This window comes from Amblyraja radiata, chromosome 13 (genome assembly GCF_010909765.2).
Source record: "Amblyraja radiata isolate CabotCenter1 chromosome 13, sAmbRad1.1.pri, whole genome shotgun sequence".
NCBI classification, from domain to species: Eukaryota; Metazoa; Chordata; class Chondrichthyes; order Rajiformes; family Rajidae; genus Amblyraja; species Amblyraja radiata.
In genome coordinates, this window is record NC_045968.1 from 44,146,281 (window position 1) to 44,362,417 (window position 216,137).

The following is a 216,137-nucleotide window of genomic DNA, read 5'->3' on the forward strand; positions in this document are numbered from 1 at the left end:
AAACATATAAATTCAAAGCTAAAACATTGCTCCAAGAAGATTTTAAAGGAGACTAGACCAAGTGGGACCCGTTGGGACCCGTTTATATTCCATCACTCACCCGTTCCCCCAACACAACCCATTTCCACCACTCACCCATTCTCCCAACGCAACCCGTTCCCCCAAGGCAATATTCCACCACTCCCCCATAGCCCCCAACTGCGCAGGCATGGCTCATTTCCCCTCATCCCCCACCGTTCCCTCCCCCTCCTCTTCACCCTCTTTCTTTCCCCTCTCCTCCTCTCCACCACTCACCTCCCTCCCTCTCCTTTCCCCTACCCTCAGTCACTCACTTTCTCCTTCCATAACCCCTCTCCCCTCCCTACCCCCCTCCTCTCTCTCTGTTTAAATAACATTAAACAACAGTCCCCTGCTCGTCCCCTCCCCCACTCCCTCCCTTTCCTTACAAACAATGTAACAAATCTCTCATTGCACTGGCAGTTTGTTAACATTGTAACAGAGGAGCACTGCTGACAGGCAGTTTATGTAAATGAGATCTCATTGTGAAGTCATAGCTATAACTGGCACTGCAACTTCGTCATTTTTTCTCAAACTGGATTTTGTAAAGTTGAAAATGTGAATGACTTGTAAGATACAACATCAATCTGAACAAAACTTGATACACCACACCACAGGGCAATGGCGAGTAAGGTGGTCCAAAAATTGTAGCGCTATTGTGTACCGTTTGGTGTAATTTCAGGATCTCACTCACGCACACGCACGCAGAATGACAAACAAGTAAGATGAGAATTTTAGTAATATACTAGACTAAGTGGGACCCGTTGGGTCCCAGTCACACGGGAGGCCTGGTCCCCCAACGCAACCCATTCCCCAATGCAATATTCCAACACTCACCTGTTTCCCCAATGCAATGGTGGGAGCGTTCTGTAGCTGGGGGACGGGGACGGCTTCAGGCGGGGAGCGTCCTGCAGCTAGGGGACGGGGACGACTTCAGACAGGGCGTGTTTGGGGGGGGGGGTGTGGGAGAGGGGGTGTGTGGGGGGAAGGGGGTTGTGTAGTGGAAGAGGGGCATAGTGGAGGGGGGTGTGTGGTGGAGGGGGGGTGTAGTAGAGGGGGGGGGGTAGGGGAGGGGGGGGGTGTGGCCTCGCCGGTTCTCAGCCCCGGTTCCGACTGCACTCACCGGCTCCGGCGAACGCAGCCAGCCCGCGAACACAGCCAGCCCACGCCCGCGGAAACACAGCCAGCCCGCGAACACTGCCAGCCCCCACCCGCGGAACACAGCCAGCCTCTGCCCGCGTGATTGACAACTGGTGCCGGAAGAGTCGTTTCCGTCCCGGCGAATAACAGACCAATAGCTTTTGTAATATTTCGCTGATCGGAACAAAACTTGGTGCGCTTGAAGCAGAGGAGAACAGTGAGTAAGGTGACGGAAAAATCCTAGCGATTAGGGTACCGTTTTTGCGCAAATTTAAAAACAAATTAAACCGGAAGAGGACAAGAGGAGAGTTTTAGTAATAGTAAAGATAGATAGACTAGACCAAGTGGGACCCATTGGGTCCCTGTCACACGCGAGGCCTGGTCCACAATGCAACCCGTTCCCCCAACACAATATTTGACCACTCACCCATATATCCCCCATGGGAGGCCTGGTCCCCCAACGCAACCTGTTCCCCAGCATAAGATTCCGCCACTCACCTGTTCCCCCAATGCAATATTCCACCACTCAACCATAGCCCCCAACTGTGCAGGTCAGCTCATTTTTTCACCCTCCCTCATTTTAAAATTTTAAAAAATGCAATAGCGCTAACATTTTTTTATTCTTTAATGTGATGTAGGTGCCACCGACAAGGCCACCTTTTGTTATCCGAATCCAATCATTAAACTTTCAATTTAGAGAGCAATTAAAAGGCTTTGTAATCACATATGTGCTGGGTTAGGCTGGCAGATTCTTCCTCTGAAGGACATTTGCTGCCGACTCCGTGTCCTGGGATAGCAACATTGTAGCTGGTAGGGCCACAATCCCATTGTTACATCAAAGCTGCTAGCTGCCAATGCAGATTTGAAGAATTTTTTTCTCAAAGTGGGATCTTGTAAAGCTAAAAATGTTAATAACGTGTAAAATATAACATCAATCTGTACGAAACTTTAGACAAACCACCACAGGACAGTTGTAAGTTGGTGCAAAAATTTTAGCACTACTGTGTACCGTTTTGGCGTAGTTGCGGGATCACTCAAACAGACATGCACGCATGCTCACACACACGTACGCATGCATAGAAACAAACAAAATGAGATTTAAGTAATATACAGGTACCTGTACTAGACTAAATGGGACCCATTGGGTCCCATGTTCACACGGGAGGGCTGGTCCCCCAACGCAATATTCCACCTCTCCACCAATTCCAATATTGGTGGCCAGTGGGGGGGCTTTCTGGAGCGCTGGTATGGGTTCTTTGGGTGGCAGCTCAGTCCCTCAAGCCTGATGTGCTGGCAGCTCACTCACAGCTGGTGGGCTAGCAGTTGACTCATGGCTATTCCTTGAAATTCCATTTCAAGCAGGGTGCAAAGCCACCAAATTCAAATCCATTTTCCTACAATTCAAAGCAGGGTGCAAGGCCACCAAATTCAAGTGCAGTTTCATAACATTTCAAGCAGGGTGCAAGGCCACCAAATTCAAATGCAGCTTCATACCATTTCATGCAGGGTGCAACGAAACCACATTCAAATGCAGTTTCAAACCATTTGATGCACGGTGCAAGGCCACCACATTCAAATGCAGTTTCATACCATTTCAAGCAGGGTGCAAGGCCACCAAATTCAAGTGCAGTTTCTTACCACTTCGAGGAGGGTGCAAGGCCACCAAATTCAATTGCAGCTTCATACCACTTCAAGCTGGATCCAAGGCCACCAAATTCAAGTGCAGTTTCATACCACTTTCAGCAGGGTGCAAGGCCACCAAATTCAAGTGCAGTTTCATAACATTTCAAGAAGGGTGCAAGGCCACCAAATTCAAATGCAGCTTCATACCATTTCATGCAGGGTGCAACGCAACCACATTCAAATGCAGTTTCAAACCATTTGATGCACGGTGCAAGGCCACCACATTCAAATGCAGTTTCATACCATTTCAAGCAGGGTGAAACCGCCATAAAACCACACAAAACACCAAACTCACAGTTCAGTAGACATTCAGTGTGTTCAGTTGATTCACAGCTCAGACAGAGTCATGACCTCTCCCTCCCCCATCATGCAGAGACTGAGCTACACCCACACTTCCGGGTTTTATAACCCCTCCCCCCCACTGGAAAAGGTATGGCGTGATTGACAGGAGAGAGATTCTCAACATTTTTTAAACACTAATAACACTTTTATTTTCCTTTGATGGGAAGAATCCTCTGCACCTGCTGAGTGGAGGGGGACTGAGTAAGATGGCCAAAAATCACAGCCGTAAGTGGTAGTGTTTTATCTAAAATCAATATACAGTGCAAAAGCAAGTTACCCAAAGCACCCAAACCACCATTTGCAGGAGTGCCTTTTAACTTCAAGCCAAAGCACCCAAACCACCATTTGCAGGAGTGCCTTTTTACTTCAGCCCAAACCCCCTAAACAACCATTTGCAGGCCTTTTTACTTCAAACCAACCATATTTTCATTTTCAAACCACATTAAGGGGACTCACAGTTGAGTTCAGTGTTATTTAGAGCTCAGAGAGGCGTGACCCTCTGGCTTCCTCCATCTTGCAGAGACTGATTGCGCGCACCACTTCCTGGTTTTATAGTCCCTCCCCCTTCCTCCAGCAGGGGCAGCAGAGAGAATGGTGATTTAAAAAAAAACATTGATATCTCTCTGATTTTTCATCGATGGGAAAAATCCTCTGGTCCAGGAGGGCGGATGTGGGCTCTGAGCGAGGTGGCTAAAAATGACGGCCGTAGGTGGCGGCTTTCTCTTGGAAATCGCACCACAGTGGGCCAAAAGCAGTCAAGATCAGGCTTTTAGTAATATACTAGACTAAGTGGGACCCGTTGGGTCCCATGTTCACACGGGAGGGCTGGTCCCCCGACGCAATATTCCACCTCTCCACCAATTCCAATATTGGTGGCCAGTAGGGGGGCTTTCTGGAGTGCTGGTATGGGTTCTTGGGGTGGCAGCTCAGTCCTTCAAGCCTGATCTGCTGGCAGCTCACTCATGGCTGGTGGGCTGGCAGTTGACTCATGACTATTCCTTGAAATTCCTTTTCAAGCAGAGTGCAAGGCCACCAAATTCAAATCCATGTTCCTACCATTTCAAGCAGGGTGCAAGGCCACCAAATTCAAGTGCAATTTCTTACCACTTTGAGTAGGGTGCAAGGCCACCAAATTCAAGTGCAGTTTCCTACCACTTCAAGCAGGGTGCAAGGCCACCGAATTCAAGTGCAGTTTCCTACCACTTCAAGCAGGGTGCAAGGCCATCAAATTCAAGTGCAGTTTCATACCACTTCAAGCAGGATGCAATGCTACAAAATTCAAGTGCAGTTTCATTCCACTTCAAGCAGGGTGCAAGGCCACAAAATTCAAGTGCAGTTTTATTCCATTTCAAGCAGGGTGCAAGGCCACCAAATTCAAATGCAGCTTCATACCATTTCATGCAGGGTGAAACCACCATAAAACCACACAAAACACCAAACTCACACTTCAGTAGACATTCAGTGTGTTCAGTTGATTCACAGCTCAGACAGAGTCGTGACCTCTCCCTCCCCCATCATACAGAGACTGAGCCACACCCACACTTCCGGGTTTTATAACCCTTCCCCCCCCCACCCCACCAGAAAAGGTGTTGCTTTCATGGCGTGATTGACAGGAGAGAGATTCTCAACATTAAAAAAAAAACTAATAACACTTTTATTTTTCATTGATGGGAAGAATTCTCTGCACCTGCTCAGCGGAGGGGGACTGAGTAGGATGGCCAAAAATCACAGCCGTAAATGGTAGCGTTTTATCTAAAATCAATATGCAGTGCAAACAGGAAGTAAGTGCATTTGCAGTAGTGCCTTTTAACTTCAAGCCAAAGCACCCAAGCCACCATTTGCAGTAAGTAGTGCCTTTCAACTTCATGCCACCATTTGCATAAGTGGTGCCTTTCAACTTCAAGCCAATGCACCCACGCCACCATTTGCAGTAAGTAATGCCTTTTAACTTCAAGCCATTGCATCCAAGCCACCATTTGCAGTAAGAGGTGCCTTTTAACTCCAAGCCAAAGCAACCAAGCCACCATTTGCAGTAATAGTGCCTTTCAACTTCATGCTACCATTAGCAGTAAGTAGTACCTGTCAACCTCATGCCACCATTTGCAGTAAGTAGTGCCTTTTCTACTTCAAGCCAAAGCACCCAAGCCACCATTTGCAGTAAGTAGTGCCTTTCAACTTCAAGCCAAAGCTCCCAAGCCACCATTTACAGTAAGTAGTGCCTTTCAACTTCAAACCAAAGCTCCCAAGCCACCATTTGCAGTAAGTAGTGCCTTTCAACTTCAAGCCACAATTTGCAGTAAGTAGTGCCTTTCAACTTCAATCCAATGCACCCACGCCCCCATTTGCAGTAAGTAATGCCTTTTAACTTCAAGCCATTGCACCCAAGCCACCATTTGCAGTAAGTAGTGCCTTTCAACTTCATGCCACCATTTGCAGTAAGAAGTGCCTTTCAATTTCAAGCCACACCGAAGCCACCATTTGCAGTAAGAAGTGCCTTTCAACTTAAAGCCACACCCAAGCCATCATTTGCAGGAAGTAGTGCCTTTCAACTTCAAGTCAAAGCTCCCAAGCCACCATTTGCAGTAAGTAGTGCCTTTCAACTTCAAGCCAAAGCAACCAAGCAACCATTTGCAGTAAGTAGTGCCTTTCAACTTCATGCCACCATTTGCAGTAAGTGGTGTCTTTCAACTTCAAGCCATACCCAAGCCACACCCAAGCCACCATTTGCAGTAAGTAGTGCCTTTCAACTTCAAGCCAAAGCAACCAAGCCACCATTTGCAGTAATAGTGCCTTTCAACTTCAAGTCAAAGCTCCCAAGTCACCATTTGCAGTAAGTAGTGCCTTTCAACTTCATGCCACCATTTGCAGTAAGTAGTGCCTGTCAATTTCAAGCCACACCCAAGCCACCATTTGCAGTAAGAAGTGCCTTTCAACTTCAAGCCAAAGCTCCCAAGCCACCATTTGCAGTAAGTAGTGCATTTCAATTTCAATTTCAAGCCAAAGCACCCAAGCCACCATTTGCAGTAATGCCTTTTAACTTCAAGCCAAAGCACCCAAACAACCATTTGCAGGCAGTGCCTTTTTACTTCAAACCATATTTTCATTTTCAAACCGCATTAAGGGGACTCACAGTTATGTAGACATTTGTTCAGTGTTATTCATAGCTCAGAGAGACGTGACCCTTGGCTTCATCCATATTGAAGAGACTGAGTGAGGCACACCACTTCCTGGTTTTATAGTCCCTCCCCTTCCCTCCAGCAGGGGCAGCAGAGAGAATGGTGAATTTTTAAAAAACATTAATATCTCTCTGATTTGTCATAGTTGGGAAAAATCCTCTGCTCCTTTAAGGCGGAGGGGGGCTCTGAGCGAGGTGGCCAAAAATGACGGCTGTAGGTGGCAGCGTTCTGTCGGAAATCGCAGCACAGTGGGCCAAAAGTGGTCAAGATCAGAGTTTTAGTAATATAATAATAGATATAGATAGATACAGACCAAGTGGAACCCGTTGTGTCCCTGTCACACGGGAGGCCTGGTCCCCCAAAGCGTAGTTTCAGATAGAGATAGAGAGAAAGAGAGAGAGAGAGGGAGAGAGAGAGAGAGAGAGAGAGAGAGCGTGCCGTCAGGGTAGGCAAAGTGGACAGTAATAATAATAATAATGGATGGGATTTATATAGCGCCTTTCTAATACTCAAGGCGCTTTACATCGCATTATTCATTCACTCCTCAGTCACACTCGGTGGTGGTAAGCTACTTCTGTAGCCACAGCTGCCCTGGGGCAGACTGACGGAAGCGTGGCTACCAATCTGCGCCTACGGCCCCTCCGACCACCACCAATCACTCACACACATTCACACACAGGCAAAGGTGGGTGAAGTGTCTTGCCCAAGGACACAACGACAGTATGCACTCCAAGCGGGATTCGAACCGGCTACCTTCCGGTTGCCAGCCGAACACTTAGCCCATTGAGCCATCTGTCGTCCCACAGTAGACAATGCCTACCCTAGCTAAAATTATAAAAAGGCAATTATTAAATATAAATAGTGAACATTTTCAATTCATTTACTAAATTCAGTATTTATTATTAAATGGTTATTATTTTAATATTCGATCTTCTTCTTCTTAAGCCCTTTGCTCCTCGAGGGAGCATAGGCCATTGTCAGATATTCTCCACCTCACTCAGTTGGTAGCATTTCTTTCGAGATCTCTCCAGTTGAGTGCACTCTCAGACATTTCTGTCTGGACACGTCCTCTCCAGCTGTTCCTGGGGCGACCTCTTTACCTTTTTCTTTGGGGGTTCCATTTCAGGGCCTGCCAGGTGATGTTTGGCAATTGTGGCAGCCTTGCCAGCCTGGAACATGGTTCGGATGTTCCATGTCCCCACAAGGATGGATTTCTTTGGCGTCAGAAGGTGTGTCAGCTTCCCAACGCCCATGCGGGTTTGGCTGAGAAGCGTCATGTTCCCCATCGCTGGGGCACCGTCTTCAACCAAGTGTGTAATTTAGTTTTCATTCGTCAATATTTCTGTAACTCACACTTTTTTCCATGGTGGTGTAGTTAACCCCACGCCCAACCCCCAACCTGGAGGACCAGGGACTGTTTCATCTGCCTCCTCACCCGAGACCTGTCCGGTTTGGTTGAACCTGCCAGGGATATGAAACCCCATCCGACATAGCTCTCAGGATCACTGGAGTACCCAAGCCTCTCCTCCACGTCAAGGTTACAGTCCAGGAGAGGAATAATCGATCTTAGGTAGGCATAATTCTCCAGTGCCTTTCAACCGCTGTACATGTAATACGCGTAACTATGTTCAACTCACGCAGGCGCGGCTCATACACTCCCTCCCCCTCCTCTTCACTCTCCCTCTTCTCTCCCCTTTCCTCCTCCCCTCCCTCCCCTCTCCCTCCATCTCCTTTCCCCTATCCTCAGTCACTCCCTGCCAACCTCCATAACCCCTCTCCCCACCCTGCCCCCTGACCGGTTGTGCCTCGTTCCCCCAACACAATATTCCACCACTCACCCGTTTCCTCAATGCAACCCGTTTCCATCACTCACCCGTTCCCCCAATGCAATATTCCACCACTCACCCATAGTCCACAACTGCTCAGGCGCGGCTCATACACTCCCTCCCCCTCCTCTTCACATTCCCTCTTCTCTCCCCTCTCCTCCTCCACTCCCTTTCGCACTCTCCATCACTCTCCTTTTCCCTACCCTCAGTCAGTCACTCCCTCCCTCCCTCCCTCACCTCTCCCCTATTGCACTCCCCCACTAAACACAATGTTTAAACATTTTCTCCTCCCCTCCCCTCCCTCCCTCCCTCCCTCTCTCTCCTTACAACAATGCAACAAATCTTTCAATGCACTGAGTGGAACACTATTAATTGGCAGCTTATGTAAATGAGATCCCATTGTGCCGTCATAGCTGCAAACTGCCAGAATCTGCTAGCAATTGCCACAGCATATTGTTCTCAAAGTGGGATGTTGTAAAGTTTTAAATGTCAATAATGTGAAATATAACATCAGTCTGAACAAAATGACACAAACCACAACAGGGCAATTGTGAGTAAGGTGCTGCAAAAATGTTAGCGCTATCGTGTACCGTTTTGGCGTAGTTCCGGGATCACTTGAACAGACACGCACGCACGTTCACACACACGCACGCACGCACGCAAAGAAACAAACAAGATGAGAGCTTTAGCAATATATAGAGAGATGAGTTATTGAAAGAACAGAAATAGAAACAGCAAATGATGGTAAAATTGTAGTATACCCAGGGTTTGTTGCCATCCACAGTGAATTGTTCCACCCTACTGCCTGTTGCAGAATTACCACTAGATGGCACATCTAAACCTTGCAATCACTTCCTCATTCTCCTATCAACCATTGGCCAAAACAGCTATGTAAAAATGCTGATGCACCATTAAGACAGTGAAGGAATAGAAATAGCTGTACATACTTGAAATGCAATCCATGTAGGTAAGACTTTGTGATGTTTGATTGTCGATCATATTAAATCTATGGCATTTATGTGAGACCAGATAACATCACCAGATAAAAAAAGGCTATCCGTTGTTCAAGATGTGGACTCTTATACATCGGCGAGACCAAACGCAGACTGGGCGATCGTTTCGCGGAACAACTTCGCTCAGCCCGCCTGAAACTATCTGATCTCCCGGTCTGGCGCATAGCATTCAATGCTTAAGCAATTAAAGTGCTTCTTAACAACACTGCTTGCACCACTTCCTCAGGCAGTGTACGCCAAGTACTTGTCAATCTCTGGATTAAAAAAGATCCTGTCAAATTCCCTCGTGATCTCTTACCCCTTGGTCTAAATCTGTCCTCTGATTTTATCTTCCTCTGAAATGGGGAAAATTCTTGCAGCATACCCTATCCAGACACCATCATTTTATGAACCTCAATCTTGCCCCCTCTTAACATTCTTACAGGAGAGGGTACTGTGCAGAATCGCTCCTCCTTATAGTGTGATGACCAGTGCTCCACGCAGTACTCTATGAGTTCTGCATCCATTGCGGCCTAACCATGGATGCAGAACTCATAGACTTCAACTCCACCACCAATTTTCATCCTGCACTCAAATTTTCTTCGACCATCTCCGACAGCTCCTTCCCCTTTCTTGATCTCACAGTCTCCATCACAGGAAATAGACTATTGACTGATGTCTATTACAAACTCACTAACTCCCACAACTATCTCGACTACCTGTCTTCCCACCGTGCTTCATGCAAAGACTATCCCCTAGTCCCAATTCCTCCATCTACGCCGAATCTACGCCCAAGATGGGGTGTTCCACACTAGAACATCTGAGGTGTCCTCTTTCGTTAGGGAAGGAGGGTTCCCCACTCCCATCATAAATGAGGCCCTCACCTGTGTCTCCTCGGTACCCCGCAGCTCTGCCCTTCCTCACCCTCCCCCTAGTTGCAACGGAGACAGTCCCCCTAGTCCTTACCTTCCACCCCATCAGCCGTCGCATACAACACATAATCCTCCAAAGTTTCCGCCACCTTCAATGGGATCCCACCACTAGCCACATTTTCCCATCACCACCCCTTTCCACCTTCCGAAGAGACCGTACCCTCCACAACTCCCTGGTCTTCTTCTTGCGTATGGCGTGCACAGCCTAAAGTTGTAGGACAACTTGTTCTATTTGATCTTGTTTGATTGTGCACACCAGGTTGATTGCATTCGTCGAAACAGGGCGGACCACGTGAAGGTTGCAATCTCCCACCCCAACTCCCTGGTTAACTCATCCCTTCCCACCCAAACAACCCCTTCCCCAGGTACCTTCTCCTGCAACCGCAGAAGATGCAACACCTGCAACTGCAGAATATGCAATGCCTCCTCCCTCGACTGTCCAGGGACCCCGATAGTCCTTTCATGTTAGGCAGAGGTTCACTTGCACCTCCTCCACCCATCTACCGTATCCGTTGTTCAAGATGTTGACTCCTATACATCGGCGAGACCAAACGCAGACTGGACGATCGTTTCGCGGAACACCTTCGCTCAGCCCTCCAGAACCAACCTGATTTCCCGGTTGCTGGACACTTTAATTCTCCTTCCCAATCCTACACAGATCTTTCTGTCCTCGGTCTCCTCCTTTGTGAGAGTGAGGCTAAACGCAAATTGGAGGAACAGCATCTCATATTTCGCTTGGGCAGTTTGCAGCCCAGTGGTATGAATATTGATTTCTCTCACTTCAGGTAAGCATTCCCTCTCTCTATCCCTCCCCCACCCAAGTCGCATTAGCTTCTTGTTTTCACCCAACAAATAGCTAACAATGGCCTGTTTCTTTTAACATCATTACTTTTTTGCATATCTCTTATTAATTATTCTATATCTCTCGATTCCCTTAGCCCTTCTTCTTTCGTGTGGCGTGCACAGCCTAAAGTTGTAGGACAACTTGTTCTATTTGATCTTCTGTTTGTGCACGTCAAGTTGATTGCATTAGTCGAAATAGGGTGGACCATGTGAAGGTTGCAATCTTCCACCCCTCCCCCCCTTATCCCTAACCAGTCTGAAGAAGGGTATTGACCCGAAAGGTCACCCATTCTTTCTCTCCAGTGATGCTGCCTATCCCGCTGAGTTACTCCAGTTTTTTTCTATCTTCGGTTTAAACCAGCATCTGCAGATTCTTCTTACACAAAAAAACTGTAGAACTGGAATCCAAAACAAAAACAGAATGCTGGACGAACTCAGTGAAGTAAAAAAATGGAAGTTGATGTTTTGTGTCAAGACTGCACCAGCATTGAGAGGGAACGTGAAAAATTGCCATATATAACTGTATAGAGCAGTACATAGAAGGGTGGTGGGATGGAGTTAGGTTGGTTAAGTAAAGTCAAGAGTGTTTAATTGTCATGTGCACCAGGAATGGAACAAGGAAATTGTTACTTGCTGCAGCTTTTACATGCACATTAATATCACAACATGACGAATAAACATACAATAAACAATTATATAATAAATTATCAGTTATACTAGGTAACCAGACCATACATACAAGCTAAGTTACACAATGAGTCAGTAGTGTTTAATTATTCATAAAAACATCAATTAACATCAGTTAACAATATTCGCTTTAGGAGCTGTGTAAGAGCACACTAACTTTCTATTATTGTGAAATATGGTTTTTTTTCAGCTAGTAGAATTGTGTAAGATTTTAGTTATGAACAGGGTGGAAAAATATTACATGTATTTTGGATAAAACCTCTCAGTTTTACTTCTTAAATCTGTCTGCCAAAACATTGAGATGGGAGGAATCAGTACATTACTGACTGGACTAACAGGGGCCTCTTGAAGAAGACACAGATGGCCAAGACACTCCTGTCCTCAGATGAACAAACCAGATAACATGCCAGCTGTTCTCCTTCAGCACACACTTCCACTGATAGAAAATAGAACTAGGTAAAACTGCATAAAATAAGCAAACAATTCACACAGTAATTATCTCTGCATGTCTCAAAAAGCACCCTGACATATATTGGATGCCTATTCAAGCAAACATATATCCAGTATCATAATTGCATTCCACAAAAATAGAACATTACAACACCCTTACAAACAGCCTTATATTTGATTTGGGGGGGGGGGGGGGGGTGGAATATCAGCAGTATTGAATATTTTTGCAGCTGTGTGAAAAATAACAAAACACTGAAGAATGTAAAATTCCTATTTTAAAAAAAAAGCTGCTGCATTCCTAAGATTTGCCAGTTGACACTGAGATGTGGACATTTGACAAAAAAAAAAATCAAATGCGGTGATAAAAGATTTGAGGTTTTGGTTTGGTTGGAAAACTAACCATCCTGAACACATGGATGTAAAATAATAAAACTGATGTAGAAATGCAGAGTAACTTAAGCAGAATTGACCAATCAATCAGTTGAAAAATAATTCATCTGATTTAAAAAGAAAGAAAAATCTATAAATAGACAGATTTTTCTTCTTAGGTCATCTCTTAGGATTGAGGATGGCTTCCTTCATCTCCAGTTTTGTGGGTACTGAGGTGGCTGCTAATGCCAACTTGGGACCTGCTGACTCTACAATAGGTGGGGCAGCGAGTTATTGATGAGGCAGTTTGTTGGGCAGTTTGAGAAGTGTTGTTCTTCCATTGTTTACAATACGCTCTTTGAAATGGATTGGAGTCTATCACCATCCAAGGTGCTCCTTAACCACTTTGAGCAATCATGGGCCAGGAATTCCCAAGAATCAGTGGGGATGTTTTTCTTTTACAAATAGGCTTTGAGAGCACCCTTCGCACTTTTCCCATGTTTTATTGTTGTGACAGATCTCAACAATTAGTTGACAGCAGATATGAAGAAAGGGCTTGATATTGTCATGCGAGGTATCACAAGGAGTAAGAGTAAGACTGTTTAACAGCACAGTTACACATTTGTTTGTTTCTCTGTTTAACATGAGTGATTTACTCATACACTGTTGTGAGTGACCATACACAAAATTATATCATGATTGATATTTTCATTGGTAGCAGTGTATTTTTTTGTAGCTATCACCGTCCTCTTTGCAGTCTCTTTCCAAGGTGCTGCAAGGCTATTCCACACGTCTGATTTGCCCTCTGACATTTACTACTGAATACCATATTATTGCCTACACTTTAGAAAAATGTTTTTCTCACTTGTGTTTCCACAACAAATTCCTCTTTTTTTAAAAAAAAATCCAGACATTTTGTGGAAATAGTCATGTTTGGTTTCAAATGAATCTATTAATTTCTTCAAATAAAAAATAATTTCCAAATAACAATGATAATGGAATGGCAGCAATATATCAGTGTACTATATTAGCATATGATGAGCGCTTGACAGCACTGGGCCTCTACTTGCTGGAGTTTAGAAGGTTGAGGGGGGAACTCATTTAAACTTACAGAATAATGAAAGGCGCAGATAGAGTGGGTGTTTCCACTGGTGGGAGAGGTTAGGACCAGAAGTCATAACCTCAGAATTAAAGGGCGCTCTTTTGCAAAGGTGGTGAGAAGGAACTTCTTTAGTCAGAGGGTAGTTAATCTGTGGAACTCATTGCCACAGAGGGCTGTTGAGGCCAAGTCAGTGGATATTTTTAAGTCAGAGATAGACAAATTCTTGATTAGAACAGGTATCAAGGTTATGGGGAGAAGGCAGGAAAATGGGATTAGGAGGCAGATATCAACCATGATTGAATGGCAGAGTAGGCCTAATGGGCTGAATGGCCTAATTCCACTCCTATAACTTGTCAACTTGTACTAAGTTGCAGATCCTGTTTTCGGTGTAGTTTTGCAGACAACAAGTTTCCAGTTTCAATGTGTAGGAAGGAACTGCAGATGCTGGTTTGAAGCGAAGATAGACACAAAAAGCTGGATTAACTCAACGGGACAGGCAGCATCTCATCTCTGTTTTTTCAATTTCAATTATAGTCTGGAACATCCTCTACTTCATTCGTACTTTTAGTCACAGTCATAGAATCATACAGCATTGAAACAGGCTTTTTTGGCACAACACATCTATTCCAACCATCTAGTGCCCATCACCCTCGTCACTATCAACTGTACCACTAATCTTTGTGTCATTGCAAAATTGCTAATCAAACCTCTCAATTCACATCCAATAAAATGTAAGGATCCCACACCACTGGTCACAGGCTTTCATTTAAAAAAACAGCCCTCCCCCATCAATTATACTGTGCTCATCCACATACTTGTTATCTCTGAAACATTCAATCCAACCAGTCATACAGAATCTCCCCAAACAAACCATGATTATCTTTGATTATTCCTTGCCTTACCAAGTATCAATCCTGTTCCTCAGAATTATTTCCAATAACTTCCTCACCACTATCAATTGACTCATTGGCCTATACTGTAAATACCTGGGTTATCTTTACCATACATCTTTTGTAAAGCTACCACATTTACTGTCCTCTAATCATCTCACCTTTGGCAAGGAAGGATTAAAAACTCTATCAGGACCTCCACAATTCCTTCTCTTGCCACCCACACCAAGCTGCAATGGATCTCATCAGGACCTGGGGACAATCCTTAACCAGCTAATACATCTAATACCTCCTCTTTTTAAAGGTAGCTTGTTCTCGAATTTCACCACCCCTTCCCCAAATTTTCTATCTACTATGTCCTTTTTCTTAGCTGAGATATTCATTCATGATTTCACCGATACGCAGAAAAGGTGGGAAATAGGTGAGCAATTAGGTCAAGAAGGATACGATAAACGGAAACAGAAATTGAATAGTTTTTGATAATCAGAGCTTAAAATGACAGCTACTCTTTTTACAGTGTGCAGTAAAGTTACCAGTTAAATCCTCCAAGATTATTTTTAACCAGTGAAGAGAGCAATGCAAAATATATTAATATGAATAGGCTACGTTGAAGTCAGTAATTTGAGCATGCATTTGTGTCAACTGAATGCCATCTTGACCCTGAAATGCTCCACGGCCTATCTCTTCCCCAGAAATGTATTGAAGAATACACCCTATTGAGCAAAGTGTAGGAAGGAACTGCAGATGTTGGTTTAAACCTAAGATAGACACAAAAGCTGGAGTAACTTAGTGGGACAGGGAGCATCTCTGGAGAGAAGGAATGGGTGATGTTTCGGGTCAATGACTTTGTATGAATTGATTTTAATTAGCCATTGTAGCACAATAATTAACAATGAAGATTTGCAGGTTAAGAATTTTAAACATAAACTGAAGTTTATAATCAAACATGATTTTATTATTAAGGTTCCAATTTCCTAGTTAGCACACCAATGGTTCTTTCTGTCAAAATTATGGCTCCTCTATAACAATGTTTTTCACCCTGATTTTTTAAATATATGAAATTGCATATTGGCTCATTCAAGATGTATTTTAATCATTTCTGGTGTTTAATTTTCAATTATGTTAATTTCTTCACCGTAGTCATGGATGATGCCCCTTTTAGCAATTGTTCACTCCTCAAAAATTAAAGTTATCCTGAAAGCAGGTATTTACTCTGTGGATGCTTGGGATGGCGGCTACAGACTTTGCCATTCTTTGTGTTCATGTTAGATGATACAGCTTGGATTTAGTTCCCTGATTTCATTGAGTATACTCATACTTTGCTTTCCTGTTATGCCAAGCAGTTATTTCTAATCCTTGTGTGAGAGTCAGTCCTCATTGCATAACCCACACTGCTGAGTACTCCAGCAATGATCTGGGCCAATGATCACAACATTCATAAGCTCTGAGTAATACTCAAATGGTCTTTGACTCTCCGAAGACTGCTTCAGTGTACAATTTATTGATGGTGTGATAAATTGTGTCAATGTGCAAACTACACTGGCCAACTTTCCACCATAGTGTTCATACTCCAAGCCAGTAAGAATACCTTGGACATTTCAATGATCAGTCTAGTGGTTTGGAGAGAACAGCTCATATGCCAAAGAGCAATCTACCATTTCATCTCAAGCTGAGCTTTCTAAGTTTACCTCCTAGAAATATACATTCTATTGAGTATTCTAGAAAGGCGCTATATAAATCCCATCCATTATTATTATTATTATTAAAAACCATTTATTCCCAGAAATTATCCATTAATTTTTTTCAATGCATCATTTGACAATAAACCAACAACTTTTATATTTAGAAATTAAGTAAAAAGTGGTTGCATCAGTCTTCATAGTGAAAGACACCTGCAATGTGCCCTAGTCAGGCGGTGGTAGTTAGTGGGGGGGCTAATACTAAGAAGGTGCTTGAGAAGCTGGATTTTGTTGATCTGAATTTTCAGAAGGCCTTTGATATGGTACAACACATGAGGCTGCTGAAGAAGACAAGAGCACATGGTATTAAAGGGAAAATATTAGCTTGGATAGCAGGTTGGCTGAATGGCAGAAGGCAAAGAGTAGTAATAAAGGAGGCTTTTTCTCGTTGGCTGCCAGTGGCTAGCGGTGTTCCACTGGAGTCAGTGTTGGGGCCACTACTGTTCACATTGTATATTAATGATTTGGATGAGGGAATTGAATGCTTTGTGGTGAAAGATTCCCAAAAATGTAATTTGCAAGTCGAATCGGTAGTAAGGAAAGCAAATGCAATGCTAGCATTTATTTTGAGAAGTCTAAAGTATAGAAACAGGGGTGTAATGCTGAGGCTTCATAAGGTCCTGGTCAGACCGCATTTGGTGTATTGTGAGCAGTTTTGGGCCCCATATCTGAGGGGCCTAGGGAATGATTGGGTTAACATATGTTGAGCGTTTGACGACACTGGGCCTGTAGTCGCGGGAGTTATGAAAGATGAGTGGGGACCTCACTGAAACTTAGTGAAAGGCCTGGATAGAGTTGATGTGGAGAGGATGTTTCCACTAGTGGGAGAATCCAGGACGAGAGGCCATAGCCTCAGAATAAAACAGCGTACCTTTAGAAAGGAGATGAAGAGGGATTTCTTTAGTCAGAGAGTGGTGAATCTGTGGAAATCATTGCCACAGATGGTTTTGGAGGCCAAGTCAATGGATATTTCTAAGGTGGAGATTGGAGAAAGCACTTTGGCCAACGAGAGTTGTTTTTTTAAATGTGCTATATAAATAAATGTGACGACTTGACTTGACAGATTATTGATTAGTAAGAGTGTTGAGGGTTATGGGGAGAAGGCAGGGGAATATGTGGAAAAGACAGGTCAGCAATGATTGAATGATGGACTAGACTTGATGGACCGGATGGACTAATTCTGCTCCTATAACTTATGAACTATGAACTTAACAGACAATTACAAATTAGGCCCAGGCCAAGTTGCAAACCAGGACTGTGGGTAAATCCTAGTATTCTGCTGGCGTTGAAGCTGCAAATCTTTCCTATTATTTTTGCTTTAGCTTCCCAATTCTTCCCCAATACAAATACATGGAATATATTTTAACTTGGATTTTTTTTTCTTTTGACATTGATCAGGGACTTCATTGTCACATGAGATACATCAACGATATCTTGAATGGTGTCATTTACTCCCTAATAAGTATTAATTTCATGTCAGGCTTGGTAATTTCAACATCAAATTTCCGAGCATTGAATTTTGATGTAAAATATGTTAGAAAAAATATATATAATGAAGGATGGTTATCATTCCCTAGTATTTTTTCTGTTCTTGGGAGAAGTCCTGGATTTACTAGCAGCTGCCAATAAAACACAGTACATAGAAAACAACTGCACAGGAACAGGCCCCTCAGGCCCACAATGCCTGTGTCAACCATGATGCCAAGACAAATCAATAGCATCTGTCTGCACATGATCCCTATCCCTCCATTCCCACTTTATAGAGTAAAATATACTTTCATGAAGTTCTTCATCAATATTATCTTTTCATTGTCCCCATTTAACAGCTATTTACACAGTAAGATTTACAACCTTGGGGAATCATATTATGTAACACCTAAAATGATCTATGTATTAGATTGCTGTAATGTGGGTATAATAAAATGAAAAACCAAAAAGGAAGGCCAGAAGGTCTGTTATGATTGTCCTTGATTGTGCTATCATAGAAACATAGAAAATAGGTGCAGGAGTAGACCCTTCGGCCCTTCGAGCCTGCACCGCCATTCAATATGAACATGGCTGATCAACCAACTCAGTATCCTGTACCTGCCTTCTCTCCATACCTCCTGATCCCTTTAGCCACAAGGGCCACATCTAACTCCCTCTTAAATATAGCCAATGAACTGGCCTCAACTACCTTCTGCGGCAGAGAATTCCAGAGATTCACCACTCTCTGTGTGAAAAATGTTTTTCTCATCTCAGTCCTAAAAGATTTCCCCCTTATCCTTAAACTGTGACCCCTTGTTCTGGACTTTCCCAACATCGGGAACAATCTTCCTGAATCTAGCCTATCCAACCCCTTAAGAATTTTGTAAGTTTCTATAAGATCCCCCCTCAATCGTCTAAATTCTAGCGAGTACAAGCCGAGTCTATCCAGTCTTTCTTCATATGAAAGTCCTGACATCCCAGGAATCAGTCTGGTGAACCTTCTCTGTACTCCCTCTATGGCAAGAATGTCTTTCCTCAGATTAGGAGACCAAAACTGTACGCAATACTCCAGGTGTGGTCTCACCAAGACCCTGTACAACTGCAGTAGAACCTCCCTGCTCCTATACTCAAATCCTTTTGTTATGAATGCTAACATACCATTCGCTTTCTTCACTGCCTGCTGCACCTGCATGCCTACTTTCAATGGTACACAAAATTGCTTACTTTCAATGACTGGTGTACCATGACACCCAGGTCTCGTAGCATCTCCCCTTTTCCTAATAGGCCACCATTCAGATAACAGTCTACTTTCCTGTTCTTGCCACCAAAGTGGATAACCTCCCATTTATCCACATTATACTGCATCTGCCATGTATTTGCCCACTCACCCAGCCTATCCAAGTCACCTTGCAGCCTCCTAGCATCCTCCTCACAGCTAACATTGCCCCCCAGCTTCGTGTCATCCGCAAACTTGGATTAGATTAGATTAGATATAATTTATTGCCACACAGCCAGGCTGGTGGAAATTTGGGTTGTCTGCAGCGATACAATAATAAAGAACACACAACCACAATAAAACTGTAACACAAACATCCAAATGAGATGTTGCATTCAATTCCCTCATCCAAATCATTAATATATATTGTAAATAGCTGGGGTCCCAGCACTGAGCCTTGCGGTACCCCACTAGTCACTGCCTGCTATTGTGAAAAGGACCCGTTTACTCCTACTCTTTGCTTCCTATCTGCCAGCCAGTTCCCTATCCACATCAATACTGAACCCCCAATACCGTGTGCTTTAAGTTTGTATACTAATCTCTTATGTGGGACCTTGTCGAAAGCCTTCTGAAAGTCCAGATATAACACATCCACTGGTTCTACCTTATCCACTCTACTAGTTACATCCTCGAAAAATTCTATAAGGTTCGTCAGACATGATTTACCTTTCATAAATCCATGCTGACTTTGTCAAATGATTTCACCACTTTCCAAATGTGCTTCTATCCCATCTTTAATAACTGACTCTAGCAGTTTCCCCACTACCGATGTTAGACTAACTGGTCTGTAATTCCCCGTTTTCTCTCTCCCTCCCTTTTTAAAAAGTGGGGTTGCATTAGCTCCCCTCCAATCCTCAGGAACTACTCCAGAATCTAAAGAGTTTTGAAAAATTATCACTAATGCATCCACTATTTCTGGGGCTACTTCCTTAAGTACGCTGGGATGCAGCCTATCTGGCCCTGGGGATTTATCGGCCTTTAATCCATTCAATTTACCTAACACCACTTCCCGGCTAACCTGGATTCACTCAGTTCCTCCATCTCATTTGACCACCAGTCCCCTGCTATTTCCGGCAGATTATTTATGTCTTCCTTAGTGAAGACAGAACCAAAGTAGTTATTCAATTGGTCTGCCATGTCCTTGTTCCCCATGATCAATTCACCTGTTTCTGACTGCAAGAGACCTACATTTGTTTTAACTAATCTTTTTCTCTTCACATATCTATAAAATCTTTTGCAGTCAGTTTTTATGTTCACTGCCAGTTTTCTTTCATAATCTATTTTACCTTTCCTAATTAAGCCCTTTGTCCTCCTCTGCTGGACTGCTGAATTTCTCCCAGTCCTCTGGTAGGCTGCTTTTTCTGGCTAATTTGTATGCTTCATCTTTTGTTTTGATACTATCCCTGATTTCCCTTGTTATCCACGGATGCATTACCTTTCCTGATTTATTCTTTTGCCAAACTGGGATGAACAATTGTTGTAGTTCATCCATGCAGTCTTTAAATGCCTTCCATTGCATATCCACCGTCAACCCTTTAAGAATCAATTGCCAGTCTATCTTGGACAATTCACGTCTCATGCCCTCAAAGTTACCTTTCTTTAAGTTCAGAACCCTTGTTTCTGAATTAATTATGTCACTCTCCATCCTAATGAAGAACTCAACCATATTATGGTCACTCTTGTCCAAGGGGCCATGCACAACAAGATTGCTAACTAACCCTTCCTCATTACTCAATATCCAGTCTAGAATTGCCTGCTCTCTCGTAGGTTCCTCTACATGTTGGTTTAGAAAACTATCCCGCATACATTCCAAGAAATCCTCTTCCTCAGCACCCCTGCCAATTTGATTCACCCAATCTATATGTAGATTGAAGTCACCCATTATAACTGTTTTACCTTTGTTGCACGCATTTCTAATTTCCTGTTTGACACCATCCCCAACTCCACTACTACTGTTAGGTGGCCTGTACACAACTCCCACTAGCGTTTTCTGCCCCTTAGTGTTTCGCAGCTCTGCCCATATCGATTCCACATCCTCCAAGCTAATGTCCTTCCTTTCTATTGCGTTAATCTCCTCTCTAACCAGCATCGCTACCCCACCTCCTTTTCCTTTCTGTCTATCCCTCCTGAATATTGAATATCCCTGGATGTTCAGCTCCCAGCCTTGGTCACCCTGGAGCCATGTATCCAATTAATCCCACTCGCTTTCCCTTTCTCTTTCCCATGGTGTTATATAATTCCTCTATACCATTATTTGTTTTCTATTGTTAATACTGGGTCTGCTACCGCCACCCTTTTAGGCATTGCAATCCAGGTATGATCAAATAATACCATGAAGTGCCACATTCTTTAATTTAATTTACCGTAATTTAATTTAATAATGTCAGGGTGCACTATTGGTATAATGCAAAACCTCTATTGACGAATTCTTGAATTGGTTTTGGATTATTACTATTGTCATGTGTACCGAGATAGAGTAAAAAAATGTTTGCATGCTATCCAGTCAAATCATAATACACGTGAGTACAATCAAGCCATTAAACAAATACGGCAGGTAGTGCAAAGAGAAAATATTGCCAAAATGCAAAATATGTTACAGCATTACAGCTATAGAGAAGGTGCAGATGAATAAAAATGTTCAAGACCCACAATGAGGTAGATTGGGAGATCAGGACTTCACGTTTAGCTTAGGGAAAGACCGTTCCTTGGTTTGATAACAATAGGGAAGAAACTATTCCTGAATCTGGTGGGAACTGTTTTCAAATGTTTTATCTGCTGCTCAAAAGGAGAGAGGAGAAAAAGGAATATCAGGTGTAACTGGTCTTTGATTATGTTGCCTGCTTTCTGAAGTACAGTACTGTGAAGTGTAGATGGAGTCGATGGGATGGTTTGTGTGATGGACAACTCTATGCAATTTCTTGTAGTCTAGGATAGAACAGTTGCCGAACCAAGCTATATTGCATCCTGATAGATCTTTCTATAGTGCATCTGTAGAAATTGGTAATCATTGGAGACATGTCAAATTTATCATCTGAGGAATTAGAGGCATTGATGAGCCTGGCTGTAAATCTGACCATTTTAGCAATCCCTCTCTTCTAATCTGAGTCTGGAATTTGTCATATTGAGTGCTACTGGTACCATTAGACTCAGTGGTGTTCTAAAACAAAAGTTGCTGTACCCATCCTTAGTATTTACATAAAATGGAAAAGTAGAGCATTTTTTAAGTAGTGTGAAAGGTGTTGGTGTTTAGCTGAAAGCTGGCATATAGAAACAGTATACAGTTAGGAAGTCCTTTGTTATAGGAGGATTTGAGTACGAGCAGTCTTACTGCAATAAAATATGGGATCCCAGCTGGACCACAGCTGGAATTTTATGTAGAGCTCTGTTCTCCTTACCAAGGATGGATATATTGATAAGCATGATAGTGCTTGCAAATTAATAAGAATATTTTAAATTCTGGTTAAAGAATTAATCCGGTTTAATTTTTTAACCAGATTAAAGAACAGCTTCTTCCCTGCTCTTATCATATTCTTGAAAGGACACTCATATGCTAGGGATGGATTTCCCAATCCTCCAACATACCTTGGGACAACCCTTGTACTTTTTTCATCAGCACATTCTCTTTAGCTGGAATACTATATTTTACACTCAGTTTACTTTCTCTTTTGCACTGCCCGATGTATTAATATATGGATAGCATGCAAAGCAAAGTGTTTCAGTGTATCTCAGTACAGTGACAATAATAACCAGTGCCAATACCAGCATGAAAGATTCGAAGATAGACATAAAATGCTGGAGTAGCTCCGCAGGACAGGCAGCATCTCTGGATAGAAGGAATGGGTGACGTTTCCGGTAGAGATCCTTCTACAGACCCGATTCACCAGATTGATTCCTGGGATGTTGGCTTTGACCTATAAAGAGCGATTAAGCAGACTGGATTTATACTCTCATGAATTTGAAAGAATAAGAAGTGATTTCATTGAAACATTCAAGTTCTTGGGAGTCATGACAGGATAAATGCAGGAGTTATGTTTCCCCTGGTCGAGGATCTAGAAAAAGGAGTCACAATCTCAAAATATGTAATTGGCCATTTAGGACGCAAGAGGAGTACATTCAAAGATAAACTTAATATATTTTAGTATGTTGAGGGAATCATGGGACATTGGGTGAATGCAAGAGAATGGAGCTTTGCTGATAGGTCAGGATTGAATGCTGGAGCAGCCAGGAGGGGTTGAATGATATGCTCCTTCTGATTTGCATAAAATCTTTTCATCTCACTCTCACCAATGAATAACTTGAAATATTTGCATCGTCTTTCCTTTAATATTGCTTTTTCAAAAGAAGTGAAACTTCCTTAATCTCCCAAAGGATGGAAGAACGAGAAAACGAGGTGCATTGGGTTTTTTTTAATTTTTGTTTAAAAACATAAAGCTTAATAACCAGAGGTAAATTAGAAACAATCACAATAATTCAGATTCTTCTCATAACATTTAGAGTATGCAAAATTATCCACCCAACATTTTGCCAAAGTTGAAATATCTGTGCGCTATGCTCCTTTGGATATGTTTATTATATAAACCATGTATTATTATATAAACCATGTTGTTTGCTTACAATCCATGAGATTCTGAACATGGTGGAAGTGTTAAGCACCACGGAGAACGAGGAAACCTATTTTCGCATTGGAGCGGTGGTTATTTTCTGTGGTGCACCACACTTTAAATAAAAACTCCGGAAACAAGTTTGCTGAGTGCATATTATACCCAACCAAATTGTTCAGAGACATCCTGCAAACAAAAAAGATGTTGAAAATCTGAAATCAAACAGAGCATGCTTGAGATATTCAGGAGCATCCACGGTACATGATCCAGAACATCACAATCTGGTTTGGGAACAGCTCTGCCCAGGACAAGAAGGCTCTGCAGAGAGTAGTGCGTTCAGCCGAACGCACTATGGGAACTACACTCAATCTGGCCACAAAAAAAAAGTTCCTGTCTTTAATTTGTGTATTGGTGATGTCTTTATTATTTATTTTATTCCGATTATATGTTTTTTTACTCTTGTTAATTTCTGTAAGGTGTCCTTGAGACTTTTGAAAGGCGCCCACAAATAAAATGTATTATTATTATTACCAATACCCTGTGTGTTGGCTGAAGAAGTGTCCCGACCCGAAACATCACCTATCCGTGTTCTCCAGAGATCAGCCTGACCCGCCGAGTTACTCCAGCACTTTGGGTCCTTTTAAATTGTGTGGAGTGATTTAAACGGAGTATCAGTGTAATGGGACGTAGTCAATAAAAAAAAGTATCAAGGCCAAAGGAAACCTGTGTGTTTTTTTGCATGATCTTACTACTTACTTTCTGCTCTGCAGTTCAGTCCCAATGCAGGATGTACTGCTGGCGTCAATAGAGTTAAGGTTCTCAACGAATTTCTTCTCACAAGAAGGGTCGGAATTGAAGCCAACAGGTGTCTCTGTTCCCGACCCTCCTGAGTTTGGGGTTGAGCCAAAGTTGGTTCCCCGAAGTCTGCAAACGGATGTCTCCAAATGTTGACGGAAAAACACTGCAATTCGCATCCCTAATGTCAGCCTCCTGTATAAAAGTCACTGACTCGGTCATCCTCTGCCGCTGAACGAGCTGTTCATCGTTGCACTGTGAATCAGAGGGATTGGCACATCTTGTTTTACTCGGACGTTTAATCTGGACACGCTTTTCTTTCTTTAAAAATACACATAAATAAAGTTTAATCCCGCTCTTTATTTTTTAAACCTTAATCAAAAGCAGTTTTTTGAGAAGGCGGCTGGCTTGCGAAGACGGTTGCCTCCTCCCCCGAAGTCAAAACGCGATATTCATGTGCAGACATCAGCTGCCTTCCTACAGGGAATCGCAGAGGGCGGCACCGGAGACGACCCAGACCAAGTCTGACTGCGTCCCGAACTCTCCCTCCTGACCTGCTCCACGTCGAGAACCATGCAACTCGCGGCTTACCTGCTCTGCCTTTCGTTCGCGAGTCTGGTCTCATGCCAGCTGCCCCTTGGAAAAAGGTAAATCAAAACTGTGTAAAAGTTGCTCAACTTTCATCCGCTCTCGAACATTGCTTCTGCCCGTGGTGTCTGCATGCAGCGTTGGAAAGACGCCGGCGATTGTTCTTATCAACTAGGGTTACGTTCCCGAAAAAGGTGTATCCTGTCATCCAGCGGTGTCGGAGTTAATAGATGGCCCTTGCACTCAATAAACCTGGCGACTGTTAAACATACTGGGAAGCGATGTGCTGCAGGTAACCAACGCCACTACTCCCACACGGACAGAGCTGCGTTTACAGTCCGTCTTCCTTAAAAAGAGGTTGACATCGTGTCTCCGCGGCCTGTTCTTGGTAGAGGTCGACGATCATAAAAAGAACAAAGGTTTAGAAAAGAAGATAGACACAATAAGGTGGAGTAACTCAGCGGGTCAGGCGGCATCTCTGGAGAAAAAGAATAGGTGACGTTTCGGATAGAGGTTTAGAAAACCCCTGTGAGAGCTAAAGAAACGTTTTAATATGTGTAAATCATGGTCAGATTTTCAATATTTGAGCGCGGATTACGTCAAAGGAGAATGAATGTTTAAAATATGTCATTTAGTAACAACTTTGAAACGATGCATAAAGCGACAGTGGATATGTAGACTTGATGTGCCCAGTGTGTTTTTCATGCTTTTGTATCATGGGTCAACAGTATTTTATCAGGCAAGGATTCGCTGCTAATCGGTAGCAGATAACTTTGGAGAATAACGTTGTAATTATGCCACAAAATTGGCTGCGGTCAATCTTGATAGTGCACGAAGGAAGCGGATCAAACCGGGAGTTGCTATTCATGCTGCTGGCAAATACAGAGACCCAGTAATATCTTTCTCATGCATATTTGGATCAATAATCACCGTCCTTACACAAATGGATTCCAGAGAGTTTGGGGATTAATTTAAATTTAGGTTTCAAATATTGAGAACCAACTGGTTAATGAAATTAAACTCTCAGTTAGATCAGTAACTGTAATGCAGAAAATCTATTTTAAGGATTAATACAGTGATTGCTTAACTATCTATTTTATATCCCTTTGTCCACCATTTTAACGGGAGCATGAACCGGTTTACTAAGTTGACATTTTTTGTTGAAAGTAACCGTGTTCGGAATTTGAAAGGAATGCGTTACGTTCAGATGGCAATAGATGGGGCTATTTGCGTGCTTCCGTGTGGCGCTGGTGAAGCGTGCGATTTGTAAATCTGCTGCCTGTCTTGTTGCCATTTCCAGGAACTTTAAATGTGGAGGAATTCAAAGCGGAGTGTCAGGTTTCATTGGAAGTGACGGATTCCCTGGACTCTACCCGCCCAACAGCAAATGCTCATGGAAAATCACGGTATGTAGCAATGTTACAACATTTTGAGATTTAAAAAATCAAGTCTGCAATTTATCCCATCAGATAAAGCATAAAAATAAGTTTAATTTGACACCTAATTCACTTTCATATCTCAAGTATTTAAAAAGTTATGGCCATTTTCATACTCGGAAATTAGCATCTTGTTCCTTATTGATTTTCTATGGACATAACAAAAAAGCTGTGATCGTGGACAGTCAAAAGCCCATAACCTTCTTAAAAATTAAGAGAACTGAATGAAATTTTCAGTTATCATAGATTGAAGCATTCTGAAACAAATATAAAATAATCTTACTTGGATGACCTGAAATTAAAGCATATAATTAGTTAGTTACCCAATTGTAGCTAATTTCAAACTTCAATTACTAGATCTAAACATCTATCCATTTCTTAATAAATGATTAACATTTTTAAATAGCCTAAGTGTCCAAATAATATTCACAAATAATTCACAATAAAACATGATTTTTAAATCTCATTTACATTAATTTATAGGCCAAATGGAAGGAATTTAGTGTTCAATTGCTGTAAATTAAAGTCCATTTAAATCAGCTTTCTAGTGGGATTCTGTGAACGCGCTGGTTTAGAACGTTCACATTGCGGTAGATTTGTGCCCTCAAATGCCCAGAAAAATACTGCGGGATATAATGGGGCCCAAATTAGCTACTCGCAACATTAAACTTTGTATAAAGGGATCTTAAGAAGCCCTTTTTAATGTAAAAATAAGCAGCCTGCCTTCTGTTTTCCCCTGTATGAGATCCGGCCGGTTGCCGGCGGTCGCGGGTTTAGGGGTTAATTTTTAAACTACTATAACAATTAGATAAAGCCCTTAAAAGTAATAATAGCTAAAGCGACGGAATCTTCCAGCGATTTTTCGTTAATAATTAACTAGGATGAACATCCTCGATTTGAACAGCCTAGGGAAAATCGCGTTTTAAACCCACCCCTCTCCAAACGGCGCCAAAATCGCGCACACGGGCTGGGACAGATTTTCAGCGACGCTTCAGGTTGGCTTTGTAACATACCTACGGTATGAATTCGATTTTATTAAAACGAGCATAACTTTATTTTTTTTAAGTCGCAATGTATTTAACCATTTAAAAAGAACACGTTTGGCAAAAGTCACGCGATGAATGTGAGAAGATTAGTTAAAACATTAAATATTTTATAGTAAATAATATAAATAATAATTCGTGACAGTCGTTCCACCCGTTGACGAGCTGTGAAGCTGTTATTTAGTTAAAGCGTTTCCCACGTTTAAGGTATGGAATGGAAACAGAATCATATAAATAATAGCGAAATAGGAAGCCATTTATCCTCTGGGTGTTCCAGACTAAAGTGGAACTGACTATACCATGACTCCTATTTTGTGCATCCTTCAATAAATACATTTTCAGATGGTGTTAATAATCTCTAGCACAATCTCCATTTGTGCGAAAGGATACAATTGTCCTGTAGGTGAAAATATTCTAAGTTTCCCTTGTCCTTGTTCAGATATTGCAACCCTGTGGCTGACTCACCAAACAGGAGAAAATATCATTCACCATTTATTCTCTCAATCATTCTTGACTATCAAAATCCTTTTGGCATCCCTTTTAAACACTTCTGTTTGACTGCAATAGGTTATTCTGAGAATGGGTGGAACCCTTAAAGGCCTGTCCCACGAGCATGCGACTGCATGCGGCAAGCGCGACCAGACCGGAAGCGGGGGCCGTGCGCGGAGGTCGAGTGATCCCGTACGAGTTGACGTGAAGTTCGAGCAAAGTCCGCGGGAAGTTCGTGCGTGACGTACGGCGTCAAGACGCTGCGTACGCCGTCGAGACGCTGCGTACGGCGTCGAGACGCTGCGTACGCCCGTCGAGGCGGTGCGTATGGCCTCAATGCGACTGCGGACCAGCAGGCCATTGCCACGCGGAATTTTTGGACAGTGTCAGTTTTTCTGAGCCCCGCGCGATGTCGGGACCAGCTCCGCACAACTCCATACGGCTCCGGCGATCGAAGTGGGACCGGCCCCGCGAGGCCGTACGGCTCAAGTGACCACATTAGGTCGCGCTCGCCGCATGCAGTCGCATGCTCGTGGGACAGGCCCTTTACCGTGAATATAATCCAATTTCACTCAATTTGCCTACAAATATATGATGATTTTAGACTGATGAGGAAGAATATGTGACAATTCCCAGCTGTTTTCTAACTAGCTATAGGTAAACTTATTGGGCTGACCAGACCTGAAGTCACACAGCCTTTAACTATAGGTGAGTAACAGTAGAATCTGATTGCCAAGTCCACTGTCTGTTGGTCACCACTGACTTGTTGGTCAGACGAAAAAAAAAGCAGCTCTTGAAAACGGTTCAACACACCCAACTGTTTCAAGATGTTGTAATTGGAAGACTGTTAACTCAATAGAAAAAAGGCACCTTGAGTCATCCTCCTCCTTGTTCTGTCAACAGCAGCTAAGTGGCATAGCCTGAAAACTGAGCACTGCATGTACGTTCATTAGCTTTTATTTTCCATCCACTCTATTTTTAAACCATTTAATTTTCTCCCCCTCTATAGGTTCTTCCACACCATGTACCATTCCAAGGCAAAAGAGTGAGCAGGAGGCCTGGTTCCTCTTCCCTGCCAAAGCCGCTTTTGATCAGCTAGGAGGTATGCAAAAGTGGCCTGGGGTAACTTGCCCACTAACTTTCTCTTCATCAGCAAATGACAAGCAGGCTTCTCTTCACTGCCACCCTGACAGTCGAATGAGTACTAAAATAATGACCCCTCAGTATTCCCCTTATTGCAAGGCATTTTTTGCCTTGGAAAGATTGGGATCTGTGCATTCACTCTTGAAGGAAATGTCTGATAAGAAGCAGCTGGTGGAAGGTACAAATTCCAGTCCCAGGGAACAAACCTTAACCCTGAATCATTGACTGACTGACTTCTGTTTCTCCATAGATGGTGTTTGTTCTCCTGGGGTTTTCAAGGTTTTTATAAGCCTTTGCTGCTTTCAAATTCTATACCATTTCTTACAAATTCTAAGAGCAAAGATTAGAGGCACCAAAAAATATAAATTCTGTCAGGACATGTGGTAGAAAAGCACAGTAGAAAGGAACCAGTACTCCGAGGTTAGTTCAGTGACTCACTGTCAGAACTTCAGCAGCATCATGTACATGCCGGGATGTACATTTGATACTCACATTTTTTTTCACTGTATAAATTGAGGGGTACTTTAAATTCAACATGCACTTCATTGCCTCTGTATGGTACAAATCAGAAACTGCTGGAAATACACTATAGATTGAATACAGCAACAGTATAAGCATTGTGTTTGGGTGTGAAAGCTACATTAATACATTGCTACGTTAATACATTGATTGTAAATAATTAAGCATTGTCCGTATTTGCAACTTTCGTCCAACCTGGTAATCTTTTCAGCCAGGATACCAATCTACAGAATGACCACCAATAATGCATATTTACAGAGAGAAGGACTTCAATGTTTTTTTCACAACCAGAAGTTGTCCTGAAGTATTTCACAGCAAGGTAGTGCCTTTTTTGAAGTGCTGTTCTGTTGTAACTTTTTTTCTTGTATTCATGGAATGTGGACATTGTCCCACCCTTATCTGTCCCTGAAAGGAATTACAAACAGCTCGGGTAGACACAAAATGTTGGAGTAACGCAGCGGGACAGGCAGCTTCTCTGGAGAGAAGGAATGGGTGACCTTTCAGGTTGAGACCCTTCTTCAGACTGACGTCAGGGGAGTGGGCAGGACATAGATAGAATGTAGTCGGAGACATTAAGACTGGTGGACAAACTGGGATGGGGGAGGGGATGGAGAGGGAAATCCTCTCCCTCTCTCCATCCCCTCCCCCTTCCCAGTTCTCCGACTACATTTTATCTCTGTTCCGCCCACTCCCCTGACATCGGTCTGAAGAAGGGTCTCGACCCGAAACGTCACCCATTCCTCTCTCCAGAGATGCTGCCTGTCCAGCTGAGTTACTCCAGCATTTTGTGTCTACCTTCGATCTAAACCAGCATCTGCAGTTCTTTCCTACACATACAGCTCAGACTGGGTGAAAAGACAGATTTAATTCCCTGAAGAAATTCATGAACCAGATGGGTTTTTATGATATATCAAGTTTTATGATCAGTATTATGCCTTGTACTCCAAATTTATTTAAACTATTTTAAATTTCTCATCTGTTGTGCTGGGATTTAAATTCTCACATTTCCATATCAATTGTCAAAAGCTTTGGATACTAAATTGATATTTTACTCTCTCTGCAACAGGAAATGTACAGCTAATTTGTATTCAGCTTTTTGAAAACTCTCCATCTCTTTTTCAAAATAGTGCTTTGGGATCTTTTAAGTCTAATTGAGAGAGCAGGCAGGACTTTAACTGAAATCTCACAGAATGAGAATGTATAATTCCCTCAGTATTGTACTGGTATGTAAGCATAAGTTTTTTTTTGTGCTGAAATGTCCAAAATGGGATTTGATTCAGTAATACTACAAATTAAGACATAGCAGATCTCCACGGGCAAGGGAAACAGTTTAAAGCAACGGAAAGCTGTGACCCGGTATTTTATTGATATGTTTTTCCTTTTCTTTCCACCATTACATTTTGAATAAGCATTCATTTCCATCTGAAAAGTTAGAAAACAATCTTGTTCGTCTCCAGTTCTTTTTCTTTACCAATGACTCATGTTAAAGATTTGTTTCCAAGGACATTCACAGCCCTTTGGTTCCTTGCCCATACAATGTTTCTTAAGTAACTCAGTAATGATCTTCACAGAAGCGTAATAATAACAAGGGCAAAACAAAATCATGCTCAAAACCAAAATCTACCCGATCTCATGGTTAATTATATTTTTGTAGAAATAAAAACAATTAGTTATGAAATGTACAGAATAACAATGTTGACTTTTTTTCTGATTTATTTCAAACCATTTGTAGAAACTGGAATAGTTATTGAGAAATAGCAATAGATTACACTTTTTAGATCATTTATTTAATGTGAGAGTTCATGAATCATGTACATTGATTAGCTGAGCTATATATGTACAGAAGATCTGTGCGTTGATCCATCGCCTGAGCAGAGTTATCTCATGTCTAGCATTTAGTGTTTACCAGAGGAAAACAATGATCACTTTTAAGCAGTTGCATACAGTGAGTTAAGTATGAAAGCTTGTAAATGCATAAGTGTAAGTGCTTACACATGACAATGCAAATAGATTTTTAACAATTACTTATATAACATATTTCAAGTCTGAAAACAATGTTTTGATAACAAAGTAACTTCCTAAATTTAATGGTTAGCATGACAAATGAAGTAGAAATGTGAACCACTGCCAAGAGAATCATTGATGTAGATCTCTGGCCCACTTCTGGTGGTGGGGATGTTGCAGAATGATGTGCAGGAAGGTTTACTGTTTGTCATTTCAGCCATGCTTTGCGTAGGACAGCATTGTAGGCAGAGTGAAAGGAGGCATGGGTAAAAGACAAGCCATAATAGAGTATTTCTGCAGTATATCGGCATGGCTCTAGATTGTATTATTTATTAACCCAAAGCCTATGTACATAACTGGAGATGCTTAGAGGTACATATGGCAGGTCTATTGTTGAATATGGGGATAGGGCAGAGGGACAGGGACTGGCAGGTGAGAACATACTTTAGGTATCTACCAGGCTGTGTGATATCCGTACAATATATCTCTGCAAAACAAAACAAAAGAGACTGCTTGTTAGAAAATGCCAATGCTTGAACATAACATTCCAACTAAATTAATGAACCAGAAACGCAACAAAAAACAGTGCACTGAAATACTGCTTCAAATTCTGCGTTGGGTACTTTTGAGTATTTTTCTTTTTAGGACACATCTGAAATGATGTTTGGATGTGATGCCCAGTATGCTCACGATGATGTTGCAAACAGTATTTTGTATTTCTAAATTCACTTAAAATTAACAACTCTCAGAGATTCACACAAGTGCTATCAAAATGGGTTTCATGATGAGCCATAAAAGGAGATGTTTTTGCAGATGTCAGGAATACAGTACTTTTTTTGTGATGGAACACCCTGATATGGCATACAAGCACCTTTAAAATGTTTGACTTCATTATTTCATCTTTTGGCCACATGACCCGCATGTTTATTAAATGTGTGTGACTGGTGCCTTTTTGTCTACAAGCAAAGCACTGCAAAAATGTAATCAAAGAAGTAGGTCTAATGCCACATCTTAAAGGAGTAGAACGGTATGGGAAGTTAGCTGAGGGAAGGGATTGACAGCAACTTATGGCATTGAGAGCTTTTTATTGTTTTTCATTGTTCTAACTTGTAATCAAGTAATCTTTACTTGGATAAATTAAGAGACCTTTATGGTTGGAGTCATGAGACATCCTGAAATGCATTACAGCCAATGAAGTGAATTTTGAAATGTTGTCACTGTTGTCCAGAATATAGAATAGCAGTAATATTTAATATACTTGTCTTTCTGACTTTGGTTTCTATAGATTGGATAATTGGCTAACTGTAAATATTGGGAGGATTGTGCTGGTTTATTTCCACACTTGCGCTTACCTGATCCTATTTATTTGGCCCTCTACCGCCATCCTCGGGTTCTTGACAATAGACTACAAGCAGTAGTGAAACCCGACAAACATCCTCCATGATAATCCCCAGCACCAAGGATGCATTATCAGCCCCTTACCATAAGCCATATACCCTCATGATTCTGTGCCCAAATTCTGTTCTAACTCCATGTGCAAGTTTCCAGATGACACCACTGTAGTGGGCTGGATCTTGAACAATGACAAAATGAAGTATAGGAAGGCGATAAAGAGCTTAGTAACATGGTGTCAAGACAACAACCTCTCCCTCACTGTCAGCAAGATGAAGGGCTAGTTATTGGGAAACAAGGTTATGTACACACCCCAGTAAGCATCAATGGTGCCAAAGTAGACTTGGTCAAAAGCTTCAAATTCCTAGGCGTAAAAATTGCCAACAATTTGCCCTCCAACAACCGCAGGTATATGGGACTAGGGGAGATTATGTGTTCGGCACGGACTAGAAGGGTCGAGATGGCCTGTTTCCGTGCTGTAATTGTTATATGGTTATATGGTTAACAACCATATTGAAGCTTTGGCAAAGAAAGCTACATCAACGCCTCTACTTTCTCAGAAGATGACAGAAGTTTGCCATGTCTCCAACAACTGTTACCAACTTCTAAAGATGCACTGTAGAAAGGAGATGCATCACCACTTGGTTTGGCAACAGCAAAGTAATGCAAAGTAATTGTGATGTGTTCTTAGGAAAGAAGCTACCATTATCAAGGACCATTTACATCCCAGTTATTCTGTCTTCTCCCCTCTCCCACCAGGCAGAAGAGACTGAAGCCTGAAAGAATGTACTACCAGATTCAGAACAGCATCTTCCCCGCTGTTGTCAGATTACTGAATCCCCCCCCCCCCCCCCCCCCCCCCCCCCCTCCTCATAGGAGGGTTTTACAAGATTTCAAGAGAGAGTTAGATTTAGGTCTTAAGGCTAAAGGAATCAAGGGATGCGTGGAAAAAGCAGGAATGGGTTACTGATTTTAGATGATCAGCTATGATCATATTGAATTCTGGTGCTGGCTCGAAAGGCCGAATGGCCTACCCCTGCATCTATTTTTCTATGTGTTTCTATGTTTCTATAAACTCAGGGTATAGTCCTAATCTCCCAACCTACCTCATTGTGGCTCTCGCACTTTTTTTAAATCTGCGCTTTTTCTGTAGCTGCAACGCTATAACATTGTAACACTAATGTTCTTCACTATGGTATTTTTCTCTTTGCTCTACATCTTGTACCTCCAATGGCTTGATTGTACTCATGGATAACCACAAGCAAAGCTTTTCACAGTACACCTGACAATAAACCAATGACCAGATGTCAGTGAGTAGGCCTCATCCTTAGAATGTCCCTGACAGCCTTTGACAGCGTGCAAGCTTGGAGTCAGGTCTCAGCCAGTTATAAGAGGTGCCATTGACTTTTAAAGCAATAAAACACGTAATTTAACAAAAACTAAAAGTTAATTTTTAGAAATGTATATAAATTAAAATATTAAACAAAAGCAAGGTAACTGTCCCACAATATCTTTTGAAATACAGACATTAACATATAAATCATGAGCAGTAGGCTACTGACCCCTCGAGCTTACTCTGCTATTTAGTAGGTTTGTGACTGATTTGATGGCGATCGCTGGTTGACGTGGTCTGGGTGGGTCACGTGTATGTTTCCACACTGTATCTCTAAACTAAACTAAAGAAAAAATACCCCCCCCCCTTCCTCCTGCCAAGACTTTCAGGATCTAATGTGTTTCAAACAAGTCCTTTCGCAAGCTTCTAAATACCAATGGATACAAGCCTAGCCTGTCCAACCCATTCTTGTAATACAACCCATCAATTTGAGGTATCTGTAAACCTCCTCTGAACTGCAAACACATGATTTTGCATCTTTCTTCAAATAAGCAGACCAAAATTGTACAGTATTCCAGTTTCACCAATATAACTGAAGGGTAACCTTATTATTTTTGTATTCAATTCCCCTTGTAATAATGATAACATTCTGTCAGCTTTCCTAATTGCTCACCTGCATGCTCATCTTTTGTCATTCATTAAATGAAAACACTTTGCAAGTCATCTCATTTCATCACCATTGCTCGGATCCTAACTAGGGTTTCGACCCCGAAACATCCCCCATTCTTTTTCTTCAGAGTTGCTGCCTGGCCCGCTGAGCTACACCAGCATTTTGTGTTTATCTTCGAAATAAACCAGCATCTGCAGTTCTTTCCTACACATTTTGTTAGCTCGTTTATAACGAATAGACCAAATACCCACACTTTGTCCAACATTTCTTTGATTCTATGTTTCTGTGATATGATTTCAAACACAACACTCATTTGATATGGACAAAATAAATCATTATTCAAAATTGGAATATTGCCACGTTTGCATCCGTTATGCCTATGATTAATTATAGGTCAGAGAAATTCCAATGCGAGGACTCAGATGAATTCCCCATGGTTAATGCATGGTTTGAGGCCAAACTCCACAATAGACTGTTTTTAATCCATCGTAAATTTTATCTAAATGCCTTGTGAAAATAATTTAAGACATGGATTTATAAGTAAAATGAGAAGATCACATATCTGCTCCCTTTGTCTTTTATGTATTGATGAAAAACATAAGAGCCACATGCGGGAATTGGCCAGTTAGCTTCTCAAAACTATTCAGTAAGATCATGCATAATCCTACACTGACCTCAATCACCACATTTCCACACACTCCCTGTACCTAACACATCTTAAAGTCTCTAGTCAGTCCTGTGTCAAGTCTGGGCTGTGTTGTTGGAGTCCAGCAGTGAAGCAAACTGCCTCATGTCTGTCGGAAAGCCCTAGACTGCCGCCTTCCACTGTGTACACACACGGCTCCTTGACTTAGTGCCATTTCAGTGGCTGAATCCCAGCAATTCTATCTCGAAATACTGTCAGGAATCAATGGCACCCAACTCTTTGCCTTAATGGGTTACACTGTTGTGGAAGATTCATTGGTCATCCTTGACTTTCTATATGGGTGCTGGCCTTCAGCAAACCTCTGAATTATTACATGACGTTGATGGTCATTTATCAATTTATTATTCTCTGCTTCCAGATTATATAAACATTCACAAATTAAGCAAACGTCTCAAATCTAAAAAACAATTAAAGTTAATTATATCTCTAAGTAACTGCTCAATATTTATAATGGATCCACAAATTATTCTTTAAAAAGGTGATTTTCAAGTTTATACACTTGCAAAAGTACCTGAGATTGCTTCATTTGAGTAGAGAAACGGCGCATTAGAGTTGTTTAAAATTTGGGGGTTTTAAGAAAACAAATAGAGAGTTTGCCACAAATTACCGAGTCAGTATTATTGTGACAAAATTGTAAAGTAATGAGGAATATTTTGTTCATAGAGGTTCACTGGGATATGAAAGGATGTGTAAACAATTATGGAAGTAGAATCCATAAATGCTTTTAAAAAAAACATGCATGAATATTGAATTCAAATCTTCAGAAGAATGGGTCTAGAGTTGGTTCAAGTGTGTGGTAGAGGTACAATGGTACAAGTAACTCTATTTTGTTTGCTTGCCTCTTCATTAGTAATTAAGAAACTCCTACAACTTCTAAATACAAATTACGTAAGTGAGTATGGCTCACAGCGTAGCTCTGTGCATTTATATCTTTAGTGTGCTTTGGTGAAACAGACCAGTTGTCCCTTTTAACCTTATTACAGGAATGGTGTCAAGCACTGAATTTTGCCTTTTAATGTTATCATGCACAGGTACCAAAAGGTCGGGTGGTTGCTCTCAATTTCCGGTTCCTCGATCTGGAACGTGACACACTCTGTCGGTACGATTACGTTGATGTTTACGATGGTCATGTCAATGGCCAGCGGTTGGGCAGATTTTGTGGTACATCAAAGCCTGGCGCCATCATCTCAACTGGCAACAAAATGTTGGTCCAGATGGTATCCGATGCCAACACTGCAGGAAATGGTTTTGTCGCTATGTATTCTGCAACTCGGCCAAACCAGAGAAGTAAGTTCATTTCATTCCTACTGCCAGAAGTGCCTTATTAACTGAACATGAAACCATAAGTATCTATAAATCAAATGTAAATCCACCTAATGGTGGCATTCTCACCTTTGTGGTAAAAGGTTGTGAGATTCAGCGCAGCTTCAGTCGCCCACAACACACATTTGGTGAGCATTTTGGCGGAGTCTTTTTAGCTAAAGCTCAGAAATTAAAAATCCAAAATGCTATTTGATGAAGTAATTTCAATCAGTGTATTAGTTAAAATCAATTATTCAAATACTTCACTGAATTCTTATTGTGGATACAAGGAACTGCAGATGCTGGTTTATAAAGAAGGCACAATATGTTGGTGTAATTTAGCAGGTCAGGCAGCATCTCTGTGTAGAGCATGAATAGGTAATGTTTTGTGTCGGTACACTTCAGACTGATTGTGGAGAGGGTGGAGGAAAGAGAATGGCAGGACAAAGCTTGGCAGGAAATACCATAGATCGATACAGGTGAGGGGGGTTTGAGGGGGGGATGGACAAAGGGCAAAGATGAAAATACAGAAGGTATGAGGCAAAAGGATTGAAGTGGCGAATAGTAAAGCTAGAGGAAGGAATGTAAGTGGAAGGTGAGAAATAGGTGCAAGTGAAGGTGGGACACAGGAGGGGGAGGGTTTTGTAATAACCTAGAATTGGAGAATTTGGTGTTCACCGTTTGGTTGTAAGCTACAAAAGCCAAATAAGAGGTGCCATTCTTCCTCATAAATGAATTAAAATTCCACTTCAGAGGTGGTAAGCTCTCCTGTTAGGACACGGATCAGTTCTTCGGATGGTTGTTCTGATGATAATCGCAAACAGGCCCTTCGAGTCCATGCCAACCAGAGTTCCCCATACATTAGCCAAAACTATCCTACACACTAGGGACAATTAGCAATTTTTACCAAAACCAATTAACCTACAATCCTGCACGTCTTTGGAGTGTGCAACGAAACCGGAGCACCCTGAGAAAACCCACGCGGTTACGGGGTGAACGTACAAACACCCTAAAGACAGCACCTGTAGTCAGGATCGAACCTGGGTCTCTGGCGCCAAGGCAGCAACTCTACCCCAGCGCCATCCTGCTGCCCATGCCTATCGACTTCTTAATGTCCCATTGAAATAACTGCATGCAAGGTAAGCTGGTATTGAAACTGGAACATTCCTGATCTGCACTGGTCTTGTATTCTCCCAGTTTATAATACCACAGTTTGTAGATGCAACACAAAAGCTTTACAGTTCTTGCACATTAATTGAAAACACGAAACTAACACTTACTGCTCCTGTGAAATTCCTTTAACCCAATTAAACTTCCAAAAACACTCGCAGCGTTCATTCAGGTGAGACATTGGAGGAGGCTCCACGCAAGTGGAGATGTAATCGAATCAAGTAGTTTATGAGCAGTTTTATGTGAAGGTTAGATTCACAAGTTAGTAATGCCAAGACTTAAATTTCAAGTTGGCACAATACGTAATTAAGAACTGTTTCTTAAAATTAAATAGATCTGCTACAATAACTATGCATAGATTTTTTTGGTGTTAAGTCTCAGATGTTAGGATTTTAGAAATCAAAAATAAAACACGGTACTTATAAGGTGTAGGCAGCACATAGAAGAGAGTACTGTTAAGAAGTGTACTGCGTAGATTTTAGTTGCTGAAGTTAAGGCATTGACATGTAATACTTTTATTGGGATTGCTGGCAGAGCAGGTTCTCAGATATCAGCTGTCAGCACCCTGATAAGATTGCCAGATGAATTCACTGAAAAGTGAATTGACTTTATAAGATGGACTTAAAAGGAAAGAAATACGTACGGACTTCAGCTCACTTTTAAACAGTTGCTGCTTTTCTGGTGACCGGGAGAAGTCTTGTACAGATGAAACCATCTCATTCAGTGGCCACTGCCATCATGCAAATATGAAAGGACAGTAGATAGACACAACATGCTGGAGTAACTCAGCGGGTAAGGCAGCATCTCTGGTGAAAAAGAATAGGTGATGTTTCCGATCGGAACCCTTCTTCAGCAAGAAGGGTTCCATCCCAAAACATCACCTATTCCTTTTCACCAGAGATGCTGCCTTACCCGCTGAGTTACTCCAGCATTTTGTGTCTATCTACTGTCCTTTTGTGTCTATCTTCAGTATAATCCAGCATCTGCAGTTCCTTCCTACACATCGTGAAAGGACAGTGTCTGAAGAAAGGTTCTGACCCAAAACATCACCAATCCTTTTTTTCCAGAGATGCTGCCTGACCTGCTGAGTTACTCCAGCACTTTGTGTCTGTCTTTGGTATAAACCAGCATCTGCAGTTATTTGGTTCTACTTCTCTCTTAAAGGACTACAGACATACAAAATTGCAAAAATATGAATCAAAGTTACAACATGTTATTTGCAACTTAAAATTAATACAACAATAGACAATAGGGGCAGGAGTCAGCCGTTCGGCCTTTCGAACCAGCACTGCCATTCAATGTGATCATGGCTGATCATCCACAATCAGTATTCCGTTCCTGCCTTCTCCCCATATCCCCTGACTCCGCTATCTTTATGAGCCCTATCTAGCTCTCTCTTGAAAGTATCCAGAGAACCGGCCTCCACTGCCCACTGAGGCAGAAAATTCCACAGGCTCACAACTCTCTGTGTGAAAAAGTGTTTCCTCATCTCTGTTCTAAATGGCTTACCCCTTATTCTTAAACTGTGGCCCCTGATTCTGGACTCTCCCAAGATCGGGAACATGTTTCCTGCCTCGAGCGTGTCCAAAGCCTTAATAATCTTATATGTCTTATAATCAATAAGATCTCCTCTCATCCTAAATTCCTGAGTATACAAGCCCAACCGCTCCATTCTCTCAGCATATCCGCCATCCCGGGAATTAACCTTGTAAACCTACGCTGCACTCCCTCAATAGCAAGAATGTTCTTCCTCAAATTTGGAGACCAAAACTGCACACAATACACCAGGTGTGGTCTCACTAGGGCCCTGTACAACTGCAGAAGGACCTTTTTTCTCCTATGATCAACTCCTCTTGTTATGAAGGCCAACATGCCATTCGCTTTCTTCACTGTCTGCTGTACTTCCATGCTTACTTTCATTGACTGATGAATAAGGACCCCCAGATCCCGTTGTACTTCCCCTTTTCCAAACTTGACACCACTTAGATAATAATCTGCCTTCCTGTTTTTGCTACCAAAGTGGATAACCTCACATTTATCCACATGAAACTGCATCTGCTATGCATCTGCCCACTCACCAAACCTGTCCAAGTCACTCTACATTCTCATAGCATCCTCTTCACAGTTCCACTGCCACCCAGCTTTGTGTCATCTGCAAATTTGCTAATGTGTCTTGTAATCCCTTCATCTAAATCATTTATGTATATATTGTAAATAGCTGCGGTCCCAGCACCGAGCCTTGCGGTGCCCCACTAGTCACTGCCTGCCATTCTAAAAGGGACCTGTTAATCCCTACTCTTTGTTTCCTGTCTGCCAACTAATTTTCTATCCATGTCAGCACTCTACCCCCAATACTATGTGCCCTAATTTTGCCCACTAATCTCCTATGTGGGACCTTATCAAAGGCTTTCTGAAAGTCCAGGTACACTACATCCACTGGCTCTCCCTTGTCCATTTTCCTAGTTACATCCTCAAAAAATTCCAGAAGATTAGTCAAGCATGATTTCCCCTTCGTAAATCCATGCTGACTCGGACCGATCCTGCTACTGCTATCCAAATGTGTCTCTATTTCATCTTTTATAATTGACTCCAGCATCTTCCCCACCTCGGATGACAGGCTAACTGGTCTATAATTCCCTGTTTTCTCTCTTCCGCCTTTCTTAAAAAGTGGGATAACATTAGCTACCCGCCAATCCACAGGAACTGATCCTGAATCGATAGGACATTGGAAAATGATCACCAATGCGTCCATGATTTCTAAGAATGCTACCACTTTGGTAGCAAACATTGCACCCAATCTTATTACAACACATGAATGCTACAAATATAATAGAAAATGATGGAAATACTCAACAGGTCTGTCAGAATCTAAGGAGAGAGAAACTGAACTCACAGTTCAAGTCAATAAATTTTCATAATGGAAGTTCATGTTTCTCTCACCCCCACAGGTGCTGTTTGACCAGCTGAGTACTCATAACATTGTCTGTTTTATTTCAGATTTCCACTATCTGCTGTATCTTAGTTTTATATATGTATATTTCACTTTAAATGCTTGCTGCCAAACTGATAATTAGAGTTGTATTCATCTCCACAGATGATCAGTTTTGTGGTGGTCGTCTGGAAAAATCACCTGGCTCCTTCCAAACACCCAACTGGCCAGATTATGACTACCCAGCGGGAGTCTCCTGCTCGTGGCACATTGTGGCGCCCAAACATCAGGTATCGCTAACCAGTATTCAGCTTCACTGCCACCTTGGGCATCCCTCATTGTGAACTTGCTTCCACTCTGGTTTTGTGAGTTTTGAGGTGGCTAATGAGGCCAATGTGGGAATTCCATAATGGAGAGGGTGGATTGTTTATCAGGTCCTTCCATCACTTACCCGTGGCTTCTGTGTGCTTCTAATGAATCAGTATTCAAGGCTCACAATACCATTCCAAATGCTTCTTTTCAATATTGAACCATCATGGAATAGCAGTCAAAGAGGATATTGCATGTTTCAAAGAGGCTCTGACACATCCTTGAATCATCTTCTCTGCCCACGTCTGCTTCCTGGGACACGACTTAAAATAGAGTGTATGTTTCAGGAGTATCAGGCATATGAGTGAAATGGCAAGCCCAGTGCAGAAACTGAGAATGTTGGCCTGAGTGTGGATACTGACATAGAAACATAGAAAATAGGTGCAGGAGTAGGCCATTCGGCCCTTCGATCCTGCACCGCCATTCAATATGATCATGGCTGATCATCCAACTCATTGACATTGATTTATTTATTCTTCTGGTGAATTAGGAGGATTTTGCCAGGATAGCTTTGATGGTATCTTGAAATATCTGCTTAGATGTCCAGGTCTTCGAAGCCAAGATGCCATTGCACCCAATCTTATTACAATAGTCAAGAGTGTTTAATTATCATATGTGCCCACAACAGAAAAATGAAATACTTATTCGCAGCAGCATAACAAGCCTGTAAACACAATGCATATAGATAATATATAATAAACAAAAATTAAATTATTTATGAACACATTACTAGTGCAAAAAAAGCCCTCTCCTCGGGTCGGGGAGAGTTCCCCCTGCCACGGGTACCATGTAATCCCGTGCTACCTGCTCCATGGTCGGATAGTCGGCGACTAAACCGTCTCCCCACCTGGTTTGCCAGGTGAGGAGGGGGCTGTGGACCCCCAGCAGGACCAAAATCCTGACAAAGGGCGGATGCGCTTCTAGCGAGCCAACGGCCATCCACACTGTTTTGTGGTTTGACACTGACTTCCTTCTAATACCATGGTTTATATCCAGAATGATGGATGTGCCTCTCATCTGTATTTTGCTGTAATGCTTCAGTCCAATTCTGCACTACATGTTCTTGATGCACAAAACTCTCACAAATATAATGTTACTAGTATGTAGAAAGGCTGCAGGACGGCAATTGTTAGTAATAGAAGACATTTTACACAGAGACGATGGAGCTCTCCAGAAATTGCATGTGGTGCATATTATTTGGGAGAGAAGAGGGTGATATATTTTGCATCTCATTGTGCTAAATATCATAGAGTCATACAAGTTCAAGTTCAAGTTCAAATGAGTTTATTGTCATGTGTCCCTGTATAGGACAATGAAATTCTTGCTTTGCTTAAACTGGATGTTTATCACAGAAAGGAGGTGAAAGTAAGGACTACCTGAAATTAGAGAAGTTGATGTTCATACCGCTGGGGTGCAAACTGCCCAAGCGAAATATGAGGTGCTGCTCCTTCAAGGTGATGTGTGAACATCAACAGTTTGTTGCAGCCTTAAGCCAACGACTTGTTCCTTGATTTGACACCTTTGCAGGCTGAGCTGGAATGAGTCCTTAGTCACAATGGATATTCATGGTTGTAAACGTCAAGCATAGTTCTTCCTTACAAGAAAGTTTCCCACCTCAGATGGAAGTGAAAGTGAATTTAAGGAATGTAACAACAACTCTGAAGCCTTTGTTTGATTTAGAAATATAGAAACATAAAAAAAAGATGTGCAGGAATAGGCCCTTCAAGCCAGCACTGCCATTCAATATGATCATGGTTGATCATCTAAAATCAATACCACGTTCCTTCTTTTTCCCCTTATCCCTTGATTCCTTCAGCCCCAAGATCTAAATCTAACTCTCTCTTGAAAACATCCAGTGAATTGACCTCCATTTGATTATTTCATCTTGTGCTTGTTGACCTGCATTGGGCCTGCTATTTTTGCCCCCCACCCATTCTACACAGGAGATATTTTCTGGGGGAATATCTCTCTACCCTTGTAACTCGTATGAGAATGAAGATGAGGAAGCAAGGGTGTGGAGGAGACATAAGGCATTGTGCTAATCAAGCCCAAGCAATCCTACTTAATGATGTGTAGGAAGGAACTGCAGATGCTGGTTTACACTGAAGATAGACCAAAATGCTGGAGTAACTCAGAGGGTCAGGCAGCATCCCTGGAGAAAAGTAGTAGGTGACGTTTCGAGACCCTTCTTCAGACTTAATGATGTTGTACCACGACTTGCAGAGCATGCCCTTCTATTGGAAAACCACTGATAATGTCACTTCAGCTGAACCTTCCTCTGCTGTAAATAAGTTAACTGGCTGAGGCTGGCAAAATATGGACAAGCTTTAGCACTGTGATTCACAATCAACTGGATGCACTCCCTAAAGTGCAGATGAAAGTATATCCAAGAATAACTCTTAAAAATAAATTGCATATATTCTTGGAAAAGGAATAAAAAATAGGAACAAAGTAGGGGAAAAGGACTAATTAGATAGCTTTGTCAAAAGGTTGGCAGAGGCTGGTTGAATTAAACGACTTCCTTCTGTGTTGCATGGTTCTATGATTGACCAGTCTGCTGTGCACACATTCACCAGCCAAGCTATTCCTGGAGCTAGCCAGTACATCAACTTCCCCATGGACCCTCATCACCAGCATGGCAGGGCACTGAAGTTCTACAAAGGGGGAGCATTCACTAAATTATAAAGAGTCATTGATTACCTTCCTGTTACCATACATGCTCCTGTCAACAATCCCATCTATTTCTGCAAGAAAGAATTCAGTCACTGCTTGTGCAGCTTGTTTGTGACCAAGCAATATACACATTGATTCCTGTATTCCTGGCAGCCGCCACATTGCCAAGGCTCCACTTAACTTCAAAAAAAAATTTGTGGCTAGCCTGTGTACAAGGCAGGCAAAATTGTTTTTTTGCGGAAAAGTAATATTGATGTTTCTTTAGTAGTGGTAATTTGCAGGTCAGTGGGCTTTCACTTCCGCGGGGACAAAACACCTTGAGCTGCATAAACACTTTTTTATATTTCCAGTATAGGTGCCTTGAACCTTGAAGTCTTCTGGCTTCCCGCCTCCTCTGTCATTAGTTATCATTCTTAAGGGAGGACTTGGGTGAGAATATTTGGTACTGGGTACAAATAGCCCAAGGATTGATGATACCTCATCATATTATACCTGGGTTAGGTGAATGTGGGCTTCAACAACCCGATCCTGCCTCGGAAACTAGAATCACAGACCTGACTGCCCTCTACTGTTTGGTTTGATCCCCTCAAACCATACTTGTCATTTCCCCCAATGCCTCGCAGTAGCTGCCCTCCAATCTGGGCACACATATACTGATCCCATTACATGCTCTTCCCTCAACCTCACCCCTGCCTCTACCCTCTGCATACTCCTTCCTCACACCCACCACTGTCTCCCCCCTTTATATCTCCTCCCTCATCACTGACACCGTCTCTACCCTCTGCATCTGTTCCCTCGCCCCCACCACTGTGTCTAACCTCTGTCTCTCCTCCCTCGTCCGACACTATCACTATCTTCTGCATCTCCTCCTTCATCCCAGACACTGTCTCTTCCCTCTGCATGCTTCTCCCTTAGCCCTAATGCCGCCTGTACCCTCTGAGTGCTCCTCCCTCATCCACGACAGGGATGCTATCCCTGTGCCATGTTTTCACTATGCTATGTTTCCACTTTACCTGTCTGGCAACTGGAGCAGAGAAGAAATACAAAAAGTGTATTATTGGCTGAGCAGAACTCACCAATGATGGTCCAAGCCAAATGGCAGCAGAGGCTACAGTTTGCGGAATCTGCAAATTCTGTGAAATTGTGCTAGTTAGGACTATACACATTGACTAATTTATGAATATCTGATCCAGACCGATACTGATATAAATGACTCTATTTGATGGCACTTAAAGAGATCAATGCAGAATGCCAAAGAACAGATATACGTTTCAAGTTTTACTCTTTTAAAATACTTTCATGCACAGCCTGGAGGATTACATGATCTAGTTCACTGTTCATTATGCATTCATTAAAAAAATAATTTTATTGATTATATGCTACAGTAGAGTTGATTATGCTCTGCATTTTTGTATATTAATGACTTTCCTGTATTTTGATTAACACTAACTACTTGTATTTATAAAATGCCATTGGCTTGGACCAATTATATCATCAAACAAAATCTGATTAGAATTTGAAAACATCAGGGTAAATCATTATTTTTTTTGTCCAAAGATAAGGAGGGTCATAGAGAAGGAAAGAGGGAAAGTGGAAGAAAGAAGGAATAAAACCTTTTTGAAAACTTTTATTCTAAAGTGAAAGGCATGGTCACAATAATGGAATGATTATAATCAAGTGTTCTAATAGAGCTACAATTGGAGGAATGTAGATCGTCCAAACTTAAACTGAGTTTACAGCACTGGGGAGAAGCAGGGGCATGGAGGGATTTGTACTGGGTACGGCCTGATGAGACATTCCATGGGGCAAGCATGTTATTCACATGGGAAGTTCAAAAGCTGTAATCTTTGGAGAACAATAACTAGCTATTGACTTTATCTGAAGCAATGTCTCTATCCAACAACTAGTGCATCTTAGTTTCCCTCTTCAACAGATTATTGAGTTAAAATTCGAGAAGTTTGATGTCGAAAGAGACAACTACTGTCGATACGATTATGTTTCTATATATAACGGTGGTGAGAACAATGATGCCAAACGAATTGGCAAGTTCTGTGGAGACAGCCCTCCAGCGTAAGTGATCTTGATAATATTTTTTAAATTGTTATTTTTATTCTTCCTTCAATTCATTTCTAGGAGTTACTATTCTTTGTCTGGGCTGTACAGAAAGAATAGGATCTATTAGGGCCGGCAAACTGGGGATCGAGCCAAGATATAGGAATGGTCCCTAACTAATGCTTTTTAGTAGTACCTGTACTTAGTTAAGTTAGTTAGTTTAGTTGATTGTCATTTGTACCGAGGTACAGTGAAAAGCTTTTGTACCAACTAGTCAGCGGAAAGACAATACATGAATACAATCGAGCTAGCACTTTCGAGCATCCTATAGGAAGGATGTGCTGGTACTAGAGAGGGCGTGGAGGAGATTCACCAGGAAGTTTTCTGGGATGGAGCATTTCAGTTTATGAGTGGAGACTGGGGAACCCAGGTCTGTTCTTTTGCAGTGGAGATTTAGATGGGACATGTTTGAGGTATATGAGGTGTACAGACAAGGGGAGGTTACCCTATAAGAGATAGACAAAACAAGAGTATGTACAAAAGTAGGTACCGAAGGGAAATACAAAAAGCTGGAGTAACTCAGCGGGTCAGGTAGCATCTCTGGAGAAAGGAATAGGTGACGTTTCGGTTTGGAACCCTTCTTCAGACTCTGGTTTTCTTTGCCGTTCTCCTTGTGGTGAATCATCTCTTGATTTCTCTCCTCCACGACATACCCCGCCCCACCATTTTAATGATCAAAACATACTTTGTCAGTGAGGGAACTCTTCTTATTCAGAATTACACTGACAAGCCCTCTGATGATCCAGCTGTTGAGTAGAAAATCATCACTGCTGTTTGTTTTCCTGCTGTCTAAACTCTGACTGTACAGCCCAAGCTATCAGTCATCACTCTGGTGTGTAATAAAAAACTTGTATCTTGCTGCTAAAGTTATAATTATATTTGTTTTTTAAATAAAAGCACCAGAATAGGGTGTCTAAAGTGACAGGGAGAAGGCAGGAGAATGGGGTCAAGAGGGAAAAATAGATCAGGCATGATTGAATGGGGGAGCAGACTTAATGGGCCAAATTGCCTAATTCTGCTCCGATGCCTTATGATCTTATGGTCTAATAATTACTCTGGATAGGTGAAGAAAATCAAACATGGCTGTGGTTTATTTGTATCTATTATGGATATCCATTATGTGATCAGATGACAATGACATAATTGCATGTTTTGATGTAGACATTGCCTGTTGGGAGTTCCATGCTGTTTTATGTAGAATAAACACACTTATTCCAAATTCCTAGATTCTGTAGCAATCACTATAAATGGAACTTATAGGAACTTCAACGGTATAGGAAAACATTAACAATATGGTGATCGTAAAGTTTAAAGTAAAATGGGAAAATAATCAGGAAAGTAACTTTGATTCCAAACTTTTAAAGCTGAGCTTTTGGCTTGTGGACTTCCCATGCAGGCAGTAAATGGGGCATGAATGTTCAATCATCCAACTGCAACCTGAGTAAAGTGCGTTTTATGTGGGTTTTGCTAGTCATAGCAAAGGGTGAAGGGGAGAGCTCCAATTGCTCCAACTCGTTTCTGAAGCTGTTAAAAGTAAGAACGGTTGTGTTAGTGAAACAATGTGCAAGTAGAAGTGGGAACTGAACAGGAGGTTTGAGTACTGAGACACTGGAATCAAGTGACAGAATATGGCAGGTCATACATAATCAGGCTTCACTGACAGTGGGATTGGATAGCAAGGTCAGTGTATGAGAAGCTGGAAATGTCCATCAACATCAATAATAATCTTGTGCTGCAAGTGTTAAGAACAGACAAGCATTGAATGCTACTGTGAGAGAATGCAAAGAACAATATTACTTATGGAAATTGGCTCCAACGGGTATTGTCGATGCACTGTAACTTTACATAAAGCAGTGGAAATCTCATTTGGAGAGGTAGTTCAGATGTTGGAAAATTACTTCAACTTTGCTGTATGAAATATTAGAGAGCTGTCAATTTAGCAAGTGCAGTAAAAAACAGAGAAAGAGTGAATGGTTGTAATATTAACAAGTATCTGCAGATATTGGACCACAAAAAAAATAAAGTGCTGGAGTAACCCCCCCCACCCCCCCCCCCCCCCATCTCTCACTGCCACAATCAGTCTGAAGAAGGGTGCTGACCCGAAACGGCACCTATCCATGCTGTCCTGAAATGCTGCTGACACGTCGAGTTACTCCAGCACTTTGTGTCTTTTTTTGAATGATTATATTTGGATCATGCATTCATACAGATTAGTGTATAGTTGAAAAACCAAAAGTATCCAGTTGAAGATTTTAGATGCAACAATTCTTACTTGATTTGCTGTGTAGGGACTGCAATTTAATCATAGATGGAAACTAGCTGAATCCATGCCAACCAATGAGTATCCATTTAATCTAATCCTACAATTAATTAATAATTTTATTAAATCGCTAAATGTAATCTCCCTAGATTCTACACTCACCTGTACATTATGGGCGACTTACAGTGGTTAATTAACCTGATAACTCACACAACCTTGGAGTGTAGGAGTAAACTAGAACACCTAGAGGAAACCTGTCTCGTCACAAGGAGAGCATGCAAACTTCTTATGAGAAATTTGTTCTCCCTGATGTTGTCCTTTGTCCTGAATTTTGCAAACAGCTACTACGTATTATTTTCCATTTGCTTAGTATTTACTTAAAGAACAATGATAGCACCAAGTACAAGTGTGTGGGGAATGTCAGTGCCCCTTCAACAGTGGCTCATTGCCACTTATGGATACATCATGCTATCACTGTTTTAGTACCAAAGCACTGAAAGAGACAGCGCAGGATTGAACCTGTGTCATGGAGCTGTGCGCTAACAGCTGTACCAGCTGTGCTACCCACAGGTTTCCTTGAGGTTCATGCCAGGAATATCAGGGAAGCCAAGCACAAATGTAACGGTAGTCAAAATTAAAAGTCAACTCCTCGTTCTTTGGGAAAAAAACATAATAGTATTATACATCACGAGTCATTGTGGTAGATGTATCGACAATCATAAAACAAGAAATGCCAGAAACCCCTGAGCCAATTATGTATTTATTGCCTTGACTTGGGAATGAAACATCAGAGTTTAGAGATAGAAATGAAGTCCCTTCACTCAGTGGGTGGTGAAGAGTATGTTTTTTACTGTTTTAGAATTCCCTGGTTCATGTTAACCATCCACCTCATTACCGTGCTATTTATATGCATTGCCTTTATATCATTAGTTCCACTTAACTGGCAACAAACCAGTCTGGTGTCCCTTTATTTGGAAAATGATTGTGAAAGATGAGATGCTGAATATAAGTTCTTAAAATACAGGAACATTACAGCTTCTGACAAAAGCAATTTACAAAACAAATTGCATGTTGAAATGAGGACCATTATGTTCCATAGATAATTATAGCTGTTACGATTTTTCATTTTGCACCACCTGTCCCCCACGGCTAGTCTCCCTGGGCTTGCATTTGGTGCCACTGTGAGGGTGAGTGCTGAGGCTAGAAGGCAAGTAGGAACAGCCCAGTATCCCCTGTCTCTCAGGTGACTCTCCACATCAGCATGTTTGTGATAGGGAAAATAAATACAGCTGTACTTCTAACCTGCATCCCACTATTTCATAATACTGTTTTGCCAAATTTCTGCCATTTTTATCTAATTATGCAGCATCATAGTTGTCATCTCCTTCTAAAATGTATTCATTATTATGGTACGCGAATGGCTCTGTTCATGCCCACTTCAATTTGCTGTGATCTTGTTTGTGTTGTGTTTGTGTTGGTGTTTGCAGGCCAGTTCTGTCACAAGAGAATGAAATAGTTGTGCAATTCCTCTCGGACCTGAGTGTCACGGCGGATGGGTTTCTGGCTCACTACAAATTCAGATCAAAGAAGTTTGTCAGCACAGCAGCACCAGTCACAGTACCTCCCGTAACAAGTAAGTTTAGGGAATGGTAATATTGAAGAACAAAAAGTGTTTAAATATATCTAACTGCTTTTCACTGAGCTCTGGAACACTGTTCTGCTCTTTCACCCTTAAATCCTTTGGTAAATTCATCCACCTCTATATAATACCCAGTTAAATGTTACTTGTGGGTTGCACGTACAGCACCTTAAAAAACATAGTACAGTACAGGGACTGGACCTTCAGCCCACCATTCTGTACAAAACATGATACCAAGTTAAACTAAATTCCTCTTCCAGCACATGATCCGTATCTCTCGATTCTCTTCATTCATTTTCCATCCCCTTGTGATCCATATCCCTCTATTGATTAGTAAGGGTGTCAGGGGGTTATGGGGAGAAGGCAGGAGAATGGGGTTGAGAGGGAAAAATTGATTAGCCATGATTGAATGGCGGAGTAAACTTGATTTTGCTGCTAGAACTTAGAACTTATGAACTTATTCTGAGAACTTATGAATACTTAATCATGTGTCTATCTAAAAGCCTTCTAAATAGTATCTAAATAAATCATAATCCCTTCTGGAGTTAACATTAATGGATCTTCCCTCTCTAATAAAGACAGTCATCTCGAAAACAGGTTGCTCACAACAGCTGATTCTCAATATACATTGCTTGTCATTTCCTTAAAGATTTTCTAAATGTTTCCCTCATTAATAAGAAATCCGTACAAACATAACATTTGCAATTCAACCCTCTCACTTTTACTAAATATAAATCTGGGTTTTACTTCGTCTAGAAACATAGAAAATCTAGCCTGTCCAACCCTTTAAGAATTTTATATGTTTCTATAAGATACCCTCTCATCCTTCTAAATTCCAGTGAATACAAGCCCAGTGGACCCATTCTTTCATCATATGTCAGTCCCACCATCCTGGGAATTAGCGTGGTGAACCTATGCTGCACTCCCTCAATAGCAATAATGTCCTTCCTCAAATTAGGAGACCAAGATTGCACACAATACTCCAGGTGCGGTCTCACCAGGGCCCTGTACAACTGCAGTAGGTCCTTCTTGCTGCTAAACTCAAATCCTCTCGCAATGAAGGCCAACATGCCATTAGGTTTCTTCACTGCCTGCTGTACCTGCATGCTTACTTTCAGTGACTGATGTACATGCACACCCAGGTCTCGTTGCACCTATCCTAATCTGACACCATTCAGATAATCTGCCTCCTTGTTCTTGCCACCAAAGTGGACGACGTCACATTTATCCACATTATACTGCATCTGCCCACTCGCCCAACCTCTCCAAGTCACCCTTCCAGAAGATTAGTCAAGCATGATTTCCCCTTCATAAATCCATGCTGACTTTGACTGATCCTGTCACTGCTTTCCAAATGCGCTGCTACAACATATTTAATAATCGACTCGAGCATCTTCCCCACTACCGATGTAAGGCTAACTGTTCTATAATTCCCCGTTTTCTCTCTCCCTCCTTTCTTAAAAAGTGGAGTTACATTGGCTACCCTCTTAAAAAGTGGAGTTACATTGGCTACTTCATCTACTTCATGTAGGGATCAAATAAAAGAGAGAAATGTTGGCTTAAAAATTGATAAATACTCATGAAAACTTTTAGTGGTATACTGGCAGCTTTTTCTGATATAAAGATCAACAATTTTTTTAAATGAGAACAGTACAGCATAGGAGCAGGCTCTTCAGCCCACAGTGCCCATGACGAACATGATGCCATCTTAAATTAAACTTCTCTGCCTGCTCTTGATCCATATCCGTCCATTCCCTGCATATCCAGCTGCCTATCCAAAAGCCTCTTAAATGTCACTATCATATCTGCCATTCAACAAAAAGACCACTATATGAATACAATCAGTCATCCACAGAACAAAGATAAAGGATAGAGGTACAACATTTAGTGCAAAGATAAATTGTCTCACAGCCCGATATTTTGGATTGCTGTAAGGAACCTGTCTGTCAGTATCTTGATGTTTAGAAAGTGGTGTTGCTTAAAATAAAATGTCTCTCCTTGGCATGTTTTTCCTTTCACCACCTCTAACTGGACAAGCCTTTCCACTATGTAGGCAGTTTCTGCCTCTCCCTGCACATTGAGACAAGGAGTGCAAGGACTATTGCAGCATGAATCCTGCCTTGATATTTTAGATAAGCACAGACTGTGGTCAGGCAGTCTGGGTCTATAGTTGTCCGACACAGTGATTCTTCAGATAGAGTGAATTATTAGACTAGCCATGAAAACTTGGGTTTATGATGTTTACTAATATTCCTTTTCCTAACAGCTACTTATAATCTATGAACATTCTGAGCTGAGGTAATATGTAAAATATGACATTTTTGTACTTGCTGTGAAATATTATGAGTAATGCTAACTGGAGCTTCTAATAGTTCTGCATATTGGGTTGTTTGCATAATTTGATCATGGACATCCATACAAATTGATTTAAGTTACCATTATACACCTTGAAATCGAAAATATTTGAGTTTTTGAGTGCTAAATCATTATAGTTACTGTACAGGAAGTAAATGTTACTTCTGAAAATAGTTACGACGTTAGGCAAACCACAATACATGTTTCTTCTGAAAAGTAATGAAATGTGTGTTTTTTGTTGTGTTGTTAGAATGAATGATTTTTGATTGTTACTTGAATTCTGTTTTAAAGCCTTGAAACCTACTGTACCTCCTTGCCAACTGAAATGCAAAAGAAGCAGTACAATGGGAAGCAATTTCTGTACCAGTGACTTTGGTGAGGACCTCAGGCTTTTCCCTTTTTAAGTAATTCTTTTAATATATCTATGAATGGAAATGTCAATATCTTTCATCATTTTTAAGATCCACCTCAATGTACATAAAATATACCAGCTTCACAGAAAGCCTTGCTAGTGAAACAGTGAATTTGTGTATCAAAAACAAGTCCGGCTCCATAGGGTAAACACAAGGCATGAAACATAGGCTGAATTGTCAGTATTTGAAAAGTGTTTATTGAGTTTCAGTTTTTGGCATGTTGTCCCCCTGCCTACAAGATATAATGGTGCGCTTGTCATATTGTGATCACTTAGTTGCTAAAAACATCATGCTGTAAGCTATACGAATACAGGTCTGTTCAGTTTATTCCAAATTAGCTGCTCTTATGCATTTAGCAATTCATTTTATATGTGTTGTTGGAATGTGGGTCATGTTGATAATGCTCATTAATTGCTTCTTCACATTCTTCCCATTTATGGAAATGTATGGCACACTGAGGAGATTATTTGGGTCCTTACTGACCAAAAAATAGATAACCTGTATAAACCCAATTCTAGTTGTTCGTCTGTAGTTATGGGTTCGGACACTTAAAAGCTATTGTAATATAATGTTCTTACACCTTCTCCCTTTCAAGCAGAGAATTCAAGAACATTCAGTGAAAAGAAAAAAATAATTCTTCCCAAACCCTTCCACCTGAGTTTAAATTAATGGTTTCTAGTTAATGAACTCTCTGCTGAGGAAAATGGTTCTCATTTCACCTGGTCTATTCAGCTCAAAACAAAAAGAGCCTAACTAATCCCTTTGTGTTACAATTCTCCAGTTTAGCAACATCTTTTTCAATACACTTTATGCCTCTCTTATGCTATTTCACATCCTGTGATATGGTGCTTAGAACTATTCAGGCGGCCTTATTAGGCATGAAAACATGGAACTAAGATCTTTCTATCTTTTTTATTATCAGGTGATTTGAAAATAGATTTTTTAAATATTGAATTGTTCTTGTTTCTTACAGTGTTGACTGGGACGGTTATAAATGCTGTAAACCGTAATGGCAGTATCCATACAACTATCTCTATTATAAATATTTATAAAGAAGGGACATTGGCAATTCAACAGGCAGGGAAGAACATGAGTGTCAAAATAATTGCAATCTGCAAAAAATGTCCAATTATTAAACGAGGTAAGTTTGCCATTTGGAAGACCTTTTGCAAAGAGCAATGCCCTGCATTTGTTCCTGAATAGCCCCAATCAGAGCTTAAATGCTTGAGGGAACGAAGAGGAATATTCATCGGGGCAGTAGTTTTGGCTCTTAAAATCACCATGACTGCAGGAAACAGGAAAGATTGAAGGTGTTAAGAAAAATGATGCAGGCAAATAGGATTAGTGTAGATAGGTAAGGCGATATGGACACAGCCGGCAGAAGGGCCTGTTTCTATTCTGACCAAAAAAGGAAAAATGATGAAAAGTATCTCCAAACCTCTCCTTACTGTTTTAATCATCAGTTTAAACTTATGCCCCTGTCCCAATTAGGAAACCTGAATGGAAACCTCTGTAGACCTTGCGCCCCACCCAAGGTTTCTGTGAGGTTCCCGGAGGTTCCGGTCACTCTCCCTACTGGTGGAAAGTGGTTTCCGCGTAGTCGAGGCTTCTTCTATGTTCCTGCGATTATTAAATAAAAAACAAAACCGGCCTCGACTTACAGGCAGTCAAAGGCAATCTCCTTCGCTGACCGGCCATTTTGATCGGCTCATTGGAGTTTTCAGCAAAGATCCCGTAGGATCTTTGGTTTTCAGGACCTAGAAGATCCGCCGGAAGGTAAAATGCCCGCTAACTTTATTAAACTTCTTAAAACTGTCCCCCCCCCCCTTCCTTCTGCGCTCTCTAAAGGACTTACCATGCTCCGTGGCAGCCGTTTACCTTCCACTTCATCGCGCAGATAGCGCTCCCCCGCTGTCCCTGGCCCCCACCTTTGCGATGTGTGTGTGTGTGTGTGCGTGTGCGTGTGCGTGTGGTCGGTAGCAACGATCCTGTAGGATCTTTGGTCGGTAGATGCAGCTCACGCTTCGGTCGAGGCTCTCCAGGCGAGTGACCAAAACCTCTGGTGACTCATGGAAACCTTGGGTGGGGCGCAAGGTCACCAGAGGTTTCCGTTCAGGTTTCCTAAGTGGAACAGGGGCATTACTGAGCTTTTTCACTTTCGCGCTTCAGTTTAAACACATTTTAATTAGAATTATAATCCTACATGCTCTAGTTTTAACGGATATTGAAAACTGCACAGAGTAAATGTGTCTTGTATACATTTATCGTGGCTCCATGACTCTTCCAAAGTAGGTGCTTATTTATAAACTCAAACTTCAATCAGCATTGCTTTAAGGTCAGATCCATTGATATCTTCCTTTTCATTCAAATGGAGCATCCAAACATTTGATTTATTTCATATATTCCATTATTTATCCCATATTCCATTATACATTAAATTGCATTAACCACTATTAGCCTATTTAACGTGTTCCTGAAGTAATCACACTTCTTGCTCATTATCAGTTTCTACCCATGTATGAACAGTAAGAGTCAAGATTGTAGTTCCAACATCTTAAGACAAAACTTCTATTTAATGCAGAGATAGTCCCCAACCCTACCACTGTTCTCTTTCCAAGTTTAAATGCTTAAATGATTTTACCGTAACACTTTCACCACATGTTTTATATTCCCAATGATTGTCTTAAGCATGGTGGTCCTGTTTGATAACTTTAGTTAAAATGTCTCGGGCAACTTAATTAAGTTTCATTAAACTTTGCCTCCATCCCCCAACATCCAGAATTACCTCCCTTGAAAATTCTTGACCATTTTGCCTTCACACTAATGATACACCTGTTGGTTATTTTCTAATTATTCAGTTACTTTTCCTGAAAAAAATCAAACATTTCTGTTGCAACAAGAGAGATAACACAACCCCAGAACTGAGTACTGTACTTCCCCTCACACCCCCATTCCTCCAATTGGATAGTATTATTCTGTGTAGTCAAAATACAGCCCAAGTCAACACTTGTGTTGCTGTTGTTGTCATTGAGATTCACAAGGTTAATTCCCAGGATGGCGGGACTGTCATATGTTGATTGATTGGAGGGGCTGGGCTTGTTTACTCTGGAATTTAGAAGGATGAGAGGGTATTTTATTGAAATATATAAGATTATTAAGGGTTTGGACACGCTAGAGGCAGGAATCATAGTTCCCAATGTTGGGGGAGTCCAGAACCAGGGGCCATAGTTTAAGAATATGGGGTAAGACATTTAGAATGGAGACAAGGAAACACTTTTTCTCACAGAGAGTTGGGAGTCTGTGGAATTCTCTGCCTCAGAGGGCGGTGGAAGCAGGTTCTCTGGATGCTTTCAAGAGAGAGCAAGATAGGGCTCCTAAAGATAGCGGAGTCAGGGGATATGGGGAGAAGGTAGGAACGGGGAACTGATTGGGGATAATCTGCCATGATCGCATTGAATGGCGGTGCTGGCTCGAAGGGCTGAATGGCCTACTCCTGCACCTATTGTCTATTAATTCTTAATACCTCAAACTACTCAAAGATAAGGTTCTGCTTTTTAACTAATCTTTGTGTTGTTCTCAGGACTGAACTACATTTTCATGGGACAGGTGGATGAAGCAGGTCGAGGCACAGTGCTTCCTAATAGCTTTGTCGTGCCCTATAGATCAAAGAATCAAAGGTTCCTCAACATCTTGAAAAACAGACGATGCTAAACACACTATGTGAACAGTGACTTTATTTTCTATTTATGATGCAAGAAACCTTTCTGATTTTTCCATTAATTTGTTACAAAGTGCTCTTCCTAATCTATAAGGGACATACTGTTGGCAAATAGAAATATTCAAGTCTGGAATATGTCTAATTAAAGTGCTCCCTGGAGTTTGGATGTTTGCTCTAGCTATTTTAATCCTTGAACGAGTAGAGAAAAAGTCTGGACAGAAAGAATATCCCCAAATTCAGCTTGGCTTTGGAACAGTCTATTTATAACAATGATGACAGAGATTGATCCAATGTTTATCTTATATATCTATATCATAATAGATGGTTGAAAGTGCAATAACAATGTACAGCAGCAAATATGTGAGGTATTGAGATTATTTGATTCTGTTTCTTCAACTGTCACTGTTTGCATAATATCGGCTGCTTAATAAAAAAAAGTTGTATTTGGAACTGTTGAATCCCCAAATGTCAACATTTCAAAACCGCCAAGGATAAATGTTTCATGTGTTCGTGACTTGAAAGGACTAAAGTTCTTGTGCTCCATTTCTCCTCTCCACTCCAACATGAAGAAAACAAAGGAACATTTGCCAGCAAGTCAGTACAGATGCCAGAGTATTATCTTGTTACACAGGCCTTCTCTCATTTCAGTTAGTAATTCACCAAGACTTCGGCAAATATAGTCCTGTCAAATGGCCACATATGCATCTAATAACATTTAATGCAGAGAAATGTAAAGTGATACATTTTGGTAGGGAAAATAGAGAAGTAATATAACCTGAGTTCTAAAGAGAATTCATTCCGCCATGTCTAAGAGGCTTCGTGTCACGGTGTGAAGACTGCATAGAGGACAAAAGCAAAGTTTTTACTAAACTTTGCTAAAACATTGGTGCATCCTCAGCTGTGTCCCGTTTTACACATTGCGCTGGAATGAGAGAAATCCAGATTAATACCACTGGGCTGTAAACTTCCGAAGCGAAATATGAGATGCTGTTCCTCCAATTTGTGTTTATGTAAGCTGCCCAAGCGAACCCTCTCCATCCCTCTCCCACCCAAGTCGCACTAGCTTCTCGTTTTCACCCACCAAACAGCTAACAATGGCCTGTTTCCTTCATCATCATTACTTTATTGCATATCTTTCATTCATTGTTCTTTATCTCTCTATCTCTCGTTCCCCTTAACCAGTCTGAATAAGGGTCTGGTCCTGAAACGTCACCCATTCCTTCTCTCCAGAGATGCTGCCTTCAGATTTGACCAAGTGTCTTCAAACAAGTCTGTTGGCATTCCATCCTGCACAAATCAGAGAACAATTCTTTCGCTTTTCAATAAGAAATCATCAGAAACACCCGAGTTTGTCATTGCACGTTTGACAGCTTGAGACAGAATTTATTTTGCAACTTTGGCCAAAAGCGTCGGCATAAAAAAAATCAAGAACCGGAAGCTAATGGAATCATATTCAAACCCGCAAGACATTTTGAATATACTGAAGCGAGAAAAATGGCTGCCCCGGAAAGCACGTCGAAATGCCCAAGCACACTTGAAAAAGTGTACAGAGCACTCGTGACAATTCCTCATAGCTCAGTTGAATCTGAAAGATGCTTGAGAGCTGCTGGCCTCCTTGTCACGAAATTGCGCACATCATAGCGTGATGAAACTGTTGATACTTTGGGTTTTTTTTTTGAGATCTCACCTAACAACAGTATCAAGTATTTCTCCGCTTGTGAAGTAAAGGTAAATTTGTCAAGAAAGAATGGGGTTTAATTTGACAAACCAGGAAAATGTGGTTTTTGAGAATTAATCATTTTAATCAGGGCAAAGTGATTAATTAATGATTAATCAATTTATCAAAATGAATCAATTAACCAGAAAGTAGCCATACTCTAAACCTTTCCTATCCATGTACCTGTCCAAATGTATTTTAAATGTTGTTATAATACTTGCCTCAACTATCTTCTTCGGCAGCTTGTTCCAGTTAACCACCATCCATTTTGTGCAAAGGATGACCCTCAAGATCCTATTACATTTTTCCCCTCTCATCTCAAACCAATGTCCTTGTGTTTCTTAATTCCTCTATACAAGACACTGCATTCATCCTATCTATTCCCCACATGATTGCACACACCTCTATAAGCTCATCCCTCAGCTTTCTGCACTCCAAAGAAAATAATCCTCGCCTGCCCAATAGCTAAGACTGAAATCCTTGCAACATCCGTATGTTAATTTTGTGGCATTATTATACATTCTGACGCAACGTAATATTTCTAAGTATAACAGTAAAAGTAGAGTCTACTGCATCATAACTCTTAATTACCCTCTGAAATAACCAATGGGTATGGGCAATAAAATGTTCAATTTAAGAGTGTGAGACCATAACCTATACATTTTTGTGAAACAATTTGTTATAATGGCCCTTCAAGACGTTGTGCATCAAAATGTAATTGTCAGATTTTAAATGGGCAAAGAAAGACAAAATGTTGTAGTATCCCTGCATCTCTGGAGAACATGGATAAGGTGATGTTTTGAGCCAAGACCCTTCTTTAGACATTTTAAATGTGATTTAAATTTTAAATGGGTGAATCTTGACTTTGGACATGGGAGTAACTGAGTAAAGTAACTGAACAGATGGAACATGTAATCAGCAGCAGATGTGACGCAATAAAAAGGAAGGACATTAGCTTGGAGGATGTAGAATCGATATGGGCAGAGCTGCGAAACACTAAGGGGCAGAAAACGCTAGTGGGAGTTGTGTACAGGCCACCTAACAGTTGGGGATGGTATCAAACAGGAAATTAGAAATGTGTGCAACAAAGGTAAAGCAGTTATAATGGGTGACTTCAATCTACATATAGATTGGGTGAATCAAATTGGCAGGGGTGCTGAGGAAGAGGATTTTTTGGAATGTATGCGGGATAGTTTTCTAAACCACCATGTGGAGGAACCAACGAGAGAGCACGCTATTCTAGACTGGGTATTGAGTAATGAGGAGGGGTTAGTTAGCAGCCTTGTGTGTGGCCCCTTGGGCAAGAGTGACCATAATATGGTTGAGTTCTTCATTAGGATGGAGAGTGACATAGTTAATTCAGAAACAAGGGTTCTGAACTTAAAGAAAGGTAACTGAGGGTATGAGACGTGAATTGGCCAAGATAGACTGGCAATTGATTCTTAAAGGGTTGACGGTGGATATGTAATGGAAGGCATTTAAAGACCGCATGGATGAACTACAACAATTGTTCATCGCAGTTTGGCAAAATAATAAATCAGGGAAGGTTGTGCATCCGTGGATAACAAGGGAAATCAGGGATAGTATCAAAACAAAAGATGAGGCATACAAATTAGCCAGAAAAAGCAGCCTACCAGAGGACGGAGAAATTCAGAGTCCAGCAAAGGAGGACAAAGGGCTTAATTAGGAAAGGGAAAATGGATTATGAAAGAAAACTGGCAGGGGACATAAAAACTGACTGCAAAAGCTTTTATAGATATGTGAACTGGGTGGCAAACAGAAAGCAAAGAGTAGGAGTAAACGGGTCATTTTCAGAATGGCAGGGAGTGACTAGTGGGGTACCGCAAGGCTCAGTGCTGGGAGTGGGCAAATGCATGGCAGATGCAGTATAATGTGGATAAATGTGAGGTTATCCACTTTGGTGGCAAAAACAGGAAAGTAGACTATAATCTAAATTGTTGCCAATTAGGAAAAGGGGAGATGCAACGAGACCTGGGTGTCATGGTACACCAGTCATTGAAAGTAGGCATGCAGGTGCAGCAGGCAGTGAAGAAAGCGAATGGTATGTTAGCATTCATAGCAAAAGGATTTGAGTATAGGAGCAGGGAAGTTCTACTGCAGTTGTACAGGGCCTTGGTGATACCACACCTGGAGTATTGCGTACAGTTTTGGTCTCCTAATCTGAGGAAAGGCATTCTTGCCATAGAGGGAGTACAGAGAAGGTTCACCAGACTGATTCCTGGGATGGCAGGACTTTCGTATGAAGAAAGACTGGATAGACTCGGCTTGTACTCGCTAGAATTTAGAAGATTGAGGGGGGGATCTTATAGAAACTTACAAAATTCTTAAGGGGTTGGACAGGCTAGATGCAGGAAGATTGTTCCCGATGTTGGGGAAGTCCAGAACATGGGGTCACAGATTAAGGATAAGGGGGAAGTCTTTTAGGACCGAGATGAGGAAAAAAAAGTCACACAGACAGTGGTGAATCTGTGGAATTCTCTGCCACAGAAAGTAGTTGAGGCCAGTTCATTGGCTATATTTAAGAGGGAGTTAGATGTGGCCCTTGTGGCTAAAGGGATCAGGGGGTATGGAGAGAAGGCAGGTACAGGATACTGAGTTGGATGATCAGCCATGATCATATTGAATGGCGGTGCAGGCTCGAAGGGCCGAATGGCCTACTCCTGCACCTATTTTCTATGTTTCTATGTGATACTAATGCTTTGACACTGCGCTGGCTAAATTTCACACACTACTGCTACTTGAACAGACAAGTACCTGCCACGTAAAACATCATAAAAACATAAAACATCATAAAAACAAGATATCAGACCAGTTCCACGTTTTTCGTAAACGCTGCTGTATTAAAAACTTAGTATAAAGCTTCTTAGTTTAACAACCAATCATAACTGAACCTTCTTAAGTTTTCAGACCAGATGCATTATTTACATCAACATCCAAAATACAACTCCTAGAATGTTCAAGTTAAGTCAACTTGCCGTGATACCCAAACACTATACCTATTATGCTAACATATTAGAGAAGGGTCAGCTGCATAGATCAACTACGAAGATCCATTTTAAGTTTGTTTTTAAGAGATCACATTTTAAACTTCACCTGAGAAAGGTACTGCTTAATGAGGACTTCGATCTCTCACTCTCGACAGTGGGAAATTAAGTTAAAATATGCATTACATGTAAATAAAGCACGTTAAAGAAAATATCTTACTTAACAGCATTGAGCACACCTACCATATTAGTGCACACGTGTAGAACGCTGCTGTTTGGTAACTATACATAAGATAAGGTTCAAATTGCATCATCAAAGACAATAAAGGCTTTCCAGCATTTGCAATTTTTGTCACCAATTTTAATGAAAATATTAACTTTCTGTCAAATTAACTCGTCTTTGTTAAAACTGCTAACCTATGGCATGGAAACCTGATAATATATCAGTTGCCAATATAAAGGCCAATTTCACCCCCGTAACCTTCAACTACCTGACCAAAGTGGGATTGCAATGCGTTTTTAGAATGTCCCATCTAACCAAAGTTTCTTCTAAAGGAAATAAATATCAGAAGTCATCTCCAAAATGGCAAAGTGACAGTATCTATTTATGAGAAGTGATTTACCATTGTATTGCTGCTTTTTATTTCAGCAGAAACCAGACAGATGGTAATTGTTCCAAAATGTTCACTTATAAATTGTGTTAAATAGGATATTGATTAAGCAGGAACTTGATTAAATAAAAAGCAATTGGCATGAATGATGATGACCAAAGAAGCTCTTTTACATGATACAATGCTCAGAATATTATGACAATATACATCAGTATCAAGTCCATTGAAAGCTGGAATACATCTTAGTTCCGTGAATAGAACATGGCGTATTTTGCTGTCCTGAAACCAAGAATGTCTCTCATTTCATTGCGGAATTTGGAAAGGTCTTGTCGTAGTTCATTCAGGTTCTCTTCAGTGGCCTGGTCTGTGCTGTGCATCTTCTGTCTCATAGCAGTAAGGTAACGATGAACCAAGCAACACATTACCTTTTGGTAATTTGAATCTCGCTTATGCTTGAGGGTCTTCCATTCCTGATTAGATTTTTAAATTAGTTAAAGGCAGTTATCTTTCAACAGTGATGAATAAATACATGTAGAAACCATTCAAGATGCTCAAAGCCCAAATCCTTAATAAAGCTTTTGGATATTTATTCTTAAACTTCTTTTGACCGAGTCTCAAATTCCACCCGATTTTGCTCCGGTGCAGAACGTTGGAAGGTTTTGTAATGTTAAAGATACTCCAAAACTCGCGCTGTTATTGGTGATAGTAATTACATTGTTTCTGATGGGGAATGGAGTAATCTACCCTTGTTTGCTGAGCATGATACATACAGTGCCCTCCATAATGTTTGGGACAAAGACCCATCATTTATTTATTTGCCTCTGTACTCCGCAATTTGAGAATTTTAATAGAAAAAAATCACATGTGGTTAAAGTGCACATTGTCAGATTGTATTGTATTTTCATACATTTTGTTTTCACCATGTAGGAATTACAACTGTGTTTATACATAGTTCCCCCATTTCAGGGCACCATCATGATTGGGACACATGGCTTCACAGGCATTTGTAATTGCTCAGGTGTGTTTAATTGCCTCCTTAATGCTGGTATAAGAGAGCTCTCAGCACCTCGTCTTTTCTCCAGTCTTTCCAACACATTTGGAAACTTTTATAAAATAAATGATGGGTGTTTGTCACAAACATTATGGAGGGCACTGTATGATTTGGCTAACTTAATAAATGCTTTGCTGTAAATAGACAACATAAAGCGTATCACATCCGTTGGATTCCTTGGAGTTTAGCAATCAACTCAATCTGCTTTTTCTTTTGTGAAATAGAAATAAAGTTTATAGATAAACAGCTCCTCAATACTCCTAAAAAATGTTATTCTATCCCATTAAACCCAACTTGTCAAATTTTATGTTAAAAGATAAATGATTAACTTAGGATTTAGCAGCCGTCTTAGTACTGCCAAATATAATGAATGTAAGTGTATGGTATGAACCACAAGGATATCTATACACCTGCAGGCTACATGATGACTTGGTTAGGTCAAAATACTATTTAAATATCAGCTCACTTTGTATATATCCCTAGCAGTATAGAGATATTGAGTTTTTTTTGCTAGAAATATTTAAATACAGCAAAAAATTAATCACAACTCTACAGATGTTACAATGTCTAGGGTATTCAGTTAACACAGAGGTGAGCTTCACATTATTAGGCACATATTTTCTCAATGCTATCCAAGCATCATTCTTTCCTAACATTCAGCACTCATAATTTTCAAAATGTTTACTTACTTTAAGGCTGTTTTGTCTTTTCACCTTTCCAGTGCTGGTATGAGAGCAGATCCATTTATTGAGACTCGTAAAGAGATAGCAAATGTTTTTTGGAGAAGGGATGATGTTGAATGGTGGGGGCAAAGTACATTTGTCATCAAAGTAGCTCAGCCACAACTTGGCACGGGCAAACTTCCACTCCTTGTCCTCGTGATTCTTGTTTGGGAAGGGGGGATGGGGGGGGGGGGGGGGGAGGAAGGAAATGCAATGAAAAGAAACATTAAACACTATAATTCATCAAAACATTAAGACACCAAACAGGTCCATTGGCATAGAAACACTGAAATTATCAAGAATCAGGAGTGTTTTATTGTCATATGTTTAGTAAATGTTTTGGTTATTAGGTGGTGTTATGTGTGTGGGGGGGGGGGTGAAATAGGGCTTTCTGTCTCTCCCTTCGGGGGAATGCGACTTTTTTGTCGTATCCCCCTTCTCTTCCCCCGTCTGCGCTGAGGCCTAATGGCGGAGCTGGCGGCCTCCAACCTGCGACCGACCTCGAGGGTCCGGAGGTAGAGCCAGCCAGGACTCACCAACGCGAGGCTGGTCGACTTCGAGCTGTGGCGACGTCCGGGCAGCGGCACGACTCGGCGTTCTGGTGAGTGCGGACGGCGCGGGGCTGAGACACTCCCGTGCGGGCTGCACGGCTACCGGTTGGAAGGCGCTCCCGTGTGAGCGGCCTGGGTCCCGGCTGGAAGGCGCTCCCGTGGGGGCAGCCCTGTGCGGGGCTGAGACGCTGCCGTGTGGGTGGCCTGGCGACCGGCTGGAAGGCGCTCCGGTGAGGGCGGACCGGCTCCCGGCTGGAAGGCGCTCTCGTGGGGGCAGCCCGGTGCGGGGCTGAGACGCTGCCGTGTGGGCGGCCCGGTGCGGGGCGGAGACGGTGCTACGGCGGCTGAGGCGGCGTTCTGGCGGCGGCGACCTGGATCCGGGGCTGGGCCGCAGGCCAGTGGATGACAACGTCGGGAGCTCGCAGGTCACAGGCTGGTGCCTGTTTTCCGGAGCTCCCGTTGCAACAGCTGCGTCCGCTGGACTGGAGGGCAGCAGCTTCGACCACCACCGGGCCGCGGAGCTTGAACCGCGGGACTGATACCATCGCCCGGTGGGGTATCGCCTCGGCGTAGAGGGAGAAGAGGAGGGAAGAGACAGTAACTCTAAGACTTTTGCCTCCATCACAGTGAGGAGGTGTTTGGTGAACTCACTGTGGTGGATGTTAATTTGTGTTTATTGTGTGTTGCTATTATTACATGTATGGCTGCAGACAACAGCATTTCGCTCAGACCGAAAGGTCTGAATGACAAATAAAGGAAATCTAATCTAATCTAATATGTACCGAACAAGAACAACTAAATTCTTCCTTGCAGCAGCAGCACAATAGATTGCTGTAAGAAATGACAGCATCCTTTCCCTGACCAACATCAGATGACACACCACAAGCTCCAATGGTAGGGCCATGATGACCACATATCTGATACAAAACTTCTGAAGCAAGTGCTCTGGTCCAAACTTTGTCATGACAAATGACTTTCAGGGGACTGATAAACTACTGGAAGTACATCCTCACTGACTCATCGGAATCTCTGACCCAAGACCACTCAACCATTGAAGCACAAGGGAAGGAAACAAACGCAGAGTCTCTTTGCGAACCACTCAATGGAAGGAACACTGATGGAAGGAACCCTTCCTGGCTTGTTCACCTTCAAAGGGCATTGTAATCACCTCAGTACCCACAGAAATGGACCAGATGCAAATCATTCTCAACCACAAAAATCTGTCAAAAAAAGGTAATATTAAGCAGAAACAAGGAACTGCAGATGCTGGTTTACAAAAGTTGACAGTGCTGGAGTAACTCAGCAGGTCAGGCAGCACCTCTGAACATGGATAGGTGACGTTTCAGGTCAGGACCCTTCTTCAGTCTTATGAGTAGTAAGGAAAGCATATAGTAAACTTGCCTTCATAGATCAGGGCATTATATAAGAGTCTGGATGTCATGATGCAGCTATATAGGACTTTGGTTAGGCCATTTTTGGAATATTACGTGCAGCTCTGGTCACCAAATTACAGTAAAGATGTGGAGGCTTTGGAAAGGGTGCAGAAGAGGTTTACCTGAATGTTGCCTTAATTAGGAGGCATTAGCCACAGGGAGAGGTTGGAGATGATCTGCCATGATCACAATGAATGGCGGTGCTGGCTCGAAGAGCCGAATGGCCTCCTCCTGCACCTATTTTCTAAGTTTCTATGTTTCTATGACATACTTGGATTGTTTTCTCTGGAATGCTGGAGGTTGTGGAAAGACCTGATATCACCTATCCGTGTTCTCCAGAGATGCTGCCGGACACGCTGAGTTACTAAGCACTTTGTGTAATATTAAGCAAGTAGTTTACAGAAAAAGGTAGTTGGATCATAGGATAACAGTCAAAGTCAGTCACTTATATGTTAATAACTCAAAATGTTGGAGTAACTTAGCTTAGTTTAGTGACACAGCATGGAAACAGACCCATCAGCCCACCAAGTCCATACAGACCCAACGATCCCCCATACACTGCTTTTCTCTCCTACACAGTAGGGACAATTTATAGAAGCCAATCAAACTAGAAACCTGCATGTCTTTGGAATATGGGAGCAAACCGGAGCACCGGGTGAAAACCCACGCGGTCACAGGGAGAATGTACAAATTCCATGCAGACAGCACTCATGGTCAGGATCGATACCAGGTCTCTAACGCTGTGGGCAGCAACTCTACAGCTGCTCCTCTGTGCCGTCCTTAGTCGAGCTCGCCCCGGCACTTTGTGTTTTAGGCAAGATTCCAACATCTGCTGTTCCTTGTGTCTCCATCAATTGTTTATGTAGGGACTGGGGAGACTGTAGGAATTTAAACAAATGATTAAATTCTTCAGGAACACTTCAGCTGCAGCTCTGTTGATGTGATTTGAATGTCATGTGGGGAATGCAACAGGTCACAGTTGACCACTAATCACAGATTATATTATTTAGATGAGAACCTGGAGGGGTTTGTTCAATTGCCGGAAGAAATTACACAACATTTTCCTCTCAAAATTCTCTTGGGAGGGCAATGAACTGGGAAAACAGGACCTGTAAAAATAAGCAATCATTGTCAAAACAAACAATCTCATGGGAGTCGACAGTTTGATGAATGTGATTCTCTTACTTCTCACATATTTGCTCAGAGGCAAGTACAACTCGAAAACTGAAAGTAAATTTGATTCTTCAATTCATCTACAATATTTTATGGTTAAAGGGAGGATGTACATTAAATATTTCAATATCAAGTCTATCCTCCACGCCGATGGAGAATGGAACCTTAACTATTGTGGAAATCCTAAATTAACTATTTCTGGAAATGGCTTTATTGCTAACGTACAGTCAGTGTATTGCAGTGAGAATTTCATTGTTCTGTCTGGGACATACGACAATAAAACACTCTTCACTCTCTTGGATTGGTCTTGATCACCTGAGTGTAGACGCAAGAAGAATATTCAAGAGAATTTTCTCCTTTACTAAACTTGGATCTTGTGCTTTATTGCATCTCTCAGGAAAGAGTTGGGGAATGGGACAAATGGCAGAATTGCCCCCCAGAGGAGTCAGCATGGCCTTAATGGACCAAATAGTTCCCTTTTGTCTTATAACAACTTATAAAATTCTGTATAAAAACCACTGAAGTGATTCATCATACCCATAAGCGGGAGGGGATCAGGATGCGTTATTACAGAGACCAATTCCAAACATTGAGTCGTAGAGTCAAACATGCCCTTCGGCTCAACCTGTCCATGCCGGCCAAGGTGCTCTATCCAAGCTAATCCCATTTACCTGCACCTCTCAAATATCCCTCTCAAATTTTTCCGATCCATAGGCTAATTTCACTTAACTTCATTTTGACCTCAACTTTGCAGCATTGCAAAGGCTGCCTCAGAGAGGTGATGTTGACCAATTGTCCAGCTGAATGTTTGTCTCCTTGCTGCAACGCGTGAGCTCCCCGCACTCTTTCAACCTTTGAAAGCTGAAGCTGAGTACGGCACTGCACTGACAATGGAAAGTGGGTGCGTACATCAGAGATGGGTGAAGATGAAGCAACACTTTTCATGAGAAGTAAATAACGGGAAATTTATTCTAGAATGCCAGACATAGTGAATTTTGAATACTGCTGGCAAAATATATTCCGTAATTTACTTAGGAATTCACAAATCAGTACAATTAACATAAACTTTGATGCACATTTATTCCCTCCGTGACTGTTGTTGATGCTTCACTTTATGGAATCAAACAATGAACTCTGGAACTAAGACACCCACATGCATGATTGTACACTTTAAAATGTATTAATCAAATATTTTGATCTCAAGGGTCAAATTTTGAAATTTGACCAAGGTCTGTGTTTCAGTACAGTAGTCCAATGAGGTGATCCATCCTGAACTTGAGAAACTGGCATATATTCAGCTGTGTAATGTAAAAGAGACTTCTGTTTTCTGCTATGGTCTAGTGGCAGCCATGTGTCTTTGCTTGTATAACACCATTACACTGACTAAAATAAATTTTGTAAACTCCGTTTTATAAGCGTCTGTCAATATGCTCAATGGATCACTTTCTTCCAGATACATTTACTTCAACTCAACAGAAGACAGAATATTATCTTTAAAAATTAAATGACAAGAATGTTAGTCACTATTAAATCTGACTTTGCAGTTTTTTTTTAATGAAGGTTCTGATGAAGGGTCTGTGACCTGAAACATCAACTCAGTTTCTCATTCCACAGATACTGTTTGACCTATTGAGTGTTTCTGTTTTGTTTTCTCTCTGATGCTGGATGTTTAAAAAAAAAAATCTTCAAAGGAGACAGAAATAAAACTACACAGAGTGGCGTGATGTATTTAAAAGGAGGCTAATAAATATGTGGAGGAGTGAGGAAAATAATAATTATGGTGATAATGTGAACTGTAGTAAAATTGTGAGGGGGTTTATTTGGAGCATAATTATTGTCACAGACATAATGGACTGTAATGTAAATGTTCTTCAACTTTAACATGCCCAGGAGAGAAGAAGGCTGCAAAAAGTTGTGAAAACTATGCAGTTCATCACGAGTTCTGACCTCACCACCATAGAAGGGATTTACCAGAGTCGCTGCCTCAAAAAGGCAGTCAACATCATCAGAGACCCACACCACCCTGGCCACATACTTATTATCACCACTGCTACCAGGGAGAAGGTACAGGAGCCTGAGAACTATAACAACCAGGTTCAGGAACAGCTTCTTCCCTCCAGCCATTGGGCTATTAAACACTACAACCTCAAATAAGCTCTGAACTACATAGACTATTATTGTCTGTTTGTTTTTTTGTGTATGTATGTGTGTGTGTGTATGTGTGTACACACAATGAACTTTTTTTTTCTCATTTATTATATTGTTTACAGTGTACTATGTTTACATATTCTGTTGTGCTGCTGCAATTAAGAATTTCATTGTCCTATCTGGGACATATGACAATAAAACACTCTTGACTCTTGACATGGAGTACCACCACAGATTTTTTTAAATTCTCAATGATCATACTACTTACAGCTATCATCTGGAAGCTTTTGTGCACCATGGCCACCAGGAGCTTCGTCAGGACAATGACAACCACCACATTATACGTGCCAATGATGAGTGCCCCAACAAATGACTGCAAGTCATCGGCGTACGTGAATCTCGTGACAAATAGTGACACGTGTGCCATGGAAAAGATGTACCAGAATAGGATGTAGCAAGTCCCAATAAACCTGAAGGAACAAAGAACGGACAATTAAATCCTGACCTGCCATTTCCAAAAGGATTTAAAAAAGAGAAATCGCATTGCTATAAAACACTATCCACTAAACGTAACAGAGTCTAGAAACAAAGAACTGCAGATGCTGGTTTACAAAAATGACACAAAGTATTAGAGTAACTCAGCAAGTCAGGCAGCATCTCTGGAAAACAAATGTCTAGATGACATTTTGGGTCAGGACCCTACTTCAAATTGATTGGAGGGCGGGGGGGAGAGTGAAAGCTAGAAGTGAGGAGAGCAGGAGAAAGCCTGGCAGGTAATAGGTGGCTATAGGTGACAGTAGACAATAGACAATAGGTGCAGGAGTAGGCTATTCGACCCTTCGAGCATGGCTGATCATCCCCAATCAGTACCCCATTCCTGCCTTCTCCCCATATCCCCTGACTCCGCTATTTTTTTTTTTTTATATTTTTTTTTAAATTAAAGGTAATCAATTACAATGCTTCAAACAACTTTATATCAAATTAATTCAATTTGCATTAAGTAAAACACTAATAATACTTATCTACTATTTTTTTTTAGAAATAATGATAGAAAAAGAATAGAACAGTTATAAATCATTAAGAGAGTGATTAAATAATAATTTGATTATATATAAGAAAGAAAAGAGAAACGAAAAAAAAAAAAAAATGAAAAACCACAATATGTATTGTTAATAACTCCGCTATTTTTAAGAGCCCTATCTAGCTCTCCCTTGAAAGCATCCAGAGAGCACACACAGAGAATTCCACAGACTCACCACTCTCTGTGAGAAAAAGTGTTTCCTCGTCTCCGTTCTAAATGGCTTACTCCTTATTCTTAAACTGTGGCCCCTGGTTCTGGACTCCCCCAACATTGGGAACATGTTTCCTGCCTCTAGCGTGTCCAAACCCTTAACAATCTTATATGTTTCAACATCCAAGGTGGGGGGGGCTTTGAATAGGCAGATGGTTGGACAAAGGCCAGAGATGGGAGACAAAAGGCAGATGGGAGACAAAAGGATTGAAGATTTGCGAGTTGTGAAGGAATATTGGTGGGGAGGGGGAGGGGGGAAACGAGGTGGGGCACAGGGGAGGAGGGGGGGAAGAAGGGGGAAGGTTTACCTAAAATTGGAGAATTCTATGTTCATACCATAGGATTTAGAGGTCAGAGATACACCATGGAAACAGACCCTTTGGCCCAGCAAGTCCACGCCAGCTATCGATCACCCGTTCACACTAGTTCTATGTTATCCCATCTTCTCATCTTCTGCGTACACACACACAGGGCAATTTACAAGAGGCCAATTAACCTACCGACCTATACACGTTTGGGATGTGGGAGAAAACCACGGCACCCAGAGGAAAACCCACACTGTCACAGAGAGTATGCACAAAGGCAGGAAGCACCCAAAGTCAGGATCGAACCTGCGTCTCTGGTAATGTGGCAGCAGATCTACCCACTGTGCCACTGTGCTACCAAACTACCCAAGCGGAATAAGAGGTGCTGTTCCTTCAATTTGCGTGTGGCCTCACTCTGGTAATGGCGGAGGCACAGATCCGAAAGGTCAGTATGGGAATGGGAAGAGGAGTTAAAATGGTCAGCAAGCAGGATATCCAGTAGGCCTTGGCGGATTGAGTGCAAGGGTTCAGCGAGAAGGTCGCCGAGTCTACGCTTGGTCTCGCCAATGTACAGGAGGCAACATTAGCAACTATGTTGGCAGATTAGATAGTGTAGTTGTACCTAAACAACCATGTGAAGTCTACATCGGGGACAGAGAGAGGCAGGAGATCCTAATAGTGTTGCAACTTTCATGGTCCACACTATCTGCAGTCAGCAACGTAATGTCTATCAGTGCAACTTTAAACTAGTCACTTAAAAAGCACAGTCATTACTTTTCCTAACATTTCCTCCCTTCTCTTTGGGGAAGTAATTAATCTCTGGCAGGTCTTCATAGTAACATGTAGATTAAAAGTGATTGCACATCTTTCCAAGAGAATGCATCTCAGTCATAATGTGACCTCCCATGTTTAACCTCACTAAAGTACAATACTTGGCAGTTTCCTAAATCACTCACACCTCAGGTTTTTCACACATGTTGTGCTGCATAGAGAATCTAACAAAAGCAAAATCTGATTCTTCGATTCCAGCGTTTAAAATACACAACTGATTTCCTCTCTTCTCCTTATATATAACCCTAGTTTTCTCCTGCCTGCACACACCCCTCATTAAAGATTAAGCAAGTTGACGAGACACCAGAAGTTGAAACTCTAATGTAGGAATTGTGGGAAACACAAAAGGCAAGGGGCCTGACAGGTAAGGTGGATGAGCTTAGGGCATGGATAGGTACGAGCGACTGGGACATTGTAGCCATGACTGAAACCTGGTTATGGGACGGGCAGGACTGGCAGTTCGGGTCCACGTGTTAAAATGGTCAACTGGAGTAAGGCCAACTTTGAGGGTATGAGAGAAGGTCTCGCTCAAGTTGACTGGAGCAGGTTATTTGTGGGGAAAGGAACATTGGCCAAGTGGGATGTTTTTAAAAGAGTACTGAAGAAAGCTCAGGATGTGTACGTCCCCATTAGAGTGAAGGGCAAAGCAGGCAAATGTTAAGATGCCTGGCTAACGAGGGATCTTGAGACATTAGCCAAAAACAAGAAGGATGCATGGGACAGGTATAGGCAGCTGGGATTAAGTGCATCCCTAAAGGAGTTTTGAGTACTAAGGAGTAAACTAAAAAAAGAAATCAGATGGGCAAAAAGGGGCCAGGAGATAGCTCTGGCAGGTAGCATTAAGGACAATCCCAAAAGATTTTATGAATACATAAGGGGGAAAAGGGTAACTAGAGAGAGAGTGGGATCTCTCTGGAATCAAAGCGGTCACCTCTGTGTGGAGCCACAGGAGATGGGCAAGGTACGAAATGAGTATTTCTCCTCTCTATTCAACGAGGAGAAAGACAGTAGGACGGAGGAAATTGGAGCAAATACTGGAAGTGGCTTGAGAGTGTCAGGGTTACCGTCGAAGAAGTACCGAAGGTACTGTCGTGTATGAAGACAGACAAATCTCCATGGCCTGATCAGATATATCCGAGGACATTGCAGGAAACTAGAGGGGAAATTGCAGGAGCCCTGGTTGAAATTTACAAGTTGTCGGAGAGGTGCCAGAAGACTGGAGGGTGGCAAATGTGCTGTAGGTAAAATGCTGGGAACTATAGGCCGGTTAGACAGTTACTGGAGAGTATTCTTCAGGATAGGTTATACAGGCATTTGGATGGGCTGATTAGGGATAGTCAGCATGGTTTTGTACGTGGGAGGTCGTGTCTCACAAATCTGATTGATTTTTTTGAAGACGTGACCAAAAAGGTTGATGAGGGCAGAGCTGTAGATGTTGTACATGGACTTCAGTAAGGCATTCGACAAGGTTCCTCATGGTAGGCTGCTCTGGTAAGTTAGATTGCATGGGATCCAAAGAGACAGCTGAATGGATAGCAAATTGGCTCCTTTGAAGGAAGTAGAGGGTGATAGTGGAAGGTTGCTTCTCGGACTGGAGGCCTGTGACTAGTGGTGTGCTTCAGGGTTCGGTGCTGGGCCCCTTACTGTTTGTCATCTATATCAATGATTTGGATGAGAACATACAGGGCAAGGTTAGCAAGTTTACTGATGATACAAAAGTGAGTGGTTTTGCCGATAGTGAAGATGGTTGTGAAATATTGCAGCTGGATCTGGATCGATTGGCCAGGTGGGCGGAGGAATAGTTGATGGAATTTAATGCAGAAAAGTGTGAGGTGTTGCATTTTGAGATGTCGAACAAGGGCAGGACCTACACGGTAATTGGTAGGCCTTTGGGTAGTGTTGTAGAGGGATCTAGGAGTACAGATGCATGGTTCCTTAAAGGTCGAATCACAGGTAGATAAGATGGTCAAAAAGGCTTTTGGCACTTTGGCCTTCATCAGGCAGAGGATTGAGTAATTGGGAAGTCATGTTGCAGTTGTATAAGATGTTGGTGAGGCCGCATTTAGAACATTGCTTCAGTTCTGGGCACCATGTCATAGGAAAGATATTGTCAAGCTTGAAAGGGTTCAGAAAAGATTTACAAAGATGTTGCCAGGACAAGAGGGTGTGAGCTATAGGGAGAGGTTGCGTAGGCTGGGTCTCTATTCCATGGAGTGCAGGAGGATGAGGGGAGATCTTATAGAGGTATACAAAATCATGAGAGGAATAGATCGGGTAGATGCACAGAGTCTTTTGCCCAGAGTAGGGGAATCGAGGACCAGAGGACATAGGTTCAAGCGAAGGGAAAAAGATTTAATAGGAATCCGAGGGGTAACATTTTCACACAAAGGGTGGTGGGTGTATGGAACAAGCTGCTATAGGAAGTAGCTGAGGCTGGGACTATCACATGGTTTAAGAAACAATTGGCCAGGTACATGGATAGGACAGGTTTGGAGGGATCTTTACCAAGCGCAGGCAAGTGGGACTACTGTAGCTGGGACATTGTTGGCCGGTGTGGGCGAGATGGGCCGACGGGCCTGTTTCCACACTGTATCACTCTATGACTCTTTGCTGAAATCTTATGGTAATCCACAAAAAAAATCACATACAAACCATGCACAATTGTTGTATAATTTGGGAATAGCATGCAGATGGTCGGGTACAGTTTAGTGAAAGGTAATCCCTTGGATTGTGGAAAAACAAACAGGAATTGGTACTAACTACGTTAAGTGACAAAGATGCTCAGATCCAGCAGCTCTGCTTTGCATAATGGAACTGAAACAACGTGGTAGCCTCGCCTTTTCATTGTACCTCGGTACACGTGACAACAAACTGAACTGAACAGACATTCAAGAGAGGAATCAGAATATTTGGCATATAGTTGCAAATGAACTTACGAGTTGAATGTGCTAATGCTCTGTTGCTCACAGCCGATTCCGGTACAATTCGTGCCTTCCACTGTTGTTGTAAACTCCTTATCGTATAACTGAGTCAGTCCGATGGTGAATGAGAACAGTACAAGCAGGAACATTCCCAGGAATTTCCCAAAGTCTTGCAGCATTTGTCCCATGGACATCTAATCACAAATATTGACACCAAATTATTACATGTTACAGTTTATACACAAAATTGGTCATATTTAGAGAATAATGGTTACCAGTCAGTGAATGCTGAACAGAGAAGGCTGAAAAAATATGATTTGGTTCTTGGTTTAGTTCATAATTAGTACAGGCCAAGGCATGAACTTCTCCATAATTGAATACTAATTAAAAGACCGGCCATAGGGGGGAAGAAATTACGGCAAGACAGCGCTATAGCACTTTTTGCAAATCAGAGATTTACTTTGAGTCTAGTCACAGGACATGTGCTCAGTTCTGACAATAGATGCCAAAAAGGTAGCAATGTCCCAGCAATGAGTCCAAAGAATAATCAAAATGGATAAATTGGCAACATTTCTGTACAGTTTACTATTTGCTCTTAAGGCTTTCTTAGAATTTTAAATGTTTACATCTCAGGTCTAAAAATGAGGACATATCCACTTGCAGATGAGGATCTCACACTAAAATAAAAATGTAATGTGAGATGGAGCCTAGAGCATGTACGTGTACCAAATAAAAACGGGATGGTTAGTGTGCCTCTTCTACCGAGCTACAAAATTAAACTGGTACGATCGCTGACAAAATTAGGCTGTGCATTCGAAAATTGGATGATTGTATTGTTTTTTCAGGAATCCTGGGGGATGGAAATATGAAAAGTATAAATGCAGTTTGAAAGATGGAGGAAAAGTTTTTTTTTGTTTCTCAGAATTGTTATCCCTCTGGAGAAAATTTAAAACAAAAAACAGAAATTAAATGATGACTTTTTAACTATTGGTCAGTTTGTGAGGAAAGAACAGATTTAATGTATAACTAGACCTTTGCAAAACCAGATGGTATTGTTTACTTAAGATTTTGTTTTTCAGCTCTAAACCTGGCAGCTTTGCTATTTGCATCCACTATGTGCCATTATGGCCACACTGACACAACTCTGTACTATATAACTAAATCCTGCTGTCTCAACGTATGAACCACCAGGTCAGCCTGGTGGTGCAAATACAAATCTCCGCTTTGCTCAAAAGATCTAGTAAACTTTAGCAAACCAACATGAACCTCAAGAAATAAGTAGAGGACAGTAATACTCTCACTTTGATCTGCCAGGGGCTCTGTTTCCGTTAGTTTTGCTTTATTTTCTTCATAACTGTGTTTCAAGTAATTACCAGGAAATGTAACAAAACCACCCGTGTTTTCAAGCCAGATGCCAACCACATTTTCCATACATTAGCCAGAGGCCCTGAAAGACATCATTGTTCCAATACTCCAAGATTAATTCTATACTTTTAACTATATTTGCATAATGTTTTGGTTTTATTTAAACATGTCAATAGCTCCAGAAAACCTATAAATCATTTTAGCATTTTTCAATATTAACATTAAGAAAATATAGAGGATGTCCATATCCAAGACCATATTTCGTGTTGCACGACATTTTAACTAATTTAGTTAGATATCAGGACACTCGCCCTGATAAAGAGACAGCAAATGTTTATTTTCCCAAATGAAATTATTCTTGATGAAGCGTCTTTAATTTAAACTTGGGTATCAATTATTCCTCATGCAGTGTTCTGATTCATTTGTTAAATGAGTTGCTTCCAAGGCATACACTGGTAACATGTTTTGAAATTCCAGCCAGCATCTCAGTGTGATACAGTAAATAAAAAAACAATTTTATGTGCAGTTTGTCTCTTCTGTTTAAAGTTGGACGCACAAATTCGGAAAATGCAACACTTATTGCCAAACCAACATAATATCTGTTTAATGTTGGAGAATATAATGGTGCTTGATGTGTTAGGATAAGATTCTCTGGAAAGACTGATGGACGTGGTTTCTCACTATTCTATCCACAAGGAGTATTCAATCTCACACACTGCATGCTGGTTATCAAATGGAGACCAGAACTCCCTTCTGATAGTGTACCCAGGTAACTTTTTCACGCTTTTTAATAAATGAGCAGAGCTCTGGGTTATGCAAAAGCAACCAGCCCAGGACAATGAAGGAGCAGGGTCTGGAAAATAAAGAAGCAAGTGTCACGGAGGATCTCAGTGGGTCAGTTTGCATCTGTGGAAGGAAACGAGAAGTCAATGTTTCAGGTCGAGACCCTTCAACCCAAAACTCCAACTGTCCATTTCCCCCCACATATGCTACCTGACCTATGGAGTTCCTCCAACAGCTCTCCTTTCTTTGCTCCAGATTCCAGCATCTGCAGTCTCTTGTGTCTTCTAGCTGTGTGTCATCAAGCTTTCTTCTTAACCAGTCATGTGTTATGCTACATTTCCCGATTAGGGGTAAGGAAGGGATGAACAGTCAGCCAAATCTCAGAAAGTTAACAACACAACTGAGAACAAAGAGAGCAGGCTTGAATCTTCCTTGAGATCTTCTTTTACTTCTTTGACCAAGGTTAAGAAATTACTGTGGGGAGACAGAGAAAGACTTGGATTCTTAATTCTACTGACTCTACTGGAGCAATCAAACAAGAAACATTAAACCGAGATCCCCAATTCAGCAAGCCAATGCTAAAGTTCTTATAATGTTATCTGAAGCAGTGCAGGGATTTCTCCACGTTCAGGAAAACAATCCTCTCTCAAATAATACAAGTAATGCATTGATTGCTGAAGAATGTAGAAACAAAGAACTGCAGATGCTGGTTTACAAAAAAAGACACAAAGTGCTGGAGTAACTCAGCGGGTCAGGCAGTATCTCAAGAGATCATGGTTAAGTGACAGTCTGAAGACTGGGAGGTGACGTTTTGGGTCCAAACCCAAAACGTTACCTCCCATGTTCTCCAGAGATGCTCCTGACCCGCTGAGTTACTCCACGACTTTGTGTCATATATTGATTGCTATTCATCTCACTATAAAGGTGTCATTGTTACAGACTGGCCTACATGTTGTTTATGTCAAGCAAATGTGAGGGTTTTGTTAATTTGCTGATGAGCTCTATCTGCCAATAATAATTGAATGAAATTAGCAAGAGTAAACTTACAAAGCCTCATCAACCCAAATTTGGTAAGAAGCATAAATCTAAGGGCCACTATGAATATTTTTGGGTATAAACAGTTAGATTAGATTAGATTAGATTAGATTAGATTTCTTTATTGTCATTCAGACCTTTCGGTCTGAACGAAATGCTGTTGCCTGCAGCCATACATGTAATAATAACAACACACAATAAACACAAATTAACATCCACCACAGTGAGTTCACCAAACACCTCCTCACTGTGATGGAGGCAAAAGTCTTAGCGTTACTGTCTCTTCCGAACAAGACTGTTTGTCTTCCGAACAATGTTAAATTATCAGTAAGACAGATGTCAAAACCGTGCACGACAGATTTGGACCTATATATCTTTGCTATTTTGAAAGTGAATGTCAAAACTCTTATTTACTAATTGTGATGGTCTGGTTTACCTTAACTCAATCCCAATGAGCATTTTATATTGAACCGATGATAAAACATGAATGTGTGAGCCAATCATTTTATGGTGAGCCCTTGATTATTTCTTGACAGTATTTAAAAGGGAGGATGTGGTGATTGATGGTAGAGGGCGGTGCTGGGCGGGTTCGTGAATAGTGGTTACTATGCAACTAATAACATCTTAAATGGGATATTTCGACTGTGAAAGAAGTTGCCTGAAATTTAAAAAAATGCGCAGATCTTTGAATATTTTACAAGCGCATAAGCCAACTGGAACTCAGCCATCTGGTGCCTATTTATTTTTAGAATTCTAAAATCAGAAACTAGTCTGTGGTCTGGTGCTTCATGTTCATTATGGCAGTGTTCCTAGTGATTTTAGTCATTGTGAATTATAACTGCACTATACAATTATTGGAATCTTCACAGATCTGCCAGAGAGTGCCACATCTTTCTCTTCTTTAAAGCAAACTGAAAATAAATATTGAAGAACGACAATGTCGTCAGGATTGGAAACTAAAAGGGGAAGATGAGTGGTTACGACAATTCAAATATCTATGTGTAAGAAAGAACTGCAGATGCTGGTTTAAATCGAAGGTAGATACAAAATGCTGGAGTAACTCAGCGGGTGAGGCAGCATCTCTGGTTGCACCACTAAATGTGTCAATATGCAATTTTCAATGACATTCACAATATTGCTTTGGCATGTACCCAGTCCACCTCCCCTGTGCCTGCAGTCCTCAGCAGATGTGGCGGGTTATCTATTGGAATCTTAATTCCACTGCCTACCTTCTCCATGTTGTCTAGGATAAAGTTAGCATTATTCTGTTCTTTTGCAATCACAGGATTGTTGCAAAGGGAGCATTTATTCATCATTTCGAATTACATTTGAGAAAGTGAAGGCGAACTACCATCTTGAACTATTGTGTGAAGGTTCTTTAGACTTTAAATACAACATGGAAAGAGGCTCTTCAGCCTACCAAGTCCCACCACCACCCCCGTACACTAGCGCTATCCTACACCGGAGAAAATCGATGCGGCCACAGGGAGAACGTACAAACTCCGCACAGACAGCACCCGTAGGCAGGATCAAACCTAGGGTCTCTGGTGCTGTAAGGCAGCAACTCTACCGCTGCACCACTGTGCTGCCACTTTAGGAGAAGATGTTTTTCTCTTCAGTTTTCTCTTGTTTCATTGCTTAGAGTTCCAGGATTTCAACCTGGTAACAATGAAGTGATGGAAATGCTTCCCAACCAAGATTTGTGAAAGAACTTGTTATTGATGATGGATACATGCACAAGCTGACCTCATCCTTCTACATGAAAGAAAATGCAGGTTTGGAAGATTCTACCCAAGAAGTCTAAAATCAGTGGCCTGTAAAATATCACTCTGGCTATTTGAGTTTTTTCCTTCTAATCCTATCATTTCAATTTTATTTGGGATTTTTGATGCCAGATTTGGTTACACACAGCCTTAACATAAAGAACGGTTTTTCCTCACTTCACCTCAGAAATTCAGTCTTCTTGCAACATTCATTCTTTAATGAAGACTGGAAGTGCATGGTGTGAGCAAAATCCAAGAACAGTCACGATTGTCCAATGGCAGAGATAGCTCTCTACTCAAAATTGGGCTCCTCAATTATGGAGAATAGGGTTGCCCTGTCAGTAATCTAATTGTGCACCATCATTCATGACATGATACAGGCCGACGGCAGAGTTCTAGGATGTGAGGGGTGTGGGGGGAGGGGGGTGTGGGGTGTGGGTGTGGGTGTGGGGGGGGTGTGGGGGTGGGGGGTGTGGGGGGGGGTGGGGTGTGGGTGTGGGGGTGTGGGGGGGGGTGTGGGTGTGGGGGGTGTGGGGGGGGGGGGGGGTGGTGTGGGGGGGGGGGGGGTGTGGGTGTGGGGGGGCGGGGGGTGTGGGAGTGGGGGTGTGGGGGGTGTGTGGGGGGTGTGGGGAGAGGGAGTGGGTCATTTAGTTCCGTCTCATCCTTGATAACATCTTTGCCTTGTATGCAGGGAACATTGTGTTGTGGTTTCGCATTTCTAATGTTATGATCTTACTGATATCAGGAAATGATTGAGCACATTGGCTACAGAATAGACACTGGAACCTGGCAAACATTCTGCGGGAATTGCAGGGACCAGCATTCCTCCCTCTTTATCATTACCATTAAAGTGAATGTACTGGTTCAGTGCTGATCACAGAAGAATATGCGGGGATAAAAAATTTTTTATGATGTTGATTATGGGAAAATTATAGCACAAAGTACACGGACAACTCTCTCTTCAAATGGTGCCATAGATGGATGATGTTCATAAAGCATATCAAATTAAGGGAGGCATAGATAGGATAGACGGTCAGAACCTTTTCCCCAGGGTGAAAATGTCCAACACTAGAGGGGCATAGCTTTTAAGGCAGGAGGGGGAAAGTTCAATGGAGATGCGAGGGCAAGTTTTTTCTACGCAGTGAGTGGTGGGGGCCTTGAACACACTGCCTGGGGTGGTGGTGTAGGCAGATACGATTGCGGCGTTTAAGAGGCTTTTAGACGGGCACATGGAAGTGCAAGGAATAGAGGGATATGGATCACGTACAGGCAGAAGAGATCAATTTAATTTGGCATTGTGTTCAGTGCAAACATCACCTGAGAGGCCAAACAGAAAATTGATCTAGAAATTGGCTGTTCGAACGATTTTTCTGACAGAGCCATTCCAGAACACCTGAGAATGTTCTACAACAATGACACTATTGGAGTGGCACAGCAGGCAGGAAGACTCAGCTTGAATGTCACAATCGAGATAAGGCAACCAACGTTCTTTCAAAAATCACTCAAAAACTTGTATATTGCAGTGTAGAAAGTGTCTCAGCTTGTGAAGTCCTTCCCATTATCTCTAAACTAATGCCATGCATCTATAGTCATAAGGAAGGCAATTCATAACCTTACAAGAATAAGGCCATCCACCTCTTCATCACAATATGGTGTCATATTAGACAATGAGCTACTGAGAAATAAACTGTTACATTTGTCAGCCTAATCTTTGTAGGTCAGATACCGTAACACAGCTACAGAAATTCTTTACAAAGAAAAATGATAAACTCACAAATTGACCACAAAATCCTGGAGGCTTCAGGTAGAAACTCAGCCAGTCTCAAAATATTTGCAGTGCAAATATTTTTAGGTTAACAGTGCTCACTGTATAAACTGTTGATTTTAGTCTGACTAAAGGTGATGGCAGAAGTACAACCGGACAATATTCATATTGTTTCCTTCCAAGATTTAGAATTCAAGTCAGGCTGATGCTCACAAATCAAAATGGCTTACTGCCGCCTACATAGACGCATGGCAATAGTTAATGCTCTAAACATGCAATTAAATAAATAAACATTGCACATCACATTTATGGCTTTGCCAAGGTGGGGGAAAGGGAAATTAAGGGTTAAATTTCTGGACAACAACCTGTTGAACCTCTATCAGTCAGTTTCAAGCAAGTCTGGAAGGCAATTCAGATCATACCCAGAAATGTATGGTGCAGAGGAAATAAAATGAAGAAAGTTTTCTTAATTTAATAAAAAACTTTTAATTATACAAGATAACTATGGGGGGAAAATAATAAACTGTAGCATGTGGAAAAACAGACGGCATTTGAGATGCTGGGAAAAGGAAAAGGAAGATACATACAATGTTTTGTGTATGCTACTAGGTGAAGCAAGGCAGGCCACTCCAGAGAGGCCACCCAAAGAGAAGGAAAGCGGACCCACCCCACAGACACTCAGATACGTCAGGTCCATTTGGGGTACCATTAATTGAGATCTGGTGCTAACCACCTGCCTGTAAGGGATAATTCAAGGTTTATAAAATCATTTGGAAGCAGCAGTTATTAATTCACAACAGGAACTGATTTTCAAAATATCTGTTCCAATGTACCGTGAAAGCAGTAATCAGTTTGAAATTAAAAGGACAGCTTTGTAACGAGACAGAAGGTCTACTCACATAACCATGACTTCTTGTCATATGCATCAGCCAAATGCAAGACAATAGAGTATACCAATTGGCCTATATCATGCCAGAAATCTTCAGCTTAAGTTATTTCACACCTGTGTGATAGAGATGAAGGAAGATTCTGGTCCTGACAAATTTGTCACTTGGCACATCAAGTATGGTCATGAGGATATTTGTCCGTCTATCAATAATAGGATACTTGTGAAGGAAAATTAGCCCTCACAACACTAATTATGGGTGCATGGGTTCCCTGTCCTTAGAGGCTTTTTGACCATCCGTAGGAAGTACTTTGAACCAGCAAGGGTGCTGGAATGTTTTCTGTAGGAAGGAACTGCAGATGCTGGTTTACACTGACAACAAAAGCTGGAGTAACTCAGCGGGACAAGCAGCATCTCTGGAGAGATGGAATGAGTGATATTTTGGGTCGAGTCTGAAGAAGGGTCCTGACCCGAAACGTCACCCATTCCTTCTCTCCAGAGATGCTGCTTGTCCCGCTGAGTTACTCCAGCTTTTTGTGTCAACCTTCGTTGGGATGTTTTGTCAGCTTTATATTAAATGAGCATTTCCATTGAATCTTTTGTCAGACTTAAAATATCCAAAATATCTAAATTGTTTGAAATTGAAATTGTTTTGAATCACCTGCTATTTACGTTGATCTTAAGATAGTATAAAAACTTAATGTATTTTAAGTTTGGGAGATTTCACTCAGAGGGTCTCCAAGAGAATTTCTGTTTCCCTTGATAAATGGAAGACTTTTATATCAACCAGCTTCGGCCTCCGCCTGACTCTGGCCGTACTGCCGTGCCCTGCACATTCTGTTGTGCTTAAAGAGAGACATCTACTCTTTGGTTTCAAATAAATAGACTAATAAGTATGCATTCATTACCTGCAGTGGTCCCAGGATGGAACTGGTTGTGTACATGAAGAAAAGCCGCAAATAACTGAGAATATTCCCAAAAGCAAAGAGACCCTCTGCCACTAAAGTGGGATGAAAAGCGTCCCAATCCTCCCGATCTCCAATGGCATGAAACTAGAGAGATATTAAAGAAGTTTAGTTTAGTTTATTGTCACATGTATCAAGGTACAGTGAAAAGCTTTTGTTGCATGCTAACCAGTCAGCGGAAACGACAATACATGATTACAATGGAGCCATCCACTGTGTACAGATACAGGATAATGGGAGTAAAGTTTTGTGCTTGTTGAAGAACAAAATGATTTATAGATTTATAGATCTTGTTTATTTAAGACACCCATTCTGATTCTTAAAAGATATTTCAAAGGGATTTGGTGCAAAATTAGGCTGGTGCTCACACATATTCAATCTGAAAAGTGAAAAGCAAACATAAGCTCTCTGTACTGCAGATGTGTTATTTTTGAGCAAGTAAATCTCTGCATAAATTTATGAATCACAGAAAGGAACAAACCATATATACTAAGAACACTGAAAGCGCAAACTTCCATGCAAAAAAGCTAGAAATTGTCACGCCTAAACTTTACATTCCAGATCAGGGCATGCATAAGCAAATAACAGTGAAATTCAACTAAATTGCTAAGATAGGTCCATGCTCAATACGTTATTGTGTAGCAACCAGCTTTCAATCTGTCTCTGCAGACATGTGTTGGGGGCAGAGAACAATGTTAGCCCTTTAAAACAGGGGCAGGTTCTCCAGAGATGTTGCCTGACCCACTGACTTATGCCCCTGTCCCACTTAGGAAACGTGAACGGAAACCTCTGGTGACCTTGCGCCCCACCCAAGGTTTCCATGAGTGGCCAGAGGTTTTGATGACTTGCCTGGAACGCCTCGACTGAAGAGACAGACAGACAGACAGACAGACAGACAGACAGACAGACAGACAGACAGACAGACAGACAGACAAACAGACACACACACACGGAAGGTGGGGGGCCAGGGACAGCGGAGGAGCGCTGTCTGCGCGATGAAGAGGAGGGTAAACGGCTGCCACAGAGCACGGTAAGTCCTTTAGAGAGCGCAGGAGGGAGGGAGAGAAGGACAGAGAAGGGGAGAGAGAAGGACAGAGAAGGGGAGAGAGAAGGACAGAGAAGGGGAGAGAGAAGGAGAGAGAAGGGGGGAGAAGGACAGAGAAGGACAGAGAAGGACAGAGAAGGGGAGAGAAGGGGGGAGAGAAGGACAGAGAAGGACAGAGAAGGACAGAGAAGGACAGAGAAGGACAGAGAAGGACAGAGAAGGGGAGAGAAGGGGGGAGAAGGGGGGAGAAAAGGAGTGGAGACAGTTTTAAGAAGTTTAATAAAGTTAGCTGGCATTTTACCTTCTGGCAAATCTTCTAGGTCCTGAAAACCAAAGATCTTACAGGATCTTTGCTGAAAACTCCAATGAGCCAATCAAAATGGCCGGTCAGCGAAGGGGATTGCCTTTGACTACCTGTAAGTAAATAGCAACCCCACTCCACTGGCTTCGACCAAACGGCAACCTATTTTTAGTCGAGGCCGGTTTTTGTTTTTTTTTAAATAATCGCAGGAACATAGAAGAAGCCTCGACTACGCGGAAACCACTTTCCACCACTAGGGAAAGTGACCAAAACCTCTGGGAACCTCAAGGAAACCTTGGGTGGGGCGCAAGGTCTCCAGAGGTTTCTGTTCAGGTTTCCTAAGTGGGACAGGGGCATTACTCCAGCACTTTGTAATCCTGCAACTGCAGTTTCTTGTTTCTATATTTTGAACTCCTTTACCACCACTGTAATACTGACAGTGATCAGGTGCCATTAGGCACTCCAATTCCGACATCTCAATCTTCAGCCTCCTAAAAATGTCCTGTTGGAGAGAATTCTTCGGGATAGGATTTACTCCCATTTGAAAGAGAATGGGTTATTTAGGGAGAGTCAGTGTGACTGCGCGTGGCAGGTCATATCTTACTAACTTATTGGAGCTTTTTGAGGAGGTGATGAAGATGATCAATGAAGGGAGGGCGATGGATGTTGGCAACATGGATTTTAGCAAGGCATTTGATAAAGACCCCCTTGGTGGTCTGATCCAGAAGATTAAGATGCACAAGATTAACGGTAACTTGGTCGTATGGATTCATTTGCTATATTTAAGGGGGAGTTAAATGTGGCCCTTGTGGCTAAAGGGATCAGGGGGTATGGAGAGAAGGCAGGTACAGGATACTGAGTTGGTTGATCAGCCATGATCATATTGAATGGCAGTGCAGGCTCGAACCTATTTTCTATGTTTCTATAAATGGCTTACTGATGGAAGTCTGAGTTGTGGTGGAAGGACAATATTCAGGCTGGAGGTTGGTTGGTAAATTTGCAGATGACCCCAAGATTGCTGAGGTCATGGATTGTGAGATCGACTGCCAAAGTTTACTGTTGGATATAGATCAATGACAGAAAAATGAAAAATGGTAGATGGATTTTAATCTGAGCAATTGTGATGTCTTACAGTGTGGGAGGTTGAGTGTAAGGGGAAAATATACAATTAATAGTAAATTGCATAGTAAATATACAATTAATAGCATTGATGTATAGAGGGATCTTGGGATCCAAGGCCATAACTTCCTGCAAGTGGCAAAACAAGTAGATAAAGTTGTAAAGAAGGCAAATGATATGCTTGCCTACATTCATCAGGGCTCTGAGTATAAGAGTCAGGAAGTCATGATGCATCTTTATAGGACTTTGGTTAGGCCGCATTTGGTGTTTTGTACGCAGTTCTGGTCGCTCCATTACAGGAAAGTTGTGGAGGCTTTGAAAAGGGTGCAGAGGATTTTACCCACTTTCTGGAACGAGAAGAACTTTCTCCTCTTCCATTTGCCTTCCAGTCAAGGTGCACAACACAAGGAAGGGGCAAAGCCACAAAGTCAATTTTCAAAGGTGGAGCAAAAAATCCAATTAAAATCACAAGCAGCTGCTTCATTTTTCCAGCAGTTATGGGCCTCCCACTTAGGCGGCTCTTTGGGCCACTGCCAGGGACTAGTTTTAATGGAATTCACCAACGACACCTGGCGACAATCTACGGCAACACCTACGACATCACCTACGTCAAACTATGACAACCTACGACAGCAAAAATTGTCGCCACTGTCGGCGAAAATTTCTCAACATGTTGAAAAATTTGCGGCAGTCGCCTGTAGTAGCCCAAACAAATCGCCTAATGTGAGACGGGCCCATTAGTGTTTGACAGAGAGCTCACAAACAAGCCACTAGCCCTCACTCCAGGGGAATGAATAGCCCTAAAAAATCAAGTTAAATAACAAGAGCAACCCATTTTGGTTCTTCAAAACATATTATTTTGATATCCAAACACACATCGCATATTAATTAATTGTTAATTTGTCATCTACTTATCCATAAAAAGTACTGCACAATTTTCAATTGTTTAATTTATGAATTTTCACTGTAATGCCATTGATCTTTTATGGACATGTCTTTGAATTATGAATTTATGTTTTGCTATGACACAGCACATCACTCTCTGCCCACTGGAACGCACTGTATCAAAGTATTGTGCACTTTGCACAGTATCTTTTATTTATGAAATTTTGCTTAATAGTACGGTTTCCAGAGATGCATCCCTTTTGTAAATTGAATGACTGTATTTTCAATCAAGTTCTGTGCCAGCTTCTCATTTTTGCAACATAGCAGCAATTCTCACATCCTGACAGAACTATAAACGCGCCCTTCTCGCCACATGTCTTGTTTACCTTGTGATGAGCCACAACCTTGAGAGCAAAAGTTGCTAAATACAAGGAGTTCATGACAAAACTGAGCTGATTTCGAGACGCTTCCAGAAAGTCTTCAAGTCCATCATACCACAGTCTCTTCACATCTGACCACACCATTCCTAGAGACAAATTACACATTAGCATGTTCTCGAGAAAATTGTCATAATCAAAACAATGTCTGGGTTTGTCCAGTGGAAGCAGAAACTAGGCTTGCCGGACAAATATAACGTCAGCTTTAAGATTATGGAAATTACACATTTTAATGTTCAAAATTCCATCGAAATGAAATTATCCGTATCCAGAGAATATTTACACTCAGTGAATATAAATATTATTTGGCAGATTGGGACCATCTAGGGTATTTGTTTCTGTTTATGCAGAAAGACTTGGAACTGAATCTGGTTTCTTGCATCACTCAAGGGCCCTAGCGTCTCAGTACTGGCTCAAAATGGTTGTTTTTAAGATTATTCTGACAAGCCACAAGTTTAGCTCCATCTTCTCATGTTTTTTTCCCCAGATGATTTTCTCTTCCCACTGGTTTTGGCCCTTTGGCATTTCTTTGCAAGTGGCTGCCCATTACAAATCCTTCCGTTCTTCCAAATGTTCGCAATAAAATCTTGAGCCCAAAGTATAACTTTAACTTCTCCCTGAAAGGAACCGCCTTCATGCATGATATTCTTCTATTCAATGTGTCATGTAAAATAAACTATGAAATACAACTAATATCTATTGCCCCCAACTGAGTCAACTAAACTGGTGGGTCTAGACAGAGTCACATCTAAACCAGACCCATTAAAATGGCGAGGTATTTTTTAAAACCAACAATCCAGTAGTTTCATGTCACCATTACTGAGACTATTTTTGTTCCCCTAAATTTATTTAATTACTTTAATTTAAAGTTTCGAAGTTGACATCTTCTAATTTGAGCCTGGTCTCCTGATCAAATATTCAGGGCTCTGGCTCCTAATTTAGTAACTTAACCACAATGTTATTTTAGATTCTCCATGATACCTTTCCACATATGGTGCCAGACTGCAACCCACCACGGTGATTAATTGTTCTATTACCCTTCATTTTAGATATTTGTGGTATTCAATGTCTTAAATTGCCAGGACTTGATGAGAATTATCACTGTCTATTATGGGTAGCAAGGAAGGGGACTGCTGGGGCTCGGTTATCCCTGACCACGTGAGGCTGATGGCTGGCGGACCTTTATTCTAGTTCCTACCCTCCTGCTGCAACCTCCACCCTCCGTCCCCCATCTGAATATTATTTATTTGCCTCTGTACTCCACAATTTGAGATTTGTAATAGAAAAAAAATCACATGTGGTTAAAGTGCACATTGTCAGATTTTATTAAAGGGTATTTTTATACATTTTTGTTTCACCATGTAAAAATCACAGCTGTGTTTATACATAGTCCCCCCCATTTCAGGGCACCATAATGTTTGGGATACATGGCTTCACAGGTGTTAGTAATTGCTCCGGTGTGTTTAATTTCCTCCTTAATGCAGGTAGAAGAGAGCTCGCAGCGCCTTGTCTTTCCATCTCCTTTGGAAACGTTTGTTACTGTTTATCAACATTATGACCAAAGTTGTGCCAATGAAAGTCAAAGGAGCCATTATGAGACTGAGAAACAAGAATACAAGAGACATCAGCCAAACCTTAGGCTTACCAAAATCAACTGCTTGGAACATCATTAAGAAGAAAGAGAGCACTGGTGAGCTTACTAATCGCGAAAAGGACTGGCATTCCCTCTCTCTCCGTCCCTCCTCGACCCTCCTAGTCATCCTACTAGTCCACATATGGAATATTGTGACTCTGGTCACCGCAGTATAGAAAGGATGTGATAACACTAGAAGGAGATTCACCAGGATGTCGCCTGGAATGGAAGGCTTTTGTTAGAATGAGAGATTGGATTGGTTGGGACTGTTCTCACTGAAGTGCAGGAGACTGAGCGGTAGCTTTACAGGACTAGACAATTATGAGGGGCATAAATAGGATAGATAGCAAGAAACATTTTCCCTGAGCTGAGACATCCAAAACTAGAAGGCTTGGGGTTAAGGTGCATAGAGAAAGGTCCGAAGGGATCTGAGGGATTTGTTTCCACCCAGTGGGTTATTGCCTTCCATCACAGTAGGGAATGTTGAGTCCACTGTGGCAGATGTTTATGTTACATTTATTTTATGTGTGTATTGTGTTCTTTTCACTTAGTATGGCTGTATGGTAACTCAAATGTCACTGTACCTTAGTTGGTTAAGTGACAATAAATGCTAACTTGAACTTGAATTTGAATTTGAAAATGATGAACGTAAAGTGTTAACATTTCATATCTGGATGAGCAGATGAATCCTTAAGGCATAAAACCCAAAGTGTTGGTCAATGAAATTAGTGTAGATGGGTACTTTATGGTTAAAATGGACATGATGGACCAAATGGCATGTTCCCGTGCTCTCTAACTCTACAACTTGCTAAACACTAAAATATAAATATGATAAATTGGAAAGAAAAAGGTGAATTTGTTTACAATATCGACAATTCGGGCAGCACAGTGATGCAGCGGTAGAGTTACTGCCTTACAGCGGCAGAGACACGGGTTCGATCCCGAGTATGGGTGCTCTCTGTACGGAGTTTGTACGTTCTCCCTGTGACCACGTGGGTTTTCCATGGGTGCTCTGGTTTCTTCGCACACTCCAAAGATGTACAGGTATGGCTTGGCATCAGCAAAAATTGTAAATTGTCCCTAGTGTGTAATGTGCGCCTGTGTAAAGGGGTTCACTGGTCGGCATGGACTCGGTGGGCCGAAGGGCTTGTTTCCACACTGTATCTCTAAACTAAACTAAAAAAATGCTGCACCCTATAATAAGGCAGCTTCCTGGCACTGAGAAAATAAATTATTTTTGCATTATATTCAGCAATAAAATTCAGAGAACTGGACACTCAAGAACCATTTCTCAAATGACACAGCTTTAGGGTGATAACTGCATCATTTTAAACAATTTTAACTGATTCCACAGGAGGGCTAAATTACCACATATAACCATATAACCATATAACAATTACAGCACGGAAACAGGCCATCTCGGCCCTTCTAGTCCGTGCCGAACACGTATTCTCCCCTAGTCCCATCTACCTGCACTCAGACCATAACCCTCCATTCCTTTCCCGTCCATATAACTATCCAATTTATTTTTAAATGATAAAATCGAACCTGCCTCCACCACCTTCACTGGAAGCTCATTCCACACAGCTACCACTCTCTGAGTAAAGAAGTTCCCCCATAATTAGTCCGGAAATACGAAAGAACCTTTTCATTTAGTGAAAGACTAAAAGTAAAATATAATTGAAGCATAGTGGGTAAAGTGATGCAAAATGTTATGGAATTACAACTGTGGTCTAAATTCACTCGATGCTGATTCACTCAGTATGTATTCACTGTGTGGAGAGATGTTGCATTTTCCAGGCAGCCTTTAAATGAATTGCCAGGAAACACTGCTGCTCAATTAGTCTCCAGGGCACTGGAACTGTTTTTTGGATATACCAAAGTGATCAATTCATAAGCACCTGCTCATCCAACAATACATATAATTAGTGTAAGCAGCACACAATCATCTAAGCCAATCAAACAAATTACATTTTCTGAGTAAGCAAAGACAACAAGAAATGTCACCGAAACGTCGCCCATTCCTTCCACTCGAGCATTTTGTGTCTATCTTCACAACAAAAAACCTAGTGCGCTGACAAAAATCACAAGCTTCAATCTAATGGTATAAGAGACACTATTAACACAGCTGTCAAATACAGTTCACCCACTAATATTGATCGTATTGATCAGCCGGCGTTCTGCAAGCATAAAGTGAGCAGAGTGGCTGCCTTGACATGGTCAGGGTTTGACCCAGTGTGGCATCAATAAGCCATTTTGTGTCTACCGTCTGGCATCAAGAAACACTGGCAACACTGAAGGAAACTCACTGCTGGCTTGGGTTATCCTTGCATAAAGATGGTTCTATGTAGGTAAACAGTCTCAGCTCTAGGCAACCCTGTAGATGTTATTCAAGACATTGCTTCAAATGTTTTTCTTAAGAGTAATACAGTAGTGATTATGGCAGCCTCGCCAATGGTCGGTCTGTCTTTTCATCTTTTTTGTTATTTTAAGTGTGTTTTTAAAAGTATGTGTTAATGTTCTCTGGTTTGTTTTATGTGGGGGAGGGGGTCGGGGGGAACTTTTTTCTCAATCTCTTACCTTGCCGGAGATGCGATTTTTTTCAGGATCATATCTCCGATCGCTCTGCAGCCTAACAACATGGAGCTGACGGCTCGAGACTGGCTTTGAGTCCCACCGCGGGGCCGTGGACTTACCATCGGAGCCTGCGAATCCTTGCTTGGGATCAACGCTCCAACCATGGCCTGCGGATTTCAACATCGAGGAGCTTGCAGTCTTGGGTAGAGACTGATGTCGGGAAGCTCCAAAGCCGCAGGAGGTTCGACCAGCCCAGACCCGGGGTCTGATCGCCCGGCGCGGGGGAGCTGAGAACCCCCCCGATGTGGGAGCTTGATCGCCCAGACGCGGAGGCCCTGACCACCGGCTACCGGTGCCAAGATCGTCCCGTCAACAGAAGACTCGAGGCCCCCGACTGTGGGAGAATAAAGAAGGGAAGAGATTGAACTTTTTTTCGCCTTCCATCAGTGAGGAATGTGGAGGAGTCACTGTGGTGGATGTTTATGTTCAAATATTTTATGTGTTTTGTTGCTTTTTATTGGTATGACTGTATGGCAAATCAAATTGGCATGAAAGGTCAGCAAAGAGGGAAAGCTGCACTAACTCCAGTGCATCCATTATCAACAAAATGTAACACTTTATCTCATCCAACATACTGCATATCATTGATAAAAAATATGAATCATCTAGTCATTAGTTTCCTTTGAAATCTCTATTTCTCATGTAATCACTTTTACCTAATAAAAAAAACAGTGAATAAACATCGGAACAGCCATACAGAAAAATAAGTGTCATTTAAATACTGCCAAACCGATTAGACCTCCCACTGTGGCATCACTGTTTCTGCCAGTACTCTGTCATCAGTTTTTGCCACCATCTTGCCTTCCTCCTTGTACCATACATCATCGCCACTCTTTGACAAGAAAAACATCTGCTTTACCACAGCAATGTTGTGCATTATGCAAAAAATACTACTATTCCACCAGGGTCCCCCCCAAGCTCATTAAATAATTCCATGTATAGTACATTTAGTTTAGTTTGGTTTAGACACAGCGTGGAAACAGGCCCTTCAACCCAACAAGTCCATGCCGACCAGCAACCCCCCCCGCACACTAGCACTATCCTACATACTAGGACAATTTACAATTTTTACCGAGGAAACCAGAGCACCTGAAGAAAACTCACGCTGTCTCAGAGAGAATAAACAAGCTCCATACAGACAGCACATGTAGTTAGGATCGAACCCGGGTCTCTGGCGCTGTAAGGCAGCAAATGTACTGCTGCGCCACCGTGCTGTACCTGATGCTGATGGAGTCAAGTCTGCTTTATGACATTCCTAAAACATGATTCTTTAAAGGCTCTTTACTGGGTGTTACGACATGTCAGAGTGGTGCCACTGTGCACAGTTCAAAAATGTAAACTTCTCTCTCAGAGTCAAACATTTAACCTCCCATCGCACTGGATTGTGGTGATATTTATCTGAAAACCTGAATGCAGAATCCTTGGACTATGAGAAGGGCCATTTATCCCCCAAAGTATGTTCTATTTTACAAGTAATCAACACAGATCTGCATCATCATTCGGTTATGTGCTGTTGTTACATATCAAGAACATAGAACAGTACAGCACAGGAAAAGACCCTTCGGCCCACAATTATTGTGCTGAACATGATGGCAAGCTGAATAGATCTCATCTGCCCGTACATGATCTATATCCCTCTATTACCTGCACCTCCATGTGCCTATCCAAAAGCTTCTTAAACACCATTATCGTACTTGCCTCCACCACCACCCCTGGCAATGTGTTCAAGGTCCCCACTCATCTCTATGTAAAATACTTGCCCTGCACATCTCCATTAAACTTTCCACCTCTTAGCCTATGGCTATGCCCTCCAACGTTGGATATTTCCACCTGCGACAAATGATTCTAACTGTCTACAAATACAAATATATACAAATTATTTTCATATTCTAGCCCAGAGGTTCCCAAAGTTGGCCCAACTGCCCACAGGGGGACTGTGGATTTACCTAGGGGGGCTACTAAGAGGCAGGGGGGGGGGGGGGGGGATGGTGACAGGGAGATAGCCGGGGCATTGGGGAAGAGAGATGCCCGTATGCACTTGATATGTGTAGAGAGTGGTTGTTCTGCCGTGCACTCCACCGATCTTCCCTCTAAAAGCACGCACTGTTTTGCTAATAGTAAACGGATCTAGGACTCTTGGTAAATAATAATCATACTTTGAAAAGCTGGTATTACTGGATCCAGTTAATCAATTTTGATAAATTAATTAAACTAAGAACTTGTAGTTGGATTTTGAATAGATGTGCGATTAATGATTAGTGTTCTGAATTTTATCGTGTTATCATCCTCCTTAGTGGGATGAGCATACCGCTATTCTGAATAATGCTTTTACAGGGCAGGGTAGGGGGCACAGACGGGGCAGGGATGACTTTACGGAGCCAAGGGAGCAGTGACCTGAAAAAGTTTGAGAACAATAGACAATAAACAATAGGTGCAGGAGTAGGCCATTCGGCCCTTCGAGCCAGCACCGTCATTCAATGTGATCTTTTCTCATCATCCCCAATCAGTGCCCCGTTCCTGCCTTCTCCCCATCTCCTCTGACTCCGCTATCTTTAAGAGCCCTATCTAGCTCTCTCTTGAAAGTATCCAGCGAACCGGCCTCCACCACCTTCTGAGGCAGAGAATTCCACAGACTCACAACTCTCTGTGAGAAAAAGTGTTTCCTCGTCTCCGTTCTAAATGGCTTATCCCTTATTCTTAAACTGTGGCCCCTGGTTCTGGACTCCCCCAACATCGGGAACATGTTTCCTGCCTCTTGCGTGTCGAAACCCTTAATAATCTTATATGTTTCAATAAGATCACCTCTCATCCTTCTAAACGTGATTTTCCCTTGGTAAACCCATGCTGACTCGAACCGATCCTGTTACTGCTATCCAAATGTGCCATTATTTCATCTTTTATAATTGCCTCCAGCACCTTCCCCACCACCGATGTCAGGCTAACTGGTCTAGAATTCCCTGTTTTCTCTTCCCGCCTTTCTTAAAAAGTGGGATAACATTAGCTACCCTCCAATCCACAGGAACTGATCCTGAATCTATAGAACATTGGAAAATGATCACCAATGCTTCCACGATTTCTGGAGCCACTTCCTTAAGTACCCTTCCTTAACCACTGTTCTAACCTAATAAAATTCCATAATTGGAACATCTGCAAATGGAAAGACAACAAAATGTGGAGTAACTCACCGGGTCCAAGGATGGTGTCTTACCAGCTGAGTTACTGAGTTTTGGGGATCATGACAGAAGCCTCCTCGTGGCGATCCCTGGATGCAACGAAGCAATGCACTCTGTGACACGTCGGGCGACAGTTCTGTCAACATGTTGGACGACTTCAGAAGCCAACATCGACTGACACGCGTGGGAACGATCGAGCGAGTTACTCCACATTTTGTGTCTTTCCTTGGTAAACCAGCATCCACTCTTCCTTGTTCCTACTCTAAAATTCTATCAATCACATTGTAAATATTCAGTTTATCCCTATCATTCCCAAGCCTTTGTGGGAAAAGTGTTACGTATTTTGAACACCCTTGAGATCCAATTGGGAATTCCAAAGTATTGTGAGAATGTGGAACTCTCCACCACGGGGATCAGTGTTTACAATAAGTGTGGATGCATTTAAGAAAATGCTGAAGAAGCAAGTGAGGTAGAACAGAGTAAATGGTCTGGCTGACAAAGTTAAATTCAGACTGGAGAGGGCTTGATTAAAGAAAGGACTGGTTGGCTGAATAACTTGTTTCTGTACAATCCATTGTGATCCTTTGTGAAGAAGTGTTTCCTGATCCAATTCAGGATCAACGAAATGGGAGTGAAGTCCATTCTTAGTACTTAACATCTGCAAATGTATCCTTTGCAGCAGAAATCCTTTGATAGATATTATGTTCCTTTGTGTGAGACACACCAGGAGCAACTGCAGGGGTTTTGTCATTCGCCCAGCTGATACCTGCAAAGGATTGAACCCTGCCTCCTCTGTACATAAGATTCACTTGGGCACTAAATTGGGCACTGATGTTCAGCTCGACAATGCTAAAAGGATAAACTAAATACCACACTTAGTTACTTGGAGAATTATACAGCACTACCCAGAACAGTACAGCACAGGAATAAGCCCTTAGGCCCACCATGTTTATGCTAACTAAAAAATAACTTTTCAATAGAAAATCGACCAAATGTAAAATGTCAGGACTAGACATTTAGACTTCTAGAATTGTTAAGAAACTACATCAGTGATACAGAAATTTGATTCAAAAGAATAACATAATATATATCTACTAACTTGTCAAATTGGACGGCTGGTTAACTTTGCATGGTTAGAAGCATTTCAATGCTGTCAAATTATTTTTTAAATAATGTTTCCATAATTTGCTATGTTTACTCAGGCTATTCTTCTCCTCGTGTTCCTTTCTTCCAGAAAATCTCCAAACAAAAAAAAAAATTAAGGTTTGAGTTCTGGAATCTAAATCTGTCTGAAGTAAGTAGTTTATCTTAACAGCATTTTTCAAAAGAAACGTACCTTGGCCAACATAATTGTCACGTTTCAATGTTTGTGAACATGCGGTGATCTCCACCTGCTGGGTTCTATATTCCCAATATGTCCAATGGCCAAGAAATTATAAAAATGACGCAAGCTCTTGGCCCAAACTCTCCAACGTCAATCTTGGCACGTTCATGCAAACATGTGCAGAGTAACTTTGTGGCCATGCCGTGATGGCCTCAAACGTTGTGTGCTTCAAGTTCTACTGCAGTCCAGTAAAACTAAATAAAATACATTCTCTATGCTGAATCTTGAGGAAGAGTGGAGCTGTGAAATAGTTCTCTACCGACGATTATTGAAAGTCTTTCAAAGAATGACATTTTAGCAATAAGTACACATGCATTTCCTAAGGGAGTTGGACTGTTTTATACAAAGATCAGTTGTAAACCCTTGCTCAATGAAATATGTTTGAAGACACATTCAGACAGATCTCAATTCCCTTTCTCAACTGTGCGCTGATCTGCTAATATTAATGAACAAAGTTATTTTACAGGAATACAAATCATGACAGTTTTCATTAAAATTTTACTTTAAAAGAATACTTGTGAATAGGATGTTGGGGTGGGAGATTGCAACCTACATGTGGTCCGCCCTGTTTTAACGAATGCAATCAACCTGGCGTGCACAATCAAATAAGATCAAATAGAACTATTTGTCCTACAACTTAAGGCTGTGCATGCCATATGCAAGAAGAAGCAGAATAGGATGTTGTATACAGCATTGTTTTTCTTTACACACAAAAATAATTATCCATCATCTCTTTTTTTTTTTATAGAATCCACATGGACAGAGGCCATTTGGCTCTCAGCATTTCCATCAGTACCATTCTTTATTTATGTCCTAACCTACTTTTTCCCACTTTGGGATAAGGGGGGAAATTGGAGTACTCAAGGCATCCCACATGGTTACAAGGTATTAGTGAACTACACATTTCAGAGGACCTCACATGGTCTACCAACACCGCTGCGCTGGTCAAGAAGGCACAGCAACGACTGTTCTTCCTGAGGACATTAATAAAGACTGGTCTGCCCCAACAGCTGCTGACAACCTTCTACCGCTGCACCACAGAGAGCATATTAACGTATGGCATCTCTGTGTGGTATCTCAGCTGCACGGAGGCGGAGAGGAGAGCTCTTCAGCGTGTCGTCCACAGAGCGCAGAGGATTATTGGGACACAGCTACCAGCCTTGGTGGGCATCTACCACACACGGTGCCTCAGGAAGGCCATCAGCATCCATAAAGACTCCTCACACCCTTGTAACGGTCTGTTCGAACTACTTCCCTCCGGCAGACGTTACAAGGCCTTCTACGCCCGAACCTCCAGACTCAGAAACAGCTTTATTCCCAGAGCTATAGCGGCACTGAACCGGCCCTGCTGAGTGCCCCCCACCCCCCCTGGACTGTCTCCCTCGGATGGTCACGTCGCACAGTCTATTTATTTATTTATTTATTTATTTATTTATTTATTTGTTTGTTTTTTACATTGGTTGGAAGCTGCACACTAAATCTCGTTGCACTGATGTGCAATGACAATAAAAGATATTATTATTATTATTATTATTATGGGGTTTTATGGCAATGCATCAATTTTATTGTCACCATGATTCAATCTAACTTTTTTTTTAAACCCATATCCTTTTAAGTACAGGTGCACAACCTTTTATCCGAAGATCCAAATAACGAAAACCTCCGAAAAGCGGACATTTTTTCGGTCCTTGAAGAAAGGTCCTTGAAAACGTTCACCGAGGGCGGCCCGCAGAGGTGACAGCGGAACCTCCGGTCGGTCCTCGAAGAAAGGGGAACTAAATCCCCATTAATAAAAGAGAAGGTGAGGGTATATTGCGCGGGAGGGTTAATAATTGACAATATGCTGCTGCCTGCCCACTGAGTTAAAAAGTTCCCACGGTAGACTCACGATACACAGATTGTCGCTCCCTTCAGTTTCACCCCACCTACACCCCTCTGCTTCCCGGCCATGTGTGTGACCCCTTCCCTCCCCACTCCAGCCCCCCGCTCATTGCACCGGCGCGGGGGCTTTGCACTGTCTTCACGTCGGCGATGACAGCAGGTCAGTGCCAGTCACCGGAGACGTCAGGACCAACGGGACACCGACCCCCAGGCCCACTGCAAGCACGGAGATCCCAGAGACCCACAGCCAGCAGCAGCCCAGCCCCGTTCCAACTCCAGAGGAAAACTGCAAACTGGCCGGAGACGTCAGGACCACCAGAAGCCGTTCCCCGAGCTGCGCCCCCTCATCGGGACACCGACCCCCAGGCCCACTGCAAGCACGGAGATCCCAGAGACCCACAGCCAACAGCAGCCCAGCCCAGCCCCGCTCCAACTACAGAGGAAGCTGGGTTGCGGATGACGGGGCGCAGCTCGGGGCGTCGTAGGGGCCCATCGGGGAGCGGGTTCCTGTTGGTCCTGACGTCTCCGGCCACCTGCCATCCTCCGGGAACTGTACCGCCCTTGCAGGAGAGTGGGGTTGTTTGCAGTTGCAGAGGGAGGGGGCAAGGGCGGTACAGTTCCCAGTCTCAGCTCCAGTTCAGGGGGGTGGCCGGAGACGTCAGGACCAACGGGACACCGACCCCCAGGCCCACTGCAAGCACGGAGATCCCAGAGACCCACAGCCAGCAGCAACTCCAGCCCAGCCCCGCTCCAACTCCAGAGGAACACGTAGGGGCAGAAGCTGATGGTGTGCAAGGTAGTCTTGTTCTTGGGGTGGCGGATGAGGGGGCGCAGCTCGGGCTGTGGGCAAACTGCCACTTGTCGCCGTAGCGGCCCATCGGGGAGCGGATTCCTCTGGAGTTGGAGGGGGAGGGGGGTATTGTGCTGTTTGATCGCCCCCTGCTATCCCAAGGACAGGGAGGCACAACGGCTTTTTAGACTGGTGGGCAATCACTTCCAAAGTTCTGCCCACCCAGTCAGTACACCTCTCCTACACTGCATTTCATACAAACATTTATTCTGCAAGAAAAAACTACATTGAAGACTCAAACTCGCGACCGAGGAACTGCCGGGATCAAGGCGCAAACTCGCGACCTTGCGGATATGAGCCGAGCACTCTACCACTGAGCCAGCCATTAAAATCTACGCAAAAAAATTTCCATTCTGAAGGCCGACAAATTCTGAATTACGAAAAGTGTCTGGTCCCAAGGCTTTCGGATAAAAGGTTGTGCACCTGTACTAGAATTTAATTCTCCAGTTGAATTTAAATTCTTCATCTGGCAAGAAGGGGTATGAACTTGTGTCTCCGAATCAAAGGTCCAGAACTCCTGATAACTAAAAAGTTGAATCCCTTTTTAGGAATGCAATCACATAATCTAGGCTGCACCATCAGCACTGCTGGAGGTTACACAGATTTTACAGCAGAGTAATAAGGCTTTTGCCCAATGCCCATTATAAAGGGTGAAAAATTCAACAAGAACACAATGCCTTTTTTCCCACCGCAAATTGGAGGAGCAGCACCTCATATTTTGCTTGGGTAGTTTACACCCCAGCGGTATAAACATTGACTTATCCAATTTCAGGTAGTCCTTGCTTCCCAGCTCTCCCCAGCGTACTGTCTCCGACTCTTTGTTTCTTTCCCCCACCCCCACATCAGTCTGAAGACGTTGCCTATTCCTTCGCTCCATAGATGCTGTCTCACACGCTGAGTTTCTCCAGCATTTCTGTCTACCTGCCTTTTTGATGATATGCTTCCATGTAACGGGCTGCATCTCTAACATGCCTCTCCAAAAACTGTCAGAGCTAATGCTCCAAGTTAATCTCCTTGCGTTCTCCACCATCCAACCCTCCTACCTTGCTTCATCCAAACCAAGAAGGGTCTCAACCCGAAACGTCACCCATTCTACTCCCGACTGGACTATTGCAACTCACTTCTCCTTGGCATCAGCTCCACCTACATCAACCGACTCCAACTGGTCCGGAACGCAGCCGCCCGACTCATCACCCACACCAAATCCTGGTATCACATCACTCCAGTCCTCAAACAACTTCACTGGCTTCCCATCTCCCACCGGATCACCTACAAAATCCTTATCCTCACCTACAAAGCCCTCCACCATCTGGCCCCCCCATATCTCACTGACCTCCTCTCCCCCTACCAACCCTCACGGTCCCTCAGATCCACATCAGCCGGTCTCCTCTCCATCCACAAGTCCAACCTCCGCAGTTTTGGGGACAGAGCCTTCTCCAGGGCAGCTCCCAGGCTCTGGAACTCCCTCCCCCAACTGATCCGCAATTCCGTGTCCCTCACCATCTTCCAATCCCGCCTCAAGACCCATCTCTTCACCTCTGCCTATCCTTAGCCCCACGTCCCCCTCCCTTTTCATCTGTGCATTAATTGCCTCATATTGTGTTTTGAATTGAATTCTGTCTTTACTTTGTGTACTAGTCATGTCTCTACTATTTATTTCATTCCCCTTACATGTTTTTCCTCTACCTGCTAATTTTTTGTAAGGTGTCCTTGAGACTCTTGAAAGGCGCCCATAAATAAAATTTATTATTATTATTATTACTCTCCAGAGATGCTACCTGTCCCGCTGAGTTACTTCAGCATTTTGTGTCTACCTTCAGTATATCCACCCATTTTGTCTTTTATCCAGCTTTTCCTTAAAGACTGCCATCTCACCTCCACTATATTCCGCCTCGCATTCAATTCATTCATGAGTTACAGAATTCATTCTAATTCCATAATGCATTTATGAGGGATTCTCATAACAACTTTGGGCTCCCTGTAAAAGACACTGAGATCTTGCTCATCAGCCACATTGAGTGTGGCTGATGAGCAACTCTCTGTAAGAAAAAGTGTTTCCTCATCTCCGTTCCCTTATTCATAAACTGTGGCCCCTGGTTCTGGACTCCCCCAACATTGGGAACACGTTTCCTGCCTCTAGCGTGTCCAAATCCTTAATAATCTTATATGTTTCAATAAGATGCCCTCTCATCCTTCTAAACTGGAGTATACAAGCCCAGCCGCTCCATTCTTTCAGCATATGACAGTCCCGCCTTCCCGGGAATTAACCTTGTAAACCTACGCTGCACTCCCTCAATAGCAAGAATGTCCTTCCTCAAAATAGTCTCCTTTAAACATTCCCCCTCTAAACTTAAAGCTATACCCTCTAATCTTTGGCATTTCCATCTTGGAAATCCCTATCTATTCCCCTCATAATTTTATGCACTTCTTTGAGGTCCTCCCTCAGCCTCCGATGTTCCAGCAAAAACAATTCAAATGTGTCCAATTATTTATGTATTCATTTTAATAGCATGTTTAATATTTTGATAGATTTTAAATGTATATTAATGTTAGAGACATTCAGAAATTCCAGCTTTTGATTGACCTTTCAGCTAGGCAGCCCATGGCTTAACCACCTGTCAAAGCCTTTCTATGGGATTTACAACTGGCTTCATAATAGGCAGGCGATTCACCATTTCCAGGAAATTTCATCATATGCTAGGGTAATATATCATATATCTAGGGTGGTATTTTTGAATCTGGGGGATACTCTACCGTTTCTCCTGACTGTGCTCATTGATTTAATCTTTGTCCTGGTGCCAAGTCTCCCTTCAGGTTTGGGAAATCCAGATGCCTGCAGTTAAAGTCAATAAGCTGGAATTGTGCATCTTTAAGGGCGGTTTGGTTCCTGATGATGGAGACACAGGAGACTGCAGATGCTGTAATCTTGAGCAAAAAAATGGAGGAACTCAATGAGTCAGGCAGCATCTGGGGGGAGCAGATGGTTCCTGTCCTGAAGCAGTCTGTCCATTTCTTTCCACAGATGCAGTTTGGTGTTTTGGTCTAGATTCCTGATCCAGTGAGATTATTTTTCCATTCTACTCTCTTACACTCTCCCAGCCGAACAATTCTTGGTAGATACAACCCATCACTAAATGTTAATAACAAGGGAGGTATCATCAAACTTCGCTTCTCGTATCAACACATGTTCAATAGGTTATTATAAAACTGTACAGCATAAAAAGTATTTTGGCTCTTGTACCAGAGCTAACTCTTTGAAAGGCAAACCAATTTGTCTCACTTTCTGCCTACTTGCTTTTTTATTTATTACACTTTCTATATATCTTTCCAACTTAGTTTTTGAAAGTTGATCTTTTCATCTCAGTTTTAAGACATTGTAATCTTTTCAGCTCAAGCAGATTGCTAACTATATATCTATTAAGAAATGCAAAGCAATCTTCAAGTATGAAAAGCACCCACAACTAAACTGGAAGGAAGTTGCAGTCAGTAATGCATTTCTATATTATCCAATCCTAAAATGGTCCCATTTCTCTCCCTTTCAATTATTTCATACCATTTGTAATACCAGATGCAAGTAGGTTCAACTAGACATCAACACAAATTCCCCCAAAAAATCGACAGTCTGAAAGTTACCCGAGGGCATTTCATTGATTCTGGAACTGATGCATTCATCAATTTAAGAAGTTGCAGCCAACCTGTGTGAAACATAATTTAAATTCCAGTAGGTAATATAGAACAAATAGCACGTTTTGCATCTGCCACCATTCATCAGTCTCATACAAAGAACAAGGAACAGAGAATATGAGATAAAATGATAAAAATGGAAAATAACAATTTGATTTACCAATTATCCATATGATCAGGAGGTAATCGATCATCTCTAGTGCCGGACCCATGGTGTTTTTCCTGTCTTCATTGTACACCAGTGAGTACAAGTTCAACAACAGTAGAAATGTGAAATATGATGCAGTGTGAATGATGAATTTCATGAACGGAGTGTGAATGAATCTTCCCACTCGAGACTTTGGTGCCAGCAGGTAACAAAGGGACAGTACTGGCCACAAGGCGGCAACTGATAGAACAGTCAGAATCTTCTTACAGGTGTGCTTCCGTCTGTAGCCTGCCATCTGCCCAAACCAGACCGTGTTCAAAAACTGCTGGCAATTTGACTGAGCCACAAACTGTAGGAGACACAGAAAAGTGGAAGGGTGTAGTTAACAATGGAGTTACATTTCAACATAATACTTTTTATTTTGTATTTTAAGTGTTGAATGACAATAGACAATAGGTGCAGGGGGAGGCCATTCAGCCCATCGAGCCAGCCATTCATAGAAACATAGAAAATAGGTGCAGGAGTAGGCCATTCGGCCCTTCGAGCCTGCACCGCCATTCAATATGATCATGACTGATCATCCAACTCAGCATCCTGTACCTGCCTTCTCTCCATACCCCCTGATCCCTTTATCCGCAAGGACCACATCTAACTCCCTCTTAAATATAGCCAATGAACTGGCCGCAACTACCTTCTGTGGCAGAGAGTTCCAGAGACTCGCCACTCTCTGTGTGAAAAATGATTTTCTCATCTCGGTCCTAAAGGATTTCCCCTTTATCCTTAAACTGTGACCCCTTGTCCTGGACTTCCCAAACATCGGGAACAATCTTCCTGCATCTAGCCTATTCAACCCCCTAAGAATTTTGTAAGTTTCTATAAGATCCCCCCTCAATCTTCTAAATTCTAGCGAATACAAGCCGAGTCTATCCAGTCTTTCTTCATATGAAAGTCCTGACATCCCAGGAATGGTGAACCTTCTCTGGACTCCCTCTAAGGAGTACCCCTTATTCCCATGAATACACCATATTCAATGTGATCATGGCTGATCATCCCCAATCAGTACCCCGTTCCTGCCTTCTCCCCATACCCCCTGACTCTGCTATCTTTAAGAGCCCTATCTAGCTCTCTCTTGAAAGTATCCAGAGAACTGGCCTCCACCGCCCTCTGAAGCAGAGAATTCCACAGACTCACAACTCTCTGAGAGAAAAAGTGTTTCCTCGTCTCTGTTCTAAATGTCTTACCCCTTATTCTTAAACTGTGGCCCCTGGTTCTGGACTCCCCCAACATCGGGAACATGTTTCCTGCCTCTACCCTGTCCAACCCTTAATAATCTTATATACCCTCTCATCCTTCTAAACTCCAGAGTATACAAGCCCAGCCACTCCATTCTCTCAGCATATGTCAGTCCCGCCACCCCGGGAATTAACCTTGTAAACCTACGCTGCACTCCCTCAATAGCAAGAATGTCCTTCCTCAAATTAGAGGACCAAAACTGCACTATACTCAACTCCTCTTGTTATAAAGGCCAACATGTCATTCGCTTTCTTCACTGCCTGCTGTACCTGCATGCTTACATTCATTGACTGATGAACAAGGACCCCCAGATCCCGTTGTACTTCCCCTTTTCCCAAAGACACCATTTAGATAGTAATCTGCCTTCCTCTTTTTGCTACCAAAGTGGATAACCTTACATTTATCCACATTAAACTGCATCTGCCATGCATCTGCCCACTCACCCAACCTGTCCAAGTCACCCTGCATTCTCATAGCATCCTCCTCACAGTTCACACAGCCACCCAGCTTTGTGTCTTCTGCAAATATGCTAATGTTATTTTGAATCTCTTCATCTAAATAATTGATGTACATTGTAAATAGCTGGGGTCCCAGCACCGAGCCTTGTGGCACCCCACTAGACACTGCCTGCCATTCTGAAAAGGACCCGTAATTCATACTCTTTGCTTCCTATTTGCCAACCAGTTCTCTATCCATGGCAATACCCTACCCCCAATACCATGTGACCTCATTTTGTCCACTGATCTCCTATGTGGGACCTTATCAAATGCTTTCTGAAAGTCCAGATACGCCACATCCACTGGCTCTCCCTTGTCCATTTTCCTAGTTACATCCTCAAAAAATTCCAGAAGATTAGTCAAGTATGATTTCCCCTTCGTAAGTCCATGCTGCCTCAGACTGATCCTGCTACTGCTATCCAAATATGCTGCTATTTCATCTTTTATAATTGACTCCAACAACTTCCCCACCACCGACGTCAGGCTAACTGATCTATAATTCCCTGTTTTCTCTCTCCCGCCTTTCTTCAAAAGTGGGATAACATTAACTACCCTCCAATCCACAGGAACTGATCCTGAATCTATAGAACATTGGAAAATGATCACCAATGCGTCCACTATTTCTAGAGCCACTTCCTTAAGTACCCTGGGATGCAGACCATCAGGCCCTTGGGATTTATCAGCCTTCAGTCCCATCAGTCTACCCAACACCATTTCCCACCTGATGTGGATTTCCTTTAGTTACTTCGTCACCCCAGATCCTCTGGTCACTAGGAAGATTGCTTGTGCCCTCCTTAGTGAAGACGGATCCAAAGTACTCGTTCAACTCATCTGCCATTTCCTTGTTCCCCATAATAAAGTCACCTTTTTCAGTCTTCAAGGATCCAACTTTGGTCTTAACTAATTTTTTCCTCTTCACATACCTAAAGAAGCTTTTACTAGCCTCCTTTATATTCTTGTCTAGCTTACCTTCGCACCTCATCTTTTATCCCTGTATTGCCTTTTTAGTTATCTTCTGTTGCTCTTTAAACATTACCCAATCCTCTTGTTTCCCGCACATCTTTGCTACATTGTATTTCTCTTTTATTTTTATACTGTCCCTGATATCCCATGTCAGCCACGGTCACCCCTTACTCCCCTTGGAATCTTTCTTCCTCTTTGGATCCACTGGCAACCCTGCTAAGGTATCTTTCCAGTCAACTTTGGCCAGCTCCTCCCTCATGGCTCCATAGTCCCCTTTATTCAACTCTAACACTGACACCTCCAATTTATCCTTCTCCCTCTCCAATTGTAGATTAAACATGACCACATTATAGTCACTACCTCCTAATGGCTCCTTAACCTCAAGTTCCTTTATCAAATCCGGTTCATTACATAACACTAAATCCAGAATTGCCTTCTTCCTGGTAGGCTCCAGTACAAGCTGCTTTATCCATCACGGAGGCACTCCACAAACTCCCTTTCTTGGGGTCCAGTACCAACCTGATTTTCCCAGTCTACCTACTTGTTGAAATCTCCCATAACAACCGTATCATTACCTTTACTACATGCCAATTTTAACTCCTGATTCAACGCACTCTATATCCAAACTACTGTTTGGGGGCCTGTAGATAAGTCCCATTAGGGTCTTTTTACCCTTATAATTCCTTAGTTCTATCCAAACTGACTCCACATCTCCTGTTTCAATGTCACCCCTTGCAAGAGACTGAATTTCATTCCTCACCAATAGAGCTACCCCACCCCCTCTGCCCACATGTCTGTCTTTTCGATAGGAGGTATACCCTTGAATATTCAGTTCCCAGCCCTGGCCCTTTTGCAGCCATGTCTCTGTAATTCCCACAACAACATACTTGCCAATTTCTAACTGAGCCTCAAGCTCATCCACTTTATTTCTTATACTTCGCGCATTCATATAGAATACTTTGACCTCGACCATGAAATAGATAATTTTTGAATATTAAGAAACTAGTCAAACCTTTCATCAAATTTTGGTCTCAATTACATAATAAATCTGTTAACATAAATAACATTGATAAACAAATTCAGTCTTTAATTATTTCTCAATAAAGTAATCATTTTGAAGCAATGAAGACAAAGGCGGAATCAGCTAATCTAATATCGTACCTATATAATATAATTTTAAACATAGAAATACCCACAACAGATGGAATTAGAAGAGACTGGGAACAAGAATTAGCTATAAAGTTTTCAAAAGAGAGCTGGGATAATCATTTACTACAGGTGCATAAATGTTCGATCAACGTACGACACACGCTTATCCAATTCAAAACATTACATAGACTATATTATTCAAAAACTAAATTAAATAAAATCTTCCCTAATGTTTCACCAATCTGTGATAAATGTCTGTGTCAAGAAGCTACCATAGCGCATTCTTTTGTTTTTTGTACAAAAATCCAAAAATTCTGGTATGAAATATTTGATATTTTTTCAAAATTAATCAAAATAAAACTGGTACCAAAACCAGAATGGATCATTTTTGGAATATCGGAAGGTAACCCTGAATTAAACGTGTATCAGAAGAATTTATTCAATTACGGGCTAATAATGGGAAAAAAGCTCATACTTAAATTCTGGAAAAATGCGCCTACACCAACAATAAAAATGTGGATATCAAATATGTTTGAAACATTACATCTGGAAGAGATGAGATTCCTCTTAGCAGGTAAAGCAGACCAATTCCAAAAGACGTGGTCTACGTTTCTGGACCTATTACAAGCATGAGGTGCAATAGTAATTTTAAAAATTAATAAATAAATAAATGGTATCAGGACCTGGCAATGGGAGGTAAAACAACAAAAACAGACTTGGTTGGTAGTCCCCTTTCTGCGGAGTTTAATGTTATAATAGAGCGAATGTTCCTACTTTCTTTTTCTTTCTTTTCTAGGGTCTACTTTCTTACTTTACTTCCTTCTCTAACTTCTTTTCTAAGGGGCTTTCTTTTCCCAACACTCTCTTGCACTTCACGACTCTTGCGCACTTTCTTTACTTCCCTTACTTCTATCTTTTTCTTAAAGCTCAAAAAAATGAAGCGGTACAAAAAATGTATTAAGATATATGTGTTGTGTATTATTGTAATTTACCGTACTTCTAATAAAAATAATTTAAAAAAAAAAAATAAAGTAATCATTTTCTTTCACATAATTGTGTATGCTTTTTTTTCAGATGACATTCTCTCTTTTTTGTTTTTTCTTTACTTATGCCACCTGCCAACCAACTTGTCCCACAAATAAGTGCTGTTGGTTAATGGCCTATGTGGGCATTGTGAAAGTTACCTGTGGCTTTCTTAAAACAAAATGGATGAAAATGTGACTTTTGCATGGTTGATATTTATTGCCAGCAGAGTTTTATTGGTGAAAGCAAAGATTGCCCAATTAGGACTTAACCATATAACCATATAACAATTACAGCACGGAAACAGGCCATCTCGACCCTTCTAGTCCGTGCCGAACACATATTCTCCCCTAGTCCCATACACCTGCGTTCAGACCATAACCCTCCATTCCTTTCCCGTCCATATAACTTACTGCTGCTTTTCGAAGGCTTATATTGATAACAGTAAAAAAATGAAGGCCTTAACAGGCAACATAGCACCTGATACGCTATATATTTTATAATTTGATCATACATCTCAAAGATTGATTGTTTTTCCAGCTTATACTCATCTCACATTTATCAATATTCATAGTTTCACACCAGACTGAGATAGCAACGATATAGTGACAGTTCATGTACCTCCTTCTGGTTGTATTTAATTGCTAGTTTAAGTCGACTTAGATTCATCCTCTCCTCAAGCAATCCTCTTTTATCAATTGGTTCGTCACTTGACGTGTGATTTAGAATAACCTCCAGTTCTCGGGAATTCCGGGCCTGTGCCAGGAGATCTTTGGCAAAGCTCTTGCACTGCTGTGCTAGTTCTTCATAGTCATTCCTGAAAATGTTTAAGATTTGTATCAGATAGAAGTAAAATGCATGTATTCCAGTCATATTTTTTGTATTCTCAGGACTTCACAAAGCACTTAAACCAATGGTTTATTTAAAATTAACGATATAGATAAAAACAAGCATTCCATAAATTAACAATGGAATAAATAATGACAAGAGTTGATTTCAATTGTACTGGTTGAGGGAAGAATTTAAACCAGGAAGAATCATGGGCTTAGTTATTTATTTTTCTCAATGTGATCGTTGCTGGCACGCCCATCCCTGTTTGCAAGATAATGAGTCACTTTCTTGTAAAGCTGCAGTGCTTCAGGTACAGCTATGTCTGCAAGGCAGATGGGTGAGTAATTTGAGGACTCAAGCAACATAAGGAAAAGTGATATTTTCCCAAGTCAGGGGCAGAAATTTAGACTTGCTCCTGCTGCTGTTCTCCTACAGTTGCTGCCTTTATTTTTCTTGGTAGTAGAGTGCAAGGGTTTGAGAGGTGTTGTCAAATTAGACAGCACATGGTATGCATTTTGTACTCACTGAAGGAGCTTGACATTGCATGTGGTTCAAGTGCACATTGTCACATTTTATTAAAGTCCATTTTTATACATTTTGGTTTCACCATGTAGAAATTGCAGCTGTGTTTATACATAGTCCCCCAATTTCAGGGCACCATAATGTTTGGGACACATGGCTTCACAGGCATCTGTAATTGCTCAGGTGTGTTTAATTCCCTCCTTAATGCAGGTATAAGAGAGCTCTCAGCACCTAGTCTTTCCTCCAGTCTTTCCATAACCTTTATTGCTGTTTATCAACATGAGGACAAATATTTGTGCCAAAGAAAGTCAAAGAACAACTGAGAGCCTGTTAGAGATATCAGCCAAACATTAGGCTTACCAAAATCAACTGTTTGGAACATCATTAAGAAGAAAGAGATCACTGGTGAGCTTACTAATCGCAAAGGGACTGGCAGGCCAAGGAAGACCTCCACAGCTGATGACAGAAGAATTCTCCCTATAATAAAGAAAAATCCCCAAACACCTTTCCAACAGATCAGAAGCACTCTTCAGGAGTCAGGTGTGGATTTGTCAATGACCACTGTCCACTGAAAACTTCATGAACAGAAATACTAAGGCTACACTGTAAGATGCAAACCACTGGTTAGCCACAAAAATAGGATGGCTAGGTTACAGTTTGCCAAGAGGTATTTAAAAGAGCAACCACAATTCTGGAAAAAGATCTTGTGGACAGATGAGATGAAGATTAACTTATATCAGAGTGATGGCAAGAGCAAAGTATGGAGGAGAGTAGGAACTGTCCAAGATCCAAAGCATACCACATCATCTGTGAAACATGGTGGTGGGGGTGTTATGGCCTGGGCATGTATGGCTGTTGAAGGTACTGGCTCACTTATCCTCATTGATGAGACAACTGCTGAAGGAAGTAGCATAATGAATTCTGAAGTGTACAGACACATCCTATCTACTCAAGTTCAAACAAATGCCTCAAAACTCATTGGCTGGCGGTTCATTCTACAGCAAGACAATGATCCCAAACATACTGCTAAAGCAACAAAGGAGTTTTTCAAAGCTAAAAAATGGTAAATTCTTGAGTGACCAAGTCAATCACCCAATCTAAACCTAATTGAGCATGACTTTTATATGCTGAAGAGAAATCTGAAAGGGACTAGCCCCCAAAACAAGTATAAGCTAAAGATGGCTGCAATACAGGCCTGGCAGAGCATCACAAGAGAAGACACCCAGCAACTGGTGATGTCCATGAATCGCAAACTTCAAGCAGTGATTGCATGCAAGGGATATGCAACCAAATACTAAACATGACTACTTTCATTTACATGACATTTCTGTGTCCCAAACATTATGGTGCCCTGAAATGAGGGGACTATGTATAAACACTGCTGTAATTTCCACATGGTGAAACCAAAATGTATAAAAATGGCCTTTATTAAAATCTGACAATGTGCACTTTTAGCACATGTGATTTTTTTTTCTATTACAAATCTCAAATTGTGGAGTACAGAGGCAAATAAATAAATGATGCGTCTTTGTCCCAAACATTATGGTGAGGTTTGTAACTCCAGATTCAGGGCAGTTTCTTCTCAGCTGTTATCAGGCAACTGAACCATCCTCCCACCAACTAGTGTGTGTTCCTGACCTCTCATCTACTTTATTGGAGACCAAACTATCTTTAATCGGTCTTTACTGGACTTTATCTTGCTCTAACGCCATGCCCTTCACCTTGTGCACTGTGGGCTGCTTGATTGTAGTCATGTATCGCCTTTCGCTGACTGGTTAACATGCAACAAAAAGCTTTTCACTGTACCTCGATACACGTGACAATAATAAATCAAACTAAAACTACCTGTGTAGCCACATTCAGGGAACTATGTACTTGCACTCAGTGGCCCTGACATTCACTGTGCAAGTCCTGTCCTGGTTTAACCTGGGTTTAATTTGGGTTTAACTTCCCAAATTTATCACTTCGCCCTTGCACAAGTTAAATTTCATCTGCCATTCCTTTGCCCGCTTTTCCAATTGATCTAGACCATGTTGAACCCTTAGACATCCTCCTTCACGGTTTCCACTACCAGCAAATTTGGTGTCATCTGCAAACCGACTAATCAAGCCAACTACATCGATATCATTTATATGACAAACAACAATGGATCCAGCACCAGGCTCTGCAGCACACCTTCTTCTATTATCCTCTATATCTTTCCTCCAGTAAGATTTCTCCAATATTCTATTCAATTGACTAGCTCACCCTGGATCCCATGTGTTCTAACCTTCAGCACCAGCCTACCATGCAGGATGTTGTCAAAGGCAGTCAAAAACATATTTAGCCAATATCTATTGACCAGCCATCTTCAACCACTTGGACACCTCTTCAAAAACACTCAAATATTTCAGACGATTTCCCATGTATAAAGCCATGCTGGCTATCCCTGATTAGTCCTTGCCTTTCCAAATACAAACAAATCATATCTCTCAGAATCTTTTCCAGAACACGTTTCACCGTTAGTCCAAGGCTTACCCGTCTTCAGTTCCCTGTCTTATCTCTGCTGCCCTTCTTAAATAAATGTACATGATTAGCTTTCCTCCAGTCTTCCAGTGCCTCGCATGTGGTTAATAAGGTTTAAAAAATCTCCTCCCTTGCTTCCCATAACATCCTAATATGGCCCCAGGGATTTACTCACCTTTAAGAGTTACAGGACCTCTAACACCTCCTCCTGCTTATACAGTGGCTTGCAAAAGTATTCATACCCCTTGAACTTTTCCACATTTTGTCACGTTACAACCACAAACGTAAATGTATTTTATTGGGATTTTATGTGATAGACCAACACAAAGTGGCGCATAATTGTGAAGTGGAAGGAAAATGATACATGGTTTTCAAATTTCTTTACAAATAAAAAACTGAAAAATGTGGCGTGCAAAAGTATTCAGCCCCCCTGAGTCAATACTTTGTAGAACCACCTTTCGCTGCAATTACAGCTGCAAGTCTTTTGGGGGTATGTCTCTACCAGCTTTGCACATCTAGAGACTGAAATTTTTGCCCATTCTTCTTTGCAAAATAGCTCAAGCTCAGTCAGATTGGATGGAGAGTGTCTGTGAACAGCAATTTTCAAGTCTTGCCAGAGATTCTCAATTGGATTTAGGTCTGGACTTTGACTGGGCCATTCTAACACATGAATATGCTTTGATCTAAACCATTCCATTGTAGCTCTGGCTGTATGTTTAGGGTCGTTGTCCTGCTGGAAGATGAACCTCCGCCCCAGTCTCAAGTCTTTTGCAGACTCTAACAGGTTTTCTTCCAAGATTGCCCTGTATTTGGATCCATCCATCTTCCCATCAACTCTGACCAGCTTCCCTGTCCCTGCTGAAGAATAGCATCCCCACAGCATGATGCTGCCACCACCATGTTTCACAGTGGGGATGGTGTGTTCAGGGTGATGTGCAGTGTTAGTTTTCCGCCACACATAGCGTTTTGCATTTAGGCCAAAAACTTCAATTTTGGTCTCATCTGACCAGAGCACCTTCCTCCACATGTTTGCTGTGTCCCCCACATGGCTTGTGGCAAACTGCAAACGGGACTTCTTATGGCTTTTTTTCAACAATGGCTTTCTTCTTACCACTCTTCCATAAGGCCCGATTTGTGGAGTGCACGACTAATAGTTGTCCTGTGGACAGATTCTCCCACCTGAGCTGTCGATCTCTGCAGCTCCTCCAGAGTTACCATGGGCCTCTTGTCTGCTTCTCTGATCAATGCTCTCCTTGCCAGGCCTGTCAGTTTAGGTGGACGGCCATGTCTTGGTAGGTTTGCAGTTGTGCCATACTCTTTCCATTTTCGGATGATGGATTGAACAGTGCTCCGCGAGATGTTCAAAGCTTGGGATATTTTTTTATAATCTAACCCTGCTTTAAACTTCTCCACAACTTTATCCCTGACCTGTCTGGTGTTCCTTGGGCTTCATGATGCTGTTTGTTCACTAATGTTCTCTAACAAACCTCTGAGGCCTTCACAGAAAAGCTGTATTTATACTGAGATTAGATTACACACAAGTGGACTCTATTTACTAATTAGGTGACTTCTGAAGGCAATTGCTTGCACTGGATTTTATTTAGGGGTATCAGAGTAAAGGGGGCTGAATACTTTTGCACGCCACACTTTTCAGTTTTTTATTTGTAAAAAAATTTGAAAACCATGTATCATTTTCCTTCCACTTCACAATTATGCGCCACTTTGTGTTGGTCTATCACATAAAATCCCAATAAAATACATTTACGTTTGTGGTTGTAACGTGACAAAATGTGGAAAAGTTCAAGGGGTATGAATACTTTTGCAAGCCACTGTATGTGCTCCTGAACATCACTGAACATTATCTTCCATGTCCTTCTCCACAGTAAATACAGGTGAGAAGTTTTCCTTCAGGATCTCGTCACTTCCCATGTCTCCACGTAGTAATCTAAACAATGATACTTAAGGGGACCTACTCATTCATGAACCACCCTTTTACTCCTAATATACCTGGGTATATTTTTGTTACGATTCTCAGTTATCTTATCAGCCAGTGTGCACCATCACTGTGCTACATTTTGCCATATGTGGTATAAATTAATGCATTACTAACAAAATACACTGCCACCAATCACCTTGGTTGATCTGATAACATCTCCCAAACTCGTAATCTCTACCATCAAGAAGGAGAAAGGCAACAGATGAATGGAAACAGGACCACCTGCAGGTTCTTCTCCTTTGCACTCAATATTGACTTGGATATATACCATGTTCTTTCATCCGTGACTTAATCCTGGAGCTCCCTGCTGTCTACAGTGAGAGATACCTTGCCCAGAAGATCTGGCCATTTCATAGGAGTTGTCTCAACAATATCCCTGAGGCATTATGGGATATGCAATAAATACTCACTTTGCTAGTGATTCCTCGATCTTAATAAATAAATAAAAATAATGCGGCCACTGAGTGGAGGGAATTAATGATAAGGGTAATTGGTGGGGTGTTAATCAAGTGTGCTATTTTGCCCAGTGTGGTCTCAAGTTACTTGAGAGTTGTTCAAGCTACATTTATCACAGCCAGTGGACAGGATTCCATCAAACTTCTGACGTGCTTGATGTTGATACAAATGCTTTCATGCATCAGGATGCAAGTGACTATCATACTATCAGAGGTGTAATTTACTGGGGATTTTTTTTCTTCTGATTATACATTAGAATAAACAACCATCTGATTCAAACCATCAAGAGTAGGGGTTCTTCCACTGTTGCAATCAACATTAGTTTCTCAACCAACCATAGAAAACAATTAACTGGTCAAGTACAAAATTGTGCTATAGCTTACTTTGTACGCTTGTGCACTCACTGCCTTATAACTAGGACAAGATCACAGTTATTCTAATTTTGAGTGCATACAATATAGGAAAACGAAATAAAAATTCTTACTGCCATGTTCCAGTCACGCAGAATGTCACCCAAGTTTATTTTGTTAAATATTTGAGTGTTTTTCATTCTCATTTGTTAGTGTTCTGCTCCATTAACTGGTTCATCGAGCAATAAAAGGTTAGAGAGCAAATGCGTCAGAGCTGCAGTGAAGCAACAGTTCAATTAAGGGATCCCACACTGCAGCCCTGTGTCCATTACATATTTGTTGTCAAACTGTAATTGCCCTTTGATACATTTCTTGGCTGTGTTACGTGCAAGAGAAGCATCACATGTACCTAAACTCCACTTCCACCAGACTCAATTCCTTCAGATCGGCACTGAGTTCAAAGGCCCTGAGGATAGGATCCTCCTCCGTAAGCATGATCAGTGATGGACTGGACAGGCAGCGATAGATGTCAAGGCGAAACCTGCAAAAAGAAAATTCCATCCTTCACTCAACTCAGATCCATCTTTTGCCATAAATCTTCAAAAGTAAAATTAACGGAATTTGATCCAGTGTTCACACTAGCTGATACAGTAATCAAGGAAATGTTATTTTAAGCTCAAACATGCTCTACCTATATAGCCCTGTGAGTTAAACTAATTGCGCTTCGCAATTTCAAGTTAGGGCATTACAGTGGTGGAGCTGATGGAACTGCTGGCCTCTCAGCACCAGAGACCCAGGTTTAATCTTGACCTCTGGGTGCTGTTTGTGTGGAGTTTGTATGTTCTCCGTGTGACCGCGAGGGTTTCCTCCGACTGCTCCGGTTTCCTCACATATTCCAAAGACACCTGGGTTTATTAAGTTAATTGGCCTATGTAAATTGCCCCTGCTGTGTTGGGAGTGGATGCATAAAGTGGGAATAACATAGAACTTGTGTGAACAGGTGATCAATGGTCTGTGTGGACTCCGTGGGCCGAAGGGGCTTTTTCCACACTGTACATTTCAATCAATCAATGGAAAAGTCACAGATGTATAGTAAACTTTGGAGTGAAATGGTCAAATAAAAAATTAAAAATATGACGCTTTAAAATGTTCAAATTGTTAGGGAACAGAATTGTACATTTGATTAGATAGTGAATTACTTTCCCAAATTTTAAAATCAATTGTTGTGGATCTGAATAAATCTAATTTGGTATCAAAATATTGTCTCAAAAGACTTCACTTTTTCAGTAAGCACAAAGGTAAAAAAAAAATTCTAGGCAATATAAATCATGCAATATGTGTCTTTAATTCAAATAAATTGGAACCATGGAATCTACATGATATGGGTTACAAAGAGCTAACTTCTCACAGTCAGATTTATAAATATCATTTGTTAACATATTTTCTATATTATAATGTAAACTACATACCTCGAATGCCGCAGGCTATCTTTCTTGTTCTTAGCATTGCATAGGGTGCACTCACACCCTACAGCATGAGGTCTTGGCAATGAGAGATCCTGTTTGAGAAGCATGGTAAGGATCTCATAATTATTGCGGTGAGCAGCAAGAATCACAGGAGCCACGTCCATTGTGGTGGAGTATTCGGGATTCTGAATTCTCTGCATTAATTTCTGTTTAAGCAAATAAAATGGAAGGCGTCAGGTGAATGGGAACCTTCCCCAGAGTTAAATTAATAAAGTAGATCATTTCGCAAAATATCTGTGTGCGAAAGGTTTTTTTTAATGAACGGCAAAAAATTGATGGACTTCAAATTAATAGGAGAAGGATTAAACCAATTGAATCATCATTTTTTGTATGACTTGACAGAGTTTACCTGTTTGTTGTCATTGCAGTTAATACACAGGGCTTCTTATATACGAGAGGGCATGGAGTCCCTGTTTACTCAGCAAACTGATTACATTAGCAATGATGACAGTTGTTTTGGAAAAAATCTATGTAGATTTATTAGTGCAATTAATAGTACAGAATTTCTATTTAGTCAGCGTTGCAAATGGCTAAAAGGAGTACTCGTTATGTAACCGTCCAAGAGTGTGTTTATCCAATAAAGTAAGGGTTCAAGTGCTTGAGATAGTATTTATTGTGCTAACTGCATGTGTTTGCTGATTAATCAATGGACTGTACTTGCTAATGTCACACAAAATCTACATTGATTTTTCGATAAACATCTGGAACTTGAGCCAAATTAAATAAGTAAGAAATTTCCGCGAATTCTACCTTATTTTAATTTATGTTACAGAAAAAAAGTGATGTGGAAAATTCTATTAAGTTAGTAATACAAATAGACCTTTCACTGTTTGTTAGTTCATAATTATATGTGCAACATCGGCTGCATGGGTCACCATGGCTCACTAGTTCAGAGATGAAAGTTTTCCCCTTTTAATTTAAACGTGATTTTATAGAATTGGCCAGGTGTCATTTCCTTTGCCATGGTAATTTTTCCCACAAAATTGGATTTCAATTTACCAGAAACATTTGCAAATCTATTTAAAAAGCAATCTACGAGACTTATTCCAATATGAATATTTAGCCAGCTTATTTTCTCATCTATACATGGTTTTAAATGCCATATTTTACATTGAAGCATGAGGAGGCAGTCATAACTGTTATAGATGAGCACAGGCAGCACAGTAACAGCACGCATGGTTTAATACGCTGATTCAAACGTTCTCATGCCTTGTAATTAAAACCACTCTTTAAATGATCCACCTTGTGAAAATAAGCAAAGTTAATTGATGGTCAAAGATTCACAAGAGAATCAACAGAAGAGGGACAGGAGAATAAAGGAGGTATAAATAGGACAAAGCCGATTGAGCAATGTCTGCTATCCAATAATGTCTACAGCCTCAACTTTTTCAGCCTCATCCTCTTTTCGTTATTGCATTCTCAATTAGCATTCTCAGTCTCACAAACTTGCAATGATTGAGCATCAACAGTGTTTAGGAGAATTCCATGGATTCACAAATCTCTAAACAAAGATACATTCCCTCATCTCAAGCATAAATGGTCCACCCTTAGTTAACTCTTGTAAGATACACTTCTGGTCCAAGGAATCGATATAGTAATGGGCCTGTCCCACTTAGGCAACTTTTTAGGCGATTGCAGGAGACTATGCAGTCGTCACATGTTCGCGGGTGGTAGCCGGGGAGTCACCTTCATGGTCGTGAGGTGTTCCCGCATTCTGTGAACTAGTCGCGGCCTCATTATGATCAGCGTGAATTTTTCAAAATGTTGAAAAATTAGCAGCGACTAGAAAGAAGCCACCATGGAGAGTAACGAGAATTCTCGAGCCGTAGGTGGGTCGCCAGAAGGTAGGTCCTAATGGGTTGCCAGGAGGTCGAAGGTTCTCGGAGGTTTTCGTAGGTTGTAGCCGGTGCTGACCAGTGAATTTCATCGGCTCGTTGGGAGAAAAAAGGTAAGCAGTAGTTTTCAGAACCAAGGATAACCGACCGGTAATGTTAAATGTTCGCCCGTGTATCTATGGCTTGTTAAAAGTTGTCTCCACTCCTTCTCCCCCCTTCTCCCTCCCTCTTTTAAAGGATTTACCGTACACTGTGCTTTAGCCATCTTTTTACAGCGCCAACCTTCCTATACATATGTGTCTTTCACCCTGGCTTTGCACTGTGTGAATTTTTTAGACTGCACTCCCCCAGCTTGCCCTGTCCCCAGCCTGCATAACGGGCTGATGAAGGAAGCGATGTATGTGCGTGCGTGTTCCACTCTGAGAGTCGCCGTTCCAGTTGCCGGTTTTTCAGGCGACTGCCGGCAACTTGACCCTAAGTGGGACAGGCCTTTAACCCTCTTATGCAAATATATCCTTTCTCGTTTAGGAGATTCTCAGGCAAGGAAATCAAAAAAGTACAGTGTTTCAAATCCACAATACTGCATTACGTGTTATACAGCAAAGAAGCGGGCCCCATGGCCCACCAAGTCCACGCCAATCATCACACACTCATTTACATGAAATCTACATCAATCCCCCCTATAACCAAGAATGACCAATTAATTTAGCAATCCACACGTCTTTGGGATAAGGGATGAGGATCTTTGAGATGAGGGAGGAAACTTGGGCACCCAAGAGAACACATCATCGAAGGAAGAGTGTGCAAACTCCACACTGACAGTGCTAGGGTTTATGATTGAACTAGAATCATTGGAACCATGAGGCAGCACCATCATGTCACTCTGAGGCTGGAGACTATATTGTAGATGAAGGTTCGAGTATAATAGTGATGAACTGTCACTCTCCAAACCCCTTGTACTACCAACTACCATATTATTTTCCATCAGTCAGTCAGAAGAAGAATCTCAACCCAGAAACGTCACCCATTCCTTCTCGCCCGAGACGCTGCCTGTCCTGCTGGGTTATTCCAGCTTTTTGTGTCTATCTTTGGTTGAAACCAGCATCTGCAGTTCCTTCCCACACATTTAATTACCTGCTGTACCATCACATTAACCCTGTGTTGGCAGGACTGTCATATGCTGAGAGAATGGAGCGGCTGGGCTTGTATACTCTGTTTAGAAAGATGAGAGGATATCTTATTGAAACATATAAGATTATTCAGGGTTTGGACACGCTAGAGGCAGGAAACATGTTCCCAATGTTGGGGGAATCCAGAACCAGGGGCCACAGTTTAAGAATAAGGGGTAAGCCATTTAGAATGGAGATGAGGAAACATACAGTTGTGAGTCTGTGGAATTCTCTGCCTCAGAGGGCGGCGGAGGCCGGTTCTCTGGATACTTTCAAGAGAGAGCTAGAGAGGACTATTAAAAATAGCGGAGTCAGGGGATATGGGGAGAAGGCAGGAACAGGGTACTGATTGGGGATGATCAGCCATGATCACATTGAATGGTGGTGCTGGCTCTCAGGGCCGAATGGCCTATCCCTGCACCTATTGTCTATAGTGATTTGGGTACAAACGTTCTTCTGAATATCAACATTAATGAGCCGCATTCACTTCAAAAATCTCCTGTTCCATACTTTTGCTAAGGTGGAGTTAAGGGGTCTGTCCCAATGCGGCGACCTAATCTGCAAGTTTAGATGAGTTTTCCCTCGACTCAAACTCGCAGCATGGTCGACACGTGGTCCTAGGAGGTCCTACGAGGCCACTGGAACTCTCTTTCATGCTCGAGGGAAGTTCCCGAATACTCGCAGCCTCAGCTAGGTCGCGGAAATGTTTTCAGCATGTTGAAAATCTTTCGGCGAGTAGAATTTGGTTGGCATGGTTCTTTTTAACTCGTAGTGCAGTGGAGTGGGGTCGTTATTTAGTTACAGGAAGTCGAGGGCAGCCGTAGGCAATATCATTTGCTGACTGGACATTTTTATTGGCTCATTGGAGTTTTTAGAACCCAGGAAAACCAACCGGTAGGTAAAATGCCCGCTAAACTTTATTATACTTCTTAAAAGTGTCTCCACTCCTTCTCCCCCCTTTCTCTCCCCTTCTCGCCCCCCCTCCCCTCCGCCCTCTCTAAAGGACTTACCGTACAGCCGTGCAGCCGTCTTTCCTTCCTCTTCATCGCGAATCTGAATTTCAGACAGCGCTCCCCCGCTTTCCCTGGCCCCCTGCCTTTGCGATGTGTTTGTGTGTGTGTGTGTGTGTGTGTGTGTGTATATGTGCGGTCGGTCGATCCAGCTCGCGGTTTCAACGCTGACGGTCGATCCAGCTCAAGGTTTTCTAGGCGAGTGCCCTCGAACCTGAAGGTCGAAGACACTCGTCTTAACTCGCGGATTAGGTCGCCGCAGTGGGACAACCCCTTTAGATATTTTCTATCTGCGACTTACCAGCTTTTGGATTTAAGCAGCTTGCTACTTGAATGGTTAGCAAACTTGGATCCTTTTATCTTTGCCATGGCTATAAAAAGATGGTATCCAAAGCAGTGATTCTCACATCACCTCCACCTACCTCACCGCTGGGAAATGCTGGAGGGTTCATAGTGGGAATGAAATTTATACAGAATGTAAAAGGAACCAAGGTTTACTAACTGCTATAGTTGGTTTGGATGTCCGTCTGGGGCGATGGTTGAGAAGAATATCTACAGCACCGACAACTTCAGAGCCAATAGCCACCAGCAGTGCATCCGTAGTCTAAAACAAATGGGAAGAAGACGCTTCACGACACTGCAACATTATATCTGAAGTAACCATTTTACAAAGAGTTTAGCAATAATGAACACTGGCACCTGACAACCCCGCTCCAGTAGTAGCTTTAGGATCTCGAGATTCTCATTTTCAATTGCAATGGTTACTGCATTCCTCCCCAGCACGTCCACACAGTTTATATTCAGCTCACTGAACTTCTCATCAAGGAGTTTTTTGACCAGGTAATTGTCTCCTGCAATGTTCAAAACAATAAAGGTTAATGGTAATGCAACAACAGGACATTAACTCTGAAGATAGACAGAAGGTGCTGAAGTAGCTCAGCTGGTCAGCCAGCATCTCTGGAGGAAAAGAATGATTGATGTTTCGGGTCAGGACCCTTCTTTAGACACTGCCATGCTCATGCTCATTGTTCTCCGGGAGTCTGGACCCACCGAGTCCACACCGATCAGCGATCCACAGTAGGGACAATTTACAATTTTACCAAAGCATTAACCTACAAACCTGTGCGTCTTTGGAGTGTGGGAGGAAACCGGAGCATCCGGAAACACCCACGTGGTCACAGGAAGAGCGCACAAATCCACACAGACAGCATCCGAAGTCAGAATCGAACCCGGGTCTCTTGCACTGTGAGGCAGCAACTCTACCACTGAGCCAATATGTCATTTATCTCAGAAATCAAATTTACCACCGGCCACTAAAACCTCTTCCATGGGCTACACTACTTTCCTCTTTTCCAGTGCATTCAATGGAAATCACACAAACCATTGAAAATTTATGTTACTTTATAATTAGCCCAGCTGTAAAATAACTAAATACAAATAGCTACCAGTATGTGGTTTTTAAATGACTCGTTTACCCAACAAACTGGCACAAAAAAAACTTTGATCCATTTCATACGTTCTCACATTAAATTTCACATTAAGGGTTTTTTAAGATAAATTAGTTTCATAAACAGTCTTGCTATTTCAACATCTCCATCAACACCATTGGTGCACATTTCAATCATATTTAGCATTCTGCAAAAGATCTATGTTATTAAAAAGCATGCTTTTAGCTTTCTGCCAAGTTTGCTATCAGAATTATTTTAAAAAATTCATTAGATACAAAGCCAGTTAGATGATGTCATCAGCAACAGCCTCTGGAGAAAGGAAATTACTTGCAAATAAATTGCTAAATCTTTTGTACAATAATTACTTAGAGATCAGCTTTGTGTGTCAATGATTCATGCTCTCCGAGTCCTTGATTCTCCTGTTGTTTTCATGCCCTTTTGACCCCTCTGAACAAGGTTACCAGTGAAGAAGGAATCAGTCATGTACTTGAATGTTTAAAGCACAAAGTGGCACACATATAGAAATTGTGCAAATGTTTTCTATTAATATAAAAATGATTACAGACTCACTCACCCAGACTCAGGTAACGTTTGATTTCCACAATACCACAAATTTACTAATTTCATTGTTTTCATCTATTTCTGTGGCGTCAATCATTTCTGACCTCCACAACCTCTTGATCAATCTCTAATTCCCCCTGCCCAACTGCTGAATCTGTGCCTGCAGATACTGAGACCACAGCACACTACATGATCTTCCTGTGAGGCATCTTAGAAGTTTTATTAGTTTAAAAAGATGAAAAATTCAGATTGTTGACATTTTACTTGGAATTTGATACATGAGCATTGCTTAAAAAAATATACAAGGAATTCAGAAGAGACATAGAATTTGTTTAAAAAGAGTAATGTGCTTAAATCCATTGCAATGGCTATTTCAATTGGTGGTTAGTCTGAAAGTCACAACATTTAATAAGAGGATGAATTAAATAATGTGTAAGAAGGAACTTCAGATGCTGGTTTATACCAAAGATGGACACAAAATGCTGGAGTAACTCAGCGGGACAGGCAGTATCCCTGGAGAGAAGGAATGGCTGACATTTCAGGTCAAGACCCTTCTTCTGACCAAGTCAGTCTGAAGAAGGGTCTTGACCCAAAACGTTACTCTTTCCTTCTCTCCAGAGATGCTGCCTGTCTCGTTGAGTTACTCAAGCATTTTGTGTCTATCTTGAGAATTAAATAATGATCTGTGTGCGCACATATTTTACAATACAACCTTTCATGTTTCCAATTGAAACAAAAAGTAGAATGGTTGCAGTAAAAAGCATATGTTACTAAGATATGAAATTACACAGGTAGAAATTTGAAGAACTGGAAGGACCTCTAGGACAATCTTTTGTTACTGCAATGATCCTTCAGATCATTGCAGTAATGCATAAGGTTTTTCAGCTGTAATGCATCTGAGGTCGCTTTTTTGAAGCGATATATATCCATGATTTTATTTGTGACTATTGTTTCCAGGCACATCCACTCCGCCTCCATGTCTTTCTAAGTGTTTTCCTTTTTCATTTTAAAAATAGACGTAATCAAAAGGCAAATGCAGCAACAGTGAGATGTAGGAATGTGTGATTGTAGTGGGGTGGACTTTGTACGGTCAATATGGCACGTGAATTTCTGACAGGAAAAATCTGCAGCGCACATGATACACTGCACTGCTTGTCCTTTCCCATTTAAAACCAAAACTCATTAAAAATCTATTGATTCAAACTGCAGCAGCCTCTGAAAGGATATCATTAAAGAGCAATAAAACTGCAGACATTGGAAATCTAAAATCAAAATCAAAAATGGCAGTTGGACAGCATCTGTGGACAGAGAAATGGTGTTCAGATTTCAGGTTGATGATCGTTCATTTGGTTGATGCCACATTAACCTAGTCTCACCTGCCTTCATCACTCTATCCCGTGCTGCTTCATGTGCCTCTTAAAATGCTGCTATCGTATTAGTTTCCGCCACTTCCCTGGCAAGGCATTCCAGGCACCTGCATCCCACTGTGTAAAAAAAACTTCCTTTGCAAACTTCTTTTCAACTTTCCTCCTCTCACCTTAAACCTATGCCCTCTCGCATTTTACAAATGCATCCTTGGAAAAGACTCTGACTATCTAAAGGAATCTTCCAGTAAAACACTCATCTCCTATATCTCCAAATCATGTCCACAATCTACAAAGCAAGTCAGTAGTGCGAATGAGTGGGAGTATTCTCCACTTGGTTGGAAGAGTGCAGCTTCAAGGAGCTCAACACCATCCAGGAACCTGCTTGATAGGCACCCCATCCACCGTTTACTCACTCCACCATTGAAGCAGTCGCTGCTGTCTGGACCATCCACAGGATGCACTTTAGCAGCTCACGAGCCTCCTTAGACAGCACCTTCCAAATCCACAACCTCTACCAGCTTGAAGGACAGTCAGCAAATGCATGGGAATACCAACGCCTAGACGATGCCCTCCAGGGCACACACCACCCTGACCTGGAAATATATCTCCGTTCCTTCAGTGTCGCCGTAGCAAAATCCAGGAACTCCCACCTTAACAGCATTTTGGGTATACATGTGCCTTACATACATCAGCAGTACAAGAAGTCTGCTCACTACCACATTCTCAAGGGAATTAGGGACTGGAAATTCCATGCTGGCTCAGCCTGAGAAGGCCACGTCCCTTGAATGAATAAAAAACACCTGCCGTTTCTGCCCACACAGGTTGCTGGTTTATCAATGCAAATTAAAAAATTCTCATCCCCACGTTCCAATCCAGTCATGACCTTCTCTCCTGCTTTCTTTGCAACTTCCTCAAGCTGCAACAACTCAGTGTTGTTCCCAGTCTTGCCACATGAATCCACCTCCGACTCCTCTGCTCCAGCAGTGCTATTCTTGGCTTTAACCATCCAGAGCCTAATTCCCTTCCTATACCACAAGGCTCTCAATATCTTCAAACATTTCCAGCAAAGAATAAATCTTTGCAATACCAAACTTGCTGTTTTGAACTTTTTTGGCTCCGTATTAATTCTTGTCCTATTATGACTCCATGACGCATCTGAAGTGGTTATGTAGATGGATGTTTGCATGTTATTAATGTACTATGCTTGACTCCCCAATGCAGGTCAGAGAGGCTGTAGAATGATGGTACACTTTAATAGCTGCAAGCCATAAATGTCATGTTCAGAGCACAAGACGGAGCCGAATTAGCTGTCAAATACTTTGGCCTTCAGATGATGCACAATCAATTGGCAAGACTTTCGCAAAAGAAAACATTCAACTGCTTTCCGTGCTACCATAGCATTAGACCAGAAAGAAAAACTGATCGAGGCAACAGAGCAAAGAAGGGAGGGTGAAAGATACAAAAATGAAATTAGACAGGGCAGGGAAATGGCTGGAACAAAATGTACTGAAATACAGAGAGAGGTGAGAGAGCTGTTCAAAATTGGAGAGAATCAGCGTAGGGGAAAAGGCAGCACAGTGGTGCAGATGGTAGAGCTAGCTGCTGCCTCACAGCACCAGACACCCAGGTTTACTCCTAACCTCAGGTGCCATCATGTGGAGTTTGTACATTCTCCCTGTAACCACATGGATTTTCATCAACATCCCATAAATGTGCAGGTTAATTGGCCTCTGTAAAATTGCCTCGAGTGTGTAGGGAGTGGATCGGAAAGATATCACTTAGAACGAATGTGAACGGATGATCGATGGTTTATATTGACCCGATGGGAAGAAGGGCCTGTTTCCATGCTCTATCTTTCAATTGAATTCAATTCAATAACAGCAAAATATGTAAGAGGATGGAACTGCAGATGCAACTGCAAAATACTGGAGTGACTTAGAGGGTCAGGCAGCACCTCTGGAGAAAAGGAAATAAGTGAAATTTTGGATCGGAACCCTTCCTCAGACTCTATCTGTTGAATATGTTTGGACAATTAACAGAACAGTTTCTTTGGATCAGATAAGAATAACAGAGGTGGAATTATAGCTCATAATCAACTGCTAAATCAAAAATGTTCCTAAATAGAAATACTGAGCTGTGCAGCATGGAAACAGATCATTCAACTTAACTCATCCACACTGACCAATGAGGACCCTTCTGTATTAATCCCATCTCCCAGTACTTGCTGGGAGGTAAGTCTGCCTAGCAAAAGTTGATTGAAAGGGGAAAGTATTACAAAAATTCAAAGGGAGCAAAGAAAGCGACAAAAATAAACCATTAGCAAGAGCTGAAGTGGAATCTTGTTGTTGACCCGGAGTCTTATTGTTCCTTCAGTTCAGCTGAACCAACTAGCACAAAGATGTACGCAACAATGTCATTGTAACGTCATTTATCACAAATGTTCATCAATTTGAGACGAAGGCCAAGAATTTGGATCGGGCTAGGTGTTTTTGTTTTAAACTGCAATCAAATCCAAGAATAATCAATAATTTGCCAAAATAGCAGTAGGAATGTTTTTTTGTTAAACTTAATACTGCAACAGAAACTCAACTGGGTACTTCACTACTGTGCCAATCTTGTAACTATTATTTGTAACAATATGTAGTAAATTGAATCGTGTCGTTCTTTGAGTGGCTGTTAATAGGTTGGTAGCCAGTCCAGAACAACCGTAAAGCTGGAAAGCACTCCCACACAGAGCAGGATTTTACACTTGGATTTGTATCCAAACTAAATTGGGCATGGAACTAATCTTCACCGCCACCATATGCCTCTCATTCACACTCAACAAGGCCTTTGTTCTAAAACTTCTGACTATCAGCATCAAAATGTATCTAAGTGCTTATATATAGTGATACTTGCACTGAATTGCATACACAAATGAACGTCACTGTAACTCGGTACAGGTAACAAATAAAGTACCATTGAACCATAAAGTAGCATTGAACCATCACACCACCAACCCCAAATACATTCTACCTGTCAGATTTCCATTCATATCCTCCTCCTAGTAGCTGATCATGAATCTATATCACCCCATCACATCCCAACCCTAATTACCAACCATACCCTATTCACCCCCCACACAATGACAACTGCACCCTCTCAACATACATCAGAACCTCCAGTCAGATGATCTGATTCAACTCTCCACATGCCTCAATCCAAGATTTCCTGACCTGGACTCCCTAATCCTCTAGAAATTCCCACTGTTGTCACCTTGTCACTGACGTCAAGGCATCTAGGCGCAAATGAAGCGAAAGAACACCAACACTCCATGATGGTCACAATTAACAAATATGTTCTACTGCAAAATACGGCATGGCCCTGTCACAGTCACAACATCTTCAGTGCTGCCCACCATTGCTGATGGTCACACAGACTCCATTCTCCAAGTTGTTAATTCCTCTCTCCCTATAGCTGCTGCCTGCACAACTATTTCCTGCAATTTCCATTTCAGGTTTCCAGTACTCAGTTTCGTCCAAATTTTAATTTGCTTGTTAAAAATGACATAAATGGGAAAGTGAATTTACAATCCATATTAAACAATTCTGTGTATAACTTTTTTGAATGGTCAGATTCTGATAAGTAAATCCACCTTTGACAGCTCAAATTATTTCATAAGAGCACTTGTAAAATTAAATCTGGCAGCTATCAATGTCAATTATGAAAAAGACAATTCACTTTCAGAGTATTCTCGATAATAACGCCGGCTCACTATAAATTATAGATAATAATCTAAAATCGAAATTTAGTTTATAGTAAACTGGGTTATAGAAACATAGAAAATAGGTGCAGGAGGAGGCCATTCGGCCCTTCGAGCCAGCACCGCCATTCATTGTGATCATGGCTGATCATCCCCTATCAATAACCCATGCCTGCCTTCTCCCCATATCCTTTCACTCCACTAGCCCCTAGAGCTCTATCTAACTCTCTCTTAAATCCATCCAGTGACTTGGCCTCCACTGCCCTCTGTGGCAGGGAATTCCATAAATTCACAACTCTCTGGCTGAAAAAGCTTTTTCTCATCTCAGTCTTAAATGACCTCCCCTTTATTCTAAGACTGTGGCCCCTGGTTCTGGACTCACCCAACATTGGGAACATATTTCCTGCATCTGGCTTGTCCAGTCCTTTTATAATTTTATATGTTTCTATAAGACCCCACCCCTCATCCTTCTAAACTCCAATGAATACAAGCCTAGTCTTTTCAATCTTTCCTCATATGACAGTCCCGTCATCCCAGGGATCAATCTCGTGAACCTATGCTGCACTGCTTCAATCATAAGGATGTCCTTCCTCAAATTAGGAGACCAAAACTGAACACAATACTCCAGATGTGGTCTCACCAGAGCCCTATACAACTGCAGAAGAACCTCTTTACTCCTATACTGAAATCCTCTTGTTATGAAGGCTAACATTCCATTAGCTTTCTTCACTCTGCTGTACCTGTAAGCCAACTTTCAGTGACCGGTGTACAAGGACACCCAGGTCTCGCTGCACCTCCCCCTTACCTAACCTAACCCCATTGAGATAATAATCTGCCCCCTTGTTTTTGCCGCCAAAGTGGATAACCTCACATTTATCTATATTATACTGCATCTGCCGCGCATCTGCCCACTCACTCAACCTGTCCAAGTCACCCTGCAACCTCCTAACATCCTCTTCACAGTTCACACTGCTACCCAGCTTTGTGTCATCCGCAAACTTGCTAGTGTTGCTCCTAATTCCCTCTTCCAAATCATTAATATATATAGTAAATAGTTGCGGCCCCAACACCGAGCCTCGCGGCACACCACTCACCACTGCCTGCCATTCTGAAAAGGACCCGTTATGATTTGTTTTTCCAAGTCGTGATGTTATCTAAATTTCTCAGTAGGATTGTGTATTGTTATACATTAAAAGCTATCAGGTTTTATTAAATATTGTGTCATCCGCATATTGTTGATAAACTGTCTTTGAGACACAAGAGGCTGCAATTTCAGAAATATTGAGTAAACTAGCAAATTGCTGGAGGAACAGACGGTCGGGCAACATCCGTGGAGGGAAATGAACGTGATGTTTTAGGTCGGGACCCTTCTACAGCCTGATAGAAGGGAGACAGACACAGAGTGCTGGAATAACTCAGCAGGACAGACAGCATCTCTGGATATAAGGAATAGAAGGAAGTTTGTTGATAGAGAGAGGGGAAGGATAGAAAGGGTGAATTCGGGTGAGGTGTGGTTGAATGGCAGATTAGTCAAGCGGAGGAGAGATGGATGGTCATAATAACCACTGCTGGAGGTGATAAGTGAATAAGACAAAAGGATGCAATCGGTGGAATCCGATAAGGAAAAAAGGCGGGGGTTGAAATGTAGAATAAGAGTAACGATGGTGGTGAAAGGGTCAGGGGATGGGGTGAAAGGGAAAGGGGAGGGGGATGGGGTGAAAGGGAAAGGGGAGGGGGATGGGGTGAAAGGGAAAGGGGAGGGGGATGAAAGAAAATGGGGACGTGGGTGAAAGAAAATGTGGAGAGGGGTGAATGAAAGTGGTGGATCCAGATCAGTGACGATTGGGAGATGAGGGGAAAGGAACTGGGTGAGATAGGTGGGGGGAGTGAGAAGAAACAGGTGCACATATGGTGGTGTACTGGGTAGAGAGGAGGGGATAACATATTATTACAATTATCTGTTTTGCTTTAGCTATTATGCACTGTCTCTGGATTATGCACTGTCTGCTGGATAAAAATGTAATTTTGCACTAACTATTCATATTACAAAATCCCATTTTACTGCTGGCAGCACACATATACTGGAATTAAGTTATGCTATTCCAAATAATGCATGCTATTGCACACCATATTTAGCATGAGCATCCCATCAGAGAATGCAATAAGTTATTAAGGAGAAATGTGAAGGTTCAAATCGTAAATGCTGATTTTTTCCCCCATTGATTTAAAATGTCATCATAAATGTAGGAATAGCAAGTTTACATATTTTGTTTGCGGCAGACAAAAGCAGATCTCCATGCCCATCAAGACCAGCTCATGATCCACCCCCCACCCCCATCTTCCTCCCCATCTGCCAGAGCCAATCCCACCAACCAGCCCTCCTCCCCCCCCCCCCCTCCATATCTGCCCCATCATCTCACCCTCTCCCTTCTCTTCCTCTCGCCCCATCTTTCTCCTTCCACATCACCTCTTCCCCCCCACAATCACACCCTCCCCAATCTCTCTCTCCCCATATTTCTCCCTCCCCCATCATCTCTCCCTCCCATCCCCATCCCTCCCACAGCTCTACCTCTCCTCCCCTATCTCTCTCTCCTCCATTTCTCCCCCTATCTCCCTCCCTCCCTCCCTCCCCCGAGGCTGGAGTGCGATGACCTTTCTCGCACGCCAGCATGAATAGCTTCTCGTCCATGGTGGTCTCCTCCTTGACTTCGCGCACGTCCTTTAAGGTGAGGAACCTGCTGGGGGAGGCGGCGGCATCGTTGCTCTGGTACAGGCAGGCCATGGCGAGCGGAGCTGTCCCCTTCAGCGCTGCATGTCGGCGCCTTCAGCCGCGCCGCGGTCCCCGCATCTGTCCCTTGTCCCCGGTAGCGGAGCAGCCCGGCAGCTGCAAGATCAGCCCTTCTCTCTCTCAACACACCAAGCAGTGGCAGTGGTAGTGACGGCTCCAGCGCCCTGTGCGCATGATCATCCTGCCTGGCCTTCTCTCTGCATTGTAGCACTCGCTCTTTTATCCACCCATCCCTTTATTTATTCATCCTTATCATCATTCTTTCCTTTTTGACAATTATCTCTTCCTCGTCCCGCCCTCCATTCTCTCTCCTTTCATTCCTTCCGTCCACCTTTCATTCCTTCCTTCTCTCCCTTTCTGCCAAGCCAGAAACAATGGGGAAAACAGAACTGATGAAGTACTGAAAAGTGTAAGTTTTAAAAGGCAATGTAGAAAAAGGATTGCAAAACAGTTCTAAATGTCTTTGATGAAACTGCCACACGTATGGTGTGCATTATATCCTGCTGTTTCCAAGAGGTGTCACAATTTTGACCACCGTTTTGCATGGTAGAAAGAAATTGTAGTCACAGATTCCAGATATTTTTTACAATATTCACATCCATGCTTGCCATTACATAAAGAGAAATGCTGACGTTCACCACTCTCTGCAGCCACTTGTGTTCCTATGTTTAGGAATTTATAATCAGCCATGATTATAAATTATAAACCAGTCATAATACTTTCTACAGTACAAACTTCCACAAGTTTACTACATTTTGGGGGAAGTAAAGACACTGGAACACCTTCGTGCTGATCTAACTTGTACTTGTCATTTCCAGCAGAGTTAAAAATAAGGAAAGATTGATAGAATTAAATGTTAATGTTTAAAAGTTAAAAAAACTAGTCTATATTTATATTATATTTTTATTTGTTTGCTTATTCAAATCCTTTATTTTGAAAATCATTGTTTTAGATGTAGCAATATAAATACAACCATTTACACTTGTTTACTGGGCTGCATATTCAACACCATACAGAAAATGCAGTAGGTCAAATAACATCACAATTAAAATGAAACTGAGAATAAATCAAACTGATCACTATTTTGTGATTTATTTTTCAGAGACGGCAGTGATAAGTTTTATTGATTTAATTTAGGTGATTTGTGCTCTTTGCGTTCAGATCGATTCACTATTAAAAATGACGACTTCAGGTCAGTGACATAAATAACGTACCAATGTTTTATGGTTATTTAAATAGGATAACTTACTTTCTTCAGATAAGATGTTTGAAAAGTAATTTTGCAACTCAGGCCCAATACAAAGCTGCTCACTTTAATGTTTTCCTGCCATCCAATTAACGAAGGTGGCCAAGCACCGTCCATTTGCAATAATAGTTGTGTGTGAGGTCACAACATCACAAGTACTGAATTTATTTTATTTTACTTGCACTAAACTACAATTGCAATGGCATTAACTATTCAAGGACCTCTTCGTGAACTTTGTCAAGGGTGGCACAGCTGGTAGAACCGCTGCCTCAAGCGCCATGGGCCGGGGCTCGCTCCAGACCTCGGAAGCTGTCAATGTTGAGTTTGCCCATTCTCTTTGTAACTGCATTCGTTTCCTCCAGGTGTTCCAGTTTCATCCCATATCCCAAAGACATGCAGGTTAGTAGATTAACTGTAAAATTGCTCCCAATGTAAATGGAGTGGAATAACATAGTGAATGGGTGATGGGTGATCGGTGGGGGCTCGGTGGGCTGAAGAACCTGTTTCCATGTTGCATCTCTAAATTAATTAAACAATGTTTTCTAAAAAGACATGTCCAATCATTTCAAGAAATATAGCGCAAAGAGTCTAGGCAATGCAACCTTTATTGTAGTGACATTTGAAATTCCAGTTACAAATCACACAGCTTCCTATGCAGGGTAAAGTAATTAATAATTGAAAATGCAATTCTACAATAAAGATAGATCTTTCATTTGTGCATAGAGTTTCTGTAGTTTATGGACAGTAAATTGCAATACCAGTGTGCAGATATCTCCTGCTGTAAAGTATCAGTGAATAAATACACAAGTAATTGAAATACGGTTCAAACAAGTCAAGGATTCATTCATACCAAAGCACTTGCCAATCAAACACTGTTGAATTCCTGCCAAATAAATAATATGAGACAACAAAAAAGAGTTTGCAAAATATTCTGACTTAAAATTATACTGTCATACCTTGACAACATTTTACCAAACAGCCGCAGTAAATTTAAATTAATTATGGTGTTGATTTACTTCAAGAATTATTTTATGCCTGCAATTCAGACAAGCGCCGATTCGATCAGGCAATTTCTTATCAATTTAAATTTTATGCTTATTGGAACAAAAGTCAAAAGTCTCATTTGAACATTTCAATATTCTGCTATGTGGAGACCATGTTCAACATAATACAATCTTGTGAATGCTATGTCAGCACTATTTGCACTCGTGTTAAGCAGATCAGTGTTCTGCAAGCCTCTCTGCACCTGTGCAGTTTCGCACTGAATTTCTGCCTTTGCTGTCTTTTACATTCTCCTGGGAGAGACAGCAGTGATAGTTCAGTAGTTCATCCCTCAGTTCAAACTGACTATAAAGTTATTATATAACAGGAATTATAGCTATTCCATTTATGGGCTTTAGATTTGTTCTGAAAACGTTCGAGACTGCATTCAAACCACTGAGAAATGGCGATGAATTATAACGTCACATCTCCTTCCAGATTTAAGTTTTTATAATTTGATAATAATGATGGCCATGTTCAAAAATCAACTATTTCCTAAAAGTAGGCAAATCATAAACAAGTTCAGGTACAAGAATATTGGACATGCTTCATATGCAAGAGATGTTTAAATGTGATGAATAATGTGGTAAAGTGCAAGTTGAAAAAGATACGTTTAGATTTACTTGCTAAATAAAACAAGAAATGCATGGAAATTTCACATGCATGGACAGGAACTGAATTAAATGCACAAGATGAAAATATTTTCCAGTTAGTACTTGGTTCTGAAATTGTTCTTAACAATATTAAACTCTCTGCTTATAAACAGATTCAATAGTAAGACGTGTAGTAAATTGTAGATTGCAGAATCCATTTGATATGGCAGACATGGTTGGTGAATGAAGTACTCAATTTTCTTCACACCTTTTTTAGTCCTTTGCCCATTAAGCAAGCGAAGACAGTCATAACCATTTTTGGCTTCACTTGCACTAGGTCTTCAGGCAGTGCATACACCCGGGCACCTATCTTTCGGGCTACTGAAATGGCATATCTGAAAGAGACATATGCAGGAAGTGTGCTTAATTAATGCTACAGGTATTATTCCGAAATAGAATGGCTTATGTTCCTCAGCTCTACATTTCAGTTTTAAAGATTGTGAACAAACACATTTTCAAAATCAATGTAATTTAACTTCTCACTTCTCAAAATTATTGTTGGGGTGGGGGGCGGGGGGGGCAATAATTCTTGCAGATACAGACTTTTAAAAATTGCTTTTTCAACATTTTGCTGTAACATTTTATGTCACTGATATTTCAGTTTGCATTTGATTTCTAAAAGTAATAATGAGAAGGCTTAATTAATTTTCCTCTCAAAACAACAATAAAATTAGGTTTGCAAGGTGAAGAAAGATGATTGCATTTTCAGCAGGCAATGTTTTTTTTTCCCCAACAGTAAAACTAAATAAACTGAAAATGATTTTCTTTTAAATTTGATATCTTCAATGTTTGCTAAAATCAACCAAAAACAAAAATTAATCGTTAACTTCCAATTTACTTGACATGGTTAATTTTGAATCCAATTTAGTTTCAATCTTTATTAAAGATGGTAAAGATAAGATCACGGCAATTCAACACAGGCACTTTAAATTACATTGCTCACATGAAGAATCACTATCTTGAACACTATACTTACTTTGCATTGTTCAATTTGTCAACTTCTGAAAGGTCAGTGCGTTTCACCAGCTCACTGCGAATCGCATTAGGTACAACAGCATCTAACAAGTCTATAATGGGTAAACTAGTGGAAATGCATTTATCCTGGGGGACAAAATGAAAACACAATAATCTTTAACAACAAGGATAACACAGTGAAAGTCATATATTGCAACCATTCATAACAACCTTGCAATTTTGAGTAAGGAGTACAAATCAATCAAGTGTGCAGAAAGGAACTGCAGATGGCGGTTTACAGTGAAGACAGACACAAAGTGCTAGAATCACTTAGTGGGCCAGACGAAACAATTAATGCTGGCCCAGTGTACAAAATTTGGATTTGTGAGATTTAAATTTTTTTTTTTTACTGTCACTAAAAGGGCAATTCCAGTTTAGCATCTTATAAGCTAAAATGTACATGCTCTCATTGGGAATGTTCTTTATTCTGTATAAATGCAGTGATTTTTTTTAAATGTCAGTTATTTCTGCATTTCTCTTTCAATGCCCAGTATTCGTTAAATGTTACTATATTTATTAACTCAATGAAATGGCACACTCCAGAGAATTCAATTCTTATCTAGAATTTCCAGTTCAAGCACATTTTCATACACGTCCTCATCAGCCAGTGTTGTGGGCTTTTCAGAGAAACCTTAGCTCAGCCATCATTGGCCAAAATCAAAATTCAAATGAAAAGATAGAATCGAACTTCCTTCAAACTGCCAGGAATCTTTTCAATCAACCTCCTCAACTTTTCTAGAGTTTGTGGCACCACCTAGTGGTTTGGCCACTTAATGAGCGAACCCTCGGCACTTGGGCTAGCAGGATCACGTGACTATTTAGCGGGAAGGATCGTCACGTGGTTAAGGGGTGTGCCCTGGTATATAGAGAGACCTGGTAAAACCCTCCCCAGTCGCGTGTGTGCTGTTCTCTGTATTACCTTAATAAAGATCATTTTGATTCACAACGCACGTCTCGCTATAAGTTATTACTTTCTACAATCCAAACTACATTAAATTCCACTCAACCTTTATACCCATATACGCCTCCATTCTACATTAGTAGGTTTAATACATCTCGTTGCGTTCCATACCTTGTAGTACTTTTGGTTTCCAAGCTCACCTTGCCCCACAACATCCAAGAACTGTACCATACGGTTCTGGCCTTCAACATTTCACCTTGCTTTTGCCCCCTCATGAACTATTTTATTTTTCAGCCACCTTGACTGATGCTCTGAAATATGTTCCCAAAACCTCTCCACTCGTCTCTTGAAGACGCTCCTTAAAATAGCTAATGGCATTCATTTTTATATGTTGTTCTGCGAGTACCTCAAAGCGATTAGTGTCCGAATCATATGGCATAGAAACAGGCCCTTCAGCCCAACTTGCTCATGCTGACCAAGATGCCCTATCGACATTGGTCCAGCCCACCCATGTTTGGATCATATCCCTCTTACCTTTCCTATCCATGTACCTGTGCAAATCTTTTTAAAAATCTTGTTATAGTACTTGCCTCAACTACCTCCTCGGGCAGCTCGATCTATATACCCACCTGTGTGAAAAGTCGCCCCTCGGGTTCCCATTAAATCCTTCCCCTCTCACCTTAAACCTATGTCCTCTGATTCTTGATTCCCCTAATATGGGTGCATTCACTTTATCTATACACATCAAGATCTTATACATCTCTATAAAAAGCACCCCTCAACCTCCTGTGTCCCAAGGAATTGTTCAGTCTAGTGGTACAACGTGGAAACAAGCCCTTCAGTCCACTGAGTCCGTGCCGATTAACAATCACCCTTACATTAATTCCATGTTATCCCAGTTTCGCATACTACACACGAGGATCAATTTACAGAAGCCAATTAATATCTTGGAATGTGGGGAATCCAGAGCATCTGGAAAAAACTCATGCAGTCACAAGGAGAACACAAACTCCATACAGACAGCACCCATAGTCAGGATCAAGCCTAGCTCTCTGGCACCAAGACAGCAACGATTGCTGCGGCACTATAAAGTCTTAGCCTGCTCAGTCTCTTCCCATAGCTCAGACCCTCAGATCCTGGTAACATCTTCATAAATCTTCACTGCTCTCTTTCAAGCTTAATAACATCCTTCCTGTAGCATTATGACGAATACTGAACACAATAATCCAAATGCAGCCTCTCCAATGTATTGTACAATTGTAACATAGCATCCCAACTTCTGTCAGAGCGAGTCCACATGCAAATTGGAGGACCAGAATATCACATGTCGCCTGGGCAGCTTACAACCCAGCAGTATGAATATTATTTTTTCATAGCCTTTCGATATCACCTCCTCCACAGCCAACAAAGTACCATCATGGGATCTTTGGTAATCGGTGCCAGTTCTGATTTGTTCCATACCTTTTCATACCTCTAGTTTCCCTCTCCCCTGACTCAGTCTGAAGAACAGTCTCAACCCAAAATGTCACCCCATTCCTTTTCAAATTCACATTGTAAAATTAAGCCCTTGTGTGAAAAGTTAAGAGCAGTGTTAAGTACCGCGATCGGAGAAACGCATGACCCACTTTCAAATTTTCCTCAAATTGGCGTTGATTCACAGTAACCAATTGTCAGAAATATTTGAAGCATCCAGAACACACTGCATCGATAATCTATTGTAAAAGTTCTCATACAATTAGCCCTCTTGTCCCTTCCAGCAAGATCAGCCCCAATAGAATGAGATTAAGTGGAGGATTTCATTTTAAACCTTTGGTTAAATTCCAAATAGGCCTTGTAGATAATTGATGATTTAGCTTTTATCATGTCACTGGGGTACAATGCAGTCAGTAATTATAAAATCTAAATCTAAAATCAAGAGTCAAGAGTGTTTAATTGTTAACTGCACTGAGCACAGAACAATACTTACTTACAGATTTATTAAGCCAAAATATGATATTTCTCATTTACCTTGAAGCTAACAATTGAGCTGCTCTTCTTTGCACTTGTCAAAGTCTCATTTACCCATTTTATAATGATTTCATCTGTCACCTTTGAACCTTCTCCAAGATCTGACAGCACCTTTAGGGTATACCTGAAACAGCAAGGTAGGAAGATTAAAGATTCAAAGTTTAAAATATCTTTCCAAAATGTGGTCCTATTCTGACAACACGAAATAAGAGTCTGAACTGTATAATCCATCAAAATGAAAATAAACATGTACTACTATTGAAAAGCTTGTCATTTCTGTTGTTTTAGGAAATTAAAAAACATTAAAATGGTTCCCATCACTCTGATTTTCAGCTTAACCAAATATGGTGATTTCAGAACATGTTGAAGTCAAACATCAGCATATAACCATATAACATAACATATAACAATTACAGCACGGAAAAAGGCCAACTCGGCCCTTCTAGTTCGTGCCGAACACTTATTCTCCCCTACCTGCACTCGGACCATAACCCTCCATTCCTTTCCCGTCCATATACCTATCCAATTTATTTTTAAATGATAAAATCGAACCTGCCTCCACCACTTCCACTGGAAGCTCATTCCACACCGCTACCACACTGAGTAAAGAAGTTTCCCCTCATGTTACCCCTAAACTTCTGTTCCTTAATTCTCAAGTCATGTCCTCTTGTTTGAATCTTCCCTGCTCTCAATGGGAAAAGCTTATCCACGTCAACTCTGTCTATCCCTCTCATCATTTTAAAGACCTCTATCAAGTCCCCCCTTAACCTTCTGCGCTCCAAAGAATAAAGACCTAACTTGTTCAACCTTGCTCTGTAACTTAGTTGCTGAAACCCAGGCAACATTCTAGTAAATCTCCTCTGTACTCTATTTTTTATTTTTTTTTCATCTTATCTATTCCCTTCATAACATCACCCCTCATCTTTCTATACTCTAAGGAATAAACTCCAAGCTGCACAACCTCTCCCTGGAGCGCAGGGCCTCAAATCCTGGCAGCATCCTCATTAATCTTCTCTGCACTCTTTCCAGCTTAATGGGATGTTACCGATAGCAGGGTGACCAAAACTGAACACAATACTTCAAATGCAGCCTCACCAATTTACAATTGTAACCATTTAAATTATTAATAAATTACATTAGCTATACATCTGAGTTTGCTTTCATTAACTTACCACTAAGATATACTTTCCTCATCAGTGTAAGGAAGGAAGTGGCTAGAGAGATGTGGCTGTGAGCATGGTCTAAATTGCCTATTTCACAGCACTGCCAACAATGAAAATTTAGTTCTGCTGTTTCAAAACTAATCAATTTATTGGACCAAATCCTGCAATTGACAGCAACACAGATAATTTTATACAGATACTACTCGGGGTGTTGATCAGCTGGGTAAGTGGGCTGATGAATGGTGTTTAATTTAATTCTGTGTGAGATGTGCATTTTCAGACTAAAGCAGGATCTTCATTGTGAATGGTAGGGGCCCCGAGGAGCATTGTCAAGCAAAGGGGTGCATGTACATTGTTTCTTGAAAAGGGCATAGCAGGTAGATAGGGTGGTGAAGATGACAATTGGCACACTAACCTTCACCAGTCAGGGAATTGAGTCTTAAGGTTGGGATGTTATGTTATAGTTTATAGCTTTTTTTTTTTTTTTTAGTATGTTTAAAAGTCTGTTTTTAATGTTTCTTTGTGTGTTATGTGTGGGGGGTGGTGTGGGGGGGGTAAGGGGGAAACCGTTTCGGCCGCCTCTTCCATGGAGAGGCGACTTTTTCAGGTCGCCTCCCCCGTGGCCTAACAGCATGGATCGGCGCCGACTTTCCCGGAGACGCGCCCGGAGCTTCAGCGGCGGGCGCAGCGTGGACTCTCGGCGCGGAGCGGGTGAGACCTCGCTGGAGGGGAGCGCTCCGTTACGCTGGCCCGCGGCAGCCGGCAGCCTGAAGCAGCGGTCTGCAGAACTCAAGCTGGTGCGGCGTCTACAGCCCGGGATCTCACGTTGGGGACCCGGGGGAAGAAGCTTCCACCGCCGGCCCGCGGCCATCTTCTACCGCGGGCGTGGTATGGATTTATCATCTCCCCTGGAGGGGAGCTTCGACCGCCGGCCCTGCAGACTGCGGTGCTTCCGGCTGCGGCACGGCAGGTACTTTAAAACTTTGACCGCCGGCCTGCGGCCTACACCAGCCTGAAGCCGCGGTCTCTGGTTGGGAAGAGCCGATCCTGGACTCACCTTGAATTTGACTTTGTCCCTTACCATCTGGAAGCCCGCAGCAACGGCTGTGGAGGGTGGTGGTCCCGACCACGGGGGAAAATGGAGGAGGACTGGCCAAGCTCTGTGCCTTCCACCACAGTGATGAATGCTGTGGTGGATGTTTGTGTACATTTTTTATTGTGGTTGTGTTCTTTATTATTGTACCACTGCTGGCAACCCAAATACCACCGACCTTGGTTGTGTGGCAATTAAATTATTTCTATTCTTTCTATTCTATTCTAGTTGTACAAGACATTGGTGAGGCTGCATTTGAAGTATTGTGTTCAGTTTTGGTCACCCTGTTATTGGTAACGTCCCATTAAGCTGGAAAGAGTGCAGAGAAGATTAATGAGGATGCTGCCAGGATTTGAGGGCCTGCGCTCCAGGGAGAGGTTGTGCAGCTTGGAGTTTATTCCTTAGAGCATAGAAAGATGAGGGGTGATCTTATAAAGTTATGAAGGGAATAGATAAGATGGATGCACAGTCTTTTTCTCAGGGAATGCGACCCATGAATCACAAGGCATGTGTTTAAGGTGAGAAGGGAAGGATTTAATAGGAACCCGAGGGGCAACTTAACATTTTTTTTTTTTTTAAAAATATAAACACAGATGGTGGTGGGTATATGGAACAAGCTGCCAAATAAAATAGTTGGGGCAGGTAGAATAACAGCATTTCAAAGACGTTTGGACAGGTGAATGGATAGGAAAGGTATAGAGGGATATTGCAAAAGGGACAAAGATTGGGCATCTTAGTCAGCATGGTCGAGTTGAGCTGAAGAGGCTGTTTCTGTGCTCTATGTCTCATTACAGTCATTATGCCATTAAAATGCAGAGGGAGATACATGGCACCAGGTGCATTTCATCATCTGGCAGAAGGAGATGCAAAGGCTTAGGAAAGCAAACTCTCAACACCTTAGATCTTTATCTTACACTTCTTAAAGGGCAGAAATATCTAAATTATATTTACAGTCTCCTAATGATGCAAGAAATGGTGTCAAAGATTGAAAGAAAATCTTTAAAAAGGAAAAAGTTTCAAATGCTGTCAACATTTAAAGCCTTTTAGAGGTTGACAGTGCCTAATTACTCTTTAGCTCCCTCTCTGCTCAAAACCAGAAAGGTTCTTTGAGCCCTAATCAAAAAACAAAAATTTCAAAAACCTGAAACTTTTTAAAGTATTTATATTTTCTTCAGAACCAATCAAGTGCATTTTCTCTATCCATTAAATCTTCTGTGATTGTATATTTTGAAATCTGACTTTTTTTAATATGGAACTTGCTGCTCGAGGAGGTAATTGAGGCAGGTACTTTAATAACATTTAAAATACATTTGAACAGAGACATGGACAGGAAAGGTTAAGGGGAATATGGGTCAAATGCAGACAGGTAGATGGGGCTATTTGATCGGTATGGGCAAGATGGGCCTATTTCATTCTATATGACTCTACGACTAAGGGATATTAAAAATCTTAAACCTTATATGTGAAGGATGCAAGCCAGTCTCCTTAAAATTCCACAGAGGAAAAAAATAAATAAAAATCAGCAGCTGCCTAGTAATAGCTGTAGTTTTAATAGCAGCTAACTTAAAAATAAAAATAACTCACATTTATTTACTCAGTATGTCACAAGATTTGCCAAATAAAATTCCTAAGCATCAAAACAAATGAGTTTAGCTTTGTGAATATTAACTCATTAGATATCTCCAAATAATCTGCAATGCCTGTTTGGAAAATTAAAGGGGCTGTCCCACTTGGGTGACCTAATCTGCGAGTTTAGAAGAGTCACTCGTAGTGCAGTGGAGTGGGGTCACAATTTAGTTACAGGCAGTCGAGGGCAGCCGTAGGCAATCTCCTTCGCTGACCAGGTATTTTGATTGGCTCATTAGAGTTTTCAGGATGAAGGAAAACCTACCAGTAAGTAAAATGCCCACTAAACTTCTTAAAAGAGTCTCCACTTTTTCTTCCCCCCGCTTCTCTCCCCTCACCCCCCCCCCCCCCCCGCTCTCTAAAGTACTTCCCATTACTGTGCTGCCGTTTTACCTTCCTCTTCATCGTAGATGTGAATTTCAGACAGCACTCCTGTGTCTGTCTGTCCCTGTCTGTCTGTCTGTCTGTCCGTCTGTCTGTCCGTGTCCGTCCGTCCGCGTCTGTCCGAGTATGTGTGCGCGCTTTCCAGGTGAGTGCCCTCGAGCTTGAAGGTCGAAGACACTCTTAACTCGCGGATTAGGTCGCCCAAGTGGGACAGCCCCTTAACATTACCGCCATAGTCACATTTTTCTCTTTTTAATTGTTTTAATGAGAACGCCCCTCACCTTCTCATCAGCTGCCAAATTAGAGCCAGCGTAAGTGTTCGATTGCCTTCGTTCAGATCTTGCCCAGCAATACCCACAAGAGAAAAGCAGGCCTTCGTTTTACCCAGTTCAACGGCATAGTTGCAATTTTCGATCTGGGGAGAGCAAGGATACGTTTTCAAATACAGTCTTGATGGTGTCGAGCAAAACCAGTCACCAATTTAAAAAAAAGAGAATGTACTAAGGAGAGGAGTATTCATTTGAGTGCTATATTATGGGAAAACATGCTTCTGTCGCTCACACAGAGACACTGAAAGCTTTTTTCCTTCACATCATGGATCTCGTAAACCACCGCAGACAAATGTGCCCACGATTGGGAACTGTGTCAGGGAAACTCGCATATGCACAAGTTAGGGACCACCATGAGAATTTAAAGTTGACTTCATTAGATGGTACCAGCCTGCGGCGACATTTTGCCAGCTGCACGACAGAAAATCATCAAATATAGTATTTCTGAGTTCACCTGTATAAAAGAATCTGCAGAAACCAGCGATGTAAGTAACGAGCTGCTAACGCATTTAAAGGCATTAGCGCTACTGCGATCTCCCGGAGGTAGCGACCGTAAGGGAATCCCCAATTGGAGAGGAATCCCCGACCTCACGGGGGCTCGCAGGTACAGTAAGTACTGTACCTGTAAACACCAAGGAGGTCTTCATGGACTACAGAAACGTGGTCGCCGGGCAGGACTATAAGTAAGACTGAAGCGCAGGGGACTTCGGCCCCCTCTCCCTACCATCCTACTAGCCAACGTACAGTCACTAGAAAACAAAGTGGAGGACTGAAGGTCAAGGCTGCTTTACCAAAGGGAGATGAGGGAATGCTCTGTGTTCTGTTTCACAGAGACATGGCTCACCCCCAGCTCCCCAGACTCAACGATCCAGCCTGAAGGTTTCTCCATCCACCATATGGACCCCATGCAGGCATCTGGGAAAGAGAGAGTCTGCCTCATGGTTAACTCTTTCTGGTGCTCAGACGGGGCAGTTCTGTCTAACTCCTGCTCTGCGCACCGGGAACACCTGGTGGTGAAGTGCCGCCCCTTCTACCTACCGAGGGATTTCACCTCCATCATCCTGACCACGGTCTACATCCCACCCCAGGCAGATGTCCATCTGGCACTGGAGGAGCTGCAGGCCGTGGTCAACAAGCACCAGAGGGGTTTACCACCATAGCTGGGTACTTCAACAAAGCTAACCTGAAGAATCGCTCCCTAACTTCCACCAACATGTCTCCTGCAGCACCAGAAGATCAAACACTCTTGACCACTGCTAGACGACCATCAAAGACGTCTATCTCTCGCCCTCACTTCGGAAAATCAGACAACCAGAATTAGAATTTCATCAAACAAATCAAGAACACATCGTTTTAAATATTGAATCAATCTACATTGCATAGATGGACACAAAATGCTGGAGTAACTCAGTGGGTCATGCAGCAACTCTGGAGAAAAGGAATGGGTGACTTCGGGTCAAATCCCAAATAGGTGACTTTCCGGCCTGAAACATCAGATTCTATTTCTCCAAAGGTGCTGCATGAATTACTCCAGCATTTTGTGTCTTATCTTTGGTATAAACCAGCATACGCAGTTCTTTCCTACCCATTTTAAGCCCCTGTCCTACTCAAGTGTCCTTGGCACGCTAATTACGCGACCTCGTCGTCGCGTTGAGGTGCACGGGTATCGTGGGACCACAATACGCCTGTGCGCGGACATGCTACATCATGCCGGAGGCGCGCAAAGATTTTGTTTCCCTACAAAATCTCGGAGCGCCGCGCGATCCCGCGCACAACTCCATACCCCTCCGCGCTTCTCCATGCCATCGTCCCGCGCGGCCTGTGCGCCGCAACACGAAAACGAGGTCGCGTAATTAGCGTGCCAAGGACATGTAAGTGGGACAGGGGCTCCAAAATACCTGGTCAGCGAAGGAGATTGCCTACGGCTGCCCTCGACTGCCTGTAACTAAGTAGCGCTTGGAACTTGAACAACTTAACTCAACATACCTTCTTCATGTTTGTCCCAAGCTGTGGATATGGAGGCCGGTTGACACGGTTCCGATCTACTGGCACATCGACATTCTGGTATAGCTGGAATATTACTAACGCATCAGTCAGATCACTGGATTGAATAAAAACAGCAGACGGGGTGTTTTCACATGTATATCCACACAAAATAAACTTTCAAATAAATAATGATTGTAGGTGCATAAGCTGAACATGGGGGCCAAGGAAAGGGCGTTTACGTCACGGCCCTGTTTCCACTAATCTTTCCACCAGCACGCACAAGAAAGACATCATTGTATGCAGATGCCAAAAAGTGTGTTCGGCTCTGGCTGAACAACTTCTAATCTTGTTTGTGAACTCAACAAGAAGAAACTGAATGTCAAATGTACGACATGAGCAGGGATAACACATGTGGTCCCTCAGGTTTGCTTGGCCAATCAGATCTTAACTTCAATTCCGATTTTCCTGCCGGTCCCCCCATAAGCCTCTACTCCCCTGCAGATCAAGCAACTGAGCAAAGACTGATGGTGCAGCCAGTAATGCACCATGCACTATAGAAATGCACTGAGTTACGCAAACGAGATAGACAACGAAAAGGCATATCTGATGCATGCACAAATACCAATTAAAAGTTTAAGGATAGACTGATGACAAAGTTTGTGATTAATACAAGATGTAATGAGAGAAACAACAGTGCCCTCCATAATGTTTGTGACAATTTGAAATTTGTAAAATTTAAAAAAAAAATCACATGTTGTTAAAGTGCATATTGTCAGATTTTAATAAAGGCCATTTTTACACATTTTGGTTTCACCGTGTAGAAATTACAGCAGTGTTTGTACATAGTCCCCCCCCATTTCAGGGCACCATAATGTTCGGGACATAGCAATGTCATGTAAATGAAAGTAGTCATGTTTAGTATTTTGTTGCATATCCTTTGCATGCAATGACTATTTGAAATCTGCGATTCATGGACATCACCAGTTGCTGGGTGTCTTCTCTGGTGATGCTATGCCAGACCAGTATTGCAGCCATCTTTAGCTTATGCTTGTTTTGCAGGCTAGTTTTCTCTTTGGCATTTCAATGGCATGCTCAGTTGGGTTCAGACCAGGTGATTGACTTGGCCACTCGAGAATTGACCATTTTTTAGCTTTGAAAAACTCCTTTGTAGCTTTAGAAGTATGTTTGGGATCATTGTCTTGCTGTAGAATGAACCGCTGGTCAATTAATTTGGAGGCATTTGTTTGAACTTGAGCAGATAGGATGTGTCTATACTCTTTAGAATTCATTATGCTACTTCCATCAGCAGTTGTTTAAGAAGGAACTCCAGATGCTGGAAAATAGAGGGTGAGGCAGCATCTATGGAGTGAAGGAAATAGGCGACCTTTCGGGTTGAGACCCTTGTTCAGACTGAAGAACTCCATCAGCAGTTGTATCATCAATGAAGACAAGTGAGCCAGTACCTTCAGCATCCATACATCCATAACACCCCCACTGCCATGTTTCACAGATGAGATGGTATGCTTTGAATCTTGGGCAGTTACTTCACTCCTCCATACTTTGCTCTTGCCATCACTCTGATCGAAGTTAATATTCATCTCAACTGGACACAAGACCTTTTTCCAGAACTGTGGTTGCATTTAAGTACTTCTTGGCAAACTGTAACCCTGCCATCCTATTTTTGCAGCTAACCAGCGGTTTGCATCTTGCAGTGTAGCCTCTGTATTTCTGATCATGAAGTCTCCTCGACAGTGGTCATTGACAAATACACACCTGACTCATGAAGAGTGTTTCTGATCTGTCGGACAGGTGTTTGGAGATTTTTCTTTATTATAGAGAGAATTCCACTGTCATCAGCTGTGGAGTCTTCCTTGGCCTGCCAGTTCTTTGAGATTAGAACGCTCACCAGTGCTCTCTTTCTTCTTAATGATGTTCCAAACAGTTGATTTTGGTAAGCCTACGGTTTGGCTGATGTCTCTAACAGTTTTATTCTAGTTCTCAGTCTCATAACGGCTTATTTTACTTTCATTGGCACGGCATTGGTCCTCATGTTGATAAATAGCAATAAAAGTTTCCAAAGGTGATGGAAAGACTGGTGGAAAGACTAGGTGCTGAGAACTCTTATACCTGCATTAAGGAGGCAATTAAACACACCTGAGCAATTACAAACGCCTGTGTAGCCATGTGTTCTAAACATTATGGTGCCCTGAAATGGGGGGGACTATGTATAAACACAGCTGTAATTTCTACATGGTGAAACCAAAATGTATAAAAATGGCCTTTAATAAAATCTGACAATGTGCACATGTGTTTTTTTTCCGATTACAAATCTCAAATTGTGGAGTACATAGGCAAATTAATAAATGATGGATCTTTGTACCAAACATTATGGAGGGCACTGCAAATTGGGTTTTGGAAGATTGCTAAGCTAATGAAAGTCAAACTTTTGAGTGTTATTAGTTATAATGGCTTAATGCACTGATAACACTAAAATTGCTGTCAACGAACTTCAAGGTAATGTTGTCCGTTAAGGTATAACATATAACTCAATTTTGTAAATGTAAATGTAATACAAGATGAATTTTCCAATATACCTTTTGATACCAGCCACATTTCTATTTTGGTACTAAATATCAGCATCATATGTAACTATCAACATCATCATTAACTAACGAACTGGGTGTCCTGCTGTTTCCTCATTCAATACCCATTTCGGATGTACTATTAATTTTGATACTCAGGTCACTTATTTAGTGTGGAACCAGCAAAGGTCCAGGTTTTTTCCATGTGATAGCTATTTAATGGTGAGCTCCACCATTCCTCGAATAACAGATCGCTTCTTTACCAACATTCTTCTTCCCTTCCACACTATAATTGCTTATGAATTAGTGCAAAGATCCCACTTTGGGAAGTAGTCTTTCTAACAAAAGGAACATTCAGGTACTCCACTCACTTTACTTGGAATATACCAAGAGAAATGGAGTGAAATATCATTGTCAGGCAACTTGTTTTGTCTTTCAATTAAACCAGTCTGGATCAATACCTATACACTTCTGTAGCCGCTTAAATTTCAATAGATGGCAACAATATGACCGATTTTCCATTCTATTAACGAGAAACCAAAACCCAAAGTAAACTTGTCTTACCTGTAAAGGTGATTGACAAAGGGACTCACCCCCTGTGAATTCATCCAGTTCCTGAATGTTCTCTCTTCCCTTGATTCGCCTAGAAACACAAGAATCATAATAAAAGAACTGAATCCAAGGTAAACTTCCTTACAAAGATTTGCCTAAAAAGAATAGAAATGAGTGGAAACAACCCTGCAATTTGTCCAGGTAGTTTGATTGGTCTCTAGTCTGTGCATAAAACAGTTATCTTCTACTAATAACTTTACTAATGACTTCCTACTAATAACTAGCAATAAGCCTAGATAAAGCCAAAATTGATTATAATTGGGATAGTTGTAGATGAGGCTGCTATTCGTATTATTTATACATATATTTATGTTATTTATACATAAATGCTGCAACGTGAAACCAGAGGCATATTTAGAGTCATACAGCAGGAAACAGGCCTTTCGGCCCAACATGTCCCATCTACACTAGTCCCACCTGCCTGCATTTGGCTCACAAATCTCTAACCCGATCCTACCCACATATCTGTCTAAATGTCTCTTAAATGCAACAATAGTACCTGCTTCAACTACTGACTCCAGCAGCTCGTTTAATACACCCACCACCCTTTGTGCAAAAAAGCTACCCATTGGGATCCTATTAATTGTACCCCCCCCCCCCAAAACCTTTAGATGGAGAAATCCCAAATTTGTCAGCTAAAATCACAGCACATGAAGAGGTCATTTGGTCCATCAAGTTCAGTGTAACACCAAGATCACACTTTGCACTTTAACTCGGGTCCCTGGAGTTGTGAGGCTGCAACACTAAGTAATCCACCACTGTGTCATAATAGATTACACCCCTCTGGTTATGTCCAGAAAATGCGAGAAAATTTAAGAACCTCCAACAATTAGTCTTGCATGCATAGTACAGCATGAATCATTCTATGTTATCAAGATCGATTCCTGACAGACTAGTGGAGGCAACAAGCCAATGTCTGCTGCAAAGTTCAGCCACGTAAATAGAGTCTGGAGTTTCTCACCGAGGGATTAACTGGCTTTCTGAAAATTGAATTTTCCACTCAATTGAAACTTGCATTGGCATTATAGATGTTAGACTGCAATTGTGAAATTAGATTGGACAAACTTGCGGATTGTTTTCTCTGGAACTTTGGGAGCTAAGGGAGGATTTTGAGAAGCGAAAGGGTAGATAGTCAGAACCTTTATCACCCCTCAACGTGGGAATGTCAAAGACAAGAGGACATAGCTTGAAGGTGAGGGGCAATTAAAAAAAAAGGTGATATGCAGGCAAGTTTTTAATTTACAGAGTGCTATGTGACTGGAATGCACTGCAAGGGGTGATGGTGGAGGCAGTTACAAAAGTGTGTTTTGGATAACGTGGAGGCTGAGGAGATTAGTTTAACTTGGTATCATATTCAGCTCAGATATTATGGGCTTAAGGTTCTGTTCCCATGCTATATTGTTCTATGTCGTGCGGTATAAGGTGAAAATAACACCAAGCACTTTCCCGTGTGGAGGCTTAGGTGATTATACCAAATGTGATATTAGGTAAAGGATCCACCACAATATGAATACTGGGTGATATCCTCAAATTGATTGTCATTTCATTAAATTAGATTCATCAATAAATATGATTCTGAGAGACCTCATTGTGTTCTATGAGTGAAATAGCTATTATACTGGATTAACAACGTTCCATTATGGTGGTGTTGTTAGGGAATATTCAGGAGTTATGGATTGGAGATATTTATTAAAATGAGAACCAATCTTCAAAGTGGCAAAACAACCCGTTCACACATTAACACGCAAGGATACTTAAAGGGTATTGAAACCAGGCATCCGGTGGGGGGGGGCATTCCTATCAGTGTCAATAAGAATAATAGGAGTGTCATGTTAATTTGCCCTCATTGAAATCACCACGAATGGATCAGGGAAAACATTAAGTTGCAATCTCTTGTATTAATATTTAATTAAATGTAAATCCCTGTCTTTCAATACAATTTAGCTGGTCATTTAATATCCAGCCCTTTGAATGTCCAGGGAGCTGTCCCTCAACACTGCAGCAAAAGAGGAACCCCCCGGGGATCAAAGGTGGATGGGAAAGGAGAGAGACATGGCGTCCAAGGAAGGAGGCCTGCAACAGCCTGGAACAGGCACCACTCGTCAGAATAGAGGATGAACTTTGAGAATAGCGGCAAAACATTGCAGCACTTACTGTGGGCTCAGAAGGCTATTTCTGTACACTTGCAAATCGAGGTTCGGGGTATGGCAATACTCTACTGGACTATTTGTATGAAAAAGATTATCACTATGTTAGCAAATAGCACACGAGACAATAAAAGCACCCATTGACCCATTGAAAAGAGGCATATTTTGGGGCTGAATTCTATTGCCAGAAGTTTAGACCATCCATATGAATTACTTTGTCCCAGCAAAGATGTTTGAATATTCCAGAAAATATTGGCAACTTCTATGTGCTCCCATTGTAAATGTAATTCCGCAATGGTACCCTGCCTACATTGAAAATTTTAACTCCTAGTAGATAATTATTATAGCCATTAATACTGTAGTTAAGTTTATTGTTGACTTTGTATTTAAACATTTATTTCTTTGTTCAAAACCACATTTTGAAAAGAAAAACAATACAAATTAATGGAATCAACTGTTTAAATAGTTTTTCAAAGACATGATCATTTTAAAATGGAAGCAAAGTATATTACATTGAAAAATGCACTGCCGATACTACCAATTTGAAATAAAAACAGAAAATGCTGAAGATACTCAGGAGGTCAGGCATCGTTTGTGCTGTGAGAAAAAGTTATAATTCAGGTTCGATGCATTGCAAAAAATTGAAACATTAATTCTGATTTTGTTTCTGAAGATGCTGCCTGACCTGCTGAGTGCCTCCAGCATTTTCCCGTTCTAGATAAATTAAAATATTTTTTTGTAAAACGCAAACAACTTATTTAAATCACACATACAAATTGCAAACAGAAAAATGGTATGAAAAATTGGTTAACTAAGATTTAATGATGCATTATTTGAGCAATTGAAAAAAATTCTAAATTCAGAGGTTTTATTTTAAATCTGATGTGTTCTAAATCTAATCTAAAATAAGGAAATTATAAATCTAATTCTCTTATTCTATTTCTCCAAAAGGAATAACTAGTTAAAGTTAAAAGTCAAACTTAGAAGATTTTGAAAGAAAAATGTATTACATAAATAAATAAAGCATTTCATTGCCGATACGAGGAACTGCGGATGCTGGTTTACAGAAAAATTCAGTGCTGGAGTAGCTAAATGTGCCAGGCAGCATCGCTGGAGAACATGCATAAGTAACGTTTCAGGTATGGGCCCTTCTTCAGACTGATTATGCAGGCGGGAAGAAAGCTGGAAGAGAGGTGGAGATGAAACAGTCTGGCAAGGTAGATGCGGGGTTAGACAAAGGCCAGAGATGAAAAGACAAAAAGTACAAGTAAAGGAGATAGGGACAGAAGAGGTGCAAAGAAGGGAATATAAGTAGAGGGGCAGTGGAGGATGCTTAAATGGGAGAAATGGGTGTGCATCTAGGTGAGGCACAAGGAAGAGAGGGGAAAGGGAGTTGAAAGAGGGGGAGACGGGAAGAGAGGAAAGGGTGTTCATTGTGTAGGGTTATCCAAAAGACCTTTAGAACCAATTTGCTATCTTTGAAAAATGTGTCACCATGGTAAGGCAGGAAAAGGGACAGCCAACTTGCAACCAAACTCCAATAAACAGCATTGTTGACAATTACCAAATAATGTGCTTTGTAAAATATATTGACAACTAAATATTATTTGGGGCACTGGGGATGGGAAATCTATGATACAGGAAAAAAACACTTCAGCCCATTGCATCTGCACTGGTTCAGAATAATTTGCCAGTCTAACCTCACCCCCCAGCACTAAGGCAAAGATGTATAGGTTGCTGCTCATGTACACATCCAGCTACTGTTCCAATGTGGTTTCTACTTGCAACCCTTGCTGATGCATTCTTTCATCATTGGATACAATCTTTGCAACATCTCACTGGCACAATCACATCTTCTGTATAATGCATGACCAGAATGGCTCTCATTGCCACAGAATCACTTTACTATTTGCTGAACCAGGCAAACATGATTCCACAATCTTTGAATTCACAAGTGCTACCAATCAAGCCAGAGCTACCACTTATGTTCAGTAGACATCAATCATTTTATTTTAAATCACATTTTTAAATAAAGGGACATTTAGCAGTGGGAAGATAAAAGTGCTAACTTACGATCAGGTAAGTATTTTCAATGACAACTGGTACCAATTTGCACTTCCATAGTTTAAGGTGGGGTGTAAGAGGTTAGATGGGAACAGAGGAAGAATTATTTCCACCGAGTGTGTGGTTGGAATTTGGAACGCATTACTTGAGAATGTGGTGCAGGCAGATACTGTACTCCTGTTTTTAAGAACAATCTGAACAAGACTTAAAATGCCATGGGATTGTAGGCTTCAGACAAGTGCAGTGGGCCAAAAGGGCAGTTTCTGTGCTGAATTACTCCTGAAGAGAGTATAATGAATTAACTACTTAGATTAAGTTTCTATAATGCATCCTTAATTTTAGTTGTATATTGTGTATAGTTTCCTCATTATCAACATACCGCTGTACAACAGCATGTTTCATCCAGTGTTGTGTGATTGCATATCAATAATTCAACGTCAAGAATGCTTCCTACAGTGCATTCAGAAAGTATTCAGACCTTCATTTTTTCCACATTTTGTTACGTTACACACCCTTATTTTAAAATGGACTGAATTCTTTTTTTTTTTTTGATCATCAGCTACACACAATACCTCATAACATAAAAGCAAAAACAGGTGTTTAGAAATTTTTGGACAGTAATTAAAAATAAACTGAAATATCACATTTACATAAGTATTCAGGCCCTTTGCTGTGACACTCAAAATTGAGTGCATCCTGTTTCCATTGATTATCCTCGAGATGTTTCTACAACTTGATCGAGTCCACCAGTGGTAAATTAAATTGTTTGTACATGACTTGGAAAGACACACACCTGTCTATATAAGGTCCCTCAGTTGACAGTGCATGTCAGAGCAAAAACCAAGCCATGAAGACGAAGGAATTGTCCGTTGACTTCAAGAGACACAATTGTGTCAAGACACAGATCTGGGGAAGGGTATAAAACAATTTCTGCACCATTTCAGGTCCCGAAGAGCACAGTGGCCTCTGTCATTCTTAAATGGAAGAACTTTGAAACCACCAGGACTGTTCATAGAGCTGGCCGCCCGGCCAAACTGAGCAATTGAGGGAGAAGGGCCTTAGTCAGGGAGGTGATAAAGTACCCGATGGTCACTCTGACAGAGCTCCAGAGTTCCTCTGCGGAGATGGGAGAAACTTTCAGAAGGACAATTACATCTGCAGCACTCCACCAATCAGTCCTTTATGGTAGAGTTGCCTGAAGCCAGTCCTCAGTAAAAGGCACATGACAGCCCACTTGGAGTTTGCCAAAAAGCACCTAAACAAGATTCTCTGGTCTGATGAAACCAAGATTGAACTCTTTGGCCTGAATGCCAAGTGTCACGTCTGGAGGAAACTAGACACCGCACATCACCTGGCCAATACCGTACCTATGGTGAAGCATGGTGGTGGCAGCATCATGCTATGGGGATGCTTTTCAGCGGCAGAAACTGGGAGACTAGTCAGGATTGAGGGAAAGATGAACTGAGCAAAGTACAGAGAGATCCTAGATGAAAACTTGCTCCAGAGCGTTCAGGACTTCAGACTGGGGCAGAGGTTCACCTTCCAACAGGACAACAACCCCAAGCACACAGACAAGACAACGCAGGAGTGGGTTCGTGACAAATCTGTGAATGTCCTTGAGTGGCCCAGCCAGAGCCCAGTCTTGAACCCGATCGAATATCTCTGGAGGGACCTGAAAATAGGTGTGCATCGACGCTCCCCATCCAACCTGACAGAGCTTGAGAGAATCTGCAGAGAAGAATTGAAATTACCCAAATACAGGTGTGCCAAGCTTGTAGCGTCATACCCAAGAAGACGTGAGACTGTAATCACTGCCAAAGGTGCCTCAACAAAGTACTGAGTGAAGGGTCTGAATACTTACGTAAATGTGATATTTCAGTTATTTATTTTTAATTATTTTGCAAACATTTCTAAACATATGTTTTCGCTTTTTTATTCTGGGGTATTGTGTAGATTTATGATTAAAAAATAATTTAATCCATTTTAGAATAAGGCTGTAACTTAACAAAATGTGGAAAAAGTGAAGGGGTCTGAATACTTTCCGAATGCACTGTATCTTCCCGAAACTGCTACTGTCAATAAACAGGTGAGCTGCCACAATGAGAAGAACATTGGCGACATTGAAAAAAAAACTATACACTATATGATGTCTTATATCATTCAATGTTTGGTTTCCATTCATTTTCAAATGGCTTTGAAGCCCCAGAACATTTAAATTGAATGTTTGCTTTGTAACTTGTTTTGATTTTTTTTGCACATAAATGCAAGCACAGATTCATGAAAACTCCTCAGCCAACACCACTCAACAAAACTAGAGCAGTTTCCAGGAAAGGCATCAGTGAAGAACTCCTGGAAACTGCCCAGCTACCAAAGCAAATGAACCAGTGTAGAAATTCATAAAGATGGTCTGAAAGAAAGACCAGAGGACTTGGAACAATTCGTAAGACTGTACCTACAATGGGTGGGGTCAATTCTGTGGTCACCAGAGCAGAATCAGAAGGCAAAAAGAAAGCAAAACAATGCAATCTTTGAAACAATAATACATTTATTAATCCAAACATTCAGATAATCCCTTCATCAAGCCACCATAACCTATTTGTGGATACAAAAAACTGCAGATGCTGGTTTACAAAAAAAAAAAGTGCTGGAGCAACTTAGCGGGTCAAGCATCATCTCTGGAGAACATGGCTAGGTGATGTTTCGGATCGGGACCCTTCTTCAGACTGAATTTGTGACTGGCTGTGTGCTGTTGTGCTGGCAAAACGAGCTGCTGTAATGCTAAAATATTTCAAAGCACTGCAAAGAACTAAATTATTAAAGTACTCAAAGTGCATTAACTCATAAATTGTGTGATGAACAAGAACTGGGTAGCTTTAGTTGCTTCACCAGCATGAATGAGGTGAACACTGACATTGGCTGCAGTGAAGATTGTTGCCTCAGGACATCGGAGAATATTCCCTCTTCCAGACTAAATGGTACCAGGCCAGTGGACCATCATGGAACATAATATTAGCTGAATATTAAGATTACAACAAAGAACAGTGCCTCTAACAATGTAGCACTGGAATGTCAGAACACATTGCTTAAAGTTTCTGATTGTGGTTTGGCAGCCAAGTACTTAACTCTTAATGAAATGGTTATAGGGATTTTTCGTAATTGAGATAATAAGTTTTGAAACCACTTTCGACAGTCAAGGTCTCTCCAGTTCATCCTGTTCAACCAAAATACGCAAGGAAGTTTTAACACCAATGTGCATGTGGTTGAAGGCAGGAATGGCCTCCATTTTAACGAGATATTCAATGTTTGGTTTTAATTGAAGGCCAACTTGGATAATTGTTTTTTTGACATTTTTTTTCCACAAATCTAAAAGACCGTCAACCATGCAGTTTTATCATTCATTTTGTTCACAGACTACTGGCCATTCCTGTTAATTGCTAGGACATACTAGGCAGTGACACGTGATGGTAACATGGTTGATGGTTATTTTAATGCTGATATGACTTCACGCATGTCTGCATTGTTGCCATTCTAATTTCAATATAGATGCATGTGCATGACAAGGAACGTTGATTTAAAGCTTGATTTAATTCAGAGATACAGCAGGGAAACAGGCCCTTCAGCCCACCAATTCCGTGCCGACTAACAATCATCAGTACACTAGTTCTATCGTATACACTAGAGACAATTTATAGGTCAATTATTCTCTAGACCTGCACATCTTTGGAATGTGAGAGGAAGCCAGAGCACCCAGAGAAAACCCACAGGGAGAACGTACAAACAGTACCCATAGTCAGGATCAAACCCAGGTTTCTGTGGCTTTTGGGCAGCAACTCCACCACTACGCCAGCCAAAAGCACCCATTTTTGATAAGCTGTCCCTCTGCACCCATCGGTGATGCTGGCTCCAAAGGGTGAGGAGCACCCAACCATCGACTCATGGCCCCAGCACCCAGAATCACCTTGTGTCAAAGGTTTCAAAAAACGGCTGAGATGGTGATATTTAAAAAGCCATTCAAAGTAATAAATAATTTTCATTAAAATCCAAAAGGGATGTAGGCTCTAACAAATAAATTAAAAAAACATTAAAATACTGTAAAATAACAGGACAAAAGTAATACACTTGAGTTTTGCCAGAGCTAGCCACGTCACCATGGAGCATGCCACACCTTCTAACCTGCCTTCTCGTCAAGGACAGTCTCTTTCCAGATACAACTTGAGCATTGAAATAGTCTCAACAGCAAAGTGAGATCCATGCCTTTGGTGGATGGAGGCAAACAGCAGCATCACTTTAGTGTGAACAGGATACTGCACACAAAGTGGTTGCGCTGTGTGCTATGTCACGCAGTGTTGCACACAAAGTGGTTGCTATGTGTACCATGTCACGCAGTGTGCACACAAAGTGGTTGCTATGTGTATCATGTCATGCAGTGTTGCTTTATCCCATTGGTTATTGATTGCTTATCTCAAATATGCAATCAGAGTTTTGAATTTCTTACATTCTCATTTATTGCTTTCCAAAATATACAACTGAAACATTTAGAGTCTGCTATAGCCTGAGCTGCTTGCTATCTAACCCACTGGTTCCATTTTATATCTTGGAAACACTCTTCGGATCACCTCTTATATTTCTGATTTCCCGGGATTACTACCTTAGCTTGTGCAACACTGTTGGAATTTCAGCCTCCAAGTCCAGGTATCTTTAAGCAAATCTATATATTGACTCAACAAATATATCCTTCATGAGACCCAAAAATGCCCTCAGTGTTCCAGATGAGCTTTGTAAAGAATAGAAACAAGGAACTGGAGTAACTTTTTCCCCCCCGAAGTCACTGTTCCAGATTTTGCTATATAAATGTCCAATATTCAATAATCATACCTTCCAACAAAGTGAGGTCGTACTGATTGTTTGTTTTGTGCATTCCTGGATACTTGTTGAAGAGATTGGCTACAAAGGCAAGGTTGAGTTTGGGATTCCCACTGACAACATCAGCTGGTGTGACGAACTGTCTGCAGCCCAACTTATCAGCTTGCTGTAACATGCATTCTGCCCTTCTAAAGTCATCCTTTTCCTGCAAGATCGTGAAGAGTGCAATTAGATTTCAAAACCATTACCTTAAAAGGAGAGAAATGCCCAATTAAAGGAGAACTTACATTAAAACCAGCCATATCAATCTCGATCATCATTTCACTTCCCTCTCCACTGGCTGCAATCTGATTCAGTAAATGGAAATAAGCCTTGGAATCCTAAAAGAAGGACATCGGACCAAAGTTGGACTTCGAGGTTAAAAATCACACTTTACAGTTTAAAAAAGAAGACAGCTATTTATTCTAAAAAAGAGAAATTCTGGTCACACCAATAAATGTTACCGATCTTTTGCTTGTAATATTAATTGTATGTATCTCTCCTGATAAAACATTTTGTGTTGTCCGCACATTAATGATAAATTCATCAGCGCGGTGTAGCCCGTGATGCTTTGTGCATGTTCGCACAATTCATTCTGAGGTTTTCTAAGCAAATCGGGATAATTATTGTGAATTTTTCTCATTGTCTAAAATATTGATAATGAACCATTATGAACGGGCGGGAAAGTGGAACAGCAGTAGAGTTGCAGCCTTACGGCACTTGCAACGCCAGAGACCCAGGATCGATCCTGACTATGGGTGCTGTCTGTACGGAGTTTGTACGTTCTCTCCGTGACTGCGTGGGTTTTCTGAGATATTTGGTTTCCTCCCACACTTCAAAGACGTACAGGTTGGTAGGATAATTGCCATGGTACAAGTGTAAAATTGTCCCTAGTGTGTTTAGGATGGTGTTCTTATGTGGGGATCGCTGGTCGGTGCGGACTCGGTGAGCCGAAGGGCCTGTTTCCGCCCTGTATCGCTAAACTAAACCCAATTTACCAGAATGATCCCGACCCACCTCTATCCCGAGCTAAAAATGTCCTTTGCCGGAAAGAATCATAGCTTCCTATATTCATTGGCTTGCTGCCTGGCTAGGTATCATGTCAGGATGCAGTCTATCCTGTGATAAAGTTTTTCTTTTCAAGGATAGGACATGAAACTCACCCTATTTACGTGACTTCCTCAGTTGAGGAAAAATGAAATCCAACTTTTAAAATTGCTTGACAGATTTATATAAATATATAAATCATGTCATACGTAATTAATTATACATGATATACATACACACACACACACACACACACACACACAAATTGTAAATTATTACCATGAATGCAAAATAAGTAATAACCTGATATCCAGGAATAGTGAATGAGGTTTTAGGTCAACTTTCCCTAAGTTAAGGCTGCTAAAGCAAAATAGAGACAACTAAAAAGATCAGAAACAAACGTAGGCCAAATTATTGCAGAACTTTTAAAACCAAAGCCTGAACCCAACCCCTCGAGTCCTTTTTCTTCCTTGACTTTATTGGAAGGCATCGGTGATTGTACAGTAAGGAGGGGCAGTGAGTCTAGAATGAACTCATTCTAAAAGTGTGTAGGAATGAACTCTGGATTAGTCTGAAGAAGGGTCCCAACCTGAAACGTCACGCATTCCTTTTCTTCTGAGATGCTGCCTGACCGACTGAGTTACTCCAGTATATTCTGTCACTCATTCTAAAAGGTTATGGGAAGTCTACTTGTAGAAGTAAAGAACTGCTTCTACACAATGCTGGTTTACACAAAGTTGGTGTAACTCAGCAGATCAGGTAACATTTCTGGAGAACATGGATCGGGGACTTTTTTGGTCAGGATCCTTCAGGCTCTACTTGCTTAGTTCTCCCACTGAATGCTGCATAGCAAAGGAGGGTACAATTAGTATGCCGACTCATCCAAAAAGTTGACGTTTAAAGATAAAGTTGACTGTGAGAACTATAGGCAGATGACAAGAGATTGTTCAATCCTTGAAAGTTTGCTCAACCATGTTAATGATACTCTTTTCCAGTGCGCTTCTCTCAATAAATATTTGTACCAGTCATCTTTTCAGAGATGCTACCAGCTAGTTGGAATTTACTGTGCCAGATTATCAGTGTGAAGAATGGGTTTTGGCTCAAATTGGACTTTTGAGTAATTAGCTCTCTATCCTGATAACACACAAAATGTTCCTGCCAAGCCAACCTGGAAGAACAGAGCTACCTCACACAACAGAATCTAAGAATCACCATGGCACAGAAGGAATCCATCTGGTCAATCATTGTGCGCTAGATCTCAGTCACCCTGTTCCTCGGATCTTTCTCTGGACCCCTGCAAATTATTCTCCCTCGTGTCTTCCAATTATCTTTCAAAATCTCCAATTTCCACTATATGGATAGGAAGAAAGTTTGATCACTGCAACTCCATGCAATGAAGTTTGTCTTTACGATGCAAAATTTTAAACTCTGCCCTTAAACCAAACATGTAGATTAAATTCAGTTTTAGTGGTATAAAAGTTCAGTGAAAATACTGATACCTTAATGTCTTGACTGAAGTTGGTGATTTTTTTATACTCTGCGTTTTTAAGATGGTAGTTGATCCAACGTAGAAGATGATCTTCGGGCGAGAGTTTCAACAGCGCCTCTAGCTCCTCACCTTCCATTAACAGACCAATAAGTGCTGGAATCAAACAGCCAACAGCATTAATATAGTGCAAATTCAAAAATGGTATGTGCACAAAAGCTTATCACACACATAACAAAATCATATTTAACATGCAAAAAAAAATCAGAAAAAATGTATCCGATAATTATGAATGACTTTGGTTACCAAACAGACTATAATGTTGGAAATGACATTTTCAGCATAAAAATAACTTATTCACTCTCACGTACTCCTCAGTACTCAACTCTCATTACTAACATGGTAAAGTTATTGAAAAACTTCTTCAAGGAGACAGCCTTGTTGTGCCAGAGTGTTTGCAGCAATGATAAAGCCATAAATGAATGTCTTCTCATCAAGCTTACAGCACTGGGAATGCATGATCAAAACATGGAATTATGCAATATCCCTTTGGTTTTTGATCCTGCACAAAACGATAACGCTTATCCCATCTAGCACAAGCTTCCTTTAGAGTACATATCTGACATTGTCAGATGAATCTATGCGCACCATCCACTCACCTTCATTCCGAGTGAGCTCAATATCAGCGAACAGGCCGATCTTTATGATCTGCCACAGAAGGCCCAGCACCAGGTGGTGTCTCCCTTCCTTGAGATCTTCTGCACCAATGTTCACAACAGTACAGCCGATAGCAGACGCAGAGTTCAAAGCGAGGTTGAGATTTTCCTAAGGGAGAATCAATTAGGATCCCAACAAACATAATGTTATCAAAACATCAATGCTATAGGTGAAATACTCATTAAGCAAGAACAAGATCCAGACATTTCCTTGGAATGGTCTCCTAAGATTTCTTCTGGTGCATCACTATCATGGAGAAAAAATAAACACAGCAGACAGTGAAGCAGGAGGGACAAAAGAGAAAATGTTGGGGAATTAATTGACTGATTGAAAGAAACAGCAATGATGCAGGCCTTTGACCCAACGTGTTCACACTGACCATCAACCACCCGTTCACAATAGTCTACATTATCTCATGTTCTCATTCACTCTCTATACATTAAGGATAATTTACTGAGGCCAATTAACCTACAAACCCATTAGAAATAAGGCAAGGGAATCATAAACTGAAATTAGGTGGTGCATTACCCACAGATACAAATGAAAGTAGCAGAAATCATTTCATCCATGTTAAAAGCTACAGTTGGAAGGATTGTACTCACAGAAATTGTGAATTGAGTCAGCTTCTTCTTATTAATTACTCGCTCATCAATTGTGTCCGGCTGGGATAAGTTTATCATTTTGCTAAACAGGGAAACAGATGTTTGATAGGAAATTACATTATAAACCAAAGTTGAAATCTCCATCTCAACACCAAGTACCATTGATGCAAGTTCAAGATTTACTTCCCAGAAAGTGTGCTCATGGCACATATGTAGGAGGCACAAGAATCTCAAGAATGTCACCTGGACTATTGAAGAGAAAGGACCTCTGATCTTCAAACAAAGTCCCTCTCCATTCTGCACATTCCTCAAATCAGAAGCTCCGAACAACAGTTACAAATGAATGTTGATGTCTAAGCCTCCTGATGACACTGACATGTGGGCCATTAGCAGAGTATTGTTGGATGACGAGGTGGGAAGGATCAGGGAGAAGCAAAGTCAGGAGCAGCTCAAGTTGAGTCGAGGAAACGGGCAATGAAGATAACCAGGAGGGTCGAGTCGATGGTATGGAGGAAGGGGATATTTGATCTGACAAGGGGCGATTAGACGTAAATGTTGCCGCAATGGAGACGTGTGGCTTTTAATCCTCAAATAGTCGCTAAAGGAGGGGCACATGCTTCTAGGCTCACTAATCGTCTAACTAATCCTCAGTTAAATCCCCTATTTCCACATGGAAAAATTATGGAATCTGTGTTATAACATTTTGATTCTTAGCAACTGGGTCAGTAGCATGTGTTTACCTTGCACGCTGTGAAATTCCTGTTAATTCAAGGTCTAAATTTCTGTGTCTATTTTTAATTATCTCAAAATTAAACCTTATCCATGAAAACATATATGATAAATACAAAACAGTTCATGGTTTTCTTTGCATTGTTGTCTAGTCTGGACATATACAGGATTGTTATGTTAAGTCTATACATTCAAAGTGTTCCAAAAGCAACAGAAGCATTCGTGGCCTCTTTGAACTGTACACCTTTGTGGGGCTGATAAAAATGACTAACCCCTCAGTACTAGTGGCAGCGGCACCTTTGATCCAGTCCTTACCCACAAAGCCCTTGCTTTGACTTCACAAAGCCTCAGTGCAACCCTTAGCGTGTACAGTCCACCCTCATTATTACAGATCTGTTGATAATGGATATAGATTGTTGCGGAAGGAGCGTCCCCACGGTAATTAGACACCACCGTCTCTTTCAGAACACAGGCTGCAGGTAACCCCGTGTGGCAGGGTATGGAAATTGACAAACTGCTTCTATCGACACTAATGCAATGATACTCTATTAACGAATGTAACAAACAGCCTTTAGCATTTTTAGCTTGCAATAACAAAAATACATTTTTAACTATTAAAAATAATTTGTATTTGAAAACAACTCGTTCTTTCACAGAGTGACCGCTCAGTGGTTGGAACGAATCCCTTACTGTTACAGCGGACAATCGGCAATAATGGACACCATTTTCCCCCCCTGGGATCCGTTAGGGTTATCTGTACTCCTGCAGCCTGGGATGTGTCTGATCGCAGCCAACCCAAAACATCAGCTATCCGTACCTTACACGGACACTACCTGATCATTAAATTTGTCCGGCACTTTGTATAAAGCAGGAAATAGTGACTACACTAAAACCTATTTTTAAATCTTGCATTCACTTGCGGCATCTCATTCTATAGGTGGTGTAAAGAGCATCTTTCACCGAGTTGATGCTCTTTCAGCAGCCCTCAATGTGTGTCTTGTTATGGTCCCCTGAGATCAGAGGCTGACCATATTGAGACATTCATGTGCCTGACCAGCCTAGGAGCAAAGAAACAGCCCAGGATCCCCACTGCCACCCGGTCCCTCAGCAACCCTCCACACAATAAGACATCTGAAGGCTAGCTGATCAAAATAAACGTCAAGCGCTACTCAGCAAATCTAGCTCGAGCAAAGACTAAGACTGTCGTTTAAAACTAGAAAATGCAAAACTAACATCTCAAGCTTCAATATGGTTTTATTTTTATCATCGCAACCAAGAAAATAAGAAATTAAAAAAGTTACCATAGGAGAATTCCATCACCAACAGCACTGAAGAGACGATCATGATTATGGTCCATGGGAATCAAGTGTTTGCAGTCAGGATCACCTTCCAATGCTTTGTTGATCCAATTAACAAAAGCAACCTTTTCTTCCTCTGGAATTTAATATATTCAGTCATTTCCAGTTATGTACATACAGCACAGCAATTAGTGAGTTGTACAGAACAGAGTCATGTGAAGTAAAACAGACAAATATCTTTGGACAAAATCACATTTTATAATGGTCATGGGACTGATACACAACAGGGACACTATGTATACACAAGTCCAGGTTGAGAAAATAACCTCAGACCTCAAGGCCAAAAATACTGCCAATGAATCAAGACAGCAAATAATATCGTTGAACATTATTCCTCACAAAATGTAATCCAATATTAATCTAACCAAATAATAATCTAATCCAACACTACCACTGCATCAGGTATTAGTTTATTTCTATTCACTTGAGAAAACTACAGGAAACAGTATTAATCATTTCTCACTCCTGCAAAAACAGTGGGGAAAAAATCCTATTAGCTTTTATTAAATATATTATACATCACATAAATGCCCTTCCATTTTTACTGAGGATCCTATATTTCCAAGAATATAGCTTTAATTCACAAGACGCTGCAAACTATTTGCCGTACGAGCTACAAAATTGTGCAAATCAAGATGCAAGAAGCTTCAATGTTTTTATAAGTTCAGAACATTGTCAAACACAAAAGAAACATTTTTGCCACCTGGCTCACATCACTTGTCTCGGTTATGAGGTAAATTATTCTAGTTTATAAAACACTACTTCGGAGAGGCTACGCCTATTATATTACAATGTACTAGATATTCAATCCTAGCCTGAAGAGGGAGCTGTAGTGTCTTTAAGTTGTCAATGTATGTTGAGCTGGAGGCATTTCCCATTTTGTATTTTTTTTTACATAGGCAAGAACACTCCCACTAGCACAATGCAAAATTCAAAAGGCTTGCCTTTTAATTCTTGACAATTACTTCTTCGGACTTTAAGTATCTTGGAATTTATTTATTTATTTTTTATAAAGAGGGCCTTTTTCTCTTAGTTAGACTATGAGACATAGGAGCAGCAGTAGGCCTTTGGCAAGTCTGCTCCTCCATTCGATCATGGCTGATCTATTTTTCCCTCTCAAATCCATTCTACTGCCTTCTCACCGTAAACTTTGACGCCCTTACTAAGCACCAATCTGTCAATCTCCACTTTACAAATACCTAATCACTTGGCCTCCACAGCCGTCTGTGGCAATGAATTCCACAGATTCACCGCAATCTGGCTAAAGAAATTCCTCCTCATCTCCATTATAAAGGCACATCCTTTTATTTTGAAGCTGTGCCCTCTTTTCCTAGACTCTCCCACTACTGGAAACACCCTCTCCACATCCACTATCTCGGCCTTTAATGTTTAAGAGACGAGAAGTTAAAGAGAATAACTTTACTTCATTGGGCACTTTACCATTTAATACAGTGAAGAGGAAAAATTAAGAGACAGGGCAGTTCAGATGCAGGAATCCTGAGCAAAACACAAAGTGCTGGAGTAACTCAAGGGCAGGCAGTATCTGTGGGGGGAATGGAACTCAGCACATCAATCCATCTGATGAACAGTCCCAATACAAAATGTTGGCTATCTATTCCTTCCACAGATGCTACCTGACCACTGAGTTTGTCTGGCACTTTGTATAAAGCTGGAGATAATGACTACACTAAAACCAACTATAAATTATTTCCTGTAGACATAATCTTGTCGTCTGCACGAGTTCAAGACCGAGTGGTCAGGTGCTTCACAATGATTTGACATACCAAGAAATTGTGCTTCTTCCTAATTTTAAATAGAGATTTTAGGCTTATGTGCTCCACAAGTGGTCACAAAACACACTGTGCCCTCTCACTAATACTGCCTTGAGTCAGGGATGTATATACCAAAGCACAAAAGGAAGAAAGAAGAAAATGGCTGGCTCCTTCGTGGAATTGGTTGACACAAGTGTCGAGAGTTGGGAAAAGTGGGGAGGGAGACATTCCTATTGATGTAGGGGATGTGTTGGCTCAGATATCCAAGAGGCTAGTTCCTTCAAAATTAAAAGTCAAAAATACCTTTGAGTTCATTTTTGAAGGACTACTGATTAGGTTGCTCAAGGCCAAAATAAATCAGGTGGCTGGTTGCAGAATTGTGTCTCCAATTGCTTTCACAGAACAGTACTGGAGCAGGCCCTTCAGCCCCTATCAAATGTCATGCCAAATTAAACTAACCTCGTCTGAGGGCATGTGATCAATATACTCCCTTTTCCTGCATTCCCATGTACCTATACATAAAGTCACTTAAAATGTCACTAAGGTCAACTTAAATGTTTTTATAATATTCACCTCAACCATCTCCTCTGGCAGCTTGTTCCATATATCCACAACTCTGTATGGTCACCCTTCCAGTTCACATTAAAACTATGTCATCTAGTTCTTGATTTCCCTTCTCTGCGTAAAAGACTTGGCATTCACCCTATCTATTCCATAATTGCCTTTGAGAAGACAGCCACAATATGAGAGGGGGCAGGGACACAGTCTATCTCACAAACCAGACTCCCCACCATTGACTCCATCTACATTTCACGCTGCCTCGGAAAAGTAGCTCGCATAATCAAAGACTCATCCCACCTCAGTCATTCCTCCTTCTACCTCCCATCTGGCAGAAGGAACAGAAGCTTGAAAGTGTGCACTGCCCGACTCAGGAACAGCTTCTTCCCCTCTGTTATTAGACTTCTGAATAGTTCTTCCATAAGCTAGTGCACTGTCCAATTCACCTTTACCCATTGTGGAAAATTGATTTTGTCTATACAACCGATGTTCTACAATGCTGAGAACTATATTCTGCACTGTATCTTCCCATTTGCTCTACCTATTATACTGGAGTTTGACTAAATTGTGTTTAGGTAGGGTATATCTGAGCAGTTTTGCAAAACAAAACTTTTCAATGTGCCTCAGTACACGTCACAATAATAAGTTTAAAGATAATAGATTTTTTTCCCTCAAATGATACTAAAAAGAGAAATTCTTGCTTTTTCAAACATCCAGTTAATTAATATTTTAGCACAGAAGGGGGTATTGATGAATGCAAAATAGGTACGTGTAGGTACAGTCAGAGGCTTTACCAGAACTGTTCACTATTGTGGTCAACATACCCTTCGCCAACATAACTTTATTCAATACATTCCAATACCGTCTTAGATTCTTGGATCTATCCACACACACTGAAAATATTCACTTTCTCTGCTATGAATGCTATCGGCAAGTACAATGATATTTATTACGTCATACTCCAAATATCCAGCACAACGTCACAACCAGTCCACCAATGTAAAAAATAACAAAAAGAAAAGCTCAATACAAGACTAAAATATTTCAGAAACAGTCTCCTTTTGCCACTAAGGTGAGCCATTGCATTAGGCAAGGCTCGTAATACTGTGGTATCACAAAATTAAAATGATTCATAAATGACAAAGAGTTAATTTCTTCTACTGGAAAGATCACAGCAATAAGAGATTTTACATTCAGAATCAATACTACAATAGTGCTGCAGCAAAGGAAAAAAAAGCATTATTCTCAAAGCTAATACCAAGAGATTAGAAGGTACAATTAACTCATTGATTATTTATGGAGTTCAGACAGACTTCCATAGAGGCACGTGTCTTTTTTAATACAGCACATAATGTGCCCATAAAGCTGGCCAATAATAATCATATTGGAAAATAAAAATCATATTTCCATAGGTAAGTATAACAAAGAGAATTCAAAACAAAGAGAATTAACCACTTTCCATGAGCTACAAAAATGCTCAATTAAATTTCCCCAGAATAAACTTCCAGATGCTGTAAATGTGCCCCCGACATGACTTGATGAATTCCACAAAACACACTGCTCGGCTGTTTATCATTCAACCACAGCTTCACTTATCTTCTCCTCCTGTATACTGTGGCAGACAGTGTCATCATCTTTGGCTAAAGAGAAATCTCCGAAATCCCCTGTAATAGAGGTTTCTTATGTATTTTCAATGTCCCAGAGGCTGTACATAGACAAAAATAAATTGTGCAACTATACATCTATAAGGCGTGCTTACACATTGCAGGGAGTTGTGGGTTGTGGAAGAGAGAAAAAGAGGGGGGTGGAAAAAAAAAAAAAAAAAAGGGAGAGAAGTAGAGGTGAAACATTTGGAAGGCATTTATACAAAACAGAATGTGTTTCCATCAGATTGCACTTGCAGTGGGATCCCTTTGGCCAACACCAAAGAGTCTCATTACATCATTTAGACATAGACCTTCAGATAGATCCTGGGAAGCAAAAGTGCCAAACTACTGCCCATCCCCTCCTCCAACATTGATGGATGGACACATCAAGGAACAAAATTCTTGAAATTCCTAGCATGTACCTTGATAGGAATGCTGGGTCCCTTCACTGGATCGATCAGACAGGCCACCGATAGCACAAATGCCCTCTTTTTTGTTGATGACTTTTCGAAAAGTTTTGCTGATCTCCTTGTCTTTGAGATCGTGAAAGACCTGAAATTAAAATACAGAAGTCGATTTGGTAGCGTCTATCTGGAGCAATAATACAATGAGTAGCAGTGATGAATGAAGATTCATTCAGTTTTATTTTTAAACACTTAATTAACAGATAAAAATTAGGAAATATTGTTTGATACAACGCTGCAAGATAGTTCCAAAACTTCATTATTTAAGCCTCTCCACTGTCTCTCATACATAATTTCTTCAGTCTTTCCCATGTCTACTCAAAGCCTTTCCATGATAGTAAATAACACTTGCTGAGAATTATTTGTTAAAATCAAACTACTTTCAGTCAGGATGGAAATCAATTTGTTTAGGAAGGAACTGCAGATACTGGTTTAAACCCAAGATAGACACCAAATGCAGGAGTAACTCAAACAGCAACTCTGGAGAGAAGGAATGGGAGACGTTTCCGGTCGAGACCCTTCTTCAGAAATCAATATGTTCCCCCATTCATCTGTAAGAAGGGTTCATGCAAATTTGAATCGATAAGGATGACATATGGTGGAGGTCCTTTCTTTATTACTGTCCATGAAATAATCACTGGAAAACAAGTGCAAACAAAACTCCCTCTTCTTGCCAGAAAAGTTTCCCAACTTCAGAGGCGGAGGCGGAGGCAGTGGCAGAGGCTTTAAGTGAACATCTGAGACACACAGATAAGATGAACTTTGAAACATAATAAATATATAGGCTTTTGAATGAACAGCACAGGAATAGGCGTTTCAACCAACGTTACATTGGGCAAGTGAAGAAAATGCAAATGACAGCAAAAGCGATGTCCCACGGTACGAGTTCATTCAAGAACTCTCCCGAATTAAAAAACAAAAAATCAAACTCGTGTTAAGCACGTAGAATGTACGTAGCGGGTACGTCGGAGCTCGGGGACGTCTCTTAGTGGCTCGTAACGCTAACTGCAGGTACTCGGGAAACGCAGTAAGCTCGGGAAGACTAGTGAAGATTTTTCAACATGTTGAAAAATGTCCACGAGAGCCCCGGGTACCTACGAGCGGCCATTACCGTAAATCTCCGAGTTCGAATCAGGGCAAACTCGGGTGAACTCTTGCATGAACACGTACAGTGGGACAGGGCTTTTAATCTGAAACTTGGTGACAATGTACCCCATCGCAGGCAGTGCCTTTCAGGTACCTTTCATTCTCAGAGTAAAGAAACATACCTCAGACATGCCCTTTAAATTTCTACACCAAGGCTATACCCTCTAGTATTTGGCATTTCCACACTCGGAAAAAGATTCGGACCACCTATCCCTCAATTTTACATACTTCCAGCAGGTCTCCATTCAGCCTCCGACGCACCAGAGAAATTGATCCAACTTTGTCAAACTTATCAATATAGCTAATACCCTCTAATCAGGTAGCCTTCTGGGGATCCTTCCCCCCCCCCCCCCCCCCCCCCCCCCCCCACCCAAAGCCTGCACACCTTCCTGTAAACAGATGATCAAAACTGCATACAATACTCCAAACAAGGCCTAACCAAAATGTTATAAAGCTGCATCATGATTTCCTGACTTATACTCACTGCCCCTTCCAAATGGAGGCAAGCATACCATACGCCACCTTTATCACTATCTACTTGTGTTGCCACTTCGAGGAAGCTATAGTCTTGGAACCATCTGTACATCACTGTTGTGAAGGGTCCATTAACGGTTTGTTTTCTCTTTACATTTGTCCTCCCAATATGCAACACATAATATTTGCCTGGATTCATATCCATCTGCTATTTCTCCACCGATATCTGTAGCTGATCTATATTCTTTGACAGCCTTCTTCGCTTTCTGGTACACCACCAAATTGTGTCAATTATAAATCTATGAACCAATTCATCAACATTTGTCCAAGTCATCTGATGTATATCACAACAGGTTTCACTGGTCAGACCTCCAGCTAGAATAATATAATACTCTTCCACCACAAGCTTCCATCTTCTAGGAGTAAGCCAGTTCTGAATCTAAACTACCAAGTCACCATGGATCCTAAGCATCTTAATCTTCTGGATGTGCTGACCTCAAGAGACCATGTCAAATGCTTTACTAAAGTTCATATAGAGATGGCATCCACTGCCTCCCTTCATCACCACTGCGGGTTTGTAGGTTAATTGGCTTCTGCAAAATTGCCCTTTGTGTCGGAATTGGATGAGAAAGTGGGATGATATAAAACGGATGAAAATGGGTGATGAATAGTTGGCATGGACTTAGTAGGCCAAAGGGCTTGTTTCCATGCTATATCTGCAAACGGAACTAAAATTAACTCTCATTCTTCTGTTTAAAGAACAAATAAAGCCAAGTAAACTGTAAACAAGATGCACATGATAATAATAAGGAAAGAACAGAATGTTCCAGGATAGAAAACCAAATGATTGAAGCCTTTGTCTTCACTACCTAATTATGTATTAGCCAATCATAACTTTTGTTTCCTACCAAGGAGAAAAGAAATTGGAGAGCGAAAGGGCAGTAAAAGGGATTTCAATTTTAAAGCTTTACATTTCATTGTGATCATATTCATTTATGTTGATTGGATCCAACCACACAAAAAGTTTAAACATAGAAACCAGGTTCTGCTGACACCAAGTAAAGAAGAATCACCCAGCAAACATAAGAAGGTGTAATTGCCACTACATGCCAATGGGTTTACTGATAAATTGATAACAATTTATTGCAAAGCACTCAGAAATGTCACTTACTGGTACCTCCCACTATGGCTATAGATAATGCAAATATCTCTGCAAGGCACCTATGAATTTCTTCTCTACCACTCAATGTCCGAGGGTTCACTTCGTGAGCTCCTGGACCACCTTAATGTTCTTTAAGATCGCTAGCACCTCTATTTTTGTAATTTGAATATGGCCCAACACATCACGACTTTTTCCCCTCAAATTTCTTTGCTTTCATGACCGCCTCAATAAATGCCCTTGAAAAACACTCATTTCACACCAGGCCCACCTCCTGTGGCTCAACATAGACAACCACGTTTATCCTTAAGGGAGCCACTTATTGTCTCACTTTTAGCCTTCTGCTCTTAATATTCCCATAAAATCTCTTGGGATTTACATTTTTCTTGTCTGCCAGAGTTATCTTGACTTCTTTTTGCCCTCCTCATCTCCCTCAAATGTACTCATACATTTCTTGTAGTCTTTAAGGGATTCACATGATCACAGATCCTGACACACATGGGACATATTCCTCCTTACTGTCCAGAAACTCAATATCCCTCATCAACAAGGATACCTTAAACCCACCAGCCTCTCTCTTCACTGTAACAGGATCATGCTTTCACTGTAACAGGAACATGCTATCCCTGAACACTCCCAATCTCGCCTCACTTGCCAAATGTCCCTTTACATCCAAACATCTCCCAGTCAACCTTTAGTTTAATTTAAGAAGATAAGACACAACATGCTGGAGCAACTCAATGGACAGGCAGCATCTCTGGAGAGAAGGAATGGGTGACGTTTTGGGTAGAGACCTTTTCGGACAGAGAGTCAAGGGAGAGGGAAACTAGAGATATGGAAGGGTACAAAGAGCATGTAAGGTGTTAAAAGGACTTATCAAAGCAGACGATGAACAAGGAAATGCACAGTGGTACAATGGTTCACTTCTACTTTGATCCGTCTTTCCATATCTCTAGTTTATCTCTAGTTTCCCTCTCCCCTAATGCAGTCTGATAAAGAGTCTTGACCCAAACTTCACCCATTCCTTCTGTCCAGTGATGCTGCCCGTCCAGCTGAGTTACTCCAGCATTTTGTGTCTATCTTTGGTGTAAACCAGCATCTGCGGATCCTTAGGGGTCACAGTTTAAGGATAAGAGGGAAGTCTTTTAGGACGGAGATGAGAAAATCATTTTTTACACAGAGAGTGGTGAGTCTCTGGAATTCTCTGCCACAGAAGGTAGTTGAGGCCAGTTCATTGGCTATATTTAAGAGGTAGTTAGATGTGGCCCTTGTGGCTAAAGGGATCAGGGGGTATGGAGAGACGGCAGGGATGGGATACTGAGTTGGATGATCAGCCATGATCATATCGAATGGCAGTGCAGGCTCGAAGGGCCGAATGGCCTACTCCTGCACCTATTTTCTATGTTTCTACGTTTCCTGCACATTTAGTTTAAATAGCGTGGAAGCAGGCCCTTTAGCCCACCGGCAATATGGCACCAGAGATCCCCGCAAACTAACACTATCCTGCACATTAGGGACAATTTACCGAAGCCAATTAACCGACAAACCCATACGTCATTGGAGTGTGGGAGGAAACTGAAGCACCCGGTGAAAACTCACACAGATCACGGGGAGAACGTACAAACTCCGTACAGACAGCATCCATTGTCGGGATCGAACCCGGATCACCGCACTGTAAGGCAGTAACTCTACCGCTGCACCACTGTGTCACCAAACCACTGCTAGTTCGTGTCGAATACCTTCAAAATCAGCTTTGGCCCAAGTTAGGACTTCCACTTGTCGACCAGCTCTATCTTTTTTCACCAAGTCTATTGTAAAACTAATAGAATTATGGTCACTGGTCCCAAAGTGATCCCCACTGATACCTCTATAATCTGCTGTACTTCATTCCCAAGCAGGAGATCCAGTGCTGGGCCCTCTAGTGGCACCTCGATAAGAAATCATTTCTGGACACCATTAAGAAATTCCTACTCGTCCAAATGAAAATAGAGAAGTTTTATAGGATAGGGAAAGTTGCTGAGTGAGTAACTCCAACAAGAGTACCTCAGCAAATTTCATTGTAGTAAATAATAATTTAAGCTCTGTAGGGATGGCTGAAGATAGAGTGGAGTAACTCATCAGGAGTTGCTGGAGTAACTCATCAGGTCAGGCAGCATCTCTGGAGAAAAGGAAGTGATGACATTTTGGGTCAGAACCAGCATCTGCAGTTACTTCCCACACATTTCGGCTGTAGGAATGGTTATGAGTTTGACATCACTTCCAAATTTAGCTCAATTAACTTTAATGGATCAGACTTTCTGTAGATAGCTAGAACATGTACATTGCTACATGCCAGTGGTTCCCAACTCAGGAATATGTGCAATGGTCTCACATCCTTAAATAAAATGCTGGTGTACTGAAACATTTATTGAGTGGAGGAGACACGTTTTAAAAAAGCATGGAGTTCAAGTTGGACTTTGATTCAACACATTACACAGCATTAACCAGGGACACATTTTCAGGCTCAAGTACACATATTTCTAATCTAGTTGCCAAATTGTTTCCATTACTATTTCAGAGATAGCCTGAGAAAAGCAAGCCAATTCATACCAAATCAACTGGCAATGTGGTCACTGGCAACTTGCCTGGCCCCGCCCGAGTTCAAATAAATCCCATGTAGTGTAAACTTCCTTTGCATTGTAGACCAGGGCAGAATGTTATTTCTAATACAAACATTAGTGCTTTGAACAAAATGTGCTCTCACATTCATTCGGAGAAAAACAAAAATTAATTTGAGAGAAACACCTGACCTTAAGAGGTCCTGGCCATTTTTCTATTGTTACCGAACCCAGACAATCAAGGTGCAAAACCTTCCTTGCTACCCCTACCCTTCTAAAGCTTTTATGAATGGCGATTCTGATTAACAGTAATTTTTTGATGGGGTTGTGCCAGGGGAAACAATGGCAAGGGCATGAATGGATGCTATTTATTGACAGGACCTTTTTAGCAAGGATGAAATATACCCAAAGTCTTCACTTGGTACCAACATATATGAGGAAGACCAGCATTGACGCATTATCCAACATAGAATAACAATAATTTCTTAGATGGCACAGAACACAAGTTTATTATGAAGATATGTGATAATATTGTAATTCTTTCTCCAAAGGGACTTTAAAATTGGCGCAAGTTTTAATTTCTCATTCACAGGCTCCCCAAAATGTGTTCCGTTGAATTCATCAGTCAGAGTGATACAGTGTGGAAACAGCCCCATCAGCCCAACTCATCCACAACAGCCAACAATGACCCAGCTACACTAGTTTCACTTGCCTGCGCTTGGTCCATATCCCTCCAAACCTGTCCTATCCATGTACCCGTGATGCTGCCGAACCCACCGAGTTATTCCAGCATTTTGTGTTGTTTTTTTGTAAACAAGCATCTGCAGTAATTTGTTTCTACAGGTACAATAACAACATCTAAAATACATTTGAACAAGCACGTGGATAGGAATGTCAACAGGATATGGGTCTAATATGGGACAAGGTTAGTTGGGAATTTTGGTAAGCTTGGGTGAGTTGAGCCAAATAATCAGTTTCCATGCTTTGTTACTCCTGCACTTATTGTTAGTCAACTGACTACAGGAACTCACCCCCAATTGTAAGCTAACAGCAAAAAAGAATGAAAGGAGAATTTGTGTGAATGTGTGGGAGAACCAGTTGCAGGGATTAGGAAATGGGAAAAAGGGGGAAATGGCATTACTCTCTTGGGAACTGAGATGTACTTGAAAGGCCAAACAAACTCGTTTAGTGTCACTTTAAGTTTATAACAAGGAAGGCAGAATAAGCAAAGGCATAAATGAATGCACAGGTCACTCACCAAAACAAACTCATCAAAACTAATCCTTCCATCCTCAGAACGGTCTCCCACGGCTAGAATTTGTTCCACAATTTCACGCACTTTGTAACCAGGTAGCGGATGATTTGCTTCTTTAAAGAGATCTTGAAGCTCATAATCACTGATATAACCAGAATTGTCAAGATCTGTTTTTTTTCAACAAAAACAAAAGCCAAAGGTCTTCAAATATCAATACTATTTCTCAAAGATTATTTATACATTTATTTACCGAATACATTAATGAATTTAGATAAATCACAAGCTACTTCAACGTCATGCCAAGGATTACACTTGCTTTGTCATGAAGAATTTTGCACATTAAAATCAATACGAACAATGACATTTTGATATGTGATGAGAGGAGACCAGGATGCACGTTAGTTCATTTGGAAAATTGTCGAGCTTCTTAACATTGTAGAAGATAATTCTACCAACACAACACCATCCATCCACATCACCAGAATTACAAGGGATCTGGAAATCGGTGTGATAATTCAGATAACATGCAGTTCTGGTTGCCCCATTGTACAAATGATGTGGAGGCTTTGGAGAAAATGAGGAAGATGTTTACCAGAATGCTACCTGCATTAGAGGGTATTAGCTATGCAGAGAGTTGTGACAAATTTTGATCGTTTTCTCTGGTGTGTCAGAGACCGAGGGGAGACCCGATACATGAATATTAAATTATCAGAAGTTTACATTGGGTAGATAGTCAGAATCTTTTCCCTCAGGGTGGAAATGCCAAAGATCAGAGGGTATAGCTTCCAGGTGAGAGGGGTGAGGTTTAAAGATGTGGGGGTGTTGTTCTTTTACATGCAAGCAAAGAAGATTAGTTCAACTTGACATTATGTTCAGCAGAGTTTCTGTGCTGTTCTGTGTTTTATAGTACTCCAAAGCTATACCTATTTTATCAAAGGCTTCTTTCATTTCTTCCAGCTCCTCCCGAGAGATCTGCGTTGTGTGGTTTTCCATCTTTAGCAAATCTGGAAGTTCCTCTGTGTGGTTTCCTAAATTTGAGCAGAAGATCAGTTCAATGACCCAAACTTTCTGAAGTGGGGATTAAACAGGCTACGGTGAAACCTGTAAACACGAGAGACTGTAGATGTTGGAATCTTGAGCAAAAGAACAAAGTGCTAGAGGAATTTAATCAGTCCGAAGAAGTGTGCAGAACCAAAATGTCATCTGCCAGTTTCCATCATGCCTGACGCATCAAATTTCTCCGGCACTTTGTTTTTTGTACATGAGACCTGGTACTGTTTTGAAAGGGAGTGTCTGTTAGTTTTCGATTGCAGGACTGTTACTCATACTTGGGTGTTGTTGATAACCTGTACTCTGTTTCCTTTCCAATGCTTCCTTATCCAGAAGTATATTTATGAAACTGCTAATCAACATGAAGCTACAATTTTGGACCTTAAAAAGCTCCTTCCGTGAAATTATCGTACAGGTACGCGAGGAAAAACATGCAAAAAATTGTACACAAACCTTTCATTTCCATCATCAACTTTATGCCATTGTAAATCCCCACAAATTAAACTGTAACTCGGAAAAACCAAAGCAAATCACCAGCAGTAATAACTGATCAACAAACCCCCAATTCAACAATGCCACCTGACCAACGTGTCCCAAATGTTAACTCACAATGATCTCACAATGTTTCTTGTTGCCATTTGTAAGCAGAGCAGTCATTGCGTATCTGTTTGGGTTAAGTAATGCGAAAATACTATCCGCCCACAACGTTTATTGAGCATGCAACAAGACAAATTTGGATGGATTATAATTCCAAATTGGCATCTACTAACTTGATGTTATGGTGTCCACCAAACTTGATGGCTCTTGATGTTGTGGTGTCCACCAAAACACAAATGTTTGTTTGCAGCTCCAGAAGGAAGCGAACAGATAAACAAGATGTCTGCATCCAATAAGGTCAGCTTTGATCTAATTATTTTACATTAGTAAAATTGATACCTTCTCCCTCCTAGTTGTGTGGATTAAAAAAATGGCACTTTCCATAATTTCAAAACGCTTTTTCTCCCCAGTAAAATAGCAAATAAATACTGATATAGATATACCATCTAACACTTACACAGGTTTAAATATCTTGTGGACATGGAAATAAATGTCAAAATGATAATTAGCATAAAGGTGTAGAGTAAACATCAGTCACATCTTTAACTTTAATCCACAATAACCTTTGTAGATTCTGGAATGTGACAGCATTATTATTTTTTAAATAGCCCTCTTAGCTCAATTTTCAGATTGCTTTTGTTTTACACTGTTTATAAGGGCATCATTTAAATCATAAAAAGTTTAAAATCAAAAATTGAAAAGATTTACATTGCCATATTGGATATTGTGCTTATTCAACATAGTCAGGGAGTGGTCGGAATGAATTTTCCACAAAGCCATTAGTAAACGTATTTGAGCAGCCACTGACAATTATCCTATTCTACTCATGATACAGGAATGTTAGTTTAAATTTTCATGATTAATTCTCATTGCATCCATTAGTAAATTATATGATGCACATTTTCTTTCCAACCCATAACAGTGTGTCAGAATTGGCCTCCGTAGAGTTCCCGACACGAATGAATCAGAGTTTTGCTCCTCAGCAAGGAGATTGTTTTAACAGATATATGTTACTTAACAAAAACATCAACAAATCACTACAGGTCTTCATAAATCTGTCTCCTTCACTGTCAGTGAGGGCCAAACAAATTGGAGGAACAGCACCTCATATTTCACTTGGACAGCTTACAAACCAGCAGTATGAATATTGATTTCTCGAACTTCAGGTAACTCTTGCTTTCCCTCCATTTCTGTCCCTCCACCACCCTAATTCTCTGACTAGTTTTACTGTCCTCCTGATTAATTTTACTGACTGTATGTGTCACGCCACCTTCCTGTCAGTTAACTCTACATTTTCTGTATCATCGTCTGCTTTGATCTGTCGTTTTCACACCTTGTACTTCAATATCTCTAGTCTCCCTCTACCCTGTCTCTCAGTCTCAAGAAGGGTCTCAACCTGAAACATCATCCATTCCATCTCTCCAGAGATAATGCCTGTCCTGCCGAGTTACTCCAGCATTTTGTGTCCATCTTCAGTGTAAACAAGCATCTGCAGTTCCTTTTGTGTCTATCTCTAGTTCCTTCCTACACATGAAATTGTGAGGAGCTTGACAGAACTTACCAGCAGCAGATATGCAAGGAGATTTATATTCACCTGACCATTCATTTGAATTTGATACAAAAAAGAAGTCTTTGAGTTCCAGCACTCTCGTCCAAGATACAAAATGGCTATTATTAACAGCAGCAGCATTTCACACCATTGGTAATCTTTTTTAAAACAGGCAATTGCTTGTTTGATACCGGAGTTAAAGTGAGACAGAACATCAAGGCTCAAACACCAGCATTCTCCAAACACAGAACATTTCCTCAAAATATTGCTGAAAATTAAAACGTTTTCAGGAGAAACACATCATTATTTTTAGCTTTTGTCTGTTCCCAGTTAATTTATTCAAATTTCAAACAATTAACTAATTGATTTTTTTTGTGTATGTCTATTTACAAGTCAGGATTATGTGACCCTCCCCACAAAAAAAAAAATTAGTAATCAAACATGTGTATGTATAGAAGGTGACAGGATTTAGCAGCAGTTCAAATTCAGTGGAAAATTGATGGAAAAAACAATCGGACCCAAATAGATTCCAACTAAATGCAGAGAAAATCAATTCTGGAAGATCTTTAAAGAGCACATCTTTTTTTTTTTTTTCACTTTCTGATGGTCCTCTGAGACTAGTCATACACCAGACTAGGATAACAGCAAACCAAACATGTGAAGCTGCTTTTGGCAGGGAAGCAATGCAAATTTAAGATATTATTTGGTGAAAACCTCTTAGTCCACAATTTGAAAAGAACTTCACATTATAATAGTGGAAATAGAAAATGTTTGATAACCCCCAATACAAATTTGTCAATAACCACCCTTCTTGTAGCAAACTCCCACCTCACTGATTTATTTCACCAGCATAATCACAGTTTCAAAGTTAAATAATGCACAACTGAGAAAGAACCAAATGGTGAAACACAATCTGCCAAAACTTTGAGCAATGAAACATTTCTGTTCACTTCAACAGAAAGCACCTGATAATCTACATTGTCTCCGTTTCAAGTTGTTACAAGTTTTTTTGACGTTTTACTTCTTCATTAATGGTCTTACATTTATTATCTCTCAAAAAAACTATTGCAAAACATTTCACACACTCTATAATACCTTATTCTAAACTGAATTTACCAAAATACTGTCATGGGGGATGTTGTGGTGGAAATACGGAGTTTATAAACAGGGCCTGAAAGGTCTAACTAATTTTTCATTCAACAAACTCTCTGCTGTCCAATCGAGGCTGCTAGACAAGGAATCTGAAAAACATCTAGAATTAATTTCCTTCCTTACTTGATTAGGCCTATTAAAGTACTTATACAGCCAAGATTGGGAATGTTCCAGTTTTATATCAACAGTTCACAATTGTGTTATTCAATCATGTGAAAAGGCTTCTCCTCAGATAAACCATTGCACTGCCATCTGGCATAAAACATTTAAGTAACAGAAGCAAGAAGGCACAATTCCAAGCAAAATGACACATTTTGAACATTTCTACCTGAAATTATTTTAATGGATGACAGTGGAGGTGTACTGGACAAAAATACCGTGAACACCATCAAAGGTTCAGAAGGGGTTATGCAACATTGATTAGAGATGTTTCAATGTGGAGTGGGTTAGGGGGAAGAGGCAGAAACCTAATCAATAATAACATTATAGAAATAACAGGATTTTCACAGGCTTGGAGAGGATGGTTGGAGATGGACAGCAATGTGCAAAGAAGAATCAATTGTTGATTTTACAGAGAAACAAGAGACTACATTTGATGGGGGGGGGGGGGCTGCTTTAGGAATTTGAGGAAAGCTGCACGACAGGGAACAAAACAGGACGGAACATAACATTCAAACAACCCTGGGGGAACTCAGCGGGTTAGACAGTGCCTGGGAATGGAAACGCGAGACGTCATTTGTGGTTGGGACCTTCCTTCAGACCGATTTCCATTTCCTCCCTAGATGCTGTCTGATCCTTTGAGTTCCTTCAGCACTGTGTGGTTTGTTCAGGATTCTAGTATTTGCAGTAACCGATCTCAATAACATTCAAGGAGGGGACCCAAAGAGCTGATTTGTTGCACGATAGACAGACCAAAACAAGAATGAATAAATAACCTACATTGAAGGTATTGCGACTGCCAGAGAAGCAGGAATGAGCAATTAAATTAAAGCAAGGATTTTATTCCGACAACTTGCAAAGGAATGTACTATAGTTGCTTTCTTTCTCGAGATGTATTTTTCCCCTTGCAATGAACAAAGTGGTGAGGAAAGGTGCACAAAATTATGAGCGGCACAGGTTGGGTAGAAGGTAGAAAACACTCATAACTAGGCAACACCCTCTGCTCCCTCTCTAGTGCAATCACGCCCATCCTACAGTATGGTGACCAGAACTGTCGACAGTACTCCAAGTTCAAGGCCTAGATCCTTACCTTCCAGAGAGCAAGAGGCATTCTAAGGGTCTTGGTCAGTATGGTTTGCAGTGGTGTTTAGTTTCACAGTAATAATTTCAATACAAAATGGACACTTAATTTAATCAACATTGGTTTAAATGTACTAATATATTTTTGTGCAAAGCAAAACTCAGCATGATTGGGAGAAAAAGACAACAGGCGACATCACCTTGGGCCAAAGGCCTGGAAGAAGTCCCAAATTTCAGATCATTCTAAAGCTGTTCAGCCTTAGAAGCAAAACTACAAACTAAGCTGAATGGGTATAAATTGAAACTGAGCAAAATAGTTAAATCAGATGTGCAGTGTTCAGTATTTGAATAGCAAATATTAAAATTTACAGACATTGCAATGAGAATATTCTCAACGACTACTCTTCGTAGAAATCTTCCAACATTTCTTCCAAACTTCCAACAACGTGCAAGATGAAGTCCTGTAAAGTCCGATCAAAGATAGTGCAAGGGTCTCCAATGGAGGTAGATGGCACCTCAGGACTGCTCTCTAGTTTTTGGCAAGATGGTTCAATTGCCTGATAACAGCTGGAAGAAACTGTCCCTAAAACTGGAGGTGTGCATTTACATACTTCTGTAGCTCTTGCCTGATGGGAGAGAGAAGAGGAAATGGCCGGTGTTCGACTAGTCCTTGATTATGCAGGTGGCCTTGCCGAGGCAATGCGAGGTGTTGATGGAGGCAATGGAAGGGAGGTTGGTTTGTGCGATGGTCTGGGCTGCATCCACAATCCTCTGCAATTTCTTGATGTTGCTAAATCAAAATATTGATTGAGGTGTAGTTTAAAAAAATAATTTGGTCCTCTGCCCCCACAAAAGAACCTTTTCTCAAGGCATATGCATTCAACGAAGAATACATGCTTCCTTCTTTTTCCCTATTCTGCATCTGCACTACATTATAGAATATTTTTTTGTCTACTATTTATGTAATAAACTGGAGTCCTCAGGGGCACAGTGAGCCTAATTAGTCCCAGTGGAATTAAATAGTTTTCTTTTTTGAAAAACATGCAACTAGCTCATTTTCAATAAAGAGTTAATTCAAAACAAATAATGCAGATTTAGACATTATTTAGGGATCTTTGTTTGATCAGGGAAGAGTATGGTTCATTGGAGAAGAAAATATGATTGCTAGACTTCAAGCTAGCGAAAAAAAACTCAAAAAAGCTATGATGTGCTGCCTCATAACACTGGCAATTGCCTCCAATATTTACAGTTTATTAACATCACACAATAGATTGAGTACTTTCAAATGATCAATGGTTTCAAGTTCAGTTCAGAATTGATTTCTGCTTTGTTTTTCCACTTCTTCATTCAGCTCATAGTTTACAGTTTGACCCCAAGACTGCCCAAACCGAACAGCCTTATAGATACTCTTAAATAGCAAAATAACATTTGTTTTGCTTGGCGACCTGTAATACTTTTCTCCCAGTTATGTTGAGTGTTACATCACATGGAGAATTATTCGATTTGAGCTGGCAGTGTTTGAATTAAGCTTAAGAACTGCAACAAAATTGTTGCAAAATTTAAATTTTAGATGATATTGCCCAATCTGATGTTGGGCACGTATGCATAGAATTTAATTGCACACAAAACTGAACTAACATCCGTAACAGCAGCGCATCTGTACAGGCTGACCTTTGCTACGATTGTAATTGTGCTCCCATGCAAGCTGATTGAGTCACATGACAGCCAACCTGAAGTTGTTGGGTCCAATGTGCAAAGAGAGCAGTTAAGAATTCAACTCGCATCTCAAAAGATGTATCCTGGAGCATTTCAAAACATAACCAAATATAACCAAAGTAGATTCCGCATTATATTCTTGGACTGTACAGGAAAACAACAATCAAGCTTTTAACTGACAACTTCTTCTGATGACCTTGTAAAAATTCACTTTATTCTCTTGTATTTATCTCAGCGTACCCTTCAGCATCTTGTGTGCTCAAATAATATATGGGACTGTATTTGACCTCACTGTTTTTGTTTTTTGTTCTTTTACACTCTCAATTTATAAAAAAAAATATTTCTATGTCCTTACTGTTTTAAATTGTATTTTTGTTTAGACCTGTGTTTTTGTGAAAAGCATTTTGCGTTGCATTCAATTGTACGAAAAGTGCTATGCAAATAAAGTTATTATTATTATTTGGTAACCAAGGCAATGGAGTTCTAAATACAAACCAAATGATTATTACCATCCCTTCCCCCACCTCATGTATTTTATAACTAAGTACTAACAAAACAACAAGGTTATTTATATAAGAAGGTACACAAAATTGTTGGGGAAACTCAGCGGGTGCAGCAGCATCTATGGAGCGAAGGAAATAGGCGACGTTTCGGGCCGAAACCCTTCTTCAGACTGATGGGGGGGGGGGGGGGGGGGGGGAAAAGAAAGAAGGAAAAGGGGAGGAGGAGGAGGAGCCCGAGGGCGGGCGGATGGGAGGGTGGGAGGAGACAGCTAGAGGGTTAAGGAAGGGGAGGAGACAGCAAGGGCTAGCCAAATTGGGAGAATTCAATGTTAATGCCATAAGGACGCAAGGTCCCCAGACGGAATATGAGGTGCTGTTCCTCCAATTTCTTTTTTTTTCCAGGAGAGTGGGAGTAAGCAGCGTGGAGGCTGCAGGCCCAGTGCAGAGTCCAGGCTCCAGGTAAGGCGACGGCTGTGGGTTGCTGGAGGGGGGTGGAGTGGCGCGGGTCACCGGACCCGATGGTCGGAGTCCAGTGGCGCGGGTCAACGGACCCGATGGTCGGAGTCGAGTGGCGCGGGTCACCGGACCCGATGGTCGGAGTCCAGTGGTGGTTGAGTCGGGGTCCGCGGGCGATGCGAGGGTGGCCCCGGTGGGCGGAAGGTCGGCGGCGAGATGAATCTGGTGCGTAGCGGCGGCCATGTTGAGAGAGCCCCGGTTCGGTGGTGATGTCGGGTAGTTCGGGTCGGGCGGCGATGTCGGATGTCGTAAAAGGTTATTTATATGCTGTGTCTTTCAATCAATCAAAACACCTGTCATTTTAACTTGAGAATTTTTAACAACTTTGTTAATGCAATTTTTCCAGGACACAATCCTCATTTTGGAATCCATTTTTGCTGTTTACTGTCGTCGGCTCAAGATACCTCTGCACATCAGTGCCCCGAAGGGGTCTGCCATCTAGAATTATGTCAAGAAATGGGTCTCTTGCATGGTAACAAATTGTGTAACCTGATTTGTTTTATCAAAGCAAGTGCAGCGATCATTCCAACCAAAACTGCCTTGTAGTGTCACAATGCACAGAAGCAACACTTACATCCACTCACAAGTGATAGCCATGTTCCTTGCTGCTTAATGAACCTCCTTCTGTGTGCAGCAAATTGGGAAAAGGAATTGTTTTAGTTGTTTATTGTCATGTGTACCAAGGTACAGAATGGATCAGTTACTGCCTCGTGAAATCCAAGACAAGGAAGAATAACAGTGAGTTTGACCATTGCTGGCAAGGTATACTAATACACAACAATACAGAACAATACACAACTATCATGTCAAGTCAAGAGTCAAGAGAGTTTATACATATATATACACACACACATAAATACACAGATAAAGTGGAATAGGCTGCTACAGTTCATAGTTTGTTTGAAGTTGTGTTTAATAGCATAATGGCTGTGGGGAAGCAGCTGTTCCTGAACCTGGATGTTGCAGATTTCAGGCTCCTGTACCTTCTACCCGATGGCAGCAGGGAGATGAGTGTGTGGCCAGGATGGTGTGGGTCCTTGATGATGCTGGCAGCCTTTTTGAGGCAGCGCCTGCAATATCTCGATGGTAGGGATGGAGGCGCCGTCCTGTACGGGTATGGCGGCCCAGCCTGCAGCTGTCCGTTTTTTCTATCATATTTTAATTTTTAGTTAGTTGCGTTTTTTGTTCTCGGAGTTCTAGCCTTTTTATGTGGGTGGGGGAAGGGAGAAGGGGGAAACTGTTTTCTAGGGTCGCTACCTGGTCGGAGAGGCAGCTTTTCTCCGGGCTGCACCGTCGACCCGTCCTTGCGGCCTACCAGCGGGCCTGGAGCTGCGTTTCCTGTCGGGGACCGCCCAGAACCTCGGCTTCAGCAGCTGCACAGCGCTGGAGCGCTATCGCGGAGCAGAGCGGGCGATGACTTGCCCGGGTTGCCGCGCTGGAGCTCCGGTGAGCTGAAGATCGCCGAGTACAACATCGCGGATCTGCGGGACTGTGGAGCGGCCAGCTGCGGCGCTGTACTTTTCACCGGGAGCCTGGGATCTCTCAGCGAGATCGCCAGTGGTGGAGCTCCATCGAGCTGTTGGCTTCGGAAGCCGCGGTCTCCAGTTAGGAAGCGGCCGCTCCAGGTATCCCAAGCTGCTGAGGAGGTTCTCCCGACGCCGGAGCACCATCACCCGGCGAGAACGGTCTGGAACATCGGGCCGTCGCAGTGGCGACTGTGGAGGCCTCAATAGACCCAAATATGGATGGACATGGGGAGGGGGACTGGACATTGCGCCTTCCCTCATAATGGGAACCATTGTGGTGGGGGATGTTTTTTATATTTATTGTTCAATTCTTTAATGTTGTGTCTTATCTTTATCAGTGTGCTGCATGGCAAGACAAATTTCACTACACCAATTGGTGTACGTGACAAATAAATAAATGTCCTTTGTCCCTTTGGTCAGAGCCGATGGACTGGGCAGTGTTTACAACTTTTTGTAGACTTTTCCACTCCGGGGCGCTCAGGTTGCTGTACCAAGCCATGATGCAACCGGTCAGCATGCTCTCTAATGTGCACCTGTAGAAGTTCGAGAGAGTCCTCCTTGACAAACCGACTCACCGTAATCTTCTCAGGAAGTAGAGGCGCTGATGTGCTTTCTTTATGATTGCATCAGTGTTCTGGGACCAGGAGAGATCTTCGGAAATATGCACGCCCAGGAATTTGAACTATCTGCATTGTTCTACAAATAAGAGAGAAATTCTTTGCACGCTCTAGGAAAAGAGGAACTGTGAACATAACCTACTTTTCCACGACCCTTGTCCCTGGCCACATCTTCCCTCACCCGTAAAATGGTTCTATACTTCCCAATGTGATTCGGTTCTAGCCACACGTACACCCAGGGATCAATGCATGATGGATGAAGTCATTTGCTTGGCATCTGTTGTTCCAAATGGTGTATATGCAATAATCCATTGGACACCGAGTCCCAGGTTGACTTTCACAAAGTGCATGATTAATGCACAACATTGCAGGACAATTGTTTTGCACTGGGTCTAGACTTTTACAAGGAAATCCTTATGCTCAATGCTGGAAAAGGCAGAAGACAATCCTATGTGTACATTAGTATGCAAGATAGTTGCAGCAGATTTTATGCTGATGTATAGCACATCAGTATAAAGTGGTATTTTGCATTTTACCGAACAGTGGGAAAAGGGACTTCATGGAAGCAAGAGAAAGAAAAAAAAAAAATCAAAATAAGATTATAGGTTACTCCTATCAGCTGTAAGAAGAATGAATCTCGGATAAAGATACTAATCATTGTTTAATGCAGTTACAAAACAAAAATTTCACAATAGCGATAGTGACATTTCCCTATTGCTTGCAATTCAAAAGTACAAAGTTTCAATATATTTTCATATGCAAGATATTGTCAGACCAAACATTTGCATATAAAACTCCTTCGTCATTCCAGAAAACTAGACACAGCTTTTTTCTGCACTACATTAACAGTGCAAGTGAATTCTCCAATAACCAAATGTCAGATTGTACACAAAAAATGAAGGTAGAAATCAGCAATTAAAAAAAAAAAAAAAATGGGTGACGTTCAACAAGTTAGGCAGCGTCTATTCTAATGATAGGTCTGGAAATACTCCTTGACCGGCTGAAGATCACCAGTATTTTCTGTTTTTATTTCAAACATTGCAAACCACCCACTTAACCATTGAGTGAGAGGCCCACTACATTATTCAAGCACCTGACATCTTGTCGCAATCTGCCAGTGGGCTGCTCACTCAGAGCAGGCAAACGCTCCAGTTTGCAAACTTCAGGAAGCTGCAATAGCCAGCAGGAAGGTATGTTTACTGTGCATAGAGGAAGGAGGTGAACCTCTTACATTCTTGCAAAGCTAAGAGACATCTCAATATCTGTCCGACACTACAGTAATAATTACCTCCTTTTAACCTTACCCTGGGTGGGAAATAAGGTGAAACACACATTGGGTTCCATTCAAGAAAGTCATTAGATTCCCACCTGATGCAAGTTGGTCACCTAGCAGAAGGCTCAGTAAATAAAGCACCAGCAAGCAGATGTTGAAAGTCTGAAGAAGGGTCTCGACCCGAAATGTCACCAACTCCTTCTCTCCAGAGATGCTGCCAGTGCTGTGGAGTTACTCCAGCATTTTGTGTCTACCAGCAGATGTCGAAAGTCGGTTCAAAACTGCAATTTCAACTCCAGCACCATTTTCATTGAAAATCACACACAAATTCTCCACTTAGCAACATTTGATGCCAAATATCTGGTTGTAATAACTTAATCAATAACTAAATATCAACAATGAGTGGCGCTAAACATTGTAAAAACATAATACAATATTAGTTTAAATTGCCTGCCCATTAACAACACAAAAAATCATTTCATATTTGGATAAATATGTTATGTTCCTGAAGTAGATGCCAGACTGGTGTTTGGGAGTCCATTAAGGTTTAACATTATTTATTGAAGCAGGAGCTTATCCAGTGTAACAAGTGCAGAGCTGATAAGCAACAGGAATGAATTTCCCTCATTTTGACTTTCAAGTCCCCTTCCCCTCCCTCACATTTAATTTGACACTGAGATGAAGGCCCTCAGACCGTACACATGGAGGCTAAAGCTATCATATTCAAAATTCTGAAGTGACAGTGCGAGCTTCTCACTTGGGCAGAAATCCTATCGGGAGTTTTAATAAAAAAGGAACTGGACCTAATTTAATATAAAACCCGTGTTATACTTCATTCCAAACCATTGCTCAGGATTACATTGGGATAATCTTGTCAAACTCTGCAGCTTAAAAACAGCATGATTTCTCAATAGCATAGTCTAATTGGACAAGAACACGAGAATTGTGGAGGAAAAAAAAATGCTTTTAAGATATTGTAGAGAAATCTAGAAGGCCAGTTGTCACAACACATGACACATTTTGGATATAAAAGATTTGCATATTATTTAATAGCTCGAGTAACGTGGACAAATCAGACCATAAACTTCCTCCTTTCAATTCTGGGAAAAGCAAATTCACCTGCCATTTCTACAATTGGTCATATCAGAGGGGTACAACATGGAAACAAGCCCTTTGGCTCATCACACTGACTATCAACCAGCAATTTACACTAATGCAACACAAATCTAATGCAACTTTATTCTTTCCATATTGTCATCAATTTCACCACCCACCCAGATTGTATCTCATGAACATGCAAGACACAATTTACATTGGCCAATAAACCTACCATTGCCAGGAAGCATTCCTACATTTATAAGATCAAGCCCAAACTTAAGTTTCTAAAAATAAATTTGCATCACTGTGCACTTTGTGTGGGAGAGAGAAGGCAGCAAAGGAGAGGGGAAAAAGCACAAAGTAAAACACCAATAAGCAAGTTCGGTATTCTGAAAAATGCAAGGAATCATGGGATTTGTCAAAGGTAATTCGCTATAAAGAAAAAGCGAACGAAACGCTGGCTGTACAAACTGCGTATTAATTCTTATCTTCATTCATGATTTATGTGTAAATCCCTCTTGCATCTCCCCCTCTTTCTCTCTCGCTGTTACACCCCACTCTCCCGCTACCTGGCTCTGGCTCGACTCTGCCTGCCCCGCCAGATTGGCCAGCAGCCCTGGACTGGTGGTGCCGGTCCCGGACTTGCAGCCGGCACCACCACCGTCCTGCCAGCCGAGGGCCTCCCCGGAAAGAGACAGGACACTCGGGAGGGGACGGGGACAGCCCAGCAGCAACTCCACAGCGCCGGGGACCCAGGCCCGACCCCAACCACGGACGAAACGCAAGCCTGCACGCAACGCAGCACCACAGTTGCCGAGAATGTTTATCGCGAGTGACCTATGACCTGGGCATGTGCAGTTGGAATACCGAACTCGCTTATTGAAAACTTTCCTTTTCCTCTAATACGTGGACTGCATGCAGCATGCACGTCGACGCACTGGAAAATATTGCCATAGTTATCTCTGCAAAACTATCCAAGTTCATGGGAAAGATAAGTAATGTCCTTTCTCTGGCTAACATCTCCACTATTGAGAACCAAGTAATACTCAGTCCGCCAAGTTGGGCAGATCATGTTTTTCACATGCCTTGCAGCAGACTTCCAAAAAAGACACTATTCCGGTCATGGGAAGAGGTTACCAGATGGACAGAGGAAGATTAAGAATGTGCTTAACATCTCAGCACGCCACATCCCACTGATTCCTGGGTGTCTCCGGCTCATGGCCAATCAAAGCGGAGAGAAGGCATTCTGGACAGCACTGTGAACCTTGAGGCCATGCGTCAGATGAACACTATAGCAGAGATAGAAACAAAAGGAGCATGCCACATCCAATCTAACCATTGACTACCTCTTAGCCACATCTAGAAAAGACAGTGCTTCAGTAATTCAGTGGGTCAGGCAGCATCTCTAGAGAACATAGACGGGTGACGTTTCAGGTGATCCTGGCTTGATACATCACCTGACCATGTTGTCTGGCAATGCTACCCAGCCTTCCGAGTTACTCCAGTCTTTTTTGTAAACCACCATCTGCAGTTCTTTGTGTCTACGTCTGGGCCACACATATCCCATCTGTGGGAGAGACTGCAGTTCCCACATTGATCTTATTAGCCACTAGAAACCCAACAAAGCTGGAGTGAACGCAAGTCATCCTCAATCCCAAAGGACAAAGAAAAGAGAGAAAATAGGAGAACAAAATGTTAAGTTTAAAGTCAAAAGCAGAATTTATAGAGTGAAAAGTATAACAATGCCATTGGTGCCGCCTCATTTAGCAAGCACCTAATCAGACTGTGAACTCCCTCCTTTCAATTCTCCTGGGCAAAATAACCTCAAGAATAAACCTGCCAATATTTACAATTCAAGGAAGCATTCCTACATTTACAAGATCAATTTCTAATTTTGGAGAGGAAAAGAAGGCACAAGAAAAAAGAAATTTGAAAAAGTGTCCCAACCCAAAATGTTGCAGATCTGTTCCCTTTACAGATGCTGCTTAACCCACCAAATACCTCCAACACTACGCTTTGCTCAAGATTCCAGCATCTGCAGTTCCTCGAGTGACCGTCAGGACGCACATCATTAAAACTTTGTCATCTTACCTTAGACCTGTTCTTCACTCCTTCTCTGAAACTTAAAACATGGTTAATTCCTAATTTTTCCAGGTTTGTGGATCACCAACCCAAAATGCAAGATAAGACACAAAAACCTGGAGTATCTCAGCAGGACAGCAAACTTTATCTCCGTTACACTGGCCCTATCCCCAAACTCTATCTCCGTTATAAACCTCTCTCCAACCCAAAATGTAGTTCTGTTTCTCTTTCTAAAGATAGTGCCTGACCTACTGAGCTTCTCCAGCATTTTCTGTTGGTATTTTTTTTATCAATGGTCACCCAGTGATGTTGATAGTGGAAGACTCAGAATGTTAACACCAATGAACACCAAGCAGCTAGATTCTCTTCTACAATTTTATACGATACAACAAAACTTTATTTATCTCAGGAGGGAAATGGATCTGCCAACAGTCAAAAAACACAAGATACATGAAACTTGAAATTAAAGTGATGAGTGGAAAGGATTGGGGATGTGCAAATATTTTGGGGAATCAGTCTACCCATGACAGGAGGAGGAGGAGTTGTGCAGTTTGGTAGCCACATGGAAGAAGGGTATCCTGTGGCGTTCTGTATTGCATCTTGGTGGAACCAGCCTGTTGCTGTAGGTACTCCTTAGGTTGACTTGTATGGCATGGAGGGGGTGGGCTGTATTGTCCAAGATGCTCTGCAGTTTGAGGAGCATCCTCCCCTCAAGACCACCTCCCAGGAATCCAACTCCGCCCACAGTTAATTCCAGAGATTTCCTACACCGAGAAATAATTTTGTCCACACCACATCTCTGTTAGAGATGGTATTGTCTGTCACTGGTGTGGCAAAAGTGATTCCTCCCTGTCCCAGCCATACTGTTATCCAGTTATCACTGCATGTGGGCATGACCTTGTTCATTACAGGATAAGTTGCCCATTGATTCAAGCACCTTGCATTCATCAGCAAGCAATCCTATTAGCTATCTTATGGAGGAAAGATAATTGATAAGGCCACTGCGGGTAAACAGTTTACTAGCCTGAATTTCTGTTGTGACAGTCTGGAAAAACAACGTATGACTTCCAAAGTAAGAACACAAGTAAATAGCAGCAGCCCACCAGGTCCCTCAAGCCTACCCCTCCATTCAATATGATCATGGCCAATCTATATGAGCCTCCACTTCTGTTTTCAGTCATTGAAAGACATAGCAGGGAAACAGGACCTTCTGTCCACCAAGTCCATGCTGATCATCAACCACCCATTTACACTAATCCCAAATTAATCTAATTTTACTCTCCCCAAAAGCCCATCAACTACTCTCAGATTATCCCACTTCCCCACATACTATAGCCAGGTAACCCACCAACCACCGTGTCTTTTGGTGTGGAAGGAAACCAGAACACCAGAGGAAACTCACACTGCCACAGGGAGAATGTGTAAACCCCACACAGACAGCATCAGGGGTCAGGATTGTACCTGGCACAGGGAGGCAGCAGCTCTACTTGTTGCACCACTGTACCAGATCCACAGACCCTTAATCTTTCAGACATTATCTTTCTCCACTTCAATTATACTTAACAATCTGGCCTCCACTGTACTCTGGGGCAAATAATTCCAAAGATTTCCTACACTGAGAAGTAATTTCTTCCACACCACATTTAAATGATCCGAAGAAGGGGCTGACCCAAATCATCACCTATCCATATTTTCCAGAGTGTTTGTCTGACCCATTGTGTTACTCTGTGTCACTTTGTGTTTATTTTTTAGCATTAACACAGATCTATCTTTACACACACACACACAAAAAAAAGAAAGAGATCCATGTGAGCTATTTGGAGCCTTCTACCGCCACAGTATCTAAAGTTTACTCTTCCCACAGACTTGTGTTTATATCCACATAGCAAACTCCAATTAGAATTAAACTCCATGTCAGAAACACAGTGCAAAATAGAAAGTGGGCCAACTAGCTCAGTTTTATCAGTGTGTACACACAATACATCACAATTTTCAAGGCTACGATTCTTTTTGCAAACTAAAATCAATATTCTTGTATTAGTAATTATAATGAGCTTTTAATCATAGCAACAGGTTTGTGCAATCAAATTCTAACATTAAGCTTCTTTTTTTTTTTAATGGATATTTTTTCCTGCATACCCAGGTTATACCCAGAAAACATTATTTTCTTTCCCCTTCTGCGAACATCAGGGTAAATTTTTTAGATTATAAATCCTGCAAGTTTATTGTGCATGAAAAGTGGAAAACCATCTCTAAAACATATTCCTGGTAAATATTTCAATTCATGTTGCACCAAATGTTAAAATTACATCTCTAACTATACTTTTTCAGGTTTTAAAATTCAAAATCTTGAGAATTTAAAAAAAATTAAAACTAGGCTAAAGTTCACATATGCAACTATGCAGATTATATAAAACAAGAGAGGCATTCAGCTCAATCATTCCAAGTCCTTACTTATGGTGCCATTCAATCCCTTCTCATCTCTTCATTTAACACTTGCAGTATGGGCATCAATTCACCTTCACACTCACTTGCTTAACTTTGCAACATTCAAGTCCATCCATACTATTCTCCTCAATCACTTCCTATGGCAGTGAGCTCCACATTCTTTCGATCCTTTAGGTGAAGTTTCTTTTGAATCCCTCCAATTTCTTCGTGATAACCTTATATTGATGGAACCTTATCCTCAGTCGACGTCTCACATATACTTTTATCAAGCCTCCTCACAATTCTCAACATCCATTTTTGATAAAAGTCCAGACTGATTATTTTTTCTCATGGATAGATTTCCCAGTTTCGGCTGACCTGCTGAAACGTTTTATTAATTCACACTTGATGACATTACTCCGTTAAATCCTTTCTTGCACCCACTCCAACACGCGCTTCATAAACCAAGGAACATGTCATGGCAGACATCAAGTGTGAATTAATAAAACGTTTCAGCAGGTCAGACGGCATCTCTGAAGAAAAGGAATAGGTGACATTTCGGTGGGAGACCCTTCTTCAGACCCGAAACATCACCCATTTATTTTTTCCAGAGAAGCCGTCCGACCCACTGAGTTACTCCAGCTTTTTGTCCATCTTTGGTTTAAACCAGTGTCTGCAGTTCCTTCCTACTGAAATACAGCAGTGTTGAGCTACATTTGAAAGCCTTGTTAACACGCCTCCATTATTAGATAATACGATACATAGAAACATAGAAACATAGAAAGTAGGTGCGAGAGTAGACCACCAGGTCCGTCGAGCCCGCACCGCCATTCGCTCATGGCTGAACACTAAACAGACACACTTACCCACAAACAGTAGACACAAGACACAGAACACAAGACACTACCCTCCCCTTTATACCGCTATCACCCCTCTCCACCCCAAAAACCTCGTGATCTCCTGGGGGAGGAAAAAAAACGGATAAAAACCCAGGTCCAATTCGGGAAAAAAATCCGGGAAATTCCTCTCCGACCCCAATCTAGGCGATCGACACTTGTCCAGGAGATCACTCAGGTCTTACTATACTAACCATACCTAGGTCCATATCCCTGCCCTCTCCCCGTAGCCCCTTATCCCCTTGGCAGCTAAAAAACCATCTATTTTAGTCTTAAATATATTTAAAGTTTCTGCTTCCACTGCTCCCTGGGCAGTGAATTCCATAAATTAACCACCCTCTGGGTGAAGAAGTTCTTCCTCATCTCAGTTTTAAAAGAGCCCCCCCTTATTCTGCAACTATGTCTACAATAAAACTTTATTCGTCTCCGAAGGAAGATTGGTCTGCCAACAGTCACAACACACATGGTATATGAAAACTTAGAATTAGAAGTGAAAACAGCGCACGGTCATTATGTTAGCTGCTCACGAGTCTTTCTTTCTGATAAACACACAAGAGACAGCTTTAAACATAGCAATTGACAAGCCAAGACTCTTCAGGAATTGCACCTCCACAACTGGTCCTGACAATTCATTTTACAAAGTGCATTATTTTAAGTTAATTATTATTTGCATATCAAGAATTAAATGCATTGCCCGATGGGCAGGAGCTGGGATCTCATCTGGAGATGCACAAGACTGCAGATGCCAGAATCACGAGAGCAAAACACGAGAACAAACTTAGATCAGACATCATCTCGGGAGGCAAATGGCAGATGACATTTCGAGTTGGGCCCTTTCTCATCTGTTGCCTTTGCTTTAATAGCCATGAATTCAGCAACTGAAATTCTACATGCACATTTCATGCAACTAAACATTAATTGCTTCTTTAAATGGAACAACAATCTGCCAACCCAATGCAACTGCGAAAGAAACGTCATTGAGTTATCAATGATCTATACGGTTAAATAAAGGACAGGAATTTTCCCCTCCTCACCCTCATCCACCTTTCCCAGGGACACCTTTTTCTGTAAATTCCTGGTTACCTCTTCCTACCTCACCCATTCCTCCCCGACACCTGGCATTTTCTCCTGCCACATTTGTTCATGCACCTCTTCTGTCACCACCATCCAGGGCCCAAACCAGCCCTTTCAGATCATGCAAAGATTCACAAGTGCCTGCTCTAACCTCAGTTATCATTTTCAGTGCTCCCTATGGAGCCTCCTCTAAATCAGCGAGAACGAGCACAAAAAACCCCACAAAGTACTGGAGTAACTCAACGGGTCTGGAGTTCATGGATAGGCGACGTCTCAGGTCAGGAACATTCTTCAGACTTACTATACATCTTCACCAGAGATGCTGCCGCCTAACCCACTGAATTATTCCAGCACTGTCTTTTTTTTTGTAAACCAGCACTTGCAGTTGTTTGTGAGACAAAACACAAACTAAGTGATAAGTTTGCAGAGCAGCTGTGCTGTGTCCACAATGGGATAGCAGTTTGACAGGTTCACATGAATCTTTGTCTGACCTGGAAGAATTGTTTAGATCCCTGGAATGTAGTGAGGGAGAAGGTGCAGGGACAAGTGTTACACCTCCGACGGTTGCAAGGGAGAGTGTCAGAGAACAGGGAGGGGACTCCCATTCCCCTCTTCCCTTTAGACCATCTACCTTCACTCTCCACCTTCAGTCCTCAACCAAGAATCTGTAATAGGCCAGTCATCAACATTTCCTGACAGTCATGTTGCTGTGCTGGGAGGCCAACAGGTTTCACGAAGACCAAAGTCCAACCGAGTTGATGATCTTCCAGCAACACTTGGTCAGTTTCCAAATGTGTCCCTGGTCCATAAATAAGTCCATAAATCAGAGAGTCTCCTGTTATGGAGCAGATTGGGAGTAACACAAATACCCCACATCAATAGACAAATGATAAATGTGCCAAGTGACAAAAAACTCTAGGCTGGAAGCTTCCCTCATTTCCATCACAATGGTGTGAATGAGCAATGGTCATGTGAGTAAGCCTGTCTGCCTGCAAAGGTATCCTTTTAATTTCAAACTGATTACTGCATTCAATGTCCATTAGAACAGATATTCTTGTTTTGACTGTTGAATCTTTTATCATCCCTCCCTCTGGTTCTACATTGCACTCCCCATCTTCCTTCCTTTTCAGACTCTAGGTAATGTGTAAAGTAACTTTAGAACAGATACTACATCAGGAAAACAAAGACCATCAAATGTTAGTCTGAGGAAGGGTTTATCGGCCCGAAACGTCGCCTATTTCCTTCGCTCCATAGATGCTGCTGCACCCGCTGAGTTTCCCCAGCAATTTTGTGTACCTTCGATATTCCAGCATCTGCAGTTCCCTTTTGAACACCATCAAATGTTAGGTTGGCACTGTAGCGCAGCTGAAAGATTTGTTGCCTCATAGCACCAGAGACCCGGGTTCAATCCTGACCTCTGCTGCAGTCTATGTGGAGCCGCGGAACTGACATTACTTACCATCGCCCGGCGGGGTCACAGCATCCGAAGCCTGGATCGCCTCGGCGCAGAGGGAGAATAAGAAGGGAAGAGACAAAGACTTAAGATTTTTGCCTTCCTTCACAGTGAGGAGGTGCCTGGTGAACTCACTGTGGTGGATGTTAATTCGTGTTTTTGTCATTTTTACTATATGTAGGACTGCAAGGCAACGAAATTTCGTTCAGACCGTAAGGTCTGAATGACAATAAAGGCTACTACTTTGACTTTGGAGTATACACATTCTCCCTGTGACCACATGGATTTTCTTCAGGTGCTCCAGTATCCTCCTGCGTGCCAAAGACGTGCGGGTCTGTAGGTAATTTGGCTGCATTTGTAAATTGCACCCAGTGTATAGGGAGGGGATGTGAAAGTGGGATAACCAAGAACTAGTGTGAACTGCGATGGTCAGCGCAAACTCAGTGGGCTGAAGGGCCTGTATTAATGCCGTATCTTTCAATCGAACAATGAAGACCAAAAAGGGAATAAATCATTGCAAAATAGCTAAATTTGGGGCAGTGTCAGGACAGCAATCCAGCAAGAATGACAAACAATGGAGGGGCACAAATTCAAATCCTGCCAGGGTAGCTGTGGTAGTTAACAATCTGGAAATTAAAAACATTTAATGATTGCCACATAACTACAGTATTGTCATTAGAACATACCAATCATTCAGAGGAGAAATTATTTTATTGGTGCTTCGATTGGCCTATACCCCATTGCAGGAACAATTATGGATGACTTCCAAATGCCTTCAGATTAATGATAAAACTCCACTAAATGTTGACGTGTCAACATTGTATCCAGCCCAAAAAAACATTGAAAAGTTCTCCTCAAACATCTGTTGATTGATATCTAGATTGGGAGAAATGTCTTATACAGAATATAAAACAGTATAACGCAAGAATATGCCCATCAACCCATGATATCTGTGCCAAACAGGATGCCAAATTAAACTCTAATCGCCACTAACGTATCTGCTTCCACCTTCCCTGGCATGTTCCAGGCACCTACCATTCTATATGTATAAAACTTGCCCTGCACATCTCCTTCAAACATTCCCTTTCTCATCTTAAAGCTATGCCCTCAATTATTTAAATGTCCACCCAGGGAGATAGCATATGTACATTTGATAGCCAGAAACCCATCGTTGCCCCTCAGCCTCCGGCACTCCACAGAAGACAATCCAGTTTTCCCAACCTCTCCTAAAAGCCAAAACCCTCTCATCCAGTCAGCCTTCTGTAAATTTCTTCTGCACCCTCTCCAAAGTTTCGACATCCTTCTTCCAACAAGGCAAACAAAAACTACATACAATACCCCAAATGCGGCCTAACCGAAGCTTTGTGACTCTTTTTACTAAATGACTTGACCGATCAAGCAAGCTTAACAAATGCCTGCTTTATCACTCTACCAACCAATGTCACTACTTACAGGGAGCTATGGACTTGGGCACCAAGAACCCCCTGACTGCAGGTGTTTTCTTCCGGTGCAGCCTGATCTGCTGAATTTACCGAGCAGTTTGTTTTTAACAAAAATAACCTGCTCACTGAGACGCAGTTCAGATTTTGCCATAGTTACTTGGTTCCAGAACCCAACAAAACCTTGGCCTGAATGACCATGGATGAAATAACTAATTTCTAGAAACGAGTAGGTGACACCAAGATGGCATCATATTGAATCTGGCATCCAGGATCACTTGGAAAATTGAACATAGGATTTATTGACATCAAGGGGAAAGCACAACAAAGGTTGGAGGCATGTCACACATAGGAGAGTGGCTGCAGTGGAAGGTCAAACATCCCATCTGCAGGACATCACTGCAAGAGCTCCTCAGGACAACTTACAATTCACAGAAGCCAATTAACCTACAAACCTGTAGGTCTTTAGTGCGGGAGGAAACCGGAGGGGACCCGGAGAAAACCTACGCGATCACAGGGAGAACGCAAAACCTCCACAGAGGCAGCATCTGTAGTCAGGATCGAACGTGGGTATTGGCGCTGTCAGGCAGCTACTCTACCGCTATGCCACCTTGTCACCCCTAAAAGGACAAAGCAGTGTTTGACGCAGCCCAAACATTAATTCCCTTAATCACTAATGCCCGGTGGGAACAATTCATACTCCCTACAAAGCACCCAAGCTGCTCCCTTAGCATGGCCCCAATCCACAACATCTAGAAGGACAAGGGAAACAGATGCACACAAACACTACCACCTGCAGCTTCCCTTGCAAACATCATGCCATCCAGAATTAGAATAACCACCTTCACCAAGTCTGCAGAACTTCATAATGGCAACCCACCATCATCTGTGCAATGAGAAAAATATAGAAAATAGATGCTGGCCTTCGCAGGGAAGCATTGATTTATACAAAAAAGTATTCAGGCAACTTTATTATTTTCAATGCAAAAATATTGAGTGGCATCTTTTAATATCAGATGCACAGATGTACAACACACGATTTGCAGCTGCAGCAAATGTCGAAGTGCATTCTACAATAATAACCAATTAAAACTAAATTCCTGTAATGTAGGCAGTTTTGCTATTTTATTGCATGAAATACTTCGCAAATAGATTATGAATCAAACTTGCATGGCTTTAATGACCCACTGTGGACTTGCGACAAACTAAACGCATATGCATTAATCTAAACATCCTTCCAGTTGCTTCAGAAAATACATTATTTTTGCACTCATCAGCATTTCTGCAAGCAAAACAGTGATTCCTGTATATCAATAATCATTCAAGGAACTACATGATATCTTTATGACAATTATAATACGAGTTCAATGGTTCAACCACTTTAAAATCTTTGAGTGTCAATCAGGAGGGAATGTGGGTGGAATAGATTCCTTGAATTTGACAGCCTGCAGAAATTATTTCAATTTTGTTTGCTTGCAAGTTGTGACCTTAAACAATAGGTCCAAGCAGATGCAATTTATGTGCAAATCAGTGTAAAGCAAGTAGTGGAAAGAATCTGGAGGACTAATTGGATAATACGTATTGCCACCACCCCAGAACCAATATCACCCAGGCAACAGTCATTCAGTAGAGGACACGTTCAAAGCCCAAGCTCTAACTCATCACCAGCCCATTCCCTGAAGCATACAAGATGGGCCTTACTCAGAATGTAAGGGTTAAAAGTAGGTAATCTAGCCTGCTGTGCCATTCAAAGATCATGACTGATCTTTTTCAGATTCTCCTATCCCCAATGTTCAAAACATACTCTGATAAAAATAGAATAGGTGTAGACCTTGGATGATCCAGCCATATCTTGAGATTCCCCACTTCATCATAACATCAATGAAGAAATTCATCATCACCTTGAGTGCGTCAGCATTGCTTTTGGCTGTTTGAGGATCTAGATCTCAGATTGGCACAAACTTTTAATCTACCAGGCAACAGTGATCATTGCTTTCCTGTAAACCTCCGAGATAGGACAATCTACAGTAGATATCTCAGGGCACAGAGGAAATACACCTGCAATATTCCCAGAAGAATTCTCCAAGTACACCAGCAGAACATGAAAACAAATACCAGCTTCTGCTCCAAGACCAACACTCTGAGCAGTGTCGGTCAGCCCAATTACATTTAGTGGTCTCCATTGAGTAGGCTACATTGTTGCAGTGCCTGTGAGCAGATCCTCAAAATAGACACATTATTCCAGGCAATGCCATAGATGAACAAAGGAACATATTCACATGTCCTTAAAAATCTTCTTGAGAAAATAAAACATTCTCACTGTCACCTGAGAATTCCTGGACTATTGCTGTTCACATGGAGAGAAGGTTCATTCAGGATGGTATGAAGAACTTCAAGTCCCTGCATTGGCAGCATACAGAAGCCCAGCATAAATGATGCCAGCACTTCACTTCACAAATGACCCACTTGCCTGCAGTGTTCTATCAAGAGCTTCTTGCCCCACTTACGATATAATCTAGGTGTTTTACATTGACCTCATCAGTCATATTAGAATTCACAGAACCAGCATGAAAGTAAGGCATCTTCAATCCAACTATAAAGGGAGAATCATCCCTAGATAAAGAAAGTCTTCTCAATGCCAAGGTTTTTGTTCTTGTCACCACCTCAACCCATCACCTAAATCACAATCATTCATTCCAACTGGAAAATAATCCCTTCATACCAGAAAAAAACCCCAGCAAAATGAGAACCAGAATTTACAAAAACTCTTGACATTTGTTGTTTGAAAAAAAATTTATTTTGTGTTTGTAAAATCAATTTACTGTTAAAATTCTGTCTGATTTTATCATTGGCTAGTGCAGCATTTCCAATGCACAGGAACAGATAAGGCTGCAGAGTGGTGGACTCAACCTAGTCTGTTACAAGCACATCCCTCCCTGCCATCAAAAACATCTAGATGAGACAGGGGCGGAAAACCCAGGGGGGGCCAGAGGGGGACACGTCCCCCCCCATGTTTTGAGAGGTGGGGGACATCCCCCCCCAAGTTTTTGTCATCCCGATTTTAAAATCTCCGTTTTTAGCGCTGGATTGAGCCTCCGAAGCCTCGCGCATGTGTGTGAGTGTGCGCGTGCGCGCGTGCCCGCCAGAAAATTGTCCCCCGTCCCCTCCATGTTTTGATAGCGAGTTCCGCTCTTGAGATGAAACAATATCTATCATCAAGGTTCCCCACGATCTGGGCAATGACTCTTCTCACTGCTAGCATTGGGTAGAAGGCACACAAGCCTTGATGTCCCACACCATCATATTTAGGAGCATTTATGTTCCTACAAACATCAGACTCTTGAACTGATCTGCACAACCCTAATGGGCCTGTCCCACTGTAAGAGTTCACCCAAGAGCTCTCCCGAGTTTAAAATAAAAAAATCAAACTCGTGGAAGCACGGAGAATGTACGTAGCGGGTACGTCGGAGCTCGGGACGTCTCTTAGCTGCTCATAATGCTAACGGCAGGTACTCAGGAAACGCCGTAAGCTCGGGAAGACTCGTACCTACGAGCGGCTATTACCTTAATTCTCCGAGTTCGAATCAGAGGAAACTCAGGAGAATTCTTGAATTAACTCGTACAGTGGGACAGCCCCATAATTCTACATTAGTAACAGAACACTACAGACCACCTCTTGCATTACAATTGACTTTTTTTCTAATTGTGTTTTGCGTTAATGTTTTTTCTGCAGTCTTTCCTTTTGCAGAACTTATGTTTTTTTTAAATCAGCGTACACTCCGAGTCTGTGTGCCTGTGATGCTGCTGAAAGCAAGGTTGTCATTGTGTGTATTCCTCACTGTACTCGTGATCATAAGAATGAACTCAACTTGACTTGAAATTCTTATTCATTAAATCTGGTAAAATACAAGTCATGTTGAAGCAGATTACTGTGAAAGAAACACGGTGGCACCAAATGGTCATTTTTGATAATGAACTGTTAATTGGCACCTTTGCCATGTAGACTCCCGAGTAATTCAAGATAGATTAAATTCAGAGAAAAAAAAACCAGCAAATGATACCCAGTGTGAAATGTCCAGTATCTTTTCCCTTCTACGCACTTAATGATTCCAAGATGACTGCCAATTATTACTAAAGGAGTATCTGCTTTTTGAGTGAAGTCAGCCAGGGGCCTCTCAATGCACTAATGTAATGTCACAAAGGTAAATTCCATCCACACAACCTAATTATTTTGTTTTTAAATTAGCTCCTCTACAGGTTCTATTAAAAGGACTGGCTTGAACCTGTGCCTTAAAATCCCTTCGATCTTCAACAACAAACCCAATTAATTTATAGAAACAAGGAACTGCAGATGCTGGTTTATACAAAATGACACAAAGTGCTGGAGTAACTCAGCAGGACAGGCAGCATCTCTGAAGAACATGGATAGGTGACATTTCCCAAAACATCATCTATCCAGGATCTCCAGAGATGCAGCTTGTCCCGCTGAGTTACTCCAGCACTTTGTGTCCTTTCTCTCAATTTATAGTAGAATTACTGTTTTTGTTACATTTGACTAGAAAGTATCATTTTGCACATTGCTGTAAAGAACTCCAAGCCATTTTCTCCTCACAAGCCATTCATTATTCCGTTCAGGAGGTGTGCAGCCTTTGTACAAAATTCCAAATATATTTGAGGATAAAATTGGTTGGATGAAGTAGTGCAGGAACCCAAGAGAGGAAACAAGAGACCAACTCAACCATAATGACTTAACAAACTGGATCACTTTACATTGAGGAAAGACAAAATTAAGTGCCGAATAAAAATAAACACTGGATTTGCCCCAGCATTCCGTTCCGATGAACAAAATTAATGCCTTATTTGGTCTATTTTCCTCTTATGATCTAAAACCAATAGAACCCTGTGCCACATTAATTGCTGAACAAGATGACCTCTGTTTATCTCACAAATGAATTTATTCACTTGGCAATAAATCACAATTATTTAATGAATCAGTCTGTAGAATATAAATTTATTTTTTCCCCAAAATAGACTGTTTCAAATAGAATTATCAGAGCTACATTTGGCAAAGTTGATCTCCATAATTTAATTCACAGCCATTATCAAGAATAAATTTCTTACCCAAAGCCAGGGGGTGGCAGAGGTACAATAGCCCACTGGCTAATAGCTTGCAAAGTTAACTTTCCCCAGGGAGAGGGCGCTTTTACAGCACAATTGCTACTCATCTGGCCTAACAATTAATCGACCAACTTCAAATGTTGAAACCTTTTAGATTGCTGAACTTTACAAGTTATTAGCCAGTGGGCTATTGTACCTCTGCCACCCCCAATTAAAAATAATTGGAAGCACGTCATCCTCTACCTTGGGGACTGACCACAACGGAGAATTATTATTTTGTTTCAAATAAATTGTCAGTATACTGGTAATACAAATATAGCTGGACATTCACATCAGGCCTTGGTAAGCTTCAGTCTGAAGAAGGGTCTCAACCCAAAACGTCACCTTTTCCTTTACTCCATAGATGCTGCCTCACCCACTGAGTTTCTCCAGCATTTTTGTCTACCTTCGATTTTTCCAGCATCTGCAGTTCTTTCTTGAACAGTAAAATCATTTGGCATGGTTTTGATGTCCTTACTTCAATTCAGCATCTATATTACTAAAACTCTTTGTTTGTGCCGGCAATGTGTCACTCTGCTCTGATTTTCCTATTTTCTTCCAAACGCTAGGCCACAGCCTTCCCATTTCACATATTCTACTCACATTTTTCCCGCTGAAGCAATAAACATTTTCCCGTCACATTCCGACCTATATTTCTGAAGTTATTCATGACTTAAAGTTTTTAAAAAAAGAAGCCAAAACCGCTTTCTCAGAGAGCGTCCAGTGATGATGTCACAATGCCTCTCATAGTGCACAAATCACAATGGGCTCTCAAGCTGTCCAGGGCCTGGCGCTGCTCTACGACCTGCGGTAGGCCCTGGGGCAGGGAATGGGAGTAAGGAGAGGAGGGAAATGAGGGAGATGGGGTAGGGTCTCTACCCCCTCCTTCTCTGCCCCTCTCCACCCCCTACCCCTCTCTACACCCCTGTACTGCACCAAAACTGGGTGGCAGTGTGAACTGTGAGGAGGATGCTATGAGAATGCAGGGCGACTTGGACAGGTTGGGCGAGTGGGTAGATGCATGGCGGATGCAGTTTAATGTGGATAGATGTGAGGTTATCCACTTTGGTAGCAAAAACAGGAAGGCAGATTATTATCTAAATGGTGTCAAGTTCGGAAAAGGGGAAGTACAACGGGATCTGGGGGTCCTTGTTAATCAGTCAATGAAAGTAAGCATGCAGATACAGCAGGCAGTGAAGAAAGCAAATGGCATGTTGGCCTTTATAACAAGAGGAGTTGAGTATACGTGCAAAGATGTCCTTCTGCAGTTGTATAGGGCCCTAGTGAGACCACACCTGGAGTATTGTGTGCAGTTTTGGTCCTTTAATTTGAGGAAGGACGTTCTTGCTATTGTGGGAATGCAGCGTAGGTTTACAAGGTTAATTTCCGGGATGGCGGGACTGTCATATGCTGAGAGAATGGAGAGGCTGGTCTTGTATACTCTGGAATTTAGGACGAGAGGGGATCTTATTGAAACATACACGATTATTAAGGGTTTGGATACGTTAGAGGCAGGAAATATATTCCCGATGTTCGGGAGTCCAGAGCCAGGGACCACAGTTTAAGAATAAGGAGTAATCCATTTAGAACGGAGACGAGGAAACTCTTTTTCCTCAGAGAGTTGTGAGTCTGTAGAATTCTCTGCTCAGAGGACGGTGGAGGCCGGTTCTCTGGATACTTTCAAGAGAGAGCTAGATAGGGCTCTTAAAGATAGCAGAGTCAAGGGATATGGGGAGAAGGCAGGAATGGGGTACTCATTGTGGATGATCAGCCATGATCACATTGAATGGCGGTGCTGGCTCGAAGGGTCGAATGGCCTACTCCTGCACCTATTGTTTTTTGTTTGCACTGTACGGCCCAGAATTATACAAACTATGCCAAGACTCATTCAGCGAGTCATACGTCAAGATTATCTATTCCCATACTGCGGCCTTTTAGGAAGTTTTCTGTGCATATCACAAATTCCTGCTCTAATCCCCGAATACTGCAAAGGTAATTGAAGAAAACTTAAGACAGATTTTAAAGCATTTAAAGTAATCCTATCAAGAACTCCACTACAAACACTCGTTACAAAAACAGACCAGACTGGATAAGGAACCATCTATAATCAAGATACTTTATGTCAGTGTTATTCCTACCATTTCATCAGTCCATTTACTTAGGTTGCCACCGAATATAGACAAAATGCTGGAATAACTTGGTAGGTCAGGCAGCAACTCTGGAGAAAAGGAATAGGTGACGTCACCTATTCCTTTTCTCCAGAGATGCTGCCTTGTCCGCCAAATTACTCCAGTATTTTGTATCTATCTTTGGTGTAAACCAGCATCTGAAACTCCTTCCTATACATAAGTAGGTTGTCAATTGGACTATTTTAGCTAAACTCGTGAAATCTGTCATCACATGAACTTGAGAGTTCCATCACACATCTGCACGAGTCTTGGCCAGATCATGCTCAAACTAACTAAAATATTTGCTATTAAGGCAAGGAAAGCAAGTATGCATGGCTCCTGGATTGTTGCCTTTTTAATTTTTGAACCAATTTGCTATGGATCCCATGGACTCAAACCTTTTGGGACCCTGTCAAAGTCCATGTTAACAACATCAACCATACATTTTGTATCTTTGAAAGATTCAAGCAAATTGGTCAGACAGGAGCTCCCCAAGTACCCACACTGACTACCTCTGACACTCCAAGTGTGGAATAATTCTGTCCTGAAGACATTTTTCCAATATCTTCTCTACCACCAACGCTAGCCACATTGGTCCATAAATAAGTGGCTTATCCCTGCTATCCTTCTCAAGTAAAAATATCACATTAGCTACCCTCCACCAATCTGGCAGCTCACCCACAACCCATGTAGATTGAACAAATCTCTATTTAGTGCTCCCGGCAATATCATCCCTTGCCTCCCATAGCACCTGCGAGGAAATTGCTGCGGCCCTAATAGATCATCCATCCCTGGGAATTTATCCACCTTCAAATCCACCAAGACATCTAATACTTTTTAAATGCTAACACATTCCAGAATCGCATTTTCTTCCTCCCTGGATTTTCAAACTACAATGCCCTCTGTTAATTGAATATAGATCAGAAGTATTCTTAATCTGGAGTCTGAAGGTCCCAACCTGAAACATCACCCATTATTTTTCTCCAGATATGCTGCCTGCCTCACTGAGTTACACCAGCACTGTGTCTATCTTCAGAAGTATTCATTTAAGATACATTTTCTGGTTCAAAAACTGCCATGGGCTCTACACCTGTCTAATGTTTCCTTCCCACTCCAACTCTTCAGATCCTTAACATCCAGCTCTTCTGATCCTCAACATCTTGGACTTAATGTCCTCACCTTTCACTCCCATGGGGGCATATTAGTTGTAAACTCTCAACATTCTACCTTCGAATGTCTCCCATTTGTCAGATGTAGCCCTACCAACAATTAGCTGCTCCCAGTCTACCTTTTCCAGGTTCCATCTTATGATATTGAAATTGGCCTTCCCTCACTTCAGGCCCTAATCTCTGGTTCACCTTTACCCTTGTGTTTAAACTTTATTCTCTGTTAACTTGGAGTTATGTGCTGAGTTGTTTCATATTAAAATAATTTAGAATGCATAAGCATCATAAAATGATGCAAGATTATTTCTGAATTATACCCATGCTAATCCAAGTAATCAAAGGTTGAAAGCAGGAAACATCATAACCTTATTGATATTGGTTTGGTTAAGAAGGCATATGTTATGCGTGCATTCATAGGACAGGGCTGGAAGAAACACATAATGCAGTTTTATAGGACTTTGGTTAGGCCACATTTGCGTTATGATGTGCAGTTCTATTTGCCCAATTACAGGAAGCATGTGGAGTATTTGGAAAGGGTGCAGAGGAGGTTCAACAGAATGATGCCGGGATTAGGGAGTGTTAGCTATAGGGAGAAGTTGGACAGATTTGGATTGTTTTCTCTGGAACGCCAAAAGTTGCAGGGACTCCTGATAGAAGTATATACAATTAGGAGAGGCGTAGATAGGGTAAACAGTCAGAAGCTTTTTCCCCCAGGATGGAAAAAAATCAAACACTAGAGGGCATAGTTTTAAGGTAGAGGGGCCATGTTTAAAGGAGATGTGTGGGGCGACTTTAAAAAATTTTTTTTTACAGAGGATGGCGAGTACCTGGAACACCGACAGGGTTGGTAGTTGAGACAGATTCAATAGTATTAAGAGACTATTGGATAAGCATATAGATATGCACGGAATGGAAGGATTTGGATTATGGACACGCAGACAAGCGATGGTCTTGGCATCATATTCAGCTCCGAGATTGTGGGCCAAAGGGCCTGTTCTGGTGCTCTATTGTTCCATGTTCTAATCAAATCACATTCATAAATTGCGGTTTTACATGGTAAAAGGCTAAGACTTAATTTTAAAAAATGTAGCATTGATGTCATCTATTTGCCGAGGCATTGGGCTAATTATAAAAGAGCCTCAGGTATAATCTGGGACTTAATTACTTTCTTTGGGACTAACTGGTTATCACAAAGTTCATATTATTTCCCCATCATGACAGAAGATTGAACAATTTGAAATTTAACAATGCATCCCTTGTCTATTGCAGATGCCACCAATGCCAATTGTGCTGTAATGATTCATGTGGCATAACTACACCCTGCTTTGCTGGATAGCCCACTGCAATCTCCAAAAGATACTCCCTCAGGGTAACTTGAAGTCTAGTTTAAAGTTAACAAGATTAGCAGGCTTTAGGAATTTGTACAGCAAAAATGAGACACGAGCAGTAGCCCCCAGTTCGAAACCTCTTCCAAAGCACTCCATATTACATGAATTGAACCACATCCAACACCTCCTCCCTCTGCCAATCCCTCAAACAAAGCATCAGTCCCTTTCTGCCATTTACAGACTCTCCACATTACTCCAATTGAAGGAATTATCTTTGTCCTCTATCTATAGCAGTGGATCCTATGATCACCAACTCCACGATCCACCCAACCACAGCCCACCCCACACTGCCCTACAAAATTCCTGTTTTACAGGAATTCCCGAATTCCCTTGTTTTCCTATCTCCATTGTCTCCAAATGTTCCTGACTTCCATTAAGCTACTCTGTTCATCTATCCAGATGCAGGATAAAAGAAAATGTTTCTGTCAAGTGAGAGCAGTCATTCACTGCTTTAAGTTATTCTAAATTCCATTTGAGTACACAAATGAAAAATCTTGAGAACTGTGCTGAGATTACATTAACAAACCATTTAGAACGTGCATTCATATTTCTTGAGGGATATGATTAGAATACACCCCTTAGTAAAGTTAATTTTCTCAATTTTTTAACTGCCTTAACACCAACACTTTCCATCTTTCACTAGAGTTTGGAGATTGTTGAGGAAGATCAATGCCTTGCTACTGCAGATAACAGCCTGGGAGACAAAGCAGACATTAGTTTGCTTATCCTGCCAATTAATTTAGATTATCTAGAGATAGTGCTCATAGTACTGGCTTACTCCTTATTCTTAAACTGTGGCCCCTGGTTCTGGACTTGCCTAACCCATTTCCTGCCTCTAGCGTGTCCAAACCCTTAACAATCTTATATGTTTCAATGAGATCTCCTCTCATCCTTCTAAACTCCAGAGTGTACAAGCCCAGCTGCTCCATTTTCTTGGCATATGACAGTCCAGCCATCCTGGGAATTAACCTTGTAAACCTATGCTGCACTCCCTCAATAGCAAGAATGTCCTTCCTCAAATTAGAGGACCAAAACTGCACACAATACTCCAGGTGTGGTCTCACTAGGGCTCTGCACAAATGCAGAAGGACCTCTTTGCTCCTATATTCAATCCCCTTTTTTTTTTTAAATTTTTTTTTTTTTTATAAAGGCCAACATGCTTATTCACTTTCTTCACTGCTTGCTGTACCTGCATGTTTACTGTCATAGGCTGATGTACAAGGACCCCCAGATCCCATTGTACTTCCCCTTTTCCCAACTTGATGGCATTTAGATAGTAATCTGCCTCCTATATTTGCTACCAAAGTGGATAACCTCACATTTATCCGCATTAAACTTCATCTGCCATGCATCTGCCCACTCACCCAACCTGTCCAAGTCTTACCCTGCATTCTCATAGAATCCTCCTCACAGTTCACACTGCCACCCAGCTTTGTGTCATCTGCAAATTTGCTAATGTTACTTTGAATCCCTTCATCCAAATCATTGATATATATCAATAGCTGCAGTCCCAGCACCAAGCCTTGCGGTAGTCACTGCCTGCCATTCTGAAAGGGACCCGTTAATCCCTACTCTTTGTTTCCTGTCTGCCAACCACTTCTTTATCCATGTCAGCACTCTACCCCCAATACCATGTGCCCTAATTTTGCCCACTAATCTCCTATGTGGGACCTTATCAAATGCGCATATCAGATGAGACTTTTAGTTATAGATACCACCAATATTACATCATTAGAAATGCTCTTGGCAGATAAATGATCATTCTCACCTGCTTCAAAGATGCTGAGTTGAAGTACTCCCCAGAGAACCACTGAGTTGAAGTACTCCCCGGAGAGCCACTGAAAAGGAGCTCTTAATTTTAGAAAGAAAGTTTACTCTCAAAACATTCAAGAAAGATCTAGACAAGAAGAATACAGAGCCAATATGGGGCATGGTGAGCCTGTTTTTGTGCTGTTAATCTCAAAGAATCTAAAATATAGTTAGCTATCAAGTTACCTGCAATATCTTGCTCAAGATTAGCCACTCGCATAAAAACCCCAGATTATCTGGTCATTATCATCTTTCCATTCACCCATTTATCCTGAACTCACTGGACCATAGATAATTTGATTTGTCCAACCATTTTCCCTGCTATATTCTCAGCACTTAAATTGACATTAAAAAAAAAAAATCCTTCTTTCCCAATTCTGACCTGAAACATTAAGCATTTCACGTTCCACAAACAATATTTTTATTTTAGTTTTCCACCATTGGCATTTTTTAAATGTTGACGTTGCTGCATGCAAACAGTCTGCCATGTTTTCTGCATTTGAAGATGCCATAAAGTGCCTCGGAACATCATGCAGGGGCATGAACGGAGCTAATTGAAGAGGGGGAAGTGGTCGCACATTTTCTATAACTGGGTTCTCTTTTTTTCCTGTTAACAAATTATTTTTTCACTACGCAATAACAGCAAAAGATTTTAAAAATCAGCAAAGTCAGGTACAGAAACTCACAACGTTCACTTCACACAAGCCCAATATGTCTACTACCTCACTCTGCTGTAGATATTATCTGTATCTCTCAATGCGACATACATCACGGAATACATATTTAATCTTCCATGTACAAATAAAAATGGATGGCTTTATTCCACAAGTTCAAGGTGACATTCCAACTGCTGATTTTAATCGAGATTATTTACTGAATTAGATGGCTCTCATACCTGAATAAAGTACAACTAAAACTAATATCTTTAAAAGCATTCCCTCGATTACAAGTTCAGTAAAAAGAGAAACATATCAAAAAAGGAAAACATGCTGGTGCACACAAGATCAATTTAGGCCACTCCAAAGCAACATAAGAATTGTTGCCGTGAAACAACTACATGATAGATTTAGTGCAGATTCAATAGAGAATTGACTGTTCAATAAGGAACAAGCAACTGTTTTGTTAAAGTGAAACAAGTAAAGTACATTCACTCTACATTTACGAACTCCTCAAAAGAGCACTCAGCCGTCTAACAAAAGATTGGTGTAACATTAACGTTGAACACAATGCTAGGTCTGAAACACTAACTATAAACCGGTTTGCAACAATAGCCGGATAGCTCATCTCATTGACCAACATTCCGCCCATAATCTTTAGGAACCCTTTAATTTAAGGCTTAAAAGTAATCTAATTCTTCCGGGATGAAGCGTGCAGAAGTTGTTTCAATAGTGTTTCAAAATATATATCAACTTGCCCAGAAATAACATTTTACAAGTGCTGCGTTTGACCACAAGGAACGAGACCGCTAATTACATTTGTTAAAAAATTAACTTCTTCATTTTTTCCCCTAAACAATTAAGCGTTTTCTTTGTGTTAAAACAAAAAAAGAACAAATATATTACTTACGGGGTGAATCTAGTCGCTGTGGAAAGCAGGTGCAAGACAACACACCGCAGAAGAGAAGCTGGCCAAAGAGCGGCCCTGCTGTGACCTCGTGTGCTTGACGGCTTGCCAGGTATCCAGGTGCTTCCTCTGCTGTCAAATACAGGAGCGATCCAATCGGATCCACAGCAAATAGGGAGGTGGGCTTTCAGGTGAGAAAGTTGCATCGGGCCAATAACGCCCTGGGGCACACAGCAACAGTTGCTATGACCCTTGTAGGACGCTTTCGGCTGCTTCAGTGGAGAAATGCTGGATGAATACAACAGGTTCTTCGTTTTTGCTGCAATGTTGGTTTTGTAATTGCTTCTGCGTGCGAACACGGCCAGCTTTAATTGTCGCCTTGGCTCGGCCTGGCAGTTTCTGGGAATAGGGAGATTGAAAGTTTAAGCACCAAACTCCTGCACTTGAGTATCAGTGATAGATGTCCTGCATTGTTCGAAATGATAGGCGGATATAAAACCTTTGCTTGGTTTATTTTGGTTTACTTTGTTTTCGACTCGAAACTATTATTTTCTTTACTTCCTTCCTTTCTGTTAATTCACGCAAATTTAATCCTGTAAATGCCCCATGAATGGCTATGCGATAGATTATACGATAGATTGTGAAAGCAAGTATGTAATATTAATACGTCATTTCAGATATTCAGTAATCTCGTTTTATATGTGCTAAAACATATTCTTTACAACGTATACTGAATATTAAATACCAAACAAGTTGGGAATACGTATGAAGAATACAGAATAATGTTACATTGTGGGTTTTAAGAATTTCCAGTTTAATGGAGATACAATTTGTTATCACTGTCTGTGATTTATGTATTACTTAATCTCTTTCTCTCACTATTAATCGACTTTTACCAACATTTCTAGTAGATCTTGATTCACTTTCTTAATACTTTTCTTTCTTTGATAATTTTCTTTGTTTTTATTCAGATATCTAGCATTTTTTAATTTAAAAAAATTAAACATTAATGGCCCATTAATTTACTTCATTCTGTCACAATAAAGCCAGTCCAAATTCCTCTTCTGATCACAAGCCCATTTAAAATAAAGAGTGATGAACTTAACCTTCTGAAATTAGTTTATATCACTCATATGTGGACCACCACAAATATATTGTATTCTTGTATTAAAGATTCAACAACTTGGAATCTCACTGGAATGGAACTAACATGCAGGTCTAATGGAAAAAATGTTTAACCCATATTGGCAGCACAGTGGTAGAGCTGCTGCCTCTGAGCGCCAAGGACTAGGGTTCAATCCTGACCTTGGGTGCTGTCTGTATAGAGTTTGCATGTTCTACCTGTAGCTGCTCTGGTTTCCTCCTAAATGCCAAAGAGGTGCAAATTAATTAGCCTCGGTGAATTGCCCCTAGTGTGTAGGCAGTGGATGCGAAAGTGCGATAACATAGAATTTGTGTGCATGGGTGATTAATGATCGGCATAGACTCAGTAGGCCAAAGAGCCAGTTTCCATGCTGTATTTCTAAACTAAAACAGGCACTCCCCGACTTATCTAAAGGTTTTGTAAGTCAGATTTGGGTCATCACGGTGGTGCAACAGTCGAGTTGGTGCCTTATATAAGGTCATATGTGATAGGAGCAGAATTAGGCCATTCGGCCCATCGTCTACTCTGCCATTCAATCATGGCTGATCTAGGCTTGGAGCTAAACATGCAGGTGTATTCAATATTCAGCAAGGATAGACCGAAAGGAAGAGGATGTGGGGTGGCATTGCTGGTTAAAGAGGAGATTAATGCAATAGCAAGGAGAGACATTAGCTTGGATGCTGTAGATAAATCCCCAGGGCCTGATGGTCCACATCCCAGAATAATCAATGAAGTAGCCCTAGAAATTGTGGATGCATTGGTGATCATTTTCCAATGTTCTCTCGACTCTGGATCAGTTCCTGTGGACTGGAGAGTAGCCAATGTATCTCTACTTTTTAAGAAAGGAGGGAGAAAAAAAACGGGGAATTATGGACCAATTAGCCTTACATCGGTAGTGGGGAAGATGCTGGAGTTGATTATTAAAAATGTTACAGCAGCGCATTTGGAAAGCTGCTCCCTTCCCTCCCTGTACTAATCAAGAATCTATTTATCTCTGCCTTAAAATATCCATTGTGAGCCTCCACAGCCCTCTGTGACAAAGAATTGCACAGATTCACCACCCACTGACTAAATAAATTCCTCCTCATCTCCTTCCTAAAGGAACATCCTTTAATTCTGAGGCTATGTCCTCTCGACCGAGACTCTCCCAGGAGTGGAAAAATCCTTCTATCCATGCCTTTCACTATTCGGTAAGTTTCAATGAGATCCCCCTCATCCATTTAAACTCCAGTGAGTACAGGTCCAGTGCTATCAAACACTCATCATATGTTAACCCACTCGTTCCTGGGATCATTCTTGTAAACCTCCTCTGGACCCTCTCCAGAGCCAGTACATCCTTCCTCAGATATGGTGCACCAAATTGCTCACAATACTCCAAATGCGGCCTGACCAGCGCCTTATAGAGCCTCAGCATTACATCACTGTTTTTGTATTCTAACCCTCTAGAAATAAAATGTTACAACAGCGCATTTGGAAACCTGCCCCCCTTCCCTGTACTAATCAAAAAATAGCCTTCCTTACTGCCGATTCGGCTTTCAAATTAACTTTTTGGGAATCCTGCACCCTCTTACACCCTCCTACACACTCTTGACAATCTTGACTCTTGTTGGTGGTACATCAGCCCTACATTTGCTGATCCACTTTAGCACTGGATTATCTGACACTTTGAGTTTTGCCTCTTCATATTTGTGCTTTCAACCATTTCTATTAATATTTCAATATTGATTGCTGCTTGTGATCTAAATGTGTGCACACCTAAAATGTTGTCTGTCCAGTGGAGCTTAACTACTACGGTTGGGGTGATATTTCTTCAGGAATGGAAGCAACGTTTAGTTTAGTTTAAAGATACAGCGCGGAAATAGGGCCTTCAGCCCACCGAGTCTATGCTGACCAGCGATCCCCGTACACTAACACTATCCTACACACTAGAAACAATTTACAATCTTTACCTAAGTCAAGTAACCTACAAACCTGTACGTCCTAGGAGTGTCGAAGGAAACCAGAGTACCTGGGGAAAACCCAAGTGGTCACAGGGAGAACATACAAGCTGGGTACAGACAGCACCCATAGCCAGGATCGAACCTGGGTCTCTGGCGCTGTAATAGAAGGCTGACATTGATTCAATCCCTCAATTTAAGAGAGAGTTATATAGAGCTCTATGGGCTAGTGGAATCAAGGGATATGGGGAGAAGGCAGGCACGGGTTATTGATTGGGGCCGATCAGCCGTGATCACAATGAATGGCGGTGCTGGCTCGAAGGGCCGAATGGCCTCCTCCTGCACCTATTTTCTATGTTTCTAATTTAATTCAGATCTGAAATGATGATTATCCATTTTCCTCCACAGTGCTACCTGACTGCTGAGTTCCTCCAACACATGCTTTATGCTTCAGATTCCAGTCTCAGCAGTCTTTTGCATCAAAATTCCATTTTCTATCCTTTGTGTGGGGGCAAAAAGATACAAAGTATTGAGTAGCTCAGCAGATCAGACGGCATCTCAGGAGAAGATGGAAAAATTATGTTTTGGGTCGGGCCCCTCTTCAGACTCCAAACTCTTCAGACTTTGTACGGAGGAGGTGGGTAGCTGTGGAACTGGAACTTGACTGGAGGGCCATTTGTTGGTGGAAAGCAGGTCAGGCAGCAAGAAATACCAGACTGCTGTCTTTTACCTTTTAATAGCTACATAAAAAGTTTAATTGGACCTTCCAATCAAAGATCAGTCAAAGGGGGCACCGCTGAGCAACCTATGGAGTAGGACGTGTGGTTAGAGTCTCCTGCAGATTTTGATTAAAACTGTTATTCATCTGCGCTTTTTTGATAATAATTTTGAGGAAAGATATTCCAGTGAGTTTTGTGCTGGCTACTTGATGTTTTGGATGAGTTATTATGGCTACTAAAAGCAGCAGAGCTCGTGGTGCGGCTCAACGGCAGAGGCCTAGTTCGCAGGTAGAGACTATATCTACAGTTACCTCGACCCCGCCCCGTGGCTCTACCTCGACGAAGGCATGACCACAAGTTGTCGATGCGGAGGTCTGCAGCTAGAATGATTAGCATCTTTGAGACAGGACATTGCGGATATTTTTAAAAACGAACCACGAGCGGCATTGGGTGATGGTTTGTCCACAATCAGAGTTGACCTTCAAGCCGTGAAAACACAACTCGCGAACGATAAGGTTGCTACGGACACTGAGTTGGCCATACTCCAAGGTACTGTGGGGATAATGGAGGAGTTGCTTTTTGCCTGTATGGACAAGGTTGCTGAGCTGCAGATTCAGATCAAGCGTCTAACTGCTGGGTTTTTTAACTTGGACAAAAAATGTGAGGACCTCAAATCCAGATCGCGCCGCAACAACATAAGAATAGTGGGGGTTCCTGAGGAGACTGTCGTCAATTCCACTGCTATCACCACCCTGCTTAAGGACGCGTTCAAGCTGGACAAAGAGCCGCTACTGGACCGGGCGCACAGATCCACCCAGCCGAAACCGCGACTCGGTGAGCGACCATGACCCATTATTGCCAGGTTCCATTACTACAACAGTTGTGTAAATATTTTACGGCGTGCGAGAGAAGTTCGACAGATCGATACCGGTGATATCAGGATCTCCGTTTTCCCCGACCACACTGCCAAGGTGGCCCGGGCAGCCTTCAAGGAGGTCAGAAAACAGCTGCGTTGCATGGAGGGGGTTCGCTACGGTCTTTTCTACCCAGCGTGACTCCAGATCAGCTACCAACGTGTGGAGAAATACTTTGACTCGGAGGAGGATGTCAAGGCTTACGTCAACAAGATGAATATTGGGTGATGTTGTACAATATGTTGCAATAATGTCATGCATCCATGCCTTTAGTTTACATTTAAATACATTTGATGTTTGTTTACATTTAGACACTTGTTTACTCCTGTTCACCTTACATTACTTCATCTTCTCTGCAATTTTCCTTTTATACGGAGGGGGAATTTAACTTGTTTAAATTGTTGTGTGATAATACCTTATTTTGCACTAATATTAGGCCTCCAAAATATATTACGGTATATTGGTGTTTATATATTTTTGAAGTGGTCTTTTCATGTACATCCTTTTAACCTACATGAGGTAATATTTCATTTAAGCCGATATGGGATATTCTTACAATTAGTTGTGCCTGTTATTACACATTTAGGAGTCTGTGGGAGTTATTTCTTAAGTTTGCCTTAGTTTATTCTCCGAGTTGTTGCCACGGTTATGAGGCAACAATTGTTTTCTCGTTTCTTACACTGCTGTCTCCCTATTGGAGATTTTTTTAGTGTGTATGTGTGTATGTATGTGTGTATGGGGATTTGTGTATGTGTGGGTGGAGGGGGGGGGGCGGCCGTCCTGGCTTTCTTCGGATCCATTTGCTTTCTTCATTTACACATAAATGTGTTCTGCTAATTTGAATCCCAGCATTCTTGGTTCAGGCACACCTATTCGTTTTCTCACTTGGAATATACGTGGTATGGGCAATCCTATTAAAAGAACCAGGGTTTTCAGTCACCTGAAATGGCTTAACTCTGACATGGTATTTTTGCAGGAGACTCATCTTAGACTTCAATATCATCATAGGGTGCAGTCCTCTGTGATAGGCCAGGTCTACCACTCCAATTTTGATAAAACATTTTGTGAATTTGTTTCAAACTCAATTGATGAGTTTCTCTTCTTTAACCAGAGTGAATCTACATCTTTTTCATTAATTTGGGAGTCGCTGAAAGATTTTCCTAGAGGGCAGGTTATCATATTCCTCCAATTATAATAAAAAACGCAATACCAGGCTTACAGAGCTTACGTCTGCTATTAATAGCCTCAATCAAGAATGGTCATCCGATCCTTCTCCAGAACTATTTAAGAAGCGTCTTAATCTTCAGGTGGAGTTTGATCTTATTTCTACCAGAAGTGCTGAGCGATTGTTGTTACAAACTAGTGGTACTTATTATGATTATTAGATTAGATTAGATAGCCTTTATTTAATGAACATGGTGACAAAACAAATCGATTACTAGCACACCAATTAAAACGTCAGTTCACCTCACATCTTATACCTCAAATTAATAATGTTTCTAACACGACTGTTACTGATACTGTGGAAATTAATGCCACATTTGAATCATTTTATTCTTCCCTATACAAATCAGAATTCCCTACTGATACGACCAAAATGAATCAGTTCCTGGCCAATCTTGAGAATCCTCCCATTGATTCTGACCGTGCAAAAGAATTGGATGCTCCACTTTTCCTTGAAGAACTACGTTTTGCAATTACAGCAATGCAATCTAACAAAGCCCCAGGTCCTGATGGATTTCCAATAGAGTTTCTAAAGACATTTATTGATAAATTGGCACCTCTACTTTTGTTGATGTTCAATGAACCTTTGGAAAATGGTTTGTTATCTCCCACACTGACTCAAGCTTCGATAGTTCTTCTTTTAAAGAAAGATAAAGACCCCACTTCCTGTGGTTCTTATAGACCTCTGTCTTTACTTAATGCTGATGTAAAAGTTTTGGCCAAAATTATTGCGCTCCATCTAGAGGGTTTTGTTTAGTATTATTTCTGAGGAACAGAATGGATTTATTAAGGGACGCCATTTATTTTTCAACACTCGTACACTTTTAAATATTATTCATTCAACACATTCTGATAATTTACCTCTGATTGTAATCTCATTAGATGCTGAGAATGCATTCAATAGGGTTGAGTGGGGGTATTGAAGAAATTTGGTTTTAGAGATAAATTTATTAGTTGGGTAAGATTACTGTATGCATCGCCACAAGCTAGTGTTCAAACAATTGATAATTGTTCTGAATACTTTGCACTAGAACGTGGGACACGTCATGGCTCTCCTTTATCTCCATCTCTCTTCGCTTTGGCTATTGAACCACTGGCCATTTCTTTAAGGTCCTCCACTTCCTTTGAAGGTGTTATTCGTAACGGTGTCGAATATCAAGATCAAGATTTCATGGTTTATCAAAAATCCTGTTGTGCTTAATACTTTAAAGTTTTGGTATCAATTCAGGAAACATTTCAAATTTGTAGCTGCATCTCCCTTCGGTCCATTATGTAACAATCACCTGTTTCCTAACTCACATTTGGATTCAGTTTTTTCGGTATGGCATAACAAAGGTATACAAAGTTTTCTTGATCTGTTTTCAGATGGTATTTTTAACAGCTTTACCAATTTATCATCATTGTATGGATTACCAGTAAATCATTTTTTTAGGTACTTCCAAGTTAGACACTTTGTTTCTAAATGTGTTTCTAATTTTCCCTCTTCACCTCCACGACAAATATGGGATAGTTTGTTTCCTTTCAAGACACAACAAAGAGGGATTGTTTCAGAGATGTATAGCCACATTCTGGATCTTTGCGATCAGTCCAACTTTAAAACAAGGGATGCTTGGGAGGAAGAGCTGGGACTTCAACTTACTGAGGAGTGGTGGGATAACGTTGTGGGTGGGCTATGTACTGTCACGTCTTGCGCTCCTCTTGCACTCATTCAGTTTAAGGTTATACACAGGGTCCATTTTTCTAAAATTCAGTCATCCTCCTCCATTGTTTACCCGTGGTCAGGGGGCTCCCGAACCCTTCGCAGTCGCTGCCCCGGGCGGCCCGATGTTCAGGCCCTCGCGCCGGGATGATGGAACTCCGATGTCGGTACGGGAGAACCACCTCAATGGCTTAGACATCCGAATCGGCCACTTCCTGCCGGAGTCCGCGGCTCCCGAAGTCCACAGGCCGCGCTGGTCGGAGATTCAATGCTGGTGGCCCTTGACAAAGGGTCCCTGGACTCCTCGATGTTGGTCAGCGCTGCCCGAGCTGGGAGCTCTCCAAACCCCAGCTCCGAGATGTTGAAGCAGCAGGCCTAACACTCCGGAGCTTCAAATGGCGATCCAAGTAGGCATCTGCCCACTCCGCGGTGAATCCAGTGCTGCGCCGCCGCCTCTGAAGCATTGGTCCAGTCCCCGCCAGGAAAGGCCGCGCCAATCCTGTTGGTAGGCCGCGGGGGGGGGGGCGAGGACGCAACTCGGAGAATAGTCGCATCCTCGATGGCATTAATAACCCCTTATCTGTCATTTTGCACTCTATCAGTTTATTTATACATGTGTTTTGTAGTCAATGCCTATTATGTTCTGTGTGCTGAAGCAAAGCAAGAGTTCCATTGTCCTATCAGGGACACATGACAATAAACTTGAACTTTAACTTCCTCGCTAGGAAGTGACTGGGAACCGGTTTCCTCCTTACCCTACCCCCCTCCCCCACATAGAAAAACTAAAGAATCCTCCAAATCACACTTTCAAAACAGACTAAAAGTAAAAAAAGATGTAGTGTTTTTTCTTAAACTTGAGAAAATTAAATATACATTGAGGGGATGTACTGATAATTTATTTCACAAATGGCAACCTTTTTATCATACTTTACATACTTGCAGGTTCTGCCAGACTAAGGGCTGGTTTGTTAAATGTCGTTATGTGCAGGTGCACTATTCACTCTTAATTAGCCAGGGTGGGGTGGGGTGGATATGTGACTGATGGTATGGTTGCATTATATATATATAATTTAAAAAAAAAAGATTTCTTTTATGTTTCTGTATATTTTTGTATTTTTCTTTT

General features: G+C 41.5%; 3 protein-coding genes and 1 long non-coding RNA gene across 6 annotated transcripts; 2 read left to right on the forward strand and 2 right to left on the reverse strand.

Moving 5' to 3' along the window:
- The first annotated feature begins 24,432 nt into the window (after positions 1–24,432).
- pcolce2 (procollagen C-endopeptidase enhancer 2) lies at positions 24,433–57,114 on the forward strand. 2 transcript variants are annotated; one of them, XM_033031902.1, is made up of 9 exons: positions 24,433–25,014; positions 26,256–26,361; positions 36,722–36,977; positions 41,257–41,381; positions 46,067–46,203; positions 49,993–50,138; positions 52,791–52,874; positions 53,886–54,053; positions 56,493–57,114. In XM_033031902.1, the coding sequence occupies exons 1-9, from the start codon at positions 24,941–24,943 to the stop codon at positions 56,621–56,623; spliced, it is 1,227 nt and encodes a 408-aa protein (XP_032887793.1). In that variant the 5' UTR covers positions 24,433–24,940; the 3' UTR covers positions 56,624–57,114. The 2 variants fall into 2 exon arrangements, with proteins under 2 accessions (XP_032887793.1, XP_032887794.1); XM_033031903.1 differs by lacking the exon at positions 24,433–25,014 and adding an exon at positions 25,145–25,247.
- A 4,069-nt stretch (positions 57,115–61,183) lies between these two features.
- Positions 61,184–129,327, reverse strand: trpc1 (transient receptor potential cation channel subfamily C member 1). The gene is made up of 13 exons (XM_033031904.1): positions 129,024–129,327; positions 119,953–120,104; positions 119,756–119,857; positions 115,183–115,385; positions 114,123–114,254; positions 107,675–107,870; positions 102,141–102,477; positions 86,688–86,827; positions 82,895–83,038; positions 74,405–74,583; positions 69,310–69,511; positions 63,704–63,898; positions 61,184–62,433 (listed from the first exon to the last, which is right to left on the reverse strand). Exons 1-13 carry the CDS (start codon positions 129,151–129,153, stop codon positions 62,206–62,208), a joined length of 2,340 nt encoding a protein of 779 aa, XP_032887795.1. The 5' UTR covers positions 129,154–129,327; the 3' UTR covers positions 61,184–62,205.
- On the forward strand, positions 129,023–148,238 carry LOC116979951. Its single transcript, XR_004413811.1, has 3 exons — positions 129,023–129,097; positions 130,768–130,804; positions 147,741–148,238. It is a non-coding gene; the product is annotated as an uncharacterized LOC116979951 (long non-coding RNA).
- pls1 (plastin 1) lies at positions 130,992–207,476 on the reverse strand. Of its 2 annotated transcripts, XM_033031905.1 has the most exons (17): positions 207,381–207,476; positions 172,843–172,947; positions 171,923–172,086; positions 165,247–165,376; positions 160,792–160,924; positions 158,762–158,843; positions 158,102–158,267; positions 157,456–157,598; positions 155,158–155,250; positions 154,883–155,075; positions 152,460–152,480; positions 145,749–145,827; positions 142,603–142,717; positions 140,569–140,702; positions 136,022–136,145; positions 133,076–133,200; positions 130,992–132,434 (listed from the first exon to the last, which is right to left on the reverse strand). In XM_033031905.1, exons 2-17 carry the CDS (start codon positions 172,910–172,912, stop codon positions 132,302–132,304), a joined length of 1,905 nt encoding a protein of 634 aa, XP_032887796.1. In that variant the 5' UTR covers positions 172,913–172,947; positions 207,381–207,476; the 3' UTR covers positions 130,992–132,301. The 2 variants fall into 2 exon arrangements, with proteins under 2 accessions (XP_032887796.1, XP_032887798.1); XM_033031907.1 differs by lacking the exon at positions 152,460–152,480.
- Between the last annotated feature and the right edge of the window lie 8,661 nt (positions 207,477–216,137).

Bases quoted from the DNA above. Each gene is read 5' to 3' on its own strand.
- pcolce2 (XM_033031902.1), top strand. From the start codon at position 24,941: ATGCAACTCGCGGCTTACCTGCTCTGCCTTTCGTTCGCGAGTCTGGTC. The intron at 41,382-46,066 runs GTATCGCTAACC...CCTCTTCAACAG, and splicing joins TTGTGGCGCCCAAACATCAG to ATTATTGAGTTAAAATTCGA. The intron at 50,139-52,790 runs GTAAGTTTAGGG...TCTGTTTTAAAG, and splicing joins CACAGTACCTCCCGTAACAA to CCTTGAAACCTACTGTACCT.
- trpc1 (XM_033031904.1), bottom strand. From the start codon at position 129,153: ATGGCCTGCCTGTACCAGAGCAACGATGCCGCCGCCTCCCCCAGCAGG. The intron at 107,871-114,122 runs GTACATGTGATG...AAACATTTTCAG, and splicing joins CTGGTGGAAGTGGAGTTTAG to GAATGACTATGAAGAACTAG. The intron at 102,478-107,674 runs GTACATGAACTG...TGTCTCCTACAG, and splicing joins TTAAATACAACCAGAAGGAG to TTTGTGGCTCAGTCAAATTG.
- pls1 (XM_033031905.1), bottom strand. From the start codon at position 172,912: ATGGAAAACCACACAACGCAGATCTCTCGGGAGGAGCTGGAAGAAATG. The intron at 157,599-158,101 runs GTGAGTGGATGG...GTTTGATTCCAG, and splicing joins TGAGCTCACTCGGAATGAAG to CACTTATTGGTCTGTTAATG. The intron at 132,435-133,075 runs GTAAGTATAGTG...TGTCTCTTTCAG, and splicing joins GACAAATTGAACAATGCAAA to ATATGCCATTTCAGTAGCCC.